The sequence below is a fragment of the Schistocerca serialis genome, chromosome 5, assembly GCF_023864345.2.
Source record: "Schistocerca serialis cubense isolate TAMUIC-IGC-003099 chromosome 5, iqSchSeri2.2, whole genome shotgun sequence".
NCBI lineage: Eukaryota > Metazoa > Arthropoda > Insecta > Orthoptera > Acrididae > Schistocerca > Schistocerca serialis.
Window position 1 is genome coordinate 204,459,659 of NC_064642.1, and position 288,358 is coordinate 204,748,016.

At 39.7% G+C, this 288,358-nt stretch overlaps 1 protein-coding gene across 5 annotated transcripts; it reads right to left on the reverse strand.

Moving 5' to 3' along the window:
• Positions 1 to 8,209: 8,209 nt before the first annotated feature.
• On the reverse strand, positions 8,210 to 154,418 carry LOC126481657 (signal transducer and activator of transcription 5B). 5 transcript variants are annotated; one of them, XM_050105576.1, is made up of 18 exons: positions 154,272 to 154,394; positions 153,876 to 154,025; positions 153,646 to 153,796; positions 147,480 to 147,648; positions 147,281 to 147,361; positions 146,974 to 147,157; positions 140,928 to 141,034; positions 140,262 to 140,443; positions 130,098 to 130,256; positions 126,066 to 126,180; positions 98,683 to 98,831; positions 98,138 to 98,261; positions 97,820 to 98,055; positions 85,472 to 85,624; positions 62,050 to 62,174; positions 35,837 to 35,992; positions 30,739 to 30,925; positions 8,210 to 11,239 (listed from the first exon to the last, which is right to left on the reverse strand). In XM_050105576.1, exons 2-18 carry the CDS (start codon positions 153,922 to 153,924, stop codon positions 11,104 to 11,106), a joined length of 2,463 nt encoding a protein of 820 aa, XP_049961533.1. In that variant the 5' UTR covers positions 153,925 to 154,025; positions 154,272 to 154,394; the 3' UTR covers positions 8,210 to 11,103. The 5 variants fall into 5 exon arrangements, with proteins under 5 accessions (XP_049961533.1, XP_049961534.1, XP_049961532.1 ...); XM_050105577.1 differs by having other exon boundaries at positions 147,272 to 147,361; positions 147,480 to 147,636; positions 154,272 to 154,393; XM_050105575.1 differs by having other exon boundaries at positions 147,272 to 147,361; positions 154,272 to 154,393.
• Between the last annotated feature and the right edge of the window lie 133,940 nt (positions 154,419 to 288,358).

Here is a 288,358-nt window from a genome sequence, read left to right on the forward strand (position 1 = left end):
AGTATTTTCAGCACAGGTTTTAAGATCATTAAGATCGTTACTGCTATGAAGAAAAGTCGTATCATCTGCATACAATACAGTGGTGGATATAATAAACGAGGGGAGGTCATTGATCATTATCAGAAACAGGAAGGGGCCCAGTACAGATCCCTGAGGCACACCTACTTTAACATTTTCCATGTTTGACATTTCCTTACCAACACAAACTACCTGCTCACAGTTGTTGAGGTAAGCTTTTAATAGTCTGAGACTGTTTCCTTTGATGCCGTAGAATTCTAGTTTCTCTAGTAGTGACGTGTCCTCAACACAGTTGAAGGCCTTGCTTAGGTCACAGAATGAGACCTGAGCAAAGCCTTTGTTCTCAAAGACTTTGAGGATGTAACTGACTACCGTGTTGATTGCATCAATGGTCGACAGATTCTTCCTCAACCCGTATTGTGTAGCATTAATTATTTCTAGATTCTCAAAGTGAGATGATAATTGTTGGTACATGATGCATTCTATTACCTTGGAGAATGTGGGTACTATTGAAATAGGCCTGTAACTAGATAGAGAGTATCTCCCTTTTTGTATACTGGGATGATCCTAGACAAGTTTAACTCATCAGGAAAATATCCCTCAAGTAAGCACTTGTTTATGCAATGGGTTAAAGGGTACAGAATGCAATTACACACTTTTTTTTAGCAGGTTGCATGATATGCCATATATATCTAAGCTATCAGATGATTTCAATTGTTTTATGACTCCTTGTACAAATCTAGGCGATACTTCGTAGAAGGTTAGTATGCTTGTATTTAGTGACTGTCTATCCCAATTTTGGGAGAGTAGCTCTGATGGGCTAATGTCTGGTTTGACAATTGTGTCTCCTATTTCTTTCACTGAATTAATAAAAAATTCATTGAGTGTTTGAGGTGGGATATTAATTTTGTCTTTTTTAGTATCTGTGGCTGCAATGTTAATTACTTTCCAAGTGGTTTTGCATTTATTGGTTGAATTATGTATGCTGTTGGCATTGTAGGTTTTTTTGGCTTGCAGGATGGCTTTTTTGTATTCATTCCTGCATTCCACATAGGCTGGTTTGGCATAGTCAGACTTCATACTATTGTATATGTTGTACAGTAACAAAACTTGTTTCTTTAGATCTGTCAGCTCTTTAGTGTACCATTTATTTTGTCTGTTTTGAGATCTGGATTTGTGGCTGGTGTCCATTATTTTGATTTTCTTTATGGGGATACTACGGTTAAATAGGGTCAAGAATGCATTAAAAATCTATCAATTATTATTTTGGCTGGCAGGTCATTACTTGATGTATAATGTCCATCGACACTACAATGGCCAAACCAGTCTCTGTCAGCAAGGGAATTACGAAATGTATTAATTTTATCCTCAGTTATGGGTCTGGTAATCACAACTGTTGGGACAGGTCTGTTTGCATTGCTCCTATTGAGGGGAATTTTACTTGCATAATTTAGAGTACGGAGTCATGGTCAGAGAATGGGAACACTACAACTTCGCATGTGTTTTCAGTGGTCTTGAAGTTTACAAAGATGTTATCTAAACATGCTTTGTTTCTTGTGGGTCTGTTGTCTTAGTAAGTTTTCCAGATCTGCAACACTACATCAAAATCAGCATTCAAATCACCTCCTATTGCAATATCATAGTGTAGCCATTTAATTACTTAATTCACTCAGTAGCATGTCCATTTTTCCTAAAAAATATGTTAATGCTTCCCTTTAGTGATTTGTACATGGATACTACTATTAGCTTATGACTATTAATGATTATACCCGTAACTTCAAAGTGCTGTTCATCACACAAGGAATTTAGGTCTAGTTTGGTTATTGTACAGTTGAGTGATTGGTTGGAATAAATTGGCACACCACCTCTAATGTGCTCTTTCCTACAGTTGCTATTTACTATACTAAAATTGTCAAATTTGGTAACTGCAAGTTCATTCTCATTAGCCCAGTGTTCAGACAAAAAAATATCAAACTGGTTATCAAGACCAAACTCATTTATGATAAGTTCTTTATCTTTCAGTCCTTGAATGTTAAGGTAACATATTTTAAGATCCATGCTCTTATTGCTCACACACTGAACACTATGGTGATTGGTTTTCAAACCTTTTACAAGGCTTATCTTTTGGATTTCTGCCTCTTGTTGCCTTTTACTAAAAAATTGTTCACTTGGGGTGGTAGCACATCTACTATTGCATGCCTAATCTTCCCTCCTTGTGATGATATTGTAGATGAGGCTGCTACTACAGGAATTGATAGAACTGCTGTTATGGTACGTGGAGGCACTGTTGTGCCATCTGACGACTGAGGAGATAAGGTTGTTGCTTCTTCTTCTTCTTCTTCTGCTGCTGCTGTTGAATCTTGCTAATGAAATGTGATAGGTATTGCTCCTGCTGCTGTAGACATTGTTGTGGCAACTGGTGACAGTGGAGATTTGTATGCTGTTGAATCCTGTAGATGAAGTGTGGTAGGTACTGCTGCTGCAGCATTTGTTATGTGTGTAGGTACAATTGCTGCTTCCACCTCTACTGCTGCTATAGAAGTAACGATTTCCTCAGGCTCTGCTTGCGTCAAGCAAGGAACTGGAAGAGCAGCAATTACTTTTTGGTTGCCAGATGCTTTCAGTATCATGCTGATTTTTGGCACAGAATCTTCTTGCCTCTGTTATTAAGGTGCATGCCATGTCTCGTGTAAGTCTCTTTGCAGTCCATACTTATAAAATATGCATTTTGGTAGGCCCTGCAAATCTTTGAGTATTGCCTGTTTGCTTTTATGATTTCCACGTTCACACATGACCATTCCGAAAGGTCATGCCTATGTGGAATTCTGACTACAAAAACTGATTTCTGTTGAATTCAGTATTGCCGTAAGGTTTTGTGTTGCACTGTGGAGATCGTTTTTATATACATTATTGGCTCCAGCTATGACGACAATATGACGATCATTTTCAGTTTCTATGTTTCTAATGAGTTCTTGGATGGGTGCACCTGGTTTGACAATACTAGTTGCTTGTATACAATGACTGTAATGTAGTATTTTTGCAATTTCATGTCCATGGCTATCAGAGAATATTTTCACTTCGAGTTTTTCTTCACGTTTATTGTGGAAGTTTCTGCTCATGTGCTTGTCACTATATAGATTCGACGTGTTGTTGTTGTCAAAGTTTTCCGTGGATTCCACATTTATATCTGAATCTAGTGCATGAAAACTGTTTTTTGTTACCACAGGAATTCTACAGCCACTGGGTTTCACACGACCAACCCTTTTTGGCCTAGTAAACATTTGTTGCCTTGTTGTTTCTGCCTTTAGGCCTATATCCACTTCAGAGCACTCGTTTATTGTAGGTAGGACACTGAAACTGCTTTTATTGCCGCGGTTTGTTCCATTCGTTGTATTTATCACCTTTTCGCTTCTTTCTTCCTTGATCATGCTAGTCCTGTGCTCCCAGCTCCGTGCTTTACTTGCTTTGGCGATCGGGATATTACGCGTCTTTTTCATTTTCTAAATGCGCAGTGTCCCGCCTTAGCACATCTATGATACAGACACCATACTCTAGGTGCAGCTACAGTGGGGAGGCAAAGTTAATCCATGCAGCCTGAAGAAGGAGAATAGCCTTTTTAGTAGTAGCAGGGGCAACAGACTGGATGACTTATGGTCTTGTAACATTTGCTGTGCTTATACTGTAAACAGCTGAACAAGGGGAAACTATATCCATTATCTGCCCCCTCCCCCAACTGCATGCAGTTCTACTGTACCGTTTAATAATGATGGCATCTTCTTGGATAAAATAATACAGAGGTAAAATAGTCTCCCATACTCAGAAGGATGTCGTCATCTAGAAAAAGAAAACTGGCATTCCACAGGCTGGAGCGTAAAATGTTCGTTTCCTTAATGAGATACATAGCTTAGAGAATTTAAAAAGGGAAATGCATAGGTAGAAGTTAGATGTAGGGGGACTAAATTAGTGAAGTTTGGTGGCAGGAAGAGCAGGGTTATCAATGCAAGATCAGATAGGGGCAATGCAGGAATAAGTCTAATAACAATGTGGGTTAACTAGTATGAACAGCATAATAACTGCACTGTCACAGCAAAGACAGACACAAAGCCAACACGCACCACCACAACTGTATGCCAACAAGCTTTGCAGATGAAGAAGAGAGCGCAAGAATATAAGACGGCATACAGGAAGTTATGGAGATAGTTAAATAAGATGATTAATTTGGATGGGTAACTGTAATCCTGTAGTGGGGGGAAAAGAATGAAAGAGGAAGCCACCTGGTAAAATTTTTGCACAGAGCATAATGTAGTCATTGCTAAGAATCATGAACAAATGTTTTATATGTGGGAGAAAATGGAGGGCATTGTAAGGTTCCAGATTGATCGTATAATGGCAAGACAGAGATTTCAAAACCAAATACTAAATTGTAAGATATTTCCAGGGTCATATGTGGATCCAATCCTAACTTATTGGTTACGAACTGCAGATTAAAACTGAAGAAATTGCAAGAAGGTGGGAAATTAAGGAGACATGGCGTGGATAAATTGAAAAAACCGGAGGCGGTTGAGAGTTTCAGAAGGAATAATAGGAAACATTACACTAAAGCAAGAGAAAGGTACACAACTGAAGTGAAATGGATAGCTTTGAGGGATGAAATAGTGAAGGCAGCAGAGGATCATAGACGTAAAAAGTCACAGCTAGTAGAAATCCGTGGATAACACAGGTAATATTGAATTTCACTGAGGAGAGAAGAAAGTATAAAAATGAAGCAAATTAAGCACGCAAAGGGGAATACAGACATCTAAAAGTGAGAAAATGCAAAATGGTTAAGCAGCATGAAAAATGGAAAGCTGCAGGAACATGTATGACTATGGGAAAGATAGATGCTGTTGACATGAAAAATTTCGAGGCTTTTGGAAAAGAGAATCAACTGTTTGCATATCAAGAGTTCAGATGACAAGTCAGTTACTAAGCAAAGAAGGATGGAAGGAATGTGTAGAGTGTCTGTATAAGCAAAACAGACTTGGAAAAAATACCGTAGAAAGGGAAGAGGAAGTACGTGAAGATGATACGGGGGAAGAATTTGAAGCAGCACTGAAAGATCTAAGTGGAAATAAGGCCCCAGGAATAGACAAAATTCCCCACAGAATTTTTGAGATCTTTGTGAACAAAAGCCATACGAGAACTATTCCACTTGGTGTCCAAGATAAATGAGACAGTGGAAATACCCTCAGATTTCAAGAAGAAAGTAATAATTCAAATTCAAAAGAAGGCAAGATGCTGACATTTGTGAATACCAATGAAACATCAATTTAATAAGTTCTGGTTGCAAAATGTAGACACAATTTATTTACAGAAGAGTGGTGAATATCCTCATGTTATTTAATATGTAAATTGAGCAGGTGGGAACGGAAAAAAAAGAGAAATTGGGCAAGGGAGTATTTCAAGTACAGGGATAAGAAATAAAAGTTTGAGGCTACCTGATGACATTGTAATTCTGTCAGACGTGGCTATCAACAAAAGTAAAACAAAGGTTATGGAATGTGGTCAGATTAAATAAGTGATACTGTGGGAATTAGATTACAAAATAAGACACTAAAATTAGTATTGAGTTTTGCTATTTGGGCAGTAAAAATAACTGATGATGGCCAAAGTAAAGAGGATATAAAATGTGGACTGGCTGTGGTAAGAACAGCATTTCTGAAATGGAGAAATCTGTTCATACCTAATATAAATTTGAGTATTAAGAAGTCTTTTGACAGTATTTGTATGGAGTGTAGTGTCATACAGAAGTTAAACATGGACATTAGGTTGTTCAGACAATAGGAGCTTTTGAAATGTGATGCTACAGAATATTATGCGGGTAGATTAACTAATGAGGTGGTACTAAATCAAGCTGGGTAAAGAACAAATTTATGGCACAAATTGAATAAAAGATGGGGCTGATTGATAGAACACAACCTGAAGCGTCATGGAAGAGTCAATTTGATAACAGGGGTTACCAGTGTGGGGGTAAAAAAGTGTAGAGAGACACCTAGGCATGAGTACAATAAGTAGATTTCAGATGGATATATATTGCAGTACTTATTTAGATATATCGACGTTTATCTAGAATAAACTAGTGTGAAGAGGTGCAATCAAACCAGTCTTTGAATTGAAGATCAAACAAATAACTTGACAACCACACAATTAGTTAATGGCTGGCAGTCTCACAATCACGTACAGTAAAATGCTGAATAGTCACTCCTTCCAAAGCCAGAAACAGATCAATTAATTCTTGGAGCAGATGTTAAAACATCTTGTCTCTTTCCTTCCTTTATCCTTTCTCCACTGGTCAGCTCTCAACATAAAATTCTGTGCAGCTCTTTTATAAAATATTAGCCTTGTTATGTGGAAACTACTATACTGAAACAGCAAACACAACTTTTCACAAATACACTGGAGATGAGTGAACTCTGCAATAAACATCATTAAACATATTTTGATAAAGTGTAGAATATAGGAAAATGGATTGAATGCACAGCCTGTAGCCCCAATGAAGCCACCAGTTTCCTCTTCTTATGAACCACAGCCAACAGTACTAGAACAACAATTATTCCTTTGGAGGAGGAAAATGTGTGTATACTTTCATTTATTACAAATTTTGGACATGGCCATACAAAAATCAATATTACCACACCTGTTCAATAAGTAAGCGATAACATTGTTCATGCTGTTTCATAACACACATTCACTTGATATCTTACAGACTGTTAAAAAACAGAGGTAGTATTTGGACGAATTAAGTACACTGTCAATCACATTACATACCAATAACTGTAGACACTGATTTATTCAAATATTGATTTGTACAACATATTGATTGTTTATTTACAGCCATCAATCGCAACACATATTTCCAAAAATTGACAACATCTTTTTATTTGTACTTTTTGAATTACATTATAGAACATAACTGTGTGATAGAACAAAATCACTGTATGTCCTTATCCACTTTACAGCTGCAGTTGCATATAAAGGCATACATCACAGTGGTTTAATAAAATTCAGCTACAAAGTTAAGGCTATTGCAACCAGATGAAGATGGTGCTTTATTTAAAATTTCAAAAACTTACCTGATGTGTAAAATGAGTCAAGTAAATAAAACAACTCTCTGCAAGGAGATTTGTTATAAGAGGGTTGTCCCTTCTGGTTTCTTCACTTCACAAAATACTGAGCAAGCTGTCATTGCAATAACACAGACATACAAATAACTGTTCGGATAATCTACAACTGAAAGTTTAGTATTTGCAATACTGAAAATGAATTTCCTGACAAACACAATTTTAGTTTAGTTATTTGACTACCATTTGTTGATTCAAATTATATTCATGTTATATAAATTTCTCCTCGGGAAAAACACTCAGCACTCCTTTTTTACTGAAAAGAACTTTCACTAACACAAACCATGAGTTTCTTTTAGCATATAAACAGAACTATACTTTCATCTCATTACAAAGCTTAGGCATGGGCTAAATACCAATAATAAATGAAATCTAATTATCTGTAACATTGAAAGTACTATTTATTTTACTTATCATCCTGTTTTAGGAAAACTATTAACTGTGTAGTGTGGCTAATACTTTTTTTTTTTTTTTTTTTTACAATTTTATGCAATCCAACAATGCGATGTTTATATGCAAATATGGCAAAGTGTTCAGCTTAATGAAGGCACATTTTTCAACTGATGCTAATACATAGATCTGCTGTTACGGGCATATGGTAGTTTACAACCATTCTGAGACAACACGGTAAACATAAAACACTCTACTGAGAGCAGGTATTCTTAAAGCTATCGAACAAGGACTGATATTAAATGCTTGACAAAGATGTCTATATACAATAAACAAATGAATATGAAGAGTATGTATCAGACAATAACTGGCAGGTAAGTATTCCACTGAGCACAGAGCAAGGTGGAACATGGATGATAAGCACAGCTTAAAATAAGTGAGAGTATAAAAGGAAAACTGGTGAGAAAATTATACTTCCAGAATACATGAGACAAAGACATGAGGTATATAAACAGATGATTGAATACACGTAAAGCACAGACAAATGGCAAACAATACTTAATATGATGCTCATAATTCCTTTACATGGATACTGAAACACTTTACTCTCAGAACCAGATGTAACTTGCTGAAGCTTTCTCCCCCCCCCCCCCCCTTCATCTAGAAAAACAAAATTTATTCTATGTTCAGAAAGCATATCCCACAACAGCCAAGCCATATGCAAACTTTACTACAAGGATTCACAATCTCAATTAACTCAGTGGAACTCCACTAAAACCTGTACCTCGAAGCAAACTTGTTCATTTTAAACCATACCTATGTACCACAATGCATGTACTTAACAGCACCAATATTGCATCTTACCTACAATTTTGATCCAAAAACAAAAAGCAGTCTGAGGAAAATCATACGCTGTCTTATTAGATGGCACTTATTGTTTCTTGTGCACTGCAAATCCTGGAGAAAGTTATCTGATAAAGTGAGGGAACAAATGAAACAGGTGGATTGTTACAAGTATTTCCAATAAAGAAAGAGCTCTGTAACTAATGTAGGGGGTAGTCCTTGTCTTCTCTTCCAGACAAATATTCAGTTAATACCCCAAGAACTTTTTAAAACATTCAACATAACATATTAATGGAAAGGGGATGAAAGAATTGTTCTGGAACAGCCAGGTAAATGTGGTAACCCACACATGAATGTCCGACAAGTGGTGTCTGGCAGGAAGTAGTCCACGTGCATCTGAGGTAAGAGGCACAGAATAGAAGAAGAGTATTGAGAAAACAGAAGAGTGTTCACACATTTACAAATTTCACTAATGGTGTGGAAAAGAGACCAGAATGAAGTAAGAGTTTAAGGAAGGGGTGTCTACTATGGTTTCAACATTTTGTTTACTTGCCTTTCAACTGCACAATGTCTGAATATAGGCATACAAAGGGCAGTTGATTTTACGTGCCCTGATGTTTGTATTTCAAGTTACTGTATAATTGTTATGTATATTCATTGTGCTAGCAAAGATCTAACTCCAAACAAATCAGAGCATGGGGGACTGTGTATGTTGGTGGAAACTGAGACAAAAAGTCTGTAACAAAACTTTTATCACATTTATCTTTTCAGGATGAGTACTGAGAAACTGATGAAATTTTTAAAAAGATGATGATGCTTCTAAAAGCAGAACAGTCTTTAAATACTGTGACAACAACAACAGGAACAAAATCTGCATTCTATTCTCCACAAAAAATTAAAAAAAAAAAAAATAGCAAAAATTTCACACTGAAAGGTTTTGAACATATTTTAAATGTGAAAGGTATAATACGCACTATAATCAGGAATGTATACCTATCCAGCATGTAACCTCACAAGAAATAATATTACCTACATAACTTTTATCCAGTATGTTGCTATAGCTTTGCAACATGTTCTCTTATCATGTGGGGAAAAAAACACCTACATCTTTACTTGTCATCTTGTGTGTACTGTAGTGTGACTTCATATTTTACAAAGTTTATAGAATCTATAAACAGCAAAAGTGCCATAAAGTCAAGCTCAATGTCGACATAACAACAGTCAAAATCATTGTTACCAATATGGCATTTTGTATATTAGTATTAGATTAGCACAATAACATACAGTAATCTAAATATAGTAGATCTTGTTTTAACTGTCGAACTGAACTCTTACCTGATGTAAAAATATACTGGTACTGACATTAAAAATTTCAGTGTTTCATTACAAGTGCTTGAATGGCGTGAGCCATGGTGAAGTAGTTCAATGCCATTATCTTTGCCCGTATTCAACTTAGTTCCATTCAGCATGAAGAGTATACAAAGCTAACATGAAATGAATATGGGCAATAGAAAGACTTGTATGATAATTGCTATTTGTCTAAGTGCATGTTGGTTAGTACATAATTTGAGGAACTGTACTGACAAAGGTATGTTGTACCTACAGTGACTAAAGAGTCAAGCAGGCTTAAATTTAAATTTTTCTTTTACCCTACAACTAAAGAGGTGTTTCCATGAACTCTTTCTATTTGCATTGTTTGATATTATCCAAACTCTAAATTCTGTTTAAAATGGGTTCTATCACTTATCTACGTTAGTCACAGCCACAAACAATCCATGACTGTTCTTTCAGTTTACATGATTGTCAGCGTGTCACTCTTCACATCCAATGTCAACAAACATTCATTAATAAACTATGAAACTTCCACAACTGATATAACACATAAGAAATCACAGCAAGGTAAATATCCCTTCACATCACTCTCTAACAGTGATCATTAACAGCAAATACAGGTAATTTTATGGCACATATAAACACTAAAATTTCTACAATAAGTTATAAATTGAAGTAGCTGTGTAATACAACAAAAGATTAATACTTGGCCTATTTCCAATTACACCATCAACAATAAAACATCATATTTACAGAAGTATTTTGGCAGTCACCAGGTTTGTATGTAATAATAACAACTTATTCACGATTTACAGTTTCCTTTCATACAAGCCTTAATAATCAATTAAAAATATACTTTCTCACTTTTGTACACAAAAACATTCATCTGACAAGGAAAAATTCTTTTATGTTTTGACTTAAGTTCTTTTACACAAAGATGCTTGTAAAGGAGATACTGACAATAAAGCTTCCTTGTCATCAATATAATGCAAACATGAGAACATCCAGAGCACTAAATTTTCACGCATAAAACACCACATACACTTTCCAACTTTTCCATATTTTATCAAAGGCTATGTAATGTTAACAATCCACAGTCCATTAGTTTGCACCATTTCCTAGGCATTACACCACTTACAACACAAAAATATATTTCAAAAAGCACAAATACCAGTTATGGTGTTAACCTAGGAGTAACAGTCTTATTAAAAAAAAAAAAGAAAACTATCATAAGATGAAAGTATCAAACAATAGGACCAGGTGCAACAAGCTGATAGTATTAAAGTTAATGAAGCTGTCAAAAGGCTACCAAATGACTAATTTCATATATATGCCTGGCTCCATACCTTATCCAGTATCTTCACTGTCTTAATGACCGCATCAGTTCGGGCAAGTTCAGGTTATTCAAGTCGAAGGCGACATCATCAATACTACTGAGATCCATGTATGCCATTGTATCATAGTCGACATCACCACCACTCGAAACCCCAGGGTAGCTGCACACAGAGAGACAGACACTTTCACTCTTGTTCACAACATTTACCTCTCTGGAGTTTTAAAATCATGCCACTTCAATTTCATGCAAAACAAATTCACTGCTGACTATATTTATTACGCTACCTAAGACATTACAGACACTACTGAAGTGACATGAACAAATGAAACTCCAAAGTGATGTCTGTTATGTACAAGGTTTCACCTCTAGTCAACAGGGGAATGAAGCAGCAGTATGCTTGCTGAGCTTAAGGATAGAAAGAAATACTGTCATTATCTCATTTTACAAAATGTGCCCTGACAAAACTGCACTGTGGCAAGCAGTGCCTTATAAGAAAGGTGAAAACATTGATATGAAGAGGGCATAACTGTATAAAAGTGTGCATAATGATGTGATGCTACCTTTTACTGTAATCTAGCCAGTGTGCTAAAAAATGATTGCTAGCCTCCAGGAAATGCCAGATCAGCATCTGGACAGGTCACATCACATTTAACTGCATTTATGTCAATTCCCAACTAAATCATTAGTTGGCAGTCACTGTATTATTCAACGACAGGAAATCAGTTTTTTTTAAACAATTTTATTCCTCAGTGAGCTTTAATTTCTCTAGTTGACTCCAGGTGAGTTCGTGCATGTCTCTCTCTCTGTGTCTGTATCAGTATCATATTCTCTCCCTCTCTCTATCCTCAAGCATAATGCTGCCCACATTCCTTTATTACGACATAATTTGAGATTGTTATGCAGAATAATGTTTCTAAATCCACAATCTGACAAAGAGAATAATTAATGCAACTGAAACCAAGCAATTTATTGCCATTTCCATTAGTAGTAAAAATAGAAATTTTTGCTTTTTAGTAACAGTAAATAACTTACCAAGTGCACAAAGACATATAACACAGCACAAATGAATATCTTCCAGCAAACCCACTTTTCTAGAATGCTGGGTTTACACATATAAAAGTTATGCAGTAAGAATGAGTTGTGTATAAAGGTGTGTTGGCAAAAATGTACATTAAGAACCCTTTTTTTCTTTTATTTAATTTCTCAGTGGGTCACTAGGGTGCTGAAACGGTGTAACAGTGGAGTAGGAAAGTCAGTGTTGCTAGGCTGGAGTATGTGCAAAGATATAAACAGGGGACAGAAATGCAAAATTAAGTATAATAAATGGAGGAGGAATGGGAAGAAATACAAACAGAATTTGGGGCAACAATATATGGCCCACAACAAAAAACCAGTGCCTGGGAAAATCTCTGCCAAACAGGTGGTTCAAAAATGTTGTAAGCCGGTCTAACAAAACCAATGTATTTAATGGAAGACTCATAAGATTAATTGCATATATTACATTTTAATGCATAATCAGAGCCCTTATTGTTGCCTGTATTATAAATAACTTTACTTATAAATATGAATTGCTCTCTTTTTAATTGCAAAAGTAAATACCAATATAGTACACTAAGTTTTGGAGGTCAACAAACTGCTGTTTGAGGAATTCTGCAACTTAAGACTATAATGCAAAATCAAGACATTAGCTTCACTATGCACTGAAATAGCAGATATCAAATGCAAGGAAACCGAGGAGGCCATTTTGTGCAGGCACCGCACAATTAGTACTTTTTGAGAAGAAATTCAGAACAAATTCAGGTTTGTTGAAAAAGCTTGTGCATGGTATATACAGTCACTGCTAGAACTCGGCAAATGGTACGACAGAGATAAAATGTGGCAGGTCCTTTTGAAGCCAGAAGGGGTAAGCATGAAAACTGTCTAAATGTCTAAACAAACTGCAGGGTGACCTGTAGGATTTTCTAAAGAAACACACTGAGAAGCTACCAAAACAAGAAAGCAACTACTCAAGACATAAAAATGAAAAGCTCTGCCTGAGTTCCACACTGAATGTTAATTAATTTGAGCTATTTTCTGGGGAGAATGTAATTTACACTTAGGAGTACCACATTCTGACTCATGGGTATCATGACAGACTGTTTCTTCAGTTAGTTAACAGTGAAAATGAAACAGAAAAAAACTGAAAAAGAGGTCAAACTGCACCATTTTCAGATGGAAGCAGCACATTCAAGACTGCACAATCATACAGAGAAGGTTACAAACAAGCAAGACCAAAGAACTAATTTTTGTTTTGATACAAGAAGCAAGGAGATTTCATTGATCTGTGCACTACTGAAAAGCAAATCCACAAAGACCCAAAATGCGAAATGACAGATTATGTTTGGATGAAGATAGCCTCAGACTCTCTGACAGTACTTCAGTGCCACAAGAGTCACAAATATTTGCAACCTTAATACTCTGCAAACTTAGCAAAACTATGCAGGGGTAAAAACATTACATTTCCGCCTGTGATAACTGAATTGAATAGCCCACCCAATGTGATGTTTAATCACTGCAGAACATTCTTTTGCAACAATATTTATAGCCTTCAGTGAATTCTGTTAAACAATGGGAAGCTCTAACAATGAGTAATGTGAATTACAAGTATGGTTTCTGTTTCATTATTTTTATACAAAATAAAACCAAGAAATAGCTTAAAAGCTAAATACTTTCAGTGACATAAACATTGTAAACTGAAAAATCATCTACTTCCATTGGAATGACAATGTTTTTGCATGAACATCCAAAAATCTTTTCTCATATCTTGGTTTTTAAAGTTGCACACTGTGAAAATTATTGTACATTAATAATTGTTAAACTCATTTAAACTGATTACCAATGGCAGAAGAAGCATTCACAAATATTTGGCTTGTTTATTTGTCTTTCTTCTCTCCTGAAAAATTTGCATATTCAGAGTTACAACACTTTTCCTAACAGGTATTCAATTGTAAAAAATGGAAAAATACTTGAAGTTAAATTCATGTAATTTCTTGATCAATTCACCTTTAATAACCTTGATATGTTGGGGAATGTGTCCCACAAACCAGACCTAGTGAGAAACTTGCTGATAATGAAAAAAGTACAGTAAACTGGTGTTCCGACCAAAGACAGGCAAGGAACAGAATTAAAATTATAAAAATAAACTGCCCACTCGCCCATTTGAAAGACTAAGGATAAAGTAAAAATTGATATAAAAGAAGAAGTAAATACTTCAATGGAGACTGTTACAAGAATCTTCATGAACTATTTTATTACCATTTAGAAGCCAATACAACAAAGGAGGATTTTTTTTTCATCACCAAAACATTTATTAAGAATGAGAGATGGCAGCCAAGTCAGAATGCAGACAACTGGCAAAGTAGGCTTCTACATTGAAAAAGGCAATTACATTTGATGGAAACAGTAAGATAAAACAAGACTGATCGCATTACTAAGGTACTTTTTATGATGGCGTGAAAAAACGTTTTTTGGTCTTTAATTTTGCTCTACAATATGACAAGTTTCATAAAACTGGACATGTTGTGTTCCTCTCAGAACTATAGAAGACGCCTAAAAGGAGGAGAAAAAGAGGATTAGATTAGTACTTGTTCCATAGATCATGAATATGACACTTCATAATGATGTGGAACGTGTTAGGTTATCAGGTTAATAAAAGTGTCTATACAAGACACAACATATTACATGACACTTAATATTTTTTCTTCTTTTTTGGGTGGGGGGGAATTTCCCACTTACTACATCCAAAAATTCATCTAATGAGCAGGAGGAGTTGTCGTTCAGAAATTCTTTTAATTCCCTTCAAATGCTATATGGCTATCTGTCAAACTTTTGATGCTATTAGGTAAGTGACCAAAGACTTTTGTGGCAGCATAATTTACCCCTTTCTGAGCCAAAGTTAGATTTAACCTTGATTAGTGAAGATCATCCTTTCTCCTAGTGTTGTAGCTATGTACACTGCTATTAATTTTGAATTCGTTTGGATTGTTAATAACAAATTTCGTAAGTGAAAGGAGGAGAAAGTGGGGGGGGGGGGAGGGAGGGAGAGGGGGGGAGAGAGAGGGAGAGGGGGGGGAGAGAAAGAGAGAGGAGGGGGGAGGGGAGGGAGGTTGGGGGAGCTGCAAATTTAGGTATATACCACATACGTTCAATCAGAGTCCATTTGGATCAATAAACATCTGTATTTTATGCCTCCACTGCTGAATACATTTCTGCATGTTGTTTTCCACAAACTTGTGCATCAGTTCCATAATTTTCACATCCCATTGGAGTTTACACCACTTATGTTGCAAATCCTTATCCACAGAGATTTTTACTAACACAATTTTTTTTTTTTTTTTATCTTGTATATAATGCTACCTTAGAATTTGTAAGGATTTTCCAATTATATTGAGGGATGGTTGGGATGCATGGCCACCATCTGGAATGACCCCATATGGTATGGATTTTAGATGCTTACAAGGAAACACAGTAGAAACCTTTCTGAAGGGGAGAGAGAGAGAATAATAATTTAAAATGGTATGGAGATGGAATACTAGCTCAGATGGATAAGAATGGGAAAAAGAACTTATTGCATTGTCGAAAAAACTATCCCAACAAAAGCATGCCATGATTTAGAAGAAACTATGGAGAACCCTAAATCATGGTAGCAAGACTGGGATTTGAACTCTTGTCTTGCATTATTATTAGCCTTCTATCTTCATCACTGATTGTCAGTTTTGGAAAGGCATGGTTCATGAAAATTTAGCAAAGAGGAAGAAACTGGTTACGATATAGTCATTTTCTTTGTCAATGGAATGGACCTAGCCATAATGTAAAGAGGAAAGCAACAGCACATCTGGAACATGCATTCTGGAACACTGCACCAATATGTAAATAAAGTACAACAACAGTCATCTACCATAAACTTTGCATGAACGCCTAATTACTGTTCTACTGGCAGTGGTGATATGGATTTACCTTTTCCAAAAATAGTTCTTTCCAGGCAGCTATGGAAGAATCTAAATTTTCACATACAATCTGAACTATTCTGCAATTTAGCAATCACAGACATTCTAAAAATGTGCACTGGAGACTAGAGCTACATGTTACATGGAGTTACGAGTTACTATTGAATTGAATTAAACACTGGTAGAAGGAAAAAACCCTTGAGACATATGATAGCACCACGTAATAGTTTCAGAACTGGGAACATTACACAAGAAAATTGTTGCTTTGATTTTAATCTTTAAATTTTTATCTAAGTGATTTCTTGTCAGCAACACCGCCATTCTCTAAGTGACCTAAATTCAAACATCACAGGAACAATAAACTTCAGGAAAAAATAACACATTAAAACTTTTTCTGAAAATGAATACTGATACTCAACTGGACCAGGATATAAACGGAAATATATGGAGATATTTATTTTAAGTTTGACTTGGACTTGTAGATATACTGTAATAACCTATCCCATCTTTAGTGCAATCTTCAATCATAGGTTTCCTTTGCTCAAATAATACGAGAAATTACAGAAAGAAGTTAGAGGTAAACACAATATAAACTATTATGAAGTGGCAAAAGAAGTAAGGACTTGTTCTCCATTGGGGACAGTTGCAAACAAATAAGGACTAAATTTCATGATATTAGACACTTTGTAGAAAAATGATAATTGCTTCCACTGGTAATAATATTTACTGTTATACTTCACTCTACAGTTTAATTAACTGGTTATGACTGCATCATTTTATTAGAATTTACTGATATTAAAATTTACTGAACATCTGAATATGAATTAAGTCTTTAAATTATTGTTTTCTTTCACAATAAATCAATATATAAAACTATGTTAAATACAATTCTGATATAATCTCTTTGCGCCTTTGAATGGAGAGGTTCACAGAGACATGTATTACTCTTTTATCATAGCCAGATCTATATAAGGCAACTGCTGGATATAGATTATTAACATTTAAGAACACCTGAAGTGATGTAGATGATGCTGATACAGGTAATACGAGGCTGTAAATGTCAAGAAATACCTCACAAGTGGATGACAAACGTTGGACATGTGACGTCACCAGATGACATACCCTTTTGCATGAGCAGCAGTTGAGCTTGTTGATCCTCCGTAGAGGAGAAAAAGGGGTCCTAACAGACAGACAGGTAACAAATGACTAAAGAAATATTTTTTTCCATGTGAAATAATAACAAATTAAAATTTTCAGATACTGTGAAACCTTGCTTCTTGCCAAATGCCACGATTCTAGATCATTGGGAAGTATGCTATAGGTTTTGATGAGCGAGTTTGCGACTATCAAAATATATTGCATAAAAGGCCCTATTTTTTTTTTTTTACTATAATATGTAGAAACTTACATTTTTTTACATCATCACGGGACTATGGACCTAAATACACAACATAAATTTCAACTTGATATGTTTACCAGTTCCTGAGAAAAAAGCTTGTTAACAATTGGCCAGCCAGCCAGCCAAAGTGATCCTGTAAGGGTTCCCTTTTTACCAACTGAGGTATGTAACTCTATAAAAATTTGCCACGTCTTCTCAAACGAACAGTATTAAAATGTGCATCAAAGCTTTATTACAGTCATTCTGCAAAAGATGTAAGGAAACTACCATTTCAGTAGATCATTCAAATTAAAATTCAGTTTTGTTCGAATGAGTCTGAACGTGCTACAAATGACTAGCTGTCAGCATTTATGAAGCACAGAAAGCTACTCTCCAGATGTACTCAACTACCTACAAGGCAAAGTAGAACAACAGAAGGGGATGTAAGTTGGCTGTTTCCTCCCCCTCCCCCCCCCCCCCCCCTCCTCCCCGAATGATTTGTCCTCCTATTTGCCTTAGGTGGTTTTGAGAAAGCATGCAAACCTGCATCTGTGTAGCTGGATGAGGAAATACATCTGTTAAAGTGAGTCCAGTGTCTTAGCTACTGCACCAACTTGCTCAGGACTAATAGGACAGACCTCCATTCACCTCAAGGTGGAAGTGATAAGTGCCAAATAGGTGCATAATAAAGAAATATCATCAACTACTAGATTTTTGTAAATTGGCTCCTTTTTCTGAGCAGAAAAGAAATTTATCCAGAAAAACTGACACTTTTCATGCACCACCACAATTTGTGTGATTGTTTAGAGCGATCAGCAATGAACACGGGGAGGATGCAAGAGGATATGAGACACTTGCAGCAGTTAGGTTATGGTATCGTTTATGTATCTATAAGTGCAAACTTCCTCTCTGCCTTGAAGGAGACTGAAATTATAGAAGCCCATCTGACATGGCTACTTTTTATGCGTGTATCATTTATTACTTCATCACAAAGGTTAGTTGTCATCTTTTTTCTTCTTTCTTATTTTCCTTAAGAAATCAATGGTATGTGATAATGTGGTCATCTGAGGGAATGTAACTAGGAGTCAGAAATTATGGGAATCAGAACAAAGACAATCCTCCTCATAAAGCCTACACAATTATTGTTCACCACATATGGTGTTCAATTTATATGGAAACTAGGTACTTTACTACAGCTAAAATAAATGAATGAAATGATTTGAACATAACAGCCTGTATTCCCTAGTCTTTGGTTTCATGGAGAATTCCTGCAGTGCTCCATGGTTTTCTCACCCACATCTCCCAGCTTGCAGCTGCTCTGCAGCTTCCAAATACTGAAACATGTGCTTATCAAATATGCTGCAACTTCATGAAACAACGAACTGGATTTTGTTGTATACTGGTACAATTAATAAAAAAATCAAATAAGAAAGCACTTACGTAAATCTCTCTTCCTATGCTGGTCATCTTGGACTTAGTCACATCAAATGAAATAAAAACAAAAAAGGTTTTCCTTTCTAAGTAGCAGCATGCATAAATACCATCTTAAAATTTATCTATGTAAAACCAAACAATGGAAAATCCAGGACCGAATAATGACAATATTATGAAAAGGATAGATTGCTACTCACCATATAGAGGAGATGCTGAGTTGCAGACAAGCACAACATAAAGACTGCTAAAGATGTGAGCTTTTGCCCAAAAGGCCTTCTTCTAAAGTGAAGACACACACACACACACACACACACACACACACACACACACACACACAACGATCACTGTCTGTGGCCACCAAGGCCGCAAAGTGAGCAACTGTGCACAATGAGAGAAGCAATCTGGTAGTGGGGGTAAGGAGGAGAAGTGGTGGGGAGGGGTAGGGATACCAGGGTAGGGGTGGGGGCAGTGAAGTGCAAACCTCCCAACTGCACTTAGCTGGCCTACCCTGTCCCCACCATATCCCTGTATGCTCCCACAAGCAGCACTTTATCATCCCATGTGTGAATTTTGTGTGTGTGTGTGTGTGTGTGTGTGTGTGTGTGTGTGTGTGTGTGTGTGTGTTTTGTCTACTTTAGAAGTAGGCCATTAGGCCACAAGTTCACATGTTTAGCAGTCTTTTTGTTGTGCCTGACAGAGACCCAACATCTCCTGTATATGGTGATTACCAATCTACACTTTTGATAGGGTTATGCAAAAAGCCTACTAAATCTCCACTGAGACAAATTTCCCAGTGTCTTTGCTACTTATCAGACAGTCTTGCTATCTTTAACCATTTCCTCTCTTCGAACACACATAAGATCCCCCCCGTTTTGAAAATTTGTATTTGCATCCATATCCATCTTCATTTGGAGAGCTTATTAAATCACTTTTATTGCAAATACTGTAGCATGCCACATGTTTGTGAGCTATATCACAGAAGTGCAGCAGAGGGGTGAGGGCAGAGAACATCTTTTAAATATTCCAGAAATGGTTCCAGTTGCTGCCTTTAGTGGGAAAAATATTGCAAGGAATATTCTAATGCATTATGTACTTTTAGAATCCATAATTCTCCAAATTAAGTTCGTGTGAAAACATTCCACATTAGCAGTAATCTTCATTCAACTACGGTAGCTGTTGACAGATTTTGAAATTCAAGTAATGTATGCACGTGAAAGATCTATTTTTTCTCACCTAGAGCTTTGATTTTAAATGAAATTTAAAGAATTCCATGATAATGATACAATCCTTGTTTTAGGACAAAATTGCTGCGGCAATACTTCCCATTAAGAGACTAATTTTTTAGTACTGCTGAGACAGACACACAAAAATACAGGAAACTCTATCTGCTTTGGGAACTATTAGTTCCTTCCTCGTGGAGTTGAGAATCGTTACTGACAAAGAGCCCACTATGAGAGGGACCCTCAAGTTGTGAGGATGATGGCAGACATATCCCTCTTTCTTCCCAGAGGAACGAACTCATAGTTCAACTTAAAAACATGTTAAATTGTTATTTTTCAATTTTCTTAACTATGGTCATTTTAAACAAGGATTTATTGTAAGAAAATTTTCCTTCTAGTAGAACACTGGAAAATAACAACAGATTTCATACGTGGTTCTTCCAGTGCCTGTTAAAACTGCATAAAAAAATGCCATATTTCAAGTGGAAGTATAAAAAACTATTACCATTTTTTTACTTAGAATTCAAAATTGTCCGCACAGTTGACTTTTTTAAAAGTATCAATACTTGTTTCTTACAGAATGAAGTAGAAATACAGAAATACTTTAAGTAAACAACCATTATCTTTTACTTCAATCAGTGAGAACGTGTGGCTACATAAATTAGCTACCGTTTGTTATGCAAAGTCAGAACACACAGTTATATATTAAATCTGTTATCATCCACACATTATGCCCATCCAAGATTAAGTCAGTCCATTACTTTCTTAAGATAGAACACAGAAACAAAACGTGAATTAACTTAGTATAAATACATAAGCTTGATAAATATCAAGTTCATGATCTTCTAATGGTAGAAATAAATCAGTTAACAACTTGCAGCATTTGTCAAAGAAAATTACTATTCAAATCACTAACTGTACAAAACATTGAAAAGGAGTTAAATTAATAACTACAGATTTGCTATTTAATATTGATATACCTCTGTTACAGTCAAATTTAATGAAAAATATGCCTATAGCAAATAAATACAATGGTTAGCTTTTTGGATCAATACTTTCTAGTGGCTAATATGTTTTGTTTTATCTTTCATGCAGTTGATAATGAGCTAATGCTGTAATAGCTTCGGTATCTACTTTGTGATTCACTCTGCAAGTATAATTCTGGGATGATGTGAAGAAGTAACTAGTGTCAGAGAAAAACATTGAAACGTATGACAGCAATTGACATTTATTAACATTTTATTTATAGTATACACTGAAATCACAAACATCACAAATGGAGACTTTACATTTTTGACTGGAAAAATTAAAAACATTCTGACGAACCAGTAACATCATATGAATAATATATTTATTACAAAAGTTTCAGTTAATAACTCTCAAGATATATCTGAAACCTGAAGTGTTAAAAAACTGAAAAGTATATAAAAAGATATGTTACATTTTGTCAAAGAGTCAGCCTTAAAGTCTGTTATGTAATAGCAACACACTGTAAAATTTGTATCTGACAAGTCAGGCTCTGTAAATACTTTGCTGTTAATCATGGAGAATTTCAGGTTTTCTTAAATTGCATTTCCAGAGCCAAATACCTGAGGCATATCTATTACATTTATCTAACATTTCTACATAGTTAAGTCAACATGGATGGAATATTAATAGCACATTTCAAAAGTTACATTCATGAGTAATTCTGTACAACACAATAATGGGAATCATTAAAAATAAGGTGATTATATATCTTAAAAGATAAACAAATATGGAAGGTCCATCAATGCTGGGCAGAACATCATTAACTGTGCAGTTGTCAAACTTCTACTAGAAATACATTCTGGGAAACTACAGCTCTTGGAGCATAGAGTTTTCATAAAATGTTTTGATATTAATAAAGACAGCACTGCGAGGATCTTACTTTAAAAATTAGTCTGCAATTCCACTAAACTATTTTAAGACTGTCCAGATACTAAAAATGCAGTACTTAGTTCCTATGGGTTGTTGTTAAAGAATATCTAGATCATAATTAGAAAGTTTGACATGACTGTTTACAGGGAGCCATATAATAAAAAAAAATATGACCTGCACATGAAGTGAAAGGAAATGTTTCTGAGAATTTGGTTCATCTATTTCAAGAAAAATAATTCCTGCCATAATTTATATAACAAAAAGGGGAGGGGGTCCCTTTCCTACTATGCAAGTCCAACAGAGGGATCAACATCCAGTAGGTGTACAAGATACGGAATGTTTTTCTGTAAGCTGCTACTCTCACTATGAAACAGTGAGAGACATATTTCTTATCATATGCAACATAATTACACCAAACACTAATCACTGGTAAAATGACCTTTCCATTTATAGTTCTCTGTGGTTCTCTTATCTAAAAGCATCTAAACGAACATTTTTAAGTACCAATGACACATAAAAATCATCAGTGAAATCATTCATCTTATTACTTGCATATCTAGTCTCAATCCAAAGACTAATTAATAGCCCTATCTGTGGCAAAGCACTGCACATGTTAAAGAAATAATGTCCTATTATCAAGATCAACAAAGTCAAAAAATGAAAGGGCTTTATTCATCACTCTGATGGGAGACATAAGTAATGATGAAACACGAGTATGATAAAACACGATTATGACGACGAGCAATGTAAGAATTTGTTAGAGAGCACAAATAAATGTGTACAGAGAAAGGAATCCTGAAGCAAATGAATTTAGGTTCACTACAACACACAAAATATAAGTTCTCCTGAAATACTCATTGTGTTTTTGCAATATGAATTCACAATTCCAATTACTCAATAATATATATTGTCTTCCCATATGCACTGCATCAGCAAAGAGAAACTGAAAGCATGCAAACACTTATATGAAGGTCCAAAAAATCTTCATTTACTGATTACAACAAGTGCATCCAATCAAAGGACAAAATTAAACCCATACTTCCACAATCTGAAATAAACAAAGTATATGTATCACACAAAGGAGCAATGACCGAGAGCAGCTTTGTAGATATGCTCCAAAATTACAATAAAAAAACTAGTTATGATCATAAGTTGATGCCACCTGAATGAGACATCATGTGGTCTTGCACAACTTGTACAAATTGATTCTCATTTCAGTTTCAATTGTGTGGTACCTACTTCAGCCACATCAGACAATAGTATCTCATTTTAAGAAACCCACTTGTCCACTCAAAGAAATCTAATCCACTAATGGACTACCATTAACAATGTAAGTAACCAGTGTTTCAGGATACCAGCAGTTACACCTGAAGAAATCACCTGAGATGTTAATGTTGTTACTATAGTGAATACAGTTTCTTCAACAACTTATCCAATTAGGATGTTCACCTCAACAGGCCATTAAACTTCATGTGGAATTTAACAATCTGTATGTTCATAGCACGTGTATCAAGCATTCTTAAAGTATCAGGAAAGCAGCAGCCAGTGCTTAAATCCCTGTGTAATTACTGCAAACTACATTATAATTATACTGCATCATCACAGCATCATAGAAATAGGAAAAACTCAGCACAGGCATATATACAGTCTTCAACTGTCATCTCAGAAACAACTTCAACAGAACTAAAAGCAGCTTATGAAAAGAAAACCACTGCTAACAAGTTCTGAATATTGCATACATCTTGCACTCACTGGTCACCAGACTATTTATTTGTTGTCATGCACAAAGTACGAAGAAATATATTAGTTAAAAGGTAGCAAAACTTATACAGAGAGCAGAAAGCAAAGTTTCAAACTCTCTTCAAAAATTGCATTCAGTTTCCCATCACATTCCGAGGAGAACCTGGGTCTATTGGAAAGTTTCAATTAATGCATGATGAACCTTGTACAGCACTTTGAATACTGCAACTAAAGAGGCTAGAGAGAGAGAGAGAGAGAGAGAGAGAGAGAGAGAGAGGGAGGGAGGGAGGGGGTGTTCCAAACAAGGGCAAGGAAGAAGATGGTGTGTGTGTGTGTGTGTGTGTGTGTGTGTGTGTGTGTGTGTGTGTGTGTGGACAGAGTGGTAGGGTAGTGGAAGGCAACAAGTAAATTCACATGTAGCTTGATGGAGAGTAAAAGAACGGCTATTTCTGACACCATACATACATTAGATTACCGCTCAAGGAACCTAAATAATCGTGGAAATATTCATATACTCAATTATTCTTGTGGGAACAGTGACCTCTCCTATGTGGTTGTACTTCTTGACATACGAAAAAGAAAGTCTTTATTACATAATACAGCTGTTAGGTGCTAGTGAGAATTGACAAGTTCACATTACATCGATGCAAAAGAATTTGATATTTAATTTGTGAAAATCATCAACTATATTAAACCAAGCATTAATTATTTACCTCCTCACACATGAAACACACCCCAGTTATTAAAGACAGTACACACATTCCTGCAAAGTTAGCTTTCTCAGAATTCAATTTGAAATAGAATATAAACACTGTCAATATTACTTTAAATGCTCCACAAATACTGATGTGATTAAAGTATTATTTTATTTTCTTTTAAAATTTTCAAAAATTTCATGAAAGACAAATATACCTAAGCTACACATCTTTCTTCTACTGCCATATATCATTCGATAAACATTATTATTATAAACAATATAATAATAAAAATTCTAAGTACAATACATGTTTTGCTCCCGCACTTACCCTGTTCTCTTTTTTTCTTTATTTCTGTTTTGCATCTTTTCTTTAATAAAATTTTGTTAAAACTTCTGAGGTATCACTGATACCTGACAAGTTACAACTATCAACTCACAACAAAACAACGCACATTAAACATTCTATAGTTACAAAAATATTTACACAATATAGAATAATGTTTATGAAAATGTCAGTGACAGCACAACATTACATCTTATAGACATACACAATGAGAAGACACTATGTCAATCAAAAACAACTGTAACCATTTTATCAGTTCATTTCACACAACATGATTCAAACGTCATGTATCAACAGGCAAGATTACTTTTATATATATCTAGCAGATATGCCTACTCTTACCCTTTCAAATGTTGAAACAATACAAATTTTCAGTTTTTACAACATACTTCTGAACGATTATGAAACCAAAACTATTCGTCTCTTATCCACAGCACTGAAAAACCAAACATGCAACTTCAAATATATCTGAAGCAGCACTACTCTGAACAACAAATCAGGTTTGATTCATGTTGTGCAAAATGTAAATAGGCAGAGAATGGGCATGATTTTATTTTTTTACTGACACAAACAATTAGATCTAACCTTTAAACATCACATCTGATACCAGTTCTGAATAATATTAAAGAGAGAAGGCCTCCTTAAAATTATTGCATACTATCACAACACATGACATATACTATTTCTCAGAGAGAGGAGTCATTTAACACAAAAAAATCTGACATTTATGAAGATAATGTAATATGGTGGGAAATGGTAAAAAATGTTACTGCAACATATTTGGAGCAAAGTCATAAAGAAAAACTGACAGAGGAAAATCTGTATGTTTATTAATGGAATCAGAATGAACATTATTTTTGGACGGTGTGATAAACAGAAATGTAGGACAGGGTGATTCCTCATTTTGAGAACTGAGACAATTTCTACAGTGCTGAAAGAACTGCATTGTCCTACACTCTCTCAAAAAAAAAAAAACGCCTACATCATGAGAACTGGACCGCTGTCTTGTAACAATAAAAAAAGTCTGTCTTCACCGCTATCAAAATTCCAGCCGCTGTCAACAAATTACTTCCCGATCGTTAATGACTCAATCGAAACAGCTGAAAAAAGGAATATTTCTAAACTAACCCAAAATTCTGGTGGCTGGTAAACACGTAGTATGAATACAAATGCAGAAAATTTAGGCTGCAAAATCATGCACAACATTTAACACAGTAAGTTTGATTACTTCTCAGTAATGACAATGTTTCATTAGTACATGTAAGTAGACAAAATATGTTCAAAAGTGGGTTATTTACAAGCATCAGTCCCCAGATTCATTTTAGGAACTTCTAATACAATCATCAGTTAATACAGTAATAAGAGATCTTTTCAAACTGGGAATGAAAATTTAATGTCATAAAATGTATACACAAAGGCCTTTTTGAAAAATGAGGAAAAAAGGAAAAATGGTATAAAAACTGATGACAAGATGAACATTTTACTACTCTACAAAATATTTTAATATAAAAGTTAAAATTTAAATGCAACAAAACAATTCAGATGCATAAAATGTCCAACTGCATCACCACTATGTCATCCAGCAGTTAATCCTAAAATAATTTACGGAATTCTCTTGGCGACACTTCAGTCTATGCCACTACACAATCACTCCTTGCCAGCTGCACTGTGTGTTTGATGTCATGGATGTAAAACTGGCAAACATCCTTTTATAAATCCATCACAGTATGTAAACTGGTGTTAAATAAAAAAGCAAAATATCAGAATGCTGCGTTTGGAAAGCTTTCTGTAATTTATTTCATAACCAAATAGCTAACATCAGACACAGTAAAAACTGAATGATAAAAAAAGGCCCTGTAAAAAGCACAATGTTACAAAATGGAAGTATTATAGGGCAATGGAAAAAAGATAAAAACAACTCTAACCAAAGAATTTAACTGTAAGTGAAAGAAAACACACAAATCAAAATTCTTGGCAGTTTAAAACTATGTAGTGTCCGTGCTCAACTCCAGGTATGTAAGAAATTCCAGCCATAACAAAGAAATTAGTAGATCAGTTCTGATAGTTGTCTAATAACTAATGACAAGAAATCTGAACAATAATTACCAAAATGTGTGGGTCCTTTTAGATGAAACATGATTTTCCCCACAACCCAGCCCTCTTCTGACACATTTTTGCATTTACTTGGGCCACAAAACTTTCAAAGATTGAACCAGTTATTGTTTTACTCTTTGCATGGTAATCAAAGAGAAATATTCGTTCTGTACCCAGCAGATGAAAAAAAATTAACTTTTTGGTGCAGTGCTATCAGCTTCCAATGGCTACTTTCATTGCTGTTTAACTTTTCGCAGGAATTGTAGACCCACAAAATCTTGATGACTTACATTGTTCCTACACCACCCACCCCATTTCACAGATCTCCTCATACTCTTTTGACCATAGGAAATTATTGTGTAGAGCAACGAATGTAATGGAGATAAAAGAAAACATCCATTTGCAGTGTAGTTCAGCAGTGTGTGCAATCTCCAGTCATGAACAGAAAAATGCACACACTGTTCAGACTGTCAACATACCTCATGGGGACATTTCTAGGTTACACCATGTGCATGTCATCACAGCACAGCAATAAGGACAGTCAGCAGCACAGCAACAGAGACAGTCAGCATGGGAAGCTCTCCACCAAGTTGGCGTACACTACATTGACATCATTTGAACAATGAATGCTACCATGAGAGACAAAACTCTGAAGCTAGTTGAAGATCGCTGTGGCCAGTAGCAGTTATGGACTGTAGGGGCTCTATTCAGCAATACATAATACTGTTTTTAATGTGTTCTTGTACTTGCACACACTTTATTAAAGTAACATGTAAGAACATTTTATTTCATTAATTTAAGCACTAGAAGAAGCTATACATTATGACTTTTTGACCTTTATCTGTCCAACATAATAAATATATAATAAGACAGTGGAATAACCTGTTGTAGACTTCCATTAGCTTCATTCAAACATTGAGGAAACACCACTGTTTACAAATAATAAGCCTAATGAAACTGGAATAAAACTTTCTAATTGTTACACTGTGGTATCGTGCACATATCAAACATGGCTCATCACTATTGAGGGTTATTTCACGGTTTTGTCGGGTTGGAACTGAATCCTGAAATCTAATTTCCAGCTCTATAGCCAAAACTTTGATGATGGAATGATCTTTCTATATGATAATTTACAAGCATACCTCACCAATGCCATGCCTCCTGCAGCAATCAAATAATTGAGATGGCTTGTGGTAATTGCTGATAAGAACACGTGCCACATTCACACTGGATGGTCTCAGGAAGGTCAACATCAAGGAGTGGTACACATTTTAGCAGCAATGTGCTGACCACTTATCGACAGCACAACGAGAATGATTCAAGCATGTTGCAGTGCTCCTTGTGGAGCTAATTGGTATTCAGTGTTATCCTGCATTAGATTTTGATTTCACAAAAGTGCAAAGATGTGCACTTTTGGATAAACTGCCTTTATTTTGGTAACTCTTACATTTTTATTTCACAATAAAGTTATTCTGTGCTTATTCTTTCACTATCTGCTGCCATTTAATCTAAGTTGACACATATTCATAGATAAGCAGGTGGCCCAAAAATGATTCAATAATTGACACATTACTTATATTATCAAACAATATACCACAATAAACCGAAACCAAAAGTCCAATGATATCAACCCCATCCCAATGATATCAATCTCATACCTGAGCCAAGAGAATAAAAATTTGCACCAGGCTCTCAAAATACATGGTTGTCTCTTCTACATATTGTTGAGTATCAGTCTTGTACTACTAGTATCCTGAGCACACACTGCAGCTGCCAAGGCTCAAGGCACCACAGTCAAACACTGATAGGTTTTCACAGATATCTGGAACCATATAGCCTACAATTATTCCCATATATGAAGGGAGGATGGTATAGGATCCATCCAGTGGACTCAGTGTTCAAAGTGGCCCCACAGTTTTCACTGGTCTGTGGGGAATTTAGGGACCAGGTAAATACTTACTGAAAGATCAGATCCTTCAAACCGATGACAACAACCACACAATGAATGTGATTTCCAACTGTAGTTATGTAACCATGTTGAACAAGACTGCATTCCACATGGATTAAAAGCCCTACACAATGACAAGAAAAGCGTCACACAGCGAGCAGTTCAGTATCAACAACAGCTTCATTCAGTTTGTGCTCAACACTGCAGTAACATGACACATAGAGACGTTTAACACTTTGATAGAGTCAGGATAGTGGCTTTAGTTTCAGCAGGTCATACACAGCAAGATGTTGCTGATCAGTTACACGTCACTCAATGTGGTGCATCTGAGGTGTGGTGAAAGTACAGAGAGATGGTAAATGTGAACGACATACCTCATAGTGATCATCCTTGCATACAACGACCAATGCAGGACCGTTTCCTCCAACTGTCGGTTTGCATGCGCTCAACATCAACTGCCAGAAATATTGGAAATGACTTGTACCAGGCCATAGGGACTTGTATCTCAGACCAAACAGTGTTTAGTAGATTGCATCAGTGTGGTCTTCATTCCAGAAGACCTATGAGAAGTTTTGCACTCAACCAACGGAACCAACACATTTGAAGGACCTGGGCTCCTGCACATCAACATTGGACCATTGCAGAATGGAGTACTGTGATGTTTACTGATGAGACCAGGCCCAATTTGCAACCGGTTTGGAAGAGCATGACACGACACCAGGAATGTCAATATGTTCAAGAAGTTCATCTGTTTGCATGTGAATGAGTAATATTCTGGGTGGCAATAGTGATGGGATGGTGGACCCCTCTGATTCTCATCTATGGCAATTTGACTGTTCCCCAATAACTGTAAGAGGTCCTACAAATGACTGTATGGACCTACTGACTTGAAGTCAGTGACAACTTTATCCTAGTTGATGACAATGCAAGACCACACTGTATTCTAGCAGTGTCTCTAATCTTCCAAGATGCAAAATCAATCAAACTTATGGGCTGGCACAACCGAGCATATTATGTTTATTTCGCTAATAAGGTATAGTACAAACCTCAATGGGTGTGCTATAAGAAGTCATTGTAGTAAGCTCTACATATGATATTCCAAACTTTTGTTGAGGTGTGTCTTTTCAATTTCAGAGTGACATATAATACGAATGGTACAAGTAGTTATCCTCCAACGAGTAAACTGCACTCTTGTTTCCGTAGTAATATTCCATTATTCTTACTACTCATGCTGTGACATAGTGACAACTATGAAGTCGAAAAATATTATGAAGTTTAAGCGAAATATGCACAAAGATATTGTGTTTTATACTAGTACAACAGCAAATCACTCTGGATATAGGCAAAGTGTCCCATTGTTGTGACAGCATAAACATAAATATTCATCAAGAACTCAATGGTATTTGTTCACGTTCTGAGTTGAGAAAATAAATTTAGCAGGTCTACAGAGCTACACTAGTGTAGTCTGTTCAAAGACAAATTTTAGATCAAGTAACAGAAAATTTTTTTTGATACAAATGTAACTTCTCAAGTAATCAGATGATCTTCCAAAGAGATACAATACATACAATCGTGACTGCTGATACTTCCACAAAGAATGAGCAGGAATGAGGGCCAAAACAGATCAAATGTACAATAGTGTGAAATTAAAATTATCAAGAAGAAGAGAAAATTTATATACATTGCGAAATACAGCCAGGTAATAGCAGAAAACACGGATTTCTATGATGATTTTGGTTGGAAACACTACACCATAAAATTCCTATATGATGCAGTTCCATGCCTCTTTCTTGTTAATGAATAACAAACAACATTTAATGGACTATTGCAATCACGCATGCGCGTACCCATCCACACACACACACACACACACACACACACACCTCAAATGTTTTACTATGCAACTGTTTTGTTTACTTACCTACTGACTGACTCACTGGTAGCGCTGGCAACTGATGGTGTATCTCGGGGGATGCTGGGGTCTGGAGAATGTGGGTACATCTGTGGTGTTGCTGGGTAGCTGCCTACAGAACCAGGTCCACCCCAACCAGGGACATGAGTCACCAACAGAGGTTTCACATATCCATTAATTGACTGTTGTTGGTTCTCTGCAAGCAGACGTTGGTTTTACATAATTCCACATTCATCCATTTACACAGGCTATTTGGCATTTACAGCACTACTATATTTCTAATTCTATGGAAGTCACTTTTCAATGATATTGTACTGCATTCCATTCAGCTATTAAAAAATTCTCCCCATGAACATTTTCACAATTTTAACTGCTATCCAATATACAGAGGAGGGATACAACAGCAACAGAAAAGTAGTGTTGTCAATTTTCCTACCAGAACTACACAGGAAAGCAGTACAGTAATAAACATTTTTGTAGGTGCATACTTAATCAATGATATAAATGTTAACCAGTAGTGAATGCCATCTCTAACCATGATGCACAAGTGGTCATACTAAATAACTTACCTCACAGTAATGATGTGGTGTCATGGTAAACAGTGTAATTAATGAATAATAAACAGAATGTTTCACTGTCGCATTACAGGAAGTTGACACGAGGAATGTATAAAATGCAACAGATGTCAACCCCAAATTTAATGTATTTGCATTTGGATTTCTAGTAATCTTGAATACCTTCCTTCCCAGGACAATAATGCAGTACAGGATTAATAAGATATTTATACACATATCATAAATTAAAGTACCATGCAGCAGTTTCTGTCTGTGTGTTGAGGCAAATCTCAGGAATATCTCTAAGGATTTTGGTATGGTTTTCACTAATAGATAGATTCATGAGGAAACTTTGTGTACATTATTGTTGCCCACAACAACACACAAATCACTCAGCCACAGAGTTTAGTGCTACCCATGGGAAGCCGGGATGGGTCACTAGTCAAAATATATGTGCAACATAAAGAGAACTGTGTGAAATGGTCAGGACAAACAAAGAAGTAGGGCCAATTCCATTTTAAAGGAAATGTTGTGCTGCCTTAAGGAAAGTGATTACAAAATAAAAAAAAAAAATGTGCATAATGTCTGAAATTAATGATTCAGGTATCTAAATTAAATCTATATGGCAAATAGTTAAAAGGAAAACTGAGAAATCAGTTAAGGAATGTAAGATTAAGAAAACAGTCAAATGAAATATGATAGCAGTCAGGTAGCCAACATATTTCACAATAACTTCCTGGAAGTAGCTCAGAAGATTGGCACGGACAATTCATGGGATAAAGCAATACAACACATGCAGGATGCAATCTAATATACATGCTCTGCCTAATAAATTAATAATGTAATTAACTTACTTAAAACTAAAAACCAAGAATTAATAATATCTCATAGCACTAAAATCCAGTTCTTTGGAATGTATTCAGTCACAGTTGTCATAGATGCTATTTCCAGACAGACTGAAGATATCAGACCCATTTATAAGAAAAGAAGTAAGAACATATATTAATAAATACCAACTGGTACTACCACTTACCTCCTCCTCACAAGTATTGGGAAAGATTATGTATGCGAGAATCACAGTGCACCTCTCTCAATGAAAGAGAAACTTAGTTTCAATTTTTCGGAGCCAGTGGCTCCTGCCAGGAGAAAGGTTGACAGGAAAGAAGAGGGATGAAGGAAAAGGAATGGCGAGTTTTAGGAAATGGGGAGAATTCAGGAAAATCGCACAGAACCTTGGGTCAAAGTAGACTCACTGTATGGGAAGAGAAGGAAGTCTCTCCTGACACAGGGTTCCATGTGACTTTCCTGAACTCTCCTGATTTCCTAACCAGCCCCCCCTTTTCCTTCATCCCACTTTCTTCCCCTTCAACCATACTGCCAGAAGAAGGAGCCACTGGCTCTGTAAGCTTGCATGTTTCTTTAGCCTTTGTATGTGTTCCCTCCAGCTGCTGTGCTTGGTGAGTAGATTTTTATCTATCCAATTACATCATATTTTCAAAAAATGAATATTTTGTTTAGTCCCAGTTTAGATTTCAAATGCTATTCTTCAGTTCACAAATCAGATCACACAAAATGTAAGTGACAAAATTTTGCCAGTTGATGTTTTCTGTGACTTATCAGAGCATTTGATTGTTAACAATAGTCTCCTAAAGAAGCTCAAATATTATGATATTAGAGGTTTTATTGGTAACTCGTTTTCACTCTACCTAATTAAATGGATGAAGAGTGGCATATTAAGAAATCCAACGAGGATACAAAATAAAATAGCGTTTTCAGAATGGGGAATAATACCCACAAGAGGGTTCACTGTTGTTTTTGTTACATATAAATGATCCAACATCATATATCCACGAAGCAATGTAGTTCTTTTTGTTGACAATTTAATTATTGTAAACCAAATATAATGGAGAAACTTCAACACTTGAAAACATTAAGAATATTTCACTGAAAACTAATTAGTTTCTCAGCAAATGCACTGTCACTGAAGCCTGATAAAACAAAATACACACAACTGAGTACTGCACAAAGCCTGCCCCCACAACTAGAAATAATACATCCGAATACTTCAATATGGTGCATGACACACGGAAACACGTAATAGACGACAGTTAACACTACAGTCAAAGAAGCTTAAGCAAATCCCTGGTAACTGGCAGTGCTGCTGCCACCTTTCAGGTGAGAAGCTCAAACAACTGCAGGTGAACAGAGTGGTTGTCTATAGAGCTGCAACAACACTGAGTCATTGCCATAGAGATGTTTACAAAATCGCTTTACATGACTGGTTGCAATACACACATGAAGCTGTTGAGTCCAGCCTACTGCAATTTTCAAGGATCAGCATGTGCCAACTCTACTGCAATTTTTGAACTCTTGCTCTTTTTCTAGTAAGAGTACACACATTCACACACACTGATCAATATTGCCACTACCATGAGTATGTTCATTTTGGTGTCTGTGTGGTTGTGTGAAAAAAATGCATGTACTGTTACTCGAAAAAAAGCAAGAGCTCAAAAGCTAGTGTTAGCTGTCATCTATTAGTTTCCTTCGCCCCTCTTCCTTCCAGAAGGAGGCACTGGCTCCGGAAGCTTGCACAAATTAAACCTTTTTGTGTGTATGAATTCTACTGCCGCTGCTTGGTGAGTAGATATTTTATCTATCCAGTTACATTAAATTATCAATAATTGATTATTTTCATTGTTATATAAAGGAGTGAGGTATTCAGCCACAAAAATCTTTGACCACCAACCTAGTGATGTACAGAATTTAATAGATACTAAAATTAACTTAAAACCGAACAGGAATCACATTTGCTTCAAGTCTCCTTCCACTCCAAAATGAATTGCACAAAGCTATTGTAAATCATTAATTGTTAATAACAAAATAAGGATACACCATAATTTAAGACAAACATGTAATGCTACCATAATTGTCACTAGGAAGTGTATTAATATTATAATACTGATTTGTTGTATATCGTCATGAGTGATCATGATTACAATCTGCTGAACACACAAATCATTAACTGTATGGGATAGTTTGTAATGCTGATTTGTTGTGCATAATCATAAGTGGTCATAATTACAATCTGTGGAATACATAAATCATTAACTGTATGGTATGATAAAGGGAAAGAGGTAAGGTGTGAGTGAAAACTGGATGTAAATGGTAATGAAATGATGATGAATACTAAAAGTAATGTTGAAAAGACACTTCAAAGATCGTTAAAATGGGGACTGGATAGCCAATGAGGAGAGACCCAATGAAGTGCTGAACAGCAATCAAGGATTTGACCTGGGCATACGTACAGTAAGTTATGTATACTATGAAAAGAAGAGGGGGTATCAGGTGTAAATGAGATGACAGCAGCAATGGTAAGAGTTGCTGGAGTCTTAGGAAGTAATGGCTATGCCATGTGACGAGGGTAGTTTGGACAGAAAGACAAACTCAGAAGACTGGAAGAAAGGAATAACTGTCCTTGTCTTCAAAAAAGGAAACGAGAGAGAATTTAGGAGCTATAGAAAAGTGACACTGGCATTGGGCCAAAATATTTGAAGACATTCTAGGGAAGAGAGTAAGGGACAAAATTGTGAAGAAAATTAAAGAATAATGCAGGGGCTTCAGGCCAGAAAAACAACATACTTTATATTTGCAGTAAGGCAACTACAAGGGAAACGTTAAGGAAGACACACAAAAATAAGCAATTACTATGGTGAAAGAGAGATGTCATGGAAGTAAAAGATGTAGTAATGTAACAGGTGAGTCAACAGATCGGATAATTCGTTGGGTTTAGAACAAAGAAGTGCACTTTTACCCCTTTTTTGTGGTTGTCATGGGTAACATAAATTAACACACAATGTGGCAGAAAGAGTTGGAAAAGATACTGATCACCTAATGATCTGGAGTTTTTAAGAAGTTGAAGTTAACCAGACATTTCAGAACTAATAGGAGGTAGGGACAGGTTCAATATGGATAAAAATGAAGTGTAGGTCACTTAGACCCTCGGATGAGAGGAATCCACCTGAAGTCACTACCATCATCTTCGTCTCCTCTATCAAGAGTTCCACAAAACACAGACTGAATAATAAAGTAATACAGTGTGTGTGTGTGTGTGTGTGTGTGTGTGTGTGTGTGCGCGTGTTTGTTTGTTTAAAGTGAGGTATATAAAATAATTGAACACTGTTAAGTATAAATCACTGCATCACAAACCAACAAAGCACTTTAAAAAAAATCATGTAAATGATCAGCATGTTACCGCATTTTCCACTGATTATAACAGCAACACTGACTACTCATTCAATATCATAGCAAGAGGTCAGAATTATTATCCACAGAACACTGAATACCTAACTCATGCATTTACAAGTCATTATTCTTCTCAGCATCAATTAATTCTAATACTGAAGCTGTATGTCCCTAAAATATTTCGATATATCGTGCTTGGTAATTCTCACAGTTTTAATGTAGGCTATGAATTATGAGAATCATACCACGCTGGAAGTTGAGAAATTGTGTGTCCTCTGTAAACACTCTCATCCTATTAAAATTAAACTCACCTGTAAAAGGTGTGTAATATTTTCCAAATGCCTGGTCCTTAGGAATGTCAGGATACAAATATACAAGATGCTGCAAATCAGAAATTCTATCTGCGAGACTGCGTATTGCAAAGTCTTTGCTGGTGAAGGGTTGTAGCATAAAGACATCATTTTGATCTGAAATCAGAAGGAATAACATTTAAATAGATGATCTCAGCATATAGTAAAATATAAAAGATGTTCACGCATTCGTCATGTTCTGCGCACCGATTCACAGTGGATAACCTCCAATGAAGTTGAATGAATTACAGTATAAAATAGCAGCAGCTAACAGCTGTCAAAAAGTGCTTCTTCACTATGTATTAACTATTAAGTACCACTAATGTGTAATAATCTGTCTGTGTGTACAAAGGCTATAAAGGGACAAAATAAAATTAGCAGGAAAATTGTCATGCTGGAAAAAGACCTGCTGCTTATGGTAAAAAAGTGAACATTTCAAAGATGTTGTTGCTTTCATATTTAGAGTAATTAACTACTATTTATCTTTTACTTCGTAGTACATACGTGTAAACAAACATCTACTGGTACACACCTACACGGTTTTTATAGTCTCAATCTACAATTTACACTGTTGTTTGCAATGGCATTAACAGATGTTTTCTATGACCAAATCCAGATACTTAAATAACTAATAAAAGAAGTAGATAATATGTCAGCTTTGAATTTTATGTTGAATTTGCAAGGATTTGTAATTTCTCGCCTTTTGTCTGTTGGTGACATGACCTTTCAATCACAGCACACAACTCCATTCTGATCACTAGTCAAGAACCTAAGAACTGCTGAACTTAACTGAAAATAGCTGCATTATTCCAGAATAGTATTGCCTGAAACTGCACAATGTGAATCATGTTGAGGTAAAAGGTTAAGACATCAAATGTTTGCTGTGATCCATTCACTGATTTCTTCCAACTTCTGACATACCCATGTCTGACATATTGATGGTTTGGTCCTTGATAAGTTTGCTTGTATCACCATCAGACTTGGCAAATTTTGAACAGACCTTTACAGCCTTTGGAACGTCATTTAGATAGTTCAGGAACAAAAATAGGCACAGTCCCACATACTGAGAGATTCAATATTCTATGTTCCCTATTCTATTCCCCAGTGTGTACATTGCTAATGTGAAGCCATATTTTGTATGTGACAGTAAGACTCCACTCATGCTAAAGGGATGTCATTTACATTATATTTTACACTTATCCATCTCCTTAGATGGAATAGTGATGACCATGGCAATCTGGGTTAGCAGTAGTAAAATGTTCAAAATTTGCGAATGAACTGATTTATTCCTTACACTGTGTGTTTAGGAAGAATCTTCCCTCTTCAGATGCAGTTAGGTGAAGTTTTTAGACCATCCCCATTAATGCACTGTTGAGGTATGTCATCACTGACAATATTCACATAATCACATATTTCAGATAGTGTCACACCTTGTGATGCCAAAATGTTGTCAACAGCCAAGTAACTTGACAATGCAATCAATAGAATAACCTATATATTAAACCTAAGCACATCTGAAGATGTAAGATATCTTCCAAAGTATATAGTTTGAGGCACAATAAATTCAGAGGTATGCGTAAAATGTTATTTTCACCATGTGTGATATACTATTTTCTGGAGTAGAATTTTTTGGTCCATACTTAAAAATGCTTTCAAATGGTCACAAAAAATCCATACATAAGTGACAAAGAGGCACAAGGTAAATTTCTGCAGTATGATCTTGCAACCGTATTTGTAGTTCCCACAAATGGCTTTACTGGTTGAAGAAGGGCACTGTGCGAGTATTAGAAATCTATAATTTCTTATACCCACACACTGCTACATTACCACATAGGACGAAGTGTTGTTTAATGTTGTTATCAAAAATTTCAAAAAGTTCTCTACCAATTTGCTTCCTCAAATTTTTGCATGATACTCTAATAAACATTCAGATGGACATTAGTACAATTTTCCATCTGTAAAAATGTAACCGATGACACAATGCAGTTCTTTCTTTCGTGACATGATAAAGCAAGGGTATCTATATTTACAAAGCTTTTCGTTCTTGGCAAGCCTTCTGAAGTGGTGTCCTAGCAGAGACTGTATAACTGAGTAATGAATGTACAGAGGGTGCTTGACTGTCTACCATTTCCTGTTCATTTTTAGAGACAATTCTCTCTTTATGAACTAGTCTCCAAAAAATAGGTATTATTTGGAATATAGAAAATTGTGTGGAAAAAGTGAAAATTAATCATATATAATTTTCACAATTTTCCCCGTGAACTATAAATATGCTACCTGTTTGGTAGAGCTCCTGCTTCAGATTGGCAACAATAAAAACGGTGCAACAACAAAAACCGTGCATTAAACACATTTTAACCATGTCTGCAATTTAATTGTAAACAGAATGTAATTTTTGGGTATGTTGATAATGTAATCTCAAAAAGATATGACTTGTATTCATACTGAGAGGCAGAAACCATGGATACTTTAAAGCTAACCATACACAGGAGTGACAATTGAGGCGTGATTTTATAGCTTTAACACTCTTGGTTGCCCTTTTACTGACCAACAAAAGAACAGTCTGCATGTCCTGGAACTCTTTTTTTGTAAGCTAGTACCAAGAATGTGCACTATTAAACGGACCAAGATCTAGCCTCAACTGTGAGACAACTGACTGTGGATGTCACAGCTTTCTCAAGAGTTGAAGTTTTATGACAAACAATGGTGAGAAGAAAGGCAATAGTTGAGATGGTGGGCAGTATACAGGTACATAATCGGACTGAATTTGTAACTAAACTTCTGAACAATGTCTTTTCTGCAGAGTTAACAAACAAATGTCTTCAACAGCAGCAGCTGCTGCTGCATTAGTAGCTAATAACAACAGCAACATAACTATACTGCCTGTCTACCACTAAGATCTCAACTATGCAGCATGTTGCTATCCTTAGAGCTATATTTTGTATTCCATTCATGACTTCTGAGTATTGTATTAAAAGTCCCTTGACAAGCTGTGCCCCGAGATCTAAAGACACACATCTGCAGTGCGCACAGGCGCCCACACCATGGAGCCTGAGGAGGCCCGAGGCCCCCCCCCCCCTCCCCAATAATTTAAGGAAATTATTACTTATATTATGCTTTGTAAAATCACAAAATTATGTTGGAATTTATTTTCCTTGTTTGACGATACTTACCTTTTAAAATACAGACCGTAACGAGTTAAAACAAATAATTATTACGGTAGTAAGCATGTTAACTGAAAACGAGCAGGGTGAATAATGATAGTGTTACGGTGCTGCGGGCACACTTATAATCTGCCCCCTTATTTATTTTTTTTCTATTAGGGTTGATGAAACAATGAGAATGCACTTCACGAACAAGTGTCATTTTGTATTCGAATTGTCAATGATTCCTTAATCATCAACGAAGACTTTATTGGCTTATATGAGATCCCCAACATTGAATCACAAACTCTGTTTAGTATTTTAAAATACGTTTTTGCTCGTCTTCATTTGTCAATGGATAACTTAAGAGGACGGTGCTATGATGGTGCCTCGAATATGAGAGGTAAGTTCAAAGGACTAAAAAAGTTAGTTTTGGATATACAATCAAAAGCACGTTAGTGCACTGCACTGCTCACAGTTTAAGACTTGGCAGTTGTGGACAGTCTCCGCCATCTTACATCTATGAGGGATATTATGGCTTTAGCCAAGGACTTAATAAATACCGTAAGGGAATCCAACAAAAGGATGGGATTTTTCAGAAGCATACGCTGTGAGAGCACCAACGACCAAGCTGGTCTATGACCCCTTTGCCCGACTCGTACTATGCAAGCTTCTAGTATCTTGAGAATATTGAAAAACTTTGAAGAACTTTTAAGAGTTTTTTTAAACATTTTCTGCAGAGGACAAAACAGAGGCAAGTTACAAATGTGCAGGCTACCTTGAGTCAATGTTGCAATTCAAGACTTATTTCTTTTTACGTCTTTATTGCCATGCAATGAACACAGTAGAGAATGTCAACAAAAAAATTCAATGCCCTCATCTAAGTGTTGCTGATCTGGAAAAAATATATGAGGGCTTGATTTGTATATTGAATGGAAAGCGTGATAGTTTTGAACAATTTTTGGGAATTGTGTTTAAAAGAAAAACATTCACAAGTTATTGATCCTTCACTTCCTCGGAATCGAAGTATACCTACAAAGTATGAAAACAATGAAGCCAGCTCACTGCACACCTTCAAAACCCCAAAGGAATACTACAAAGCTATTTACATCGAAGTTTGTGAAGCGGTGCAATCTTGCATTACTGAGTGGTTTGCTTCAACTGGACTCGCACAGATCATTGCAGTTGAACAAGAGTGCCTGCTTTTAGTAAACAGAGGTGAAACAAATTTGGAAAATCAACTGAATTTTTAAAAAATGACCTAGACACTGAGAGTCTGTGCTTACACTTTAATATGTTAACCGATATCACTAATAAAAAACAACTGGTCTTAAAAAACGTGTGATGTAAGAAAGTACATTACACAAGAGCGTGCCGTTGGAGAAATAATGTGAGAAGTAGTGAAGTGTATTAAGCTTCTCCAAGTAATTCCAATCATGACAGCAACAGCAGAATGGTCACTTAGCACCCTTAGACGTCTGAACAACTTGGTTGCTCTTCATGCCCACTGAGATGTTTTGGATGAATTGGATATCTGACCAGTCATCAACGACTTCATATTCAGTAATCCAGTCAGACAGTCGACATTTGCACCTTTTTAAACACACTCTAGCCCTAATAATGGCATTTAGAGCAACATTAAAAATCTTTATTAAAATAGAGAATTAAATGCATACATAATGTTAAATTTTCAGTTTTGAAATATTAGTACTAGTTTAGTACTGTATTACTACAGTACTGTATTAGTTATTTTCAAATACTTAAATATTTTTAGGGTGTAAGATCCAATTAAAACCTGCTGTTTACATACTTTTAGACAAAGTATTAGGCATACTGTATTAACTTTATAAAAGCATTAACTTTGAGATATTGTTTTTATTTAATGAACCCTAAGCCTCATTCAAAGCAAGCTTAAATTAGCTATTTCACTTATTAATCTAAGTGCTATTACTGTGTGACAGCAATATTTTATGCTTTATTCCTTTAATGATAGTTTAGGATTTATTAAAATATAATTTCAGTCTTTTCAGAGCTATATATTCACTGCTCTGTAATAGTCTATAAGCATGATTATTACTGTAAATTAAATTACCTTTTTACCAAAAAATGTCAGGCTTGTGGAGTTTCCCAGAGTGTCAAGTTATTGAGAGCCCAGTTTCCAGGGTTCTAATGTTGATCATATGACTCTAAAATGCTTAAAAAACTTTCAAACTCACTATTTTTCATCTACAAATTAAAAAAGTTTTCCAGAGCAAAATCCCCAGTATGCCGCCCCCTCCCCCCCACATCTTTTATAAGTCGGCGCCCCTGGCAGTGCGTATCTCACTCCTAGTAGAACAGAGGCAGATCTCTTTCTGGCAGATTCTCAGCACCAAGACTCAAGCTTGAACAGATGAAGGAGTACACTCTTCACATATTAATCTCACATCACTCTGCAAAATGATTCCCATCACACACTTATCTGGAGCAAAAGTTTGTTGTTGTGGTCTTCAGTCCTGAGACTGGTTTGATGCAGTTCTCCATGCTACTCTATCCTTTGCAAGCTTCTTCATCTCCCAGTACTTACTGCAGCCTACATCCTTCTGAATCTGCTTAGTGTACTCATCTCTTGGTCTCCCTCAAAAGTTTAAACCTGTAAAAATACAGGAACATCCAGAAAGAAGAAAATTGGGCAATGGTAGCTTTGTGGTGTGAGGAGGTATCATCATGTTGAATCAGTGTAAAAAAGCTTCCCAGTTATGTTGATGCCTGAAGTAATTTTGTTAACACCAAGAGCTATAAAATGCAAAAACAGGTACAATTTTTAAGATTTATAGTAGGATCAAAGTTCCTCTAAACAGGCAGTTAACTATGCTCTGTCAAATTGCTCTCATGGATGAATTTCTCACAGAAAAAAATATCCATAATGTGGATGGTTCACTGAAATCTCAAGATTACGACTCCACAGAGCATAATGGAGATACGTGCAGGAGACTAACTGGGGGAACAGAACAGTCACTACTAGATCTCGTTGTTTAGCACTGCAATAGTGATAAAGCCACACTGGTGCTTATTCACCTACAGCAGCCGTTCAAAATAAGCTATGTAACTGAAAATTCTTCTGAAATACTGGGCCTCCAGAAAATTGTTCTACCATAAATGGCGACTAGTTCATATCACTGGGCACAAAATTCAATGATTAATTCCTTCCTTGACACAATCCATCAATAACACTCTCCACCTTCTGTTATGAAGATAAGACTCCACTAAATCTGGGGAGGGGGACTGCCGTCTATGATGGTGTTTTAACATGGTAATAACATGGTAACACAATCCTGTGCTGGCTTTACAGGATTACCCTGAAGTTTTCTTGGTATTCGATCAATAGCTTGGAGCATATTTCCTGACAGCCTCAAATATGTTACAGTAACATATCTAAAACACAAGCAATATGTAAACCAACTCTAATCGCAGACCTATTTCACTCCTTCCAGTCTTTTGAAACGCTTTTTTACAAAATGGCCTAGATCAGAACACTGACTCAATTATCTACACAGAACTTTACACCTGATCTCAGTTACAAATTCCTACAATAGCCAAACAAGAAAAAATATCTTGTTGGTATGCTGTGTGTATATCACAAATTTTACTTGGCAAAATGAAGCATTATAGCATCAAAAGTACCCCCTCACTTAGATGGAACCATACCTTCATAGTAAAAAGCGGAAGGGTCTTACGACAGACTATGTTACAGGTGTGAAACTAACCTCGCAACTATGCAGCGTTATGTGGTGTCCCACATGGATCGGTACTGGGTGCAATCTTTTCTTAACATTCCAAAATGATCTTCCAGTGCCGTTAAAAGGTGGTTCAAAAACTGCTGATGACGTATGTGTGCTATAATGAAGGGGCCATACTCAACCTTACAAAAGACAGATCACATGACAGGTGAACAGGCCTACAGCTGCTTCACAGCTAACTATTTTAGGCCTTAATCTCACTCCTATGTGTTTTCATAAACTAATAAATTACCTGCTAGTACCAGAAGTAGGCATTAATGGTCATGCACTAAATAAAACAATGGATGTAGAATTCCTTGAGGCCCAGTGGTACAACAAATTAAAATGGAGTCAACAAAGATAAACTGAACAAGTAGCTTAATTCAGCATGTTTGCCCTTAAAAGCTTCTCTCACTATGTTGATGTAAATACAGAGGTGCTGCGTTATTCTGCATATTTTCACTCCTTGTTTGTCTTACAGTATTACATCTGGAGCAATATAGTTATGGGTAAATAAATACAGAGTGGGCAAAATAAAACTGGCTTCAAAATATTTACAATAAGATTGACACAGGATTAAAATGCAAAAACTTGAAGATGTTGGACACTGCCGCTGCTGATCCTTGATCTAGATTTATCAAACTATGAGACTCGTGTGTCGGCTCTGCCTCAGGGAGAGCAGCAACAGCATTTTCAATTTTTTGCTGTAACTCTTCCTATGTGTGAAGATTATCTGAGAACATCTGACCCTTCAATTCAATCCAACAGGTAACAATCACAGAGAGATCAGGTGACCAATGTGATTGTCCTCTCCTCACTGAACACCTTGGCACTTGTGAGAAGGCTGTCAAGGCAGTGTGAGCTGTTCTGTCTTGCTGAAAATATCCATACAGTTGTTCATCATCTCTGTGTTGATCCACGTATGAATTAAACAGTCTCTGGATGTACAAGTTAGCATTAACAGTTCCATGAAAGAACCCTATTATCATGCAAACACCAGTCTTGAGATTATGCAACAGCTCTTCAGGCACTGGTGGGGATATTGTGATGCATTAATGGCACATGTGCTCCGAGTTCACATACCCTGACAGACTGAACGAGGCCTCATCTGAAGACTTGAAAAATTGAGGGTCCGAAAGTCCTGATTCCAGTTCACTTAGGAACCACTGGCATAACTGCAGATGCCAAAGCAAAACTGGGTGCTTTTACTCATGCCAAACAGTAAATTTGTAAAGATACAGGTGCAAATGCAGGTCATATTTTATAACTATTTTACATGATGATCTGTTATTTCCCACTGGTAGGAATAAACAGCACAGAGTTCATCAGACTTTGTGCAAACTTTCCTTCATTCAAGCAATGTTTCCAGGTATTTGGCCTATTTCCGGATAGTTGTGATTTCTATTCACTACTGAGTATGTTTCGTGCCATTTTTCCACTAAGTTTTGCATTGCAGACTCTGCTGCAAGTTTTGTCAAACCACTTCTAGTCCTAAACTGTTATGCAAACAATGCCAAACACATTTTCCACAAATTGTGCTTCACAAAACACTCAACAATGAGCACACATTATTTTACTGTAAGCACCATTTTGTGTTGAATTCAGCTGGTCACTGAACACGTCTGCTCCTCTCACTCACTCAAATGTAACAAAAAAGCACTCGGGACAGATTGGTGCACCAAATCATGATTACAGCATTTTCTGTAATAGCCAGTTCTCCAGTTCATTAACAAGGATAATTTGCATCAGACTTATACATATTTTACAGACTAGTTTTATTTTGTCACACTGTCTTTATACTGCAGAAGGAACCATTAAGAATACTGTTAAAATTACTCCACCGCAAATCCTGCAGAAGCCTTTTTGAGGATCTTTGAATACTTACACTTGGCTCCCCAATATATTTATTTCTTAATGGTTTTGTTGTGGACAATAAAAAATCGGTTTCAGCAGAACCTTGGTTTACATAAATACAACATCAGACAGTAACAATTTTGATGTACACTTTGCCTCCTTGTCTAGCATTTAGAGTGGAGTTCTTACACTGTGGCGCAAAGGTATTCATTATGCTCTCATACAACAAAACACACGAAATTAGGAATCTCAACCAATTCAGCTAAAAATTATAAACATATCTAATTAGCCACTCTCTCTGCAAATTATCTGACATCTAAATTCAAATACTGAAAAGTTGTTTTAGTTACATATCAAGTATTGGTTTATCTGCGAAGCTGCAAGCCACATACACTAAGTGATCAAAAGTATCCGGACACCCCAAAAAACATACTTTTTCCATATTAGGTGCAATGTACTGCCACCGACTGCCAGATACTCCATATCAGCGACCTCAGTAGTCATTAGACATGGTGAGAGAGCAGAATGGGGCGCTCCGCGGAACTCATGGACTTCGAACATTGTCAGGTGATTGAGTGTCACTTGTGTCATACACTCCTAAACATCCCTAGGTCCACTGTTTCCGATGTGGCAGTGAAGTAGAAACGTGAAGGGACACGTACACACAAAATCATACAGGCCAACGTTGTCTGTTGACTGACAGAGACTGTCGACAGTTGAAGAGGCTTGTAATGTGTAATAGGCAGACATCTATCCAGATCATTATACAGGAATTCCAAACTGCATAAGGATCCCCTGCCAGAACTATGATGGTTGGGTGGAAGGTGAGTAAACTTTGATTTCATGGTCGAGTGTCTGCTCATAAGCCGCACATCATGCTGGTAAATGCCAAACGACGCCTAACTTGGTGTAAGTAGTGTAAACATTGGACAATTGAACAATGGAAAAATGTTGTGTGGAGTGACGAATCATGGTACACAATGTGGCGATCTGAATGCAGGGCGTGGGTATGGCGAATGCCCAGTGAAAGTCATCTGCCAGCATGCGTAGTGCAAACAGCAAAATTCGGAGGCGGTGGTGTTATGGTGTGGTCATGTTTTTCATGGAGGGGGCTTGCACTCCTCGTTGTTTTGCATGGTACTATCACAGCACAAGCCTACATTGATGTTTTAAGCACCTTCTTGCTTCCCACTGTTGAAGAGCAATCAGGGGATGGGGATTTCATCTTTCAACACGGTTGAGCACCTGTTTATAATGCACAGCCTGTGGCAGAGTGGTTACATGACAATAACCTCCCTGTAATGGACTGAGCTGCACAGAGTCCTGACCTGAATCATACAAACACCTTTGGAATGTTTTGGAATGCCGACTTCTTGCCAGGCCTCACTCAACGACATCAATACCTCTCCTCAGTGCAGCACTCCATGAAGAATGGGCTGCCATTCCCCAAGAAACCTTCCAGCACCTGATTGAACACTTGCCTGCGAGAGTGGAAGCTGTCGTCGAGGCTAAGGGTTGGCCAACACCATATTGAATTCAAGCATTACTGATGGGGGGCGCCATGAACTTTTAAGTCATTTTCAGCTAGGTGTCCAGATACTTTTGATCACATAGTGTAGTTATAAACTAGAAACAGGACTCTGTGTTTACGGATGCAGGTTTAACTATTTTCTTTACAAAATTCCAATGTAATCAATTAAATATAAACTTATCAACATGAAATAAACAGCAGCTACTTAGCACAACTGAGAAGACAACAGCTTTTTTCAAGTAAGCAACTCTCTTTCTAATCTACTTAGTGAATTTTACTGGCACAAGCATAAATACATTGAGCAGGACAGTGATTCTTTACTCTTAATACAGTGTAAAATTAAATTTCTGTGATTTGTTTGCTTCTTGATTAATTTATAGCATGGCTAGTTCCACATCCTTTCAGATTCTTTCCTTATTGGGCTCTTTGGAACATGAATGAATGAATGCTTGAAAGCCGTCGAAATTGCCCTCAATATGCAGCAGTTGATGTTACATTTTGTATTAACTGGAGCCTCAACCCATCCATCTTGGTGTTCGCCACTATGCCACTTAACAATATAGTCAGGGCAGTAGTGTTTACACGAATGCAGCAGTCCTCGCTGTAGGACAAATAGAAGCAGAAACCTGCATCCACTTAATTTTCTCATTCAACATACGTCCAACGCAAGAAATTGGGAATCTCAACCAATTCAACAAAAAATTACCAACATACATAATTGGCCACTCTTTCTACGAATTACCTGCATATCTAAATTCAAGTACGAAGAAGTTGTTTTAGCTACATATCAAGTAATGATTTTTACTAGCATCTTTGGTTGACGAGTTGTGCACATTCACAGCTCTTGTAAAGATAAGTGTTTAATTGAGAAATAACAATTAATTAAGGCAGTATTACATCATAATTAAGTAAATTAATACCTACTGTAAGCTGTCAATTGAAGGCTTCACAGTTTTTGGCGTATTTTCTGAAAATAGAAAACCTTTCATAGGCGCGAATTTTGGACTAGGATTTGTTTATGTTTTGATATACTACAAGTTACGTGATTATTTCAATAAAGTAAAGTTTATGTAATTAGAGTATTCTTATACACTATCCATTTGATTCTCTAGTAAGCAGCCGAAGTGAGATCTTCCGAAATAAGTGAAAAGTTTATATAGTGTAGGCTCAGTTCTTTGTTTGCTTTTCGTTTCATCGCGTAAAAAATACAAGTTATATCTTTTTGTTTCTCCAGAAGTTTTGAATTAGTATCCGAACTTTAGGCCTAAACTTTCATAGAAATTTAATGTATTAATTGAGTAGTCTACGAAGTTATTCTTGTTTTAACTTAGACTAAAGCTAAAATTTGTTTGCCATGAGTGAGAAGTGTATAACTTGCCATAGGATTGTTAGTTCTGGGGTGTTGTGTGAGAGTTGTTGCGGTTTCTTTCATGTGGGTAACTGTAGTGGCATGGGAATTAGGGAAATAAACAAGGCTCATTGGTTGTGTAGGATTTGCTGTAGAGATAGGAAGATAGTGGAACAGGACGAGAATATTACTGCCCTTCGGATACAACTAGATAAAACAAAACAAGATCTGGAAAGGTTAAGGGGGGAGAAGGGAAAAGAGAGGTGGGAAGTGACAACAGGTTATAGAAGAAATAGGAATAGAACATTCTCAGACAGTATGGTTGTGAATGTGGAAAACAGGTTTGATCTGTTGTCACAGTTGGAAACTAATGAGCCACAAATTGATGTAGGAGTAGACAGGACACAACAAACTTTCAAAAGGTGTTTGAAATGTAAGAAGTCAGAAAAAGCTGTGAAGAAGAAAGTTTTGTTGTTAGGTAGTTCACATGGGAGAAGCATTGGCCAGCTGGTGCAGGATGAAGTAGGGTCAGGTTACCAGGTCACAAGTTTTTTTAAACCTAGTGTAAGTCTGTGTCATGTGATAGGCTTTGCAAAGACTTCACAAAGGAAGACACTGTGGTAATAGTGGGTGGGGTAGGCAACAGCATAGATAGGAACCCTAATTCTTCAATTGAGAGTGACCTGGTAAAGATAGCTTCAGCAAGGAGACATACTGGTGTATGACCATGACTGGCCTCGTTTAAACTCTTCTGTTAGGAGAGTTAATTTAGAGGTGGAATGGCTGCTTCGATCAGATATGGGGTGTCATATCAGTGTGGTTCCTGTTGACTCTATCAGCAGGTGGGACTACACTAGGCTTGACCTCCACCTCAACAGGAAAGGCAAAACTGTTCGGGCTAACTGCAAATAACTTGGGGGGGGGGGGGGGGGGGGGGGAATGAGGGGGAGGCACAAGGGGGGGGGGGGGGCTGTCACAAGTGGTAAAGTACCAGTGGTTACATGTGACTTGACAGATCAGTAGGTTTTTTAGGTTAGGTAGAGGTAGGGCAGAAACAAAAGATGTTCAGAGACAGGCTGAAAATGACATTCACACTGATAAAACTAGAGATGCTACAAAATTGGCAGGAAAATTAGATTCATCCAGTTGTAATTCAGCCAGTGCACAAAATCAGTTATCATTATTGCAACAGAATGTCTGAGGACTGAGCGGTAAGCTTAACGAGTTGCTTATTTGGGTTGAAGAATCAGAGTTGAGCAAACCAGTTGCTATAATCTGCCTATCCGAACACCATGTGACCACTAGTACAGATATGTTAAATGTTACAGGATTCAAGTTAGCTTTTTACTTCTGTAGAGAAAATAAGGAGAAAGGAGGTGTTGCCATATTTACCAGAAACTGTTTTGACTTCAAGAATATTGATATTAATAAATTTTGCTCAGAGCAGCACTTAGAAGCTTGTGCAACAAAAGTAGTATTTCATAATAAGTCCTTTATAATAGTAGGTATATACAGATCACCTTCAGGAAATTTCAACCTCTTCATAAAAAATCTGGAAGCTCTGCTATCCCATCTCACGTTCAATTTAGTTCCTACTGTGAACTTTGCTACTAGGATATGCAAATGCTCCAAGACTGTTATTCATAATATCTTTGTAGACAAATCTAGGGAAAGAGGTTGTATCACATATCCAATAGTACATGGGCTATCTGATATTGACATGCAGCATCTTGTGTTAAATGTTGAAACTTGTCAGGATAAAGAAAATTTTAAATTTTACTACAGGAGGGTAATAAATGAGTCAAAAATTGAGAAATTCAGGAAACTGCTCAAAGACATGAACTGGATAGATGTTTACAATACTTCTGACTCAAATGGATAATACAAAGCATTCATTAATAAAGTTATCTCCACTTTCGAAAATCGTTTTCCCCTAAAGGTAACTAAAATCACACAGAAGTCAAAAAATAAACTGTGGATTATACAAGGAATAAAGATACCATGGGGGACAAAAAGGAGACTGTATCTACTATCTACGAACAGCTCTGATGTTACAATTGTAATGCATTACAAATAATACAGCAAAATATTGAATCAAATTATTCAGAAATCAAAGCAGCTTTATTATGAGAAAAAGATAATTACATCGGGCAACAAAATAAAAACTGTATGGGAAAGGTGGGGCCAAAAAGGAAGACGAACAGATAGCTCTAAAAATAAATGAGACTTTGGTAACAAGTCATATAGTGTTGCAATCCTTTTAAACAAGTACTTCATTTCTGTTACTGACAGCTTGGGGTTATCAGGCGCAGTGAACAGTGCAATGGAGTATCTGAGACCAGTATTTAAAAATAACTTCAGTAAAATGGAAATGACACTCGCATCTCCCAAAGTAGAGGCATCCATCATAAAATTCTTAACATATAAGTATTCCAGCAGGTATGATAACATATCAATGAAGTTAATCAAAGAGTGCTCATGCAAGTTGAATTCTATCTTAATTATTTGTGTAATCAATCTCTTATCAGCGGAACATTTCCAGACTGGCTAAAATATGCTGAGCCTCTTTACAAGAAGGGGGATAAAGAGATACCATCAAACTATTAACCAATTTCACTTTTGTCGGCTCTCTCAAAAGTATTTGTAAAGGTTGTGTTCAAGTGTCTCCTTAAGCATCTGACTGCAAATAATATATTGTCCAAGTCACATTTTGGATTTCTTACGTGTTTTGATATAGAGAAAGCTATTTACACTTACAGTGAGAATGTACTTAATTCTTTAGACAACAAATTAGAAGCTACTGGCATTTTTTGTGACCTGTCAAATGCCCTAGACTGTGTGAACCACAGCATTCTCTCAGGTAATTTGAAAATTATGGTGTCACTGGCAATGCTGCGAAATGATTCGAGTCTTATCTATCTAACAGGAAACGAAGGGGTCACTGCAAAATACCTGTGCAGTAAGCAGTCAGTCTTCATCCAACTGGGAATTAATTACATGTGGTGTTCCTCAAGGTTCCATCTTAGGTCCACTGGTTTTTCTTGTGTAAATTAGTGACCTCTCATCTGTTACATTGCCACATGCTAAGTTTGTTTTGTTTCCAGATGATACAAACATTGCAATAAGTAGCATGTGAAGTACAGATTTAGAAATAGATGCTAATCAAATTTTCACTGACATTAATAAGTGGTTTAAAGCTAATTCACTCTCACTAAACTTCGAGAAGAACCACTATATGCAGTTCAGAACCTGTAAGAGATTTCCTTCCAGCATATGTGTAACATATAAAGACGTGCAGATCGAAGAGGTTGGCAGGGTTAAATTTCTGGGATTACAACTCGATAACAAATTTGGTTGGGGAGGGCATACCACAGAATTGCTTAAGTGCCTAAACAAGTCTGTATTTTCAGTGAGAATGATGTCAGATGTAGGAGATATAAATATAAAAAGCTTGGATACTTTGCATACTTTTATTCTATTATGTCATATGGGATCATATTCTGGTGCAACTCATCAAACCAAGCAAAAGTTTTTAGGTAGCAAAAGTGTGTGATAAGAGTCATTTGTTGTGTAAATTCCAAGAACATCATGTAGAAACCTGTTCAAGAAACTTTGTATACTAACCACTGCTTCTCAGTATATTTATTCCTTAATGAAATTTGTTGCAAGTAATACATCTGTATTTCCAACCAATAGCTCAATACATAGTAGGAATAAGAACAATCTACATTAAGACCTAAACCCAGTTACCTTGGACCAAAAAGGGGTCCAATATTCAGGAACACACATTTTCAATAAATTGCCAGCAACCATTAAAAACTTGGTTTCAGATAAAGCACAGTTTAAATGCAGTTTGAAAGACTTTTAAAGAGACTGTTAAAGCCAGCTGTTAGATTTCAGTTTTGACAGCACTGTAAAGCTGCAGACCATGTCTGTCACAGTATGATGCATTTGTATCTTCTGTACACTGGAATGTTGCCCCATCCCACCCTACATACACAAGTCCACACTTGTTACAGTGCTTCATCATTTAGCCAATACTGTGGATGCAAATGTACATTCCATTACAGAACTGTGAACAAGATGGCAGTTGTCATGTGATGTGGGCATCTTGCATTATCTAGTACCAGCTTCCGGATGCAAGATTCCCGATATCTAAGTTTGTTCTGCCCAAAAAAACTGTCAATCTATTCTCATCACACTCCCACCTTTAATTACTACTCTCCCCCATTACTACAAGGGCCTCCATCAAACTTCTCCTGCACCCTGCAACTGCCAAACCCATCCTGCAGACATACTAAATTTGCCACATCCTCAGAAATTCCCTCCTGCCATCCTCAAAAAGCCTCAGTCCCACAGACATATCACGCCTTTTCATGGATTTTACCTTTTGCCCGACTTCCAAATTCGACCATGCTGGATTTGTTAAAGATCTTCTCTCCTTTTCCTGGTACTTACAACGGAAAAATTATTCAGCCACTAACCCTACAAATTGGACTCAATCCAAAACAAATACTGAACCCTGCTTTACTCAATATACTCCATCTAACCACAATCTGCACTTGTTATCCATAAATCATGCTCTGTTAACCAAACAGAACTTCCTATCCTCAAATCTTGCCTCACTAGCATCACCTAAATCCCTCAACATGAAAACCAATCTCTCATCTGCAGAAATAATAACAAATCACCACCTCAAAACTAATCCTGATCTTATAATCCTGCCTGCTGAGAAGATTACATTACTTTGGTCATGAAGCACAAGGATTACCTGGTAGAGAGACTCCGCCAGATGCCATATTCAGTAAAACCACCTCCCTTTTTCACTTTTCAAGAGAATTCTAAAAAACTGACATAAAATGCAGGAAAGTGTAAAATGGCGAAAATAACTTGTTACGTGGTAAAAGTTACATATATCATCCCCCCTTGCATTTTTGTGGTTTATGTATGATATGTGTACGTAATAGGCATCACAATACTCATCATCACGGATTTGTTTATTATCCAAGAAGGTTATCTTAACTTTGTACTATCTTTAGCTGTTGGTGTCACTGGAACTGTCTGGCAAGTAGAAATATTTGATTTAATTTCATTCATCATTATCAATGGTTTTGGAAAGCCTGCAGTTGTGTCATTCATTCATTATTTAGGAATGAAACACTGCACCACTTACAATTTTTTCATGCTTAGTACAACAATTTTCAGAATTTATTCTCATTGTCAAGTGGAAATATTTCTGTAAGACTTTGTGTGATGTTTGCATATGTGCAGTCATGTGCCACTTTCATTGTATTCATGTTTTCAGGTTCTAAGGTATTGTGGTGACTCCTTTATGCAGACCCCCCCCCCCCCCCCCCCCCTCCTCCTCTCCTGTCTCTGTCTCTGTGTCTGTGTCTGTGTCTCTCTCTCTCTCTCTCTCTCTCTCTCAAACACACACACACACACACACACACACACACACACACATTGATTGTGAGTGAAGCATCACAAAAAGTCCTTACGTAAACATTTGCACTTAACAATGAGAATAAATTCTCAAAAGACATTTTGCTAAGGATGAAAAAATACATAAATGGTGCAGTGTTTCATTACTTAAACCAGGAACATTTGAGCAACAGAAAAAGGACAAAAGTGTCAATTAGCACTTCAAGTTGTCAAACAGTGAAACACAATAAATATGCTTTCGACACCTCATGACGATCATGAAACTGTGGCATAGAAGAAACAGTTTGAAAATTCTAGCCTGTCATCATTCGAATGAACCTAGTTACTCCCATCCGCCACCATATTGAATGGAGCTTGGTAGTGGCAAGAGATATAAAGCACAAATTCTTCTGACTCTTACCGATTCATACGTGTAGAACAGAGCACCCTGGTGTCAAGAAAATTAACCATGTAACGGTTATAAACACTACTTGAAGGCCAATGCTAAGTCAGCATAATTTTATATCCATTAAGACACTTTCTTCTCCATGAACATTGTTTCATGAAGTGCAAATTACAGGAAAATTATAAATACGTTAATGAAAAATTGAGAATGAATTAACACTGTGAACACAGAAAATCTGACAGGAGCAATAAAAAAATGTGGTAAATGGCAGGAAAATGTTAATTCTGGGAACATAAAAGTGGGGTTATACTGTATGTCGATCTACACGTTCTGACACACTGATCCTATTTTAGAGCTCCAGCAAGATCTTGGGTCCATCCTCAGTTCCCTAGATCCACCAGAACTCTTCACCTGAGTGTACCTCCCTCCCCACTCCTTCCACTCTTCGCACTCCTACATTCTACATGCTTCCTAAAACACACAAACCCAACTACGCTGCATGCCTTTGCAGACCAACACCTTCAGCCTATTACCTGTATTCTAATACTCTAAACGAAAGACACTAACCATTTTTTCTACAAGCTTTCCACAGTTCCTGTTACCACCTGACACCCCGTTCCTCACTGTCAATGCTGTCTGACTGACTCCAAACCTACCTGGCACCATGAGCAGCTATACCCTCAATCAAAATTACTTATCCATTGAAGGATCACCTACACAGAAATCCACTTTACTTCTCCCTTGATGGCATCACCTACAAAGAAATCTGTGGTACAGTGAAGGACACACACATAACACCATCCTGTGCCAATCTATTCATGGGCCATCTAGCTGAATCCTTCCCAACCACCCAGAATCCCAAAACCCTCACTTGGTTCGTATTCACTGTCATCATCTTCATGATCTGGACCAAGAATTCCCCCAGATCCTCAACACCTTCTCCCCCATTTGCTTCACATGGTTCTACTCATCCCAACAAGCTGTCTTCCTCAACATTGATCTCCACCTCGTGGATGGCTACATCAGTACCTCCATCCTCATCAAACCTACCTACCTACACCAACAATAGCTCCACTTTGACTGCTGCCACCCCTTCCACACCAAGAAGCCCCTTTCATACAGCCTCGTCATTGCATCTGTAGTGATGAACAGCCCCCTCCATATGGCAAGGGTCTTATGAGGCCACCACAGACTAAAATTACCCTCACCACCTTGTCCAGTAACAGATCTCTTGTGCCTCGTTTCCACAGTCACATACCATCCCTCACATGCCAACTATCTGGTCACAAAAGAGCGCCCTACTCCTGGCCCAGTACCAACTAGGACTAGAGCAACAGAATCGGGTACTCCACCAGGGTTTCAACTACCTCTCCTTCTGGCCTAAAATGAAAAATATCCTCTCCACCATTTGCACAGTGGTATTCCACCACCAACACAACCTACAGAATATCTAAGTCTATTCCTGTTCCACGACCAATCCCAACCTCTTGCAGCAGACCTAGATGGAAGACCTCTCCCATACATCTTCCTAATGCCCACCTGAGAAAGCACTGTTCTGATCTAACAACCTAATTGCAACCACTGAGCCACATTTTACTCTTGCCTGACCACTAACAACCTGTCTGTCCAAATGAATGGCCACTGCCAAAATATGGCCAAGAGACAGTTGGATACCCGGTAGCCAAGTGTGATACCAAACACCAGGCACTTTACTTCTTCTTAGTGTGTGCCTTCTTCTTAGCATGTGCCATCTGGATTGTTCCTGCCAAAACCAGCTTTTTGGAATTGCACAGGTGGGAACCATACCTGCAACATACCCTTCATTCCCTTCTTTAACCCCTGTGGCCTTAATCTTTACTAGTCTCTGCTCTTTTTATGGAGTTCACAAGATTGATCCTCTTTTGGAGCAAAATTACATTAAGGTTCGGACTTATCAACTGCATATTTTATGGACATAATTTTAAGATTACTTTATTTGTAATACAGTTATGTAAGAGCTGTAAATTATATATATCATACTACATTTTAATCTCTCTCTTCATTTATTAGCTTCATTTTACACCTGCCAATTTGAGATGAATGACAAGTATTGTGTTAAGAAATTGTATTTCATGCCCGATTCTGAAGGATTAGAGAAATCTTTTAACAATTTCCAATCACATTATTCTTCCCAAGCAAATCAATGAAGATAATAATTTGTTCACTACCAACTGTTTCCATTGAGCCTGTTGTGAAGCTGTATGATTCTGACAAAGAGAAAAATAGGGCACTGCTTGGAACCTACGTTAAGGTTCTGCTGCGTCAACTGCATATTTTATGGACATAACTTTCCACTGCTTTGAGTTAATGACCTGGAGTAACAAAAGAATTGCAATTTGTAAAGTTGTTGATGACAAACACAATGATGCACTGCAGTTCCCCACTAGCATTATTACACTGTCCGAAAATCTGAAAATTAAGAAAAGTGGTACCTGGAAAACAGTAGTAGTTCCAACAACAACCACAGCAATTAAGTCACAATTATCTTCTGAATGAAAACGTTTTCACTGTGTTTTATTGTGCAGGCTTTCCCATGTTGCCCTGGAAAACCTCTTCAGTGATCACAGAAAATAAGGGGAATTATTTGCTCAGACCATGCTGTAAAGATTTTCCAGAGCAACTTGTGAATGCCTGCACAATAAAACACAGTGAAAACTGTTTCATTCAAAATATAATTCCGATTGTTAACTGCTGTGATTGACGCCAGAATTACTTGTTTTCCACGTACCTCTTTTCTCAATTTTAAAATTTTCAGACAGTGTTATAACACTAGTGGGGAACTGCATAGCACCATCATGTCTGCCTTCAACAACTTTACAAATTGCTGTTTTTTGTTCCTCCAGATCATTAACTGAAGACACTGGTAAATTATGTCTATAAAATATGCAGTTGGTGCAGTGGAACGTTAAAGAATCTATTGTTCTCCTGCATATTTACCTGCTGCTGAAACACTACAATTTAACAGTGCTTAAGTGAGGCTAACTTTCATAGTACTGTAATGCCTCGTAGGTTCCAAGCAATGTCCAATTTTTCTCTTTGTCAAGATCATACAGCTTTACAACAGGCTCAGATCTCTCCTCGTAGGTTCCAAGCAATGTCCAATTTTTCTCTTTGTCAAGATCATACAGCTTTACAACAGGCTCAGTGGAGAGAGCTGGAAGTGGCAAATTATTGTTTTCAGTGAATTGTTTGGGAAGAATAATGTGGTTGGAAATTTTTAAAGATTTCTCAGATTCTTCAGAACCGGGCAGGAAAAATAGTTTCTTATCACCATCTCTGATTGATCAGGTGTAAAACGAAGCTAACAAATGAAATGAGATATTAAAATGTAATAGGATATATCATTTAAACCTCTTACCTAACTTAAGTAAACTTAAGAGGATGGCAACATGAAGTGAAGAGAACAAAAAAAAAAAATTTTTTTTAACTCCAAATGAGGATTGATCTTGTGAACTCAGCATGATGGGTCCAACACACTACATTTATGATGCAAGGGACAGTATGGTCAGATGAAGAGTTTACTAATGGTAAACATCCTCACAGAAATAAATACAAGTAGTGACCACTATCTCATTTAGAACTTGTTGAGTGAGCTGCAACCACATTTTATGCATCTTCTCATTCTTTGGAACACACAAAAATAATTATTCATTAGTTTTTATAGATTTTCTTTTTGTACAATGTGGTACTACACACCATTTGCAATCCATACTGTGATATGCTGTGGTACTACAAATCATTTGCAACCCACTTTCCGAAACGTAAATTCCAAAACAAGATATCACTGTGAATAAGCTTTACGACAGTAGGAGCATAAGGGAAAAAAGCATGTTATGAGTATAAAATGACATAATTAACCATTTAAGAGGATTTTCAGAAAACAGTCAAATGCCTATTATCTTGAATCCATGTAACTCCGAAACTAAAATAAATTTCTCAGTAATGCTAGTTGTCTCATTACTTATTGGTGCACTGTGTGTATATCCTCACTATTACTTCTCCTTTGAAGGCATCACCTACAAAGAAATTAATGGTACAGAAATGGGCACACACATAGCTAAATCCTTTGCCAACATGTTCATGGGCCTTCTAGAGAAATCATTCCTAACCACCCAGGATCCCAAACATCTCTCTCCATTCAGATTCACTGAATTACATCTTAATGATCTGGACTTAGAGTGAGTACACCTTATCCCCATTTCTCCAAAACCTCAACACCTCCTCCCCCATTCACTTCACCAGGTCCTCCTCAGCCCAATAAGCAATCTTCCTCAACGTCGACCTCCACCTCCAGGACGACTACATCCAGGGTTGCCACGAGTTTTCACAAACGAAATTACCTGATATTTTCCTGATTCCCAGACATAGCATTTTCCCCTAAAATATTTTAAGATCTCAAAAATATGTAAGGACTTCCGAATTTCTCCCCTGTCTGTGCAAAAATCTTAGTTCTAACATCAATATCTTTTGTAATGATCTGTTTTTAGATGGAGAAAGCAAGCCAAATGGTATGTGTGTTTCATTAAGGCCACTGTTATTTAATTTCAATAAAATGAAACACATTTGGTGACAAAAACACACATTTTCTTGGAGTCGCAAGACAGATTTCTGTTTTCAGAAATAACCTCAGAAAAAATTAGGCCTCTTTAAAGAAGTGTACATTAACACTAAGTGACCACTGATAAGATGTTGGTTCGACTATGTTCGTTATTGTCAGTTATTACCCACTGTGTAGCGCGATTTTTCTTTCGCGAAGTAGAAGAGTACACAGCGTATAAACCACTAGCGAATGCTGCAATTTTCTTCTTCTTATCGTCCATACTTTCTAATACATAAAACTATTTCTGAAGAGCCAAAATGTACAATAAATAAAATGTATATAAAATGCCACACTGTCCAATGTACTTGTGGTGACACAGTCACGATTCTTTAAATCCATCACCCATGGCCTCTGGCCTGCCAAGGAGCACCACTGTCCTGGGTCCATGGATAAACCGTGAACATCCACTGCATTACACCATACAGACAGACAGACCTGGCCTGTGGACAGATTGGTGAGACTAGATCCAATGGGCAGGGCTTGTCATTAGTGGGAAACAAAGGGCTTCAGACTGGCAGGCCCGATCTGTTAGAGATACCTTCTTCACAAATGACCTGCGGTTTTGGCCCATTGTGGAAATCCACTTGTGTGGTCAGCTATTCAAGTGTCACATACACCATGTTGATGAAATGAGACTTCAGTTATCAACCCATGAAACAAATAACTCACACAAATACTCTGAGAATTAATAGTAAAGTGGAAAGGCAGCAACTCGGCATAATAATGACCGCTGAGCCGCACACAGGCATGTAGAAAAGACGATCACACTTCCAGAACTAAATTTTCAGCCATAGCCTTTGTCAGAAACAGAGAGCGCACACACATTCATGCAATCACTCAGACACAACTCGTGCACACATGACCCCTGTCTCCGGCCGCTGCTTCAACAATCTCTGAGAATCAGATCCAAACAAAACACTCCTCATGGCTCCCTGCCTGTCATCAGCAGCTCCTACGCTAATGGCAAGAAGTGGTGGCAGCACTGACTCAAGCTGAGGGGAGTGGTAGGAAGGGAAGAAGCACTAGGAATGAGGGAGTAGGGAAGCGGCACACATACTAAGCTGCGCCCAGCCAGTGACGATGCATGACATCTCAGTAAACAAACTACTTCATCTCCTGAAACAAAAATAAGATTTTTTCAGAGGTTTTTTTTTTGGAATTTCTCTGATTTCCCGGACATGTTTGAAATTCCTTGATTTCCAGAACGTGTGGCAACCCTGACATCAGTACCTCTAGCCACATCAAACCTACCTACTACCAACAATACTTCCCTTGGAGTGATGTCACCCATTCCACACCAAGAATTCCCTCCCACACAGCCTAGTCATCTGTGGTCATCGCATGTGTAATGACGAATAGTACCTCACCAGATATGTCAAGGTTCAAATGGCTCTAAGCACTACGGGTCTTAACATCTGAGGTCATCAGTCCCCTAGACTTAGAACTACTTACACCTAACTAACCTAAGGACATCACACACTTCCATTCTAGAGGCAGGATTTGAACCTGCAACCGTAGCAGCAGCGCGGTTCCGGACTGAAGTGCCTAGAACCACTCGGCCACAGCAGCCAGCAAATATGCCAAGGGTCCCACTGAGGCCGTCACAAGCCAAAATTGTTCTCCCCGTCTTGGTCTGTAACAGATCTCTTGTGCCTTCTCTCCCCTGTCATGTACTAGTCCCTACAGCCACTAAAGAGCACCTCCCTTGTGACTCAATACTGCCCAGGACTAGAGCAACTGAATCATGTTCTCTGCCAGGGTTTCAATTACCTCTCCGCGTGGCCTGAAATGAGAAGTATCCTCCCCATCCCTCCCACAGTGGTACCCTACCATCCACAGAATCTCAGCAATAGCCTTGTCAGTCCCCATTTCACTGTTGCACCAAACATCTTACCACATGGCTCATATCTCCACAATAGACCTAGATGCAAGACTTGTCCCACACATCCTCCCACTATCACTTATTCCAGTTCTGTCAAAGCCAAATCCCACTTCCATCAAAGGCCTGTGAAACCACCGTTACAATCTACCAACTTAATTCCAACCTCTGTGCCACATGTTGCGCCTGCTGTATCTCCATTTGAATGGCCCTACCAAATTGGAGACCCAGTCACTGAGTGCACCGTCCAACACCAAGTGTTTGATATCAACAATTGCTTCAGAGCCTGTGCCATTTGGATTCCTCCCACCAACACCAGCTTTTCAGAACCATGCAGGTAGGAACTCTCCATGCAACATATCCTTATTGGACAGTAGGAGATGAGGTACTGGTGAAAGTAAGGCTGTGAGGACGGGTTGTGAGTTGTGGTTGGGTAGCTCAGTTGGTACAGCACTTTCACACTAAAGGCAAAGGTCCCCAGTCTAATTCTCAGTCCATCACACATTTTTAATCTGAAAGGAAGTTTTGTATGAACACACACCCTCTTATAAAGAGTGAAAAATTCATTCAGGAAATATATTGTGTGTTCCCTTTAACCTCCCCCAACCTCATGATATTAGCTGGTCCCTGTCGTTCACGAACCTATCCCCTTCCCCTCTTCCCAATTAGTAAGGGGGGGAGGGGGGAGGATGGGGGTATGGAGTATTTTTAATATTTTCGAAGATGAATGTTGACTTGTAAATACCCATAAAAAGGTTCCATTCCACACATGTTAAAACTTGCTCAATGCCGACTTCTAAATAATTTTCTTGAAAGAAAAACACCTGCCTACATATATATTTTCCTATCCTTGAGAGCTGGTGGGATGGCAGGGTGGGATGTGTTTCACCCTTCCCCCTCCCCCCTTGCCCAAGGTATGGGCACCCTTGCCTCCTCCCACTCAACTCTATACGTGCCTTCTATCCCATCAATGCACCTGCGTAGTCCTTTCCCCTTATCTACTTCTCTCCTCTCCGCTCTGCCCTCCTCTTATCCCATTCAGTGTTTCCCGATAGCATACCTAGCAGCATGCATCTGTTCTCCATAATGCCTCTGCATGTTCCCACAGGTAACACTAGCATCTTCCCCCACCACGACACTGCATTCCCTTCTCTTCCCCATTCCACATCTCTTCTGCACCTCCACTACCCACTCAAGCAAAGACAACTGTTCTTCTAAGACGCAGTCAAGCCTTAGTGTCTGGCAACGACAGTGGCCATGTCCCTGGGGCCTCTTTTTGTGTGTGTGTGTGTTTTTTTTTTACATCTGATGAAGGACTTAGTCCAATATCTAGCAGTCTTTTTTTCATTGTACCTGTGTGTGCCTGACTGCCACGTGATGTCTCCCATATGTGGCGAGTGGCAATCTAGCCTTTTCATATTGTTGTTATTCCAGCCTGGATTAGATAGATAGATAGATAGATAGATAAAGAGAGAGAACACAAAGGTGGTTTTCTTTGTGGCGAGATCTATTTACAAAATTTCAATCACCAACTTTCCCTTCTGAATGCGAAAATATTTTGTTGACACCCATCTACATAGGGAGAAATTATCATCATAATAAAATAAGAGAAATCAGAGCTTGAACGGAAAGATTTAGGTGTTCCTTTTTCCCACACTCCATTCGAGAGTGGAATAGTAGAGAAGTGGTATGAAAATGATTCTATGAATCCTCTGCCAGGCAATTAAGTTGAATTGCAAAATAACTATGTAAATGTAGAGAGAGAGAGAGAGAGAGAGAGAGAGAGAGAGAAACATTTTTCAAGATTTAACAGGATATTACTAAAACTTACATCAGCGACAATTCCCTCCTAGATAATTGCACCATCTGAAAAAAAAGTCTTAAGACTGCAACTAACATTATCTACTATGTCATTACATATAGCATGAACACTAATGGTTTTATTACACTTGCCTGAAGCACACCTCATTCAAGTTATTTCTGAAATCACTTTGCAAATAATACATACAATGAAATCAAAATAACTGTCACAATAAAGAAATGAGAACAAACATTAACTAAAAATAATCAAAAGCCATTATCTCAGCATTCAGGTTTCTCATGAATTTCTTTTTTAATCTGACTTTGTACACATGTTTTTAATCTTTGAGTTAATGCCAAAATGGAAACTGTTTATGAAAATAGATTATTACCTGCAACCCAAGCAATTGTTACACCCCCAAGTTCCGAGTCTGAGAAGCGTAAAAGGAAGGTGCCACTGGGACGTCCAGCAAGCATTTCTTCTGCTTGTCTTTTCCGAATAAAACCTAATATAGTTCTACAATAAAAAAGAAACAAAAACACATCAGGTAACACATAGCACACATGTTCTGAGAACGCAAGTAAATGTTAAATGCCACCATAATTGTAGCAACAATGAAAACACATTTTTACATTTTAGCTCTGTGGTCAATGTTCAACTGACTTTGTGTGTAAAACTGGAAAATCCGTTAAATATATCAGTATGATCTAACACATAGCAGACACAATTAAAATACTGAGAAGGGGTGCAAAGAATCTGTCAAATAGGTCCATAACATATACAATGGAAGTGTAATTATCAATGTCTCATGAAAGATTAGATGTTGACTGTATTATATGTCTAGCAAAGAAAAAAGGAGAGAAAGGATGGTTAGTGTTTATTGTCCTTTTGACATCAAGACAGTCAAACACACAGAAATCGGTAATGACATATTCAAGGGAGACACTTAGAGAACTTAAATTTGTATAGTCAGATAGGGATTTGAACAACGCTTGCTCCATTCACAAGACTTCAGCTTGTCTGTTAAGAGAGTGAACAAAGTAAGCGTTTGAAGTGAAGTGTTCTATTTCATCAAAAAATCTTAATAGTTCTCACATTCTGTGATTAAACTGAACCAGTGATAAAGGAGAATGTTCAAATCAAATCAACATGATTTACTCATTCACAGCCCACTTCATAACAGAAGGTAAAATGTTAACCCGCCATATGGTTGAGACGTTGAATGGTAGACAGGCACATAAACAATATAGTTCAGCCTCACTCAAATGCTCTCTCTCTCCTCCTGCAAATGCCCCCCCCCCCCCCCCCCACACACACACACACACACACACACAAAGAGAGAGAGAGAGAGAGAGAGAGAGAGAGAGAGAGTTAGTTTTATGCACTCAGTCTGCCTTTTTGCTAGAGCCTTTTTTAATGGAATCATCAACCAACTCCGACCTATGTCTACCCCTGCAATTCGTTCCTTTCAAGATCCTACCAACTACAGTTTTCAGCCAAGACTTTGTCATAATGTGTGTCCAACCATTCTGTCTCTCTCATGGTCCCTATTCGGCATTTTTTCCTCTGCTTTTCTCTTTACAGAACTTATTAATTCATTATTCAATCAACTCATACAATCTTCCACACATTTCAAAGGCTCCTAATTGTTTTATTTCTACCTTCCCCACGGTCCACATTTTGCACACCCACACAGAGCTGTGTTTCAAATTTAACTTTCCAGAATCTTTTCCTGTTCTCAATATTTATTTATTTTTTAGACATTACGAGCTTTTTTTAAAAGCTCTTTTGTGTTGTGTAGTACCAGCTACTTCTCATTGTATCTTCCTCCTCCTGTATTTGACTTCCAAGGTAGCAAAATTCATCATCTCTTCAAGAGACTCTTGGCCAAATTTAACATTTGGGCAACTAGCATACTGTTCTGCCTTATATTTCTGTTCAATTTCTGCAATCACTACTGCTGTGTCATCAGTGAATCACATCATACCAATTTCTCTCGATGACAGAATGACAGTCCTTCACTTATTTGTTTATTATTTATTTATTTACACGTCAAGTTCCATAGCGAACGTGGCAGTACATGAAATTACAATGTAAAAGTAATAACAGATAAAAATAAAATGTTTATGAACCCGAAAAAAGTCAAGCCATAAGAGCAATCAACAATACAATACGAATCAGCTTAATTTTTCAAGGAAATCCTCGACAGAATAGAAGGAGTGACCCATGAGGAAACTTTTCAGTTTCAATTTGAAAGAGCATGGGTTACTGCTACGATTTTTTGAATTCTTGTGGTAGCTTACTGAAAATGGATGCAGTAGTATACTGCACACCTATCTGCACAAGACTTAAAGAAGTCCAATCCAAATGCAGGTTGGATTTCTGCTGAGCATTAACTGAGTGAAAGCTGCTTATTCTCTGGAAAAATAAAGATGATGTGACTTACCAAACGAAAGCGCTGGCACGTCGATAGACACACAAACAAACACAAACATACACACAAAATTCAAGCTTTCGCAACAAACTGTTGCCTCATCAGGAAAGAGGGAAGGAGAGGGAAAGACGAAAGGATGTGGGTTTTAAGGGAGAGGGTAAGGAGTCATTCCAATCCCGGGAGCGGAAAGACTTACCTTAGGGGGAAAAAAGGATGGGTATACACTCGCACACACACACACACACACACACACACACACACACATATCCATCCACACATATACAGACACAAGCAGACAATATATATATATATATATATATATATATATATATATATATATATATATATGGTTTATCTAAAAACAAAGATGATGTGACTTACCAAATGAAAGTAAGTCACATCATCTTTGTATATATATATATATATATATATATGTATATATATATATATATATATATATAGAGAGAGAGAGAGAGAGAGAGAGAGATATATAGAGAGAGAGAGAGAGAGAGAGAGAGAGAGAGGCCAATGTCAAAATACCCAGACTTGTGAACAGGGGTCAACAAGAGGTTCACGAACTTACACCATTTATTGCTCGAACTGCCCATTTCTGAGCCAAAAATATCCTTTTAGAATGGGAAGAGTTACCCCAAAATATAATACCAAACGACATATACGAATGAAAATAAGCAAAGTAGAACTTTTGGTGTCAAACTATAACTTACTTCAGAAACCGTTCAAATAGTAAAAATGGCAGCATTAAGTCTTTGAACAAGATCCTGAATGTGGGCTTTCCACTACAGTTTACTATCTATGTGAACACCTAGAAATTCAAACTGTTCAGTTTCACTAATCATATGCCCATTCCGTGAAATTATAGTGTCAGGTTTTTTCACACAACTTCCTTTACTACCAAGCTAGTGTTATCAGCAAACAGAAATATTTTAGAGTTACCCGTAATACTAGAGGGTGTATCATTTATCCAAATAAGGAACAGGAGTGGCCCCAACACTGATCCCTGCCCCCCCCCCCCCCATTTGACTGTACCCCACTCAGACCCCAGATCACAGCCAATCTCAACACTACACTGTGAATAATGACCTTTTGCTGTCTGATGCTAAAATAAGAGGTGAATCAATTGTGAGCTAATCCTCGTATTCTGTAATGGTCCAACTTCTGGAGCAATATTTTGTGAACAACACATTGAAACAGCTTAGTTAAATCAAAAAATATGCCCAGCATTCGAAACCTTTTTTTTAACCCATCCAGTACATCACAGACAAAAGAGAATATAGCATTTTCAGATGTTAAACAACTTCTAAAGGCGAACTGTACATTTGATAGCAAATCGGGTGATATAAAATGATCACTTATCCTTACATACACATTCTCTTCAATAACTTTAGCAAACACTGATGGTATAGAAGTAGATCTAAAACTGTCTAGATTATCCCTTTCTCCCTTTTTATAAGGCAGCTTTTCTACTGAGTACTTTGATCATTCAGGAAACTGACCATTCCTAAAGGAAAAATTACAAATGTGGGTAAATACAGTGCTAACATGTGTAGCACAATACTTCAATATTCTGCTAGGAACTCCATCATATCCATGAGAGCCTTCAGTGATTTAATTGTTGATTCAATCTCCCCCTTGTCTGTATCACAGAGGAGCATTTCAGACAATCTCGAAAGTCATTTGCCAAGAGACATACATGATTCCCTGGAGAAAGTTAATTTTTATTTAATTCGCCAACAATGTTCAGAAAATATTGTTAAGTATTGTACATATAACTAACTGATCAGTAACAGAAATGTTTTTACTACGAACTGACTTTATATCGTCAACCTTGTGCTCACTAGACTCTTCCTTCACAACTGACCATATGGGTTTAATTTCATTCTATGAATTAGCTATTTTATTTGTGTACCACATACTCTTTGCCTTCCTAATAACATTTTTAAGCACCTTACGGTACTGTTTGTAACGGGCTACTGTAGCTTGATTGTGACTACTTCTAACAGTTTGATATAATTCCCCTTTTCTTCCACATAATATCCTTATCCCACTAGTCAGCCACCCAGGCTGCCTTTTACTACTAGTACCCCATTTAGAATGTTCTAATGGGAAGAAATACTCAAAGAGCATGAGAAATGCGTTAAGGAAAGCATTATATTTGTCATCTATGTTATCGGCACTATAAAAATCCTGCCACTCTTGTTCCTTGATAAGGCTTGAAAAACTCTCTATTGCTGCTGGATTAACTTTCCTAATAGTTTGTAATTATAAGTGACATTTGTTTGAGTACAAAAGCCTTTTAGTGTTAAAATTTGTACATCGTGGTTTGAAAAGCCATTCACCTTTTTACTAACAGAATGCCCAAATTGAAATGAAGAATGAATAAAAATTATTGTCTATGGCTTTGCTACTGTTCCCCTGCATCCTAGTTGGAAAAAACAGAGTCTGCATCAGATCATATGAATGTAGGAGATCTACCAAGACCATTTTTCTTGCAACATCATAAACAAAATTTATATTGAAGTCACCACATATAACTAATTTCTGGTACTTCCCATAAAGCGAATCAAGAAACCTCTATAGCTTGAGTAGAAATGCTCTGAAGTCAAGAGTTAGGGGACCTACAAACAACAAAAATTAGAAGTTTAGTTTCACTAAATTCAACTTCCCCTGCACAACATTCAAATATCTGTTCAGTGCAGTGCCATGATATGTCTATGGACTCAAATGGAATACTGTTTTTTACGTACATGGCTACTCCCCCACGCCACACAGAACTCCTTGAAAAATAGCCAGCTAATCTATATCCTGGTAAAGGAAGCCTCTGAATTGTCAAATTATTTAAGTGGTGCTCCAATATACCAATAATTTCAGAGTCAACAACTATAAGCAGTTCACTAACTTTATCTCTAACACCTCTTATATTTTGATGAAATATGCTAATTTCTTCTCTGCTTGGAAACATGACATCATCTGAATGTGAGCCCTTAGTTAGAGGGACTTCCTTTAAGCAGGTATACTTATCAGCTGACTTCAATCTGAAAAGGTGCAGCTCTAACACCAATTACTACAGGAATTTTTCCATGAGTGATCCCGCCACTACCCATCACACTGACACCTGTAAGCTTTGCCAGCCTCCCCCTCCCATACTTATTGAGGTGTAGGTCATGCCTAGTCAAACCTGATCTACTGATAGACTCAACTGGCACCACTGCACTACCTACACTATTTCTTCAATAGACAAATGCAGCATCAATGGTGACAATGAGCAACCCCACCTTACACTCATAATGTTAATGGTATCAATTAGTTCATAATAGTTGTTGCAACATAGTGTATCAGTTAGTTTGTTTATAATTTTTGAGAGCCAAGGTATCACGTATTTACATTTCAATATAATTTTAATTTGACGATATTTTTATTCAAAAACTCAAAGTGAATTAAATAATATGTTTTGCAACATCAAATTTAAGGTATATAAAAACAATGGGAGTTGTTAAGAATGTTTTTAAATTGTTAAGAATGTATTTAAATCTTCCCTAATACAGAAGCTCACCAGAACATATTTTTATAGGACCTTCACAAGACCTGTGCTGTGTGAAGGTAGTGAACCCTGGACAATACAGGTGAAAGATGCAAAAAGACTAACAGTATGTGAAATGAAATTATGGAGATGAACAGCTGGTTACACCAAATAGGATCACAAGAGGAATGAAAATGTGTTTAAGAAACTTAAAGTGGAACCCTTGGTAAGTTATATTCAGAAGTACCAAAACAACTGGATAGAACACTACAACTAATAAGCCCAAAGAGGATTCCAAAATTCATGCTTCACTACCACCCCAATGGTGTAAGATCACAGGGTAGACCAATGAGAAAATGGCAAGAGAACTTCTTGACAAGATTGTAAAAGGTCAAGAGGCATTGATGCTGATACGATTGCTAACTGAAACAGGATATTTTCCTGTGTTAAAAATGTGGGCCAGATTGTTGTTATTCTGATTGATTACAACATTTAAATAATATTTACAGTCAATATTCTTGCAAAATGTGTTATTTTTATGTAACTGAAGCTTAAAAATCATTTTGGTCATATGATCGGAAATGTTCTGTTATTATCTGATTCTCTGGTGACATCACAGACTAGAAGTAAAGACATAGCTATACATGTTTTATAGGAGTGTAAGCCAAAGTTACAGGGTTTTTACACACTTTTTCTGCAGTTATCTATTTAGTGATGGAAAATGCAAGTGCAACTTTTAAGTAGCAACAGAAAGGAATTTTGTGACTGCTGATAGTGGAAACCTAGCGGAATTTGATGCAATTGGCTCCATCCATTTAGAGTACTGATACGTGCAATGACAAGACATTCTTTGGCCTGCTCCCTGTAACATCATTAAATTCACTCAAAACTAAGGAATTGTATAACATTTGTAAATGGGACCATATATTGTAACTAGATTGTTAACTATCACTACCCATCACACTGCCACCTATAAGCTTTGCCAGCCTCCCCCTCCCATACTTATTGAGGTGTAGGCCATGCCTAGTCAAACCCGATCTACTGATAGACTCAACTGGCACCACTGCACTACCTACACTGTTTCTTGCTATGACCAAAAGCACAATAAAATTATTCTTGGCAAACCTCAGTGCTGATTTCCTCTATAGAAGACACTTAGCAGAGACAATGTGCCGAACATGCACTTGCTGGCTTAATGAATAGAAACTAAAGAGGTTGTGCGTTCGATTCCTGGAAGGGTCATATATTTTTAAAAATTTTACACAAAACACGAGAATAGCGTTTGCAAGAACTGATTGTAATAGTTGTTTCGATGGTGATATATTTTATATATAGCTTCACATTAATCCTAGTCTGAGAAATGGACAACAGAGGAAAAATTAATTTACTTTGCAAACAAACAATTCACTTCTTTGGAAAGAATGCTAATAGTGAAGATATAACCGTACTCCCACAGAAAAATGAAGTGTCTGACGCTTAGATTTCCATACAGAGATATATAAAGCATGTACAACATGCATTACCATAAACGTGAAAGCTGTGATGTTTGTGGGCGCAAACTAACATCAGTGTCCGAGGCAGATTTACTTCATCTTTAAGCAAGACGGTGAAACTTCAAAAGTTTATACAATAACGATCCTAGTTGGATAGTATGAAGATGAAAAGGACATTGTTTCTAATAAAGTAAAAAGTGTTTGTTCACATTTACTATAAAATATCTCTTTGAACATGAAATGTGCGAACAACATTTGCCATTGTAAGCGCATGTAAACAGCAAGGAAAACACAATAACATTATGTTTCTGATCGGTGTGGTATAGTTTTATAATTGTGATTTGGTTTTCACATGACAGGACTGTTGAGTCGTTTTACAAATAAGTTAAAATATTCTTTCGGATTGGATTCAAACCAGGGATCTCTGAACACCATTCAACGGTCTACCGCTCTAAAAACTAAGCTACAAAATAATGTAGGTAGATTTGACAATTTTCACTAATAGTTTAATTTCACTGAATGAAGCTATGCTTCCTTGGAAATTGGGAAAACATATCTCAAAGGTAAACTAATGTCAACTTCATAGTGCAACACATTCTTAATTAAATTTGTGAGCTTGTGCGGTGATGTGGTGGCAATCTGCTGGCACTGTGCAACTACATTTTATGCACCTTCTCATTCTCTGGAACACTCAAAACAACTTTTCAGGAGTTTTTACAGATGTGTTTGTACGGTACGATACTATACACCATTTGTAACCCTTTTCCGAAACGTAAATTCAAAAAAGACATCACTGTGAATGAGCTCTATGACAGCAAGAGCAGTGAATTAACCAGTGACATCACAGGACTTGAATGGAGCATTTTAGTGGGCTTTCAAATATTTGAATTTGATTTTCCATTTTTATAGAAGCATACTGAAATTCACGAGTGAAAAAAGCATGTTAGGAGTGTAAACTGGCATAATTAATCATTCAAGACAATTTCCAGAAAACATTCAAACACCCTATTCAAAACACATTTATAACTATAAAACTCATCAATTCGAAGTCTATAAACACACAACCAAAAATATCCATTGCCAAAGGAAAGGCAATGATTTACTGAAAACTACTCCGGAAAAAAAAAAAAACTTAGTTGTAATAAAAATCAGCGTATTTTACAGACCAATTTTTAAGTTTAATATCTATGTTCACCTGGTGTTTAATATCTATGAATTTTATTTTAATGGCAACTTCAACTGACATGTTTGGTTTTTTAGCTCTTGGAGGGTTGATTGGTTTGGGACCAAACTACAGGGCCATCAGTTCCTTTTTCCCGGTGCAAGCAAGGCTCAAGGTATAAAAACACCCAACACCACACCTAAAAAGAAAACGAATGGAACGAACAAAAAACAGGGAAAACATACTCCACAAGGAGAAAAGTAGAAGAAGGTATTAAAACCATAGAGCAGATCATCTGGCCTGGCTGATCACAATAATAAAAGAGGATGAACCAACTACTCAGCTACTCGGCAACACATTAAAATGTCCGCCACAAAAATACAAGGCTAGGTGAACACGCGTAGGGAAGAAGACGAGGTTGGCGACCTCAGAGAGAAGGCTAAATGCCCACCCTCAGGTGGTATGATAAAAAACCCTCTCACAAAAAACGTAAAACAAAATCTGCTGTTGAGGCATTGTCACCCAATACTGAAGGTGAGGTGCTGGGAAGGTTAAAAGTCTGCCGCAGAGTGGCTAACAGTGGTCAGTCCAGCATGATGTAGACGACAGTCATATGTGAGCCACAGTGACACCGAAGTGCATCCTTGCGACGGAGGAGGTAGCCATGTGTTAGCCACATATGGCCAATGCGGAGCCAGCAGAAAACAACAGAGTCCCTGCGAGAGGCCCGCATGGAGGTCTTCCACACATTCATAGTCTTCTTAAGGGCACGCAGTTTGTCGTGCATACTGAGATTACGCCATTCCGTCTCCCAAAGCTGAAAGACCTTGTGGAGTAATAATGACTGCAGGTCAGTTACAGGGATGCCAATCTCCAGAAGTGGTTTCCATGTAGCCTGTTTGGCCAGCCTGTCTGCAAGTTCATTTCCTGGGATTCCGGCGTGGCCTGGGGTCCACACAAATGCTACAGAATGACTGGACCATTCCAGGGCATAGATGCTGGATGATCGTTACCAAAGGATGGTGGGGGTAGCACTGATCGATAGCTTGTAAGCTGTTCAAGGAGTCAGCACAGAGAAGAAGTGACTCACCAGAGCATGAGCGGATGTGCTCAAGAGCACAAAAAATGGCCGCCAGCTCTGCAGTGAAAACACTGCAGCCATATGACAAGGGGTGCTATTCCATATGTCATCCATGAACATACGCGAAGCTAACGTGACCATCACCCATAGAGCCGTCAGCGTAAACCACTTCATGGTCCCTACATGTCAAGAATCAATAGGAAGTGACAGCGGAGAGCAATGGGGGTTAACTAGAGTCCTTAGTGCCAGGTGAAGCTTCGGCCTCAGTGTACACCATGGTGGTGTACATGAATGGACATCCAGTATAGGTGGTAAAGGCAAGGATACCACTTCAAACAGAAGAGATCAGACGCGAACCGCAATCGTAAGCCCTGACCTGGGCCTCCAACGTGCGAGATGAACTGCTGTGGACGGGAAAAGGAGACCGTAATTCAGATGCTCAGGAGAACTACGAATGTGTGCAACGTAACTGGCAAGCAGTTGTGCGCGCCTAACCTTCAATGGAAGGACTCCGGCCTCCACCAGGACGCTGGTCACCAGACTTGTCCTAAAAGCTCCTGTTGCCACTAGAATGCCACAGAGGTGCACTGGGTCGAGTAAATGCAATGCTGAGGGCGCCACCAAACAATTAATCACACTCCCACAGTCAAGATGAGATTGAACAAGAGCTCTGTAAAGATGCAGCAGCGTAGAGCATCTGCACCCCAGTTGGTGTTGCTCAGGCAGCGGAGGGCATTAAGATACTGCTAGCACTTCGGCTTAAGGTGACGAAGATGAGGAAGCCACGTCAATCAGGTGTCGAAAACCAGTCCTAAGAATCGACATGTCTCCACTACAGTGAGTGGAATGCCATTAAGGTAAAATTTTGGTTCCGGATGAATGGTATGACACCAACAGAAGTGCATGACACACGACATCATGGCTGAAAACTGGAAGCCATGGGCTAGTGCCCAAGACTGCGTCTTGTGAATGGCTCCCTGTAGGCGCTGCTCAACAACACCAGTACTGGTGGAGCAGTACAAAATGCAGAAGTCATCTGCATACAAAGAAGGTGAGACCGACGGCCTGACAGCTGCTGCTAGACCATTAATGGACACTAAAAATAGAGATACACTGAATACAGAGCCCTGCAGGACCTCATTCTCCTGGATATGGGGGGCACCAACTTGGACATGGAAAGTATGGAGCGATATGAAATTTTGGATAAAAAATCAGGAACGGGCCCCAGAGATCCCACTCAAATAATGTGGCAAAGATATGACGTCGCCAGGTCGTGTTGTAAGCTTTTCGTAAATCAAAAAAGACAGCAACCAGGTGTTGGCATCTGGAAAAGGCTGTTCGGATGGCAGACTTGAGGGAAACTAGATTATCAATGGTAGAGCGACCCTGGCGGAAACCGCCCTGGCCTGGAGCCAGTAGGCCATGTGACTCGAGGACCAAACACAATCGCCAACTTACCATACATTCTAACAGCTTACAAATAACATTGGTGAGGCTGAGAGGCCGATAGCTATCCACATCAAGCAGGTTTTTACCGGGTTTGAGCACTGGAATGATGGTGCTCTCCTGCCATTGCAATGGAAAGAAGCCATCACACCAGATCCGGTTGAAGATGAGGAGATGTCACTTGTAGTCGGACGAGAGATGTTTGACCATCTGACTGTGGATCAAATCTGGACCACGAGCTGTGTCGGGGCAATGTGCAAGGACGCTGAGGAGCTCCCACTCTGTAAATGGAGCACTGTGATGTTCAGTAAACGAGAGGGCTTTCCTTTCCATCCATCGTTTGAGGATGCGAAATGCTGGGTGATAATTCTCGGACGCGCAGGCTCGACACAGTGCTCAGCAAAGTGCTCGGCAATTGTGTTTGCATCGGTAGATAACACGCCATTGATGTTATTGCCAGTAACACCTGTCGTGGTCTGGTATCCACAAACACTTCTGATCTTCATCAGACTTGGGAAGATGACATATGGCACCCAATGGTCGAGACGTACCGCTCCCAACACTCCTGTCTCCACCTTTCTATTAGCTGCCGAATACGGGCACGGAGCCATTTAAAAGCTAAGGTGCTCTCTAGGGAAGGGTGATGCTTGTATTGCTGTAGAGCTCGCCGATGCTCTTTAATGGCCTCAGTGATTTCTGGCGACCACCAAGGTACTGACTTTCGTCGGGTGCACCCTAAAGAACAAGGGATCGTGTTTTCTGCCACAGAAATGACCATTCTAGTGACCTGCTCAACTACCACATCTATAGTACCATGTGGGGGAGATTCAACGGTGACAACAGAGGTGAAAGCTTCCCAGTCTGCCTTGGTTAAAGCCCATCTCGGTAAACGTCCGGGGGAATGGCACTGGGGAAGTGACAAGAAGATGGGAAAGTGGTCACTACCACACAAGTCATCGTGGGCTCTCCAGTGGACAGATGGGAGAAGTCCTGGGCTGCAGAGGGATAAATCAATGGCCAAGTACACGCCATGAGCCAGACTGAAATGTGTGGGGACCCCAGTATTTAAGAGGCAGAAGTCGAACACAGTACCACCCCACAAGGGGTTACGAGTGTTAAAATCTGCCAAAAGTAGGAAAGGTTTAGGGAGTTGATGAATCAGTGCAGCCAATGCATTCCGGGATATGCACCATCTGGAGGAAGATATACATTGCAGACAGTTATTTCCTGTGCCGTCCTTATTCTGACAGCCACAGCTTCAAGAGGGGTTTGAAGGGGCACAGGTTCAATGCATACTGAGTTCAGGACATAGACACAAACTCCCTCTGACACTCTATTATAGTCGCTATAGTTCTTGTAATATCCTCTACAGAAACGAAGGACAGGGGTCGGCATTGCCGGGAACCAGGTTTCCTGGTGGGCAATGCAAAGCAGGTGTAAAGCTGAACAGCTGCGTAGCTCAGCCAGGTGGTGGAAAAAACGACAGCAATTCCACTGGAGGATGACGTTGTTATGAGTATGGGAAGGCATGAAGCACGCAAGGAGGCAGGTTACACCTCAGGATCACCTGCCACCACCAACTGAGTATTTGTATCCATTCCTATTGTTGATGAGGCATCGGTGAGATCCAGGTCCTCAGGGGACGCTGAGACCTCCACCTCATCCGCAGGTGTAGAACTGGTAGGGAGTGGTGGTGTTGGGGCCACCAGATGGTCCTTTTTCTTAGCAGACTTCTTTGTTTGCTTGCCCTCTCACTTCTCTTTAGGGACTTGCTGGGAGGACTTCTCCTAAGCAGCTTCAGGCACGAAGGAAGACCGTGAAGCTCTTTGTCCAGCGGTTTTTGGCTCCTTTAGCCACTGGTGAGTGAGTGCTGTGACATTAGTGCAGACCTCGGGAGAGAGGGTCCCAAGAGACGCTTTCCACATCAGAGGAGCCGGAGGAGGCTGTTGCTTCTCCAGATGGGTGGAGGGGAGGACCAATGTCCCCTGCATTTGTGGGGGCGTAGCTCCCGAAGTAGGTACTTTGGGAGCAACATTTTCCCCCTACCACCATGGAGGTGGATGTATTCTGGAGGCACAGAGGGCCCACTGTTTGTGGCATAGAATGTGGTACGACTGGTATTTTTGATGGCGATGGTAATATAGCTGCAGCATATGTGGACGTCAACCGAACGGGTGTAAACATTCAAATTTACATTTAGCCTCTTGGTAAGTCAACTGGTCCAGGGTCTAGTACTACATGATTTTTCGCTCCTTTTGGAGTACTGTGCAGTCTGGCGAGCAGGAGGAGTGCTGCTCTCTGCAGTCGATACAAGTGGGAGGAGGCGCACAGGGAGTATCTGGATGCAGTGGACATCCGCAGTCTTGACATGTGGCATTGGGAGTGCAGCGGAAAGACATGTTCCCAAATTTCCAGCACTTAAAGCATCACATAGGGGGAGGGATGTATGGTTTAACATCACATCAGTAAACCATCACCTTGACCTTTTCAGGCAATGAATCACCCTCAAGGGTCAAGATGAAAGCACTGGTAGCAACCCTGTTGTCTTTTAGTCCCCTGTAAATGCGCCCGATGAAATGAACACCCCACTGTTCTATATTGGTGTGGAGCTCGTTGTCAGACTGCAAGAGGAGGTTGTGATGGAAAATAATCCCCTGGACCATGTTGAGGCTTTTACGGGGAGTGACAGATACAGGAATATCAGCCGGTCACAAGCGAGTAACACCCGGGATTGGGCTGGGGATGCTCTCTGAATCAAGACTGCACTGCTTTCACTTCCCCAAAACTTACCCTCATGATGTTCAACAAAAAATTGAGTCTCCATAGGTAGAAACGAGTCCCCATCTTTTCTGCTACAGACTAATAATTTTTTTTTTTGTCATCAGTCTACTGACTGGTTTGATGTGGCCCGCCACGAATTCCTTTCCTGTGCTAACCTCTCCATCTCAGAGTAGCACTTGCAACCTACGTCCTCAATTATTTGCTTGACGTATTCCAATCTCTGTCTTCCTCTACAGTTTTTGCCCTCTACAGCTCCCTCTAGTACCATGGAAGTCATTCCCTCTTGTCTTAGCAGATGTCCTATCATCCTGTCCCATCTCCTTATCAGTGTTTTCCACATATTCCTTTCCTCTCTGATTCTGCGTAGAACCTCCTCATTCCTTACCTTATCAGTCCACCTCATTTTCAACATTCGTCTATAGCACCACATCTCAAATGCTTCGATTCTCTTCTGTTCCGGTTTTCCCACAGTCCATGTTTCACTAAAGTGCGTGTCATTTATGTTGGCGGCCGAGTTTAGGTTCATTCTGCGCATCTGACGTCACAAAACACAGTCAGCCAATAAACAGAGAACAACATTGCCAGATCTCGACTGGAGTGCATAGCATGGACGAGTGTCTTCAGTGTTAGAAACGTTCAGTCATAAATAAAGTAATAGAACAAAAGCAATGTCTTGATAGCAGACTTTCTTTTATAGAAAGTTTGGAAAAAGCGTTCCTTATACCAATTGCTTCATATTCTATTAATTAATTAAACCAAACAAGCAATAAGACTCCTAATTCAGGCGATAGGAAGGAAAGGTGTTTGTATCAATCTCACGAACCGCTTTTTCGCACTAAAGAAGAGCGGTAATTGTTTATTTCCTATTGTACTTCGGCGAAGCGTGAGTAATTCATAGTCATACCAAAAGTGTTTGTCAGTGTTTTGCGTAACGTGTTAGACTCCTCACTGTGTACTGTAGTCAGACGATCTGCGTTAGCGTAATGGTTAAGGTGTTGGACTTCTATGTGAAAGGTTACGAGTTCAAACCTTGTGCGGAACTTAATTTTTTTAATTATTTAAAAACAATATCGAAGTGCCTTACTTCATGAATTATATTCGTTTGAATGCAATTTTTTGAAATTTCTAGTGCTTTGTCTCTTCATTAACTCTTTCGCTGCTGCAGACACGTGCTCCCCGCATTCCGCGCTGAGCGCAATTTTGTCGTCACTGCACTGCTCGCCTGTGCAGACACATGCTGTTCCCACTGCTTTGACACACTTATCATGTGATTTCACAAAAACTATTTGGCCCAAAAATTTGATTTTTACACATCTTCTTGACTGATACCTTCCCCCCATAAATGACTTAATTTTGTTTCGATGTTCAACGCAGTTATTGTGCAGCATTAAATGTAGTAAACCACTGCACGAAATTTTGAAGAGTTTGCAGAGGTAGAAGTCCATAGCGTATACTTTCCGTATGGTCGATTTCAGTTGCCACAATCATGAGAATGAAATGTGGACAAGATACCTAAATTTCATATAAAATTTACTGTATAACAATATCTCGTATAATATAAGTACCACATAGGTCGCTACAGTCTGGAACCGCGCGACCGCTGCGGTCGCAGGTTCGAATCCTGCATCGGGCATGGATGTGTGTGATGTCCTTAGGTTAGTCAGGTTTAGGTAGTTCTAAGTTCTAGGGGACTGATGACCACAGCAGTTTAGTCCCATAGTGCTCAGAGCCATTTGAACCACATAGGTGTCGTATGTAATATTGAGAAATATTCCGTCTTTCGCAACTGTAATAAAAGTTTTATTTACACCGGACACGTTTGGCTTTATTTTAAAGCACTTCAATCAATGAAAGGTATGGCACATACACAATGGTACTCATGTTCTCTTTCTTGTTTTTGTTCCACAGTCGCAGTTTCACCTATGGTACTGAAATATATTCCTCTTCTGCAACTGTAATAAGCGACTTATTTAGACCAGACGCGTTTCTCTCTTTTGAAGCATCTTCAGTGGACAGTATTTTGTCTCCTCCATTGCCAAGTCACCTTTCGTAGTTTTGTGCTGCGGTAACACAATATTCAATGTTTGTGTTGGCAGATCAGTGTTTTAGCACATAAATTATGTTTGTGTGTGCCACACACAAAAATTATATTTGACATAGCTCAGAGCACTTCACTGATAGACGGTATATTCAAGTCCTAATGTTTTTGTAATGTATTTTGTCTATTCCTTTGGATTCATTGAAGTGCTTTAAAATAAAGCCAAACGTGCTCAGTGTAAATAAAACTTTTGTTACAGTCGCAAAAGACGGAATATTTATCAATATTACGTACGACACCTATGTGGTACTTAAATGAGATATTGTTATACAGTAAATTTTATATGAAATTTAGGTATCTTGTCCACATTTCATTCTCAACATTGTGGCAACTAAAATCGACCATACGGAAATATACGCTATGGACTTCTACCTCTGCAAACTCTTCAAAATTCCGTGCAATGGTTTACTACATTTAATGCTGCACAATAACTGCGTTGAACATCGAAACAAAATGAAATCATTTATGGGGGGAAGGTATCAGTCAAGAAGACATGTAAAAATCTAATTTTTGGGCCAAATAGTATTTGTGGAATCGAATGATAAGTGTGTCAAAGCAGTGGGAACACCGTGTGTCTGCACAGGCGAGCAGTGCAGTGACAAAATCGCGCACGGCGCGGAATGCAGGGAGCACGTCTTTGTAACAGCGAAAGGGTTAATGCGGCCGTGGTGGCTTTACTTCATGAACTGCGCGCTCCCCCCTAAACGTAAGCTTGCAAACTAGCTATACTATGGCGCTGCTTCTATTGGCGCGTGCGTCGTGTGCAACTGGCAACGCAGCACTCTCCCGCGTCTGGGCGGGCATGCGCGAGCCACCAAGATAAAAGAATTCAACTATACCATACAATGCTGTCCTCCAGACTTACATCCTCAGAAATTTCTTCCTCAAATTAAGGCCGGTATTTGATATTAGTAGACTTCTCTTGGCCAGAAATGCCTTTTTTGCCATAGCGAGTCTGCTTTTGATGTCCTCCTTGCTCCGTCCGTCATTGGTTATTTTACTGCCTAGGTAGCAGAATTCCTTAACTTGATTGACTTCGTGACCATCAATCCTGATGTTAAGTTTCTCGCTGTTCTCATTTCTACTACTTCTCATTACCTTCGTCTCTCCGATTTACTCTCAAACCATACTGTGTACTCATTAGACTGTTCATTCCGTTCAGCAGATCATTTAATTCTTCTTCACTTTCACTCAGGATAGTAATGTCATCAGCGAATCTTATCATTGATATCCTTTCACCTTGTATTTTAATTCCACTCCTGAACCTTTCTTTTATTTTCATCATTGCTTCCTCGATGTACAGATTGAAGAGTAGGGGCGAAAGGCTACAGCCTTGTCTTACACCCTTCTTAATACGAGCACTTCGTTCTTGATCGTCCACTCTTATTATTCCCTCTTGGTTGTTGTACATATTGTACATGACCCGTCTCTCTCTATAGCTTACCCCTACTTTTTTCAGAATCTCGAACAGCTTGCACCATTTTATATTGTCGAACGCTTTTTCCAGGTCGACAAATCCTATGAAAGTGTCCCGATTTTTCTTTATCCTTGCTTCCATTATTAGCCGTAACGTCAGAATTGCCTCTCTCGTCCCTTTACTTTTCCTGAAGCCAAACTGATCGTCACCTAGCGCATTCTCAATTTTCTTTTCCATTCTTCTGTATATTATTCTTGTAAGTAGCTTCGATGCATGAGCTGTTAAGCTGATTGTGCAATAATTCTCGCACTTGTCAGCTCTTGCCGTCTTCGGAATTGTGTGGATGATGCTTTTCCGAAAGTCAGATGGTATATCGCCAGACTCATATATTCTACACACCAACGTGAATAGTCGTTTTGTTGCCACTTGCCCCAATGATTTTAGAAATTCCGATGGAATGTTATCTATCCCTTCTGCCTTATTTGACCGTAAGTCCTCCAAAGCTCTTTTAAATTCCGATTCTAATACTGGATCCCCTATCTCTTCTAAATCGACTCCTGTTTCTTCTTCTATCACATCAGACAAATCTTCACCCTCATAGAGGCTTTCAATGTATTCTTTCCACCTATCTGCTCTCTCCTCTGCATTTAACAGTGGAATTCCCGTTGCACTCTTAATGTTACCACCGTTGCTTTTAAAGTCACCAAAGGTTGTTTTGACTTTCCTGTATGTTGAGTCTGTCCTTCCGACAATCATATCTTTTTCGATGTCTTCACATTTATCCTGCAGCCATTTCGTCTTAGCTTCCCTGCACTTCCTATTTATTTCATTCCTCAGCGACTTGTATTTCTGTATTCTTGATTTTCCCGGAACATGTTTGTACTTCCTCCTTTCATCCATCAACTGAAGTATTTCTTCTGTTACCCATGGTTTCTTCGCAGCTACCTTCTTTGTACCCATGTTTTCCTTCCCAACTTCTGTGATGGCCCTTTTTAGAGATGTCCATTCCTCTTCAACTGCACTTCCTACTGCGCTATTCCTTATTGCTGTATCTATAGCGTTAGAGAACTTCAAACATATCTCGTCATTCCTTAGTACTTCCGTATCCCACTTATTTGCGTATTGATTCTTCCTGACTAATGTCTTGAACTTCAGCCTACTCTTCATCACTACTATATTGTGATCTGAGTCTATATCCGCTCCTGGGTACGCCTTACAATCCAGTATCTGATTTCGGAATCTCTGTCTGACCATGATGTAATCTAATTGAAATCTTCCCGTATCTCCCGGCATTTTCCAAGTATACCTGTTGCAAGTATACCTGTTCCTCTTGTGATTCTTGAACAGGGTATTCGCTATTACTAGCTGAAACTTGTTACAGAACTCAATTAGTCTTTCTCCTCTTTCATTCCTTGTCCCAAGCCCATATTCTCCTGTAACCTTTTCTTCTACTCCTTCCCCTACAACTGCATTCCAGTTGCCCATGACTATTAGATTTTCGTCCCCCTTTACATACTGCATTACCCTTTCAATATCCTCATACCCTTTCTCTATCTGTTCATCTTCAGCTTGCGACGTCGGCATGTATACCTGAACTATCGTTGTCGGTGTTGGTCTGCTGTCGATTCTGATTAGAACAACCCGGTCACTGAACTGTTCACAGTAACACACCCTCTGCCCTACCTTCCTATTGATAACGAATCCTACACCTGATATACCATTTTCTGCTGCTGTTGATATTACCCGATACTCATCTGACCAGAAATCCTTGTCTTCCTTCCACTTCACTTCACTGACCCCTACTATATCTAGATTGAGCCTTTGCATCTCCCTTTTCAGATTTTCTGGTTTCACTACAGACTAAATACCGAGGCAAATATGGCTCTCTTCTTTCTGTAACCCTATGTTCCTCCCATGATGTAGCGAGGGAGGGAAATGATTTAAGGTCACATCTGTCAGCATTGTACTCAATCTTGCCCTTCTTAGAGACTGCTGGCACCGTATGGTCACCAGAAAGAGATGACTTAGTCCACTTCATTGCAGGTCATCCACTCTGATGCCACCCACTCCAATCAGGTGCTCTCCCCACGGGCGCCACCCAGCCACAGCAAAGGTCATCTGGAATGATGGGAGTTGCCGGGAGTCCTGATGCCCCAGGGAGGCAGGCATCTACTCCTTGCCATACGTGGGGAGTTTACAACTCAGGCGTCAGCAGTGCGAACCCTGTGTTGTCAGGGGGCTACCGCCAAATGGGTACATGATGGCCCCACCACAACGGACTGACTACCATGCTGGATACTGCGTGCAGAGAAATCCAAGACTGTCATGGGGGCAAAACAGCACAGGAGACAACAGAAGAATACGACATACCCCGGAAAGTGTCTTCATCCAAATAGTTGAATTGGAGGTGGAGATGCAAAGCCATGACAAAAGGTTCAGGAGATTGTATAAGGGCACTATGGATAACTCATGCACCACGTAAGGCTTCCTTCTCCGGCCCGCACTTCTGTAGAATTTGGAAAATAGCAGGTCAAACCATAAAATGGGACCTGAATTTATAGGGCCGAAAATAGTCGCCTCTTATAACAGGCAGGGATACCTCGGGCCTATTCTAACCCCCAGACCAGCAGGGTGGGTCTTGGAGGAGGGATAGGATGAGAGGAGGTTGTGTGTGACAGCTCACAGACTGGATGTGATGTGAAAAATAGTTACTGTATTGTACCGACAGTGTTTAATTTTCACACACAAAGGATTGAAAAATGTGTTAGAAGAAAGTTGTTTTTGAAAGACCAATCAAAAGTTAATCATATTTAACAATTTTTTACAATGATCTGGAAGAAAATTATACTGAAATTTACATAATGGAGATAATTCTGGGTGATTACAATGGATAATTAATTTTTCTATTGGACTCCAATTTTGCTCAATTAATTACTTTTATGTAACACACTACATACCCTTCATAGCTGGATTACACACCAATTTTGATTGTTGCCTCACTGACTGAAAAACTGTTAAGTTTCACTCCTTTCCTGATTTTAGTTATACAATTTCATCAGTGCTGACTATGCCTGTCTACCTTGCATACACGAAACTGTTTACACTTATATTCCTACAGCTGATACTGCATTGTCTAAGAAAAACATTTTATTCCATTCCATAGCCTTCACCAGCACTGCACAGTTGTGAAACTTCGACAACAGGCAAAAATGAAATGTAACCTCTCGAAGCATTTGGTGTGTGATGCCAGACGTGTCTGTTACACATAAAGTGGACAGATAAAACCACCAACCAGAAAGTCCTGCAAAAAAGTGGGAAGAAAAGTCATTTAGGAGAACAACAGAGCAAGGGAGACACAAATGAACTGGTCACATACTACGACACAACCTGTTCCTTGTGAATGTCTTAGAGGGAACATTACAAGAGAAGATAGTTTGACCAAGAGTGGCACTTTTAGATCACGCTGCACATGGTGCAAGGGTATCTAATTATGCATAAATTAATAGATCTAGGTGGATAGCTGCAAACCATTTGTGAGACTGATGATGGAGATGTGACGCGTCTTGTAGTTTTAGGATTAATTTTACTTATTTTTTGGATTTCTCCAAATAGTAAACTCTTTTCCAACTATCAAATTGCAACTGATTTCTAACCCCACTTCATACATTTAATCCAGTTCTGATGAACTAAACCTAATGGGTAAATATGATTTGCAGAAATTCCCACATTTAACTAAGAGATAAATTGCAGTGATGAGTCCCACAAATGTGAATTTTCATTTACAATGCACTGCCTGTTTAGTATAACTCATTATAACATTGTCAACAGCCATGCTGCAATGGTAATACCAATACCCATCAGGTCACCAAATTCAAGTGCTGCTGGGCTTGGCTAGAACTTTGATAGATCACTGTCTGGATCTGTCAAGCACTGTTGGCAAATGGTGTGCACTCAGCCCTTGTGATGCCAACTGGGTAGTTACCTGACTGAGAAGTAAATTGACAATGGCCGTGAGATAGGTTTGCCGACCAAATGCCACTCCATATCTGCATCCAGTTGTGCCTATCGGTAGAGGATGACACGACAGTAGGTGATACCTACTGCCTGTTCGGGCAGAGTTATAACATGAATCTTTTCAAACAAATTTAATGGAAGCAAAGAATTCCACACAGTACTATGTTCAAATTTTTTTTTTAGTGTACACATTTTATTGCTTTCAGCAGAGAATCTACAAAATGTATATACTGTAACACAACAAACACAAAACGTTGAATATTAAAATATCATCCACACACTTTACATATAACCTATAAGCAGTTCTAAGGAAATCAAACGGAACTGGAAAATGGTATGTGAAATTTGGCTGAGGATCTATCCTCATCCTTCCATATTAAATTTACAGTATACTTGTAAATGTTATATTTAATTAGCACCATGCTACCATCGTGCCACGAAAAATTAACCATCCTGCCTGTTCTTACAACTAACTACATCTTTTCTTCTCATATTGAAGGTCATTCTTTCCATTCTCTGCATACATTCTTCCTCACCTCCAAAAATAAAAGTTGAAACAGATTTTAATACATTTTTTCTGGCTCTCTCTCACTACCCCTCCCGTCTTTTTCCCAGCATAATACTGCTACACAAAAATAATATGCAAACACTTATAGTAAGAAGAAATTTGTTTAATGTCACGTGGCATTACCGCCATTGGTAGAGAAGATAGTTTGTCTTCACCTTGGTATCAATGAATGCAGTACTTGGCACACTGTCTTACTTGCACGTACCAATTTATTTACATCCAGTTACGGACAGCAAACCTACACTATTAACTTTCAAACTTGATAAAGGATAACTGTCATCCAAACTTGGTCTTCAATAAATTATAATATGCAAGTGAGACTGTGTATTATGTATCATATTCCTTGTTAACCTGCTGTTGTTCCATGGCACCACGGCAAATATTATCAACAAATGCAATCATGTATAGCAGGTGGTAGTATTTTATACAATTTTGCACAGAAAAGGGATGTGTAGGCTAACAATCTTTTACAATGAATGCTTCCCCCATTAATTTTCTCAGCTTATACTTCAGTTGTCACAAGGTAGAAGACTTCCACTTGCACAAAAAGCCAAACCAGGCAAACTATAGCTGAGCTGTGCTAAGGGTAATATGAATTAAGAGCAGTGTTGCCATATCAACCCCTTAAATAAACCCCTTTTATGACAGATGTTCTTTCAGGTGTCGTTCCTTCTTATGATGCTACCTGGACAACACTTGTGGCAGAAATGAAACTGTGGCAACAATGTACGCGTAGATACACTGGCCAAGCTGGACTGGGCCAAAAGGTTTCTCACTGACACCAGAAACAGAGGGAAGACAATGGGCTGGTTAGCTGCCCCCCCCCCCCTCCCTCCCCACCCCACCAGCCATCACTTTCATTGCTCCCTAATAGTGTGCATACTCCATATGAAAACATTTAAAAGTTTAAATTATACTGCCTATTTTGCTTAGAGAAGTGAAGTTTATGAGTTTCTGTTCAATTATTCCAATCTGGAAGCCCAGTCACATATTTTTACATTAGTGAACAGTGTTTAACACTTTGAAGACCAGCCACTTAAGAAGAATACCACGCCTAGGAGACTGGCCGTTTATGCTGTTATTTAAGGCATTACTGGCACATATTCAATTGACATAGCACTACTAAAAATGGGCAGGCTTCATGTTTTATTTTTCATATTTATTGTACTTCCTAGACACATTACAAATTTTAAAATAATGAAAACAGAAAGTATTATTATCCTCCCAACAAAAAACTATGATGCGAGTTATTACGCAATTCTTACTCTTGAGCTTCCAAAATTTCTTGCTCACTCAATAAACCTGATGTATTTGCAGCAGAATTACATCAAACTGAAAAATCTAATGAGAAAAAAACGTTGAATTATGTCAATGCGATCATTCTGGCTCAGCCATTCATGACACAACAGCTGTTATGCTCGCTAATTTTTTTCCCCTCTTAACAACTAGAGAAACTGACAACAGAAGGCAGTATCGGTCAAGGGGCAGGTTGTGTTTTCATATGAATGAGTCCCTTTTTGAATGATAGGTGGCTTGCATGTTGAGAAAACTGCAGCCCAACCTATATTTGGGCATGGTCTTTTTAACACTAAGTTGTGACCCGAGCTATGCTTGGACTTGGTCTCCAAAGTGAGAATATGTTTCTTCTTCCACCACATAGTTTTGAATTGGATAACTCTACACAGTATCTATGCAACATTTCATTCTGAAAGATATGTATCTGTGTAACAGCTCTACACTATCAAATGAGTTAATGGTGCAGGCAATAAAATGCATCTTACTCATCCATCCATGGGCCTCTTAAATGTTCCTTTGTTAGTTTCATCACAGCGAAGAACCATTCCCAAAAAGTGAAGTTTCTGTCTGGAAGTGGTTCCTTGCAGAATTGTGACCAACTAAGCAGCATACCACTGTAGTCTGCCACTTGGGGATTCCTAGTATGGAAAATAGAAAAGTGAAAGATTAAATCATTTAAAAGTGACATTTTCCAACAGAACACCTCCAAGTAAAGAATGAAAGGAGTATATTTAAATCACAGTTCTGTTGACATAGCAAAACATTACTACTTTTTTAGTTTAGCATCCACACAATTAAGCAAGTTCTAACCATTGAATAATTTTAATTACCAAACAAACATGCAAATGAAGCAATAGGTATGGGTAAGAAATTCATATGCAGAAAACCTTGAAGGATAAATAGTGAAACTGACTCATAAACTTACTTTTATCCCTATACAATGCAAACCCCTTACGCCAGTAAATTTGCACCTTACCTTCTCTAGACATTAATTACCCTCATGCCTGTCTTCTATGGAGAACATTGTCACAGAATTTGTATTTTTATGTATCTCAACGGGTTTTAACAGAACCTGTACACCGTTGTTTAAAAAAAATATATATATAGTCTATGTCTGTCCAAATATTAATTAGTGTATCATGCAAAAATTTCAAGTAAATTGGTCAAGAACTTTTCATGATTTTTGCTAACAATGCTGCCCCTTCATTTACTAGAGTATAATGTAAAAGTTTGAAGTAGGTTGGGGAAGAACTTTGAGATTTTTGCTAACTACTTTTTTAAAGAATAACTTGCCTTTATATAGTAATACATATTGCAAATTATATACTAAAATTGTATGATGGATACTGCAAATCTGCTATGAAATGACAATACAGTACCATACGGAAAGAATTTAGACTTGGCTGACAATGAAAGAGCAAAAAATTACAACAATCTACAGACGGAATTCATTGTTCTGTACATCAAGAAGCACTTTGTGCTAAATTTGCAGGCATGGACCACATGAAGAAACTGGTGGTACGAATAGTAAAATTTCTGAAGTCACACACATTATTCCTTTGTCAGTTGCAATAGTTTTTGATGGAACTGAAAGAAGAGTATGGAGATTTTATATATTACAGCAAAGTGCATTGATTAAATCACTGAGCACATTTGTAACAATTTTTCAATTTAATACCTGCTATTGCTGAATTTATAAAGGAAGAAGGAGAGCAGGATCATCTGGAATTGGATTGCAAACCAAGCATTTTAAGTAGACTTGACTGCACCATGCCTACAGTACCAAATTTCAAATTAAGAAACAACTTATTTCTCATTTGATGGGAATGCATTTAAAAAGAAAATCGCACTACAGAAGGGGCAAAATACTGACAAACACAGTCCATTTCCCTAAGTTCACTGGCGTTAAAGAAAATGCTAGGTTTGAAGAATTCATTGTGGCCTCAAAAGAATTACAAGAATAGTTTTCTAAACGTTTTGAAGGCATTGTGCCAATCCTACATCTGTTTTCAAGCTGTCTTCTAGACCATTTGCCATTTCAGTAGACAGTGTCCCTGGGCATGTGCAGGTGTAACTGATTGATCTGCAGTGTAATTTCCATTTGAAAGGCAAATCCTTTTACATTAAAAATGTTCAGAATGTCTACATTGTTTTCTTCAGATGTCTACATTGTTTTCTTCAGATAAGTGTTTTCACGTGTCCATAATGAGGTTGTGAAAGTGCTATAATATTTCGAGCAACACGTTTGTGAAAGACCTTTTTTCGATTCTGAAACGCGGTTCAAACCTGAATTAGTAACATGAATGACCACAGTTTGCATCGTCCCAGAATTTCATTAGTTAAATTAATTCAGATGCAAAATAAATTCTATTTAACATGAAAGTTGCAATGCCTACCTCCAACAGTTACTGGCAAAGAAAAAGAATTTTATGTTTACAGAATGATTGAAGAGGATATTCACTGCAGCCAAGAGTGCATTTGTTACACACAATGAGTTTTAATAGAGTTCATCCAGCAATTATATTACAAGAACAACAGGTACAGTACCAGAAGGAAATGATTGAAGTATCTATGTTCAATAGGTAAAAATAATAAAGCAGTCAATTAACAAACATGACGCTTCATTAGGAATGGTCCTGTTGGAAGTGGTATGCCCTTGGCTTGCTCTGACCTTTGGCTGACTTATCTAGCCAGTTATGACGGGACCTACAGCCAAACGAAGACTCTGAACTACAGCCCAGCTCGGCATTTTAAGCTTTATGAACATTGCCAGAGGTAACAGAAAAGATAAGGGACAAATAAAAATACAAGGACTGACCACAAATCCGACCACAGACCATAGTCTGACACTTAATGACTGAGCCACCGACCCACACTAGTGATATTCAAAATTGTAATCAGTGACCAAATGTCACTGTACCAACCTGATGTGGAGAGTAAGTGGAGGAAGAGGAGATTAGCGTTTAACGTCCCATGAACAATGAAGTCATCAAAGCCAGAGCACAAGCTCGGATTGGGGAAGAATGGAGAAGGAAAGCAACCATACCCTAACCAGGAAAACACCCCAGCATTAGACTTAAGTACTTTAGAAAAATCATAGAAAACCTAAATCAGGAAGGTCTGACAAAGGTTTGAACTATTGGCCTCCCAAAAGCGAGACCTGTGTGCTAACCACTGCACTATCCCGCTCGGTGTAGAAAATAAGTAGCAGTAGAGATGGTATAGATCACGGTTGGCAACGGTGTGCCAAACTGCACACACGCATAATGTGCTGCACACATTTACTCTGAGCCTCAGTCTGTCTCAGCACTGCTTAATACATCTTGGTTTTGCTCAGTCCTTTTTGGAACTACTTGGTACAATGCGACATTTGATTTAGCAGCATGATGTGGCACTGTTTCTTATGGTATTTGGTGTGTCTTTTTTGTGGGCACTACTTTCTTCAGTTTGGCAGAATTGTGGTCCCAACACTGCTCATCCTTCACTATTTGTTTGTGGTATAAAGTAAGTCCACAGATCTACTTCTTACCTGCACGAAGAGAGGCTGTCTAGCAATCTATCATCATAAGCCTTTACAAATGAATGGCAATTACAGAAGAGAAAAAGTTGAATTTTCAATACCTATTATACAGTCGCACCATCGACAAGAACAACAAATTTAGTGTGGAATGGTTTTACAACACCATGCAGAAAGAATTTAAAGACTTAGTTGGCCATGAAAAACTAAAAAATTATGACTGATAAACAATTGTACAGGATTCATTGTTCTGGACATCAAGAAGTATTTTGTGCTAAATTTTCAGGCATGGTGCATGTGATGAAATTGGTGGTACAAATATTATTCTGAATTTACTTGCATTATTAAACTATCATTTGCAATCATTTTTGAAGGAACTGAATGAAGAGCGTGGACACATTATATACCACTGTGAAGTACATTGGATCAGTCAAGATGAATGCCTGGAACCATTTTTCAATTTAAGACCCACTGCTGTTGAATTTCTGAAGGAGAAAGGAAAGCAGGAAAGAAAATTAGAAGATCTGGAATGGATTGAAGACCTTGCATTTTAGATGATGCTGACTGCAGATTGCTTCAGCAAGAGGTTGCAAGACTAAAAGTAACATATTTCTGCTTTTATTGAAAGTGGGCACATTTAAAAAGAGTCACATTGTGGAAGGGATAACTTCTGATAAACCCTAAGCTCACTGGCATTAAGGAAAATGCAAATTTTGAAGAATTCATTGATATGGTGTTGAAAGCATTACAGGAACAGTTTTCTAAATATTTCGATGATACTGCCAATCTTACATCTGTTTTTGAGGCCATTTGCCGTTTCAGTTTAAAGTGCCCCTATGCAAGTCCAGATGAAATTCATCAATCTGCCATGTAACTCCCATTTAAAAGACTACTACTTTCACATTAAAGCTGTCCAGGAGTTCTTCAATGTTTTCCCTGGGAAGAGTTTCCATAACGAAGTTGCAAATGTTGGTTGGTTGGTTGGTTGTTTGAGGTTTAAGGGACCAAACAGCAAGCTCATCAGTCCCTTGTTTCAAATATGCTCCATTCCGCTAATGGGACATCTCAGTAAAGTCAGAACAATGAAACGGAAAAAGGGAAAAACGTAAAAGGGCAGTCACGTTGCCACTGGTAAAGAAACAAAATGAGGGAAGTTGGCAAGAGAACGAACCCAACACTACGCTGAAGCAGCATAGGCAAGACCACCTGTGACTTAAAAGGTACAACTGCTATAATGTAGAAAGTACGTATGGGAATAGAAAGACTAACCAAGCCTTAAAAAAAAAAAAAAAAAAAAAAAAAAGGGGGGGGGGGGGGGGGGTAAAAACAGAGTAAAAGGGGAAGAAAAGAGGATTTAGGTCAGGGAGATGAATTGGGAATCTCCGAACACTGCCTACAGTGGGAGACACCCACTCACCGCCCTGCCCCAACACCAGAGAGATTAAAAACCTTAAAACTGAGAATAAAAACCACTTTCCCGGAGGAAACCGAGAACCAGAGAGAACAGCCGGGAATCGCCAGCCAACATCAAAGGTAAAGTGTGGGGGAGTCTGTACTTAGCACGCAGAGCCAAAAGAAAGGGGCATTCAACCAAAATGTGAACTACTGACTGGAAGGCTCCACAACCACATAGTGGGGGTGGCTCATCACGCAAAAGAAAACCATGGGTCAGCCTGGTATGGCCAATGCGGAGCCGACACAGTGTGGTCGAGTCCTTTCGGGAGAGGCGAAAGGAAGAACGCCACAGGCCTGGTGTCACCTTAATTGCACGAAGTTTATTAGACAGGGGAGTAGCCTCCCAAGAATTGGCCCGTGACTGTGTGAAGTGGGATTTGATGTGAAGCCGTAAATCCGCTGCAGGAGGGGTTACAGAAAATGGGGGGTAAGTAACTGCTCCCCCAGCCAAACGATCAGCGAGCTCATTACCCGGGATACCCACATGGCCAGGGTCCCAAAGGAAGTCAATGGAACAAGCAGCACGGTGAATATCAGCGAGATGGTCATGGATGGCAGAGACCAAGGGATGGCGCGAAAAACACCGGTCAATAGCAAGGCGGCCACTCATCGAGTCCGTACATAACAAAACGCGGTTGTGTTGGGATTGTTTAATAAAGGTAAGGGCCTGGGAAATTGCCATCAATTCCGCAGTAAACACCCCACTTGTGGGTGGCAGCAGATGACTTTCCGTTCCGACAGAGGACGTGAAGGCATACCCAACATGATCAGCAGATTTAGAGCCATCAGTGTAAAAAACAACAGCATCCCGAAACTCCCATAAAATTTGGCGGAAAAAGGAACGGAACACCACTGGGGGGATGGAATCTTTTGGACCTCGGCGGAGATCCATCCGAATTCGAGGCCGAGGAACTAACCAAGGAGGGGTGGAGGGGAGGGAGCGAGGAAGACAGGACAAAGAAGGAAGCTGAAAATCACGGCAAAGGGACGCAAGACGCAGCCCAACCGGTAAACCCGCTCGAGGGTGGGAGTCGGGTGGGCGACGTCCATGGCCTGGGAACAGGATAGAATAGGAAGGATGAGTGGGAGAGGAACGGATAGTGAGTGCATAAGACACCAGAAGCTGGGACCGCCGAACAGAAAGGGGGGGGATCCCAGCTTCAACCAGGAGACTATCAACAGGGCTAGTAGGGAAGGCACCGGTGGCCAAACAGATACCACGATGGTGGACTGGATCCAGCACGTGCAATGTGTAAGGAGCAGCTGAACCATAAACTTGACAACCATAGTCCAAGCGAGACAGAACTAGAGCACGATAAGACGGAGGAGGAGGGAACGGTCCGCACCCCAAGAGGAGTGGGCAAGGAAGCGAAGGACATTGAGTTCACGGAAACATCCCACCTTCAGGAGTCTGATATGGGGCAGCCAAGTGAGCTTGTTGTCGAAAAGAAGACCCAGGAAACGAAACTGTGGGACCACAGGCAATCGTTGTGCAGCGAGATAGAGCTCTGGATCAGGGTGGATCGTAGTACGGCGACAGAAGTGGACCACTCGCGATTTTAAAGGAGAGAATTGAAACCCGTGTGAGAGGGTCCATGCAGAGGCACGTCGTATAGTCATCTGGAGCTGCCGTTCTGCAGATGCCATCGAGGAGGAACTAACCCAAATGCAGAAATCATCCACATACAGGGCAGGGGCAACCAAGGAACCGACAGAGGCCACAAGTCCATCGATAGCAATGAGGAAAAGAAGGACACTCAAGACAGAACCCTGTGGGATGCCCATCTCCTGGGTCCGTGGAGAACTAAAAGCAGTACCAACTCGAACTCTGAATGACCGATGGATCAGGAACTGGCGGGAGTGGGCCCCGAAGACCCCACTGATGAAGGGTAAGTAAGATGTGATGGGGCCAGGCCGTGTCATAGGCCTCGCGAAGGTCAAAAAACACTGCAACCAAATGGCGGCGCTGGGAAAAAGCCTGCCGAAATGCGGATTCCAAGCGAAGTAAATGATCGATTGGAGATCGTCCCTCTCGAAAGCCACACTGGTAAGGGGACAATAGATCCCGAGATTCGAGGATCCAATTGAGCCGACGGGCTACCATCCGTTCAAGTAACTTACAAACAACATTGGTCAAACTAATTGGCCGATAGCTGTCAACAGATAGGGGGTTCTTACCAGGCTTAAGGACAGGAACCACACTGCTATCCCTCCACTGAGAAGGGAAGTCACCCTGGAGCCAGATACGGTTAAACACCCGAAGAAGATGGTGCCGTTGTGGAGCACTGAGATGTTGAAGCAGTTGGTTATGAATGGAATCTGGGCCAGGGGCCGTATCATGAGAAGAAGATAGAGCAGAAAGAAATTCCCATTCAGTAAATGGTTCGTTGTAAGATTCTGACTCACAAGTGGTGAAACATAAGGTGGGAGCTTCAGCCCGCTGTTTTTGATGAAGGAAAGCAGCTGGATAGGAGGCTGACGCTGATGCCACTGCAAAATGGGCCGCAAGATGTTCTGGAAGAACTAATGGGTCCGTACAAATGCCATCTGGGAGGTGAAGGCCTGGGAGGGTGGACTGCCGATGGCAACCTTGGAGAGAGCGAAGTGTAGCCCATACCCGTGACAGAGGGACAGTAGAACTAAGGGAAAAAGCAAATCGTTTCCAACATATCCGCTTGCTCTGTTTGATTAAATAACGGGCTTTAGCGCGAAGGTGTTTAAAGGTAGTAAGGCTGGCTACGGATGGGTGCCTCTTAAAGTGTTGCAAAGCTCGACGGCGATCACGGATGCCAATGGCAATGGCCGTACTCCACCACGGGACTTGCTGACGACGAAATGGTCCAGATGAGCGCGGGACAGCAAGGCTAGCAGCGCAAACAATCGCGTCAAACATGTCACGTAGGACGTCATCAATACAACCTGACAAAGAGGGAGAAAACACGACCTGTGCAGTGTATAGAGGCCAATCAGCGTGTTGGAAAGACCAACGAGGTAACCTGTCAATCGGGGAGCGGGAAGGGAGCGTGATAATCAAAGGGAAATGGTCACTATCACAAAGGTCGTCGTGTGGCGACCAGTGTAATGAAGGGAGGAGAGAGGGAGAAGAAAGAGAAAGACCAATGGCAGAAAAGGTACCATGACCGGCACTGAAATGAGTAGGGGAGCCATCATTAAGAAGGCACAGGTCATGGTCAGCAATAAATTGGTCTATAAGAAGACCTCGTCTAGATGGAAAGGCACTGCCCCACAAAGGATGATGAGCATTAAAATCCCCAAGGAGGAGGAAGGGAGGAGGAAGTTGCTGAAGAAGGGCGGTTAAGACAGCAGGTGTAAGAGTCCTGTCAGGAGGGAGATAAAGATTGCAAACTGTGACTGCAGAGTCTAGGTGGACCCTAACAGCAACCGCTTCCAATGTAGTTTGAAGAGGAATCCACGTGCTAGCAATGTCTGTACGGACCAACGTACAAACGCCACCAGAAGCCCGAAGGGGTCCGACCCGATTTCGACAGAAAACACGGAACCCACGGAGGGTCGGTGAGTGAGCATCAGTAAAATGGGATTCCTGGAGAACCACACAAGCTGCAGAGTAGGACGAAAGAAGGGATTTCAATTCCGGAAGGTGACAATAGTATCCATTACAATTCCATTGGAGAACCACAGAACGATGGGTTAAATGGGGGCTGAACACGCTAAATCCAGTCATACTGCCGGGTCCCCACCAGTCACCGACAAGGAGGGGGCGACATCCATGAACGACAGGTCAGAATCTGGTTGTGAAGTCGGGGGAGGAACCTCCAGTGACACCAGAGGCTCTTTGTCCCAGGACTTATGTTTCTTCTTCTTTTCAGGCTGAGATCGAGGAGGGCTGTGTGGCATAAAGGAGTCACCTGCAGCAAGATCAGGAACAGAAAGAGACCGGGCGACCTGGGGGCTGACAGACCGCGGCTCTCGCGGTCGTCGCGCGGCAGCAGACCTTTGGCCTGGAAGGTGCCGGGAAGGGGCATCCCGGGAGAGGCGCCCTTGACCAGCAGACGCCGAAGGAGTGGGACACTTCTCCAGCTGGGGAGGGGGAGCAGCACCCATAGGAGAAGATGTGGGAGCCGCAGGGGAGGGGGGGAGGAGAGGGGTCCGGGATGGGGGTAAGGAAGGGGGAGGAAGGGGTGAAGGTGTAACCAAGGCGTAACTAGATGTCATGGACACAGGGTGACGTCGTGCATATTTCTTACGGGCCTCTGTGTAGGTTAAACGATCGAGGGACTTATACTCCTGTATCTTTTTTTCCTTCTTATATACTGGGCAATCTGGTGAACGTGGAGAATGACTACCATGACAATTTACACATACAGGAGGGGGAACACAGGGACTCCCCTCATGGAGTGGACGTCCAGTCACCACAGAGAGGGGCCTGGGAACAGCGGGAAGACATGTGGCCAAAACGCAAGCACTTGAAACACCTCATAGGAGGTGGGATGTACGGCTTCACATCACAGCGATAGACCATAATCTTAACTTTCTCAGGGAGGGTATCCCCTTCAAAGGCCAGGATAAAGGCACCAGTATCAATACGATTGTCTTTAGGACCCTTCTGAACACCCCGAACAAAGTGAACACCCCACCGTCCGAGATTGTCCCAAAGTTCCTCATCAGTTTGAAGGATGAGGTCCCTGTGAAAAATCACACCTTGTACCATATTTAGAGACTGGTGGGGGGTAATGGACACAGGAATTGTGCCAAGATGGGTACAGGCAAGAAGGGCCGCAGATTGGGCAGCTGAAGTAGTTTTTATCAGCAACGAACCCGACCGCATCTTGCTCAGGGAGTCCACTTCGCCAAACTTGTCTTCAATGTGTTCCACAAAGAATAAAGGTTTGACACTGGTGAAAGTATCTCTATCAGTCCTGGTGCAAACTAGATAACGGGGGAAAGGTTTTGCCCCTAGACGACGGGCCTGACCCTCTTCCCAGGGGGTAGCCATGGAAGGGAAGGCCGAAGGGGCAAGAGAAGCAGCACTTGAGGAATCAGTTCCACGCAGAGAGACGGCCGCAGAAGAACGGCCAGAATTCTGGACCTGTATGCGTTTCATTTGCATAGCGTCCGCCCTGATACCACCCACTCCGATCAGGGGCTCTCCTCATGGGCACCACCCAGCCACAGCAAGGGCCGTCTGGCACGGCGGCCATTGCCGGGAGTTCCGATGCTCCAGGATGACGAGCAACCACCCAAGACATGCATGAGGAGGTCACAGTTCAGGTATCAGAAGTGTGATCCCTGTGTGTTCAGGGGGCTCAACCAAAAGGGTACATAGTGACCCCACCACACGGGCTGGCTACCGTGCTGGCTATGCACCCTAGTATCAGACAACGACGTGAAAGAAAAGGTGGAATGTAATAGGAGGCCGCACGTCGGAGACACTAGGTAAGGTGCTCTTCCCCAAATGGCTCACACTACGGAGGAGAAATTTTGTAATGAAGGTCAAACCCCAGAGGGGGACCAAGGAATGCCAAAAGGAGGAGATGATTATGCAACAAAGCCAAATTGGAAAACCAACAGAACCAGGAGGATAGCGGGGCCAACATAAGCAGAGACACCAAGAGAGGGAGAGGAGAGGGCGATCGGAAAGGAGCAAGGAGGGGAAAGGATGGGAAGGGAAAGGAAATGCAGCCCTGGAGAAAAAGAAGGCTGCAATGGCTCGGGGCCCCGTGCTTGCCACGCACGTATCCACAAAATAGTTGTGGACCCCCTGGGGGGAGTTGCAAATGTGATATCAATGTTTCGATCAACATATATGCATGAAAGGCATTTGTTCTTATTACGAAACAAAGTAAGTTACAAATTACACAGTAACCCGAGTGATGAAAATCTGAGAAACTCTGTATGGCTGCATGCCAACTCTTTTGTACCAGACATAAAATTTATTATGTTGCCAGAACACCAAAAATGCTTAAATAATACTGAAAATTTTGCAGTTTCCCTACTTCCCTCTCAAGACTGCAATCAAGTGTGAGAGATCCACATGGGTGGAAGAGGTCCACATGCATGCAGAGTTTTTGGCTGTCCCTGGCAAAGAGGATTAACTGTGTTGATCTATGCTGAAGCAGGCACTTCAAGTGAAGTAATGTGAATTGTTGTTCTCCACTAAGTGCCAATACAACCTCAGAAATATACCTTTCACCTTCTATGGAATACACTTTCCCATCCTGAAATGTCATATCACCCAAAAGCATGGGAAATAATTTAAGAAGCAAAGTACACCTAATGTGGGACCCACAGGTGCCAAAATGCATTACATGTAAGCATGGTCAAAGCAACAGCAGTAGTATTTTTCCAATGTCCTCTACCATCACCCAACCTGTACTCACTCATCCCCCCCCCCTCCCCCAAAAAAATCCCTTCTTTCTTTCACCACCATATGTCGTGTGTTCAATGTCATATGTGGAAATTGAAATGATAAATCAGTATCTAAAGATCATTACTAGATGGTATATAGTCCAAGCAAAAATTTTGAGTATCAATGTTTGCCAATAAACTTTGAAAATTGTTGTAATAGCAAAACATTAAATATTTGATTTTGTGAATGTACATTACAAAAACACCAGAAAAGTTAAAAAGACCAAAAAATCTGTGTAATAAGTTACAACCAGAATACATTTCAGGGCAAGAAGACAGTTTAAACAGTTTCTGCTGGAGCCACAAAGAGTCCTGTAAGTACTGACACAACAGCTTACTCCATTAAATTTGGACAAGGCCCTCCAGCAACACCAAACTTGAAATATTAATTATTTTACATTATTTTAACATAGGTTACAAAGCTACCTGTTTTTATGGAGAGGTCTTACAACCAACCAATTACTTTAATTTTAAAAGGGTAGCAGCTAATTTAATTTTAATTTTCATATTATTCTTAATGAGCATTTTTGAATTGTACTTCCCATTTTTACGTAAAAAATGTTCCTCACTTGTAACATGCTGCCCAGTCTAAGCTCACGTCTCTACCACCTATTCCTCCCAGGCCCCTCACTATGCAGAGCTTAGTTCTGAACACTAACCTGCCCATTACTTTAATGCCAACATAGCAATTCATGTCATTGGATGTTGTGTGTTACACTATAATTGACCATTTGAGGTATGACATTTTTTAGACGCTGTTATGTAGGTGATCATACAGTAAAACATTCAGCTCTTTTTATATATTTTTCATTTTTGTGTTTTCCAAATTTGAAGATGGCTCCGATAGCTAAAAAAATTCTTGATTATTTGTGTCTTTCCGCAACTGTGAGAGAAATAAATGAAGCGCTATAACTCATTAACAATTGTTCTGTATCTAACATAACATCTCCACCTTTACACAGTCACTATCACTTACACGGAGAAAAGAAGGACGTGCATTCCCAATCGGCTGAATACACTACAGCTTCATGTGTATACAGTTCCAACAAAAAATGGTGGTGGAAATACTTTATGTACAATTAATCCGCCTGATCAAGACAGAGACGAAATGGACCTATAGCAATAGTGATGGGAGTGATTTACCTAACTGAGTTTGGACACATTTGTTCACAGCTTCAGTTGAGGGAAAAAGATGTTCACACAAGTTTTATGGGTCTCTAGTCAGAATCTGTTGACTGCAGCTTGATGTATTTATAACAGCTGTCATATAGAACAGATTCAAAAAGAATTGCAATATTTGATGCTGAATCCACGAGTTGCCTTAAAAAAGAACTCCAAGTAAAAATAAAAACAAAACTTTATAAAATGGCTACAGCACCTTACAATCCTTATACTTTACAACATTCTTATTTCTAAAAGTAAAGGCAAATATATACCTGTGAGAAACTTTTTGAGACTGTGATAAAGTATTTACCTGAAGGCTTTTTCTGCAAGAAATCTGAGATTCTCTTCTGTCAAAAAACGCCCTGTAGCTGCTTTGAATTTCATATTGAGAGCATCTGAAACTTTTGACCATGGTACTTTATCTGGTACTGCAAATGGTATTCTTCCGGGTTCAGCAAAAGCATTGTCCCAAGTAACAGTAGCATGTGCATGAGGTTCTTGATTACCGTGAACAATCACAACAACAGGTAGCGAAAGAGTCCACACCTAAACATGAATTTACGAATATGTAAGCAAAAATATGTAACAGGACCAAAGACAAGTAGCATAGCTGTGTATGTCATAGTACCTGGAATACAAGCTCTCCACCACCAACTGAGAACTGTGACTGGAAAAGCAATGAGAACTTTTCATCCATTACAGATTCTGTACCTTTCTTCTCCGCACGTTTTATTTTTTTAAGCTGCATATTTCTAAACAAAAGAATGATGAATTTTCTGTTAGTGAACAAAATTATAATCAAAACTATGTAGCTGGTATTGTTCAAATTAAATAATTTTGTAACTGACAGGATGCGGAGTTGAGGAGCAGTGTTGTTGACTTGCAGCCAGCCACTCAAAACAAGGCTTTGCATGATCTCCAAATTAGACAACACAGCAAGCAAATGGCACTCAAGAAACAACTATGATTGGCTGGCAGCAAACCCCTGCCACTTGGCTCAGTGAAACGTCATTTACAAAGTTATTTTAATGAAAATTTATTTGGTACTGTCCAAAACTACTTCTAAAGTAATATACAGAAAGATGCCACCATAAATGTAACATTTCATTATGGAGAACAAAGTGAATGATTTCAATATTCTTACTTGTAAGGGATCTCTTAAACTGCTCCTACCTGAAGCTGACAGAAAGTTGTCTCGTAGCCTGATGGTACTCCATGGTACCAGTGTTGTTCAGAATTTCACCACTAGCATCACCTTTTGAAACTTTATCACTTTTTAAAAGTGCATTGGCTTGTGCTTCACTTATTATTGTCACCCTCACCTTCAAAAAAGTTACAGTGTTAATTTAAAGAAAAATCTATTTGCAGAAATAACTGGAATACTGCATGCAAATGAAACAGAAGAAAATTTAGTATGTATAACACCTAACCCAAGAGCCTCAAACACATTTTTTAAAAATAAAATGAACATCAGTAGTATAATGAAGTATTTTGCTTACAAAAATTATATGAAAGGTAACATCACATCCTTCAATCTGAAACTTATAAAAGTAACAGTAGCCTGATTGCTGTAGAAGCTTAGAAAAGAAATGCATTCCTATTAACCTTGAACGGAAACACAGAAGAGTGACAATATACGGTGGTAATGTAACAACAATGAGAAACAAACAAAACAAGACTTCTCAGATGTCAAGAAAAGTATTTCAGTAGAAAAAGTAATCCACCACAATGGGGATACCTGGAGTATTACGTGGAGTGAAATGTAAGGAGCAGGTGTACATAAAGGACAAAAACAGCAGAACAAAGTCCGTAAAATATACAGAATCATGAAATAGTGTTGAGAAGTGAGATATGATTGAAAGGGAAGCAGAAGAAGGAGAGAAACCTACAGAACACACTAACAGTTTAAATTAGCATTCCATTCCATTCTCCCTTATACTGCAGTGTCTTTCTTTGACCAGGAATGATAGTGATTTTTCCATCTAATGATAAACTTCCAAGAAGACTACTTTTCTACATTAAAAAAAAGGAAATATCTGGTTATGAAGACTTGACATTTAGTGATGTTTTGTTTGGATTTTTGGATCTGCTCCACCTTTTTGTTTTAAGATCATTTATGTGTCTTCTACTTCAAAAAATATTAGTAGCCCAAGTGTCAAAGAAAGCCAGCTGAAACAAAAAGCTATATGATGCGATATAAGAGAGTGATGCAATGACACAGATCATCAGGAACAGAGGCAACTCTCATTAGTAATGAAACACCAAGCCGATTCAATCAGTCTACAAATCAGTCATTCTATTCAGGGAGAACAAGGTGTCATCAGTCTGGATTCAATATATTCAGTGTATCATTTATGAATTTGCTGAATTATACAGAAATGTGAAGGACATAGGGCTCACAGCATTATGCATAGAACCCAAGTTTTTTTTATGACAACGGACAGTCTCTCAAAACTTGAAAATCCAATGGAGTTCCCACAGAATGACGAAATCCTCACAATGTGCTACTGTGCACTGACTGACAACGATTTTATGTATCTGTAACACATCTGACAAAGCACTATGGCAATGTCATATTAGATTAGCAATCCCAAATTAATGGTTTTATGAACATTGAGTTTGAATGTAAGTGTATTTAGAAAACTCTTTTCAAGTGCAAAATTAGCTCATATTATGTGTATTTTCATTTACAGGCTGAAATTAAAACATTTAGTTTCCCACACAAAAAGAAGTATGTAAGTGACAGTTGAAGAAACTCATCCTTTTGAACCTCTCTTCCTCTTATCTCACAGCACTTGCAAGAGTGGCTTGTTTGTATGCTGTTAAGAATTAAGCATGTACATCTAATAATTTAGCTGCTGTAGATGTCACAGCGCTAGTCACTGTTTTGTAACAAGTTTTATCTTGCTTCTCCTAGTTAGTTAAAAGGTCATACTTTACTATCACCTCTGCATAATAGCAAAATTGTTTTGTACTTTCATACAAAATCATTTCTGTGTTGCTAACAATTGCAAATGTACCTTCTTTCTTGTCAGAATCGAAAGCTATGTTTTCTGCTATTATATCTTGTGTTCTACTGCACAACTTCTTAGCTGCATCATGTGTAACAATTCTCAAACCCCCCCCCCCTCTCCCACACACACACACACACACACACACACACACACATTTTAGAGAGAGAGAGATAAGGAGTTTTTAGTTTTCAGCTCTGAAGATGCACTTCACTGTCAATTCCTATAATGGTGTGTGCATAAGATATGTGGTGGTGGCACAATGCACAGTGGTGGCAAGGAACAGCCAACAGCATCATTCTGCAGTATCTGTTTGTAGTATGCACTTTGGGGTTAGTGTAGAACTTTTAGTGTTGATTTCCATGTTAGTTTGGGTATGATAAAGGTAAATAGTCACTGTAGCGTTCATTATGAGTGCCCCTGGCCTAAAGCAAAAACAAGACATGTATTTCTATACGAAATGACAGAAACTGTTTTCTGAGCATATACATGTTTGAAGGGAGAGTCAGAAACAGAAACACCAGCCCTGTGTGGACCTTACCCCAGCATTGCCAGTTGCCGGAGTAGGCAATGGTTAGAGTGTAAGGCATGGGACAGAGACGAAGACCACACTGGCAAAGCCACAAAGCATGCTCCTTCTCTCTTCATGCAGATGCATTACACAGCAGCCTTCTTAGTCACATACCATTATAGATGCCTGTGTACTACTCAATGCCACTTCTAACTAAAAAGGAGAGGTACGAGGGTTGTTTCACAAGTAAAGTTCCCAACTCTGTACCCTTACCATGCATGGTGCAATGCGAAATCTGGCAACACCACCATGTTCGCTGGATCCCCCACCACCGATTCCAACAACCAGCGTGGCCCTGCAATGGTCAGTACCGGCCTGACAGCCATAAGCCATGGAGCCCGTCGTCACCGCCATGTGTGAAATTTGTGCGGTCATCCAATTTTTGCACGCAAGAAAGTTATCACCTGTAGAAATTCATCGGCAATTGAGTGAAGTGTATGGGGAAACATGTATAAGCATTCAACATGTCCGCAAATTGTGTAGAGAGTTTGCCAACGGCCATATGGACGTCCACGACTAACAACGAAGCGGGCGGCCGTCGATCTCCAGTGAAGTTGTGGCAAAAGTTGAGCAAATCCTGCTCGAAGAGCGGCGAATCACCATGCGGCAACTGGCTGCTCAAATTTCTGAGGCTTCTGAAGCTTCAATTGACAGCATATTGAATGAAAAGCTAGGCTACTAAAAGGTGTGTGCACGCTGGGTGCCGCACATGCTTTCAGAAGTCCACAAACAGCAGCGGATAGACTGCTTGTAAGTTCTGGAGTGAATGCGATGAGAATAAGGAAGACTTCCTTGATTCTATTGTTATGAGGGATGAATCGTGGTGCCATTACGTTACTCCGGAAGCAAAACAACAGTCACGCCAATGGAAATACACCGAATCGACACCAACAAAGAAGTTTAAACAGCAGCTGTCAGCAGGAAAAATCACAACATCGGTGTTTTGGGACCAGCGTGGTGTACTGCTCATTGATTTTATGCCTAGAGCAGTCTGTTCCAGCTCGTCGGCTCCGTTGTGAGCCGCGGAGCGCTCCCTGCTCCAGGGAGCCGTGTCGCTCGCTGTGACCATTCAAGTGGGCCGGCACGCCGGCACGTGGCACGGCTGGCTGAGGCAGGTGGCAAGGCAAGCGTTTTGATGTGCCAGCTGCGTCTTACAAGATCGACAACCTCATACTCGTAACTGCTAAGACGTGGTGACATGCTACACCAGGAAATACGAAGTTCAGTAAATAAATAAGAAACAACTGTTTTACAAGTTATTGCATACTAAATTTATTGGGCTTCTGTAGCTTGACATTTCCTTTTCACTACAAGCTCGGAAATATCAGGCGTAAAAGTGTTCGCAGCGATTATGCGGAGGATGGCCTTCATTGTTGCATCCTGAAGAAACAATCGTTCCTTACTTTTTACTCTTGTCATTGCTGAGAAAAGCTGCTCACAACTATACGTAGATCCAAACATGCACATGATCTGAGCGGCATTGTTGTGCAGCTTGGGAAATGTTTTTTGCTGTAATGAACGATACCATCGTGAAAAATCCAACGTGTTGTAGTACCTCTCATTCAACAAAGTTGAATTTTGCAAATCAATAATCTCCAATTGAAGTTACGATGACAAGTCATCGGGGGAAACTGAAAAGGAAGTGCTGAATTTTGCAAATCAATAATCTCCAATTGAAGTTACGATGACAAGTCATCGGGGGAAACTGAAAAGGAAGTGCTGAACACCTTAAGTTCCATTTCCAAACTAGTGAGGTCTCGGAATCGTGTTTCAAACGACGTGATGAGCTGCTTTAACTTTGCTTGGTAATCGCCGAAGCTAGTACCTTCACGTAGTTTTTAAGAAGCAAAACGATTGAAGACCGTTAAATGTCCATTACTCATCTGCCTCTCAAATAAACGCAACTTTTCCATGAACCCTTTGATCTGGTCTGGTATCGTTTTTCAAACGAGAAGCAAAACGTTGGTGACGCCCGATCATTTGTGGTGCACCGTCTGTCGCTACTGAATGGAGCTTATCCCACGGCAAATTCATATTGTCCACTGATTCACAAACAGCTTCAAAAATGTCACGTCCTGTTGCGGTGTAATCGAGTGGTACCACATCCAAGAGTTCTTCAGTTACTTGCAGTTCCATGTTGACACCACGCACAAAGACTACAAGCTGAACACAGTCCGATATGTCGGTGCTTTCGTCAAGCGCTAGCGAAAATGCAACAAAGCTCTCCGCCTTTTTCCTGTTCCTCTAAATCCGATACCATGTCCAGGGTTCGACGAGAAATTGTTTGCTTCGACAGGCAAACCCCTCCAATTGCCAGCACCTCCCTTGGAAACAAACATTCTGCAACTACTATCATGCACGATTTTACAAGTGGCACCACCAAAAACAGCTTCCCACTCGTCGCATAGATGTGAGCCACCCTGTAGTTTGCTCGAATTGCAGATTCAGTAGTGTTTTCTCCGCTCTCATTCACCTGAAAATTATAAACGCATTACAGAACACGAACTATGTCACATGTTTTGATACCCTCCGTATTACGAAACCGTTTTTAAACTTACGCCTCCTGGTATGTCGTTCTTAAGCCTGGCTACCAGTTCTCTGCATGCAACGCTTTCTACCTGATCGTAGTGCGCTGCGTGAAGACGTGTATAATGCCGCTGTACTTCGTACCTCTTCGCATAATTAAATATTTTATGACATACAAGACACTGCGGACGACCATCCCTCTTAATGAATAGAAAGGTATCCTCCAATAGAGGTACAGAGTTCCCGCGGCTAGTCATAGCTGTGATTGAACACGGATTATTGCGTCAGTTGCGGCTGCATGCGGCCAGGGGGCAGTCAGTTCGCTTTCCCCCTCCACGCGGGCTCCGAGCAGCCACAGTGAGCGCTCCGGCTCCCTGGAGCTCGGTTGGATCAGCCTGGCCTAGAGGGACCACCATAAACTCTACAGGTTATTGCGAGTCCTTGAAAAAGCTCAGATGGGCAATCCAAAATCGTTGTAGGGGAAAACTCAGCAAAGGCGTAAGGCCTGTCCACATGTGTCACAACAAACGAAGGAGTTAATCGAGAAATATGGCTGGGATGTCATTGACCACCCCCCCTTACAGCCCCGATTTGGCACCCAACGATTTCCATCTGCTTCTGAAATTGAAGGAGCACCTAGGTGGTCTACAATTCCAGACGGTGAAGGAGTTGCAAGAAGAAGTTTCCAAGTTTCTCAACGGGTGGGGGGCGGACTTCTTTGAGGTGGTAATGCAAAAGTGGATTACTCGACAGAAAAAATGCATAGAAAAAAATGGGGACTATGTGGAAAAATAGCTTAAAGATCAATGTTTCCAAGGGTGTAATCGTTTTTTCGAATAAAAAAATTCCTTGTGTCTTAAAAAAAAAAAAAAAAAATGTGGGAACCTTATTTTTGAAACAACCATCGTATCTCTTCACATACACAATCATAACAACTTCTGTGGGCAGTGCCAAAATTATTCATTAAGATATGAATATTATAATTACAATATACATAAAAGTAGTAATACTGCACGTGATACTCAAGAACTGTATCTTCTGTTTCACTTCATTTATCATATGGTGTTAGTCTAGGTCTGAATAATAAGCAACTATAGTGCTTTTGGTGGAAATTAAGTGAAATGAATACATAAGCTTCCTGTCATATTTCCAAGTTGTTATCAATAACATTGTTCTCAGTTTCAGCCTTATATTGACTGACAAGTGTGGATAAGGAAGAAGGGATAGAGTTTAATATCCCAATCCAGTTAAGAGCATTACAGATGGAGTACATGCTTGGATTACAGAAGAATGGGAGAGGAGGGAGGGTGGGGGGTGGAATCAGCTGTGGATCTGTTGAAGGAATCATCTTGGCATTTGCTTATTATTTATAAAACCATAGAGTACCTGAATCAGGATGACTAAACATGGATTTCAATTTCATTCTTACCAAATACAATTGAGGCCTCGACTGACATCTCTGCCCAAACTCTTTGTCTTTAAATATGTCTGCTTGTGTCTGTATATGTGTGGATGGATATGTGTGCGTGTGTGCGAGTGTATACACGTCCTTTTTTCCCCCTAAGGTAAGTCTTTCCGCTCCCGGGATTGGAATGACTCCTTACCCTCTCCATTAAAACCCACTTCCTTTCGTCTTTCCCTCTCCTTCCCTCTTTCCTGATGAGGCAACAGTTTGTTGCGAAAGCTTGAATTTTGTGTGTATGTATGTGCGAGTTTGTGTTTCTATCAACCTGCCAGCGCTTTCGTATGGTAAGTCACATCATCTTTGTTTTTAAATATATTTTTCCCGCGTGGAATGTTTCCCTCTATTATATTGAGAAAGATATTTGGTGGACAAATAATAATTTAAGAACCTGAAGTTAATAAAAGCTCACAGGAAAGCACACTGTGGAAGATAATTGCTAATAGAATCTGAACTGACTGGAGAGAGAAAAAACAATGTTCAATGCAATAAATTGACACTGATGAGAATAAAACTGGATATGAAAGAGAGAGGAACTTTAAAATGACTATATTTCAGATAAGTCAAAATTATTTTTAGTGTGAATGGTAGTGTCCTGCTTTAGTATTACAGGTATTTAGAGGGTTAAAATTCATGAAACATTTTTTACTTACACTCAAAGCCTATTTGTCAATCAATATAACTTACTATGAAATGTGTCATAGTTTTTAGATTTAAGACTGGTATCTACAAAGTCACTGCTTATGATTTTAATACAAGATGTGTGGGTATCCATGTATGTATCTATCTATCTATCTATGTCCGGATCCTGCTCCAGCTACTGCCAGGTCTGGGTGCTGACGAGTCCTCTCCCACCACTTTTCTTCCTCCACTTGCTGACGGGTCACAGCTCTCCTTTCTACAGATATTCTCAACTCCCGTTTTCCACTGTGTTCCTGGACGCCCTCTAGGACTTTTTCCATCCATCTTTAGTTCTTCCGTAATTTTGGGGAGTCTCTACCCACACATCCTCTTAACATGCCCGTACCATCTTAATCTCTTTTTTTTCCAATTTCTTCTCTCATACTTTTTTGTTTACGGTCCTTTCTAATACCTACATTCCTTACTCTGTCCATTCTTTCCCCCCCCCCCCCCCCCCCCTTAACTGCTCTGAGAAATTTCATTTCCCCTGCTTGCAGTCTGCTCCAGTCCCTTTCTGTCATCGTCCCATAGGTGACAACTGGAAGTAATAACTCTTATGCATAAGGAGTTTTGCTTTTTCTGAAACTTCCTTATTCCAAATCAGGTGTTTTATTGTTTCGTAGAAATTGCCTCCCTTCTGTAACCTACTATTAATTTCATTGGTTATTCTTCCATCACTAGATATTTCACTCCCTACATAAGTGGAACTGTCTACCACTTTGAGGGGTTCTCCATTCAAAGTAATATTTCCGTTGATCCCTTTGTCTCTTCGAAATACCATTACGTCACTCTTATCTTTATTTATTCGTAACCCATACTTTTTCATTATTTCCTTCCACGCATCAAGTTAAAACTGTACATCTACCTCTTTATCGCCCCATATTACCATATCATATGCAGAAATCATCTTTTTGTCTTTTTCTTTTACTATATCTTTAACTGCCTATTCATTCCCTCCATCACAACATTAAAAAGTGCAGGAGATAGAATACTTCCTTGTTTAAGTCCCTGTCTTATTTCGAAGTATTCAAAGTTCCCCAATGGTGTTCTAATTCTACAATTGTGTCCTCTGTACATTATCTTTATTACATTAATGTGTCTTCTTCATTTCTTCCCAGACTCTTTCCCTGCTAACTGAGTCATATGTCTTTTCTATGTCTATAAAAACTATTATCGCCCTTTTGTTATACTCCCAACTTTTTTCCATCAGTTGATGGATAGAAAATATCAGGTTAACTGTGCTTCTTCCTTTCCTAAATCCATGCTGGTCTTCACTCAGCTCCTTTTCTATCTTTTCACTTATTTGATTTAGTAAAATTCTTTCAAAAATCTTGGCTGTATGACTCATAAGGGTTATTCCTCTGCAGTTTTTACAAAGTCTATTATTGCCTTTTTTGAAGATGGGAACAATGTCTCCTCTTCTCCAATATCAGGTATTGTACTATTTCTCCACACACTTGATAGTACTCTATACAGCCACTGCATTCTCACTGGACCAGCTGCTCTCATCATGTCCACTGATACTTCATCAGGTCCTGAGCCCCCCCCCCCCCCCCCTCAATTCATCTTCTTCACAGCTATTTCCATTTCTTCCCATGTAATTTGTCCTCATTCTGCTTCCCAATTTCTCTCAATTTCTCCATCATTTATTGCTTCCTCGTGTACCTGCTTCTCAGCATTTAACAGTTTCTTAAAATTATCTTTCCAGAGATCTTTATTCCCTGGATCTCCAATCACAGTGCCATCCTCTGTTTCCATCTTTACTGATACTTCAGATGCCTTCCTTTTATTTTTCATCATTTTATAGAACATTTCCTTATTCCTCTTCACATCTTCAAGTTCCCGTTTTTTTAGCCCATTTCTTTGCTGTTTCCACTATTTCTTTGCACTTCTTCTTTTCCTCTATATATGTTTTATGGTCCTTGTCATTTTTAGTTTTCCACCACTTTCTCCATGCTCCATTTTTTTTTTCTTCTAACTGCTTGGATTGTGGTATCATCATGTGTGGGTATAAGTTTGTTTAATGTTATTTTGTGGTATTTGGGGGACTCTCAGTAAGAACAAATAATTCACTTTTGGTTTTATAAAATTACAATCTGCTAAAACATGCATTAAGTGAAATACCACAGGACAGGGAACAATGGGGGAGGAAGGGGGGGGGGGGGGGGGGGGGACTGAAACGGCACATATAAACTAGTTGTTTCCCACTTTTCAACATTAATCACACACTTCAGTTAACATTAATTTCACAGATTTCTGGGTGTTTCTATACTTATGCCTGATTACACTTAACTATATTGGTGCAAGACACCTATACTGGCATAAAACATCACACACAACTAGTCATTAGAGAGATATAAATTAAGCATAACAGCTCCATTTATTTAAACAGTGATTAAATGATTAAGAATCGTTTAAGTGAAAATCAGTTTGGGGAGAGAAAAAAAAAAAATTGAAAGTTGTGGTACGTCCTATGGGACCAAACTGCTGAGATCATTGGTTCCTAAGCTTACACACTACCTAATCTAACTGAAGCCAACTTACGCTAAAGACAACACACACACACACACACACACACACACACACACACACACACAGAGAGACACTCGAACCTCCGACGGGAGCAGCCGTGGGAACCATGACAAGGCGCCTCAGACCCCGGGTGGCAATCAGTTTGGAATCCATAACACTATGGGAACCAGAGAAGCCTTATTTGCAGTGAGTATTTTGATACAAAAATGCCTACATATGAATCAAGATGCAGTGCTGGAGCTCACTGATTATGAAAATGCTTCTGACAAAAATGAGACAGGATAACTTTGGGAGTCTATTGGATGAAAAATCAAATAGACCAGCAGTACATTCGAATAATTAAAAACTTTTACTGGCAACAGACTGCTATTATCAGTTGCAACAGAGAAACATTAGAAGATATTAAGAAAATGCAAGGAGTAAGACAAGTGTGTGTTCTGTCAACATTCATATTTAACTATTGTTTGGATTATTATTAACACCATATTCACTGAAAGAGTATCAAAATATAAATATCTCAGCACTTAAATCAATAGTAAATTTGACCTGACCCAGGAAATTGACAGCAGACTTGAATAAGCTAGAGTTGCCTTTTTTAAGATGAGACGTTTTTCACCAACTGTATTTTAAATTTGCAACTTAGATTCCAACTGATTAAATGTTACGTAATCCCAGTACTCTTGTATGTAATAAAGACATGAGCAATTAATAAGGCAACAATGAAGAAGATTGAGCCATTCAAGATGTGGTTATATCGATGAGTGTTAAAAATACCCAGGACACAAAGAATTACCAATGAAAAAGTTCTAAAAAGAATCAATAAGAACAAGAAAATGAAGAACACATCATGGAGAAAAGTACAATATTCCAAGACTCATAATGCAAGGATAAGTTATACGGAAAATATCAGCAGGAAGAAGTGTACATCATGGCTACAGACTCTGAGAGAGTGATTCAGATGCACTTCCCCACAGCTGTTTAGGTCCACAAGGTCAAGAATAATGAAAACATCCTATAAACAGAGAAAGTGCCTTAAGGGGATACGGAATCGCCTATCCCTGCAATGTTAAAATATGCCTACTACAGGCAACATTTTCTCACAAACTATTGGAGACAGAGAGATAAAAATTTTTACTGTACGTGCATTGATATGTTATAACAATCCTGAAACAACAGTTTATTGTCAAAGTATTTTCTTACAGAGATATTTTACATTTATTTTTAAGTACATTTTTTCCATCACTTTCTACTAGATTATCACCCCTAAGTCTTTTGTAAATCAAGTAATTAAAAAAATTGTTGTTTCCGCGTGTAAAAGAAACCCATGTGAATATGTCATAAAAATTTCAGGCTTCTAGGTTCACCAGTACCTGAGATAATGTTTCTAGAAGAAGTAAAAAGCAAACTTACGGGAAATGGAGAAAGAAGACTAAAACATTCCTGATCCATAGTTAATACCCCCTTCACAGTCTTCATAATCATCTTCAAGTCTTCTTGTGGCACCCCTCTGCACCTGTCTTGCTTATTTCACTAATGTCTTGATTATATTGTCAACATGCCTTAGTCTGTGCTGATCTAAAGTCAACATAGCACGTACTGTGCAGGAAACAACATGCAAATTCAACTTTTGAAGGACCTGGCATTTAGTTATATTCCCAAGATTGAAGGTTGCCACAGCATCAGACATACCAAAATGTAGTGTATTAATTCCGACAAACACTGTTTTTGGGAGACGATGCCATATGACACTATTCAAGCACTCATTGGGGTTCTGGTTTTTTCCACGAAGACATTTCATCAGAAGACTTCTGTCAGCCAGATCTCTGAAAATGGTCTTTATTTCTTCCATGATGGCTAATGGTAGACTGTGGTGGTGAATGTATTTCTCTCCAGTTGCTAGCCCCCAATTGTATTTACACCAGCTTTGGGGCACAAACCATGTTCTGGATGCTCATCTGTGGATGCGGTGTGGAAATACAAAGCCCATATAACTTTCCTCATTTCTTCAAGATTGCCTATATTTTGCCTGATTGCAAGGCCATAGCAATTCTGAATGTGGTCTATTATGGAATCAGTCAATCTTCCTTTGCCATGAAAGGCTTTCCCATCATATAGTTTTTTCCCCTTTCATAACTGAACTTATTTTAACCTTCTCAGCCTGGCTCCCATTCTCTTCTGCACATGTCCTATACTTCCAAGTTTGCTTATATTTACACTGTTCCCATATGCTTTGCTTTCCAAAACTTCTTTGAATGTTTTAGAGTCACCATCTCCCAGATACTTGACATAGCTAACATTATACCACTCTGAAGAGCGGCGAAAAATTTTTTTCACCCCAGCAACCTCCATGCCACCACTACTACCATAATAATCAGCAACAGAGTAATCACTATGTTCATTTTTCAGCCTGTCTATGCATCTACAGTATTTAGACATTATTGCAACATCAATAACTTTGCCAGTGTCAACACTAGTTGCTGTTACACCATTTTTGGAGGTGTGGCCCCTTTTTTGCCATGTGCCATCAAAAGCTATGAGAGGTCACGATTGCCATCATTTTATTTCACTACTTCTTCCACAGCTCATTGCATTGACTTCTGTGCTACATCTTCAACTGCAGCTCCTAGTACATAGTTGTAACCATCAAACTTTGAAGGTACACTTTGAAGATTTAGAACACCACATAGCATATCACCAGCTGCTTTGCCCTTACCAATTGCTCGAAATCCATAAACTAACCTAATATTTACACTATAAAGTTCAGTTTTCTTGTATCCATTATTTACAGTTACTGAAGCAGAACTTGGAAACTTACAGCTGTACTTACAAACATTGCGTATTAAGTTAAACTGGGCAGCCAGGCCAACATGGGATTCTACTTTCAGAGAAACGTTTCCTTGACATTTTTTTGCAGCACACACTGTTTTCAAGAGCTTTGCACAATATATTCGTATCAATGAGTTCAAAAACTTCTTTCCCTTTATCAAGTAAATTATATTTCTCTCCAAAATCTCTTGGTTTTTTGTGAGAAGCACTGTTTTCATTTGGAGTAAGTTCATTTGGCAAATCAGTAGTAAGTGGACTCTCATTTTCCAACAGTGATGATGATGAACTGCTTTGCTTTGCTAATGAATCATCATTTCTTTTCTTTTGCCAGTTCACACACTTTTTAAACACTTTTGCTCTACCTCTAAGCATTTTCACTATGAAAAATGAAGCATTAAATACAAAATAACTCGACAACAACAACTTTCATATAGCACACTGTTTACAAACAATCCCTTCACAAAGTCAAAGAGTAATTTGAGGAAACCAGAGGGGAAACATTTTCGGACAAATAGTTTCTAAAGAGTCGCTGGAAAGTGGGATATTTGAATTCAAGTCATATAAATGTACTGCCAAAAAGTTTATGGTCAACCATGAGAGACATGTATAATTAATGCACAATACCCGATCTCACAAATCCATAAAAATAAAATTGTTAATTCTAGTAGAGCTATGTATGATACGTCATTTTAAAGAGGGAACTTGGCGGAATAAAATATGTCAATAAAACGAAATATATATTTTTTTTTTTTTTTTTTTTTTACCCAAAATCCGATTCCGGATCCCCTTAAGGAGAAGATTGTCAACTCGCAGATGACTTCATTTTTGCTTACAAATCTCCCAAAAAATATTTGAGTATATCCAGCTATTCTTTTTTTCTTTATGAACCTAACTTGAAAACTTGTATCAAAATTGATTTGATTTGTTGTAATGATGCGCAGTATTTCCCATGAACAGCAAGGTATATCTATTGACTGAGCAAGGGATATTTACCACAATGTAAGAAATATTGCTTTCTACAACCAAGCAGCAATAGGCAGACTGATATCTCAAATCCATCTGATATTCAAGACAAACAGGGAACGAAATGGGTGACTGCATGGTTTTATGTCACAAACACAAAACAACCACTCACTCGCCACAATCCCTGAAAAAGTGGGGTGGCTGGTGTGTCTTAAAGACAAAGATAGTCATACCATAGGAGTAATTGCATTAGAAGGGTGCCTGTATACAGCAAGACTGACATATGGCTCCTGAAGAAGGGCAACAGAATTTTCAGTAATTACAGGGGACAACAGTCTGGAAGATTGACTGGTATCTCCTCATAACATCAGAGACACGGGGTTACCACGATTGTACTGGTATTGGAACTCAACTGAAAGCAAGGGGAAACTACAGCCATTAAATGTACCAAGTACATGTAACTCTACTGTACAGTCTAATGTTGACCTCCTATAGGGGAGAATAATCCCCCCCCCCTCCTTTTCCCCTCCCAATTATGTGTATCTCCAGCCAGGGGCTATTCAGAAGGACGTCATCAGAAAATGAAATTCTATGGGTCTGAGTGTAGAATCTTTTGGTCATGCAGATACATTAGAGAACATGAAGAGGGAATGAGCAAGCTGAAGTAGGTGAAACTTGTGAAATGTAACGGCGGGACAAACAGAATTTTTGGCCATGATCAACACACAAATACGGATAGCTTAACTATAGTAACCAAACAACTCACCCTAATAGTACAAATATATATGCCTAATAACTGCAGATGATGAAGAGATTGTAAAAAAATGTTTGACAACATAAAAGAAATTATTCAGTACATGAAGCGAGCCAGCTGCAGGAAAAAGAAGAGAAGGATAAATTGCAGAACAATATGGACAGCAGAAACAAATGAAATGAGAAGCCACCTCACACAATTTTGCACAAAGTATAATTTAATCACTGCAAACATTTGGTTTCAAACTATAACAAAAGATTATATACTTGGAAGCGAATGGGAGATACCAGAGGATAAATATGGGACCTGGACAAGTTCCAACAATAAGAGCTTACTGAGAATTTAAAACAGAACATTGGGGAATGACTAACTGAAATACGCAAAACAAATACAAGAAAAGATGAGTGGGCATCTTTGAGGGAAGAAATAATGAAGGTGGCAGAGGAACAGTTGAGCAAAGGTAGAATGCCTATTACATATCCTTGGATATTTACGTGAGATTTTAAATTTGACTGATGAAAGGTGGAAACATAAAAACGTACTAAATGAAGTAGGCAAAAGGGAACACAGGTGCCTAAAAAAAAAAGTAAAATTTGCTACAAATAGTCTTGCGATCAAGACCTTTTTTAGCAAATTTTATTGATGTACCTGAAATCAATGTTTTCCTAGAACAATATTCCAGAAAATATCTAAAAATAAATTTACAGACGGTGCAAACTGGCAAAGCAACAAAGGCTAGAGTAGAAATACTAGACTATACAAGCACACACTAATACAGGAAATATGTATATTGCGTACCAGTAAACAAAAACAAAGGAAAACTTTGGAGAAAAGAGAAGCAGCTGTATGACCACTAACAGTTAAAGTGGCAAGCCAGTGTCAAGCAAAGGAGGGAAGTATAAAATAGGGAATGAATGTACCAAATGGCTACACAAGGGAAGCAGCTGAAGACAACATTATGGAAAAGAAAGTTCATGCATAAGAGAGGGGAAGGATGTGATACTGCAATAAGAATGTAATGCAGCCGTGGAGGACCTAAGCAAGACAAGGCGGCAGATATGGTTGACTTTCCCTCACAATTATTAACAATTTTGGAAGAACCAACCATTAAAAACTTATTACAAAAGGTACACGAGATATATGAGACAGGTGAAATATCCTCAAAGTTCAAGAAGAAAGTAATACATCCGATCTCCAGAAGGCACGTGCTGAAAGTTTTGAATATTACCAAATCATCAGTTTAATAAGTCATGGTTGCAAAATATTGATAGGAATTATTTACATCAGAATGCAAAAACTGGTAGAGGACAACCTCTAAGAAGATTAGTTTCGTATCATACCATACCATATTTCAGAATTAACAAAATGATAAGCAGAGTTCATCATGAAGCTGAAAAATTAAGCTACCAGATGCACATGAACTGATTTTTTTAATGAAAAGTTTCTTTAAATTCATTTGAGAAAGATTGCAGATCATCCAGCTTGAGCACATTACCATTCATTCAGACTGTCAAGCGAACCTGCAGCCTTCCATGCTAAATCTTACACCACAGGAGAAATTGGTCATGTGAGCTAGCCATCTCCCCTCCCTATAAGTCAGAAGTCAAGTGCACCACCTACCAAACTCTGCAAATCTAACTCCATATGAGATGGGCTTAAAAGAAGAAACATCTGCCGGCAGCCATTGGAGTTTGACTGCAGCAGCATCGTGGGGTATCAAGACTGCACTTTATTGTTGTGCGATATTGCTGCTTGTATTGGTCAGGATTCCATGGCTGTCATGCAAATGTGGAATTGTTGGAGTTTGGAAGGCCATAGTCAATACCATACAGGATTTAGTCCAGAAACGGGCTCATCTGCAGTAAGATAAGCATCCACTTGAACAGTGAGACAGCTGTACACCACAGTCTTCCTGTGGTCATTGTTGTGGAAGCAGACAGTTGCACAGGCAGTGGAATGTCCAACAACAACAGTGGACACAGAAGCAGTACTGTGACACATTCCCAAGTAAATCTCTGTTCTATATACGACATCAAGATGGGTGTATTTGTAATGCAGGGTCCGAGGAGAACAAACATCGCCAGACTGCATTTGTCATCTTCATATGGGACTGGTGCTTAGCTGGGTGGTATGGAGTGCCACCATACACACAATACAATCATCTCCAGTTCACATAGTCTGTCCTTTGTTATCAAGCTGTCTTGACCTACCTCCATACAGAGGGTGTTCGATTGTTGCCTACCAATCACTTTCTCCAGAAGTCTCAAACGCTAGAAACAACTGGTCAAGGGGTTACCAAGAGTGGCTTGCCATCACTCACCACCCACTACAATTGATGAACTCTGACAAAAAAATCTACTCACCAATCAGCGGCAGAATACACTCATAGAAGATAATGATTCTTCAGGTAGAAGGTTTGAAGGGAAAGAAAGTGGGTGAAGGAAAAGGTCTGGAAAAGTCTAGGAAAAGAGCTAGAGTTCAGAACCATAGGTCAGGGAGGACTTACCGGATGGGATCAGAAGGAAAGAGCACACTCTGCAAGATGACAGTCATGACCTTAGTGCCTGTTTCACCAGATTCAACATCTGGATTCTGTCCCCAGACACCAGTTTCTCAGAACTCCGCAGGTGTGAACTAGCACAACAACATTTCCTTGGTTCTTGCCCCCCCACCTGGCCATAATTTACATTAGCTTCTTCCGTCTCAGCATTTCTTCACAGTAAATTATCCTTTCTTCACTCCGTTTTAGTTTTCTAGGTCTTTCATTTTCTTACCTATCAACTTTTTGCCATCTCTGTCACACCTCAGTTACGTACAATGCACTTCACTTCTTACTCTTATTAACTCATACATGATGTTTTAGCAGTAATCTCTACCTTTCATATTACCCTGTCTTGCACTTTTAAGCTCACAGGTTTTCAAATCTTGTCTGGTGCAGTGCCCTACAATCAATCTTTCCTACTCATCCCATCCGGTAAGTCTCCCCTGATCTGCGGTTCTGGGTGGCTTTTTCGAGCTTAACCCTTTTCCTAGTCCTCTCCAGATGTTTTCCTTTGCCCCTCTTCCTTCCCCTTCAACCCTTCTGCCTGTGGCTCTGAAAGTCTGCCTAATTATAACCTCATTTTATGCCTGTGTTCTGCCACCACTTGGTGAGTAGATTTTTTTATCTATACAATTACATTATATATCTAAAAACAAAGATGATGTGACTTACCAAAAGAAAGCGCTGGCAGGTCGATAGACACACAAACAAACACAAACATACACACAAAATTCAAGCTTTCGCAACCAAAGGTTGCTTCGTCAGGAAAGAGGGAAGGAGAGGGAAGGAGAGGGAAAGACGAAAGGATGTAGGTTTTAAGGGAGAGGGTAAGGAGTCATTCCAACCCCGGGAGTGGAAAGACTTACCTTAGGGGGGAAAAAAGGACGGGTATACACTCGCACACACACACATATCCATCCACACATATACAGACACAAGCAGACATATTCAAAGGCATAGAGTTTGGGCAGAGATGTCAGTCGAGGCGGAAGTGCAGAGGAAAAGATGTTGTTAAATGACAGGTGAGGTATGAGTGGCGGCAACTTGAAATTAGCGGAGGTTGAGGCCTGGCGGATAACGAGAAGAGAGGATATACTGAAGGGCAAGTTCCCATCTCCGGAGTTCTGACAGGTTGGTGTTAGTGGGAAGTATCCAGATAACCCGGACGGTGTAACACTGTGCCAAGATGTGATGGCCGTGCATCAAGGCCTGTTTAGCCACAGGGTGATCCTCATTACCAACAAACACTGTCTGCCTGTGTCCATTCATGCGAATGGACAGTTTGTTGCTGGTCATTCCCACATAGAATGCGTCACAGTGTAGGCAGGTCAGTTGGTAAATCACATGGGTGCTTTCACACGTGGCTCTGCCTTTGATCGTATACACCTTCCGGGTTACAGGATTGGAGTAGGTGGTGGTGGGAGGTTGCATGGGACAGGTTTTACAACGGGGGCGGTTACAAGGGTAGGAGCCAGAGGGTAGGGAAGGTGGTTTAGGGATTTCATAGGGATGAACTAAGAGGTTACGAAGGTTAGGTGGACGGCGGAAAGACACTCTTGGTGGAGTGGGGAGGATTTCATGAAGGATGGATCTCATTTCAGGGCAGGATTTGAGGAAGTCGTATCCCTGCTGGAGAGCCACATTCAGAGTCTGATCCAGTCCCGGAAAGTATCCTGTCACAAGTGGGGCACTTTTGTGGTTCTTCTGTGGGAGGTTCTGGGTTTGAGGGGATGAGGAAGTGGCTCTGGTTATTTGCTTCTGTACCAGGTCGGGAGGGTAGTTGCGGGATGCGAAAGCTGTTATCAGGTTGTTGGTGTAATGGTTCAGGGATTCCGGACTGGAGCAGATTTGTTTGCCACGAAGACCTAGGCTGTAGGGAAGGGACTGTTTGATTACATTATATCATTTAAGTTTAGTTCAGCCTGATGCCCAGCTGGTTTAGAAACACTGTTGCTGCCAGCACAAGCAGATCTGTGCACTAAATTTCATGCCCTATACATGCCCAAATCACCTACCATTGTAATCAGGCCTCCTTCCTACTATACTGTGTATACACAAAAAGTAAAATTTTGTTTTTGCTGTCCTTCCTGGTGTTACAATTTTAAATGCCAGCAACGTTTGTACTGAAAATGGCTAAAGGATCTAATTTCTTTATCTCAATTACATATAACCCTGCTTTTACGTTCCCAGAATTAACATTTTCCTACCATCTATGACATTTTGTATCATTCCTGTCAAATTTTCTACGTCCACAATGATAATTTGCACCCGACTTTGTGATAACATGTTTATAATTTTCCCACGGTTTATGCATTATCAAAAAGTGTTTGTGGAGAAAAAATGATGCTGGCATGATGTTGGCCGTCCATTAGTGTTTACAAATATTACGTGTTTAAGTTTCTTGACACCAGGGCACACTACTCGGTGGGTTTGAACCTGTAAATGTGTAAAAGTTGGAACAATTCTTGCCGTATCTCCTGCCGCTGCCAAGCTCTACTTGGCGTGATGGCTGATAGGAGTAACTAGGTTCATTCAAATAAAGATATTATGGCCAATCACAACCATTTCCAGACAGTCCCTAATGCGCAAACAGTTTCATGATTGTTGTGACCACGTGACATCTTCGACAAAGAATCAATTTAATGATATGATTATGTCTGCTCGTGTCTGTGTATGTGCGGATGGATGTGTGTGTGTGTGTGTGTGTGTGTGTGTGTGTGTGTGCGCGCGCAAGTGTATACCCGTCCTTTTTTCCCCCAAGGTAAGTCTTTCCGCTCCCGGGATTGGAATGACTCCTTACCCTCTCCCTTAAAACCCACATCCTTTCATCTTTCCCTCTCCTTCCCTCTTTCCTGACAAAGCAACCGTTGGTTGCGAAAGCTAGAATTTTGTGTGTATGTTTGTGTTTGTTTGTGTGTCTGTCGACCTGCCAGCACTTTCATTTGGTAAGTCACATCATCTTTGTTTTTAGATAAAGAAAAAATTTAGCGTGTTTTGGCATTTGGCCACTTGTAGTGCTAGTTGACACCATCATTCAGTTTGCGTTGTTCAAATGTTTTTAGTTTAAACACAGCACCGGTTACATATTTTTTTCATGCTGAGAAAAACATATTTTGAGAATTTATTCTCTACGTAAAGTGCATTATTTATGTATGTACAGGGCTATTACAAATGACTGAAGCGATTTCATAAATTCACTGTAGCTCCATTCGTTGGCATATGGTCACGACACACTACAGATACGTAGAAAAATTCATCAAGTTTTGTTCAGCTGAAGCCGCACTTCAAGTTTCTGCCGCCAGAGCGCTCGAGAGCGCAGTGAGACAAAATGGCGACAGGAGCCGAGAAAGCGTATGTCGTGCTTGAAATTCACTCACATCAGTCAGTCATAACAGTGCAACGACACTTCAGGACGAAGTTCAACAAAGATCCACCAACTGCTAACTCCATTCGGCGGTGGTATGCGCAGTTTAAAGCTTCTGGAAGCCTCTGTAAGGGGAAATCAACGGGTCGGCCTGCAGTGAGTGGGCAAGTTTCACGCGTAGCCCGCGGAAGTCGACGAATAAAGCAAGCAGGGAGCTAAACGTGCCACAGCCGACGAATTGGAAAATCTTATGGAAAAGGCTAAAGCAGAAGCCTTACCGTTTACAATTGCTACAAGCCCTGAGACCCGATGACAAAGTCAAATGCTTTGAATTTTCGACGCGGTTGCAACAGCTCATGGAAGAGGATGCGTTCAGTGCGAAACTTGTTTTCAGTGATGAAGCAACATTTTTTCTTAATGGTGAAATGAACAGACACAATGTGCGAATCTGGGCGGTAGAGAATCCTCACGCATTCGTGCAGCAAATTCGCAATTCACCAAAAGTTAACGTGTTTTGTGCAATCTCACGGTTTAAAGTTTACAGCCCCTTTTTCTACTGCAAAAAAAAAAAAAAAAAAAAAAAAACAGGACACGTGTATGTGGACTTGCTGGAAAATTGGCTCATGGAGACTGACAGCGCCGACTTCATCTTTCAACAGGATGGTGCTGCACCGCACTTCCATCATGATGTTCGGCATTTCTTAAATAGGAGATTGGAAAACCGATGGATCGGTCGTGGTGGAGATCATGATCAGCAATTCATGTCATGGCCTCCACGCTCTCCCGACTTAACCCCACGCTATTTCTTTCTGCGGGGTTATGTGAAAGATTCAGTGTTTAAACGTCCTCTACCAAGAAACGTGCCAGAACTGCGAGCTCGCATCAACGATGCTTTCGAACTCATTGATAGGGACATGCTGCGCCGAGTGTGGGAGGAACTTGATTATTGGCTTGATGTCTACCGAATCACTAAAGGGGCACATATCGAACATTTTTGAATGCCTAAAAAAACTTTTTGAGTTTTTGTATGTGTGTGCAAAGCATTGTGAAAATATCTCAAATAATAAAGTTATTGTAGAGCTGTGAAATCGCTTCAATCATTTGTAATAACCCTGTATTTTTTGTGTTGTTACACAAACAAACAATGTGAGTGATTGGTTATGTGTGTGGTTTTATACATAACTGAGGAGGCACAACACCTGATAACCTCAAAAGGACAACTACAGTGCAAGAGACACAGAATAACACATATTTAAACACCACACAAAAAGCTTATGCACATATATGCACTTGACAACAAGAAAAAATTCTCGAAAAGCGTTGTGCTAAGCATGAAAAAATATTTAATTAGTGCAGTATTGCATAAATATAATGAGTGACAGCTGCAGGCTTTCAAAACCATCGATGATGATGTATGAAATTGAGTCAAATGTTCTTACTTCTCATACAGTTATCAGTTCCAGTTACATCAATGGTTTTATTAGATAATAAATCTTTGTTAGATAATACACAAGTCCCTGACAAGTCTTTTGATGCATGTTATGTACATATATCATACATAAAGTGCGAAAATGCAAGAGGGTATCCTATACATAAGTTTTACAACTTAAAATGTTATTTCCCCACATATCACATTTACCCACATTTTACACCATTTTTCTGAAGTCCCTTGAAAAGTGTACAAGCAGGGTCTCACTGTATATGACAAATATGAAAACAAATCACAGCACATAGTTAGTATACCATCCTTCAGTTTATATGCAGAGAAGAGGATTGTACTTTATCACCTAAAATATATTTTAGTTCATCAAATATACTGATAATACATTCCCACTTGATGGCTAGGTGACAGAATTTTGCAATCTCTCATATCACTTAGGAGGGGTGGACTTTTGGCCAATTTCATTCCATTATTAAAAATACACTGTGGAATTGGATTCTGTCGACATTTCAATAGACATAGCAACTTATTTTTCACGGACATTTTATTCCTTTTTTTGTCCTTCAGAAAAATTTCATCAGTGACGAGTTTTGAGTAATACATAATCTCTCTTGTTGCCATTTTAACATTTGCTTCTTTTGCCAATCACAGCAGAGTTTACAAAAATTCATTTTACTAACATTCTAATCACTACAGAATTCTAAAACAGAGTATTATTAAACTTGCAATAGAGGACATAGCAGGTAAAAAGTTTATGAAAAAGTCTATTCTTGGTATGAAAATGAACATGTATTTTCTTCGCCTATATTGTTGTAAAACACAGAAATTCTTGTTTCGCCAGTTATCAATGCGCTTTAAAAATTACATTACTTCACATATGATCTACGTTCAAATTCATAGTGACCCCTGTTTTTCACTGCAAACTTTTAGAATTTCTTACGGGCTGCCATAGGTAGCCTTCAGGGTATCATACAAGGAAAATAGCACTAGAACCATCAAGGAAAACATGTAAAGCTCCTTGCACGAAAGCCAGCTAGCAGACAATGGAGCCTGCCAGGAAGCCACCACACAGGCCATTAAGGTCACAATGAATCTTACTCCTCATGAGACGAGCTTTACACTGGGCCTAACGTCGTCTTCCCACAAACGATGCATGTTCGTATGTGATTTCTAAATACAAAACTTGTTGTGTAATCTTTCCTTCTATACATAATGCAGGTGTGATTTCAATGTCAAGCATTGTATTTGTAGATTTAGAATAAGTTGTCTTTGAAATTCTAAAGGTATAAAGAATAAAATAAGGGGAGCAAAAAGCTACAGTTTGTACAGAAACTAGACTGCAGTCATAAGAGATTACGAACATAGAAGAAGAAAGATTAGAGTTTAACATCCTATTGACAGCATGATCATTAGTGATGGCATAGAAGCTCGAATCACAAATGGATGAAGAAGAAAATTGGCTTTAACCTGTTCAAAGGAACCATTTTGGCATTTGCCTGTAGAATTTCAGTAAATCATGGAAAAACTAAATCTGGACGAGTAGACGGGGATCTGAAACACATCCTCCCAAATGTTAGTCCATTGAAGGAGATAAAAGGGAGGCAGTAGTTAAATACGTGTTGTAGACTACTTTATTCAACCTGTACACTGAGTAAACAGTAAAGCAAATGAAAGAGACACTTGGAAAGGAAATTAAAGTTCAGGGAGAAGAAAGAAAAACTTTGAGGTTTGCTGGTAACATTGTAAATCTGTCATAGACTGCCATGGACTTGGAAGATCAGTCCAACAACGGAATGAATAGTGTCTTGAAAAACTGTCATAAGATTAGCATCAGCAACAATAAAACAAAGTAGTAGTCCAAGTAAGTTAGGTGATGCTCAGAGAATTAATTTGGAAATATGTCACTGAAAGTTACAGAAGAGCTTCATTATTCAGAGTAAGATAAGATATGGTGGCAAAAGTAAAGAAGATATCAAATGCAGACTAGCAATCATGAGAAAAATCTTTTCTGAAAGAGAGAAATATGTTAAGCTATAACATATATTTAAATGTCAGCAAGTCTTTTCAGAAAGTATTTGTCAGGAGTGCAGCCTTTTATGGAAGTTAAATGTGAATGATAAACAGTAAATTCAATAAGACAATAGTAGCTTTTGAAATGAACCAATACATAAGATTGCTGATGATTAAATGGATAGATTAGAAAAACGATGGAGAGGTACAGAATTGAATGGGGAGAAAATACATTTACGACACAACTTGACTAAAAGTAGGGTTAGGTTGATGGACATTCCCTGTGGCATCATGGAATAGTTAATTTAGTAATGGAGAAAACTGGGGAGGGGGGGGGGCTTGAGGGAAGGAGGGAGGGATTCTAGGAGGAGACCAAGGCTTGACTGCAGTAAGCAGGTCAAGTGCATGAGTCTTGGAGTAGTTGTGCAGAGATGCAGAGACGAGCACAAATATACTAGCATCAAGTGCTGTACCAAATCTGTCTTCTGCGTACGGAATAAAAATTTAAATTACTGAGAAAATTCCAAAGAGGAAATCTAACAGCTAACTGACAGGATATCTATTACATAAAGTGATAAAGTGTAGTATCATATTTATATATGTATAATTAGAACACAAATGTTACTGTCAAGAAGAGGTCCCCAGCGGCGCAAAACAACTTTTTGAAACTATCTATATGGTTATGTAAATGAAGATCCCAGGTGTCACATATTGCAGCCATTCACGCTGGTGAGACTTCATTTGCGAGTAGCTCATGAAAAATATTTCAGAATTTTGTGTAATACTCAATAGCATTAAAAAATTTGCATTATATATTCCAGTTGTGTGGTATAATGGATAGGATAACAGCTTCGCTTGCAGATTGTGGCTTCAAATGTCATCAGGCACACTTTTTTTTAATCTTTATCAAAATTACTTCAATTATTATTTTTATTCAATTAATTGGTTTAAATATAATTTTTATTTGTATTCCTTTGTCACATCAGTTCAATCACCATTTGAGCTTTTTCATTTGTGTAGTTTTTTCTATCTATCTTTTTTTCCAAACAGAATTTTTGTGAATATGAATTTAATTATATTTACCTATTATAATACGAGGTGTGGCTAGAAAAAAACCGGACTAGTACTGGTGAAACAATAAAACGAATGCAATAAGGCTGAAAGTCGCGTGGCCTGTCACGTGACTCTCGCTCCGCCTACTGCTCGAGTTTCATCTGCCTCCTGCACTCAGTCTGCCCGTGGCGTCTGTTTTAAGTAGTTGACGTTTTGTCTGTGCATCGGAAAATGTTGAGTGCACAGAAAGAACAGCGTGTTAACATCAAATTTTGTTTCAAACTAGGAAAATCTGCAAGTGAAACGTTTTTAATGTTACAACAAGTGTACGGCGATGATTGTTTATCGCGAACACAAGTGTTTGAGTGGTTTAAACGATTTAAAGATGGCCGCGAAGACGCCAGTGATGACACTCGCACTGGCAGACCATTGTCAGCAAAAACTGATGCAAACATTGAAAAAATTGGTAAACTTGTTCAACAAGATCGCCGTTTAACAATCAGAGCAGTGTCTGAGTTAACAGGAGTTGACAAGGAAAGTGTTAGGCAGATTCTTCATGAAAGTTTCAACATGAACAAAGTGTGTTCAAAAATGGTTCCAAAGTGTCTCACAATTGAACAGAAGGAACGCCGAAGAATGATTTGTTCTGACATCCTGGAAAACATTGAAAGTGATCCCACCTTCTTACAAAATGTTATTACTTGCGATGAATCGTGATTTTTTACTTACGATCCCGAAACTAAACGCCAATCGATGCACTGGAAAACTCCTGGTTCTCCACGACAAAAAAAAAAAAAAAAAACCACGAATGTCAAAATCGAAATTCAAGGCAATGATAATTGTTTTTTTGACATCAAAGGGATTGTGCACATTGATTGGGTACCAGAGGGACAAACAGCGAATCAGCATTACTACATTAGCGTCCTGGCTACCCTACGTGAGCGAGTACGGAGAAAACGGAACGATTTGTGGAGAAAAAAAGTCATGGATCCTTCACCGAGACGATGCCCCAGCTCACAGTGCGTTGTCAGTGAAGACGTTTTTGGCAAAACACAACATTCCCATCTTAGATCATCCGCCCTACTCACCTGATTTGGGCCCCTGTGACTTTTTTCTTTTCCCTAAAGTCAAGTCAGCTTTGAAAGGAACTAGATTTGAGACTGTTGAAGCAGTAAAAGAAAAAGCGATGGAAGTAATGTATGGACTTACCGAAAATGATCTGCAGCATTGCTATGAACAGTGGAAAATTCGTATGGAGCGGTGTAGAGACCGAGGAGGAGAGTACATTGAAGGAGATAACATGAAATTGTAAATAAATGTTTTTTCCAGCATCAGTCCGGTTTTTTTCTAGCCGCACCTCGTATTCATGTATTTGAAAATTCATGATCTTTTAGTTAAAAAACAAAAATGAAATAATCTATTTGTATTTGTGCAATGCTGGTGAGAAATGTATTTTTGTTACCCAATGCGCTTTTTTTTTTTTTTTTTTTTTTTTTGCAAGATAATCATCATACATATATGTAAAATATGACCTAAATATCTACTGAATTATGGACAAAAAACCACAGGTGAAAAGTTAAACAAAAGACAGGTTTATAAGTAACACAAAATTCAAGCAAAATGAGAAATAGATATAATAAACACTAAATATGGACTAAAAAAACAAAGCGACAAAACAAAAGAAGTTAAATCAAAATTAATACAAAAAATGATATCAATATAATAGAGGGAAACATTCCACGCGGGAAAAATATATTTAAAAACAAAGATGATGTGACTTACCATACGAAAGCGCTGGCAGGTCGATAGAAACACAAACAGACACATACATACACACAAAATTCAAGCTTTCGCAACAAACTGTTGCCTCATCAGGAAAGAGGGAAGGAGAGGGAAAGACGAAAGGAAGTGGGTTTTAAGGGAGAGGGTAAGGAGTCATTCCAATCCCGGGAGCGGAAAGACTTACCTTAGGGGGAAAAAAGGACGGCTATACACTCGCACACACACACATATCCATCCACACATATACAGACACAAGCAGACATATTTAAAGACCACATAAAATCAATTAAAAACACATGGACAAAAATTTCATGTCCAGAAAGAATGATACAAAGAAAAATGAGAGCAAGTTAAGTTGATATTATGATTAAAATTGTGTGACAAAGGAATGGAATTAAAAAATAGCATTTAAATCAATTATTTGAATAAAAATGATGGAGTAGTTTTGATAAAGATTTAAAAATTAAAAAAAATGTGCACCTGATGAGTTTCGACCCCAGAACCTCCTGCATGCAAAGTATCCTATTCATTACACCAAGCTATCAGAATAAAAAATTAAACCTTTTCCACGCAACACTACTAAGTGTCACACGAAGTTTCTACACATTTTTTTTCTCAGTTATTCGCAAATGAGGGCTCACAAGGGTGAATGGCTGCAGTGATTGATACCTGGGATCTTGACCTGTGTCACCGTATAGATAGTTGCAAAAAGTCGATCGCACTGCTGAGGATCTCTCCTTGTGAGCTACTATATAAATTACAATGCAATACGGCATTGAGAATCTTTACACAGAACTTCAACTAAGACTATTGATAAAATATTTTGATGTGAAACAGAAAGACTATTCTGAAAACTATTCTTAAGAATTAGGTATGAATTACTGAAACTGCTTAAAAGCCAACTGACAGTGTTACAGCCACCACAAATGAGATTTTTTGGTCTGTTTGTAGAAATATAATAAGCAAAGGTGCAAGAAACGATCCACTGTTACAAAGCAACAAACAAACACATTGATGCATATGCGGTGCTAGTCATACCTGAGGTGGGGTCATATGGACATTCAGCTTCCCTCCAACAAGGAGCCTTACTGTAGAAGTAAAACGTGTGTTTGTCTTCATAACTTGTGGTGGTTGTTTCTCTATTATGAATGTGCTGAAAAATAAAATATCTTTTTGAAAAGAAGGTAAATAAGAACTATATGTCTGTCAATTATATTATAATGTAGACATTAATAATTGTGCCAATCAGAGAAGCTAAATATTACAATGACATCTCCTTACTCGTTTGGTATGCGTACCTCTACATTTTTAGGAGTTACAAACACAGTCTTTATTCAATGCTCACACTTCTCCCACTGTAACACATTTTCAATCTAACAATATGAATCTGCCTTCGACATTATATACACATTTATTAAGCGCTCCTGCATACAAGGACAATCCCAGTACTTTCTAATTTGTTATTTAATTTGTGTTCTCATACGGAAATACATTGAAATAAGTACTCTGTGTATGGTCTAACCTGGGGGCCTTCTCAATACATTTCCAAATGGTTGGTTGAAAACAAACTTGTCCAAAGCACCTTTCCAACACAAACTACATCAGCCCCACATACAAATTAATCCACAATGCATAACAGACAGTGTGCACCTTCTGGTTAGGTTCCTTTGTTGGCTTTATCAACAACCTTAATCCTTAAAGGATATAGACAGCAAACATGCTACACCACGATGTGAATTACAAGCACGCTTTCTGCCATCAGCATCAGTAATCAAGACCTCCACAACAGAATCTCCTTGTTTGCTGACAATTCAGTAATAATGCACAAATGTAGTGTCTCGCTGTCTCTTCTTCAGCACTTTCTCCAGTTAGTCCTGAATTAGTTTTTCCACCAACTTTTTTCTCCATTCAGATATAAACTGTGTATCACCAAAAGCTAATAGTGCAATCAGATTTAAGGGTGTTACTGTAACATCTCATTAATTGTATGCAGTGATTTCAAGTAAAAAAGGAACATTCCAGGTAAAAAGGTAACATTTATGTGCAGATTGCAGTTATGACACTAATCACGCAAACTTTGCAGCATACGGGGAGGGGGGAGAAAATAATTAAATGAGAAAATTATGTAGATAAGTAATTTGCAGGTAGAAAACAATGAAGTGACAGGTGACTTAATGATAGATGCAGTTTGGAAGTTTTGTTACAGTTAATGCACAAAGTAAGAGATGAGGAAAAAATACAGTACAAAACTAAGAATTACCTTTGTTCAAAGAGATTATTTTTATTATTCAGCTACTTAAATTAACATTAAAGCACCAGAGTTTGAACAAACAAAGTAATGTAACAATTTTATGTAAGGGGCTCTTTCATTGGTAAAGTAAGTGAAATTTCAGATTATAGGTACACCATGTCTAGATTATTTAGCCTCTTTTTTTTCTAATAGAGAAGGCAGCATTGAAATGTGGAAAGCAAATGCAACTTTACATTCTCTTTAATACCGTTATTCATCGGAAAATGGAAATTTGACATAAATGATAAGGTGACAAATAATATGAAACTGGTGGTTTTTAATAACATAAATGGGTTTTAACAAAAGTCATGAACTTTAGCATGTTTCACTTGTATATGTAAAAATGTCAAAAATCTGAGGGCAGTACTTCTTGAAATTTTATCCTCCATATAACTGCCTACATCATAGACTAACACCACATAAAAATACTCTAGAAATGTCTAATCAACAATGTTCTATGGCAAAGCAATACAACATGAAGTAGATTTCCATGTGGCAAGCACTATTCCAACACAGTATCTAATAACTATCACTTTTCCAGAAAGCTCACATGCAGAGGAGATTTTTAAGAGACTGGCCTACGAAGCTGTGATTAGGTCAAGTGGCAGACAGACGAAAATGTGTTCATCATCAAATGTCATATGTACACTCTAAGACAAATAAAATGACTCACCACAAAGAAATTATCCGAACGAGGTGGAAACTGGTAGATGTGATGTACATATACAGACAAACAAATTATTACTATTTCAGAAAAAATTGGATGATATATTCAAGAGAAAGAGCTTCACAAATTGTCCAAATCACTAATACACTGGTCTATGCCTGGCCCTTATGCAATCAGTTATTTGACTCAGCACTGACTGACAGAGTTGTAGGATGTCCTTCTGAAGGATATTGTGCCAAATTCTGTCCAAATGGTGCATTAGATTATCAAAATCCTGAGCTGGTTGCAGGGCTCTGCCCATAATTCTACAAATATTCTCAACTATGGAGAGATCTAGCGGCCTCGCTGGCGAAGATAGGGTTGGGTACGCACGGAGCCACGAAATAGAATCTCTTGTTGTATGTAAGTGGGCATTATCTTGCTGAAATGCAAGCCCGGGATGGTTTGCCATGGAAGGTAACAAAGTGGAGCATACAATATCATCGACATACTGCTGTGTTGTGAAGGTGCTGTGGATGGTAACCAAAGTGGTCCTGCTATGGAAAGAAATGGCACAACAGACCATTACTCCTGGTTGTTGGACCACATCACAGGCACCAATCAGGCATTCCACCACTGTCCAGGGCATCTCCAGACATGTCTTTGCTGGTCATCTGGGCTCAATTTGAAGTGGGATTCATCACTGAAGACAATTCTATTCCAGCCAATGACATTTCATACCGAAGAAGTGTCTGGAGACATCTCAGACACAAATACTTCAATTTCCTTTATACTAATGACAATGTTCATTCAAGGACAATGATGTAAGAAGTAAAGGTTAAATGGACAGAAGTGATAATTAAGATAAGAAACATCACAATTATACATGAAATTTATCCACAATTACGAATATGGACCACCATCAGCTGCATAATGGAATAATGGCAATGAAAATTTCTGCCGGATTGGGACTTGAATCCATGTTTACTGCTTATCGCGTCTTATTATTAGGTTACCCAAGTGCGCCTCACGGCCAGACCCAAATTTCTATATGCTATCAACCATGCGTCTACAACCTGCACTCATACATCCATTATGTATACTCCCGTACAGGGGAGATATTTCAACTGAAAATTGCTTGCCTGGTATCGTTGGATAAATACGATACTGCCATACCTGTGCTGTTCAGAAGAATGATATGTTCCTTCAGACATGAAGCATTACATCATGCTTTGGAAATCACAGGCACTGCAATATCATGTTCACAATTACTTCATATTTGTAATGAAATAAAGTCTGAAGAAAGTTCACATAAGTCTGCATACTGCAGTAAGCTACTAGATTCAAACACACATTTCACATTAAAAGTTTAAGTTTTTTTGGAATCTTCATGCAGAAACTCATCCTAATTACATTAACAGTAAAGCAGATAGCATTCCAAAACTATAGACTGTCAATACACGTAGACAGACAATGTCTCTCACTGACAGTCCATTCACAACTTCTCTCACGGCAAAATCAAACAACACTGCCTTCCCACTATCCACTGTTGCTGGCCAAAGACAAATTTTATGCATTCTTCCATTAGCTACAAAATGTTTCACACACTATTACTGCAAAGTCACAATGATAGTGCAGTTGTTAGCCAGGCAATCAAAAGAAGAAACCAATTAAAAGATTAATTAGAAGAGTACATTAAATACAAAATGTGAAGATGTAGGAACCAGTGGAAACCTTATGGAACATTGTTTTTTCATGCAGTCATATAGCGAACAACAACTGAAGCACTACAAAAAATATGTGAAAGCATGAATAACACACAAATAACAATGTGTGATTAAAGTGACTTAAAAACAAAGAGTAATGAACGATAGATTGTAAAATATCCACAGGTTGCTTCATTTGGCTTCCAACTGCAAGTAACCATTTACATTATCAAAGTGCCTCAGTGTTCAGAATGCCCTACCTCCACAATTACATAACTTACAGAACTGCCGTAATTCCTCTTTCTCTTAAAGTTGAAAACAATTATTGGGCACATAAGCATATAATTATTAAACAAAGTCTTTAGTCTCAACTTCAACAGCATGGTATGTAAGCAATGTTGGATAATGACTGTACCAGTATATTTTACCTTGTGACTAAAGATGATAAAAGCTGTGTGATGACTGTGTTCAGATGAAGCAGTCTCTCAGAAACCACGGGTGGATCGAAGTCAAACTTCTGCTTTAACCTGTCGGCTTCTTTTATTTGTTGCCTATTCATCCAAATAATTTCAGCAAGACTTTCACACCTAGAATTAAAATTAATACAACATTTAACAACAAAATTTATCTGCAGCTATTGTGGCGTCTTTACTGCAAAACAAAAATAATTTTGCTGACACGACTTTCATTCAGCACTAGTAGGGCTGAAAGTTACAAGTTATTGCTTTTGTATCAAAAAGTGACATAATAAGACCATAGCCGTGTGGAAATAAAGGGAAATTCTTACGGAAAATAAAAACTCCAACCAGCCACTCTTATTTATCTTACTATCATATTCATTAAAGAATAAAAAACATGAGCCACTTGACACAACATAAGACATTGAGATTTCAAAAACAACTAGGTTCCTTCCATTCATTACAGCGAAACTGTATAATACTAATATCCCAATAGTAGAACCAAGAGTGCTGCACAAAAACACAGGCTTTTCTACATCCTAAGCACAAAATTATTTACTTGAGATACCAGTTAGGTTGTTTTAGCTCTTTGTTAGAGTTGTTAAAAATAAAAATGAGGTAAACTGCATTTTCTGTACAATGTGGACAGATCAGATCACCTCACCAGGTCCAAAAGATTTGCAAAATTTTCATTCTTGTTTATCTCACATCAACCACTCAAAGTCTCAACTACACAGAGAACCGTTATCTTTACTCCTTTCATTATTTGTATTTCACCCAACATTCCACATAACATTTACATAAAATGATACTTTTGCTCTGAATACGAGTCTAACAAGAGCTATTTAAAAAAATAATTTTATTATTTTCTTGACATACTTTGTATTTTGCTGCACTCCCATAATGGGGGAGAGCCTTCTAGCTATTCCAAATCTTAAGGTAGGACTATGTCATCTGCCTTATTTATCTATGAAAGTCTTTGCTTCAAATCTATCTGAGACATGCAGGCATCATTTTGGTCTGTTGTCTACCCCCCCCCCCCCCCCCCAACACACACACACACACTCACACACACACACACACACACACACACACACACCATCTCTTGTGTACAACCTTAGATCTGGACAAACCCTCAAATTCTATTTCAGCAACAGCTGGGTATTAGGTCCAAGTCTTTTTGGCGGAATGAGTTAAGTTACACTTAAACAAAACAAAGCAGCTGTTTGAAACTGTATTAATAATTAACTACCATTAAACTGCGGCAAACCGTTATGCAAATTAAGTATACTGTCTGAAGGACATATGGTGATCATCTTGTAACTTTTTTATTAAGTATTTCAACATCAGGTCACACAAATGATGATATTACCTGTTGTTTCTAATTACCAAGTCCTCAGATGATTTGAATATGTTACATAGTAACTCATCAACTGAAAAATATATTTTAAAATACTTATTGGCTCCAGCTGCCAGACTGTGGTTGCGTGAGCAAGTGTGTGTGTGTGTGTGTGTGTGTGTGTGTGTGTGTGTGTGTGTGTGTGTGTGTCTGCGTGCGGGCGCACGCATTATCTATTTTTGACAAATGCCTTGTTGGTCAAAAGCTAAATTTTGTGACAGTCTTTCTGTTGCGCCTTTCTGTGACCCAGCATCTCTGCTACATGGTGAGCAGCAACTATCCTTTTCATTGCATTGTTATTTTGAAAAAAAAAAAAAAAAAAAAAAAAAAAAAAAAAAAAAAAAAAAAAAAATAGTAAGTACAAATAAAAGTTGATACTTTCTCGGTTACACCAACAGATAATGTTTATTTCCAACTGATACCTCCATAGCCACACTGATATTTATCATGGAAAATTTACATGCACAATACAGGAACAGAGGCCTGTTTAGAAGGAATATTAATCATTTGTCATTAAGCCATAAGGAATCTTTAATCCTTAAATTTAGATAATCAGACAATTGTGATTCCCAATATTCTTCATTTTGTCTAACCGAGGCTCATTCAAGAACTACACAGCAGAATGTAGTATTTCATGATAAGTCCTTTATAATGTCGTGTGACTAGGGTCTCCCATCGGGTAGACCGTTCGCCAGGTGCAAGTCTTTCGATTTGATGCCACTTTGGCTACTTGCGCGTCGATGGAGATGAAATGATGATGATTAAGACAACACAACACCCAGTCCCTGAGCGGAGAAAATCTGCGACCCAGCCGGGAACTGAACCCCAGCCCTTAGGATTGACATTCTGTTGCGCTGATCACTCAGCTACCGGGGGCGGACAGTCCTTTCTAATAATAAGTATATATAGGGCACTGTCGGGAAACTTTAACCTCTTTATAAAAAATATGGACACACTGCTGTCCCATTTCACAGTAAAAAACATGCTGTCCCCTCTCACAGTAAAATACAAGGAAACAGTGGTTGATGGTGATTTTAATACTGATTCACTGAAAAGGTCTGTCAGTAAACTATTACAGTGAAACCCATATTTTACATTTTCAAGTCATCCATATTTAAAAAACTCAAAACTGAGGAAAATATAGAATCAAGGATTCAATAGAACCCGATCGAGGAAAATGTTAAAACCACCCAAAACATGAGCAAAAACATATGTAATTGGCATATATGATTAAAAATAGCATTCCTCTCCAATACTTTGTATAAAATCTGTCAAGTGAAGGATATTAAATGTACAATACAATGTTTATACAATAATGTGTGGTAATGAATTTTATCAGTTCTTAAAAAATCTCAGATGTGTAACAGCAAGTAAGAACTCATCAAAAAAACTGAAATTGGTATGCAGGTACAAGGTAATCGAGCTGTTTTCCGACATGCTACAATCACAAATTATACGTTCAAAATACACACCCTTTGTGCCCACCCAGGAAAAAGCAAAAATTATGAACATGTTGAATTAAACCAAAAACATCACAGCAGTTAAGTGATTAAACCTTATGCATAAACACAGACATCTGCTTAATGACATACTTTGTCACCATTGCCATTATTGTTTTATGCTTTTCTTAAGAGCTGCACTTCATATGCTCACCACCATTAGTGTTCTTTTACGCTTGATGAGAAAAACAGATGTGAAAATATGAGTTACCTTCCCCAACTGACATTACAACCTTATTAGAAGTCAGCTCGGTGAATTTATGTACACTGTATAAAATGTGAATTTGAAAGAAAGCTTGAGTACTACAGCTTTACTTCATGTCCACTACCACTGATCCCAATCTTTATGATCTGCAGTGCAAAGTATACACGAGTAGTGTACGTAGTAGTTGCAACTGCATCGTGTCAGATTTGAACATGAAAGTCTTTAAAATGAGCTATTGCGAAGCCCTTGTTCTATTTCCATGTGAAATCTGTCATAGTACATCATCTGTATTAAAAGTGTATTTTCACAGCATCACAAAATGCTTTCACCCCTGCCAGCACTACCATCACTATAGGGCCACTCCCCCTCTCCACACATCCAGTAGGCGAGCTCATTTTGTGTGTGTTAGTGTAGTGTGCTGGCTGTGCTGGCTACTGGGTCGCCAGCCAATAATAGTTCACTACCCGGCAATGGATGACGTTTCCTTGATTATGACCAGCATATTCTTCGAGACTCAGTGTTTGAATTTAAAGGGGTGAAGACTGATATTGTTGCTGAATACAGTACATCGGAAATACACATAAAAAGATGAGATTGAGTCATATGTGGCACAAGAATATGTGGTGACTGGGCCCCTCCGTCACATATTGGCTTGGTCTGTAACACTTTGTGTTGATTGACTTTTTTTCTCTGACTGTTGCAATTTAGCAGTAGTTATATCATAATTACACGGTCAAGCTAAATATTCCAAGTTGTGTTAGCAACACTCTCCACAATGACCTAAAATATTTCCTTAACTCTGTCTCTACCTATGATGCGAACCATCTGTCTTATGTCACTTATGACCTGTTCAGTCACATCAAATATCAATAGGAAGAAAGTTGCATGAAGTCAAGAGCCATGTTGAGTAAGAACTTAGAATCAAGGTAAACCTTCCTAGGGAGAAATGTAAAATCGGGGAATTTTTAGCATTGATCTTATGGGTTTATCACAGGAGCTACAAATTTATTGTGTAGAATTGCGAAAAACATAAAATCGGAGACTGTAAAATTGAAGTTCCACTGTATTGCAATCATAAACATTGTCATTAAATTTAATTCCTACTGTGAACTTTGCATCTCGGGTACGTAAATGCTCTGAGATGGCTATTGACAGTATCTTCATAGACAAATCTAGGGAAAAAGACATATCACAAAACTAATAGTAAACAGACAATCTGATTATGCTGAAACTTGCCAGGATGAAAAAAAATCTGTACAATCTAAGAACAGGAGGGTACTAAATCAGTCAAAAAGTGAGAATTTTAGGAGAGTGCTCAAAAACATGAACTGGATAGATGTTTACCAATACTTGACTCAAATGCATTCATTAATAAAGCTATGTCCTCTTTTGAAAATTGTTTTCCTCTACATATAAATCAAACAGAAGTCTCAAAATGAACCTTGGATTACACGAGGAATAAAGATATCATGTGGGACAAAAGAGACTGCATCTACTATCTGGGAAAAGCTCTGATGTTAGCACTGTAATGCATTACAAAGAATATTGCTAAATATTGAAGCAAGTAATGCAGAATTCTAAGCAGTTTTATTATGAGAAAAAGATAGTTACATCTGGCAACAAAATAAAGACTGTATGGGATATAATGAAGACAGAGACAGGTAGGGCCAAAAAGGAAGAGGAACAAATAGCTCTAAAAATAAATGAGACATTGATAACAAGTGCCTATAGTGTTGCAAATCTCTTAAACAAGTACTTTGTTTCTGTTACTGACAGTTTGGGATTAACAGGTTCAGTAAACAGTGCAATGGAGTATCTGAGACCAGTTTTTACAAATAATTTCAGTAAAATGGAAATGACACTCGCATCTCCCAAAGAAGAGGCATCCATCATAAAATCCTTGAAATCAAAGTATTCTAGAGGAATGATAACATATAAACTAAGTTAATCAAGGAATGCTCATGCAATTTGAGATCTATCTTAAGTTATTTGTGTAAACAATCTCTTATCAGCGGAACATTTCCAGACTGGCTAAAATATGCTGAAGTTAAGCCTCATTACAAGAAAGGGTATAAAGAGACACTGTCAAACTATCGAACAGTTTCATTTTTGCTGGCTTTTTCAAAAGTATCGGAAAAGGGTGTGTTAAAGCCTCTACTTAAGATTCTGACTGCAAATAACATATTGTCCAAGTTCCTTAAGGTATCCGATATACAGAAGGCTATTGACATGTAGAGTGAGAAAGTCCTTAATCCATTAGATAACAAATTAGAGGCTACTGGCTTTTTCTGTGATCTGTCAAAAGCCTTTGAATGTGTGAATCACAGCAATCTCTTAAACAAATTAGAATATTATGGTGTCACCGGCAGTACTACGAAATGGTTCAAGTCTTACCTAACAAATAAGAAACAAAGTGGGTCACTGCAAAATATCTGTGGAGTAAGCAGTCAATCTTCATCTGATTGGGCTAATTACACGTGGCGTTCCTAAATGTTTCATCTTGGGTCCACTGCTTTTTCTTGTGTACATTAATGACCTCTTGTCTGTTACATAGCCACATGCAAAGTTTGTTTTGTTTGCAGATGATAGAAACATTGCAATAACTAGCAAGTCAAGTACAGATTTACAAATGGCAGCTAATCAAATTTTCACTGACATTAATAAATGGTTTAAAGCTAATTCACTGTCATTAAACTTTGAAAAGACCCATTATATGCAATTCAGAACCTGTAAGACATTTTCTTCCAGCATATATTATGAAGACACGCAAATTGAATCGGTTGACACTGTTAAATTTCTGGGATAACAACTCGATAACAAATTCAGCTGGGAAGGGCATACCACAGCATTGCTGAAGTGCAAGTAACTCGTCAAACTGACCAAAAGTTTTTAGCACGCAAAAGTGTGTAATAAGACTCATTTGTGGGGTAAATTCAAGAAAATCAGGTAGAAATCTGTTCAAGGAACTTTGTATCCTAACCACTGTTTCTCAGTATATTTATTCCTTAATGAAATTTGTTACCAGTAATATGTGTCTTTCCAGCCGATAGCTCAATATATGGTATCAATACTAGGAATAAGAACAATCTACATAAAGACCTACAATCACTTACTTGGGTCCAAAAAGGGGTCCAATATTCAGGAACACACATTTTCAATAAATTGCCAACAACCACTAAAAACGTGGTTTCAGATAAAGTATAGTTTAAACAGAGCTTGTAAGACTTTTTGATAGGCATCTCCTTCTGTTCTATTGATGAGTATCTTAACAGGGACTGTTAGATCAGCTTAAATAAAAATGTCTGTTAGATTTCAGTTCTGACAGCATTTGGTCACAACAGTCAAGATTAGGTATTTTGTCTTTGACACATTTATTATAAGTGCGTAACTATGTTTCATTCCAACAGGGTATTAATTCTGTAAATATTAGCAGTTCCATTTCACTGTAATGTATTCACATATTCTAACAATCTCCTGACAAATGATCACGGTAGTGAGTTATGTTTAGATATTGTATGTTTTCTTTTTTTAGATTTTCTGACTTGTTCCATACAAATGAGAGTCCTCATTTTTGGGTCTATGGAATTAAATCTGAATCTAACCTGATCACCTTCATTTTGAATACCAGATGAGGCAGAAAATTGTAGGTGCAAACTATTTTGTGTATTGTATTGTGAAAATCATATTTGAACTGCAAGTGCTTTTTGTTATTAGCAACAAATACGATTGATGAGTGAGTGTCCTCAGAAGTTAGCATAAGAATTTCAAGACCTAGGAAGAGCCTTGTGCAGTATGTACAGTTCTCTCTACTTCCACAGGAGGGGTTCCCAACCTTTCTGAATGCAGTCAGATATTAGTTGCCACACCCTCCCCCTTTCCTGCGTCGTCATGAGCATTAGCACCTAACTAAACTTTGGAATGAAAAGGAATTTTCTTTGAAGCCTTTTATTTTTAAAATGACAAAATTATTTTTAGTTTTAGTAGGCATTTTATTACACCACAAACTAATGAATCAATGAAACAGCTTACCTATTTTATAGAATGATGAAACAATTCTCAGCACATCACAAATGGTATCTACAATCATCCTCATTAAAGGAAGCTAACTACCCACACTAAGAATATACATCTGTTGCAAAACATGCCCTCTCTGTCCCATTCCTCTGCTTAGTGACACTTGCTTCACCCAAACTCTGCACCCCCAGTTAAAATCAACCAAGTTAATATGCATGCACTATAGATACTGTTTGTAAATTAGTCGATTGCTGGACTCCTTACTTCTGCACTGATAGAAAATGCAAAACTTCAGGTTGCAAATGCTTTGTGCCTGACCACTGCACTAACAATAACAACAATACTGTGCAGGCTGTACAACAATATAATAGTTATTATCTAGCTACTGTTGTCTGGCTTTGGCAGCCACAGTCAGCAGTTTTGTGTGAAAGAGTTGCACTTGTGTGTGTGTGTGTGTGTGTGTTCTGTCTAATTCAAAAGAAGGCATTTTGGCCGAAAGCTTACTTGGATAGCAGTCTTCTGTTGCACCTATATGCAACTCAACATTTCCACTATATGATGAGTACTAATCTAACCGTTTCATAATATTGTCATTATTCCATCCTGGATTTTCATTGTTTAAATTTATTACACAGGGTTAGCCAGTGAAACGGGAAGAGTTAAATAAGTAGCTAATTCGTTAAGAAAATTTATTTTTTTAATTTAATGGTTATAAATATAAATTACAGAGGTAGCCATTTACTGTGAAAAAATTATTTTTTGAATATAACATCTGCCAAATGTCATCCATTGGAATCTGCGTACTTCTGCAGCCGGGCCTGGAAGTTTCCCATGACATTTTGCAGCATACTGACTGGTATTCCTTCAATTTCATCCCAAATTTGTTGTTTTAGGGCTGGGATAGTTCTGGGTGGATCATTCTGAAAAACTCTTGATTTTAAGTCACCTCAGAGAAAAAAGTCACAGGTTCTCAAATCTGGAGAGTGAGGGGGCCAAGAGAGATCCCCGTTTTGGGAAATGATGCCACCTGGAAACAAAGTATTCACAGCATTCATGGCAACTCTTGCAGTGTGGCTTGTTGGAACATTGTTCATTCACTGGTTTGGTATGGTTTTGGGGTTTGATGGGGGGCTAAACATTGAGGTCATCAGTCCCCGTTCCTGACAGACATACTTGTAAAAGGTCTATACAGTAAAAGCATAACCTCTGCACCCAGAGGGAGAGACCACCAAGGGGTACAGAGCTAAAATGAACACCACAATAACACAAAATATAGGACACTTAAAAGAAGCAGAGCAAATAGTTAACTAGAGTAAAACAGACTACAGTGGTTGATGGATCAGGTAAAAGGTCAACCACTCAACTACAAATGAAGAACCTCCAGCTGGAAAGTGTTAATAGAGGTACCAACACAACTTGTTACCATAAAAGACACTATTTTGGTATCCACATCACAATTAAAAGTCACTGGAGTGGGTGTAGCCTGAGAAATCATGAAAAAGTGCCCACACTAGAGTGAGTGATAAAACCCAGCTGCACGGATAAAACGTAAAACTGAGTCAGCTATAGAGGCATCGTCACCTAGAATTGAAGGAAGTGCAGCTGGTAAATTAAAGGACTGCCGCAAGGGGGCTAAAAGGGGGCAGTCCATCAGAAGATGGACCACTGTCAGCCCTGCATCACAGCGACACTTGGGTGGGTTCTCACGGCGAAGGAGATAGCTGTGGGTCAACCGCGTATGTCCAATTCGGAGGCAGCAGAGAACAACTGAGTCCCTATGCGTGCTCCTCAAGGATGAGTTCCATATGGCCGTGGACGACTTTACCATGTGGAGCTCATTCACTGAAAAACGGGCGAGTCCTTGTGTAAGAAAGTTCTGGATCATTGCAACATAACGCACAGAGCTAACAGTCACAGCACTTCCATTGATATCCTAGAAGGAAAATGGGCCTATGATTCCTCTTGCCGACATTACACACCAAACCATCACTTTTTGAGCATGAAGAGGCGTTTCATGAAGTGTGCCAGGGTTTTCCTCCGATCAGTATCTGAAGTTTTGTTTATTAACAAAACCAGAGAGGTGGAAATGCACCTCATCGCTCATCCACAAGTGGTTTACTTGGTCGTCATTTTCTTCAAGTCTTCTGGCCATTTCCTCACAAAATTGTAATCATTTCTGATAGTCACTTGGTTTGAGAGATTGCACAATCTGTATTTTGTATAGGTGAAAATATAAAGCTTGATGAAGAATCCTTCTCACCGAATTGTTACTTATTCCAAGACAGAGCATGTTGTTTGGCAGATCGGCGTGGACTTCTGAGCATTGCCTGTTGAATAGCAGCGATGTTTTGAGAGGTTTGAACGGTTTTTGCACTCCCACCTCATTTTTTAGACTGTGATCCAGTTTGTTCATGGTTGTTTATCCACGAACAAATTGCGTTATCCGAGGGAACAGGCTTGTTGCGCGGTATGTTGAAATGGCGTCGAAAAGCACGTCGCGTTTTCACCAAACTCTCACCATTCGTATAATATGCTTTAACCATGATGTTCACCCGTCAAACGATCCATCGCAACTAAATGGCAGGACATGCAGGTAGAACGGAGCCGGCCACCATTACCCCCACCACTCACATTCCAGCTGTCAAGGCCATCTCCAATCTGCCCGTTTCGCTGGCTAACCCTGTATTTGTCATTCAGGATGTATGGTGTTGCAGACATCTTACCATGTTTGCCCTTCTAGTTTCGCTATAAATGTCTGCACTGCAAGTGGCCCCTATGTATAAATCATTTGTTCACTACTTTGAGATGTGACTGCCTTCTTTCTTTTCACTACTACTATGTATGAATAACGACATAACAGGCCATTACTAATTTTTCTTAGGCAATGCCCACCAACTAGTGAACAATCAACAAAGATATTGTCTGTAACAGTGCTGCTGATTCCCTGAACAGCGCACAGTTATGTATACGTTATGAACACCCACAAAAATTATAAGAAAGAAGTTATTTACACTTACCACTCCTGTATGCTGTCTAAGTTATTGTTAAAATGTGCCCCATTTCCTTGAAGCTGCTGCTCCCTTTTCCATCGAATTAGTTCTTCATCCAGAACTCTAGATTGCATTTTTGTTAGGTGACTTTCTATCGTGTCCTTCAATTTATCTACAAATGTCAGTCTTAATTGCATCATTGATGCCACCTATTAACATAACACAGTAATTAGTCCCAAATAACTAAAATAGACACAACAGTGTTGCAATGTGATTTTTGTTTAGCGGGACTGGCAATGTATTTGGAATACGTCTTGGAATTTCAACATTATATTTAACTTGATCTATGATCTAACAGGATATGAGTAATTTTATATACAAACAAATTCAAAAACGACAGTTAGTTGATACTGGCTGATGGATAGTGAATAAAACATTTTATCCAAATAACATACAGCCTCAGATACATTAGTTCTATTCCACATAATGCATGTTTATTTCTGCAAACCACTGGAAATTGTTTTCATACAGCAAACTCTTCATCATTTCCTACCCACCACACACATGGTATTTCGAAACAATACACAAGAAAACCAATACACTCATCGATAACTAAGATTTCTTAAGAGAAAGTGTTAGCTCTAGAAGCTTTCAACACACTGCCACAATGCTTGCAAAAAACGTTACAAGTACCTTCTGATTTAGTAACTGCTCTAGTGTTTCTTTGTGCTTCATTAACTTTTTCTCCATTTCAATTATCTGTGGAGTTCTTTGCTGTGTTTGTATGTGTTGTAAGTGCGCTGTAAAGAAAATGGAACAGAATTTATAAATGAAATAATTTAAAAGTCTTAAGTCACACAAAGTTTACTTAGCTTACAGAACGCTTCATTCCACATTTAGGCAACACAGCAATATTACACACATACAAGCGGGAGTGCTGTTTTTCGTAACATGAGCAGGCATGCGATGTACTGTGTACATGTGTAAACATTTCATTATATCACTTTGTTGCAATAATTATTTGTTATCCCACAGTAATGACTCACTCATGCATTAAACAGTGCAGGTGCATCATATCCCAGCCAACTGCTTATTCGATTATCAATTATTTCATAGACAATTGTCTCATTCTCAGATTGTGCTACTAGCTCATGATCTGGATCATTTTCTTGCAGGGAACGTATATTTTTTTTTCTCACCTAGCTCAATGTTTATTTTATACTGCTTATTTGGATGTATGACAATACAACTTGTCCCTGTGTTAGTTGAAGCAATAAAGAAGGAATAGGTATGATCTCTGAAACTTGAAACAATAATGGGATGGTGCAAAGCAATTTTGTTTGTGGATTGCACATTTTATACACGGGAGGGCCCAGTAGTCGGTTAAATAGCAAGAAACCTTGAACACTTACAAAGTGCAACTCACAATAAAATTTCAGTTTAATCTTATTTCTTTGCTACTGACAGGACATGTGGTAAAGTGATAGTAAAACTTAAGTTGTTAAATACTTCGATGTTCATACTTTGTCTTGATTTCCCTTTCTCTTTGAAAACTGCACATTACAATGGCAAAAAAAAAAAAAAAAAAAAAAAAAAAAAAAAGTCAGCTATATATTGACATACAGGTCTATATTTCAGATCATTATCCACCTTTGCGCATTATGGTATATTATAAAAAGCCAAAAATGACAATAAAAATGATCCTAAAAGGGATACTTTAAAAAAAATCTAAAAGTTAATTCTGCAGTTCTACAACAGGGGCATTTCTGTGCAGTTGCAACAGTTGCTTAATATATTCTGAAATCATAACTGTATCACCCGATCCTATAAATTTTCCTCGTAAATTATTATATAGTATAATCCTGGTGTAAATTAAAATTTAGCCCTTAAAGTCTTGCAAGATAAAAATAACTTGTAGGGAACTGTTACCCTTAGACAGGCGTGATTTGAAACTATGCACTATACATAAAAAATAAAATACCTCTACAATAATTTAAAGATGATTTGCAACATCATAAGACAAATAAACAAAATTGGCAATACAGAGGCAAGTTAAGCTTCCCAGAAAATTGCTCTGGCAAATATGGTGACACACGTAGCCACCAAATTCAATTACTACTACTTCATAGCAGCAGCAGCAAGCAATGCACCACTAATAAACAAGCAATAAGGAAGCATTACATTTACTTGAGCAGAAACTGAATACATTATCAACAAAGATTAGATTCAAAAAACAACTGCTACAGACACAACAAAATTCATCAGGTTACTAAGTAGTAGTAATGCTACTGACGTATGATCATGTTTTTGTTACCAGTCAACTCGAGGTGTATTTCCTGACAGCCTTAAATATGTTGTAGTAGTACTCCACCTATAAAACTAATTATAAGCTAATCATCTATAAATACAGACCTATTTCATTAATTCCAGTATTTCAGAAAGTTTTTTGACAAAGTAGCCTTCTGATTTGACCCCTCCAAAACAAAGTGCTGTCCTTGACCCATCCATACAAGTCTGCACTATTCTCATGAACTTCTCAGGGGTTCTGAAGTAATGCAGTATATTGTCTAGGCTGTCATATGCAAGTTGAAAACTGATGAAGAGACTGTCAATATCTTCAACATATTCCCAGCGTTTTTCAAACAAAAGTCTTAGAGAGGAAATGTGTTCTATTGACAACAGGTTTGGTCAAAAGCCAGCTTGGTGTCACTGCATGTTGTTCTCTATGAATAGTTGTAATTTTCTATCATTACCCTCAAAAAATTACAATCATTCATAGAAAACAACACACAGGAATACCCAGCCACCTTCAATCAAATCAAACAACAATAGGTCACATTTTTACTAAAAGACAATTATTCAAAACACTAGGACACTGGGAATGTGATTTTCAATGTGGATACAACAGCATCCACAGGAATAGCCTGTACAATGAGTTGTGTGACTTCAGATTCCCTGACAAGCTAGTGAGAACAGTGCAAACCTGTACGAATGGGTCAGGGGGCAGCAGTGCGTTTCCAAGGGGCCAAATCAGAAATGGTCAAGATTGAGCCAGTTATCAGGGAAGGGGATACTCTCAAATGTATTCTGTTCAATCTTCGAGAAAGTAAGAAGGGAATGTAGGCACCAGGAGTGGGCTGGAGTACAGATGGATGGTAATTTCAATTGTCTCGCACATGCACATGATATAGTACTACAAAGTGAATCAAACTATGAGTTGAAATACATGTGCCAGAAAATGGACAACCTTGCACAGAAAGTTGGGCTAAAGGTGAATCAAGGCAAAACAGAGTTATGCAACGAGGAACAAAATAAGAGCAGGAAGAATTTCTCGAGACAGATGGCATCAGGTTCCTGAGCATTCACCATTTAAAATACTTGGTTTACCAGTAACAAAAGTGTAGAAATGGACATCAAGTAAAGAATAGCCGTGGAAATAAAATGCATGTATTCCCTCTTGGAGACACTTATCAAAGTCCATATCATCCAAAACTAAGATGAGAATATATAACACTGTGATGCGCCCAGCAGTCATGAATGGTTCAGAAACATGGAACATGATTAAACAAGAAAAGAAAAAAACTGTTAATATATAAAAAAAAAAAAAAAGAGGAAGATATGGGGACCAATCTTTGGTAAAGGTGAATGGAGGAGGAAGAATAATGAGGAAATCCACCTCTTGGTGCAACAATGAACAATCCTACAGAAGCTTACAAGAACAAGAATACCATAGGTTGGCCATGTAAGCTGTATGCCAGAAGACAGGCGAAGAACGCACTCAAGAGGAAACCAAAATCATAGCTTGACCAAGACAGTGCTGAATGGACAACCTGGCAGCTCTGGGGTCTGAAGGCATCTGGAGAAACCAAGCACAAACCAGAAAGGAATGGAGGCAGTTTGTGGAGCAATGTGTGCTCTGTAGGGCCTTTGATAAAGTACTGACTCAGTTATCTGAACAGAATTTATTAACTGGCTTGCAGTTTGGCTTTCGTAAACGATTCTCTATCAAGAAAGCAACACAAGACATCATAAATTAAGTTCTGGTGGAGTTATCCTGTTGGTGTACTTTTTGATCCTGCCAAAACCTTTGACTACCTAGATCACAAAATTATACTTGGCAAATTAAAGCATTATGGAAATCCTCTTTTGTCTGTGGTGTCTTACTTCCATAAAAGATAGCAGAGGGCCTCATTAACAGATGTCACAAACACGAAACTAACCTCAGAATGGTGAGTATAACTAAGATCAATACTGGATCCATTGTTATTCTTAACCTACAGAAATGGCATTCCAACAACTCTGAAGGGCAGCTCAAATGTAGTAAATTGCTGATGACGCGAGAATGCTAATCGAGGGTCCAAACTCAACATCAGTAAACACAGTTCACGAAAGATGAACAGGCTTACAACCGATCGACAACAAACTGATTAAGTCTTAATCTCATAATTACTAATATTATTTAGGTTTGAACAGGCATTAAAGAACTGATAGCACCACAAGCTGATATTAATAGACGTACACTTAAGTAAACTTGATAACACGAGGGTGGCTCAAAATTCAAGGTAACAAGTCCTTTGCAAGAAAAGGTTTGGTCACAAAATTAAAGAGATACACAAATTTAGTGAGTCTTTGGTACATATTACTTTTGCACACAATCCCCATAGTTGTCTCAGCATTTCTTCAATTAATAAACCAAACCGCTGGGAACAACAGGTCTAGGAGCTACAACAGCAGTCTCCTCAGATCATCAGCATTGGTTCTGAAGTGGTGAACTCACAGTTACTTCTTTAATGGTTCAAAGAGATAAACATCACTTGGTGCAAGATCCAAGTTGTACAGACAGTGTTCCTATACAGTCTGCTGCAAAGACCTAACCAAATGACCTCTCAACTGAGACACCAAAAAAAAAAGTTTTATGGGAAATCACTCTCTCTTCATAAAATTCCACTAGTTAATGATGATTTGCTGCTAGGTCATTTTCTTTAAACACAGAAACTTTATTACATGTTGCACTGCAACCACCAACCCTGTACCTGTCAACAACTCCAACTTGAAACTATTCTGAAGTGCAACCGCACTGTTATCTCTTATTTGCCGACACTGTTTGAAAGCTCTGGTCATCTCTTCTATCTAGACATGGAATTTAATTCGCAAGATGTAATTATACACCAGTAAGAGGTCCTGTCACCTTGCTTACTGACTCATCCTCTTTAAATTGAGATCGTGTGATCTATGGAACACAATGAGCAAGTGAGTGGGTGGGTGGGTGGGTGTACAAGTAAGTGAACGTGATAACTAAGATAGCTCAACTGAAGCATAAAAAGGTGCATGGGACTGCATTCTGAGAATGTCTGAGGTTAAAACCCCAAAAGCATTAACAAGAATGTTGTGCCACTCTTCTGTTAATGAGAAGTCATATTGTTGTTGTTGTGGTCTTCAGTCCTGAGACTGGTTTGATGCAGCTCTCCATGCTACTCTATCCTGTGCAAGCTTTTTCATCTCCCAGTACCTACTGCAACCTACATCCTTCTGAATCTGCTTAGTGTATTCATCTCTTGGTCTCCCTCTACAATTTTTACCCTCCACGCTGCCCTCCAATACTAAATTGGTGATCCCTTGATGCCTCAGAACATGTCCTACCAACCGATCCCTTCTTTTGGTCAAGTTGCGCCACAAACTTCTCTTCTCCCCGATCCTATTCAATACTTCCTCATTAGTTATGTGATCTACCCACCTAATCTTCAGCATTCTTCTGTAGCACCACATTTCGAAAGCTTCTATTCTCTTCTTGTCCAAACTATTTATCGTCCATGTTTCACTTCCATACATGGCTACACTCCATACAAATACTTTCAGAAATGACTTCCTGACACTTAAATCTATACTCGATGTTAACAAATTTCTCTTCTTCAGAAACGCTTTCCTTGCCATTGCCAGTCTACATTTTATATCCTCTCTACTTCGACCATCATCAGTTATTTTGCTCCCCAAATAGCAAAACTCCTTTACTACTTTAAGTGTCTCATTTCCTAATCTAATTCCCTCAGCATCACCCGACTTAATTAGACTACATTCCATTATCCTTGTTTTGCTTTTGTTGATGTTCATCTTATATCCTCCTTTCAAGACACTGTCCACTCCATTCAACTGCTCTTCCAAGTCCTTTGCTGTCTCTGACAGAATTACAATGTCATCGGCGAACCTCAAAGTTTTTATTTCTTCTCCATGAATTTTAATACCTAATCCGAATTTTTCTTTTATTTCCTTTACTGCTTGCTCAATATACAGATTGAACAACATCGGGGAGAGGCTACAACCCTGTCTTACTCCCTTCCCAACCACTGCTTCCCTTTCATGTCCCTCGACTCTTATAACTGCCATCTGGTTTCTGTACAAATTGTAAATAGCCTTTCGCTCCCTGTATTTTACCCCTGCCACCTTTAGAATTTGAAAGAGAGTATTCCAGTCAACATTGTCAAAAGCTTTCTCTAAGTCTACAAATGCTAGAAATGCAGGTTTGCCTTTCCTTAATCTTTCTTCTAAGATAAGTCGTAAGGTCAGTATTGCCTCACGTGTTCCAACATTTCTGCGGAATCTAAACTGATCTTCCCCGAGGTCCGCTTGTCATATACAGCTTCAAATCACTTAAAGCACAGATTATTACACATTATTTCATAGATATGAAATTGTTGTCTTATATGTATTTGCATATCAAATGTAACATGTAGAGGGTATGTACCATTTACTTTCGTGCATTCATGATACTGCAGGGCAAAAGCTTCCTGCTCCTGTTCAATCCTTCTCAGATCTTCTCCTGTTTCGTGGGTCTGTCTCCTCAAATAATCCAGCTGCTGAGCAATTTCAGTATTAAGATCTGGGGTAAATGGCAAACATGGCATTATCAAGTCCCGGCCCAGGCTAGCCTAAAACAAATAGATAAATGATTTGAAGAAAATAAAGATAAAGCAAACAGTAATAATGTAGGGTTAAGAAATATTTAACTATACTGAAACTTAACTACAACACACAGGACTTACATTTCCTACCTGTTGCACCAACTTCATTTCGGTGTTGAGACAATTTCGAATTATTTCAAACAACCTTCGGGGGTTATGCATGTATCTTTCCTACAAAAATAAATTAAACAATAATATAGCAAATCTTTACTATTTCTGTAAGTAACTTACTGTTTTAAAACTTATGTCATAAATTACAAGAAAGATACAGCAAGTTCTTAATACTTACTCTAAATGTATTTGCAGCCTCCATTAACTTTAGTTTTGTGAGAAACAGCTCTTCTGTTGTCATACTGTTTGCTTTCATTTCCAGTTCTTGAATAAGTGAACTGACAAGGCTGGCAACATATTGCTCATGTTGGGGATTTTCTGGGTCTATGTCAGTCCTAGAAAAAAAACTTTTTAAAATAAAGAGATACAGAATCCGGAAGTGGAGATTTTTTGGTCATACATAAAATGCCAATTCTGATCCAACTGCCTTACAAAACATTGGAGCAACTAATCAGGCTTAGAATAAAATAATGTAAGGCTTACATTTTCTCAGATTATTTCTGATAACATTATTTCCATCTCAAATGCCTTTCATCGCAACTTTCACATTTTACAAAGGCAACTACATCAACATTTTTAATTTTTTTTACAGCTAGCTTCAGTCACAATAATTAGAACATTTCTGCACTGTGCTTATCAACAGAAAGGCTTACAATTTCTCACATTTTTTTCTGATCTCAGTTTCTTGGAATAAACTGTTGCTGTACCCATAGCATGAGATCCTCTATATTACACAACACACAGCAGTGATTACAGCTTATAAGTGCACTGAAAATTACCAACTAACAAAACTTTCTACATGGTGGAAGTACAACAAAGAATGTATGGCAGGTGTACAGAAACCTTCTATGAAACACAATGTTTGCCACTGAACAGCATTTCTTTCAAGTTCCTTATCTTGAGGAGAACATGGTGTGAGAGCAGCCACTGCCCAAGTTAGCAAACATTTACACAACAGAACATACTTTTAAAACCAAAATTTATTGTTGCTTCCTTTTTCCTTGCATGAAGAAACAGACTAATTTATGAAGTACATCTGTCTTTGTTCAGTGCAATAATATAGAGATTTTCAGTAAATGATGTTGAATACACTGAGTTGTTGAGAGACATCTGTTAAATTTTACTGTGTACTATTTTTATGTGCAGCTTGACTGTATGTGGATATTTATCACACTAGAACAACACGAAAGATTGAAATGTTTTTCAATAGGTTTCTAATCAGCATCAAAGTGCTCAGATAATGTGCGCTTACAGTGTCAATGGCTGCTGCACAGCATGCTGAATTTGGCAATTTGTTTACATTGGTCATAGCCACTTGGGAACCTTTTTTTTGCGTGAGACAAAATTTGATTAATTTTACTTTTGATGCAGAGAATGCCACAATAAGTTTTTGTGATCTGGTTACTATGAATTTTAAGGTGACTACTGATTTTTGTACTCTTCTATCATTGGAAAAACTAAATGAGCTGAGAGACTGACCTGTTGTGATGCCTGAAGCCTAGGTTAGTAGGAATATGATAATTTGGGTGCAAGTTGGCGAAGCCAACAAATATGAATGGAAGAAAATTAGATGTATGACAAACTGACCTGTAGCATAGCCCAAACCTAAGTTAGGTTGTAACAAGAGAACTTCCTTGTGAGCTGGTGAAGCCAATAAATCTCAACACAAAAATACAACTGACACAATTGATGGATGTGTAACATAGCCCGTGATACATTTTAATCACTGTAATAACCCACTTATACATCTTATTTTTAATTTAGCCAAAAATACTGATTATGTAGGTAAATTCTAAGTCAACAGTGCAAAATATCAACTGAACAATACAAAATATCAACTAACTTTAATTACACATCATAGAAAGTTATGAAGGAGTATCTCATTGGCGGGTTAACCGAAGTGCCCAATTCCACCCGTCAGTTTTGACCCATGACATAAGGCTTTTGTGTTGCGTGACATCACGACGGCGCGGAGTTTAGTTTGTGAGAGTGGCGTGTTTGTAGGTGTCGTTTTGATATGATTGGTGGTGTGTTTATGTGTTGTGTGTTAGGTGATGTTTTTGGTTTAGTTTGCGTGTGTGGTGTGTTTATAGGTGGCATATTCTTGTGGTCGGTGGTTCTCTTTGGTGGTATGTTTATGGTTAGCATGTTGTGTGGCATATGGGGTTGATTTGCGTGGCAGCATTGCACGTGTGTGGTGTCGTTGGTGACTGTGCTTTCAGCGGAATATTTTTTAGCGAGTTAACAATTTTGGTTTTGTTATGTCGACATTATTGTAGTTTTTTTTCTGTTCGTCGTGTGTGAATTTTGGTAAATCACTTTGTTTATGTCTTTGGTAGGTGTGGATATGACTCACAAGGTCAACAGTTTTCAGTTGTCGGTGATGATGGGAGACACTGTGTTGTCTCTAATAATATTTCTTTAGCTATTCGGCCTGTTGGCTGAAGTTGTGAAGTGTTCAGTGTGTCATGAAGAAATGAGGCTTACTAAAGTTCCGGCATCTCGGATCAGGGATGGCCATATGTGGAGATGTCGTGAGGATAACAGGTCAAGGGAAGTGTTCCATTTCAATTTTGTTTTTCTCGGAGTTGTTTTTTTGTTTTTAGTAATATTAAGTGTAGCGGTGGTGAAAGTTTTGAGATTTATAGCGTGGTGTCGGTAGTTACTGTTGACCTATAAAGGTCAATGGAAGTGTTCGATTCCAATTTTGTTGTTTTGTTGAGCTTTTTGAGGTTGTGATGATTGTGGACGTGGTTGCAGTTTTGGGTTTCATGATTTGGTATGAGTATTTTCTTTTGACCTACATAGGTCAAGGGAAGAGTTCGATTCCAGTGGATATTGTTTTTAGGCTAGTTGATTTTGGGAAGGCTGGGGCCGTTTTATTTTATCACTTGCTTTAGTGGCGTGTGTTTATTTTTAGTTTGTCCCCACCCAAAAACCCACAGTTTCCCTTGTTTGTCCCGTTAGTTTCATTATATTTTTGGAGGTATATGTATTTGATGGTTTTTCGATCTATTTTTGTGTTTGTTGTCATGTTTACATTATGACGTCATAACCACGATATGGGAGTAGTTATGAATGGTAGTTTCCGCCATATTGATGACGTCATTGGTCAAAGCAGACGGGTGGAATCAGACGTTTCTGTTAAGCCTCATTGGCTACCTACAACTGACTCACAATTCCTTGTGTTTACTTGCTGTGATTCGTCATGCAAATCATTTATTACCAGTAGCAAGACAACGGAAAAGCAGCTGACACTGTAAGTGCACTTTTACCTAGATGTTCAGTACAGAAATATGGAAAGGGGAGATGGGGAGGTAGCAGTCGTATGTCTTGCAAAACAGATGTGTTAAGGACACAATGCTTTCCTAAAAAATAACTATCGAACAGAGTGTCTGATGAACAAATTAGAACAAATGCATAAGTGAACTAAAATAGTTGCTCTTTTCTTGTAGGTATTTGCTTCATCACCATTCACTGGAATTAAAACTTACTCCAGTCTCCCTTCTGCTGTTGCCTACTTTTTACCCCATATCCTTTTTATGTTCCACATAAACATTTCTGCTTTCTTCTCCGTCCTTCATATTTGGGCACTTCTACCAACCCCATTTTTTTTCCACATTCCATCTTACTGGAAATACAGAAGCGTCCAATCCCACCCGTCTGCTTTGACCCATGACGTCACAAATATAGCGGAAACGTCCATAAACCACGATTCCAATATGGCGCATATAAAGTTGGTACGTACACATTATGACGAAAATACATCGAAAAACAAACACACACACTTTCCACAAAAAGCCTAATGACACTAACGGGACAAGTGCGGGAAATGGGGTGTTTTTGGGTGGGGGCAAACTAAATAAAAACAAATTTAGACACCCACCCCCATACAAAACCACACAAAACGACGAAAAAACAGACATCAGAAAATTCCCCAAATACCACTAAACACAATATCATCTGGAATCGGACACTTCCCTTGACCTATATTGCTCAACAGCAGCTCCCGATCCCATAAATTAGGATCAAACATTTCCCTTGGCCTATATAGCTCAAAAACATCTCCAGATACCAATATCAACATACACAGCCACACATTGGGATCAAACACTTCCCTTGACCTGCGCACTGTTAATTTTATCCGTCATATCCATTTCTGACCAAAAACAACAACCGATTAATTTTACTGAAATTACCACACGATGTACAGCGAATAACACTAAATTAACCTTCAGACAAAATCGTTAACTCACTGAAACGAATTCCACTACAAACACAGCCGACACTCTTAACAATTCTGAATAATGAGCAAAAGCAAACTGAGCCCATTACACCACACAAATGAAAACCCTGAACATACCACCAGAGAGCGCAACAAACCACAACACGACGACATCTACAAACACGCCACACTCACAAACCAAACTCTGCGTCGTCATGACGTCACACACGACAACACCCTTACGGCACGGGTCAAAGCCGACGCGTGGGATCGGACACTTCTGTCGACCCATCTTACTTATCTGTACTCAGTACCTCACCTTGTATTGCTTCTTATCAACTTCTCAGTTCATCTACAGCCAGCTCCAAGCGTACCTCCCTTGACCCAAGGAATGAAGTGACTTTTCCCTCCTCCCCCCCCCCCCCCCCCCAATCTACCAGAATCATTGGTAATAGCTGAGGACAGGACCACTGCTGTTATGTACATGTTCTGAGGGATATCGCCAGAAACATATAATATGAGATGACAGGAATGCAAGTAAGCTAGATATGCAGTTTCAAGTGACGAAGGTATAAAAAGAAAATACCATGCACAGGATGTATTTCGTAGTGCTGAATTTAAAACAGCCTATCATGTCCCACTCTAACTACAACCCTGGGCTGTGTAATATTTTTGGGAACAAAAAACCTATAACAACCATTGCTGAACTGTTTTCTTTTTTCTTTCTTTCATCAAGGCCATCAAATCCAATCTAAAGTCATCACACTCACATGAGGCGTATTCAACATTTGTAAGCCATCAATTCCAGTACTAAAGGAGTACCACTTCTTTCATCTCAATGATTAAAAATATCCTCTAATTGGTTATACAAAACTAAGATGCTTCCAAACATCAATCAGTAGCAGAAAAGTGCCCTGGAACACAACTGCCCAATTCTTAACTTCGGCCAGGTCATTCTCTCTCTCTGTGTTTAATTCCTTGAAGGTGTAATGCAATCCACAGTAACCAATTAATCGCTGTATGGACTAGCAGCCTCTAGTTCTTTCCTCTTCCTACTGACAGCAATTTTCTCTGCTTTTATTGTTGTTGCTAGTTCGCTGTTGGTCAGAATGAAGGACTCCTAAATGATCACCCTAGCAAACAGTACATTTACACTTAGCTACTCAAACCTAACACAGTGCTGAAGAAGATAGCTGCTCTCTGGCATTTAAGTAAAAACAAATACAAAATGGTCTCCAGTTCACAGCTGAACTGTAATCTTAATTTCCTTACTTTAAACAACAAATCATAACCACACCTACAGCATCAAAAACTCAATTTACCATAACATGTAAGGGTATGTACCACCATCTAACCAAATAATAACACCATAAAAACTCCAATACCAAAGTGACAGTAAGATTTACTAAACTGGATACTAATGAAAGCTGTGGAACAAATTAAATTTATCTCGTAGTAGATACCACCCCAAGAAAGATTTAAATTGCTGGCCAAAAACTTAACCTTTAAATACCAGTGAACTGTAATCACTAGAAACAACACTCCATGCATCACTATGGACCCAATTTTGAACACTACGACCACTAAAGAGATTACAAAATTAATTTCCTTTAGTAATGCAGTCCCAAACTCGCTCCATATCAAGAAGGTCTCATTAACGCTATGATCTATGAAAGACTGTATGTGTCTGAACAAAGGTAGCAACGGAAACTGAAAACACTCAAACAAGAACACCAGACACCAACATCATGCTGAGTATCAAACAGAACACAATTAAGAAATATCTGAAAAGCGTAAGATTGCATCCGAGATCCTTACTGTTTTTGTGTGTTAAATGTTAGAGAAAAAATGCATATTACGAAACCATTAGCATAAAAATATAACCTAACCAAAATAAACCCCATTTACATTGATTAAAAAACACGTGAAATAAAAACATGGTTTGAACAGATGGCATAATGGTCTTGCATCATTCTCATGCATAAGTATCTGATGCGTCGTTCATGTACATTAGCACAACAAAAATTGGTTATCCTAGATGGTACATATCAAAATTGTTTGACGTAATTTATGCTAAAGGAACAACTGATATTTTGGTACGGTACACCAATTAACTTACCACATTTTCTCTTCTAACCATGCTGCCAAAAAATGTCGAACTTCAATTGGAAAGTGTTCTCCATAAACGGCGCGCACCTGGAGGAGCGCATCGCCTTGTAGTTGCTGAGCTTTCGTCCACAACGACATGGAGCTGTCGTCCGATGAACGATCTAAAAAAAATACCCAACCCCTTCAGCTTCAAAATGCTCACAACACTCTCACAAGGAAAACTGTGTTCTGTATACTCACTTGACTCTTCAAAGCGACAAGAAGGCCGTTCATTACTGTCATCTGACATGACGAAGGTTGTACAAGAATTCGGAATCGCAAAAATACTTTATTATTATTAAAAAACGGGCATTCGACCTCAGCGAGAAATATAAACAATGCACTCCCCAACTGCACAGGCGGAAAACCAAAATGTGCTTAAATCATACATATCATACAATGATAATTTCTAAGTATGCCTTAGACAGTCACAAATTTGTCACTATTCACTGAAATTTCAAAACATAACCCAACCAAGCTTTTGCGCCTTCTGTACTCTGTATCTACGCGCTTGATTAGATGACGGTGGGACGCTCAAGTTATGTTTTCTTCTAAAGAAGATGTCAATGTATCCATCACACTGCAACACAGACTTACCGAAACGTTCAACTGCTCTTTTCAAGCAATTGTCGTTTTTCCTGGTCTGATGAGTAATAAACTTTCTCTATCCAGCAGTACCTGGAAAATATGACACAACCAATCTGCACGTTCCAGGAATTACAAAAAAAGTTAAAACATATCGTATCACGTGACCTACGCATGCGCAGACCTCACAACTTTCGCATCGCAAAATGCCAGGGTACTTGGCATACGAGTCTGTAAGGTAAATCCGAATTATTTATTTTTACGATTTTGTTTACATAATTAAGCGGATTCATATGTCATTATTAAAAACGGCAAAACATTTATTTTTATTCAAAAAGAATAGTTTAATTCATTAATCAGGTGTCGGATAAGTTTTGTTTCGTGACAAAACATCTAAAAATCGGGAACGGAAGTATTATCTATGAAACATTTTTAAAGTTGTAAAGCCACTGTTCTTATAGCTTCTGGATAATCACGAACTCTCGTTCTTAACCATTACATCCGCCTCAGATCAGCATGTAGTAAATAAATACAAGCTGCCAAAGATATTATGCACACCTGAAATCTTAATTATCGCTGAACTTAATAGAAATCAGTGATCTTCGAGTGACACATGCTTAAAATTATCAAACTATGTTATTAAACTCTTACGAATTACGCAACGTATACAAATAATTTGCTTATTTTTTTTACAAAATAATATATCTATATAGCTACTGGCCATCTTTACGCAATAAACAGTTTGATCTCCCACAATAATATTTACTTAATAGTTCGTTAAGAAAGGCTTTCTGCTTTCCAGTCCATCTTCAGATAAATTAATACTGTATCATCCGAGGATGACCCAGAAAGCAGGTTTGTAATGAACTAAGGTCAATTCAAACAGGTCGTCACAGCACCTCTACATCACGGCCGGTCAAGTCAGTACTAGTCACGTGATCTCAAATCGAATAGCTTTAATCAGCTGTTTTTTTCGCGGGAACTGCAATCTTCGCAAGATGATTTTGAACTGCTTTTACACGTGAAATACAGTAGTTTATATACGTGAATGCTGAAGTGCATATTTGTACAAAAATGACAATTATTGGACTGAAATGGTTTGTGGTTGCAGGGATAGCTTGTATATTAGAGAAGGAAGAAAGAAGTGCAAAACAACATTAAAAAGAGTGTAGGTCGGAAAAACGTAGTTATGTGGTAAAGATGAGGAATTTCACACGCAGTAGAAAGAGCTCGAAGAAGAACGTTTTATATTTTATTTTTTTGGAAGTCGAGGCATCGGATTTTTCATTTGTTACGTTAAATTTCATCCAGGACTACAGTAAGAAACACAGTGTTACGAGCTGCCATCGGTTTGTTCAAGTTTAGTTCCTGGTCCAGTGCAAACTTTTGTGTAGTAATCATATTATCCTCAATAACTTTCTTTCCAAGATTTATAAGTTTTGTTTACATCTTTTAATAGTTCAAGTGCCTGATTCTACTGGGGTTAGCTAGTGAAATACATAAATATTGACCACTGATGTTTCCAAAACTGTTTCTCCAGGGAGATACAAGATAAATAAGACTGCCACAAACACATATTTCAACAAACAACTTGCAGTGTCTGAATTTTGAGTCCTTTCCTTTATGAAACACTACAAATGCATGACAGCATTAAAATAAATTTGACCAACTAATGAATTTGAGTGTACTAACAATACCTTTTTCACTTAAAGCTCTAGCCACATTACAGTCCATTTCACGGTAAAATATTAAATGTTGTTGTTGTTGTGCTCTTCAGTCCTGTGAGTGGTTTGATGCAGCTCTCCTTGCTACTCTATCCTGTGCAAGCTTCTTCATCTCCCAGTACCTACTGCAACCTACATCCTTCTGAATCTGTTTAGTGGATTCATCTCTTGGTCTCCCTCTACGATTTTTACCCTCCACGCTGCCTTTCAATACTAAATTGGTGATCCCTCGATGTGTCAGAACATGTCCTACCAACCGATCCCTCCTTCTAGTCACGTTGTGCCACAAATTTCTCTTCTCTCCAATTCTATTCAATACCTCCTCATTAATTATGTGATCTACCCATCTTCTGTAGCACCACATTTCGAAAGCTTCTATTCTCTTCTTGTCTAAACTTTTTATCGTCCACGTATAACTTCCATACATGACTACACTACATACAAATACTTTCAGAAATGACTTCCTGACACTTAAATCTATACTCGATGTTAACAAATTTCTCTTCTTCAGAAACGCTTTCCTTGTCATTGTCAGTCTACATTTTATATCCTCTCTACTTCGACCATCATCAGTTATTTTGCTCCTCAAATAGCAAATCTCCTTTACTACTTTAAGCTTCTCATTTCCTAATCTAATTCCCGCAGCATCACCCGATTTAATTCGATTACATTCCATTATCTTCGTTTTGCTTTTGTTGATGTTCATTTTATATCCTCCGTTCAAGACACTGTCCATTCCGTTCAGCTGCTCTTCTACATCTACATCTACATTTATACTCCGCAAGCCACCCAACGGTGTGTGGCGGAGGGCACTTTACGTGCCACTGTCATTAGCTCCCTTCCCTGTTCCAGTCGCGTATGGTTTGCGGGAAGAACGACTGCCAGAAAGCCTCCGCGCGCGCTCGAATCTCTCTGATTTTACATTCGTGATCTCCACGGGAGGTATAAGCGGGGGGAAGCAAAATATTCGATACCTCATCCAGAAACGCGCCCTCTCGAAACCTGGACAGCAAGCTACACCGCGTTGCAGAGCGCCTCTCTTGCAGAGTCTGCCACTTGAGTTTGCTAAACATCTCCGTAACGCTATCACACTTACCGGGTCCTTTGCAGAATTACAATGTCATCGGTGAACCTCAAAGTTTTTCTTCTCCATGGATTTTACTTCCTACTCCGAGTTTTTCTTTTGTTTCCTTTACTGCTTGCTCAACATACAGATTGAATAACATCGGGGATAGGCTACAACATGTCTCACTCCCTTCCCAACCACTGCCTCCCTTTCATGCTCCTCGACTCTTACAACTGCCATCTGGTTTCTGTACAAATTGTAAATAGCCTTTCTTTCCCTGTATTTTACCCCTGCCACCCGCAGAATTTGAAAGAGAGTATTCCAGTCAACATTGTCAAAAGCTTTCTCTAAGTCTACAAATGCTAGAAACGTAGATTTGCCTTTCCTTGATATAGCTTCTAAGATAAGTGGTAGGGTCAGTGTTGCCTCACGTGTTTCAACATTTTTACGGAATCCAAACTGTATTTCCCCTAGGTCAGCTTCTACCAGTTTTTCCATTCGTCTGCAAAGAATTCGTGTTAGTTTTTTGCAGCTGTGGCTTTTTAAACTGATAGTTCGGTAATTTTCACATCTGTCAACACCTGCTTTCTTTGGGATTGGAATTATTATATTCTTCTTGAAGTCTGAGGGTATTTCGCCTGTCTCATACATCTTGCTCACTGGATGGTAGAGTTTTGTTAGGCCTGGTTCTCCCAAGGCTGTCAGTAGTTCTAATGAAATGTTGTCTACTTCTGGAGCCTTGTTTCGACTTAGGTCTTTTAGTGCTCTGTCAAACTCTTCACGCAGTATCACATTTCCTATTTCATATTCATCTGCATTCTCTTCCATTTCTATAATATTGTCCTCAAGAACATCGCCCTTGTATAGACCCTCCATATACTCCTTCCACTTTTCTGCTTTCCTTTCTTTCCCTAGAACTGGGTTTCCATCTGAGCTCTTGATATTCGTGCAAGTGGTTCTCTTTTCTCTAAAGGTCTCTTTAATTTTCTTGTAGGCAGTATGTATCTTACCCCTAGTGATATGAATTTCTACATCCTTACATTTGTCCTCTAGCCATCCCTGCTTAGCCACTTTGCACTTCCTATCGATCTCATTTTTGAGACGTTTGTATTCCCTTTTGCCTGCTTCATTTACTGCATTTTTATATTTTCTCCTTTCATCAACTAAATTCAGTATCTCTTCTGTTCCCCAAGGATTTCTATTAGCCCTCATCTTTTTACCTACTTCATCCTCTGCTGCCCTCAGTCTTTCATCTCTCAAAGCTACCCATTCTTCTTCTACTGTATTTCTGTCCCCCATTCTTGTCAGTCGTTCCCTAATGCTCTCCCTGAAGCTCTCTACAACCTCCAGTTCTTTCAGTTTATCCAGGTCTCATCTCCTCAAATTCCCACCTTTTTCCTTTTTGCAGTTTTAATCTACATCTACATTTATACTCCGCAAGCCACCCAACGGTGTGTGGCGGAGGGCACTTAACGTGCCACTGTTGTTACCTCCCTTTCCTGTTCCAGTCGCGTATGGTCCGCGGGAAGAACGACTGTCTGAAAGTCTCCGTGCGCGCTCGAATCTCTCTAATTTTACATTCGTGATCTCCTCGGGAGGTATAAGTAGGGGGAAGCAATATATTCGATACTTCATCCAGAAACGCACCCTCTCGAAACCTGGACAGCAAGCTACACCGCGATGCAGAGTGTGCCACTTGAGTTTGCTAAACATCTCCGTAACGCTATCACGATTACCAAATAACCCTGTGACGAAACGCGCCGCTCTTCTTTGGATCTTCTCTATTCCCTCAGTCAACCCGATCTGGTACGGATCCCACACTGATGAGCAATACTGAATTATAGGTCGAACGAGTGTTTTGTAAGCCACCTCCTTTGTTGATGGACTACATTTTCTAAAGACTCTCCCAATGAATCTCAACCTGGTACCCGCCTTATCAACAATTAATTTTATATGATCATTCCACTTCAAATCGTTCCTCATGCATACTCCCAGATATTTTACAGAAGTAACTGCTACCAGTGTTTGTTCCGCTATCATATAATCATACAATAAAGGTTCCTTCTTTCTATCTATTCGCAATACATTACATTTGTCTATGTTAAGGGTCAGTTGCCACTCCCTGCACCACGTGCCTATCCGCTGCAGATCTTCCTACATTTCGCTACAATTTTCTAATGCTGCAACTTCTCTGTATACTACAGCATCATCCGCGGAAAGCCGCATGGAACTTCCGACACTATCTACTAGGTCATTTATATATATTGTGTAAAGCAATGCTCCCATAACACTCCCCTGTGGCACGCCAGAGGTTACTTTAACGTCTGTAGACGTCTCTCCATTGAGAACAACATGCTGTGTTCTGTTTGCTGAAAACTCTTCAATCCAACCACACAGCTGGTCTGATATTCCGTAGGCTCTCACTTTGTTTATCAGGCGACAGTGCGGAACTGTATCGAACGCCTTCCGAAAGTCAAGGTTAATAGCATCTACCTGGGAGCCTGTATCTAATATTTTCTGGGTCTCATGAACATATAAAGCGAGTTGGGTCTCACACGATCGCTGTTTCCGGAATCCATGTTGATTCCTACAGAGTAGATTCTGGGTTTCCAGAAACGATACGATACGCGAGCAAAAAACATGTTCTAAAATTCTACAACTGCTCGACGTCAGAGATATAGGTCTATAATCCTGTGCATCTGCTCGACGACGCTTCTTGAAGACTGAGACTACCTGTGCTCTTTTCCAATCATTTGGAACCTTCCGTTCCTCTAGAGATTTGCGGAACACGGCTGTTAGAAGTTCTTTCGCGTACTCTGTGTAGAATCGAACTGGTATCGATTCAGGCCCACTGGACTTTCCTCTGTTGAGTGATTCAGTTGCTTTTCTATTCCTTGGACACTTATTTCGATGTCAGCCATTTTTTCGTTTGTGCGAGGGCTTAGAGAAGGAACTGCAGTGCAGTCTTCCTCTGTGAAACAGCTTTGAAAAAAGGTGTTTAGTATTTCAGCTTTACGCGTGTCATCCTCTGTTTCAATGCCATCATCATCCCGGAGTGTCTGGGTATGCTGTTTCGAGCCACTTACTAATTTAACGTAAGACCAAAACTTCCTAAGATTTTCTGTCAAGTCGGTACATAGTATTTTACTTTCGAATTCACTGAACGCGTTACGCATGGCCCTCCTTACGCTAACTTTGAGATCGTTTAGCTTCTGTTTGTCTGAGAGGTTTTGGCTGCATTTAAACTTGCAGTGAAGCTCTCTTTGCTTTCGCAGTAGTTTCCTAACTTTGTTGTTGAACCACGGTGGGTTTTTCCCGTCCCTCACAGTTTTACTCGGCACGTACCTGTCTAAAACGCATTTTACGATTGCCTTGAACTTTTTCCATAAGCACTCAACATTGTCAGTGTCGGAACAGAAATTTTCGTTTTGATCTGTTAGGTAGTCTGAAATCTGCCTTCTATTACTCTTGCTAAACAGATAAACCTTCCTCCCTTTTTGTATATTCCTATTTACTTCCATATTCAGGGATGCTGCAACAGCCTTATGATCACTGATTCCCTGTTCTGCACTTACAGAATCGAAAAGTTCGGGTCTGTTTGTTATCAGTAGGTCCAAGATGTTATCTCCACGAGTTGGTTCATAACCAATAGATTGTGGTCAGAGTCCACATCTGCCCCTGGAAATGTCTTACAATTTAAAACTTGGTTCCTAAATCTCTGTCTTATCATTATATAATCTATCTGAAACCTGTCAGTCCAAGCCTCTTCCATGTATACATCCTTCGTTTATGATTCTTGAACCAAGTGTTAGGTATGATTAAGTTATGCTCTGTGCAAAATTCTACTGGGCGGCTTCCTCTTTCATTCCTTACTCCCATTCCATATTCATCTACTACGTTTCCTTCTCTTCCTTTTCCTACTAACGAGTTCCAGTAACCCACGACTATTAAATTTTCGTCTCCTTTCACTATCTGGATAATTTCTTGTATCTCATCACACATTTCATCAATCTCTCAGTCATCTGCGGAGCTAGTTGGCATATAAACTTGCACTACTGTGGTAGACATGGGCTTTGTATCTATCTTGGCCACAATAATGCGTTCACTATGCTGTTTGTAGTTGTTTACCCACATTCCTATTTTCCTATTCATTATTAAACCTACTCCTGCATCACCCCTATTTGATTTTGTATTTATAACCCTGTATTCACCTGACCAGTAGTCTTGTTCCTCCTGCCACCGAACTTCACTAATTCCCACTATATCTAACTTTAACCTATCCATTTCCCTTTTTAAATTTTCTAACCTACCTGCCCCATTAAGGGATCTGACATTCCACGCTCCGATCCGTAGAACGTCAGTTTTCTTTCTCCTGATAACGACATCCTCTTGAGTAGTCCCTGCCCGGAGATCCGAATGGGGGACTATTTTACCTCCGGAATATTTTACCCAAGAGGACGCCATCATCATTTTACCATACAGTAAAGCTGCATATCCTCGGGAAAAATTACGACTGTAGTTTCCCCTTGCTTTCAGCCGTTCGCAGTACCAGCACAGCAAGGCCGTTTTGGTTAGTGTTACAAAGCCAGATCAGTCAATCATCCAGACTGTTGCCCCTGCAGCTACTGAAAAGGCTGCTACGCTTTTCAGCAACCACACGTTTGTCTGGTCTCTCAACGGATACACCCCCCCTCCCCTGTTGTGGTTGCACCTACAGTACGGCTATCTGTATCGCTGAGGCACGCAAGCCTCCCCACCAACGGCAAGGTCCATGGTTCATGGGGGGGGGGGGGGGGAAATATTATATTAAAATATTAAATATGGTACCGATATGTATAAAATTCCATTTTATAAATGTATTAGAGGGCAAGGAATGTAGTAAGCTCGTGTCGTACAATTCAGACTGCTATCTCAATGTTTCAATTAATCTTTCGCCATTTCTTATAAATTTTAATGAAAGAAATAACGAAACAAAAAATTTAAAATAAATATTAAACAACTGAATCAACAGCGAAAACCATGTCAAAACGAAAGATGGAGATCTCAGCATAGCCATGTACTGGGAGGAAATAAGCTTGGAGGTCACTGATCAACAACAAACAGATTAAGTCAACTGTTAAAACTTTCTTCCCAAGAAACCTCAATGGTATAGTGCATGATGTGATGGGACAGCCAGTGAAGACACCGCCATTTCATATGCATTGCACAATGTTTTGACAGGATGGAATGTGATGTGACGTGACGGCCAGTGTGAACTGGCCTTTATTAAATAAATAATAATAGTTCATTATGAACCAGCTTTTGGCTTTCTAGACCATCCTCAGATACTTATTACTGCAATAAGGCCAATTCACACTGGCTATCACGTCACGTCATGTGTCATCCCATCAAAACCTTCTGCAATGCATTTCAAATGGCGGCATCCACACTGGCCATACCGTCCCGTATGGGAACGTTTTACCAGTTGACATCATCTGCCCGTTGTTGTTCAAGTGGCCCTCAAGCCCATTCTAGGTTTGGTTTGTTTATATTTGTTAAGTATGTGGGAGTCGCCATCAGTGGAAAAGTGCCTGTTTCACTCGATATTCAACGACACTGGTAAGCACACATTATGTTTTCCAGAGCAATGCCTGCCACAAAAGTAAAAACAATGCACGACCCCCTAAATATTACAAACTAAATCGTATCACCTGATGATGAATCGCCAGGCGATTCGAAACTGGTCATGAATAAATAAAAAGGGAAGAAAAAACGGCGATTGGTTGCAGTAATTCCTGAAACCTTTAACAAGACAGTCGCAGTGTTCCAAATCCAGAATAGATAAAAGTTTGATGAAAGATTAATTGAAGCAGTGAGCCAATGAGTTGCATGACATCTATATATACATCTACATTTATACTCCGAAAGCCACTCAACGGTGTGTGGCGGAGGGCACTTTACGTGCCACTGTCATTACCTCCCTTTCCTGTTCGAGTCGCTTATGGTTCGCGGGAAGAATGACTGCCGGAAAGTCTCCGTGCGCGATTGAATGTCTCTAATTTTACATTCGTGATCTCCTCGGGAGGTATAAGTAGGGGGAAGCAATATATTCGATACCTTATCCACAAACGAACTCTCTCGAAACCTGGACAGCAAGCTACACCGCGATGCAGAGCGTCTCTCTTGCAGAGTCTCCGTAACGCTATCACGATTACCAAATAACCCTGTGACGAAACGCGCCGCTCTTCGTTGGAACTTCTCTATTTCCTTAGTCAACCCGATCTGGTACGGATCCCACACTGATGACCAATACTCAAGTATAGGTCGACCGAGTGTTTTGTAAGCCACCTCCTTTGTCGATGGACTACATTTTCTAAGGACTCTCCCAATGAATCTCAACCTGGCACCCGCCTTATCAACAATTAATTTTGTATGATCATTCCACTTCAAATCGTTCCGCTACCAGTGTTTGTTCTGCTATCATATAATCATACAGTAAAGGATCCTTCTTTCAATGTATTCGTAATACATTACATTTGTATATGTTAGGGGTCAGTTACCACTCCCTGCACCAAGTGCCTATCCGCTGCAGATCTTCCTGCATTTCGCTGCAATTTTCTAATGCTGCAACTTCTCTGTATACTACAGCATCATCCACGAAAAACCGCATGCAACTTCTGACACTATCTACTAGGTCATTTATATACACTCCTGGAAATTGAAATAAGAACACCGTGAATTCATTGTCCCAGGAAGGGGAAACTTTATTGACACATTCCTGGGGTCAGATACATCACATGATCACACTGACAGAACCACAGGCACATAGACACAGGCAACAGAGCATGCACAATGTCGGCACTAGTACAGTGTATATCCACCTTTCGCAGCAATGTAGGCTGCTATTCTCCCATGGAGACGATCGTAGAGATGCTGGATGTAGTCCCGTGGAACGGCTTGCCATGCCATTTCCACCTGGCGCCTCAGTTGGACCAGCGTTCGTGCTGGACGTGCAGACCGCGTGAGACGACGCTTCATCCAGTCCCAAACATGCTCAATGGGGGACAGATCCGGAGATCTTGCTGGCCAGGGTAGTTGACTTACACCTTCTAGAGCACGTTGGGTGGCACGGGATACATGCGGACGTGCATTGTCCTGTTGGAACAGCAAGTTCCCTTGCCGGTCTAGGAATGGTAGAACGATGGGTTCGATGACGGTTTGGATGTACCGTGCACTATTCAGTGTCCCCTCGACGATCACCAGTGGTGTACGGCCAGTGTAGGAGATCGCTCCCCACACCATGATGCCGGGTGTTGGCCCTGTGTGCCTCGGTCGTGTGCAGTCCTGATTGTGGCGCTCACCTGCACGGCGCCAAACACGCATACGACCATCATTGGCACCAAGGCAGAAGCGACTCTCATCGCTGAAGACGACGCGTCTCCATTCGTCCCTCCATTCACGCCTGTCGCGACACCACTGGAGGCGGGCTGCACGATGTTGGGGCGTGAGCGGAAGACGGCCTAACGGTGTGCGGGACCGTAGCCCAGCTTCATGGAGACGGTTGCGAGTGGTCCTCGCCGATACCCCAGGAGCAACAGTGTCCCTAATTTGCTGGGAAGTGGCGGTGCGGTCCCCTACGGCACTGCGTATGATCCTACGGTCTTGGCGTGCATCCGTGCGTCGCTGCGGTCCGGTCCCAGGTCGACGGGCACGTGCACCTTCCGCCGACCACTGGCGACAACATCGATGTACTGTGGAGACCTCACGCCCCACGTGTTGAGCAATTCGGCGGTACGTCCACCCGGCCTCCCGCATGCCCACTATACGCCCTCGCTCAAAGTCCGTCAACTGCACGTACGGTTCACGTCCACGCTGTCGCGGCATGCTACCAGTGTTAAAGACTGCGATGGAGCTCCGTATGCCACGGCAAACTGGCTGACACTGACGGCGGCGGTGCACAAATGCTGCGCAGCTAGCGCCATTCGACGGCCAACACCGCGGTTCCTGGTGTGTCCGCTGTGCCGTGCGTGTGATCATTGCTTGTACAGCCCTCTCGCAGTGTCCGGAGCAAGTATGGTGGGTCTGACACACCGGTGTCAATGTGTTCTTTTTTCCATTTCCAGGAGTGTATATTGTGTAAAGCAATGCTCCCATAACACTCCCCTGTGGCACGCCAGAGGTTACTTTAACGTCTGTAGACGTCTCTCCATTGAGAACAACATGCTGTTTACTGTTTGCTAAAAACTCTTCAATCCAGCCACACATGGAAATACTAAGTTAACAGCTCTCTATTACATATATAAAATGGATTTTAATGCATACCAGTTGGGTAGTTAATGTCTTACAATGAAATTTATTGCACTATGGCTTCAATTTAAAGTGTGAAAAGTACTGTGCATAGAATCAGATTGATTAATAGGTGGAATTTACTTTTATATTGCTAGGCATTTGTGCTGTTTCATAAAGAAGTAGACTGAAACATTTAGACACTGCGAGCTGTTTGTTTAAATATACCTCTGAGACAGGCTGATTTATTGTTAAGTAGCTGTCTCCATTGTGTGAAGCATCAGTGATCAGTATTTATGTCGTTCCACTAGCTGACTCCAGTACAAATAAGGCACTTGAACTATAAAAACCAAATACAAGACGCAAAGAAAATGTATAAATCTTGGAGGGAAAGGTATTGAGGGAGACATGACTATTGCACAAAAATTTTCACTGGACCAGGACTAAACGTGAGCATAAGCAAACCAGTTTTTCGTGGGATGTGATGGCAGCTCGTAACTCTGTGTTCCTTTTAGTAATTCTGGGTGAAATTTGACGTAACAAATGAAAAAACTGATGCTTCGACTTCATAAAATATAAAGTGAAGAGTCCTCTTCCTTGAGCTGTCTGTATAGTGTGTGAAATTAATGGCATTTTTCAGACCCACACTCTTTTTTGTGTTGTTTTGCACCTCTTTCTCTAATACACTCGCTATCCCTGCAAGCCGTAAACCATCTGATCCCATTAATGTCGTTTTCGTACAGATGTGGACTCCAGCATCCACATACATTAGCTACCTCGTTGTGTATGTGCACTTCCTGCATAAAAACATTTGAAAATGATCTTGCGAAGATTGCAGTTCCCGCAAAAAGAACAGTTGAGGACAGCTGTGCAAGTTGAGATCACATGACTTGAATTGACTTGGTGTTCCATGACGTGACGGACAGTGTGAATACATCTTGAAGTGATGGTGCGGTGACGTAATGGGGCTGTGACGGCGAGAGTGACCTACCCTTGTTATTTGAGAATAGGCTAGAAAACCGAAAGCCAGTTCATAGTGAATATTAAATAAATATTATTGTGAAACATCAGTAATGTGTATTCAAGTTTTTAATCTGTCTAGACGAGTGATTAAACATTGGAAGTACATCTGGCACTCGACTGAAATCTTCAACTGCATGACCATAGGAAACATATGAAGAGTGTAGATTTAGAACTGTTTATAGTAAGTTTTCTTGGGTTTGTAAGGAAGGCATGTCAGTGACCGAAATAATTGTAATAAATCGCTCCTAGAGTGATACATATTCTCTGTGGTTTTGTATTAATACGGCATACTGTCACAACAGGCAAGTTATAATACTGAAACAAGCAAAATATGATATATCTGGCACCTCAAAAGTAGCGAGCAATGGACATCACATGACCGCTTTCCGATTTCAGACGAGTGCTAGATGTACTTCCGATTTTTAGTCACTGTCCAATGACTGCTCATGCAATACCACTTTCCCTCCATGTACTCCCAGTCTTCTGCACCACACAGTGCTCTGTGCCACCCAGAGCCACATTTTACACCTCCTCTCTTTCCCCTCATGCACAATGTCTTAAAATGAGAGGAATACCCCTTCCCTGCTAGCCCTCCCATGTGGTCATTACAGTTTTAACAGTGTCACGAGTGTATCATCCCCCTGCCACGCCACCCATGTGGTCACTTCTCATTAGTTTCACGTTTGCCTCTGCTGCACTAAGCCAGACATAAAAACATATTTCAGGGTTTTACAGGAAGTTTGGTGCTTTCTTTTCATTTCCATTATGAGCAATTTACAGTCACTGGTGTACTGCTATTTGTGGATTTCTTGTACAAAATGGTAAATTGAAAGACTGTATAATAACTTCGCCTCTCACATATTGCATGCAGACTGAAACTACTCGTATCTCAAAGAATTCTGGGAATGCTAATCTTGAATTTCATTTCTGTGGGTTCTATATTATTTGTACATAACCACTGCACACTAAGCTTACACTACTGCGAAGGTTTTACATTCTTTTATTTTGAGTTTATGTTGCTTCCATGACATCAAAATCAGATGCTTAATATATTTTGTTGTGATGTGTTGTTCAATGAATGCTCAGCATGCTCATGTGGGATACTTATCCTTCGATTGCTCTTGTGTTAATTGTAGGATCTGATGGAGAGGTTTACATGGTACTGCTTTGTGTTTAACACTTTGTATGTGTTTTGGTGACTACAGGAATAATACAATCTACATGTATCAGTGGATTTTAGGCCAATTATTTAATGTATTGTGGTGACATCTTAAACTCTTGGTGTTTCTCACGTCTTACTTCTTTACACATATTGGAATTAGAATCTGAAACTATGTCATTCCACAGCCACACACTTCCTTACGATAGGACCTATTTACTTTATTCCCAATTTGCCATTTTATTGTTCCTGCCTAAGAACAATAATTAGTTTGTTGTACATTACCCAGTAGGTATAACATTTTGTGCAGAACTTAGTATTTACTTCATTAATTTTTCTGATTTGTGTAATTGTAAATTTCCAGTTATAAAAGACTGACAATCAAAAACACATTCCCATAGGTTGCATATGATAGTAAATTGAGCAATCAAGTGCATTTGTTTTTGTGACATAACAAGAATTGTATTAATGGAAATGATTAGTCAGGTTTTTTTAACACTGCATTTAGACTTTACTTGTACCAATAACTCTGAGGGCATTTACAACCAGCGTTTATTTTCAGTAGAAGTACTGTTGTATCCACAGAGAAATAAGGGCTAAGTCTTGTAAAGAAAAAAGTAAGTCAGATTCAGTGCATTAGCAGGAATCAGTGGGGTGACAGATGTCATGCAACAGTGAGTGCACAGCTGGCACCAGGTCGGCAGCGACCACAGGATGGGATGTGAACACAACAGCATTACAAAGTAAAAGGACGGAAAGAATTCCTAAGTAACAGCAAGCACAAGACTAGAAGAGGACCTGTGGTCTGGGAAGGGAACATACACTTCATGCAAAGCCAATGACAGGCTTGGAATGAGTGCAAATTACAGCCAGTCAGAACATAACAGAGACAGATGAAGATAAAGGGGAAAAACTGAACAAATCAAAGGAGCATGGAACTCCTCAAGGGAGTAGCAAGATAAGAGAAAGAGGGATGGACATGTCAGAATAAGTCAGGATCCGACATTCTTGCTTACTACAAAAGATACTGTAATATTTTAAGGAAAGTCATTAAGAAATCGAGAAGCTGATGTGTTATGACAGAATCTAATAATGCGAATAAAAAGATTAAAACTATATGGTATATTGTCAAATTGGAGATGGGGCAGCCTGACAGTGCACAGCATACCATAGCAATAAAGCTAAATGATGATGTTGTGAGTGATAATTCACAAGATGCAAATATTTTTAACTATCACTTTCTGAATGTAGAAGCAAAAATAGGGTTAAAGGGTTCAGTTGAAGAAGCAAAAAATATGTTAAAAGAGTCATTCCCCAGGACTTTAGTCCTTTAGAAATAGCACCAACATCTCCCACTGAAATTAAGGGAATTATAAATAGACTAAAAAACAAGAGCTCATCTGGTGTTGATGGAGTCTCTAACAGAATTTTGAAGTGTTGTTCTAATTTAATAAGTGTAGTGCTTAGCAATATATGTAATGCATCACTGGCACAGGGAATTTTTCCAGACAGATTGAAATACGCAATTATGAAACCTCTTCGTACGAAAGGGGACAAGAGTGACTTAAATAATTATAGATCAATCTCATTGCTGACCTCATTTTCTAAAATATTCGAAAATGTTATGTATTCAAGAGTAGTCTCACATTTAAGTGAAAATAATTTACTATGCATGTCACAGTTCGGATTCCGGAAGGGTTAGTCGACTGAGAATGCTATCTACACATATACCCATCACATAGTACAAGCCCTAAATAACAAATTATCGCCAGTTAGTATTTTTTGTGATCTCTTTCAAAGGCATCTGTCTGTGTGGATCATGTCACACTCTAAGAAAAACTCAGGTTTTATGGAATTGAAGGCTATACACACAGCTGATTTGAATCATACTTAATGAACAGAAAGCAAAACGTTGTGCTGAATAGCACAAATAATGTTTGGAGGGTGGTAAATTATAGTGAATGGGGAGTTATCACAAAGGGAGTCCCACAGGGTTCAATTTTAGGTCCTCTACTGTTCATTTATCATGTGAATGATCTCCCACTTAACGTTCAGCAAGCGGAACTAGTACTTTTTGCAGATGACATGAGTGTTATAATAAATCCCATTCCAGAAAAAGCAGCTGAAGATATGTCTTTCAAAGAATTAATAAGTGGTTCTCAGAAAATGGACTCTTCCTTAATTTTGAAAAAACTCAATATATCCAGTTCTGTACACTGAATAGAGTCACATTGATAATTGATGTAGCATATGAACAGGGCTCAGTTAACAGGGTAGATTTCTCCAAATTTTTGAGTGTTCACATTGATGACAACTTAAACTGGAAGAAGCGTATTACTGAGCTTCTCAAACAACTAAGTTCAGCTTCTTTCACTCTTCGTATAATCGCTAATCTTGGTAATAAACAGATCAGCCTCCTAATATACTTTGCATATTTCCACTCAATAATGTGTTATGGAATAATTTTCTGGGGTAACTTACCACTTAGACATAAAGTATTGATTGAACAAAAGAGAGCAGTGAGAATAATTAGTGGTGTTCACCCAAGGATGTCATGTAGGCAACTTTCCAAGGAGTTAGGTATTTTAACTGCACCATCAGAGTACATATATTCGCTAATGAAATTCGTTACAAATAATCCATCTCAATTCGTGAAGAACAGTGATGTTCATACATACAACACTGGGGGGGGGGGGGGGGGAAACGACCTTTATTATCCATTATTGAAGCTGTCAGTTGCTCTTTGTGTGTAAAAAGCCCAATAAGTAAGAGTAGCAGCATAGAAATCATAACAGCATAGACATCATTTTAAGAAATAAACTAGGAATTGTAACGCACTTCTTGTGGAGATCATTTCAAGCTACCGTCCAGTCCTTATCATATTTTGCAAGGAGACATACCTAGCTGAAGACTCCCTATCAAACAGGCCAACCGGCTAATTCACTCCTAGCGAGCCCCTTCAACCCAATCCCCAACAACACTCATGTTTGGGGCACAACAAAATAAGATTTTTTTTTTGGTGCCAGGTGTGAGACTATAGAAGAAGGGTACACAAAAAGTTTATGGAAAAGGGGTTTTGGGAAGTATACTGAGTGAGCTCACTACAGCGTCTGTGACACACAGCAGGAAGTTGTCGCGACTCACAACTTTCAACCAGATATAAACCTGTTCCATGATAACACAGCTCGAACAGATCCTGTTTTGAGGTCTCAGCAAGTAAAGGCTGATGGCAGCAGAAGTGGCGTCACCGGCAGTGATAGGAGGAGCAGGCAAGCAGAACCACAGCTGACATGGAGCAGATGGTGGGCACAAGGACATGCTTCACTGTCCATACACAAAGCCAAGGTTATGGGCTTGATAACAGCAGCAGGAGCCGGCGCGAATGATAAGGTCACTATACTCCAGCCAAGCCATCCAGCAGCATCACAAGCAGCAGTACGTATCTAATGGAAATCGTGATAGTTGTAATTGTAGCTCTAGTCTGCATGAGGCCGAAGGAGTCGAGCGCAGGTCAAGCCTGCAGTTCCTCAGCCTCTTGACAGTGCGCTTGGTGTGGCCCTGCCCATTGCCGGCGCACTGTAAGGCACAGAATGTCGCACTAGGGCGTATCGCTTCTAGTCGGGCGTGCCGCGACAGGCCTCTCTAGGGGAAGTGTTGCGTCTCATACAGCCTCTCCTTCCCAAGTGGCTCTTTCCGCCTTCCCGTGGTGTCAGACGTCAAGCTCGGCATTTCTCGGGCCCGTCTGAACGTTGTCTTGCATCAAAAGTGAGAGCTCCGACCCAACCCGATGCGAAAGCGAAGGATGCATGGCACAGAGGGAGCTGTGTCGAGGGACCAAAGATCTGTCCCTGGGCGGAGGGGGGGGGGGAGGGTTGAGGCATGGGGCTGCTAGGCTGCGGGAGGTGTTGCTCACCACTCTGGGCTGGACGGCTGCTGCTCCTCTAACTCTCTTTGCGCAGAGCACAGACCAGCAGATGCTCTGCATGCCGGCGACCTCGTTTGTTGGCATGAGCTCAGGAGTGTCCTAGGCCTTGGGGCGAGACCGGTGGGCGAGCTGCAGCTGCCCTCCCCCCCCCCCCCCCCCCCCCTCATGCCAGAGGAGCCGGTCCGGGGCAAGACACAGGCTCCCACCTTTTTAGCACTCGTAATCAACATGGCTGGATCTGAAATGAGTGATACGAGTGCATCTAAGTGGGCATCTATGATTCCTGATCCCTCTCCATAGGACGAGCTGGACAGGCAGATGACGAGACTGTTACTCAGAGGCATGCAAATCATGATGCTCTTGGAACAAAGTATTAAAAGCGGTAAGCTAAGTCAAGCAGCTTTGTCTATCATTAAAAATGAGTTGGCTGCATAGGCTATTGCTAATGCTAAACTTGGATGCTGCGTCGAGGGATTGGAGAAAGAGAATGATAGGTTGAGAAAGCAACCAGCTAAGACCTGGGCGGGAGTGGCTGCTGCGCAAGTGCCAATCAAGCCATAAACCATGAAAGATACAATTGCAACAGTTACCAAGCGGCCAGACACGGCAGTCTTCCTTATGACCCTGCCTAGCCAAGATACGAGCGTTAAAAAGATTCAAGAACTTCTGACAACGACTATTGATCCTGTAAAAGATAAAATTAAAATCAACAGGGTTAAACCAGTAGAAACATCGTGATTATAGAAGATGCCACTGAGGAGAAAAAGGAAAAATTGCTAAACAATCAAAAGTTTAATTCGGTGGTCAAGTGTGAACCACCTAGAAAAAGAAACCCCCTAATCATTCTATATGATGTTCCCACGATAATGACAAATGAGGAACTATATGAAACAATAAGGGGACAGAACTTCGCGGACATGAATGATGAGGAGTTTAAAAATTGTTTCAAGTTGAGATCCAAAACGGGGCCTTTGGAAAGTGATGTTGTTCATCACGTTGCCGAGGTTACCACACCAATGTGGAGAAAAGTTATGACAATGGGCAGATTATACGTAGGTTTTCATGCAATCAACACAAGGAATTATCTCGTGGTACCTCGTTGCCACAGCTGTGGTGACTTAGATCACATTCTGAGGCACTGCACCAGGGGGTCGGCGTGCTCCAAGTGTGGTGAAGATGGTCACACCCAGAAAGATTGAAGGGCAACGGGAGTCTGTATACCATGCAACAGACGTGGCAAGAGATCTTGTGGAGCCACTGGACGGAATTGCCCCACCTATCGAATGCTCGAACAAAGACTGATTTCAAGGACTGATTATGGCTGAGTATGTTAAAGTGAACAGGATGCCAAGGCGAAAATCCCCTAGCAAAAGGAGGAGGAATGTCATGAGGGCAAATAAATTTAAAGAACTTCTGAGGTCACTTGCGGGCGCCACCAAAATTGAAACAGTTGACAAAGGTATTCAAACAGAGTTCCCCACGACAGATGAAGGTATTCAAACTGAGTTCCCCCTGACGGTCACAGCTCCCTCCTCCCATAGGCGGGGAATGAGGCCAATCAAAGACCAACAGCGGCAAGGGCATCCTGTGGAGTGGCCCCACCTGTGGCAATCCCGAAAGGCGAAATGAGCAAACCAGAGCAGTAACCAATCCAAGAAAGCACAGTAACCAGCTCAAGTGCACATTTAACCACACAAGACACCCCTGTGTCAGACTACCGCCTGTTGACCCGATTAGGGTGTACCCTAATATTGAGTACACCATGCAATTGGCGACGCTGGAGCAGCCGACTACCCTGACGACTGCCTTACGACATGTGGTTCGTGTGGGACATGGGAACGGCAGAAGGGTCACCTTCTCGGTTATGGAGGCTGTAGACAGAATACAGCTAAAGTCAATGAATCTCCCCACCGACTTCGGGGCCCTGCGGGACTTACTAAAGAAAGTCTTTGAAAGACAAGGCGAGTAATTCGACCTCGATGAATTTACGAACAATCAGTTTTGGCAAATGGATGAATTACTTTCGACTGGAGTAAGACTTGGCAAAACGATCACATCCATACGTAGTTTCCATGACGACCGAAATTACCATTGGCCAACTTAATACTCACAACAGTAGACTAGTGATGCAGGAGTTGCGTAAGGAGGTGGAGGAGAAGAGGCTGGACGTGCTCTGCCTGCAGGAGCCGCATTCTCAAGCTGGGAAAATAGCATTTGCAGCCGCGACATGGCAAGTTGTCAGCAGAGGGGAAGACCCAAGAGCGGCGATAGTAATAACAAACAAAGTTCTGAGGTTACGGTACTCTCACAGTACACTACTAGTCACTGCAAAGTCGTGGAGTTGCAATCTCCCATAGGAGTAATTACACTTGTAAACATGTACTTCCACTACAGTGATAACACCGAGAGACATCTTGACCACCTAGCTACAGAAATCACAGGGTTACAGGAGTGAAAAATGACAATAACTGCTGACATCAATGCAAAATGCCCCCTATGGTACAGCGGCACAACGGACACTAACGGAGAAAAGGTAGAAGAGTTTATCAACTAGTTGTGGCCAACAAGTCCAGCAACCCTCCTACCTACGCAGCGGGAGGAGGACAAGGCACAAACATTGATGTGACCTTATTCACGCCAAATACAGCCAACACCATCCAACATTGGAATGTTGAAGAAAATACCACCACTAGCGACCATAATCTTATAACTTTCATCCTAGGTCACAGAGAGTGCCGCTGGGCCATGGGGTGGGAAGTGCAAATTACGAGGGCAGTTCAATAAGTAATGCAACACTTTTTTTTCTCGGCCAATTTTGGTTGAAAAAACCGGAAATTTCTTGTGGAATATTTTCAAACATTCCCGCTTCGTCTCGTATAGTTTCATTGACTTCCGACAGGTGGCAGCGCTGTACGGAGCTGTTAAAATGGCGTCTGTAACGGATGTGCGTTGCAAACAACGGGCAGTGATCGAGTTTCTTTTGGCGGAAAACCAGGGCATCTCAGATATTCATAGGCGCTTGCAGAATGTCTACGGTGATCTGGCAGTGGGCAAAAGCACGGTGAGTCGTTGGGCAAAGCGTGTGTCATCATCGCCGCAAGGTCAAGCAAGACTGTCTGATCTCCCACGTGCGGGCCGGCCGTGCACAGCTGTGACTCCTGCAATGGCGGAGCGTGCGAACACACTCGTTCGAGATGATCGACGGATCACCATCAAACAACTCAGTGCTCAACTTGACATCTCTGTTGGTAGTGCTGTCACAATTGTTCACCAGTTGGGATATTCAAAGGTTTGTTCCCGCTGGGTCCCTCGTTGTCTAACCGAACACCATAAAGAGCAAAGGAGAACCATCTGTGCGGAATTGCTTGCTCGTCATGTGGCTGAGGATGACAATTTCTTGTCAAAGATTGTTACAGGCGATGAAACATGGGTTCATCACTTCGAACCTGAAACAAAACGGCAATCAATGGGGTGGCGCGCCACCCACTCCCCTACCAAGAAAAAGTTTAAAGCCATACCCTCAGCCGGTAAAGACATGGTTCCAGTCTTCTGGGACGCTGAAGGGGTTATTCCGTTCGATGTCCTTCCCCATGGTCAAACGATCAACTCTTCAGAAATTGAAGAAACGACTTCAGCGTGTTCGGAGCCACAAAAATCTGAACGAACTTCTCCTTCTTCATGACAACGCAAGACCTCACACAAGTCTTCGCACCCGAGAGGAGCTCACAAAACTTCAGTGGACTGTTCTTCCTCATGCACCCTACAGCCCCGATCTCGCACCGTCGGATTTCCATATGTTTGGCCCAATGAAGGACGCAATCCATGGGAGGCACTACGCGGATGATGAAGAAGTTATTGATGCAGTACGACGTTGGCTCCGACATCGACCAGTGGAATGGTACCTTGCAGGCATACAGGCCCTCATTTCAAGGTGGTATAAGGCCGTAGCATTGAATGGAGATTACGTTGAAAAATAGTGTTGTGTAGCTAAAAGATTGGGGAATAACCTGGTGTATTTCAATGCTGAATAAAACAACCCCTGTTTCAGAAAAAAAATGTGTTGCATTACTTATTGAACTGCCCTCGTAATTATAAAAGAGCTGATTGGGAACGCCTAGCGAGGGAGTGCGACATTCCTGCTTTGCCAGAGGGTGATGTACACTAGGACATAGACGTGGACGAGAGAACTGAGGAACTGGTGAGTGTGATAACTAGAGCGGTGAAACCAGCTGTACCAACTAGGAGGAAGGCCTTGGTGGCCTCTCCATCACCATGGTCAGCCAAACTGGAGGATATGCGCCAGTCTGTCAGAAGGCTGAGGAGGCACTACCAGCGCAATGTCTTCTGGTTGGAACGGCAAAGATGGTTGCTGCAGTATTGGAAGTCCAAGTAGAGGTTCCAAAAGGAACTACGAGCGGTAGTGACAAGAAGCTGGGAGAGCTATGTCCTGAATCAATTGGCTTTAGACCCATGGGGTACACCTTATAAGTTAGAGAGAAAATCCGCTCTCCTATGGAATCGTCAACAGTCAGGCATGGGGACAGGATGACAGAGTCTTGGCAGGAGACTGCAGAGGTCCTCCTCCAGTCCCTGTTGCTTGACGACAATAAGGTTGGGGAAACTGAAAGACAACGGCAACTACGATATGATGACCTTGGCGAACGTAACAATAAGACAGCAGTCTACACCTTTTCTGAAGAGGAGGTGGCTGCCCACATAAGATCGCTGAAGAGAGGTAAAGCTCCCGGGCCAGACGGCGTTGTGGCGGAGGTGGTGCAATTCTTAGCCTCCCAGCTAATTGCACCACTGACTCATCTATTTAATGAGTGCCTCAGCCAGAGGAAGTTCCCGAAGATCTGGAAAATCGCAAATATTGTAATCATCAAAAAAGGACCTGACAAAGACCTGGCAAAAACGAAATCATACAGACCAATATATTTGTTGGACCTGCTTGGGAAGATTTTAAAGAAATTGCTGATTGACAGATTGGCTGCACACCGAGTGCTGTGTGGGTGAGCAGCAGGCAGTTCGGCTTCAGGCCTGGCCGATCGGCATCTGATGCAATCGCCCTGGCGGCTGAGGTCTGTGGCTCTACCCCATTCAAGTATGTAGTTGGCATCATGATGGATATCAGTGGTGCCTTTGACAACCTGTAGTGGCCTTTGCTCTTCTCCTGCTTGCAGGAAAAAGAGTGTGCAGAGCCACTATATGGTTGTCTGAGGAGCTATTGCGAGGATCGGGAGATCTGGCTATCATTCCCTAGCGGAAGAGTGGGAAAATCAATAAGAAAGGGTCGCCCCTAGGGTTCTGTTTTAGGTCCCCTGTTCTGGGACGTCCACATGGAGCCGTTACTGGATAACTTACAACAAAGTAAAGAAGTGATAGAGGTGTAGCATACATGGATGACCTCCTCCTGTTGGTTGGTGGCTGTATCTGAGAGAACATAGAGCCCAAAATAGAAAGGGCTTTAGATAAACTACGACTATGGTGCCAAAACACAAAGATGAAAATTTCACCAAACAAATCCACATACCTTCTGCCAAGCGGACAGCTGGTAAGAAATCCAATTGTGAGAATTGAGGACTCACCAGTTCTTTGGTGACGTGAGATGCAGTACCTGGGAATCATCATTGACGAAAGGTGGAGCTTCGGGAAACACATTGACACCGTAACCTAGACAGCCCTTCAAGTATTAAACAATCTCACCTCCATAGGACATAAAAGATTTCATCTTCCCCCACATCTCATAAAATTAGCATCGTGACATCAATAGTGGGTTACAGCTCAGGAGTCTTGGCGCACAGGCTCACAAGGGTAGTGCCCACCATGAGAGTGAGAAGAGTTCAGAGAAATATGATATTGAGATCTGTGGGGGCCTACAGGACATCTCCAGGGCGAGCCTATTAGTCATAATGGACATCAAAATCAGAGAACAGGCTCCGTGGTACTGGGGCAAAAAAGGGAATACTGCGAAAACAGAGGACATATTAGGCATTAGGGTTGAGGATAAGGGTGAGATAAGGTGAAGAGGTGAGCGGTTGTGGCAGGAATCGTGGGAAACAGAAGAAAAAGGTCGTAGAACATTTGAATTTCTACCGGATGTTAGGGAATGACTGAGCATGAAGTACTTTGAGCCATCCTGAGGATTATTTCACTTTCTCACTGGTCATGGGCCCTACCCAACATATCTATGTCGGTTTGGGAAGAGGGCTATGCCCACATGTGAATGTGGTGCATCAGAGGGTACTCCCGACCATGTGGTTTACGAGTGCCGCCTTTTCAGTTATGTAGCACCTACATTACGAGACCAACTACCCAACCATGACACTTACAACTTACTTAGATGAGAAGACACTTTTCAAGCTCTGAAGAAATTGGCTAACGAGGTATCACGAAAAGTGTTGATAGTATAACTGAGGGACATTGATTAATTAACAATTTGAGGCATATCTAATACCAACTGAGTCCAGTGCCCTATTCCCATAACCACCCGAGCATGGACAGGCCAACTTTCATTACAGTCTGGAATCCGCCACATACAGGAATAGGGGGAGGGGGGTACAACACAACCGACGTAGGACAATCACGGATATGACATAAAACTGACTTAGTTAGTAGGACGTAGAATTAGGAAAATTAGTTAGGAAACTGCAGTGATAAACATTCTTGTCCTGCCCAGTGTCAGGGGCATGCTAATCGGGGTTAGCTCGATGAGCAAAGCTCCATAAGTAGGTTTGTATATTGTTGACACACCTGTGACGTTGCAGGCAGTAGAGACTAGTTATAGGTAGGCTTTCTACAGGGAATACTAATAATAAATAAGTTGCCTATTGTTAATTAGTTCTGGCTCTAGCTCACTTTATAAAATTGTAATTAGTTGCAATCAATGTTTTGTATAAAGTTTTAGGACCCACTAATCACATAAGGAAGTGGGTTAAGAATATATGATTATAAAGGTTTTGTAAATATAGATTTTTTAAACTGTAAATCTAAATTGTTGAGAGTAAGGTGTTAAAATAGCTTCCCTATGTGATCAAAAGTATTCAGACATTCCCAAAAACATACGTTTTTCATATTAGGTGCAGTGTGCTGACTCCCACTTCCAGGTACATATCAGCGATCTCAGTAGTCATTAGACATCGTGAGAGAGCAGAATGAAGCGCTCTGCAGAACTCACGGACTTCGAACGTGGTCAGGTGATTGGGTGTCATTTGTGTCATACGTCTGTAAGCAAGATTTCCGCATTCCTAAACATCCCTAAGTCCACTGTTTCCGATATGACAGTGAAGTGGAAACGTGAAGGCACACGTACAGCACAAAAGCGTACAGGCCGACCTCGTCTGTTGACTGATAGATACTGCCAACAGTTGAAGATGATCGTAAAGTGTAATAGATTGACATTTATCCAGACTATCGCACAGTAACTCCTATCCAGACCATCGCACAGTAATGCCAAATTGCATCAGGATCCACTGCAAGTACTATGACATTTAGGTGGAAGGTAAGAAAACTTGGATTTCATGGTTAAGCGACTGCTCATAAGCCCCACATCACTCTGGTAAATGTCAAACTATGCCTCGCTTGGTGTAAGGAGCTAAACATTGGACGATTGAACAGTGGAAAAAGCTGTGTGGAGTAACGAATCACGGTACACAACGTGGCGATCCGATGGCAGGGTATGGGTATGGCGAATACCCGGTGAACGTCATCTGCCAGCTTGTGTTGTGCCAACAGTAAAGCTCGGTGGCGGTGATGTTATGGCGTGGTCGTGGTTTTCGTGGAGGGGGCTTGCACCCCTTGTTGTTTTGCGTGGCATTATCGCAGCGCAGGACTACATTGATGTTTTAAGCACCTTCTTACTTCCCACTGTCGAAGAGCAATTTGGGGATGGCGATTGCATCTTTCAACACTATCGAGCACCTGTTCGTAATGCACGGCCTGTGGCGGAGTGGTTACATGACAATAACATCCCTGTAATGGACTGGCTTCCAGAGAGGCCTGATCTGAGTCCTATAAAACACATTTAGCATGTTTTGGAACGCCGACTTCGTGTCAGGCCTCAACGATCAACATCCATACCTCTCCTCAGTGCAGCACTCCGTGAAGAATGCGTTGCCATTCCCCAAGAAACCTTCCAGCACCTGACTGAACGTATGCCTGCGAGAGTGGAAGCATTAAAGGAATGCAACAGCACTAAGAACATTTGTTAAAAGTCGAGTTGACCAAAAGTTTCCTTAAATTTATGTGTTTTATGTTTATTTGGGCATTTATTTAATATTCCATTATTTTATTATTTTTGTCGATTTAGAATTAATGTTTACAGATAAAACATGTTATGACATGTCCTAGGTGACATTTATTGCTTTACACACCACCACAAAGATACGTACACTTTCGTTTTGACACGCAAATAGTGTATTCAGTTTATTATATAATGTATTTTACTTATTGTTTTATTTAAGTATGTCAGATTTGGTGGGAATTAATGTGTAAAGTCAACAACATGATGTGCCACATTTAGTGGGGGCATGTAACATTACAAGTAGTATGCAAGTTATTCATCTGCCTAGAATTGGAGGCGACAGGATGAATTTGCTCGTTTGGCTGAACACTACTGGCAGCAACAGAGAGCAGGTCTCGGCATGTATTACCTGACTGAGCAGCCAATACTGGTCAGCTCAGGTACAATGGCAAGCTGCAAGTGGCTGGAAATGTATAAAGCCCACAGCAGGAAATTTGGACGTTGGTTGTCCTCATGGCAAGACAATCAGAAATATTGCTACTTATAACTATAAGATATTCAATAATTAATCACAGTTACATAATAAGCTAGTTATGTATTAAAGCAAATCTTATCTGTGATCTTAGAATAAACAGGTGCATCCAATGAAACAATAATATTTTCGACATTTTAAAAACTACAGAAGTTAATATTTTTTGGTGACCAAAGTTATCCACAATAAATCTTGAAATTAACAGTTTCCAAACACTTCACATGATTTCAACATATGAATTGGGTGATAGCATTGTGCTATAGATATCAACCCTGAAAGCTACACATCTGTATCTATTTTATTTATCGATTTATTATATATTTATATCTTTTTCATTATGCAAATGTTTGTCAGAACATCATATCCTCCAAAATAACACAGCAACCAAATGCAGCATGAATATCTCGTATCTTGTCATACTTATGTAGGTATCTAAGAAATCTGTTACTAATTTCGCCATTAATTTTCTTTAATTATGATTACAGTCGATGTTAAAAACCATGGTGATTTAAAGGTGGTAAATTGCATATGTTAGCTGACACTACCTCTGAAAAGAATGCAAAAAGACACATCTATCAAGCAGACATATGTAATTGTTTAAACACTATTTAACAACATTTTGCTGCCATTTAACACGAATGCACCTGAGCGAGAATGCTATCTTATTTATTGTATTTATTGTAAATGGTCTGTGGTTTATGGAATGTTATAGTATTTCTTAATTAAATATTGTTATACTGTATCAGTTTAGTGTAGAAAGTGATCAAGCTAAGTCAAATCACTTCTCTAGAACACAAGAGTGATCTATTTTAGGTGGTGACAGTCTTCAGCCAATGGAGAAGTAGGCAGTGGCAGAACACTTCTTGAGAGGTGAACTCAAGAGAGTGTTTCAAGACACTTTCATGTTTGATCTGGAAGAAAGCAGACCTGCCTAAGGCAACACATGAGGTTCGGTCATGTGGGTGATAGATTATGGGTGGTGAATGGCAACAAGAAAAGTTTAACTTTTGAAGCACTTTACTTTTGCTAGGTTTTAATGAGTTCCAGTGAAAAACTATAACTTTCCCCTGGCACTAAGGAACTAACAAGGGAACCTCCCCATCGCACCCCCTTCAGATTTAGTTATAAGTTGGCATAGTGGATAGGCCTTAAAAAACTTAACACAGATCAATCGAGAAAATGGGAAGAAGTTGTGTGAAACTATGAAAAAAATAATCAAAATATACAAACTGAGTAGTCCATGTGCAATATAGCTAACATCAAGGATAATATGAGCTAAAGAGTGCTGTGGTCCCGTGGTTAGCGTGAGCAGCTGGAGAACGAGAGGTCCTTGGTTCAAGTCTTCCCTCGGGTGAAAAGTTTACTTTCTTTATTTTCGCAAAGTTATGGTCTGTCCGTTCGTTCATTGACGTCTCTGTTCACTGTAATAAGTTCAGTGTCTGTGTTTTGCAACCGCACCGAAAAACCGTGCGATTAGTAGACGGAAGGACGTGCCTCTCCAATGGGAACCGAAAACGTTTGATCACAAGGTCATAGGTCAACCGATTCCTCCACAGGAAAACACGTCTGATATATTGTATACGACCCTTGTGACAGCATGTGCGTCACATGACAGAAATGTGTTGTCGACCCACCTAACTTGTACACTTGGCAAACGGGTAAAAAGATTCTTCTACCTTGCCCGATTTAGGTTTTCTTGTGAATGTGATAATCACTCCCAAAAAAGTGACGAAAACATACATGTTTGTCACATAAACTGCAACAAATGAATGCAACAGTTTCACAGTCGCACATTTTTCCCTGTGCTCTGTCAAAACATATGTTTTTAACGTTTTCAAATTTTTCCGTGTGTAGACCGTCAAATCCTGCATATGTCCAAGCAAATCTGAACATGAACCTGGAATTTTGGAGAGCGAAGTTGATTATGTGTGAGAGCCTGAACTTTGATAAATGTCTGGAAATAAAAAACTAAAATTTTCGCTTGAGGGAAGACTTGAACCAACGACCTCTCGTTCCGCAGCTGCTCACGCTAACCACGAGACCACCGCACTCCGATACTAAATTATTGATGTTGCTTATCTTGCACATGGACTACTCAGTCGGTATATTTTCCTAATTTTTTTCATAGTTCCACACAGCTTCTTCCTGTTTTCTCGATTGATCTGTTTTCAGTTTTTCAAGGCCTATCCACTGTGCCATCTTATAACTAAATCTGAGGGGGGTGCGATGGGGAGGTTCCCTTGTAAGAATAGACGGAGTATGAGTTTCCACTTATTATCCCTAATGTGTTGAGATGTAAATAAGGGTGCTATATTCTGAATTATTTTGAGCTGGTGAATATTTCATGTAGTATGGTCATAGAAGAACCTTAGTTTTTCACCCATCTTGGATGACGTTGTAGCATGGCTATTTTGCCGCTACCATTCTTGTAATCCATTTAACACAACATCATTGTACACTCCTGGAAATGGAAAAAAGAACACATCGACACCGGTGTGTCAGACCCACCATACTTGCTCCGGACACTGCGAGAGGGCTGTACAAGCAATGATCACACGCACGGCACAGCGGACACACCAGGAACCGCGGTGTTGGCCGTCGAATGGCGCTAGCTGCGCAGCATTTGTGCACCGCCGCCGTCAGTGTCAGCCAGTTTGCCGTGGCATTCGGAGCTCCATCGCAGTCTTTAACACTGGTAGCATGCCGCGACAGCGTGGACGTGAACCGTATGTGCAGTTGACGGACTTTGAGCGAGGGCGTATAGTGGGCATGCGGGAGGCCGGGTGGACGTACCGCCGAATTGCTCAACACGTGGGGCGTGAGGTCTCCACAGTACATCGATGTTGTCGCCAGTGGTCGGCAGAAGGTGCACGTGCCCGTCGACCAGGGACCGGACCGCAGCGACGCACGGATGCACGCCAAGACCGTAGGATCCTACGCAGTGCCGTAGGGGACCGCACCGCCACTTCCCAGCAAATTAGGGACACTGTTGCTCCTGGGGAATCGGCGAGGACCATTCGCAACCGTCTCCATGAAGCTGGGCTACGGTCCCGCACACCGTTAGGCCGTCTTCCGCTCACGCCCCAACATCGTGCAGCCCGCCTCCAGTGGTGTCGCGACAGGCGTGAATGGAGGGACGAATGGAGACGTGTCGTCTTCAGCGATGAGAGTCGCTTCTGCCTTGGTGCCAATGATGGTCGTATGCGTGTTTGGTGCCGTGCAGGTGAGCGCCACAATCAGGACTGCATACGACCGAGGCACACAGGGCCAACACCCGGCATCATGGTGTGGGGAGCGATCTCCTACACTGGCCGTACACCACTGGTGATCGTCGAGGGGACACTGAATAGTGCACGGTACATCCAAACCGTCATCGAACCCATCGTTCTACCATTCCTAGACCGGCAAGGGAACTTGCTGTTCCAACAGGACAATGCACGTCCGCATGTATCCCGTGCCACCCAACGTGCTCTAGAAGGTGTAAGTCAACTAACCTGGCCAGCAAGATCTCCCGGATCTGTCCCCCATTGAGCATGTTTGGGACTGGATGAAGCGTCGTCTCACGCGGTCTGCACGTCCAGCACGAACGCTGGTCCAACTGAGGCGCCAGGTGGAAATGGCATGGCATGCCGTTCCACAGGACTACATCCAGCATCTCTACGATCGTCTCCATGGGAGAATAGCAGCCTGCATTGCTGCGAAAGGTGGATATACACTGTACTAGTGCCGACATTGTGCATGCTCTGTTGCCTGTGTCTACTTGCCTGTGGTTCTGTCAGTGTGATCATGTGATGTATCTGACCCCAGGAATGTGTCAATAAAGTTTCCCCTTCCTGGGACAATGAATTCACGGTGTTCTTATTTCAATTTCCAGGAGTGTATTTTAATGAGGTTATCCATCTGTCAGTATTATCATTGGTAATCGTAGGACAACTTTACATTGATATGAGATTATTTTCTTGAATAAACATTATTCAACGGAATTTCTGGTGTCATATTTATCAATTTCAGATGTTATAGTAGAACCATTTTCATTGATTATTCATTTATCTTTTATTTGATATTTTTTATTATTTTATTAAATCGCAACTCTAGCCAACACATAGATTATTTTACTCCAGGATAACAGCTACAGGTTGTTATTTACAGTGAGTTAGCTGCTGGGTGTGAAAGGAGATGTATATGGATTCACCCTACAGTTTCATTGAGCCACCCGTTTTAAACAAGCCAAGCATAATTCAGTTACCTAGGTTCAAGTGGCCGATGGTAAAGCCATACTTATAATATACACACAAAAAAGTTTTGCAATCACCTCAGTTCCGAAAGTTCCGGAACCTGAACAGAAAATTGGAATATATATCATCATAAACATCATTTCCGTCCTTTTTATTGCTCATGAAAGCCACACATTACATTTGTGCCACCTTCAAGGGTGGTGGTCTAGATTGCTGTAAACACTGGTACCTCCAATACCCAATAGCACATCCTCTTGTATTATTGCATGCCTGTATTCGTCGTGGCTTACTATCCATAAGTTCATCAAGGTACTGTTGGTCCAGATTGTCCCACTCCTCAACGGCGATTTGGCGTAAATGTCTCAGGGTGGTTGGTGGGTCACGTCGACCATAAACAGCCGTTTTCAATCTATCCCAGGCATGTTTACTAGGGTTCATGTCTGGAGACAATGCTGGCTACTCTAGTTGAGCGATGTTGTTATCCTGAAGGAAGTCATTCACAAGATGTGCACGACGGGGACGCGAATTGTGGTCCATGAAGACGAATGCCTCGCCAATATACTGCCGATATGGTTGCACTATCGGTCAGAGGGTGGTATTCTTGTATCGTACAGCCGTTACGTGACAACCAGCGATGCAGGTCGGCCCCACATAATGCCACCACAAAACAGCTACACTCGGCCTTCAGCCTGACTGGGTTGCCTCCAAACACGCCTCCGTCGATTGTCTGGTTGAAGGCATCATCGGTGAAGAGAACAGGATGCCAATTATGAGCGGTCCATTTGGCATGTTCTTGGGCCCATCTGTACCGCGCTGCATGGGGTAGTGGTGGCAAAAATGGACATCGCCATGTAGGTCGAGAGTGAAGTTTCGGATCTTGCAGTCTATTGCGCACAGTTTACTCGTAACACGACGTACTGTGGCTGCACGAAAAGCATTATTCAACATGGTGGCATTGCTGGCATGGTTCCTTCGAGCCATTATTTGTAGGTAGTGGTCATCCACTGCAGTTGTAGCCCTTTGGCGGCCTGAGCGAGGCATGTCATCGACAGTTCCTGTCTCTCTGTATCTCCTCCATGTCCGAACAACAGCGCTTTGGTTCACTCCGAGACACCTGGACACTTCCCTTGTTGAGAGCCTTTCCTGGTACAAAGTAACAATGCGGGCGCAATCGAACTGCGGGATTGACCGTCTAGGTATGGTTGAACTACAGACAACAGGAGCCGTGTACCTCCTTCCTGGTGGAATGACTGGAAATGATCGGCTGTTGGACCCCTCTTGTGTAGTAGGCACTACTCATGTGTGGTTGTTTACATCTTTGGGCAGGTTTAGTGATATCTCTGAGCAGTCAAAGGGAGTTGTCTGTGATACAGTATCCACAGTCAACGTCTATCATCAGGAGTTGTGGGAACTGGGGTGATGCAAAACTTTCTTTGATGTGTGTAATTCTTCTGACAAATCTCAATAACATAACTACATGTAAATCTCTTCCCATTTGCTCTAAATGAAATTTTAACACAGTCCTCCTGTAGTCTGAAGCCCCTCATCTGGTCAATCTCCCTTTTGAGGAAATATTTCTGGCATCCTTTTGTAAACACTGTAAACCACCACTTATCATGAAAGGGTGAAGTTTGTACATGTGCCAGTCCGTCAAGGAATATTTAGCAATTGTTGTTAAATTACATTTAAAACTTCGTTTTCCATTGTGTCTCAAGTATATCTTCACTAGTGCCTACATGCCATCGCAGTTTGCCTTTCAGAATAGAGGCAGTTCAGTCCATTATAAGTTGCTGCATACATCATGACACCACTCTTTTGATATCTTTGATAAATAAACTGGCCTACCAATATCACCATTTTAACCAATAGGGAATGTGGGAGGTGCACCATGTGTATACTCACTGGAGTGTCTTTGGGGGCAGAGTGTAACTACTTCCCTCTCTAGTGATCCAGGCTTCGGTCAGAGCAGTTTGTGCCATCTCTCCATGGCCCTGTACACCAGGGTGTCACCAGTAACATGAATGTGAACTGCCATCTCTCTCGTTTCTTTGCCTTTACATTTTTTGACAAGCTTCTTAGACTGGCATTCAATCTATACCTCCCTACTCAGGGTGAGGCCTTCCTTTATTCCGTCATTGGCAGTATATTCCAAGTTCTCTTTAATTGTGTCTTTTAGTTCACCACCTCCCTTCCAATACTCACCCAGCGCACTCTGTATCCTATGCATAGCATACGATGGCAAGTCATAATGAAGAGAACTATTTGTGATTATTACATATGTAGGTATTACCTTTCCTATGCATTCTTTTAGGGCTGCCACAGTCATATGTGACTCACTTACGTAGATATCATCTTAATCTGCTATCAACACAATAAAATCATTAGAATACGGTTAGTTACTTCTAAATTTTTTTCCACTTCTGTACTTCAGATGATTTCGGTGGGGGCACTACACTAGTGAGTGAAAGAAGATTCCTGACAGTTGCAATGGGCTTGGTGCAGATGCTTCACGCTTCTACATCAGCCAACCCAGTAACGCGATTTTGTATACATCTCACTGGCGATGCCTCAGTGTTGTCGCAACTCTAGAGACAAGTATTGTTTTCGCCTGCACCCATTTGCACTTCGTGTTTGAAAGCTGGCAATAGCACTCCCGGCTGTCAGCGATTTTCTTTCGTCGATTCTACTGTAGGCTTGACGAAAGTAGTTATCCCTGCACTGGAGTCTTTCCTTCTGATTTCGGCCATATGATGACGATGACGATGACTGTGAACTAGAAATCTCAATGGCGTATTCTCTATTTTGTATGCATATTTAAGCCTACTGTGATTACTCAAGTTGCTCGCTTTGCAATTCGAAATATTTTTGTAAGGTCATTTGCCCACTATTTTCTTGATAGTTTTATGCCTTTTGTCAAGCTATTTGCTTCATCAATCGAAACATTTTTTACTATAACGTCACTTCTCCAGTATTTTGTTGATATCGAAAAAGTAAGTAGTTGTAGGTTTTAATGAATACTAGGTAAATGGTAGAACATTTCAGTGAGTAAGTGACAGTGATATTTGGTAACTGACTATAGATTTTAAAATTAATTTCAGTGGTTTGTGCCACATATCTTCGAGACTGCTCACGTGAATACCATAGAAATGGAAGTAGACTGTTCATGTTCAGAGCTGCAGATGTGCTTATATAGTGATGAAAAACGTCGTAAATCAATTCAGTCTCACTGCATCTTTTTTATTTTCCATGTTATCAGTGTTAAAAATGTGTTGCTACTATTTTGGGTATCAGCAACTCAAATAGAAGTGAACCGCTGTCTGAGAGAAAAAGTGAAACACAGAGAAATGGAAGGGGAAATGAAACGAAACTTTACAGGTTATTAGGGTATGTGATGCATTTTAATGATTACAAAATCGAGTCACATTTACAAAGAACTTCACAATATGAACGTACTTATCAGTATGCCATTACGATCCCTCTGGCCTTGACACATACCCTAATTTAGATGGAAAGGGTGTCATAAAGCCATTGTATCCTCTCCTGACGCAAGCTAACCCATAACTGTTGTAACTGGTGCTTGATATCCTGGATGATGCATTGACATGGACTTGATGTCCGAGCTAGTCCCGCACATGCACTATTGGAGACTGATCTTATTTTCAATGAGAGTATCTTGTCATCACTCAAACAGTTCATAGAGAGGTGTGACATATCTGAATGAGCAGTGTCCTGTTGAAAACTGGGACCATGATTCTATCACAAGAGATATAACATGTGTACGTAGGAGGTTCGTGACATATCATTGTGTCATCAGAGTCCCCTCAATCAATATCAGCTGTGACACACTTTGACGCCAGGGTTAACACTACTGTTGTTTACAAAACATCAGAAGAATGGAAAATCTCTTTGTGTAGCTGACATACTAGCTGAAGATGCCATTCCGAGGCAGTGCAGAATCACGACTCACCACTGAACATAATGTGACGTCAGTCATCAACAGCCCATGCTTCCCTGTCATGGCACTACTCCAAATGCGGCTGTTTGTGGTGTGGTGTTAATAACAGCCGATGCTTGGGACTGTACTTTCCTAATCCAGCTACTGTTTGTCACCAACCAACAACGTGTGACAACACAGAATACTTGAGGGAGTTCACTACTTATTCTCCGATTCCAGCCGCAGATGTGAAGGGGTTACGATGTTGTTGGACAATACGGTGGTCCTTTTTTATGGTGGTCGGATATGGTTGACCGAACCTCGATGTCGAGTATGCCTATCCAGCATTTGCATGCTGGTACTCGCCGATGGCGTGTATGTGTACAAAGTTAACTGTCATCTGGCTATATCTTCTGGGTGTTTCACTATTTTCGCCAGGCAGTTTATTTTCTTGAAATAAGGGCAAGTCACCGGAATACGATGGAAAATTTAGTCCATTGAAGAAATATCAAAATTCACTCGCTACTAATGCAAAAAAAGAAGGGGAACAAAAGGAATCAAGCTTTCACTGCACTAGGACGACTTTGCCTCTTCATTCCTTCTCCAACCGTTTTAGCTAACGATTTCTTAACACAATCATCAATTATTCCAAACCAAGAAGTTTATTCTGTCAGAATTGTTACACTCGAATTTGGATGTCTGTAATGGCGAGATAACATGTTACGAGAGAGAAAAATCGTCGCTCGGGGAGTAATAACTGTTATTGCTTTCCACTTGTTTTCTCCCTTGGAGTAAAAGAAGCGATACGCTCAATACACATGGAATAATTCGACAGATCAGCAGGTCTTTGTAATCTCTGTGTAAGTGAAGTCATTGACTGAACTGCATGTATAGTTGCGGGAAGTTTTGACTCAAAAATGGATCAAAATTACTTGGCTCACTTTCTTCCCATGGTGTACAGTTACAACTGTCGTCAGTAATCTGTAACTATGCTTCGTTTCACATTAAGACCAACAATGGCTAGGACGAAGGTAAGCTTGGAATCTCCTTTTTCATGTAAATTTGTGATTTTTAGAAATTGCCAAAATAAACCTTTTAAGTTAATTGAGGTAAAAAGACAATTTAGTTAACGCTGATAGTCTCAATTCGAGTTGTATTAGATTCCCAGGAAATGTATTTTATGATGTCTTTTACTAATAAGCACGTGACCTTGAGTTTGTCCGTATCGCGAACCGCTATTTTAGTAATAGTTCATTAAGCAGCATTTCAGGTACAAATTCAAAACATATGCATACTTCCACCACAAACGTCAGATGTCGGGTCCTCTTTCCACCCGTTAAAGTCGAAATTTTTACGGGCACAATTTCAAACATGGGGCCAAGGGAAACATTTGTAGGTGCGTCACTGATATAGCGCTGATGACACAAGCACGATTTTTTTAAAGAACTTTTTATTATTCTAATATATCGATAACAGCAAGTCACATACAAATTATTTTCGAACGAAGAATATTAAGTTTGAATATTTTTCTATCGTTTGTGTATACTGTACATGCAAACATATATTCAGGTCAGGAATAACTTACAATCTGCGGAGGTAAACTTAACCGCACAAATAAATTTTTATTTTATTGTGAAACTTAGATTGAATCAAAATTCTACCAGAGCATATATTTATGACTGTACTTGGGATCTAAGTGCCGAAGATTCAGAATATCAACGTTTTTGCAGTACTGTTATCCTCTGCCCCTAGCCAGGTTTTTGGAACAAACTGTATTACTTTAAATGACGTTAAATTGATACCCATCAGTGATAAAAGGATTTTCTGAACAACGTAGTACAAGATTCTCAGTGCTTCCGCAACTGTGTGTATTTTGAGACTTTAAAGACGCACAGAGTTGTTTCATGCATTCTAAACGTTCACGCACAGAGTTGTTTCATGCATTCTAAACGTTCAGAAGACAGAGATGATAACATGCGGAAGAATGCGATTTTGTATATCCTCGTTCTATTCACATTTTCTTGCGATGTATTCGTTTTTCGTGTTTTCTTTGGTTTTTCAACCCCTTCGCCCCATATGGGCAGGGAGGGGCTGCCAGAGGTACAACCAACCAGCTCTTCAGCAAAGGATTTATACTTACATAAGACGAAAAACAATAAATTGCACATCTTCCTGAAATTTGTGGGAGGTGATTTTGAAATGTTTAAATTAAAAAGAACCTTGATTTTCATTTCAGCTCAAAGGTAAAATAAAAACAATAAGAACACATCTCAAGCACGTTATAAAAACATGATCATAAAAAATAGAGCACTACATTTTTACTGAAGTTGAAGAACTTGCCCAGGGAAAAAAATGATATATCCTTGGAGAGGAAGAAGTCAGGTGTTTCGTAGGACAGGAGGATTTGGGTGTAAGTATAGAGGTCTGATAAAGCCTGTTCCAAAATATAAATGGTCAATGGCAATTAAAGAGTGGTTAATTGACTGACAGGTAGTAACAGTGGAGAAAGTGTTGGAGTGGCTGTGGGAAGACAGGTAGGTAGTAGTAGTTTGGGACGTGAGTAGGGCCATAATATGAAGGAAAAAAGATATAGAGAAAGATGTGGAGGGGAAGATAAAGGGAAGGGGAAGAGTGGAGAGAAATGGTAAGGGAAAGATTAGGAGGGAAAGGAGAACCCTGATATAGGATAGGTGGGGTGGGATTATAGTTGGTAGGATGGATAAATGTCAGGACAGATTTCTTTGTGTGGGAGGGAGATGGTGAAAGTTTGTTGGGCGGTGATGTGAAAAGTGCGTAAGGATAGGGTTGGTGGAATGTGTCGATGCAGGTGCAGCAGCATATCAGGATTGGAAATTAGAGAGCAGACAACAGGATTATTGGAGTCGCATATGAGTGTCATATAGACTTAGAGAGCAGACAATAGGATTATTGGAGTCGCGTATGAGTATCATATAGACTTGGAGGTATTCATGTGAGTGAGGAGAGGTGGGAATTTGATGAGATGATAAGAGATCCATATGGGGAAAGGCAAGTGGATGTGGAAAATGAGGCAGTATGTGTGGCGTTCAAGAATCTGGAGGTACTAGTAAAGCCTAGATGGAGAAGATATCCATGCAATGTTTGCATATGAAAGGATAGGTTGGATGAAGGTTTGTAGGTGTGAAGGCTAGTGGAGGAGTGTAATTCCCAAATCTGTCTATTTAGTTTTGGTCTATTTGTGCGTTCGGTTCAATAATTATCAGATGGGATTTCTATGTCAGTTGCGAGTCAAATGTTACTCCCAGATGTTTAAGTATGTTGGTTAATTGGATAGGACCATCATAGATCTTCAGGTAGGAGTCAAGTAGGTGGAAGTACAGATAGTTCGCCCTATTAATATTACCTGGGTTTTGGAAATGTTTATGTTGAGGAGCTATTGGTTACACCAGGAGGTAAAATGATTATGATGGATTTAGAAGGATTGTTAGAACTTCTGCTGCATACGGTTAGAGGGCTAGGAAAGCCATGTCATAAGCACATTGAAGTAGGTCGACAGGAGGAGGTTGTTTGGTTATCTCAGCAGTGTAGAGGATACGAATGAGAGAAGAGAGGTTGAAGCCTTGGGGCATGGCTACAGTGTGGTGGAAAGTATGGGAATTGCTTCTAATAGTTAATAGTGCCAAAGAATGGAGGATTAAATATGAAGGATGTAATAAGGCAGACATGGGTAGTTCTTACATCTGGAGAGTGCAAATGAGACCATAATGTCGTACAGAGTTATTGGGCATCTCCAGGTCAAGGAATACCAAAAACACTGGATTTATGGTTGTTGAGGTGGTGAGATAGGTCGTGAGAGAAATACAGGAGTTGGTCGTCAGAGGGGAAGTTGGGATGGAACCTCCTCCCTTTCACATCTCCTTGCGAAATTTGCACCAGTGATTCTGAAAACCATGTTGTTACTTATACACATTGTGTAACTGGATAGTTACAAACTAAGTCTATTTGTTTGCTGCTCAGCTTGCTATTTAAATAAATTTAAAAAATGTAATAAAAATCACTTGTTTGGCAAAGGAAGAATACAAGGTACAGCTTCTGGGTACCACTATCAGAAGCAGGTGACGCTTTGGGTTGCTGATGAGGGAAGTTATATGATGCAAAATAGTACAGTAACTGCACTCATTATTGTGATATTGATTTTTTTAGCCCAATGAGTGGATTTAAGACTGCACAAAGTACATAGAACTGGTTGGTTGGTCTTCTTCTGTATACTACTCAATCTCTTTCGTTCCTTTATAGTGAGCTTGTTTTATCACTTGATGCCACATTGCTCTGGTCTGCTTTCTGTTTTTCCTCTTGGCCAACTTGCCATTTTTGAATCAGATCAAAAACTTCCCCTGCTCTGGATGTCATATTGTTTCATTCCTGCCAGTGTAAGACAATTTTACATATTCCCTCACTATATTTTATGATCACCGTTTTTGTCTTGCTTATGCTCTCATAAAATTTAACTTTTTTCTTCTCAGTCCCTGTGATTTTGTTATCTTGATATGGTAATAAATTTTTTACCTAATGTAACTGTTAAAGTGTGTGTGATTGGCTATGCATTTTGGCTGGGACATTATCATGTAACTTGTTGTTTCTTATCCTTCTGTAACTGCTCTTTCTGTATCTTCTGTAACTGCTTTCCTGTCTGAATTAGTGTCTGTGAGGCGTAAAGGCAGAAAGGGAGAAAGGAGGGATTTACTAATTTTTTTGTTGAGAAAGAGTGAAGAAAACTATTTTTTACTAAAAAAACTCAACGCCAATGAAAACTTTGTTAGTCACCTAATATCACTTTAAAACAGGAACCTGAAGTGTTCTTAACTAAGATAGTACAGTTTGTTTGAAATTTGTACACATTATTATGCTGTCAAAAAAGTAATGTTACATTATATTTGAATACTTTCTATATTCACATTTTAGTAGTTTTTAGGCAATGGATGATAACAAAGGAAAAAAAAGACCTGAATGATAATAACCTATATAACAAGTGCAATGTTGCAAACTTTTGTTACAACAATTTTCCTACATTATGTGATTTCATATTTGTATGAATGCATATGTACAAAAAATCAGAGACAATATAAAGCAAGCAAGCAAGAAGGCTTTTGAGATTTCTACTAAGCGAGGGCAAGCACAGTGTTTCATATTTTTGTTGCCCATTTGCTGTCAGTGGTGGCTCATGACTAACAAAACAGAGGCTTCACATGGCAATTCAAATCTGCCCGTGAATATGAAAATCTTTATGAAGTTCATATGAACCATATACATATTGCTATAAAACTTAATTCCAAATGAAATAATTTGGCTTGCGGGTTTTTATAGCTATAGTGACGGACCACGCACCGAAAACTCCAACTTATTACAATAAGACACATTTATTACGGTTCGTATATTTACAGAAACACAAGAAAAACAATGCACAATTTCACGACACGTGTATCACTAGTCAAGTCGCAGACGGCACTGCCAAAGAAGCTCGAGTCTCCAAAGACCGTTTACTCTGCGCTTCGCCGGTGAAGTTACTGGCAGTCGACTGTCGCCACAGAGCCCCCCCCCCCCCCGCCCCCCCGGGAGTGCAGAGCACGGGGGGAAGCACGTGGGTGTCTTCCTGTGTAGTGGCGTTGTGGGATGCTCGCTGGTTGATAGCAGCATGTGCTAAGTGTCCATACTGTCTGTCAGGGTGGACTAGCGCTCATATAGTCCGCCATCCAGTGGGGGGGGGGGGGGGGGGCAGACAGGTCGACCTGCATGCGTGAACTGGATGGGCACAGGAGATGTCATTGCAGAGGGGGATGCGAACCTTGAGCATCCCGTCGGTGCTGAATGTTGCAGTTATAGCAGCCATCCACCCCATTTGGGATAGGGACTGTGCGCAGGATGGTGATGCGTGACGTGGGTGTGGACCCACGTGAAGTGTCCCCTATGCGGAGGACGAAGATGGATCCCTCGTGGAGCTGCAAGGAAAGCTTGTCGCGTTGGCACTCAGAGGCGTTGATTGCGATGCAAATTTTGTCGACAGTGGATGTAGGGTGCACTAGGGGGGGTGGGGGCGAAAAGTAACATAGTTCAGGAGAAACATTGGCACACTCTGTGGAGGTATTGGGTACCAACACTTGGGACGGTGTAATGTCACACGCAACCTGAGGTTGAGCCTGAGGTTGTGGATTGTCACACGCAGTGCCTGCTTGGAACGAGGGTAGAATATCATGGTACGCAACCGCTGAGTTGCCCTCAGGTGTAGGCTCAGTGCACATATGATCATGGTGGGACGCAGGAGGTTGGGTGGTCTACGTGGGATCGGGGTCGTCACCATCTGATGGAAGAACACTCGACTCAGGGGTTGTGTTACAGATTTTTGATCATCCAGGCTGGTTTCACGCGTTAGAGGGAAACTGCCTGCCGGTGACCACTGACGAGAATGTCCATAGTATTGTCCGTGCGAGCCACTACTCATTTGAGGGCCGTCGTGAACGGGAATCGGTAGCACACAAGAGTCACTAACCTGATGTGCCAAGGGAGCTGTCTGCTTCGGTGGCGACAAAGTTCCACGAGGTGCATCTCCGGTGTCAGATGGTGGCGGCGTTGGCAGGCGTTGTACGAGGCGTCGTGCCTCGGTGAGGGCTTGCGTAGCCGATGATCTGGCACGGTTCCGTTTGGCGTTGTGAGCACGGAGATCGTCGACTGCAGGGCGTTTGGGCTGGAGGTGGGCGGTGGAAATTGTGAGGCTGCCCGCCAATGCAGAGCACTTGATGGGAGCTGTGTCCAGGTCGTGGGGCAGCTGAGGGGGAGGGGGGGGGGGCGAAGAGGCGACTGAACATGCAATGTGCGTGGACGAGGTGTGGTGCAATAATGCGGCTGACTGAAGATCTGGAGACAGTCCGAAGTGGAAAAAGAAGTCGATGCCTAATACTGGATCTTCGACATCAGCCACGTAGAAGGACCAAGTGAACTGTTTACCAGGTGTGAGTTCAATAGGTAACTTGGCCAAACCCTCGACACGAAGTGTCGACTTATTTGCTGCTCAAAGGGACAGTTTGGTTGGTGTCGTGTCCTTTACTGAAAATGTGGGAGGTATGACACTAATGTCTGTTCCGGTATCGACGAGAAAATACCGGCACGAACCTACATCCAAGGCGTACAGACGTCCTCATGGGGTGGGGGATCTGACAGGATGCAATGTCTGTGGGTGCCCCTGCCTGTATCCGCGGGGCCGTGGCGCCTACTGCGGCCCGCGTGCGGCGTTTGGGAACGCGCAGGGCGGACGGCAGTTGTGAGTGGCGTCCCTGAAAGTGGTGTGAAACCAGCATATGTGTGATTCGGCTGTACTCGTCCCGCCAGCTGAAGCGTCAGGCGGGGCGGGCAGGCGCTAGCCCGGTTGGGGTGGGGAGCGGCTGTTGCGGACCCGCTGCCCGGTCTTGGCCGCTAGGTGGCTGCTGTTCCGTGTGCTGTCCGCGATACGCACGTGCCCGGCCTCTACCGCCCGACGGTGGAAGTATACCCACAGGGTTACCAACCTCAGCGGTGTTAGGCACTGTGCTGCGCAGGGGAAGGTGGCTGTGTCGAATAATGGCGTATGCCTGGTCCGCCAGCCGTAGTTTATCCTCGAATGACGCTGCGGTATGTGGAAGCAAATGTAATTGTAGTTCTTGCGGCATCTTCACCAACCACAATGCCCAGAGCGCTAAGTTTGGCAGGATCTCAGTACCAACCTGTGCACGCAAGCGTCACCACAGCTGTGAGGGTGTTCTGTCGCCTAAAGTCTCATCGTAAATTATGTTGTGAATAGTATTGTCCGGCGGACGAGAGAGGCATTCGATAAGTAATGCACGAGCAGAGGCATATTTGTTGCTCTTAGGTGGGTTGAGCAATAAGTCACTGATGAGATCAGGGTGGTCGTGCAGGTGGTTCACTAAACACACGAAACGGGTGCTGTCATCCGCAATACCGTGTATGTCCAACATGTCGTCCACCAAGGTAAACCATGTCACTGGGTTGTCCGGTTGTAACGGCGGCAGCTTCGGAAAACGGCCGGGGGCCAGTGTTTGCGGGGCTGTAGGAGACAAACATGGCACGGCAGGCGTGGGCGGGTCAACTGCCGGTGCAGCCGAAATCTCGAGCAGAGGCGCGAGATCGCGATTGAGTGCCGAGTGACGGGGCGGAACCACAGCAGGTGCGTCGCCCAAGGTGTGCGTGGGGCGGCAGGACGGATAGGCGTATAAATGGTACGGCGCGGTTGGCGCGAGTGTCTTTTCGACAGGCGCGAAGGGGGGCACGTTAAACGGCGGCCGTGCATGTGGACCCAGAAACTGGCCAGCCGCGTGGTCCGTGTTGTGCAGTAGAAACTCGGGGTTTCCGGGGTCCTGTGCTGAAGGGGCATTCTGTTGAGTGTAGAATGCCGTAGAAGGTGTCCGCGACGATGTGTACAGTGCCCGGTGTGGTATGCCGGCAGAGGTTAGAGTCGTCCGGCCAGGCGAGGCAAACACGGGAGATACAAACATTCCCGGGGTATTAGTGGCACAAGGGGTGAAGCGTTGCGCTTCACAGTCCAATGTCCATTCTGCGGTCGCGGTGTCGTGCACTGCCGTAAAAACTGGAGGCTGTGACATTGTCTATTAGCGCGAAACCGGTGATACACAGCAAGCGCCTGCAACATGTTTTCGCGACTCGGGGTCACCAATGTGGGTTTTTATCGCTATAGTGACGGACCACGCACCGAAAACTCCAACTTACTACAATAAGACACTTTTATTACAGTTCGTATATGTACAGAAACACAAGAAAAACAATGCACAATTTCACGACACGTGTATCATTAGTCAAGTCACAGACGGGACTGCCAAAGAAGCTCGAGTCTCCAAAGACCGTTTACTCTGCGCTTCGCCGGTGAAGTTACTGGCAGTCGACTGTCACCACAGGCTTAACTAGTGTCAGTATGATTTGTATGTGATGAGTACGGTAATATTCCTGTATGTAATTCATATACAAAAGGCAATTCTTAAGCCTTTTAAAAAAAAAAAAAAAAAAAAAAATAAAGCCTAGGCTTGTTCATTGCACTTCTTAAGAATTTAATGGTCCTCCTCAGAGTTGAGAAGCATCTTTCAGTGTAATTATAGTTACTGTTCAGATAAATGTCAAAAGTCTGCATGTTCCTGAAAATGTCAGAACATTTCAATATGTGAATTATGAAACAGACCTTCAGACATAATATACACAAAATAATTTTTACATATAACATGTAATGAAATATATCACATACTTAAACTCGGAAAAAACAAAAGTGCTGAAGCCACATACGCTGTCAACATAACACATACTTTTCAACACATTGTCTATTCCACAACCAGACCGCAGCTGCAGTGTGTGATTGTGGTTTGTGGCTGCAAAGTTCCTCCGCCATTTTGCTCACCAAACACAGCCCACACTAATCCGTAAGCAGTCCTGACTAAACATGCAATGTTACATTACACTACATAAGTCTTATTCCATGGATTCCACGGAAAGTGATGTCTAGGACATGGAAAGAACTGAAAATGTACCTTCTATTTTATTTTATTGTTGTATGGTGAAATAGCGTAACATTTCGAAAGACCTTTGTATTACAGTGCTAATTATAATTATAAAATAACCTAAACATCAAAAGTCTTAAACTTATTTGCATTGTATAAAATTTAATGTGCCCTGGCAGTTTGAAGGATGGCTACATATGTACCCATGTATCTGATACCTGTCTGTACTAATGTTAACCCCTTGTAGTCTCTGTAGAGGTTGTTTTTAGTGTTATATTCCTGCTTTTCACTATTTTTTGAGAAAAGAGAAATATTGGTAATGATAAAGGATATTGATCAATATATGCACTGTCGAGTAATTGTCAAAAGACAAATGTATTTGAATGCATCCCTGTACTATATTCTACAATTAACAGCAGATATAGCTCTTATGACTCTTTTCTGTATTCTAAATATGTTTGTCTTAAATTGAGACTCCTAAAAATATGTCTTTAACTGATCAACAAATAGAAGATACAGAATAAAGTAATTTTTTAGATGGAATAAATCACATGGAGGCTCTTGCATGCTTACTTATTCTGATAAAAAACATGAACTGATTTTAATCATTTGAATGAAGAGTATATATTTGAAAGCTGCTGTATCGAGTTGAGGGATCTGAATGTCATAGTAGTCTCTGTTTATAGAGTACCAGAGAAAGCTAAAATTGAAGCTTTTCTGGTAGAATTTCATTGTCTGCTTGAAATGCTCAGTGAAGAAAAAGGAAAAAGATAAATTATCATGATTGAAAGCAATGGACATGTCCAAATTCACTGATTTAATAAAAAACTTTGGCTTCAAAATAAACTTGATGCAATCCACTAGAGTAAATGCACAGTCAGCTACCTGTTTTGATAATATTCTAACAAATTATGTATTTGAAGATGTTTATAAATTTTGCGTAGATATAGGACACTCTGACCGTTCTGCATTATTCATTGAACTACCAGAAATTAACAAAGAAATTTCATGGAGCAAAAGCCATATGTAAAGGAACTTCAATGAAAAAAATCCAGTTACATTTAGAAATAAGTTAAGATGGATTGAATGGCCTTAAACAGCTGTATTTCGGGTAATAGTAATTTTAACAATTTTTTAAGCAGACTTCTTGAAGTATTTAACTTAACTTTACCACTGAGAACTACATGTAATGAAACAACTAATAAATTTAAATGGATAACTCAAGATATAAAAATTTCTAGTGTCAGGAAAAGGAAATTCCCCAATGAACAGAAATATAATAAAAACAGACATTTTATTGAGTATATTCATCATTATAAAGCTATATTTAAAAAAGTTGTGAAAGCAGCCAAACAAATGGCAATAAGTTCATTATACAATTTAAAGGTAAAATATGAGCAGTGTGGTCTGTTGTCAAATCAGAGTTAGGTGTAAGAGTTAATAGGAATGAAATACTTAGGATTAAAGTAGATGATAGCTTTACTGTAAACCCAGCTCAAATCTCAGAGTGTTGACATGAATTCTTCATAAATGTGGCAAAGTCAGATGTTGATGCAGCAGAGTATCAGGGTAAAGTAAATTCCTGTGGACTCCACCAAAAAGCTGAGTATCTTACAGATTTTAAAAAAGTCACAATAAAGGATGTGGAAAATGTTATATTGTCATTAAAAAATAAAAACTCTACTGGATGGGATGGGATACCCACTAAAGTGATTAAAACAGTGTGTGACATAATAGCACCTCCCCTAACTAAAACATTCAGCCAATCTTTTGAACAGGGATGCTTTACCGATGTTTTGAAGTATGCCGAAGTCAGACCTCTGTTCAAGAAAGGATCGAGGTAAGATGTGAGAAACTATCCTCTATTTCTATTCTTCTAGTTCCGTCAAAAGTGTTAGAGAAAGTAGCTGCAAGTAAGATCAAAAATTTTATTGTAAAAAAATGATATTATTAAAAGTTATATTTCACCCGGGAGAAAACACTCCGGGTGCAGTGAATGCCAATCACTGAATCATTGGAGTAAAGTTGCAGGTATCTTCTGTGATCTCACAAAAACATTTGACTCCATGAACATCTACAAATCATCTACATCATCTACAAATTAGACAAATACAGGATCAAGCTTAGTCCTCTAAATTGGCACACATCATGCTTACACAACAGAAAACAAGGGGTAACTATCACCTCAGATGCAGTGAATTATTATTATTCTAAATCACAGGATGTGCCTCAAGGTTCCATTTTTGGGCCAATCCTGTTCCTATTCTGCATAAATAACTTGCCCCTAAATATAAATTCCCCATGAGTTCTGTTTGCAGATGATGCTTCCGTTTTAATTGAAGAAGACGATGCAGAAAAAATTCCGAGCTGCATTGTAAGTGCACTGGATACCTTAGAAAACTGGTTCCAGTTAAATGGGTTGAAACTGAACATTGCAAAAACCCATATCATATGTTTCAAAACCAAACATTCAAAATGTGTGGAACTTGAAATACAATGAAACAATCAACTTGTGATAGAAGTTGACATGGTCAAATTCATGGGACTAAATGTGGACAATAACTTAAGATGGAATACACATATTGACTTCCTATCAAATAAATTTTGCAGTTTTGCATTTGCAATGCAAATTCCAGCAAATTCCACTGACTTAACTATCTGATAAATGTCTTATCATAATTATTTTGAATCTGTTATTAGATATGGAATAACGGGCAGTTCAAATAGTGTATCTCGAATATTGAATATATTATAATTTGAGCAGCGGGTAATTAAGTGTTAGATTTGTATGTATATATAACAGAATTGTATTATTATTATTATTATTATTATGCTGTTTGTTAACACCAGCTGTTCTGTGTTTATGGTGAAGTTTTACCACAACTTTGATGTGTCTCCTGTCCTAAATCAAATGATTTAGATTATGTATATTATGAAACAAATAAACCAAAATTCACAATTCCTCAATTTTAAATAATGTGTTACAGTTACCGTGTGTACTGCAAATATAGCTAAACTATGGTGCTTAATTAATTCTAGGTGGTGAGACTTCCAAATGGAATTTTGATTTATCTGTAATCCTGTAAACTCAACACTTCCTACTTCTTTTATTTCGTTATACGAGAAACCTATTTTTATAGCTTATGCAGTTCTATGAGATGAGAGGTACTCAACTGTATGTTCCGAGTCTGGTCACATTTCAGTGGTATAATCCATCTGCATTGAACCATCTGTTCTCGATTTTGAATCTTTGTTAGCTGCATTTTCAGTAAGGGGACTGGTACTACTTTTTATTCCTGTGGTTTCATAATCTGAAAAATAAATTTTCGCTACTGAGACAAATGGTAAAAAAGCTTCCTGATCCACTGTTTCAAATGAGACCATCCCCACTCTCAGTCTGCCGTCCCTCTGTACACCGCACTCCATTCAAACAAAACAGGACCCAAAATAGAACATTGTGGTCCATCATGTCTGATGGCTTCAAATTCTGAGTGTCTGTTGCCATGTGATTGACAAGTAACAGACACTCTTTGCTTTCTGTCATTCAGAGAAGACAAACATCATGAAGCTGCTGCTACCAGTATTCTGTAGTATTTTTAATTTTCATGTCAAAAGCTTTCCTATACTAAGTGCTTATGAAGTCTATTGTACATGATCTTCTCGAAAATTCTACTGATAGGGCTGCTCAAGCTACACGGGCCTCAACAGAGGACCTGATGAAGTGAGTCTAAACACCTTAGGGGAGAGAGAACTGAGTTAGTGCTTCCCCAGAAAACTCAGCCAAAAATGGTTTTTTATATTACCATTTATTTATTGTTCACCAGTCAAGACTGAGCAGACTGCATCAGTGTTGCAAGGTTAATATTACATAAGCATTATAATACGATAACTAATCAACTGAGAACTTTTTAACAAGTACATGTCTGCTTCATTTCATATAGTAGAGCATTGTTTAGGCAGTCCAATTTGCTGTTTCACTGTGAAAATATTCATTTATACTGTACAGTGGTTTTTGGTGTAGACTTTGTGACATCTTTCCTTAAAATATCAACAATTCCAAGCACTGCAGTGTAGTATTCAGATGCTTGAACATTTTAATAGCTACTTTTGGAAAACTGTCATGTATTATGGAGAGGTGACAGCTTGGGATGTCCACGTTTTATTTATTGCATGTGTTATAATTGTGGACCTCACTCCTGTTGTTGAATATTTCGTCACTTTGTTTCACAAACACGAGACAGGTGAAGACATATTGACTGAAAATTTTCGTCACTCCTAGGCGGTATTGGCGTGATGAACTTCGGGTTCTTGAGCTGGGGCTGGTCCACACTATCAGTTGGTTGATACTGTTAACTTGCATTCTTCAGCAACCATCATTAGAAGTGATAATGAAACATTGTGTATTTGAGGGTATGGGAATCTTGGTGTAACTGCCTGAGTCACAAGGAAGGTACAAGCCTTTATTAAAAAATTCTCAGCCTCTGTGTGTGCTATATGCTGATGGGATGGATAACTGTTGAGGCAAAATAGTCAGTATAGTTATGTTGGGATAAGTTGATCTGCGACAGTGGCAGTTGGCTGGGTGCGGCAGCTTCGCAGGCGTATCCAACCAGTAACATAATGCGATTTTATAAAAGTCTCTATGACAGTGCCTCAGTATTGTCAAAGCTCTGTAGACAGCTGCTGTTTTCACCTTCAGTCATTAGCACTTTGCAGTTGCAAGCTGGCAACAGCAATGTGAGCAGTCAAGGATGATCTTATGCCAACTCAACTGTAGTGGGCAACATCTGGGTCACCTGCAATATTCCAACTATACATAAAAGTTGCTCAGGGGGAAAATCTAACAGAAAACCCATACAGGAAGCACTTACCCTCAGGCAAAACACATACCAAACAAACAAAGAGAGCTCAGATGGTCAGCCCAGCCAAGAAGGACTATCAGAAAGATAGCAACAGGGCACAGGTTTCCGATAAAACCTCTCTGCTAATCAGAAGTGGAGGCAAAATCTTTGAAAACTCTTCCCATTTCCATATTCAAGGAAGCCTCGAGGGAACTGCTGTGTCTTTAAAAACAACTTCATAATGGTATGCTAGAAAAAGCTATGTGATACCAGTTATCTAAGTTTCTAGGATGCAAGAATCAGGTAACAACAATACCTTTTAATAGTGGAAATGTGTAAGACACATAACTTTAGCAATTGAATAGTGTATAGTACAGATAGATTTTCAGGTAGAGTGGATATGAATGGAAAAAGTTGGTTTTTACGGAAGTGAAAAACTATTTGAGAAAAGTAAATGGTTCATTGGGAAAAAAGCAACAATTTTTTAATATTCAGTATTCTTGTACTACCTGGACATATTACTGCATGTTATATATCCCAAACCAGATATGATGCTTCAAATGGCAAAAATTTGTCCACTCTGCTACATAATGGAAGAATTGCAAGTGGGAATCATGGAATCCCAGCACATGAAACAGGTGAATCTTGTATATTTGCTCCAAATTGTATAAATTATGCTGGTGATCTCTTGGAGTGGAGCAGAAAGTGCTGCATTTGTACTGAGGAATGAAATTTCAAGAACTGTGATAAGAAGAATCCAATATAATGAGGCTAGAATGCCCTTTAAGACAATGCATCTCCAGATATCTTCAGGAAAATTATCATACTGAAGGAAGGGCAAAGTGTAGAGTTGCTGTTTTTGTCAGTGATGAATACTACTTGTGCCAAGTCCACATTGCCATAGACATAGAGGCAGTTGCAGTGGCACTTCTTACAGCTATCAGGATCACAGTATGTTCTTTATACCTCCCACCAAATGATCCTTTGGATGACTTCTTTAGGGCCTATTCCTCATTATGGAGGACTTCAGTATTCTGTGGGGAGAGGCTACTACATGCCCCAAGGGTTGAGTCATTGGGAGACTTGTCCATTTAGAGCACATATGCCTCATGGATTCTGAATCACCTTTGTATAGCTGTAGGGTTATGTTCAGCAACTGACACTGCTTCTGTTCTCTAGCTCCCACAGACTCAGTTCAGTGGAAAGTGGCTGCAGATTTTCATTGCAGGACCACTTTCCTGTGGATCCATTTGCTCTATTGAGCTGTTGTGGACAGGAAACCACAAGGATAAATTAAATAGGGCCTACTATATATTGTATTCGAATTAAAATAAAGCGTCTGGATGGTGGGTGGTATTATCTGTCTGATACACAAGATTTCCAAAGAATAATTCATATCAAAGACCAGAAACTGTCTCAGAAGACTACCTGCCATTCAATAATTAGAGCCAGGCGCATGGCTTTGTGGAACTTTAAACATAGCCCATCAACAGAAAATCATGCTGCCTTCTGGACTGCAAGGGCAAAACCATGACAAGTGATTAAAGAAAGCAAGAGAAACTCCTGGGAGGAACTTGTGAATGCCATTAATCATTCCATTTCAATTACACAAATTTGTTAGTCAATATGGAGAACTTTGTGCAGGGATGGAACAACAACTCAACTCCTACAGGAATATTGAAGAATGAGCTCCTGGAGAAATTCTGAACAGTAATGGCTCAAGCATTGACTGGACACTTTTGCAACATTATTGCATTAATGAGACAGACTCCACTGGCAATCTGCATAACCATAGGTTGAAGAATTTCCTTGAATAATAATGAAACCTACAGCCAAAGTGGGAAATAAAATTTGCTCTGTCTGCAGAATGAGAATTAGCCTCCAGGACCAGATTAGATCATTATGCTAAGCTGTGCCATCTGTGTTTGGGAGCCAAATACATGCTTCTACATTGTTTCAGTAAAGTGTTGTTTGGTGAATAATATCCCAACATGGGAAGGGAGACAAAATTAATTCATTTGCTGAAACCAGAGAAGGATAATACCAATCCTCACAGCTATGGTAGCATTGCTCTCACCAGCTGTACTGAAAAAATTCTCAAGTGAATACTCAACTATTTCTTCATATGGGTTCTTCAATCCCAAAATCACCTGGGTCATTCCCAGTGCGGTTTCAGACAGTACTGCTCCACCTTGATAATTTAATCCACTGGAGAAAGCACTATTAGAGTCTTTCTAATGTCAAAACTGTTTAGCTGGTTTGTTTTTTGACCTGGAAAAATTGTGCAGCATCATTGGGAGATACAATTTCCATTATCAACTTCACGAAAAGGGCTACCAGGATATCTGTCAGTTCTTATTCAGTCTTTCATTGAGGAGCAGTACTTCTGCTACCACACTGGAGATGTCCTGTCAGACAACAATATGGCGACTACAGCTGACCATCGGGAGGCTGGAAAGAGGGGCTAACACAAGTAACATTAGTCTCTGTCAAGACCTTCTCATACTGTGCCCTTATTTTCTCAGACAGAATCTTTGGAGGAGTATGCATAAGGAGTTTCAGTACCGAAATTGATACCTTTGCAGTCTTGAAGAGCTCAGCCACTGTCTTGACCAGCAGCTCTGCTTCCTCCTATGGATGTATCTGGGGCGCCTCCTCCTTAAGTCAATCTACTGTTCTCATCCCTTCACAGACAAAGACAAGAGCACTTTTATCCAAACAGACACTTGTGAATTTGGAGTGTGGACTAGTGTCCTCCCCAGTCATCTCAAAGAGAACCACCTGAACAAGCTCCAATTGGTGTGAGGTCAAGTTGAGTAGTTGGTATCCCTCTTGGATACTGCAGTACTGAGACTGCAGTACCATAGGTCTGTCTCCCTATTTATTGCCTTAGCTTTTTCTGGATACAGTTATTCTGAGTGGTAGTATTAGACTGATCCCGTGTTCTCTTGTTTTCTGTCTGGTGGAATGGGTCACTCTGGGACAGTCCTTTTTCGGAAATCTTAGGTTCAAGACCTTTTAGTTCCCTCCACTTTTGTTAAGGAAGCCATTCTTTATCTTCCATTTGTTTTTGTTCTTTGAGAATTTTTCTTCTCTAAGGTCTGCAACTCGTGGTCTCGCGGTCGCTTTCTCGCTTCCTAAGCGTGGGGTGCCGGGTTTGATTCCTGGCGGGGTGAGGGATTTTCACCTGCCTCACGATGACTGGGTGTTTATGTTCTCATCATTTCATCATTATTCATGAAAGTGGTGAGATTGGACTGATCAAAGATTGGGAATTTGTACAGGTGCTGATAACCGCACAGTTGAGTGCCCCACAAACCAAACATCATCATCATCATCATCTTCTCTGAGCCCCCAATAAGTATTTGATCTTGACCTGGTCCAGCTTCTTCAACTGGTCTGTCACCCAATCCAGTTGTAGAAACAGCTTTATCAGTTCCAACCCCAGTGTTTGGATGTCTGAGGTCTCATCACATGCCTCAGTCTTCTCTTTTTCTGTGTTCTCCATTTTGGTCCCATGAGAATTGGGGAAATATTTCATTCACACCATGGAGCACCATGCGATGCAAGGCTAATGGATCTGTTAATGACACCTTTTCCCATGTACCATGCACCCCTCAGCAAGAATCACATCACGTCTTGGGTTGGGTATCTGGGAAATTAGGGAAGGACTGTGGAATTGAATATGGGCGACCTTTGTCTATGATCATGCTTTTCCTGAAACCTATTTAGGAAGTAGGCTGTCTCTACCAGGTTGTAAGATTCACTCAAGTCCATTAAAGTTATTTGTAGTACTTAATTTTAATGTAGGTAGCCAGAAATGAGGAGATCAACTTTATAGTCAGTGTGGTCCTTCACCTTCTCTGGGTGAAATAGTTCACATATGAACTATTTTGTCTGTGTAATCAATATTCTGCAGTTTACACATGGCAGCTAGCAGAAGGTGGTAGTGCAGCAGCCTTTTTCCGTCCCCAACCTTATCTCAGCAGCTATGTTTCCCAAGCCCACGTGCAATTTTAGATGCAGAAGTTTTCCCTGTCTTACATATCCCCTCCACCTTCAGCTTGCTACCTTGCCATTCTCCTGTCGAGTGCATCTCAGCCACCTGACAGAACAGGCATAAACTCAAAAGTATTTACACTTGTAGAAATTACATTGTGACAAAATTTACTGTCAGTTTTGAGTGCAAACTTGGCCTAAAAATAGTGACTAAAATTGCACAGAACTTACAGAAGGTGGACAATGTAAACTGTTCAATCATCTTGTCAAGTTTAATAGCTTTACCATAGTTATTCCCTGAAATACAGCACTCCGGACTTAGACTGTCATCTGTCTTCTGTAGCACAGAATTTATGCTGTGTCCCAAAACTCTGGATCACATTCTGACATTAAATATAGAAAGTTTGCTTTTGACACTGTTACCCTACATGAGAGATGCAATAAACAACTTGCAAAGTCACAATGGTGGTTTGTATTGACTGGCCAAGGAAGAATAGTGCAGCTACTCTGATGTAATATGAAAGATAACTGACATTCTTGGCTTGGAATACTGTACAGACAACCACTCTCTGCACACTCTTTGACTGTCCACAGACTAAGCTTCTTTTCACAGCTCTGATGGAATAGACGTTACTATTGAAAGGTATGATAGAACTAATAAAACCCGTGTTATGCCATAAGTCACTGGAATAGTCGCAGATCTGATGTGATGGTCCAACCAACAAAAGAAAAAAAAAAGAAAAAATAGGAAAGTCTTTCCTATCCACACGTGACCACTATTCTAGGATGGATCACACAAGTGTTTTATAAGGAATCTCCCTTGTAGACTGCATTTTCCCAATATCCTATCAATAAATGGAAGTCTGCCATGTGCTTTACATATGTTGAGCCTATGTCATCATTTGATTTCATATACACACAAAAACTGTTATAGACAAGTATTGTATGAGATCTTAACAATATTTATGAAAGACAGAAAAGGCATCTAGGAGCCATTCTGAATTTAAAAAAATGTTCTTAGATAAACAATTTACTTGTAAAGCATATTATCCATTCCCCTCTCTTATGATATAAAACAACTTTTAAAGTCCTGCAGTGTGATGTAATACTTAATCCCTGTTGTAGATTCCATCTGAAATATTGTAAATTTAGTATGATTCCAGCAAGTAGCAAGTGATCTGAACTGTCTCAGTATTTTATTTAAGGTTTTTAGTAGAATGTCTCCTTTCTTGTTATAGATTTGTACATGTCTTCATTTAGTTCTGGTCATTGGCTGATGCAAGAATTTGTAAAATCCATGAGACAATAGAGTAGTTGTGAATTCATTCAGTATGTCATCAGAGAACAGAATGAACTTGAGATTAATGCCATCAACTGAGTTCTATTCAGTTGCAAGTGGAACACCACTTAAAGTAGCAGCCTGTTGCAATTTTTCGTATTAATAATACCTTATAGGCTCTTAGAAGCAACTATATGACACTGCATAGAGATCAAACTCAAGCTCAGCATGGTAAACCTCATACTTTTATTATTTTGTTAATTTCTGTCTGTATTAACCATTATGCAAATGGAAAAGTTCATTCACTACACAATTTTTTATCGATTTCTTACAACTGCTTCTCCTTTAGTTAGGAGCAGAGGATGGAACTGAAGTTGCTCTACACACAGTCACTATTTTCAGTTCTTAATTGCTTTTTAAAACCCAGTTTTTCATCACTTCATGTGTTTTTGTAGCACAGTTTACTTCCTTGATTACGTACCCTGGTATTCATAATTTATTGAATTTCTCTGTGGGTGTTTGTTTTCCACTTAATTTATTTGATGATTTTTCACTCTATGTATTCATTTATTTAAGGGGTGCATTACTTGCAAGAGCAGATGTTGCACTGTCTTGTTTCACATCTCTTATATTTCACATGTTATAAAAATTCTACTACTTAATTAAAAAGTGATCTAATTAGAATGCTCTTAGGGCTTTACAAGTTTTACAAAAGAGTGAGAATAAGTTTTACTTATGTGGAAGACTGTTGTAAATTTATGTTACAGGTCATTTAATGTCAAGTGGACCATTTTTAGAGGTGGTCTCAGCTTGATCAATTCTGAATCTAGTTATTTTTTTGAGTAGATTCAGAAAGATTCATACTTACATTTATAAAGTTTCTTCTTGAGATCTCCTTTGGTTCCATTTCTACAGCCTCTCAAAAATAGGTGTTCCAAGTTTGCACCGCTTATACGCATGCTAAAGTTCCAGCTTTGGATAATTTTATGAAAGGTACTCTTTACTTGAAAGTCCCTACTTAAACAACTTCTTGTGCTGAATAAGGACATATTACTGATTAGATTTTTTAACACATCTGGTGACAGCTGTACTTCAGAAAAGGCAAAAAAAGGACCATGTGACTCGAACAGCCCATCTTTTACCAGCCATAAGTCATAATTCTGTGAACAGATTCAGCCAACAGTTGGCAATATAACACTCAGCCATACTATCTTCTTGTGATTTTTGTACAGCAGCTTCTGTCCTTCTCTTTCAAATTATAAGCACATACAGAATTGATGAAAACATTTTGGGCACCAAATTTTGGGTATTATTTGGGCACCATATCTCAGCTGTATGTTTTTCATCTTTTTTCCTTGCTGTATCTATAAAGATTATTCCTTAAGATTCAGAAGTTAGATAGTTTAATTTTAGACTCATGCCTGCTTATTAACTCAAAGTTATTACTTTTCATACACAGTGCATGTCCTACATTGTGACATTAATGAGTATACAGAAAGAAAAATCAGTGAAAACTGCTTTCGTGTCAAGTGTAGCTATGTAGAAATCAACTTTAAGCAATAATCAGCAATAAAACAAATGAAAATCCAGAAAGTTACATCTTAAAACACAGTATACAAAAGAAAAAAATTCTAATCCACTTGAGACTGAATGCATTTCCAGTACTGTCTTGTTCAGGTTCTGAGTAAACGTATTGCCTTCCTGATGATGTTGTTGATGTTAAAGCTGTTTTGCTCAGGAATCCATGAAGTATCTTTAATAGGTGGCCACCATGGTGATGCATAAAGATGGCTAAGTTTGGGTTTATTCTCTTCCTCTCCCCAGCCCCCTAGTGAAACTTCAAATACATTTCTCACCCACATTACAGAGTCATACATATAAGCAACATACTCTACAGGTTGCAACTGTAATTTCTTTATTTGTCTCAAATGCATTAAAAGTGAATGCTGCAGCATCTTGGAAACTCTTCTTACTCTAATCTTGTCTAAATCAGTGGGCTTCAACACTTGATTTTTCTCTTATCTCAGCAACTGTGTGAACTTTACCAAACCTTCTTTCGTGATCAGACTGAATTTGTTCCATTTCTTTCTGTGTAACATAAAAGAAGTTGATACTCAAAATGGAAAACTTTTGATTAAGAGCTGTTGATATTTGGTGATCTTAAGGACTCTGCAAACTAGCATGAACTGCCAGTCTTTTAGCTGTTCCTCCAGTTCAATCACAAGGAGATCTTCTACAGTTGAATCCAAAGAAATTCCTCCCAGTATAGATTCCAAAGTCCTTTCCATGCTGACATAATTTGATCAAATCCTTGAAATTCTTTTTTCGGCAGCAGATCCATCATGAAAGTAGTGAATGTGCTTCAGTTCTCATATTATTAACCTCAAATATTTAATCAGCCTCATTATGAACTCATGAACTGGAACAGTATCATGATGAAGGCAGTCACTAATAATAAAGATGCTGATAATCTGTAGTTCTTTCTCATGAGAGTAAACTACAATGGGATATAATGTGGCATGATTATACACCCAAAGAAACATTGCTACATCTAAATCTGTACTATGCAGACCTCTGTGAAGTGCATGGCACAAGGTATGTCCCATTCTGCTAGTTATTAGGGTTTGGGGTTTACAGTTTCTTCCCATTCCATTCATGTATGGAGCGTGGGAAGAATGATTGTTTAAGTGCCTCTGTGTGTGCTGTAATTAATCTCGTTCTCATGATGCCAATGTGAGTGATAAGTAAGGAGTTGTAGTATATTCCTACAACCATCAATTAAAGCCAGTTCTTGAAACTTTGTGAGGAGGCTTTCTCAGGATAGCTTACAGCTGTCCTCAAGAGCATGCCAGTTCAGTTTTCTCAGCATCTGCGTGACACTTTCCCATGGGTCAAAGAAACCTGTCACCATTTATGCTGCCCTTCTCTGGACACTCTCAATATCCCCAGTTAATCCTGTTTGGTATAGGTCCCATACACTTCAACAGTATTCCAGATGGGGTCAAATGAATTATTTGTGAGCAGTCCACTTTGCAGACAGATTGCATTTTCCCAGTATTCTAACGATAAAACAATATCCGTCACCTGCTTTACCTAGAACTCAGACTATGTGATCATTCCATTCCCCTAAAAAGTGTTACCCCAAGTATATGTAGGGGTTCACCAATTCCAACTGTCACTCATTCACATTATAGTCATAGGATACTATGTTTTTTCATTTACATTTCTGAACACTCAAGGCAAGTTGCCAATATTTGCACCACTTCAAAAACTTGTCAAAATCTGACAAAATATTAATGCAGCTTCTTTCAGACACTGCCATCTGCAAAAAGTCTAAGGTTACTGTTGACATTGTCTGGAAAGTAATTAATATACAACATTAACAGCGAGGGTCCCTATGCTTCCTAGGATCACATCGAAGTTACTTCTGCACCTGACGATGTCTCTCCATCCAAGATAACTTACTGGTCCTCACTACCAAGAAATCCTCAGTGTAGTCACAAACTTCACTTGATAATCCCATACAGTCGTATTTTTGATAATAAGCGTAGATGTTGTACTGAGTCAACTGCTTTTAGGAAATCAAGAAATAGTGCATCTACCTGACTGCCTTGGTCCAAAGCCTTCAGTGTGTTATGTGAGAAAAGTGCAAGTTGTGTTTCGCATGATTGATGTTTTTCCGAATCCAGGCTGGTTGACATGGAGTAGGTCATTCTATTCAAGGTACCTTGTTACATTTGAGCTCAGAATTTGTTGTAATATTCCACAATAAACTGATGTTAAGGATATGAGGTGGTACATTTTGTGGATCATTTCTACTACCATTCTTGTAAATGAGTGTGACCTGTCCACTCTTCCAACTACTGGGCATGATTTTTTGTTTGAGGGATCAATGACAGATTATAGTTAGAATAGCAGTTATGTCAGGTGGAAATTCAGTGTAAAAGCTGATAAGGATTCCATTGGGCCTTGGAGCTTGGTCAGATTTTAATGATTTCAGCTGTTTCTCAATACCAACGCTTATTTCACTCATCTTTTCAGTGGTACCAGGATTAAAGTGGGGCAGTTCTCCTGGGTTTTCCTTTGTGTAGTAACATTTGAAAATGGAATTAAGCATTTCAGCTTTTGTTTTGCTACTCTCAGTTTCAGTTCAGTCTCCTTCACAAATGGCTTTGGTGCCACTAACAGCCTTTACATACAAGTAGACTTTCTTTAGTTTTTGTGAAAGATCATTTGACAGCATTTTGTTACAGTATTCATTGAAGGCATCACACATTGCTCTCTTGACAGCCAAACATGATTCAATGAATGTCTCTTGATCTATAGCCCTATACTTTGTTTTACATCTATTGTGGAGTAGTCTCTATTTCTTTAGAAGTTTGTTTGCATAGACGAAATACCATGGAGGGTCCCTTCCATTATGAACTGTTCTATTGGATACATATCTATCCAGTGCACAGTAAGCTATTCTTTTGAACATAAGCCATAGTTCCTCTGTCCTGCGCTGAAAGTTTTGAGTTCCTCATTGAGACATGACACTACAGATTTTTTTTGTTTTGTTTTCATTCTCCTCTGTATTTTGGTAATCATTATTGCCAAAGTGCATCATGGTCATATGGTCATTGATGCCAGTTTCTGTGTGAACATCCTCAAAGAGTTCAGGTCTATTCGTTGCCTATAGATCAAACGTACTTCCATGATGAGTGGGATTCTGAACTATATGTTCTAGGTAGTTTTCAGAGAAGACACTTAGTAATGTTTACAGGATGTCTTGTAATGCCCACCATTACAAAACTGTAGTTTTTCCAGTTGATTGTTGGATGATTTATGCCTCCACCAATGATTACAGTGTGAGTGGGAACTTATGCACGAGTGAACTGAGGTTTTTTCTAAACTTTTCGATTAGATTAGGAGGTGCATGTAGTGGGATCCAATTAACATTTTATCCTCAGACAATCTCAATGGATTGGAGTTGCTTTTCTACTGCAACAAATACACCACCTCCATTTCCTGTTAGCCTACCCTTTCGATAAATACTTAAATTTTCTTCAAAAAGTTCATTGCTATCAATTTCAGGTTTCAGTCAGCTTTCTGTATCTCGTATTACATGAGCTTCACTGCTTTTCAGGAGCGCGCCTAACTTTGACAAATCATTGCAAATGCTCTGGCAGTTAACTATTAGGATTTTAATACTCTTGCCTGTAGGAGGCATTCTTTTGGACCTTACACTTATACATCTGGGTCTCCTACAGCTGTTATTTACTGGATGGAGAGTTGCCTAATCTAAAAAGACTTTGTGTGCTACTTGGGTAGCAGTCTCTGATGTGCAGTGCACACCTGACCCATTTAGGGGGACCGTACAGCTCTCAACCCTGTGGTGCAAATTCATGAAGTTGCAATCTAGTTTGTCACGGAATGTGCAAAAGTCTCTGGCAGCCCTTCCACTCGACTCAGATCCAGGGGCCACGATCAATTATGAGGCAGTGTTGCAAGTTGTGGTTGGTGTTCTCAACCTCCTTTGCCAGTCGCTGGAAGGATCGAAGTATGACTTTAGAGGCCGGACAACAGGCATCATTTGTTCCAATGTGCTCCACAATTTGCAGTTGGTTGCACCCTCTTTCCTCAGTGGCTGTGGGTACAGCTTCTTCAGCGTGTTGAATGAGGCCTCCATGTATATCCACTGAGTACACCTGATGTTCCTTCCTGTCCCTGCCCTGTTCCCTCCTGCTGCCCCTTTTCCTAAGTATAACATTATACAACGTATGTTTAAACTGCTGACAATTAATGGACCCCTACCCTGCCTCTTCTTGACACAGGACAAAGCAGGTTTCCTCGGAACAGGTGAAGTGAGGCCCAGTGGCTCAGTTTCTATGAAAGACAGAAATTTGAACTTATTGGTTAGGGGGATCGTATAATACTCAGGGTCCTCCCTGTCTAGCCTGTACAGGATGCCTAGATCTACCGCTAACAAGCCTCTCGCAGTCAAGTAAACTATTAATGACAGACTCCCAACCTTCCCTGCAGAGGAGACAGCAACCACAGGAGAGGAGCTGAAGGAGGTGAATACCATAATGAAAAGTGAGTTCCAGAAGTGCTTTGAAGATTCGAAAAAGCACTGACATGAGTATATTACATCCAAGGGGGATTGCTTTGAAGGGGACAAGTTTGATATTGATGAATAAATAAAGATTCATTAAGAAAAACAAAAGTTCTTGTTACTTTTAGATTGCACCTTGTATTTCAAAATAAAAACAAGAACTGATACAATAAGTGACATATTATGCAGAAGTGACACAAAAAGTAAAACATGTGACTCTAGAATTTCAAATCAGCACACGAATCTGGAGCATTCAGTTTCACACAAAGGATAATTCCGAAATAGGCTTTTACACATAAGTAAATGTGTCAGTGTTTTGCATAGCTGATTCTGTGGTAACTTCGGCACTGGGATGTCAAAGAGGAACACTCCAGTATTGGTTTATCTCAGTCAAAACCACGAAAATGTGAATATTGAATGATAAGTATATCTCAGCAAAATACATCAAAGTAATCACTTCACCATCTTCAAGATTCTCATTCAGGTGCCTCAGATATGAGCCTTGGTATTCTGAAATTAAATGATGGCTTTCAAATCAGAGAGTAGGATGTGTATTTGCTTATGAACTTTCTAATCTTCCATTGTTACTGTTATGTAATCATTTTTGCCGGGGTGCAGCCGAGAAAATTCATCATCTTCAAAGAATCTGAGGATTTTGTGTTCGATCTGATCACTGAGTTTTTTTGTTTGTGTTTTGAAGGTACTGTCAAGATGTCAGTATCTTTAGTTTCCTTGCCTACTTCACCACTTTTGCTGTTTGTTCTATATTCCAGCTGCTAGGAGTTAGGGTCAAAATTTGAACTTCGTTGGAATGACTTGAATGATACATTGTAATTTTTAAATTGTTAATTAAGATGTCCATATCTTTTTACTTTTGGCATTGCTTCAGTATTTGTGTTCCACAACATCAATGGAGTGCACACTAGCAGCTGCTGCTAGTGATGGGAACCTTGTGATTTCTGAACTTTCTACCTTTTGTAACCCATTGAATCATTTTCACCAGTTAATTAAAGCCTTGAAAGAGAATCACGAAGGGATGGTATTCACTCTGTAGAAAGTGACAGCTGCATCCATGTACTAAGGAAATATTGATTCTTGCTAATTCTGAGGCTATAGTTGCTTATAAGCTAATACTTGTCTACATCTGAGACAAAACTTCTGTTCAGTCTAGAAGGCTTTATTAGCCAACAGTTTCAGTTTGTCAACATGAGAAATGTCAACTGGCTTTAAACCCTTCTTAACTTTATATTTGTCTTTCTCAAACGGGCTACACCAAGCATTTTTCAGAAATTGAAATTTTGTCATCATCAGGGCATTATGGCATGAAAAAATTTGGTCATCTTCTGTAAAGTTGAGGTTTAAAAGCCCTTTGTGCAATGATGACGTTTTTTTCATTGACTTCATCTATATCTACATGACTACTCTGCAATTCACATTTAAGTGCCTAGCTGAGAATTTAGCGAACCTCTTTCACACTATTTCCCTATCATTCCACTCCCGAACAGCATGTGAGAAAAACTAACACTGAAATCTTTCCTTGCGAGTTCTGATTTCTATTATTTTATTATGACAGTCATTTCTCTCGAAGCAGGTGAGCATCCACAAGGTATTTTCACATTTGTGGTGGAAATTGAAATTTTATGAAAAGATCTCACTTGGGGGTGAGGGGGGGGGGGCTGCTCTTCTTTGAACCTTACTGAAGTCTGCCATCAGTCCTATCTGTTGACTTTCGCCACAATAAAATGATGAAAGGTTATGACAATCAGTGCAATCCTGTTTACTAATTAGTTTAGTTACAAAACTTTCTAAGTTCAGCAAGCTGATCACAAGGTCAACACCAGATAAGAACTGACAGTTCAAGGAAAATATATATTCTTACAGCAATGGTGCAAAAATGTTTTGACATTTATTTCAATAATGCATTGTATAGTTTATGAAGCTTAAGGGCACTCATTCTAGACACAGCTAGTTTAAAGAGTTTTTCTAACAATGTCTTGGCAATATATTCAACAGTCATCCATAAATAGACATGGATTTTCATTTGTTTTATTGCTGCTTAAAGTTTGAAGCTGATTTATGCATAACTACACTTGACATAAAAGCAGTTTTTGCTGACTTGACTTTCATTAATATCACATTCTAGAATATACACTGTGTATGAGCAATGTTTTTCATTGATAAGTTTGTTGTTTAAGATCACTATTTTGCTGCCTAAGTTCATAATTCATTTCTTGAATGTATGAAAACCATTGATTTAGTCCTATGGATACTGGTCCTTTGCTAACTGTTCGTGTAACCTCCACTGTTGAGCTGGCTACCTGTTCCACAAGTTCATTATTCTCACTATTCCCTGTTGTATCTATTGATTGTAAGCCTTGTGAACTTCGTTCTTGTGGAATTCACTGTATCCCTGCTGTCTATCATAAGGTCTTATGCAGTCATCTTATCTTCATGATCCGTTATGATTGGTCTTATTTGGTGCTCCAAAATTCTGTTCATTACGTAATTCATATATGTGTCAACCTATCATCAAATGGAATAAGCTTTGTCACCATACTCATGCTGCAATATCTCACTGTCTCGATTTCTCATGTTGGAATGATTGCCCCCATGCTGCCTTTTCTCAATGCGTGGATCTTCAGCTCAGACTGCCAACAAATATGCATAATTGATATCATTGTATCTTTTGAGAGCTAATTTCTCTGAACATGCAGTGGCAATTGCTGAATAGGAATCTCTTATGAATTCTGTGTCTTTTCACAGGATCATGTAAGTATACATTACGATCTCAATACTTCTGAAAAAGCTCACAAATGTTACCATTACTGCAGCCATACAGTGATGGTCTCAATAATTTGGACTTAACTGCCCACTGTTGTTTGACAGATCAAAATTTATTCCAGAAGTCAGTCCGAAATTCACTGAAACTATTTTCAGTATCAGCAACTCCCATGTCCCATGTCTTCAAATTACTCACACAAATATGTTTTTTTGTTTCTCAGAATTCAATGTTGAGAAAGCATGCTTATATTGACGTTATGAAAGCAAATGGATGTACTCCTCAATTTGGTATGAGTTCATGAAATTTGTGTATATTAATATTGGTATCCCCCCCCCATGAACCATGGACCTTGCCGTTGGTGGGGAGGCTTGCGTGCCTCAGCGATACAGATAGCCGTACCGTAGGTGCAACCACAACGGAGGGGTATCTGTTGAGAGGCCAGACAAACGTGTGGTTCCTGAAGAGGGGCAGCAGCCTTTTCAGTAGTTGCAAGGACAACAGTCTGGATGATTGACTGATCTGGCCTTGTAACAATAACCAAAACGGCCTTGCTGTGCTGGTACTGCGAACGGCTGAAAGCAAGGGGAAACTACAGCCGTAATTTTTCCCGAGGGCATGCAGCTTTACTGTATGATTACATGATGATGGCGTCCTCTTGGGTAAAATATTCCGGAGGTAAAATAGTCCCCCATTCGGATCTCCGGGCGGGGACTACTCAAGAGGATGTCGTTATCAGGAGAAAGAAAACTGGTGTTCTACGGATCGGAGCGTGGAATGTCAGATCCCTTAATCGGGCAGGTAGGTTAGAAAATTTAAAAAGGGAAATGGATAGGTTGAAGTTAGATATAGTGGGAATTAGTGAAGTTCGGTGGCAGGAGGAACAAGACTTCTGGTCAGGTGACTACAGGGTTATAAACACAAAATCAAATAGGGGGAATGCAGGAGTAGGTTTAATAATGAATAGGAAAATAGGAATGCGGGTAAGCTACTACAAACAGCATAGTGAACGCATTATTGTGGCCAAGATAGATACGAAGCCCACACCTACTACAGTAGTACAAGTTTATATGCCAACTAGCTCTGCAGATGACGAAGAAATTGAAGAAATGTATGATGAAATAAAAGAAATTATTCAGATTGTGAAGGGAGACGAAAATTTAATAGTCATGGGTGACTGGAATTCGAGTGTAGGAAAAGGGAGAGAAGGAAACATAGTAGGTGAATATGGATTGGGGGACAGAAATGAAAGAGGAAGCCGCCTGGTAGAATTTTGCACAGAGCACAACATAATCATAACTAACACTTGGTTTAAGAATCATGAAAGAAGGTTGTATACATGGAAGAACCCTGGAGATACTAAAAGGTATCAGATAGATTATATAATGGTAAGACAGAGATTTAGGAACCAGGTTTTAAATTGTAAGACATTTCCAGGGGCAGATGTGGACTCTGACCACAATCTATTGGTTATGACCTGTAGATTAAAACTGAAGAAACTGCAAAAAGGTGGGAATTTAAGGAGATGGGACCTGGATAAACTAAAAGAACCAGAGGTTGTACAGAGATTCAGGGAGAGCATAAGGGAGCAATTGACAGGAATGGGGGAAATAAATACAGTAGAAGAAGAATGGGTAGCTTTGAGGGATGAAGTAGTGAAGGCAGCAGAGGATCAAGTAGGTAAAAAGACGAGGGCTAGTAGAAATCCTTGGGTAACAGAAGAAATATTGAATTTAATTGATGAAAGGAGAAAATATAAAAATGCAGTAAGTGAAACAGGCAAAAAGGAATACAAACGTCTCAAAAATGAGATCGACAGGAAGTGCAAAATGGCTAAGCAGGGATGGCTAGAGGACAAATGTAAGGATGTAGAGGCCTATCTCACTAGGGGTAAGATAGATACCGCCTACAGGAAAATTAAAGAGACCTTTGGAGATAAGAGAACGACTTGTATGAATATCAAGAGCTCAGATGGAAACTCAGTGCTAAGCAAAGAAGGGAAAGCAGAAAGGTGGAAGGAGTATATAGAGGGTCTATACAAGGGCGATGTACTTGAGGACAATATTATGGAAATGGAAGAGGATGTAGATGAAGATGAAATGGGAAATACGATACTGCGTGAAGAGTTTGACAGAGCACTGAAAGACCTGAGTCGAAACAAGGCCCCCGGAGTAGACAATATTCCATTGGAACTACTGACGGCCGTGGGAGAGCCAGTCCTGACAAAACTCTACCATCTGGTGAGCAAGATGTATGAAACAGGCGAAATACCCTCAGACTTCAAGAAGAATATAATAATTCCAATCCCAAAGAAAGCAGGTGTTGACAGATGTGAAAATTACCGAACTATCAGCTTAATAAGTCACAGCTGCAAAATACTAACACGAATTCTTTACAGACGAATGGAAAAACTAGTAGAAGCCAACCTCGGGGAAGATCAGTTTGGATTCCGTAGAAACACTGGAACACGTGAGGCAATACTGACCTTACGACTTATCTTAGAAGAAAGATTAAGGAAAGGCAAACCTACTTTTCTAGCATTTGTAGACTTAGAGAAAGCTTTTGACAATGTTGACTGGAATACTCTGTTTAAAATTCTAAAGGTGGCAGGGGTAAAATACAGGGAGCGAAAGGCTATTTACAATTTGTACAGAAACCAGATGGCAGTTATAAGAGTCGAGGGACATGAAAGGGAAGCAGTGGTTGAGAAGGGAGTAAGACAGGGTTGTAGCCTCTCCCCGATGTTGTTCAATCTGTATATTGAGCAAGCAGTAAAGGAAACAAAAGAAAAATTCGGAGTAGGTATTAAAATTCATGGAGAAGAAATAAAAACTTTGAGGTTCGCCGATGACATTGTAATTCTGTCAGAGACAGCAAAGGACTTGGAAGAGCAGTTGAATGGAATGGACAGTGTCTTGAAAGGAGGATATAAGATGAACATCAACAAAAGCAAAACAAGGATAATGGAATGTAGTCTAATTAAGTCGGGTGATGCTGAGGGAATTAGATTAGGAAATGAGGCACTTAAAGTAGTAAAGGAGTTTTGCTATTTGGGGAGCAAAATAACTGATGATGGTCGAAGTAGAGAGGATATAAAATGTAGACTGGCAATGGCAAGGAAAGCGTTTCTGAAGAAGAGAAATTTGTTAACATCCAGTATTGATTTAAGTGTCAGGAAGTCATTTCTGAAAGTATTCGTATGGAGTGTAGCCATGTATGGAAGTGAAACATGGACGATAAATAGTTTAGACAAGAAGAGAATCGAAGCTTTCGAAATGTGGTGCTACAGAAGAATGCTGAAGATTAGATGGGTAGATCATGTAACTAATGAGGAAGTATTGAATAGGATTGGGGAGAAGAGAAGTTTGTGGCACAACTTGACCAGAAGAAGGGATCGGTTGGTAGGGCATGTTCTGAGGCATCAATGGATCACCAATTTAGTATTGGAGGGCAGCGTGGAGGGTAAAAATCGTAGAGGGAGACCACGAGATGAATACACTAAGCAGATTCAGAAGGATGTAGGTTGCAGTAGGTACTGGGAGATGAAAAAGCTTGCACAGGATAGAGTAGCATGGAGAGCTGCATCAAACCAGTCTCAGGACTGAAGACCACAACAACAACAACAACAATATTGGTATCAACAGTCAGGCTTGGTGTTGCACTCAGCACAATGTGACATTTCTCTTGTACCCCATTACTGATTTTTTCTTCTAGCACACATTTGTCTAAAGTGGACTGCTGCATGTTTTAGACTTGAGAGGTGAGGGTCGTGCATTGTTCCTGTATGCCAACTATCATTTTAAGGAGTGTCTTGCATTGTAAACAATCCTTGTTTACTGTTGTGGTCTTATCATTGACTGTATTTTCCATCTGACCAAATGTGATTTTATTAGAATCGTGATCTTCATCATGCTCAAGTTTAAATTTATCAACTTCTGCTGTGAGCTCTGAGCTTCAATTATTCAGCCATAACTTTGTTAAGTAACTCATTGAGCTTTCCCAAGAACGTATCAATAAGTTCCATTTGCAACATTTTAAATTCATCTCGAAATTCATGTGAACTAATGAGCTAATTCTCCACATGATTACTAGTTTCAGCAGCTTGCTTCTAAAGATAATCAACAATTTTCTGTTTAAGATCATCATTTTTCTGCCTAAGATCTTATTCATTTCTGTAATGTATGGAAACAAATGATTTAGCCCCACCATTACTGGCCCATGTCTAACTCTTGGTGTGATAACCTCCTTTGTTGAGCTGACTACTGGTTCCCAAAATTCATTACTTTCACTATTTAAGTTGCTGTTACTTAACATATTCCCAATTCATCTTCAGAATCAACATTTACAGTTGGATTGTCCTGCATATTGATATTCCCTACACTCCCAATGGCATCATCACTATCAGCATCCACTGTCAAGAAGCACTGCTATGCTGGAATGCTGCACACTCACTATTTTCGGTAGTTTTGCTGCATCGCCTGTCTCTGAAGACTGCAATGAAATCATAGTCCGATATATGTTGTTAGTTGTGTGAGTCCTTTTGCTTCACTTAATTGAGAATAAAATCTCTTCCTTTTGACTATGATATATCATTGATTAATTAATAACACTTAATTAACAATGGGTGAAGTTCGGAAAGTACTAGGAACTAAGATGCAGCTATTTATTTACTAATTCCTTTGTAGGCAACAATAATGAAATTAGAATAACAAAATCATGCCAGGAGTTTCTGGTAACAATTTGTTTTCAAAGTCATTCACTCTGGGACCACATTCCCTACACTTGCGCTAATGTTAAATATTATTCGCACATCCAGCCAAACACATATTGTGGCTCCTTCCATTCTACTGATCAGCAGAACTTCATTCTTTTCTTCAGTAGATGAGTTACTGGCAGTGCTATTTACACAAATTTTGGTGAACACTTCAGATAATAATTCACCAGATCCAAGAAAAACTGCAACTTATTTTCTGTGCTCAATGCTGAAAATTCTGTAGGGCTTTTATTAACCTGAGGCCCACCCAGACTGCCTCATGGTCTTAAATATTTACTTCCTCTGGCTTGAAGTGACATTTTTCTACAATGAGTGTTAGGTGTGCCATAAGCAGCCATTTAAACTCTCCTCTTAGCCATAATACATGCTCCTCAATGTTCTTCACAAAGGCAATTACATAATCTAAATACAAAATACATTGTATAGGTTTCTGTAATAACTTCAAGTTGAACAAATATATTTCAAGGAAGACGCAATACATGAAAGTCACAGATCAAGTAAACAGAGTAAGACGTGTGTACACTTTAACAGTCAAATCATAACTGAGTCCGAGTCTAGCGGCCGCTGGCTGGCTGGCCGCTTAGGTGGCCCTGCTGCTGCATGGCTGGGAGACAGCGCCGCATGTAGAGGACACGCGTAACTGCGGGGCGGCACTTTGAAAGATAGGCGAGTCACAACACTTTTCCCCCCTTTGAATTTTTTGCACAAGTCTTGATGTAGGTGGCCTGTAGATTGCTAACGTCCATAGGTGTTGTTTGACTGGCCGTAAAGTCTTGAGGAGGAGGCTTCCAGTACGGACGGAAGTGTCCCCAATGATAACGGGTCGAGATGACAGGAGACGTGGGGGTTGAATCTGATGGGGGACCCGTGCACCAATCTGCCTGTTGCGGCAAGTCCGGTTGTTATAACAGGAGACATGGACGATGTGTCTGTGTCCGTAGGAGAAGGAGGCGAGTAGAGTTGCTCCGACAGATGATGGTCATCTGGTTCCTGCATGGGCACGTCTCCTGGTGGCGTTAGTTCTTGTGCTAGCACCAATATGATGGTGAGAGGACTGTGTTGTGAGTAATGAGAGATTCCAGTATCCCGAGCATCAGGTAGAGCCGAAGGTGGTGTAGTGGCATCCGGAACAGGCGTTGCCGGCACATGAGGCCGAAGCTGGTCCGAATGACGCACTGCAACACCGTGTCCGTCTGGATTTCATACAGGCGTCGGCCACAGTGTCGTAAGGTGCAGCCAGGACTCCATTTTGGCCACCTGCCATTCCCCGTACCCATACAAGGTCATCGGCGGGGAACCGGCCAAGCGAAGGCACCCGCAGCCGTGAGGTGGAAGGCCGCAGAAGATGAAGTAGCATGCGGGGCTGTCGGCCATGTAAGAGCTCAGCCGGGCTGTGGTCGCCCATGGGGGTGAAACGGTAAGAAGCCAGAAATCGGAGAATCGCATCATCAGCAGAAGAAGTCAGGAGTTTCCTCATCTGAGCCTTAAATGTGCCGACCAGTCGTTCAGCCTCACCGTTTGACTGTGGATGGAATGGAGGGGCTGTGACATGCATGAGGCCGTGACAGGCACAAAAATCCGCAAAATCGGAAGAGGAAAATTGCGGACCATTATCAGTAACAAGAGTAGAAGGAAGGCCTTCCAAAGACAAAATGCGAGCTAGAGCATTGGTGGTTGCCGCGATTGTAGGCGATGTGCAATGGACAATGAACGGAAAGTTAGAGTAGGCATCAATAATGAGAAGCCAATAAGTACCTAAAAAATGTCCCGCAAAGTCAGCATGAATACGCTCCCAGGGCTTCTCAGGCGAAGGCCACGGTGCCAAAGATGACTTCGGGGTGGCGGCTTGTGACGCAAAAGGGCTGCAGGCAGCGACCATGTGTGCAATTTCAGAGTCGGTCCAGGCCAGTACACATGACAGCGCACCAGAGATTTTGTGTGAGAGACACCCCAGTGCCCTTGGTCAACGAGGTGCAAGACCGAAGCACACAAAGACGCAGGTACCACAACACGTGGTGAAGCATTTTCAGTGGAAAGGAGGATAACACCATCCCCAGCCATGAGGTGGTAACGCAAAGCATAGTAGTTCCACAGGACGGAAGATCTGGCCAACCCTTCTGAATACAGTGTAAAACCCAGGAGAGGGTAGGGTCAGAACCCGTAGCAGCTGCCAGCCGGTCCCCGGTGATGGGGAACCCGTCCACAGCCCACTGCTCGGCAACATCCAGGTGGAAACACAAAAGTTCGTCCCTATCGAATGCCAGATCAGAACCCATGGGAAGGTGAGACAGTGCATCAGCATTCAGATGTTGAGCTGTCGGCCGGAAATGAATCTCATAATTGAAACGAGGCAAGTAAAGAGCCCAACGCTGGAGGCAGTGTGCAGCCTTGTCGGGAAGTGACATTGATGGATGAAACAAGGAAACAAGTGGTTTGTGATCCGTAACAACATCTAAATCTACATCTACATGATTACTCTGCAATTCACATTTAAGTGCTTGGCAGAGGGTTCATCGAACCACAATCATACTATCTCTCTATCATTCCACTCCCGAACAGTGCACGGGAAAAACGAACATCTAAACCTTTCTGTTTGAGCTCTGATTTCTCTTATTTTATTTTGATGATCATTCCTACCTATGTAGGTTGGGCTCAACAAAATATTTTCGCATTCAGAAGAGAAAGCTGCTGACTGAAATTTCGTAAATAGATCTCGCCGCGACGAAAAACGTCTTTGCTTTAATGACTTCCATCCCAACTCGCATATCATATCTGCCACACTCTCTCCCCTATTACGTGATAATACAAAATGAGCTGCCCTTTTTTGCACCCTTTCGATGTCCTCCGTCAATCCCACCTGGTAAGGATCCCACATCGTGCAGCAGTATTCTAACAGAGGACGAACGAGTGTAGTGTAAGCTGTCTCTTTAGTGGAAACGCAACCTTTGGCTCACCTTCCCCACAATATTATCTATGTGGTCTTTCCAACTGAAGTTGTTCGTAATTTTAATACCCAGGTACTTAGTTAAATTGACAGCCTTGAGAATTGTACTATTTATCGAATAATTGAATTCCAACGGATTCCTTTTGGAACTCATGTGGATCACCTCACACTTTTTGTTATTTAGCATCAACTGCCACCTGCCACACCATACAGCAATCTTTTCTAAATCGCTTTGCAACTGATACTGATCTTTGGATGACCTTACTAGACGGTAAATTACAGCATCATCTGCGAACAACCTAAGAGAACTGCTCAGATTGTCATCCAGGTCATTTATATAGATCAGGAACAGCAGAGGTCCCAGGACGCTTCCCTGGGGAACACCTGATATCACTTCAGTTTTACTCGATGATTTGCAGCCTATTACTACGAACTGCGACCTTCCTGACAGGAAATCATGAATCCAGTCGCACAACTGAGACGATACCCCATAGGCCCACAGCTTGATTAGAAGTCGCTTGTGAGGAACGGTGTCAAAAGCTTTCCGGAAATCTACAAATACGGAATCAACTTGAGATTCCCAGTCGATAGCGGCCATTACTTCGTGCGAATAAAGAGCTAGCTGCATTGCACAAGAATGATGTTTTCTGAAACCATGCTGATGACGTATCAATAGATCGTTCCCTTCGAGGTGATTCATAATGTTTGAATACAGTATATGCTCCAAAACCCCACTGCAAACCGACGTCAATGATATAGGTCTGTAGTTGGATTACTCCTACTACCCTTCTTAAACACTGGTGCGACCTGCGCAATTTTCCAATCTGTAGGTACAGATCTATCAGTGAGCGAGCGGTTGTATATGATTGCTAAGTAGGGAGCTATTGTATCAGCGTAATCTGAAAGGAACCTAATCGGTATACAATCTGGACCTGAAGACTTGCCCGTATCAAGTGATTTGAGTTGCTTCGCAACCCCCTAAGGTATCTACTTCTAAGAAACTCATGCTAGCAGCTGTTCATGTTTCAAATTCTGGAATATTCCATTCATCTTCCCTGGTGAAGGAATTTCGGAAAACTGCATTCAATAACTCCGCTTTAGCGGCACAGTCGTCGGTGATAGTACCATCGGCACTGCGCAGCGAAGGTATTGACTGCGTCTTGCCGCTTGTGTACTTTACATACGACCAGAATTTCTTCAGATTTTCTACCAAATTTCGAGACAATGGTTCGTTGTGGAACCTATTAAAGGCATCTCGCATTGAAGTCCGTGCCAAATTTTGCGCGTCTGTAAATTTTAGCCAATCTTCGGGATTTTGCATTCTTCTGAAATTCGCATGCTTTTTCCGTTGCCCCTGCAACAGCGTTCAGACCTGCTTTGTGTACCATGGGGGATCAATTCCATCTCTTACCAATTTTGAGGTATGAATCTCTCAATTGCTGTTGCTACTAAATCTTTGAATTTGAGCCACATCTCGTCTACATTTGCATAGTCAGTTCGGAAGGAATGGAGATTGTCTCTTAGGAAGGCTTCTAGTGACACTTTATCTGCTTTTTTAAATAAAATTATTTTGCGCTTGTTTCTGGTGGATTTGGAAGAAATGGTATTGAGCCTGGCTACAACGACCTTGTGATCACTAATCCCTGTATCAGTCATGATGCTCTCTATTAGCTCTGGACTGTTTGTGGCTAAGAGGTAAAATGTGTTTTCACAACCATTTACAATTCGCGTGGGTTCGTGGACTAACTGCTCGAAATAATTTTCGGAGAAAGCATTTAGGACAATCTCGGAAGATTGGAGAAGGTAGGAGACGAGGTACTGATGGAAGTAAAGCTGTGACGATGGGGCATGAGTCGTGCTTCGGTAGCTCCATTGGTAGAGCACTTGCCCACAAAAGGCAAAGGTCCCGAGTTCGAGTCTTGGTCCGGCACACAGTTTTAATCTGTCAGGAAAGTTTCATATCAGCGCACACTCCGCTGCAGAGTGAAAATCTCATTCTGGAAACATCCCCCAGGCTGTGGCTAAGCCATGTCTCCACAATATCCTTTCTTTCAGGAGTGCTAGTTCTGCGAGGTTCGCAGGAGAGCTTCTGTAAAGTTTGGAAGGTAGGAGACGAGGTACTGGCAGAAGTGAAGCTGTGGGTACCGGGCGTGAGTCGTGCTTCGGTAGCTCAGTTGGTAGAGCACTTGCCCACGAAAGGCAAAGGTCCCGAGTTCGAGTCTCGGTCGGGCACACAGTTTTAATCTGCCAGGAAGTTTCAATCTCGGAAGATGTTTTCTGCCTACCACTGGTTTTGAACAAGTATTTTTGCCAACCTATCGAGGGAAGGTTGAAGTCCCCACCAACTATAACCATATGAGTGGGGTATTTATTTGTTACGAGACTCAAATTTTCTCTGAACTGTTCAGCAACTATATCATCGGAGTCTGGGGGTCGGTAGAAGGAGCTAATTATTAACTTAGTTCGGCTGTTAAGTATAACCTCCACCCATACCAATTCGCACGGAGTATCTGCTTCGACTTCACTACAAGATAAACCACTACTGACAGACACAAACACTCCACCACCAATTCTGCCTAATCTATCTTTCCTGAACACTGTCTGAGACTTCGTAAAAATTTCTGCAGAACTTATTTCAGGCTTTAGCCAGCTTTCTGTACCTATAACGATTTCAGCTTCTGTGCTTTCTATTAGCGCTTGAAGCTCAGGGACTTTCCCAGCACAACTACAACAATTTACAACTACAATTTCGACTGTTCCTTGAACCAAGCACGTCCTGTATTTGCCATGCACCCTTTGAGATTGTAGCCCACCCCATACTTTTCCAAGGCCTTCTAACCTAAAAAACCCCGCAGTCCACGCCACACAGCCTCTGCTACCCGTGTAGCCGCCAGCTGAGTGTAGTGAACTCCTGACCTATTCAGCGGAACCCGAAACCCCACCACCCCATGGCGCAAGTCAAGGAATCTGCAGCCAACACGGTCGCAAAACCGTCTGAGCCTCTGATTCAGACCCTCCACCTGGCTCTGCACCTAAGGTCCGCAGTCGGTTCTGTCAACGATGCTGCAGATGGTGAGCTCTGCCTTCATCTCATAAGCAAGACCGGCAGCTTTCACCAAATCAGATAGCCGCTGGAATCCAGAGAGAATTTCCTCAGATCCAAAGTGACACACGTCATTAGTGCCGACATGTGCCACCACCTGCAGCTGGCTGCACCCTGTGCTCTTCATGGCATCCGGAAGGACCCTTTCCACATCAGGAATGACTCCACCTGGAATGCACACGGAGTGCACACCGGTTTTTTTTCCCTCCTTAGCTGCCGTATCCCTAAGGGGCCCCATTACACGCCTAACATTGGAGCTCCCAACGACCAATAAGCCCACCCTCTGCGATTGCCCGGACCTTGAAGGCTGAGAATCATCCTCAGAAACAGGGCAGGCAGCTGCATCTGGCTTAGCCACAGACAGTACCTGAAACCTGTTCGTCAGACACACCGGGGAGGCTTTCTGATCAGCCTCCGGGGACATCTTTCGTTGCCTGCCATGCCTTGGAACGACCTCCCAGTCAACCACAGGCGAGGGCTCAACCCCACTGTGGGCAGCAACCGGGGCAACCACAGCGGCAGACCGATCTGAGGACAGATGGGACGAGGTTGACATCCCCGTGATACCCAAGTATGGCTCCCCACAGTGGTGCCCATTGGCAACAGCCTCAAGCTGCGCGACCGAAGTCAGCGCCGCCTGCAGCTGTGAGCGAAGGGATGCCAACTCAGCCCTCATCCGAACACAGCAATCACAGTCCCTGTCCATTCTAATCGATGTTGATCAACAGTTACTGAAACACGAGTCCGTGCCTAGATAACGCAAGGGAAACACGCAAAGAGTGTATGAACTAACATGTACAAATGCCTAACGACTGCGCTACAATCTGCCTGAATTTACGATTACAGTAACTAAAACTCGAAATTACACCTCCTATACGAAACTCACAGGCAAATTAAATAAGAATCTACGAAGTAAACACAGAAAAGAAGCTATGTACGTATCTTTCTGCGCTGTCGATGTGCACCAACTGGGAGCTCAGGCCACACAAGATGAAATTTGGACCCATAGAGAAAAACACCAAACTTATGAAGAGCATAAATAATGGCCAAAGCTTCTTTTTTCAGTTTGAGAATACTTTTGTTGGGCATCCGTGAGTGTTTTGGAGACATAAACAATGGGTTGTTCAGAAGCGCCAGAAAAACGGTGCACAAGGATTGCACCGACCCCGTATTGAGAGGCGTCCGTGGCAAGAACAAGATGTTGGCCAGGTCGATAAGTAGCCAGGCACGGGGCCTGTTTCAGCATAGTCTTCAACTTCTGGAAAGTCGCATCACATGATGCGGACCAGTGAAAAGGCACGTTTTTATGCAACAGGCGATGCAACGGCTGAGCCACCGAAGCAGCAGATGGTAAAAACTTTTGATAGTATACTCTTTTCCCCAAGAAGGCCTGCAGGCCCTTAACCGATGTAGGGCGAGGAAGGGCATCATCGATCGCAGCGACAGTTTGCTGAAGCGGATGAATACCATCCCGAGAGAGTTGAAACCCCAAGTACGCGATAGATACCTGAAAAAAATTTTGATTTATGAAGATTACACTTAAGATCAGCAGTCTGTAAGACATGAAAAAGTGTGCGGAGATTTTGAAGATGTTCGTCGGTGGTGGAGCCAGTGACAACCATGTCGTCCTGGTAATTTATACACCCAGGGACAGTGAGCAATAATTGTTCCAAGAATCGCTGAAAGAGAGCAGGGGCACTGGCAACCCCAAATGGCAATTGTTGGTATTGATAGAGGCCGAAAGGCATGTTAAGGACCAAAAACTGCCGGGAAGCAGCGTCGAGAGGAAGTTGATGATAAGCTTCTGACAGGTCAAGTTTAGAAAAATACTGGCCTCCAGCAAGTTTAGTGAACAATTCTTCAGATCGAGGCATAGGGTAAGTGTCGATAAGGCATTGAGCATTTACAGTGGCTTTGAAATCGCCACAGAGACGAATATCACCATTTGGCTTAGCAACGACAATGACAAGAGAGGACCACTCACTGGAAGTGACAGGAAGCAAGACCCCCTGAAGCAGTGAGACGATCCAGCTCCCGTTTGACCTGATCACAAAGGGCCACAGGAATTGGCTGAGCCCGAAAAAACTTAGGCCGAGCAGTGGGTTTGAGTGTGATATGATCTTCAAAGTCGTTTGCACGGCCTAACCCAGGAGAAAAAAGGGACGAAAATGTTGTCTACAAGGAATCCAATTGAGCATCAGAGACGATATTGACAGAGTCATCTATGGAGAACCCAAAAACGCGAAAGGCATCGAAACCAAAAAGATTCTTCACGTTACTATGGTTGACCACAAGTATGGGAACAGTGCGTACGACAGATTTGTAAGATACCTCAGCATCAAATTGTCCCAAGAGAGAAATCTTCTGTTTATTGTTATGTCCGTAATTGCCTAGTGGCAGGTGACAGGATTGGAGAACCCAACTGAAGATACGTCTGAGAATTTATGATAGTGGCAGCAGAACCAGTATCCACCTGCATGCGAACATCTTGACCAAGTATTTGGACAGTGAGAAATAACTTCCCTGAAAGGGAAGAAGTACGGTTGACAGACAACACAGAATCAGAATCAGCATCATGTTCATGAACATCGTGTAACGGTCGGATTTGCAAACGGATGACACATGACCCTTTTTTTTGCATTTGTGACACACGGCCCAACGTTGTAGACAATCTTCTCGTGAATGTTTTGTAAAACACCGGGGACATGAAGGAAGTTGCTGTGGGTTTTGCTGCAGTTTCTTAGAGGTTTGTTTACGGTTAGTCCGAGACTGTGCTTAGGAGCGTACTGTGGCCACGTCGGCTGGCGGGGACACGCCACACGCTTCGTCATCGCACAGAGTTTGTATTTCCCAGACATTGCCCCATGCCTCTATTTGCGCTCCAGCAGCGTGAGAAATTTCAAAACACTGAGCGATGGATAGGACTTCATCTAGAGTCAGATTTGCCAACTGAAGGGCACCTTGCCTAACTTCTTTGTCGGGCGCCGATCGGATAATAGCATCCCGTACCATGGAATCGGCATAGGATTCTTTGTGAACTTCAGTAACAAATTGACACTTTCTACTGAGGCCATGAAGTTCAGCAGCCCAAGTGTGATAGGATTGATTCAGTTATTTTTGACAACGATAAAAGGCAACACGAGAGGCTACCACATGCATTTGCTTTTGAAAATAGACAGACAGAAGTGAGCACATTTCAGCAAAGCACAAAGACGCAGGATCTTTCAAAGGCGCCAATTGCAACCACAACCGATACATTTGAGGTGAAATCCATGAAAGGAACAGAGACTTACATGTTTTTTCATCCGCGACTTGAAATGCCAAGAAGTGCTGTCGAAGACATTTTTCGTAATCAGACCAGTCTTCCACCGTCTCGTCGTAAGGAGGAAAAGTAGGTAGAGATAACGACTTTTGTGGACTGGCAAGACAGCCAATCCACGAGGACGGGAGGCCGAAGAGCACGCGTTTCTGCTCACGCAGGATGGCGTGAGGTCTGGAAAATGACAAGGTCTTTATAGTAGCAAAAATAGTACATAGCTTCTGGAATACTTAACTTTAATCCATAATTGGTGAACATCGGTCTGACGGTACATGCATCACAAGGTAAATAGCAATTGATAATGGCGCCTTGCTAGGTCGTAGCAAATGACATAGCTGAAGGCTATGCTAACTATCGTCTCGGCAAATGAGAGTGTAATTTGTCAGTGAACCATCGCTAGCAAAGTCGGCTGTACAACTGGGGCGAGTGCTAGGAAGTCTCTCTAGACCTGCCGTGTGGCGGCGCTCGGTCTGCAATCACTGATAGTGGTGACATGCGGGTCCAACGTACATACCAGCGGACCGCGGCCGATTTAAAGGCTACCACCTAGCAAATGTGGTGTCTGGCGGTGACACCACAACGACAAGAGACGCCCCACATTTGATGCCGCGACGAAATCATAAATCGCATTTGTGAGAAGCGTTTGCTGTTCTATGAGACCTTGCAGTAGTTGCTCTAAAGTAGCCATGGAAACATGTGGTCAACGATGGAAAAGAAAAATCACTACCTCGTCACCAATTGTAATAACTTCAAGTTGAACAAATATATTTCAAGGAAGACGCAATACATGAAAGTCACAGATCAAATAAACAGAGTAAGGTGTGTGTACACTTTAACAGTCAAATCATAACTGAGTCCAAGCCTAGCAGCCGCTGGCTGGCTGGCCGCTTAGGTGGCGCTGGGTGCTGCTGCTGCATGGGTGGCAGACAGCGCCTCATGTAGAGGACGCGCGTAACTGCGTGGCGGCACTTTGAAAGATGGGCGAGTCACAACAGTTTCAGTCTCTGCAAAACTTTTCAGTCTCTGCAGAACTCCATTTAAGAGGCATTGAAATGTGCCCAGTGCATTTTGCAATTCAGATAGCATATTCTGATATTGGTAATGTCCTGACAGGACTGTAAATACTGCATTTGGCCAATACTCTGGCACTACCTCTAACTAATGATAACCACTCTGCGGATCCATGGTAGAAAAATATCTGTATTGCCTCAGATTATCCAAAGTTTCCATTATATTTGGGATTGGCTAAGCATCTACAACTGTGTGCTTGTTAAGGTACTGCTAATGATAACAAAAACAATATGTCTTTGTCCCATCCATACTTTTCTTCAGGACAATCAACACTTGGGACTGGTACTTCCCTCAATAATACCCTCTTGTAAATGCTGATTAACAAATTCTTCCATCACTGGTTGCAGGTGATGTGGGATATGATATGGTTTATGATACACAATGGCAGCTCATGAGTACACATTCTGGGTGTTCACAAATTTTTAGGTTCAGATAAATGTGAGATTGTGAAATTAATATCATCTGCTATGTAACAGTTATGCTTATCAACAAATTTATACAAGTACAGCCACATAATAATAATAATAATAATAATAACAATAATAATAATAATATGCATAACTTGTGTAACAATAGAAAGAATTGTGTTTGTCAAATTTTGTTGTTTTGTACATAATTAAGTACATTTTAGGGCAGGAACAAACTAGTGTCTAAGCTTGTGCTACTCTCCATTTCAAATTTTTGTGTAAGTGGGAGTTTTTGTGCTTTTTTAGTTTTTGGACAAATGCTGACACTTTTTTTATTTTTTTGGACAAATGCTGACACTGCACATGAAAGCCGATTCCTGCACAGTAAACCGTGATTTGTGGAAATGATTAAATTCAAGCAGTAATGTCTACCAACAGGGTCACTTGACTAGAATACAAACGAGGCACTGAGAGCCATAAAGGTTAAAAGCACATCATTGTCAAACTTACATGTAAGTGAATACAGGGTGTTACAAAAAGGTACAGCCAAACTTTCAGGAAACATTCCTCACACACAAAGAGAGAAAGTATGTTATGTGGACATGTGACCGGAAACGCTTACTTTCCATGTTAGAGCTCATTTTATTACTTCTCTTCAAATCACATTAATCATGGAATGGAAACACACAGCAACAGAACGTACCAGTGTGACTTCAAACACTTTGTTACAGGAAATGTTCAAAATGTCCTCTGTTAGCAAGGATACATGCATCCACCCTCCGTCGCATGGAATCCCTGATGCGCTGATGCAGCCCTGGAGAATGGTGTATTGTAGCACAGCCATTCACAATACGAGCACGAAGAGTCTCTACATTTGGTACCAGGGATGCGTAGACAAGAGCTTTCAAATGCCCCCATAAATGAAAGTCAAGAGGGTTGAGGTCAGGAGAGCGTGGAGGCCATGGAATTGGTCCACCTCTACCAATTCATCGGTCACCGAATCTGTTGTTGAGAAGCGTATGAACACTTCGACTGAAATGTGCAGGAGCTCCATCGTGCATGAACCACATGTTGTGTTGTACTTGTAAAGGCACATGTTCTAGCAGCACAGGTAGAGTATCCCATATGAAATCACGATAACGTGCTCCATTGAGCGTAGGTGGAAGAACATGGGGCCCAATCAAGACATCACCAACAATGCCTGCCCAAAAGTTCACAGAAAATCTTTGTTGATGACGTGATTGCACAATTATGTGCGGATTTTCATCAGCCCACAGATGCTGATTGTGAAAATTTACAATTTGATCACGTTGGAATGAAGCGTCATCCGTAAAGAGAACATTTGCACTGAAATGAGGATTGACACATTGTTGAATGAACCATTCGCAGAAGTGTACCCATGGAGGTGGAGGCCAATCAGCTGCTGATAGTGCCTGCACATGCTGTACATAGTACGGAAACAACTGGTTGTCCCGTAGCACTCTCCATAAGTGACGTGGTCAGTGTTACCTTGTACAGCAGCAACTTCTCTGACGCTGACATTAGGGTTATAGTTACCTGCACAAAGACTTGCCTCGTCCATTGCAGGTGTCCTCGTTGTTCTAGGTCTTCCCCAGTCGCGAGTCATAGGCTGGAATGTTCCGTGCTCTCTAGGACGCCGATCAACTGCTTCGAACGTCTTCCTGTCGGGACGCCTTCGTTCTGGAAATCTGTCTCGATACAAACATACCCCACCACAGCTATTGCCCCGTGCTAATCCATACATCAAATGGGCATCTGCCAACTCCGTATTTGTAAACATTGCACTGACTGCAAAACCACGTTCATGATGAACACTAACCTGTTGATGCTATGTACTGATGTGCTTGATGCTAGTACTGTAGAGCAATGAGTCGCATGTCAGCACAAGCACCGAAGTCAACATTACCTTCTTTCAATTGGGCCAACTGGCGGTGAACCGAGGAAGTACAGTACATACTGACGAAACTAAAATGAGCTCTAACATGGAAATTAAGCGTTTCCGGACACATGTCCACATAACATCTTTTCTTTATTTGTGTGTGAGGAATGTTTCCTGAAACTTTGGCCGTACCTTTGTGTAACACCCTGTATAAGAGAAACCAGTGAGACAGCTTTTCATGAATGTTCAGATACACACAGTGGGTCTATAGTACAGATAAAAATGATTCACCACAAGGTCAACGGATGTCAGAAGTGTGAATAAATGCTACAGTCTCACAGTCAATGCTCATATGCTTTAGGCCCTCAAATGGATTACTGTATGATAAATCCAGAACTTAATATACTGTAACTCATTCACAAACCCACCAACTAGGTTTTTCTGTCAGTCTAACTATAACATATACTGACGTCCGATCTGATTTTACTATACAGTGAGTAAATTGGCATATCTGAGGAATGTGCTACTGTCAAACACAGTTTGTGCCAAGAGAAAGGGGGATAAAAATCTGCTGCAGTGTGCTACTACCTGGTGGTATTGTCATAAACTTTTAGTTGCACATTAGGAGATAGCCGTGAATCTGAAAGGTGTCAAAAGTTAGGGTGTTCACATGTTCTTGTGTTCTTACACAGCAGCCACCACTGCACAGACAGTTCATTCCCAGTTCAGATTCTATGCTGTGTCACATGGGTTGCTGGCAACACCATCAGGATTAAACAGATCCTAATATTCTAACAATAATTCCCACATTGCTGTCTTTTCTGAAGTTTGCATATGCACTATCTCCTCCCATAATGCAGCTAATCTGGTGGCTTGCTATGGTCCAAATTTGTTCTATCTAAATCATCTCCCTGTAAAATCTCCAAAGTGCCGGCTGTCAGTCTCATAGATAATTCCACGCCCAAAGACATAAAGTCCTGCTCACCACCTGCTCATTGTCTAACTCCTGTATGCATACAACACACATACACATCAAACATAATGCTTTATATAATTTCCAATTTTCTTGTAGTGGTTTTACTATCCACAATACATTTACCAGCAGGTCAGTTCCTTGGCTCACCCACAGTAGTTCTCCCATCCCTTCGGCACATTATCATGCAAATTGATCCTTATTGGCTGTGTAGAGTCTAAATGAAACTTTCCTGGCAGATTAAAACTGTGTGCCGCACCAAGACTCGAACTTGGGACCTTTACCTTTTGCGGGCAAGTGCTCTACCAACTGAACTACCCAAGCACGACTCACGCCCCGTCCTCACAGCTTTACTTCTGCCAGTACCTCGCCTCCTACCTTCCAATGGTTTGCAGCAGAGCTTCTGTAAAGTTTGGAAGGTAGGAGACGAGGTACTGATGGAAGTAAAGCTGTGACGATGGGGCATGAGTCGTGCTTCGGTAGCTCCATTGGTAGAGCACTTGCCCACAAAAGGCAAAGGTCCCGAGTTCGAGTCTTGGTCTGGCACACAGTTTTAATCTGTCAGGAAAGTTTCATATCAGCGCACACTCCACTGCAGAGTGAAAATCTCATTCTGGAAACATCCCGCAGGCTGTGGCTAAGCCATGTCTCCGCTATGTCCTTTCTTTCAGGAGTGCTAGTCCTGCAAGGTTTGCAGGAGAGCTTCTGTAAAATTTGGAAGGTAGGAGACAAGGTACTGGCAGCACTTGCCTGTGAAAGACAAAGGTCCCGAATTCGAGTCTCGGTCCGGTACACAGTTTTAATCTGCCATGAAAGTTTCATATCAGCGCACACTCCGCTGCAGAGTGCAAACCTCATTCTGGTTTCCTTTGTACCAGGAATGAACCTTGCAGCAGTGTGGTGCTTCCAGAAGTTTCCTCAAGATGGAACAATGTCTCATCAAGTTCTACCATGTGTCAATCAAGTGCAATTTCAGTGTGATTTCAAGCAAGGAATCTGACTCTAAAATTGCACGGTAATGATTGACTGTATCAGGCAAAACTTCATACAAATCCAAAAACTTCATGTCCCAACCCAGAAACTCAACAACTTTCAACCAAGTGAATGCACATCATTCCCATCCATTCCAATTAACCTGCATAGTGATAGGCCCAACCTCAGATATGAACCTCTGTCCAATAAAAACTTATGCTTCCTTCCATTCACTAGGCTATCTAAGCAACATTCCGCCACTACACACATTTTAATTGTGCTTACATTTACCTGGAGCACCACACAGCAACTCACGAACCCCTATTGGCATTTAATGGTGAGTTACTATTCCCACCCTGTGTCCATGTGTCTTGCTCCTGGTGGGCTTTGCCTGCAGTTCCATTCTGGATCCTCTGTTCATCTGCATTTCCTTCTTCACGGTTCACAGCATTTCCAATGTATGTGGTCTGTTCATCCACAATTGTAACACTTTACTCCTTTGGTGAAAATTCCTTTCCTATCTCAAACTCAGGTCACCATCTCTCTTCCTTCTATAACCATTGCAATTGCTTGAGCTGATTTCTTAGGAAACTTTGCCCATACTTTCCATGATATATTAGGCAGCAATGGTGTAAAAATGTATCCAACATTATCTGTTTTGCCTCTTGCAGAAGGATCCTGTTGGTATCATCACTTTCTGTCAGTTCATATAAAAACTTATGCTTCCTTCCATTCACTAGGCTATCTAAGCAACATTCCGCCACTACACACATTTTAATTGTGCTTACATTTACCTGGAGCACCACACAGCAACTCACGAACCCCTATTGGCATTTAATGGTGAGTTACTATTCCCACCCTGTGTCCATGTGTCTTGCTCCTGGTGTGCTTTGCCTGCAGTTCCATTCTGGATCCTCTGTTCATCTGCATTTCCTTCTTCACGGTTCACAGCATTTCCAATGTATGTGGTCTGTTCATCCACAATTGTAACACTTTACTCCTTTGGTGAAAATTCCTTTCCTATCTCAAACTCAGGTCACCATCTCTCTTCCTTCTATAACCATTGCAATTGCTTGAGCTGATTTCTTAGGAAACTTTGCCCATACTTTCCATGATATATTAGGCAGCAATGGTGTAAAAATGTATCCAACATTATCTGTTTTGCCTCTTGCAGAAGGATCCTGTTGGTATCATCACTTTCTGTCAGTTCATATGTAGTGAAATTCATTTTTCTAATCCTGTCCCTGAAGTTTTCAGTGGACTCCCCCTGTTTCTGTGACACATTTTTCAGTTATTCGCTATAATACCTACAGCTATTTTTCCTTCTGTATCACTATGAGGATGTATTGAATAGAATTGGGGAGAAGAGAAGTTTGTGGCACAACTTGACTAGAAGAAGGGATCGGTTGGTAGGACATGTTCTGAGGCATCAAGGGATCACCAATTTAGTATTGGAGGGCAGTGTGGAGGGTAAAAATTGTAGAGGGAGACCAAGAGATGAATACACTAAGCAGATTCAGAAGGATGTAGGTTGCGGTAGGTACTGGGAGATGAAGAATCTTGCACAGGATAGAGTAGCATGGAGAGCTGCATCAAACCAGTCTCAGGACTGAAGACCACAACAACAACAACATCACTGTACTAAGCCTGCCCTCAGAATTTCAGATGTCAGTGTATTCCTGTATCCCTTGCAATACATTATGTATGTTTTAGTGTCTCCCACCAAATGTGTACGTGGTGTCCCTCCAAATGGTGTTCCACCTTAGTGGCTTTTTAATAAATTGTCTGTGAATGCTAAGATGTCCTCTCCTGTTGTAACAGAAAAAGGAGAGACTAGGTTCTCGATATTAGAGTCTAGTGTGGGCACCAACATACTGGATACAGATTGATCTCTCCTATCCTCTCTAAATGCATCTAACTGTTTGTGTAGCTCCATGTTGTCTTCCTGTGTTTGTATCATCTGATTCAGCAAGGTCTGAACTGCTGCTGCAGTGGTAACCTTCTCTACTCCTGGTCTGTCCAATGAAAGGAAAAATACAATAGGAAAAGAACCGACATCACTATCATAATCATATTTTCTTCCTCAGAACACAATTCCTAAAACTGAATGCTGCCCGTGCTTATTCCATACACTCCCTGGCATAATGTTAAGCCCTTCTATTCTGGCAATTATACACTGTGTGTCCAGCTCCATCACATGAAAAACAGTTCATTTTCACTCACTGTGTTGAAGTGATACTGCAGACCATTGCTCTTCAATGTTGCCCTTAGATATTGTCTCATCTTATGTCACATGTAATGTTGTTGTGTTTGTGTTGTAACCACTATGCTGACATCAGTGCTGCAGGAGGGCCACTTGTATCTCCCAAGTGACATGTGCCAGGAACTGCAGGATGGGATCTCCAGCACCACGGTGATCCTGGAGCTCAGAATGCTTACTCAGCAACAGCATTCTTTATTAACAGATGCACAGGAGATCAATGACTGTAGCTCAGGAGCTGGATCTGGCTAGCAGACAGCTGGCTGCAACAGCAGCCTTGCTGATGCAAGACAGGTGACAGCTTCACAGTACAGGGAGCTTATTGCTGGACTGACATACACTGCATGTGTCCCAGGATGGCTGGCAGGTGTGTGCAGACACCTCGAGCCAAACCCGGGACTCTTAGAGACTGGCTAGAGTGTCAAATAGTGGCACTCGATAGGCGCCCTAACATGTACAGTTCAAACTGCGCAACTGAGTGGAGCACATCTGTGCTCACACCTGAATGTGTGCAGAACCATGGTGTGCAGCTGCATGGAGTGAAGTTAACAGACGTATTCTCACCTGCGCACAAGTCAGCATTCAGGACTGCCACAGACAAGCACCTGTGTGTATGGTGACCTGTGGTATGTGTGCAAGCATGACATGCGGAGTTTTGTCAATTCTAAAGTCTTTCATGGTGAGTACATTAGTTGAAGCCATGTTCCATGTTGAAAGGATTGAACACATGTTACACACATCAAAAAAAGTTTTGCATCACCCCAGTTCCCAGAACTCCTGAAGATAGATGTTGACTGTGGATATTGTATCATAAACACAGTCCCTTTGGCTGTTCAGAGAAGTCGCTAAACCCACCCAAAGATGTAAACAACCATGCATGAGCAGCACCTATTAGACAGAGGGGGTCCGAAAGCCGATCAGTTCCAGTCATTCCACCAGGAAGGAGGTACACGGCTCATGTTGTCTGTAGTTCAACCAAGCCTAGACTGTCAATACCATGGTTCGATCACATCTGTATTGTTACTTTTTGCCAGGAAGAGCTCTTAACAAGGAATGTGTCCACTCTCGGAGTGAACCAAAGCGATGTTGTTCGGACATGGAGGAGATAGAGAGACAGGAACTGTTGATGACATGCCTCGCTCAGGCCACCCAAGAGCTACTACTGCAGTGGATGACCGCTTCCTACAGACACCACCATGTTGACTAATGATTTTCGTGCAGCCACAGGATGTCATGTTACTACTCAAACTGTGTGCAATAGGCTGCATGATGTGCATCTTAACTCCCAACGTCCAAGGTGAGATCCATCTTTTCAACCATCACACCATGCAGCTTGGTACAGGTGGGCCCAACAACATGCCAAATGGACTGCTCAGGATTGGCATCATGTTCTCTTCATCGATGAGTGTCGCATATGCTTTCAACCAGACATCATTGGAGACAATACACACTGTCCAGCGAGTGCAGCAAGGTGGAGGTTCCCTGCTGTTTTGCGGTGGCATTATGTGGAGCGATGTACACTGCTGGTGGTCATGGAAGGGCCGTAACGGCTGTACGATTAATGAATGCCATCCTCTAAGCGATAGTTGAACCATATCGGCAGCATATTGGCGAGGCATTCATCTTCATGGATGGAAAGTCGCGCCCCCATCATGCACATCTTGTGAATGACTTCCTTCAGGATGACAACATCGCTCGAATAGAGCGGCCAGCATGTTCTCCAGACATGAACCCTATCGAAAATGCCTGGGATAGATTGAAAAGAGCTGTTTATGGACGATGTGACCCACCAACCACTCTGAGAGATCTGTGCCGAATCGCCATTGAGGAGTGGGACAATCTGGACCAACAGTGCCTTGATGAACTTGTGGATAGTATGCCAAGACAAATACAGGCATGCATGAATGAAAGAGGCATGCTACTGCGTATTAGAGGTACCAGTGTGTACAGCAATCTGGTCCACCACCTCTGAATGTCTCACTGTATTGTGGTACAATATGCAATGTGTGGTTTTCATGAGCAATAAAAAGGGTGGAAATGATGTTTATGTTGATCTCTATTCCAATTTTCTGTACAGGTTCTGGAACTCTTGGATCCAAGGTGATGGAAAACTTCGTTGATGTGTGTATTATTGGTGCTGCAGTAATAGATGTTGCAGCTATGAATGTGAACATGAACATAAATCAAACAAAACCTGGTACTTGGTTAAAGATTATAATTAGCATCCCAGGCATACTTCCTTACTTAAAGAGATGAGAGATAATTCCTCAGTTATTGAGTCTATTTAGAGGTGATATATTGCTTGAAAATCTCAGGAACAAAAACAGCTGGAACGGCATAGTTATGAGGAAGAGCATTTCTGCAAAAGACTGAAGCTACTCTCAGATTTTTAGCAAAGGGTTACTGTCTCATAGATTTAAAATTTGTTGCAAGAATTTCCACATTCTTGAGACATGCAAAGTACTTTATGATACACTATGGCTGGAGATCACAATGGTGAACAATTAAAAATATCAGTTATTATATTAATGTCTGTAATTTAAGAAATTGCTGTAAATTTTGTTAACATCACTGTTTAAAAACAAGCAATCCCCAGGCCACTGTTACTACTCTGTCATCATATAATTACCAAATGGTCATAAAATGTTTTAAGGAAAACTAGTGTCTTGATCTGAAACATGAGTGTGAGACCCTGCAAACATTAAGGAGACAAAAGAGGAAAAGGTGTTGAAGCATGGTGTGGTGCTGGTATCAACTTGACTTTACACATATTACTGTCACACAAATCAGTCTCAGCAAATGTTGGCAGCTTGTGACACACAGTGAATAAAAATAAGTTACAGTACTGAGTTAATTGAGAAACCTGCCGCTACAGCTACCACCATAAACTTCCTTCAGTTTCTTTCTAAATGAGCCTTTTTTGCAACAAAGTCACAGTTTGTTTCAAGGAACACTAGTTTGCAAAATAATTTTTCATAAGCTTTCGTTTTTAAATTCTTATTTAGTTTCCGCAAATATTGTTGCTTTTTGTACTCATACATATGTACAAATTCCTTAAAAATATCCTTGATCCAGCAATGGGAATCCGCCATGATCATGTCGGGTACTGTAGACTACTGACAAGAATCTCAGAAAAAAGTACACCACAATCCCATTGTGTACTGTAGGAAATTGACAGAAGAGTCCAACAGAGAGCACATAATAGATTGCGTGACAGTGCCGCATGCCTGCCATGTTCTTTTAAATGGAATGGCAGTGAGGTACAGGACACATCTGACTAACGGCTTAACTGCACTCCTGCTTCTTTAATGGCACTGCAGTCACATGGACACTTTTATGTGTGTATCTGCATGGCTCGTCCTATATTGCATGGTTAGTGTGTCTGTGTGAGGCCCCCTAATGGGTGGCCTCGATGTGGTGGATTCAGTTTGAAGCCCAGAACCATCAGGACTACCTGACAGCTTGTACAGCAGTGGTTTCACCTAGTTGACGGTGCTGTTTGATGAAGCTGTAGCTGTTTGGCTCTGCATTCAACCAGTGACTGATGCACAGACTGCACCAATCAAATGCATGGCACTGATGAAATTCTGCTATTGGAGAGCATTTATACTTGCTCTGGCCAGGTGTATTGTGACAAGAGCATGTTCCTCACATACAGCTGGCTGCACAAATGCCATGTAGCACTGCAGCATGTAGCAGTCTAGTCCACCACTGATGGAAGAACACTCTCTGGGTGGCTGGCCTACATATCCCTTGGCTGGTTGTGATGCTGATAATCCGTGTGTTGGGCGACCGGTTGAGGTGGGGACATAAAACCATTGCTCCTGTTGATAGTGAAGTTCTGACTGACAGGTGGTTGAAACTCAAGGAAATTGCAGCAGGGTTAAGGTTATCTAAAACAATCATTTACCAGATCATGCATGATCATTTGAACATAAAAAATGTCAGTCAAAGATGGGTGCCCAGACTTCCCTCTGCAGTGCAGAAGGAGCAGTGTGTGACTTGTTGCACCAAGTTTTTACAGCTGTGCCTTGGCAACCAGAAAGAAGTAATGGAATCCATCATTACAGTGGATGGAACTATGGTTCCTTATTATGATTGTCTGTCCAAAGAGAATCTTTTGAATGGCTTACAGCAGATGAAGCTCCACCAAGAAAGGTGAAGGTCACTCAGTCCATAAAGAAGGTCATTGTAACAATCTTTCGGGATTATAGAGGAATTCTCTTAGTTGATTTCAAGGAAAGGGATATCATTGTGAACACACAATACCGTGATTCACTTTTGTAAAAATGACACAGTCCCACCTGCTACTATCTCTTCTCCAACTGAAGAAAGGTCTTCAAGGAAGGAAATTTGATAATGGTGATGGGCATGATGATGATGATGATGATGATGATGATAATGAAGTGAAAGCTGCTGTGACGGGACATTTTGCCAATAAAGAATCAGATCACTTTTTGAAAGGCATAGTATTGTTAATTCACGGATGCAAAAAGTGTATTGAAATAAAGGACGATTACACTGTTGTTTTATTCTTACAACTTTAAAATTGTAATCAAGCTGGAAACTTTTGGAACCTACCTCGTACTTCTGAAGCCCATTTCAGTGTAGTTCATGTGTAGTGTGGAATCTACACCTATACGACTGACGGCAATTAGCTTTGCATCTCCGAACAATACAACAAAGTGATTGTGAATTGAATTACTGATCTCAGGTGAGTGGATCAGTTTCTGTATTTCGGTCAAGGGAGCACCAGGCTTATCAAATGCTTTTACTTTTCCAGCTTTTGTTTCATTCATCTGAGTGGCAATTCTATGACTAAGACTCAGCAAGGATAATGAATTTTGTTATTTTTTTGCATTTTGGAATGCTAGGGCTGTAGATTGCTATGATTCTGAGAAGCTATGGCAGCTATCTGCAATTATTCATTAAGAACTCTGTATTGTCCATTCATTTTATTTTGAAATGGATGCCAATGAGAGCATTCTTAAATACAACTTTTTTAAGCTGTTATAATTAAAAGGGTAAGAGTTTTATCTCCTTTATAAGAATACTATGTTATCAATGACTGACTTAAATTTGCGGCCAGGTGCAGTATATTCCAATAAATTGGTATATTTTTGCCACACACTAAAAAATGATTGGGAGCAAGAAATACAATGGAAATTTTCACTTATCTGGTAATTCGTGGAGTCATCTGCAGTTCATGTGTTATGGAGCTTCCGCTTTTGTCTGGGATCGTTCAGAAATTTTGTATATATCATACTGAGTTGAGAATACATGTGTAACTCACTGGCTTATTCATTTTTCAAACATTCAATAAATGCATTATTATGATTTAAAATACAAATTTTTCATGGCTGATCTGAATGTGATGGAATGACATGCATTTGCAAATCCCACAAAATATAAATGAACAAAATAGTACTTCATGTCACAAAAATTGCAAAGTCAAGAGACTGATACCCATTTGAACGTTGTTTTGTTTGCATCTTCATCATTGAGAATTATTAGTCAAAAAAGTAAATCACATATGATAATGAACCTTTTTAAATTTTAGCACATTATAATCAGGAAAGGAGGGGCACCTAAACAACCAACCTATCTCTAATTTTTCATTTTGTACAGTTAAAATTATACTCTACAAGAAATCTTACAGTTTCTGCTGGAGGATAATTAATGTAACATTAACATTCTCTGACATAGTTAGACATTACAGCACCTGAACATTAGTCCTAAATATGCTTTACATTCCCCCATAACTATAAGAATCGGAATGACATCAGTTGAATATTTATTTACTTTTTACATACTTCATCAGTGTGCATTCTACTGCATTTCTGATGGCTGGCCAATTTCTTTTCTCCAGCAGTTTGAGACATATGGACCACCCAAGCAGATCAGCTGCAGCTGCAGAAATGCATTCTTGACTCTATTAGTGTAACTAACACTTTGCAACATCATAGGAAATTCTTAGTACTTTATGTGCATGAGAACTTTGCAACATCACAGAAAATTTGTAGTAAGTGCACGAGAAGAAGTTACAGTAACTTGCAAGCATGTTAACAGATGACAATGCTACAGCCAGAGCTCCCAGCATTAACCCACTAACCACAGTAACAATGAAACAGCTGGTGTTTGTCACTAAGACTTGGCTCCCCTTGTTGCAATTGTGCACAGGGCACTTCGTTCTTATTGTGCCCCTTGCGCCTCTGACAGCGGACATCTGATGGCATGATAAAAATAACTGAGTACATCCACTGATTTCCATGTGAGGTACTGAATTATCCAGCTAAATTCACTTGACTTTTTCTTATAATTTTAATGAAATACTACACAGAATTTTAAGATGTGATGCTGAATATGCAACTTCAATTTTTTTTAAGTCTAAGAAATTTGCTCCATGCATAAACTACTATTCCTATTCACTTAGACATCATTATGACAAAGGCTGCTTTAACTGTCAGATCATATCTTTCTGGACAATCAGTACATGCTGGCGTGTTTTTTTTTTTTTTTTTTTTTTTTTTTTTTATTTATTTTTTACCAGGATACAAATAGCCACATTTCTTCTTCTTATTATTATACTTGATGATACAGCATGGATTTGGGCTATGTTTGTCATTTGGCCATCAGTCAACATGAATAAATTTAAGAAGTGGTGATCAAAGTAAATATCATTTTTCAGCAGTAGGTATGGAGATGAAAAACTCATGAAATTGGAGAATCTCACAATTATACATTTCTGCTTCAGTATATATATTTTTTAACAGACAATTTTATTTATGTAATTTGTGCAGGTTTCTTTGTAAGTCTATTCCTACCATAATATATCCAAATTTTCATTGGGGGGCCATACATGCTTCTTCCTTACAACAAAGAACTTCGCATACACTCATTCTGTATCAAAGTAAAAAATTTGGATGTTTATAATTCGTGATGTTTTGGACAAGCTCCATTTGCAATTACTTCTTTTATTGCAGTTTTTTGTATTGTTGTTATAAGCTTATCATGTAAAGTGTGTTGTTTTGTATTTTCAGGTAAATTTTAATCATGTTGGTAGTGTATATACTTTAAAGTGCCTTGTGTCATTTCCTTCAAGAGCAGTCATTACATGAACTTGCTGTTACTATGTTGAAATTGTCTTGTTAGCAGCTTTCCACACTAGATAACTTAAAAAGGTGACAGCTTTGAATAACATCTAGTTCAGTATCTGTTGCAACACTTTCAGTTAGCTTAAGTTTTTCGTGACTCCTTTCATGGCAGTCGAAATTTGACAGTCTGGCGATTTATTTACACTTTTGGTAGGCATGCTCTGTATACAGTGCATTTCGTGTGATAAATCAAACAACAACAATAAATAATTTAACACTTGCTAAAGTGACACCAGCAGAAAGCACTGTAGATGGGTGATGTGCGGTCATTGCAGTACAAAGTTAACACCTGTGTCCGTGAGTTCCGCAGAGGACCCCATTCTACTCTCTCACGATATCTAAGGACTACTGAGCTCCCTGATATGGAGTACCTGCAGTAGGTGGCAGTACAATGCACCTAATATGAAAAATGTATGTTTTTGGGGGTGTTCGGATACTTTTGATCACATAGTGTAGTTTCAGTTTACCAGGAAGTTTCAGATCAGTGCACAATCTGCTGCAGAGTTCTAGAAAATTATGATGTTCAAGATAACACATACATTAAGAAATGTAAATAATATAACAGTTGTCCAACAGCAGTTTAAAGATACATTCAGATTTCTTCCATGTTTTAAATGTTACTACTGTGCAAAATACTTTTTGTTTAAAGCACCACTATGATTGTTGAGATATTGCCCATGATCTTGTTGGGTGTGTAACAAACTGTGGATGAGAAAACTTTTGGTGTCAATATGCAGGTGCAGGATGTAATGATGGCCACATGTGTCATTTTATGAAGTTCAAAAAGTGCTTTATAAAATTAACATCTGGTGAGTTTTGGAGGTTACTTAATTTGATGAAAATTTGTGCTACATTATTTAAAAAAATCAGTGTAGTATAAGCACATCATCTGGACTTATTGTAGTTCTGAAAGATACTACTACATTTTTGGAAAAAAATGTAGTGCTGTTGGATTCATCCCATTTGTAAGGAGGTTGCTGAACTGGAAACCAATCAAGTATTGGTTGGTATCATCAGAAGTCCAAGATGTTGGCATGTAAAGATGCTCCTCACTAACCAAATTACATCAGTGACCTTGCACTTTGGAAACCCAGCAAGATGGACCCATATTCATACACAGATGATACAAAGCAAGCACTCATTAATTTATATGGAGAAGTAAAAATATTCTCCAGTGAAGCTACTGGCTTTTTTTCAGTTTTCAACTCTCTATTTGGCATGTTCATCACATCATCTGATACGCTTCCACTTAAAAGCCCACATGGCGTACAGAGAACATTGTTAAAATCTGCTGAAGTAGTCCACGGTCATCTGGCATATTACTCAGCAAAGCAAATGAAGACCCAGCCAGGGTAACAACACTGTCATGTTTAAGCCCATGAAACAAGAACAGTGAAGCAGTAATAGCAGTATTCTTACAATTGGAACGTAACTTGGTACATGTCTATATGTGCCTGTTGGTAGCTAGAACAGGAACTGGCTGTACAGAGTGTTTATCTTACCATGGCTATTTCATTGGCATTATCTGTAGAGCAACCTTCTACAGTGATGTTGTTATCTGCCTCAGTTGAGTCTATTGAGTCATTATCTGCTATTTCAGTCACTTGCAGTAACGACACACCTCACTTGAACACTCCAATCTTCTAACACCACAGCAGTAGAGGCATCATCTCCTACTCCTTTCTGTCCTGAAAGTGAGATGTTTGACATGTTATCTCCTACTCCTTTCTGTCCTGAAAGTGAGATGTTTGACATGTTAGACAGCAGATCTTATTCTTTGCATAATTCCAAATCAGTTTGATGGGATTTAGGGTTGGATAGTATGGCAGCAGTCAGAGGGAAGCAAATCCGTTTTCTTGCAAACTTTTGTTAATGGAATAAGCACAAGAAATTTGATGCCTCTTAACTAGCTCACAACATATGTTATTACTTGACAGCCAGGACTGTACTTCACTTTTAGTGGACCAGAGAAAGGTGATTTCTACTCCTGCTTCTTGTAATGTGGAGCACTCAACACTTATGAATATATTTCAAGGAGGTACTCCTGTAAGTTTGATCTCTATATATTTTTTTGAAATTTCTGATTTCTAGTCATTTATAATAAACAAAACTTCAATTATACATTGACTGGCACTTTTGTTTGACAATACTCTTCATGCCCAGTCATTTTGCTACCATTATGCAATGTGTATAAGTCAACAACTTTATCTAAACATGTCACTGGTTGCTTTAATGCTGATCCTTCATTATTCTATAAAAATCTAATGTTGTATGCCCTTTTTACATCTAGGTCCTCTTGTTCACACATGACAGCTCATTTATTGTGTCTTCTCTTAAAATCAAATTCCAAAGACAGAATAGTTTTTTGGGAATACTCTTGCTAGCTCTGAGAGACTAAAGGTGTGAAGTTTTTGGAAAGTTTTAATTTCCTAGTATTCTCCATCATATCACAAAAATTGCAGCCTAATAACACATTTATCCATATCATTAATTGAATATTTATTGTGAGCACTTTGCTTCTTCTTCTCTGGGGTAAATACATGAATCACTTATTCTTGGGATTGTCTCACTCCTGCTGTAATATGCATGCCATTGACTTACTCAGCTGTAATACAGGAAGCCCATAAATAATCTTTACCAGTTAACACTTCAACAGTTTTAAAACTATACTAGATATTATAATAATAGTTTTCTACATGTGATAACTTATAAATTATTGTTTCCTCAATGATACACATCTATGTTTAAAACTATACTAGATATTATAACAACAGTTTTCACCATGTGATAAGTTATAAATCATAGTTTCCTCTATCATACACATCAATGTGTGCACCCTTAGTGGTACAGACAACGTCTAGTGAGAACGCTGTTTCTCTCCACGTACAATTCAAGATCTCCACGGTGATATGTATCTCATCCAATCCACCTATCTGGAAACTTTTCATCTAGAAATTGATGGACATTTTAGGGACAGTGGGGTGGAGCTCCATACTGCTGCAATATGACATCAGGTTGCAGGTGCTCCGATTGTGGACGAGCAAACTCCTGTAACATGTCTAGATAAACACCACTGCTGACGGCAGACTTGAGAAAAAAGGAAGACCAATGATGCACTTTGTCTTTCCATTTTACTTGTAGCATATGAGGATGCTGTGAATCCCATATACAAACATTATGATGATTCATTTGCCAGATGCATGAAATGTGGCCTCATCAGAGAAACAGATCTTTTCCATAAAGTCATTGTTTGGGTCAGTCACGCCTAGCATTTCCCATGCAAGCTGTTCATGCTGAGATTTTGCTGTAGGCTTTAATACCTAAAGCAGCTGCACCTTGTAGGGATATAGCCGTAAGCTCTTGTACAAGCCATTGTCCGCTGTTGATTGTCTCATTTCCAACTTTCTGCTGCTGCACACACTGGTTGGGTCAGAGTCCTTGCGTATGCCTGCCATACCTTGTCCATGGTGTCAAGTGTAACAGTTGGGTGACCTGCCCCCTTTTTATGGAGAACACTACCTGTTTCTGTAAATAACATGTACCAAGCCCGTAGTTGCATTCCATAACATGTTCAAAAGTTTTGTTGGACTTGGGTGTTTAATGTCATCTGTATGAATAAGGCTGAGCTCTGAGCTTTGTTCTGTGGCGTCCACATTTTATCAGGTTTTCAAATTTGGTTTTCCATCAAAATTGCGTCACCTGGAACATAAAAAAAAACTCGATGAGTTATCTTATCGCATGTTGGAAACGATTTGTTAATATCTGGTATAGTTTTAAAGTTATAAAAGTCTTCAGTTGTAAATATGTTTTATGGACACCTTGTTTTTTGCTCGCACATTCTGTCACTTTCTATGTCAGCATTATCTCTCCTTTTTCTTTCTCATCGTCACTAAAGTTGATACGTTAACAGCAAGCCATTGCTCCAACCAATGAAGGACATTTTCCACTATCACTTTTCTGCTTTCATTGAACTGGAATGTGGCCATACCTACTCAAACACTTTATCCCTGCTGGTGTGCAGCACAAGGATCATCGAGTTATCTGATTGACTTCTTACATTGGATGGTCATATGTTTTGCACTGAAGCACCTGTTGACCTGTAGAGGTATAGCAGACTCTGAAACATTGATAGTCTCTTTAATTGAGCTGAAACTTTGTGATTTCTCAATGTAAGCAACAAACTGAATATATTTTAACCACAACATGTCTCATACACAGCACTTTATATCTGTTTGTTAGTTTGAGGCATCTCTCTGAGCATATGTCATTTGTTATATATATATAAAAAATACCTGTAACTTACCCATCATGCACAAAAGGCCACTATCTAATGCATAGATAGATCCATTGAAATTTGCCTTTGAGTCACACTACAAACCGTAACAAAGATTTTGGGTACACATGGTGTATTTCACAGGTCAATATATGGTCCTTCACTCAGTTTCACCATCTTTGCACTGCTACATGATGTACACGTATAAGACTGTTTTACATCCTGTTTCATATGGATATCTGCTATTTGCCTCATAAACAGTGTAAATTGTTGCTTGATATATATCTCTTTACTGTTCCCAACTCTGTTATGTAATTTTCGTAACCTGAAACTCACAAAGTGATCCCACATGATGGTGTGCTTTGTTTACAGATGGACTAAATAATGTTTTTGTAAAAGAAAAAAAATTCTTCCTTCTGATCCCACTAGAATATATGAGATGACTGCTAATACTGTGCCACTATCAAATGCCGAGAAGGAAGTGAGAAAAATACTGGATGAAGCTATTAGTGCCTGTGTCACTGCTTCCACTCCAGGTAAATGCAAACATGCAAAACAATTAACAATGCATGATGTGCAACAGAATAGTGCAGACAATGAATAACTCAAGTTTAACAGTCTGATAAAATTATTATGTGTGTTGTATTAAATTTCTCATTGAGAAAGTTCTCCCATCTTGTTATATTATGATTATACCATTATTTGCCATCTCCTGTCCTTCAACTTTGACAGACTAGCTCTGTTATAGTAAGCAGAAATATAGCAGTAGATATGATCCTTTAGACAGGCCATGATGACATGGATGGGAGATACAATTTCAGATTAGAGTATTGCACACAATTTTAATCTGTCAGTGGGATTCACTGTCTGTAGCAGCAATTTAAAGGAGATTACACATCAGTGCAACAATTAAACACCCACATGTACTCAACATGTCATTACTCATTACAGAAATGAACTGTTCATTTTACAAAAGGGACTGAGAGATTTGTTGTTGGGGGATAATGCCACTCAGTTATGAAGCAAGCAACTGAATTTCATAATAGTTTACAGATCATTGCATAGGTTAAAAGAAAGTAGTGCCCTCCCATAAAAGAAATTGGTTACAACACGCTCATGAAGACTATTGTTGTCAAAGAATAATTTCAAATCACAGTGAGCAGAGAGACTGAAAAAAAGTCATGATGCTTATCTGAAATGTAATCAGATATAAAAACTAAACTCAGCCCCTTAACCCAGTTAGATCATATTTGAATACCCCATTGATAGCTGTGAAGTCAATATAAGCTAGTATGATTTTCACATATCAGCTAACAATTGTTGAGTAAGGGAGACCTCAAAACAGTCTTCTAAATATAGGGAAACACCACACTTTTTACACTGCCATGCACTTTCACTTCTTTTTCCTCTTGAGTTGCTGAAAGTACACCTTTTTGAGACTTTTTTCTTCTCTGGTGGGGATACATACTCAGGTAGCTGTGCACACTCTAGCTGTTGCTATGCAATGTTGGTCCTGAAGTTGGTGTAGCAGGCTTTTTTTTTTCATTCCACTGATCCTGTGATATTTGATTGAGAATACATTTAAGAGCCATCAATTGGCTAAAAATTGAACTTCATAGAGCTCATCATATGTTTTAAATACCATTGCAACTTCATGCAACTACAGCTCATCATTTGTTTGATACAACTGGGCTAAGAAGCCAAGTTCGTGACTTACTCCACCCTTGGCATAAAACTTTTATACTCACTATACTTTTTTCTAAAATACAGATCTTTGCATTAATTATGGAAGATTGAAAGCATCACAGGACAGCCAAAAATGACTGTCACACATTTTTGTTAAAAACTTAAAAACCAATTTCTAGTGCCCATTTCTCCAGCCTTTTGTTATCTGCAGTGGGCAAGTTGCTTACAAATAAAGAACAGTTGACAAGATACCTTACTATGGACATAATGCCACTTGCAACTATTAAAAATGCAGCCTTTGGGGATATCAATTTCTTGTACAAAATTATCTGATAGGGCATCTCTGACTCTCTATCTAAACTAGTATGAGGAGGGGATGGACCAAAAAATTAGATACATGTTCCTGGAGGAGCCAAGGTTTAGATTATCAATAGCTGAGCGATATCTCCTGAACGCATACAGAAAGTGACTAATGAGCTGAGCTGGATACTAAACAAAGATATGGTGGTGGTTGATTGTCTGCTCCAAGGTATTTCCCACACAGTTTATGAGAAGACAACAATGTGATAGATACTTATGCATTTCCAGCCCTTTTAGGTTTAAGAAGGGGAGTTAAAATAGAGTCCTTCCATGAGTCAGGGAATTGTCCAGTTTCCATGTTAATTTCCAAAATTCAAGGACAATTTCATGAGCTGTTTAAGTGAGGTGGCACAACATGCTGTAATGGATTTTCTCATGATCAGAAGTAGTGTTGTATGCTGCAGACAATGCTGAATCCAGCTCCCACATTAAGAAGGGACAGATGTAAACATAATTATTTGTGGAATTAATATGCCAGCTACCCCTCTAAGGGAACATTCTATAACAACAGAAAGGTTTACTTTGGTTGTCAGGGATATTTATTTGAGCAAAGTGCTCTGCCATTGTCTGTGCAGTGTTGCTCTTGATGGTCAGGAGACACCCATTTCTCATTATAGCATTAATACAACACCACCCACCTCACCCTAAAATCCTTGTAATGGCTTCCTGCACAGGGGTTGGTTTAGTGGAATGCTTGATGTAGTTCATGAACAGTTGCTTCAGCGTCTTTTTGCTCTCCAAAATTGTATGATGACTTTATGTCCTTGCTACCTGAAAGGCTGTGAGATTTTCATGATATGGCCTGCACTTGTTCTTGTGCAGAACAATTCTGCTTTTGTGTCTCCTGTAGCGTATGAAATTACACAAACTGTAAGTTAATCTTTTGGACAATAATACTTCTGTTGCTTCTCTTGTGGATTTTGATAGAGACCTTAGCGTTTCTAAAGCTACTGTTTGCCCAAGTTGTTGCAGGGTAATTACCGACGTGTGATGGTCATGGTTTTATTTTCTGGCATAAGTTACAATCTGGTAACACTTCGCAGATTCAGAGCACCATATTATAAAAATATATCACCATGTCATTTGTTACTACTGTAGGTGATTTAAAAATGAAGAAATGTTGTTTTCTGAAAGAGTGAAAAGCATGAATGTAACACTAGGACCAAAATACCAGTCTTTACAAAGACTTTAAGGTGTTGACGTTAGTACAGAAAGGCATCTGAGACATGGGTACATATGTATTCAACAACATGTCAGAGCATATTATATCCTTGTAGATACTGTATTGGAGCTTAACGCTGAATTAAAAAAAACTATATAAAACAAGCAACTCCTTATACTCCATTGAAGAATATCTTCATAGAAACTCTTAAAATTAATGCTACAGTTGTTTTATAATTAACATTAGCACTGTAATACACTAGTTTTTAGTAATGTTAAGGCATTTAGTTTTATTGAATAAATAAAATGTACACCACTGAATTCTTTCCGCATCCCAGAGAGCTCTCCACGGGATCGAGGTTTTATGATGAATGTAATGTCAGGCTACTTCTTTGCATCAAAGTGCACATTACTTAGCTGTGTATACCATATCTAATAATGCATCACACACTATGATTTACATAGTTTAAAAGTTTTCACTGTTCTCATCCATCCTTATATACAGAATTCCACAATGCAACAAGCAACAGTTTTTGCAGCTTTTATTCTCCAGTGCACAACTCCATTTCACCAATCATAATCCTTCATCTGTGTTTGCTGCCTTCTGATATTGATTAATTTTCTCGTTATGTTTCCTGTTCATTCTTATGTAGCAAATTAAGTGCCTCACACCCTTGTGCCTCTCTTGTATTGTGTTCTTCAAAGTCCATTGGCACCCATGACACTGCATCAGAAAAAACTGCATCAGACACTATGTTTTCTTTACCTAGCCAATATGTGATTTCAAATTTTAACTATTGTGACATCAGCACCCAACTTTGTAAGTGATCATGCCTTACTCTTACTCATTAACAGCAGTGATGTTGTCTTGTTGTGTATGATGACTATGTTATTTATTCTCCAAAATAGAAGCAAATCTACACCACCCTATACAAATCGACCATTTTTCCTTCTCTTCACTTTGTCAAGGCAATGCTTCTAAGCATTATACTCTTTAGATGTGATTCCTACCTTCCCTCTAATTTCAGACATAGCTGTATGACCATACAGCATTTGAAAATTTGATGAAAGTTCTAGATGTCCTAGAATCTCAAGATTTTCCAGTCCCTTCCAATATCTTTAATAATTTCCCTGGAATTTTTTGTCCATCGGTATGGACATTGGAGGCCCAAAATTCCTCAATTTTTCCAGCTCATTATCACAAAAATAATTGACCACCTAACATATGAGAGTGAATTCCCTCCATGGTAATTATGTATCCCAGGAACTTAACTTCCATTCCAATGCAGTTTTTTTTCCCCGGATACTCTTCTCATGTTTCTTATGATACATCATGATTTTGCTTGCCAATTTCTTTGTCAGCTCTTGGTCTAAATTTCTGGAAAACATTGACTCTGATGCATTTAGGCCAAGCAGTAGAACTCAGTATTGATATCAAACTCTTCAATATATAAATGTGATATGTGGACGGGATCACATTGTAAGGTCCAAGCCACTAAATACTTGAGTACCATTAGATTTCAAAGCAATTCTCTACTGCAAAAGAAGGCAATAAGAATGATTACATCGAGCAACAGCCAGGAACACTGCAGACTGTTCAAATGGCTCTGAGCACTATGCGACTTGACTTCTTAGGTCATCAGTCGCCTAGAACTTAGAACTAATTAAACCTAAGGACATCACACACATCCATGCCTGAGGCAGGATTCGAACCTGTGACCATAGCGCTCGCTCGGCTCCAGACTGTAGTGCCTAGAACCGCACGGCCACTCCAGTCGGCTTCAGACTGTTATTCAGAATGTTGGGGATAATGACTGTTTATGTTTGTTGTTGTTGTTGTTATCTTCAGTCCTGACACTGGTTTGATGCAGCTCTCCATGCTACTCTATCCTGTGCAAGCTTCTTCATCTCCCAGTACTTACTGCAACCTACATCCTTCTGAATCTGCTTAGTGTATTTATCTCTTGGTCTCCCTCTACGATTTTTACCCTCCACACTGCCCTCCAATGGTAAATTTGTGATCCCTTCATGCCTCAGAACGTGTCCTACCAACCGATTCCTTCTTCTTGTCAATTTGTGCCACATACTCCTCTTCTCCCCAATTCTATTCAATACCTCCTCATTAGTTATGTGATCTACCCATCTAATCTTCAGCATTCTTCTGTAGCACCACATTTCAAAAGCTTCTATTCTCTTCTTGTCCAAACTATTTATCATCCATGTTGCATTTCCATACATGGCTACACTCCATACAAATACTTTCAGAAATGACTTCCTGACACTTAAATCTATACTCAATGTTAACAAATTTCTCTTCTTCAGAAACGCTTCCTTGCCATTGCCAGTCTACATTTTATATCCTCTCTACTTCGACCATCATCAGTTATTTTGCTCCCCAAATAGCAAAACTCCTTTACCACTTTAAGTGTCTCATTTCCTATTCTAATTCCCTCAGCATCACCCGACTTAATTCGACTACATTCCATTATCCTCGCTTTGCTTTTGTTGATGTTCATCTTATATCCTCCTTTCAAGACACTGTCCATTCCGTTCAACTGCTCTTCCAAGTCCTCTGCTGTCTCTGACAGAATTACAATGTCATCGGCGAACCTCGACGTTTTTATTTCTTCTCCATGGCTTTTAATACCTACTCCGAATTTTTCTTTTGTTTCCTTTACTGCTTGCTCAATGTACAGATTGAATAACATCAGGGACAGGCTACAACCCTGTCTCACTCCTTTCTCAACCGCTGCTTCCCTTTCATGACCCTCAACTCTTATAACTGCCATCTGGTTTCTGTACAAATTGTAAATAGCCTTTTGCTCCCTGTATTTTACCCCTGCCATCTTTAGAATTTGAAAGAGAGTATTCCAATCAACTTTGTCAAAAGCTTTCTCTAAGTCTACAAATGGTAGAAATGTAGGTTTGCCTTTCCTTAATCTATTTTCTAAGATAAGTCATAGGGTCAGTATTGCCTCACGTGTTCCAACATTTCTGTGGAATCCAAACTGATCTTCCCCGAGGTCGGCTTCTATCAGTTTTTCCATTCGTCTGTAAAGAATTCGCGTTAGTATTTTGCAGCTGTGACTTATTAAACTGATAGTTTGGTAATTTTCACATCTGTCAACACCTGCTTTCTTTGGGATTGGAATTATTATAATCTTCTTGAAGTCTGAGGGTATTTCGCCTGTCTCATACATCTTGCTCACCAGATGGTAGAGTTTTGTCAGGACTGGCTCTCCCAAGGCTATCAGTAGTTCTAATGAAATGTTATCTACTCCCGGGGCCTTGTTTCGACTCAGGTCTTTCAGTGCTCTGTCAAACTCTTCACGCAGTATCATATCTCCCATTTCATCTTCATCTACATCCTCTTCCATTTCCATAATATTGTCCTCAAGTACACCACCCTTGTATAGTCCCTCTATATACTCCTTCCACCTTTCTGCTTTCCCTTCTTTGCTTAGAACTGTGTTTCCATCTGAGCTGTTGATGTTCATACAAGTGGTTCTCTTTTCTCCAAAGGTCTCTTTAATTTTCCTGTAGGCAGTATCTATCTTACCCCTAGTGAGATAAGCTTCTACATCCTTACATTTGTCCTATAGCCATCCCTGCTTAGCCATTTTGCACTTCCTGTTGATCTCATTTTTGAGACGTTTGTATTCCTTTTTGCCTGCTTCATTTACTGCATTTTTGTATTTTCTCCTTTCATCAATTAAATTCAATATTTCTTCTGTTACCCAAGGATTTCTACTAGCCCTTGTCTTTTTACCTACTTGATCTTCCGCTGCCTTCACTATTTCATCCCTCAGAGCTACCTATTCTTCTTCTACTGTACTTCTTTCCCCCATTCCTGTCAATTGTTCCCTTATGCTCTCCCTGAAATTCTGTACAACCTCTGGTTCTTTCAGTTTATCCAGGTCCCATCTTTTTAAATTCCCACCTTTTTGCAGTTTCTTCAGTTTTAATCTATAGGTCATAGCCAATAGATTGTGGTCAGAGCCCACATCTGCCCCTGGATATGTCTTACAATTTAATACCTGGTTCCTAAATCTCTGTCTTACCATCTGATACCTTCTAGTATCTCCAGGATTCTTCCATGTATACAACCTTCTTTTATGATTCTTGAACCAAGTATTACGTATGATTAAGTTATGCTCTGTGCAAATTTCTATCAGACGGTTTCCTCTTTGATTTCTCTCCCCCAATCCATATTCACCTACTACGTTTCCTTCTCTCCCTTTTCCTACTCTCGAATTCCAGTCACCCATGACTATTAAATTTTCGTCTCCCTTTACTACCGGAATAATTTCTTTTATCTCATCATACATTTCATCAATTTCTTCATCATCTGCAAAGCCAGTTGGCATATAAACTTGAACTACTGTAGTAGGCATGGGCTTCGTGTCTATCTTGGCCACAATAATGCGTTCACTATGCTGTTTGTAGTAGCTTACCCGCACTCCTATTTTTTTATTCATAATTAAACCTACTCCTGCATTACCACTATCTGATTTTGTATTTATAACCCTGTGTTCACCTGACCAAAAGTCTTGTTCCTCCTGCCACCGAACTTCACTAATTCCCACTATATCTAACTTCAACCTATCCATTTCCCTTTTTAAGTTTTCTAACCTACCTGCCCGATTAAGGGATCTGACATTCCACGCTCTGATCCGTAGAACGCCAGTTTTCTTTCTCCTGATAATGACGTCCTCTTGAGTAGTCCCCGCCCGGAGATCCGAATGGGGGACTATTTTACCTCCAGAATATTTTACCCAAGAGGACACCATCATGATTTAACCATATAGTAAAGCTGCATGCCCTCGGGAAAAATTATGGCTTTAGTTTCCCCTTTCTTTCAGCCGTTCGCAGTACCAGCACAGCAAGGCCATTTTGGTTAGTGTTACAAGGCCAGATCAGTCAATCATCCAGACTGTTGCCCCTGCAACTACTGAAAAGGCTGCTGCCCCTCTTCAGGAACCACACGTTTGGCTGGCCTCTCAACAAATACCCCTCCATTGTGGTTGCACCTACGGTACGGCCATCTGTATCGTTGAGGCACGTAAGCTTACCCACCAACGGCAAGGTCCATGGTTCATGGGGGTAGGGACTGTTTATAGCCATGATGTATTATTATGCCTTATCCACACAAAGGAAAACCTAGACACCTAAGCAAGAGGCATAACGTCCATAAACATAATACTCGCTGGAAAGAAGACATAAATCTACCAACCTGCCAACTGTCCAAAACAAGAGACAGTGTTCCAGTGATCGCTGTGAGGATGTTCAACAAACTATCTGTTGAATTGCAGACCCTTCCACTGGACAACTCCAAGAAACAAATTGCTGAAGGCCTAAAACAATGCCCACTATATTCGGTCCAAGAATTCTTTGACTGTGAAGAAAACGAATGGACACAGTGAACATGACATAGTCTATATATATTACCTGTGTAAAGTTTAGATATTATTCTGTAATTCATTATATTGTAAATCACTTGATTGTAACTTTGATGCAGTCTGTTCAGCCATGGCTGGTGAATGACGAAGAGCTGGTAATAAATGGTATTACACTTAGGTTTTCCTTGTTTCTAATACCAAGTGCATTTTGCCATTATCTTTTGTTCACCCTCTGTGTGATCTTTAGATCCAACATGCATTGCGACTCTCACCGCACTGTCACTCTTTTCATGCATGGTATAGTGTAATAAGTCATAAAAAGCAAGGTGTGGTCTCATTGTTTCATCAACATCCCAATTAACAAATTTTTCATTTTTTTTAAATTACTGCACAGCTCTGTTAACTTTTCTGTTCATTTCTGGAACCCTAAGAAATTACAAATGTTTAAAAAGTTGTACCTGTTAAGTAATACTTACCACATAGCAAAATGATTATACAGGTAAGATAAAACAGGAGTTGGTAAAAATGTGAGATAGTGAATAATAAAACACTAGTGTTATTGTATAGTAAACTTACACAGTATAATGCTTGTTTCTGGAAAATATGCTGAAGATCTGTTTAAAGATTTTCTCACCTCCTTTTGTCTTCCTGAGCTAAACATCCCTGCCATTAATGAGAGATACAGACTCAGTTTTTTTAGACAGATAAACAGGATAGCATGAAGAATGTAATTGATAGGCATGGGTTTCAAGTGTGTGTGTGTGTGTGTGTGTGTGTGTGTGTGTGTGTGTGTGTGTGTTTCTTTTTGTGACTGGTCCTCATATGTAAATGAGGAGGTAACATTAATTTTGTCACTATTTGCGAACTTGTGTTTTGTACTATGCTGACATGTTTATCATCACTTAAAAATGATCTCGGTTTGTTCTCTGATTCCTGCTATGCTGCCTTCACAAAATTTCTCAACTTGTATATTTATAAATCAGATGTATTCTTTCCACACCATTGGCTACTGTTTAAAATTAAATACACTCTTTCCCACACCCTTCTTAATTGCAATGCATCTGTCACTGAAATCTTATTCCATCTTATTCTCCACTAGCCATTTGGCTCCTAATATATGACTCATCTTCAGATCAGTTCAGGTACAACCAATGTTACCACATCATAAGCATCTTCCACTACCCTCATTCTTAATGATAATTGCTTGTGGATTGGTTTACTACTGACAGTATCCGTACCTGAAACGATGAAACTGACACAAGGAAACATAGGATTTTTCCGTAATTTTCTAACAGTTAATCATAAAATTCTTCCTCAGTTAGCAATGGTCTTATTGTCAATCATTCAATATCCACTTTTAACTTGGACATTGTTTCTTTCACACCTATTTGGTTTCTATGTAGCATTTCACTTTTTATCATCTTTATACTCTTGACAGGTCCCATCTAAAACAATTGCTCATATATCCATGCATCACCTCTTCTTTCTTTAATTATGTGGTGAAATTGACCATCCATACATTTTCTTTATCTCATCGCTTCTTTACTTACGTGGTCCTCCTTGCCTCTCATATCTGTGAGCCTGAAGCAACTGTTGTAGTCCCTCACAAGCTTCCTTCAAGGAGCTGAGCCAAATAAGTACTTTCTTTCCACAGTCATTCCATAAATTCATGAAGGTAACTGAAGAAACTTTAGTACGTCTCATCTATCTTTCTTGTAAACAACACTGCTTAAAAGCCATCTTCAAATTCAGTATATCTTTTGACACTTTTTGGGTTTAAGTTCTTTCCAGAAATCTGCTTCTCTCCTTAATCATTCAAAACGAAGTTAATCTTCCATTTCTCTGACTAGCAGCATAGAAAAACTTTCAAACATTTTCTGCATAGATGCAATCAGATGGACATTTGACATGAATTAAAATTTTTATGGTGAACTTGAATTTAAATTTTTTATGGTGAACAGAATTTTCAAAGAAGTTTTGGGCCTGCTGCCAATTGTCTTTAACTAAATACACAATTTTTCAACTGGACACCGTCAGTCATCTTCAGATGATCCATCAAAGACTGAAGAAGGCTTTCCCCATTCCACAATTTATTCTGCACAAGCTTAAATATAGTGGTGGCAGACTGACCACATTACTTGGTGAGCAGTGGAATTGTGGAACTCAGCTACCCTGATTGTTGCCACTCGCTAAAGCCATCCCTGTACTCTGTCTTCCTAGTCTTGAGCAAATCATGGGAAGTAGTTTCTGGTGAATAAATTCATCCCAAGAACTTACTGAACTGACTGTGTAACTCTTCCGCTGATCTAACTTCGTAAAGATCAGAGCATGACACTCAATACTCAGTAGTTGATCGGCTTTTGCGCATGCTCTCTTTTGAGCGTGAATTAAACCTGTCACAATTTTTTAAAATGAATATGACTGGCTTATGAGTTCACCGACTGCAAAATGTTTGTCATCGCTCCACCTTAAATCCCTCTGGACAGACACTCCTAGGAATTTGAAGGTTGGGGCTCATTCTAGTGACTAAACACTGATGATGGTGTAGTTAAATGATATTGGATTTTTCATCTTCTTAACTGCAGTACATTATATTTATTCTCATTTAGAATCACCTGCCAATTTTTACACTATCCGTTGACCATCTGGAAGCCTCTAACATCTTACTAAATGCCATCCCCTCCCTCTCTGTAAGTGCATCATCTGCAAACACTGTCACAGGCTTCTGTTACTATCTGAACTCATCTGTGGATGGCCAGTATTTGGTCATAAGATTTAGTCACAAATTTATTTAATAGTGTGTAAGCAGAGTCATTCCACGTCATTATTGTTTCACTTAAACTAAGCATATCTTAAAACAAATATAGTTTCAGTATAATAAAGGAAGTCAGTAGTGTTAGCTATTCAAAATGAAGAAATTAAAAATTAAGAACTTAACTTCAAACAGAAGAAATATTGAATTTAATTGATGAAAGGAGAAAATATAAAAATGCAGTAAATGAAGCAGGCAAAAAGGAATACAAACGTGTCAAAAATGATATCGACAGGAAGTGCAAAATGGCTAAGCAGGGATGGCTAGAGGACAAATGTACGGATGTAGAGGCTTATCTCATTAGGGGTAAAATGGATACTGCCTACAGGAAAATTAAAGAGACCTTTGGAGAAAGCAGAACCACTTGCATGAGTATCAAGAGCTTTGATGGAAACCCAGTTCTAAGCAAAGAAGGAAAAGCAGAAAGGTGGAAGGAGTATGTAGAGGGCCTATACAAGGGCGATGTACTTGAGGACAATATTATGGAAATGGAAGAGGATGTAGATGAAGATGAAATGGGAGATATGATACTGCGTGAAGAGTTTGACAGAGCACTGAAAGACCTGAGTCGAAACAAGGCCCCCGGAGTAGACAACATTCCATTAGAACGACTGACAACCTTGGGAGAGCTGGTCCTGACAAAACTCTACCATCTGGTGGGCAAGATGTATGAGACAGGCGAAATACCCTCAGACTTCAAGAAGAATATAATAATTCCAATCCCAAAGAAAGCAGGTGTTGACAGATGTGAAAATTACCAAACTATCAGTTTAATAAGTCACAGCTGCAAAATACTAACGCGAATTCTTTACAGATGAATGGAAAACTGATAGAAGCCGACCTCGGGGAAGATCAGTTTGGATTCCGTAGAAATGTTGGAACACGTGAGGCAATGCTGACCCTACGACTTATCTTATAAGAAAGATTAAGGAAAGGCAAACCTATGTTTCTAGCATTTGTAGACTTAGAGAAAGCTTTTGACAATGTTGATTGGAATACTCTCTTTCAAATTCTGAAAGTGGCAGGGGTAAAATACAGAGAGCGAAAGGCTATTTACAATTTGTACAGAAACCAGATGGCAGTTATGAGTTGAGGGGTATGAAAGGGAAGCAGCGGTTGGGAAGGGAGTGAGACAGGGTTGTGGCTTATCCTCGATGTTATTCAATCTGTATATTGAGCAAGCAATAAAGGAAACAAAAGAAAAGTTTGGAGTAGGTATTAAAATCCATGGAGAAGAAATAAAAACTTTGAGGTTCGCCGATGACCTTGTAACTCTGTCAGAGACAGCAGAGGACTTGGAAGAGCAGTTGAACGGAATGGACAGTGTCTTGAAAGGAGGGTATAAGATGAACATCAACAAAAGCAAAACGAGGATAATGGAATGTAGTCGAATTAAGTCGGGTGATGCTGAGGAAATGGAATTGGGAAATGACACACTTAAAGTAGTAAAGGAGTTTTACTATTTGGGGAGCAAAATAACTGATGATGGTCGAAGTAGAGAGGATATAAAATGTAGACTGGCAATGGCAAGGAAAGCGTTTCTTATGAAGAGAAATTTGTTAACATGGAGTATTGATTTAAGTGTCAGGAAGTCGTTTCTGAAAGTATTTGTATGGAGTGTAGCCATGTATGGAAGTGAAACGTGGACGATAAATAGCTTAGACAAGAAGAGAATAGAAGCTTTCGAAATGTGGTGCTACAGAAGAATGCTGAAGAGTAGATGGGTGGATCAAATAACTAATGAGGAGGTATTGAATAGAATTGGGGATAAGAGGAGCTTGTGGCACAACTTGACTAGAAGAAGGGATCGGTTGGTAGGACATGTTCTGAGACATCGAGGGATCACCAATTTAGTATTGGAGGGCAACGTGGTGGGTAAAAATCGTAGAGGGAGACCAAGAGATGAATACACTAAGCAGATTCAGAAGGTTGTAGGTTGCAGTAGGTACTGGGAGATGAAGAAGCTTGCACAGGATAGAGTAGTATGGAGAGCTGCATCAAACCAGTCTCAGGACTGAAGACCACAACAACAACAACTTCAAATTTTCTGGTAGAAGCAGCAAATGACCACAAAGTTACTCTTACCTAAAAAGTAAGTGAAAGAATGATGCCAATATACAACATTATTTGCAGACTTCATTACTATGATATTTTGATTTCCACTGCTGACAACATCGTTGAGCTAGCAGTTGTTGCATTGTAGCTGCCCGGTACATGTGTGTTGCTGCAAATGAATCATGTAAACATGAACATCTTCAAAATGCATTTTCATGAAACATTGTTACTTTCGTGTGTCATTTCTACCATAGCAGCTGATCGGTATGTGGGCAAATTTTCAGTGTTATCGTGCAGAAGATTTTAATGCCTGGTAGAGAAGATATCATCAGAGTTATGAATATGAAAGTATTTATGTTCTTTTACCACTCTTAATGGGTAAGTGCAGACATAAGTTTTTCCTTGCGCACATCTATAGCAAAGTACCTTTCAAATTGTTTAAGTTTCATTGGCCTTCTTGCATAATTAATAAAAAAACTGGTATTTCAATTTTTGTGTTCACTTATTAATATTTCACGGAAATGATAGTGTTCCATACATTACCTGACTGGTAGCCACTATCTGCCATGCATATTTCCATGGCTTATTTAATAATGGAGCCCCAAAATTATGTTGACAGGCCACAATTATTGTTTTGTTATACTCCATTGAATATCCAATGGACATACTGTGTTCAGCAGTAGCAGATTTGATTGCATAAGGTGAATGCAGTGTTGATATTTAGAACAGCATTCTTTTGTTGTGTGTGTGACATCCCGCTTTGCAGTTTCTTTGTCACATTCGATTCTGAATAATCTTGAAGTCTTATTTCTTGTGGAACTGAAAGAATATACTGAGGACAGACATCAGGAAGGAGATATTCAAATAATGTAAACTGGACACAAAATAAGTTTTGAAGCTTGTTTATCTCAATATATTTGTGCTATATTGTAGTTGGTGGCTAGTTCTGGTTTCACAGTTCACAAGTAATTGAAAGCATCTCTCCTTCTTTGTAGTCCGATAAAGGAGGAAAATCATCCAACTTCCAAGCAACAACACGGATTTAGTTAAAGTTCACATAGGCAAAATAAATGTATATTGACAGAAATATGATTGGAAAAGTGCACATGAAATAGTACAATAATCACATAATTAATAACCCTGCCTTGTGAATATTGGTAGTGGAATATTAGCACACTGAAGTCACAAGTATACAGTTTTACCTGAGATGTTCAGGAAAATGGTTTTACTTTGCTTCATACTCATTACAATGTACTTATTGCACATATTATGTTGAGGCACTAAATGTCACTTTAACTAACCCAAATATGTGAGCTTTAGGTTAAAAATATACAGATTTTCACAGGGCTCAACATATTGATGTTATCTTAGTAAGTGCCAGTCACAAACTTTTAATGCAAACTGATTTATATAATTTATCCATATACTAGCCTAACACGATCTGACATAGAGATGTTAATGGTGTATGGGTCGGATGTGGACGTTTGTGCCATCTGGCATATGGATGTTTACTGCACATTGGCTGACCGCAAACTGTCAGTTTTGGGAGGGGAGTGGCTATATGAAAACAGGCATAAGAAGATGATGTGAACTCTGAAATTACATAATGCTTTGAAATTGAAATTGTGTTGCGTTACATTCTAATATTTGCCATAAACTCCAAGTTTTCACTATTGACTAGATTGTGTATTGGTTTGGTGCATAAGTTCGTAGCTTTTCTCCTTAAGTTTAATAAACTCAACAGGTACGCATAACAGAGACTTTAGTCATCAATAATATATTCTCCTTCACTATTTACAACAGTCTGCCAACTCTAGGGTAAGTTTTCGATTCTGTGACAGTAGATCATATGGTTTTGATATGATGAACTTGTCAAGCCATGTGTGGAGTGCATTTTCATGCAGAAAGGAACTTCCTTGAAGGTTATTCAATAGAGAGCAGTAAAGGTGCAAGTCTGAGGGCACAAGAGCAGGCAAATAAGGTGGGAAGGAATGACTTCCCAACCCAACTCCTGTGTAGTGGTTTTTTGTCAGCTAGCAGAATATGGGCAGGCATTATTGTGAAGTAGCATCACTTCATCTATTCCTTCTAGTTGTTGTTTTAGACTGCATCTGCAAGATGGTGGAATGATCATGATTCACCACATCTGCCAGTTCTTGAGTACACTGATGTGGATCATTGTGGATTAATGCGTTTAAACGGTCTTCATCAAACGCTGAAGATCTTTCTGAATGTGGAGGGTCACTAATGTCAAGAGATCCTCCTTAAAACGAGAAAACCATTTTCTTGTCATGCTCTCTCCTTTGGAACTATCCTCATATACACTGCAAATGTTTCTGGCTGGCTCCACTGTTGTCACCCCTGCAAATGTTTCTGGCTGCCTCTGCTGCTGTCACCCAACTACTGAACTCGAAAAGATGAAAATGTCAGAAATGTTCAGATTTCTCCAGCTCCATTCACTGCCTCCAAATGATAAAATGACAATATGTTAACTCATATAGCAATAATGAACTACAAATAAAAAAATGACAGTTATAAATAAACCCATAGCAACCAGAATACCACCATGGAAAACAAAAATGCTATAAAGTTATGCACCAAACTAATAAAATTTTTCAGGTCAGCAATTCACAACAGTACATGAACCACTATTATAAGGTGGTTTTAGGAATCTCCTATTTACAAATATAGTATCTAGCTTGAAAAACGTTTTATAATTCTAAATTATTATAAATCTTAATTATCAACTGAATTAATTAATGATTTACAAAAAATACCACAATGAAATTATATCAGAGTTCAGAATCTTGCAGTCTTTAGAACAAAACAGTTGACTGAAATTTGGAGGATTTGATCTTTTAATATCAGAGGATTTCAGGTGTGTTCTTGGAAAGTCAGGGATGCTTACTTTTGAGTGATTGGTAACAATAACGCCCCTCCTGCTTCTTATGTCATGTGTTTTTTTACTATTGCCTGATGTCATAATTATAATGATCTGTATCTTTTAAATGTCAAAGCTTTCAGCAACACTAATTGCATTATTTTAATAAGGAACATAACTATAAACAATTGAGGTATAAGTTTACATGAGATTTTGCACAGATAATAATTTACATAATCCTGTACAGATGATATACAGGGTGTCTCATTTATCTTGACCAACCTAAAAAACTGTTTGTCTATATGCAAATTACAAAATGTAGTGAATGGTGCACTGTGATACATTTTTGAATAGGTCTGTAGGAGAGGAAGTGAATAACCGAATAAAAAATACAGGGTGCCATTTAAAAAAGTCATACCACTGTTCATATCTTTGTAAAAAACAAAGCTACAATGAAGGCATTCATGCTCATTGATGTTCCCTTGATGGCTAAAGAACATTTACTTGAAACATTTTGTAATTTGCATCTGAACAAACAGTTATTTAGGGTGGTTAAGATAAAGGGGACACCTTGTATATAGCATGAAAAAGTGAAAGAATTTTAGTTACTCTAGGGACCAGAGAACACAGCATATGGGTCAAATCCCAGCTCGCTACACCTAGCTTTTGTAAGTCATACCACATTGGCAAGGTATTTTGGGAGGTATGTAGATGGTATTTTCGAAGTGTAGCCTCATGGACAAAATAGATTAATAGAGTTTTTATATCACCTCAACTGCACTCATAAGAGCATTTAATTCACTATGGAAATAGACAAAAATGGTTGTCTGCCTTTCCTGGAGGTTTTATGTAGGCAGAAGAATGATGGATCTGGGAAGTTCAATTTGTGGTAAGCCCAATCATATCAGTTTGTGTTTGAAAACATTGAGCGGTCTTCACACATTACAAACTATGAGTGTGCTTAAAACTCTAACATACAGAGCTTACATAGGCTTAAATCCAGATAATCTGCTTAAAGAGATCACCCACATAAAGAGAAAAGCCAACAGATTAACAGAGCACCATCAGTTAAAGGCAAAAAGCCATGAAGTAGATGAAGAAACTCCCTAGCTGTTCTTCCCTTTGTTGGCAATATTACATTCAAGATAGCCAGAATCATCCAGGGATTTCAGTTTAAAGTGGTTTTCCACTCACCACTTAAAATTTCAGACCCCTTGGGATTAGTGAAGAACGATTTGTTATTGTGAAAGGCTGGACTCTTACAAAGTACTGTTACGCAGAAAAGTAGTATACTTGGCAAAACCAGAAAAATTTCCAAGTTCCTCCTTGGCAATGCTAGAAGCAGAGCAACACAAGTCAATAGCCAGCCCAAATGCCAGTGAGAAAGAATCGCTGATGAATTAGTAGTGAAGATGGAAGCTGTTGCAACACCATTAAGAGCTAAGCACCCAATCTAGCAGTGAAAATGACCTCATGGTGATGGAGAGATATTGTGATACTGGTGACAATGCAGAGTGTTGCCAGAAAGCTTAAGTCGAATGTAAGAGTAACTATTTAGTTTACTGAAACAGCAGAAAGTGCATTTGAATGGTGAAGTAGTAAATCCTAAAAAGACCAAGAGAGCTGACCAAATAGAAAATCCAGAACAAATGATGTCATTGGCACTCCACCATAGCAGAGCATACAAACTCATCCTGTATTAAATACTACTTCTGTTCTGGTGGAGCTCTGTTCAGTTTGCAGACAGTCTGTTGAGAGGGCACCCCTATGTTGGTCGACCCTCTTCTTGTCTAGTTACCTTTGGTCTTGTGTGGAGTAGCATGTCCTTCCTGTAGGAGAGCTGTGACCACCACCATCTGGCATATGACGGAGATCCTTAAACAGCAGGATCTGGGAGCATATCATCATTTGTCATCATGTGGAGCCAATGTGACCAGCCTTGTGACATCACTGCTGCTGAGCCAACATGCCTCTGATTACAGGACGAGTGCTGATTAGCACTTTCCACAGTGGTACACTACCACCATTCCTGCCCATACTGGCTGCCTGAATGCTGAAGCATCAACTATTGTATTTTGTGGGCAATAAATGTTTAATGTTGTAAAACCATTTTAATAACACCTTCTTGCATCAAACAGACATCTACCCTCTGTTATCAGCTTACCAATGTCTCTTGGGTGTTCAATCATCAGCCTCGATATGACCTCAGTACACCAGTCACTGTAGCATCCTATCATTTGGATGCTGCAATACCTTGTCAAAGTGCTGTGGCTTACACAGGCCAAAACAAGTGCACTGTGGAAGACTGCTGTACTGAAAATCAGTGCTATACTTACCTTATGTTACTGCTGATCATTGTACCTCCACCGGACATTCAATGGAGTATGATAGAACAATAATTTTGGTCACAGTAACATCATTTAGGGTCTCCAATATTAAAGAGTTCTAGGAAATATGTGTGACAGAAAATCTGATGAACCATAATGGTGGCTAATACGTTGAACCCCATCATTTCTCCCATTTACTTCAGATGTAGGGCAACAAAATAATCGGATGGCCATGACAAGCAACACCCTGATGACGGCTGAATTCCATCACTGAGAGCACTGCCCATTGGGTAGCATGATCAGTCTGCTGCCACTATCTTAATGTGTGTACATGGGGAACATACAGCATGCTAATAAATTGTGGGTTGATTCAAATTTACTGTTTTTTGAATTGATTATTAAAATGGAAGAGGAGGAGATTAGTGTTTAACATCCTGTTGACAACAAAGTCATTAGAGACAGAACACAAACTTGGACTAGAGAAGGATGTGGAAGGAAATCGCCCACGTCATTTCATAGGAACCATCCCGGCATTTGCCTGAAGAGATTTAGGGAGATCATAGAAAACTTAATGGAGCCGGAATGATGAAGATGGCAAAATTAATGGTTTTTTTTTAATTATAAAATTATTTGGAGTTTTCTGAATAAAACAAATCAAGTTTCACCCTTCTAAGTGAATTTTAAGTGTGTGTTTTACTGCTCCAAAGTTGACGCGTGGCGTAAGTGGTTGTAGCGACTTGGCATGTCACCTCTGATGGCACCGCTTGCTGGCTGCAAGCAGGGTATCTTCGTGGAATTAGACAGTGTTTTGCTTTCCAACATTGTATGGCTTTATCTCTGTGACAAGTGACTGTTCATATCGATAAACATAAACTGTATATCATGTGTGTTGACTTGTGGAGTTTGCTTTGTGTTGTTTAGCTGTTCAATTTTGCATATTTGATTAATTTTGCTCGCACCTGTTTTACATATTTGCTTTGTGGGTATCAATATGCCCCGTTTCAGCAATCGAGTGTTTAAGAAAAGGCACAATGAATGGAAGAAGAAATCTTGTGTTGTTTCGAAGGGAGATGCTGCTCAGACTGCTCCACCAACTACTCCAAATGAATGTGATAGAACTTCTTCCAGCAAGAAACTTTGTGACAGCAAAGAAAAATTTGAAAACTATGAAAGTGACAGTAATGATGTGAATGAAATTTAATTAACATTTCCTTGCTCTCTAATATTTTGAAACATAACATATTATGCCAAGTTTGCAAAGAAAGAGGACTGGAATTGAAAATAACTTCACACATTGGTTTGGCGTGTAAAATGTTATTGATGTGTAACAAATGTGCTGCAGAAGTTTTGTTTTCTAATTATAACAGTATTCCTTGTAGTGGTAATAGTGGAAAGAAGGTGTATGATATAAATGTTAGGGTTGTGTATGGCTTGTTTTGCATTGGCAAGGGCAGTGCTGCAGGGACAATGTTATGTGGAATTATGAACTTGCCAAAACCACCAACCAAGTTCGGATTTTATAATGAATAGGTGGGAAAGAGTTAATGGGGAAAAAGATATTAAATCATTGACTGAAGAACATGTATTTATGATGGGAAAAGATGGTATAGGTGGTAATAATACTGTGAATAATGATACAGTTAGTGACGAAGGTGAGAATGTTGATGAAATCCAAAATTTCATAGTGTATAATGATAAACAGATAGCCATGCGTGACGAGCTAAATACTGAATGGATGGAGAAAGATGAGTGTGGTAATGATGGTGATGACTGGGTTAATTTTGCAAAGTTGCACCAGCAGTTGATACCAGAGACCTGGGAGGAAGAAAAATATAGAGTTGCTAGAAAGCTAGGGGGGTTGAGTGTAGGAAACTGTGGAGTTAAAGAGGCCTTTGATTTAATATTTTCAGGGGATAAGGATATTGAATCTTTTAGTAAAGAGCAGGTGTGCACCGTGACTAAAGATTGCGCCGGCCGGGGTGGCCGAGCTGTTCTAGGCATTACAGTCTGGAACCGTGCAACTGCTATGGTCGCAGGTTCGAATCCTGCCTCGGGCATGGATGTATGTGATGTCCTTAGGTTAGTTAGGTTTAAGTAGTTCTAAGTTCTAGGGGACTCATGACCTCAGAAGTTGAGTCCCATAGTGGTCAGAGCCATTTGAACCAGTTGAACTAAAGATTGCATTCAGGAGACAGAGGAGGAATTGTTGGCCGAAACAGAATTGAAGCATGATTTTATTGAAAAAAGTGCAGCCAATAATAATTGTTGGTGTGGTAGGAGTCTGTGGAACTGTTTTGGTGGATACTGGAAGTTCTGTGTCTGGGGTGGCAGAGAGCTTTTATGATCATATTAAGAACAGGGAAACAGAAGAAGTTCCAGTCACAGGGGTGAGAATTAAAAATGCTACAGGAACTTCCAGTAAGCCAGTGAGAAAGGAGGTAGTTCTAGATGTAAACATTATTGGAGGTGAGGTATTTAGTCACTCATTTTTGGTGGTCCCAAACTTAAGTATGGACCTGGTGTTGGGGATTGATTTCCTGAGTAAATATGAGGCATATGTAGATTGTAAGGATCAGATGGAGGAACTGAATACTGTTGAGGGACGAAAAAGGGTTAAATTCAAAAATGCACTGATGATTGAAAACTGGTGGCCAGTTTGCATGTAGCACAGTGCTTAATGCATAAGATGGAGGTTGAGAAAGAGATAAGGAGTAAAGTAAATGGCAGAAAAGGGTTTCTGAGGTTGAGAAGGCAGAATTATATCAATTATTGAGTAAAAAGAAAGAGGTGTTTTCTGAAAAACCAGGGAAAGTAACTGATTTTGAGTATTCACTCAAAGTGAATCTACATGAACCCATTAAGGTCAAGCAATACCCTATACCACTGGCAGAGAGGGAGGCAGTTAGAGGATAATTTATCGTATTGTAAGGGTCTACAGATTGCGCGCAGCCATACGGTGTGTTAACATGCGCTCGTCAGCTGGCCTATCTGGAATGCTGATGATTCGCTTGGTCAGTAGACGCCCATCTGGCCACACTGTGACGCAGAGTACACGTCTGGCTGCCGTCCGCAGCGGGCAGTATTAACTAGCGCGGCCTTGGGTGCAAATATGTCTCTTTTTCTTAGCTCATCATGGAGCCTTTCGATAAGACCGTAATTAACCAGTGTTAGGATGTCAGACACAGTGATGATGGGTGCGTGTAGCGTGTGTGTTTTATAATCCACCTTTGTTAATAAAACTGTTTAAACTTACTTCTCGGGTTCGCTTATTGCCGTACCTCAAGGGCCCACCGCTTACAAATCCTGACAAAATATTCATGTAATCATCATCTGGGCCAACAACACAGACTACCCCCCTTATAGAAGAGGTGTCAGCATGGGGATAATTATGGAAAATATAAAGTCCTGAAGAGGCGCAGTACAACATGAACTTCAAGCAGCAGCTGCGTGAACATCTTCTGACCATGCGAGGACATCCAACGCTGGAATTCAGGTTGGTCTACTCCAGTTTGGCTAGAATGTGAAAGGCAGTGATGGAGTTTTATTTTACATTTGAGTGACTCATTGGCGTTAAATTAGAAGAAATGTCGCAATCCAGTCAGAGTAACATTGTCGATCTACAAACTGTTATTAATGAACTGCAAGAAGAGATTTAGCAGTTAAAAGCAGAAAGAAGCAAGCGTAACATTCCGAGAGACTTGTCAAATGATAGTTCATGCAGTACAGGTACAACTACAATAAAGAATTTTTCATTATTGCCTTCAGTACCAGTGTTTAGCGGGAAACCTGAAGATGATGCGAAAGTGTTTTTTCGTAAACTTGAAGGTGCTGCCCTGTGGACACATTCCGATAAGCTAGTGGTTGCCAAATTAAGAATTCAGGGAACAGCACAAGATTTCATTAGCATGTAGCCTACATGTGTGGAAACAGAAGATTACAATGAGTTTAGAACAACTGTTGTTCAGAGATTTAAACATAAAAACACGATCAGATTTTACAGAGAGCAGCTTCACAGTCTGTGAATGCGATGAGACTAATCTATCAAGCAGCTTGCTGACAGAATTTGACACATCAACGCCCAAATGTACGAGTTAGTAGAAGATGAAAATGAAAATCGAATTCAGTTGTTCGAAGCCGACCAGAGAGCCTTGGACACATTTATTCATGGGTTGCATGGAGAGGAAGTAAGCAAAGCTGTTAGATTGGTGCACTGTAAAACGTTTCAGGAAGAAGTAGAATCAGCTGTTGGTTTCGTTGAAGCACTAAGACGACCAAATGGGATGCAAAAACAAGATTGTAGAGTTTTCAACACAACAGTACAATGGTACAGACGCAATAACCTGGGTCACAAGCATAAGGGTTGTAAAGAGAATCGAATCTGCTATCATTGCGGGATGCAGGGTCATGTTTCGAGAGATTGTCACAACAAGAAGAAAGGTAATGCGAACAACAGATCTTTAAATGAGTACGGGGACATACGGGCCACCACTCTGTCCGCCCCTTGCCAGAGACAGTGATTCCTGTTAGTTCCAGCGAAAATCAGACCGAAATGTGATAGGTGCTGTACATCGTGGGAGAAACATCAAGCTACTTATTGACACAGGAGCACAGACCTCATTAATGTGGTGTTGCATAGATAAACGGGATAAATTGAAACCGCTGCTATTAAAAGTGTGAGTGTTAAATGGAGGAAAGCTATGTAACTGTGGAAAAGTTGACATAGAATTAATTCTTGACCAAGGCCAAAATGGAGGTGAAAATAAAGATAAATACACGGCAAGGGTGCAAGTAGTTTCAAATAACGAAACACGTTATGACAGTGTACTTGGATTTGATTTCTTTTCGCTAACGAGGCAGAGATATTTGTCTAAGAAAGAAAGATCAGACTAGACCGTAGTAACTACAACCTAGGAAATTGTTCTTCAGATCATACTCAAAGGAGTAGCAATACTGACATCGTGGGAATGGACTGCCCAAACGATGCGTCAGTTCAAACCGTCCAAGTTGATGTTCAAATTTATCAGCCGCAGCAAATTCCCAAGGGAGCAGGAAAGACTACCTATGTTGAAGTTAAGTTTCCCTGATGCAAGGAATGAACTTCGTTATTATTTGAGCGATCCGAGAAAAGTGAGTTATTGGATACAATGCATTGTTATGTTGCTAGAAGTGTAAGTGTCACTACAATGGGGAGACAGAATGTCGCAAAAGTCCTGGTTACCATAACGAATATGAGCAATGAGGATGTTGTTTTGCCATGAGGAACGAAAGTTGCTGAAGTGTCGAGCATAAGTAAAAATGACGTAATACAGATTCCAGATGAGGTAACAAATGCTGCAGTTATAAACACTGATTTTTGTAACAGTACCGCAAAATTGCAATGAGAAGGTGAAGTTAATAATGAACTGAAGCGCAAGATTTGGGAAAAGATAGGACATTTGACAGTTGATGAACAGAAGATTTTAGCACCTGTTTTGCTGGAGTATGCAGATTATTCTGAGAACGTGCAAATTTACCTGTCACTGATTTAGTTCAGCATCGTATTCATACAGGGAACGCTGCCCCAATCACCCAGAAACCTTACCAAATACCATTTAGTCAAAGAGAGTTGGTAGAAGACATGGTTAAAGAACAATTAGAAGCCATAATTATAAAACCAAGAAATCCTTCACCCCCACCATGGTGTTCGCTTGTTGTAATTGTAAAGAAGAAATCAATTTCAGGAGAACCACAGTTCCGTTTTTGTGTTGATTACTGATCTTTGAGTGCTGTGACCACACCCGACATTTACCCCTTACCAAATTTAGTGGAAACCTTGGATTAGTTGGGGGCAGATGTTGATTTTTTTCATTATGTGATTTAACAAATGGTTATCACCAGTTAACAGTGCATCCAGATGATCAAGCAAAAACTTCATTTGTAACAGCAACAGGAGTATACAAGTATCTTCGTATGCTATTTGGACTTCGTAATGCTCCAGCTACATTACGACGACTGATGGATTCAGTTTTATGAGGTCTCACCCCAACACAAGCACTTGTTTACCTTGATGATGTAATAATTTTTGGTGAAAACATGAAGCAGCATACTGAGAGACTACAAGCTGTTTTTGAGCGTATAAGAGGAAGCCTGTCTTTATCAATAGATAAATGTCATTTTGCACAAAGTAAAGTTATCTATCTTGGTCATGTTATAACCAGTGAAGGTGTTCGACCTGATCCAAAATTAATTGAAGATGTAAAGAATTTTCCTCAACCACAGAATTTGAAAGAACTACAATCACTCTTGGGATTGTCAAATTTCTACACATGATTCATAGCCGGTTATGCAAATATAGCACGTCCAATGACACAGCTACTGAAGAAAGGACTCACATTTAATTGGTCAACAGAATGCAAAAAGGCAATGGAAGAGCTTAAAACTGCTCTAACCACGACCCCAGTGTTAGCCTATCCGGATTTCAGTAAACCTCTTATTCTTTCAACCGATGCATCCAGTTTTGCCATTGGTGCAATCTTGTCTCAAGAAGTTGATAGTCATGAACATCCAATCTCATTTGCTTCCAGACAATTAAACAAAGCAGAATGTAATTATACTGCTACTGAGAAGGAGCTTTGTGCTTTGGTTTTTGGTATAACACATAACAGGAAGAGAATTTACAGTTATTACAGATCATGCCACACTTAAATGGTTATTGAGCTTAAAGGATCCAAGTTCCAGATTAACAAGATGGCCATTAAAACTGTGTGAGTACCATTTTAAGATTATTCACCAACCTGGTAAACAACATGTGAATTCTGATGCAATGAGTTGAGAAGTCAGTGTTTGTGTTACAATAAGTCGAGAAGAAGAGTTAAAGGCAGCTCAGGAAGAAGATCCACAATGCAAATTATGGAAAAATGATCAACATTTTGTTGAAATAGATGGCTTACTGTACAAAATCACCAGTAAAGGAAACCGCCTAGTTATTCCAGAAAGCATGAAAGAGAAAATCATGAGAGAGCAACACGATTCTTTATTATCAGGACATTGTGGTAAAAAAGCAACAAACATTAAAATAGCTCAAATGTTTTGGTGACCAAGTCGTAAAGCTGACGTTTTCAAGTTTGTTTCACAATGTGATTCCTGTAACAGATGGAACAATGTAGGAAAAATTAGAGCGCCATTGCAAGAACTGACAGAAACAAGTGAACAATTTGAATGAGTAGGACTAGATGTCGTAGGACCGTTGCCTAAGACTAAAGATGGAAACAAATACATATTGACAATGTTAGATCATTTCTCTAGATACCGTCTCATGACACCAATACCCGATCAGAGTGCTGAGACTATAGTTAAGGTTTTTGTAAAAGAATGGATTCTTAAGTTTGGATTAGTGATCAAGGAATGAATTTTATGAGTGAATTACTAAACAGACTTGTAAGCTCATGCAAATAACTCAGTTCAGGATTACACCAGCACACCCTGAAGGCAATGGAAGAGTCGAGCAAGTCGACAGAACAATTATGAAAAGGGTTAGCCATTATGTGAGCAGCAAACACGACAATTGTGATGTCTGTTTACTGTACTTGGTAAGTTGTTACAATGCCAAAATGCACAGCTCAACTGGCCTAAGTCCATATGAGATCGTCTACGGAAGAAGAATGCATTCACCCTTTGACTTTGCACGATCGGCTGCCGGAATCAGCAATGAACACATAAGAGATCTAGCATGCACGCTAAAGGAAGCACGGAGGGGAGTGAAACAGCGGAATCATCAATCCTTTCTTCAGCAAGCAAGACAACACGACCGCCAAGCAGCAGTGCCACAGTATCGAGTTGGAGATCTTGTGAAGCTGAGCAATGTTGTGTCAAAGAAGAATCAAGTCAAAAAGTTTCAGAAGTTTTGGAAAGGACCATATCCAATCTTGGAGGTGTTGATGCCAGTCACTCTGAAGCTCCATCTGACCTTTTGTTCTATTGTCGTTCATGTCAATCGTGTAAAGCCACTTCTGGGTAGATTTCCTGTAGTATCACAAGATGACAAGGACTGACCGAGAGACAGACCTGCTGTTCTCAAACCCAGGAAGCGAGAATCGCGAGGTCGCAGGCCGAGGCATCGTCACGTTCCAAGCGATCCTGTTCCAGACACCCCTACAATCTGCATAAATGTGTGTAGTGTGTGGGAGTGCAATGCGTGTGTTTATTCCAGCCATGTGCTTATGTGAATGTGTTGTGAAAATTTAATATTGAAGCTACTGCACAAGTGTACAAGTGAAACTAAACCTTTTATTTCACAGGTTACCCCAAGAAACTCATTTATTTTATGTTCATTGTTAACTCTAGTATTTAGAACTAATTAACCATGTTCATTTTTATTCTAATGCTTGCTATGGTAGCGGATTCCACTAATGCTGCAGTAATTGTATCACAGAGTATAGGTGTTTTGTTTGAACCACGATCAGACATGGTGGTTTCAACAAGTAATACAAAACTTGTCCTCAAGTACAATCTGAGTGACATCCAGTAGCAGTTCAATTCTGTAAAGAAGCAAATTGACCTAATTCGTTTTGTTAAGGGTAATGATACAATTTTGGAAATGGGTACATCTTGGTATAATAACTGGATCACAGCCAAAATGCAGGTAGAGTCTACATTTGCTAATTATGAACAAGAGATTTACTGTTTTTTAAGGCTTTTGCCACATAAAACTTTAATTAGGTATAAACAAGCCTAGTTTGATTTTGGAGGGAGTATCCTTCGTACTGAATTTGGTAATTTAACTAGTTTAGATCTACTGGAAGTTAAAGGTAAAATATTAGCTCTTGAACAACAGTCCAGTACAGATTCAACGAACCTCTCTAATGAAATTATCGTATTAAAGAAAATGCAAAGAACCATTACTAATCACACAGTTTTCATTGAACAGATTGTAAAGCAATTTATCTCACATTTCCACATACTTCATAATGAAACAAACGCAAATATTCAAGAACTATTCCAAGGATTAAAGGCTGTGAGTGCACACTTAGATTTAAACACCCTTTTGTTCAGGATTACTGATACGTTATCAAATGCTAGAACTGATGCCCTTAACTTAAGAACAGCCTTAGAAAGTAGTTCAAATGATTGTCTGAGCAGCGTACTACTACATCCAGAACAATTTTTACAGATCCTACTATCAATTGAACGAAAGCAAGATGGAACATACACCATGATTTACCTTGTTAACTCTTACAATTTATATGCTTACTAAAAGTTAACCACCACTCACTCCTTAAAGATCGAAGATGAATTAACTGTTGTTGTTTCTATTCCCATTGCTAGATCAAAGCATAATTTTGAAATGTATAAGGTTTATACTTACCCTGTGAAATGGAGACAGGCAGGTATTCATGTAAATTATGTACTGAATGATTATCTTCTGATAAGCAAGGATCGAAGATATTTTGTGTCCCTAAATGAAAATGATCTGCGTATGTGTGAACGTAGTCATAAGTTAATTTGCCCTGAATCGGCAGTAGAGTGTACAGCCGTGAGAAAGAATTGTTTATGAATCATCCCCCAAGAGATGATTGCCCTAGAATTTTAACGCATCTTTATCATCCATTTCTTAAACAATGTTCTGAAGGTATAATTTTCTCATTTAACTTCACCCTTGATGTCACATTTACATGTAAAAACTATAATACACCTGAGCTACCCTTTACACTAAAATTTAACAATAGTGGATTAATCTTGAATGCCACACATTGTGATTTATCATATGAACTATTTGATATGCCTAGTGTGTTGCCAACTACATTTCATGCAACTGGACATTTGCCATTAACTAGAATGTTATCTGTTAATTACAATGATTCATACATATCAACATAATGGAAAGCATTCCTTATCAAGTTTTTCTGAAGACAATAATTTGCTTAAGAACATCCATGAAAATGTAATCTCTTCAAATGCGTTAAATTTCATTGAAGCAGCAAATAGAATTAAGTCCTTCAATTCATCCAGTAATTTTAATGCTTACTTGATTGTCAGTATTGTGTTTTTATTGCTTTTATTAATTTGTCTTTTGTCAACAGCATTTGTCATGTATGAAATTGTCATCTTGAAGGCATGTTTCTCTGTACCTAACGTTACTGTGTCTGCAAATGAAATACAAGTTGCAATGCCTTCTGATGCCACAAATGGCGAAATAGATTCATTACGCCCAGGAGTTCATCTTGTGCCACCTACGGTTGCAATTTTTCTCTGGAGAGAGTGATGTAGAGGTCTACGGATTGCGCGCAGCCTAACGGTGCATTAACGCGCGCTCGCCAGTCAGCCTGTCTGGAATGCTGACGATTCGCTTTGTCAGTAGACCCACGTCTGGCCGCACTGCGACGCAGAGTAAGTGACTGGTCACCATTCGCAGCAGGCAGTATTAACTAGCGTGGCCTCGGGCGCGAATATGTCTCTTTTCTTAGCTCACCATGGAGCCTTTCGATACGACCATAATTAACCGGTGTTAGGATGTCAGACACATTGATGATGGGTCCATGTAGCATGCATGTTTTATAATCCGCCTTTGTTAATAAAACTGTTTAAACTTACTTCTCGTGTTCACGTATCGCGGCACCTCAAGGACCCACCGCTTACAAGTCCTGACAAAATATTCATGTAATCATCATCCGGGGCAACAACACAGACTACCCCCCTTATAGTGTGTATGTTAGCTAAGTTTTTTTTCTTTTCTTTTTTTTTTCAAAGGGCTCCTTGCTGTATACTATTTACATATGTGTTTAGTTTTAAGAATTTTCTGGCTGGCCTAGTGGTTTTCATGTTTATCTATAGTGGTACTTGAAATTGTGGAACAACTGGTTGACACAACTATTTCTCTCATAATGACTAGCGATACCGGCTACAACAGTTGTAACCACTGTACAGCACTTATATGTACATGATAGGACGTAAATGTGAGAGAGGGATATTGAGTGGCATTTTTCTTCTTGTTTATAATGATATGAATATTGATTCAATTTTTCATGAGTGATGATTGTGATTTGGTCACACACCAAATTTTTTTGGTGTGTGGGGGTGGAGATAGTTCAGCATGGGATTGTCTTATGAGAATATGGAATTGAATGGTATGCATATATGATGTTCTTGTATTCATTGAAGAAATTTATAGCTTTGGAGGGATATATAATTTATTTTTATTTTTGTTTATATGTTTAGGATGACTTAGTTTAGGGTAATATAGGCTGATTTGTGGATTATGTTGTGCAGTGGGGTATTTTATATATTTGATTTTATTAAGCTGCAGTGCTGTAATTTTCATTGGTCGTTGAGTAGTAGTTAGATTATTGTTTGGGTTAAAACTAGTGACAGGGTTGATTGTTGAAACTTACCATGGAACCCATTATATATTAAATTTTTGAGTACTATTCTGGTCACATAATTTCTTAGTCTCACTTCGGTTACAGAAACCTTGTCTCAATGTTGTACAGTTGCAATGATTTGGGCCATTTCTGTTCTTGAATGGAACAAATTGTTGCAAACAAAGAAAGCATGTATTCCTTGGTAACACTGCCATCTGTATGTTTGTGTCAGGTTTCGCCCTGAAGTTTGGCTTTAACTGTGCCAAGTCTGAATAAGAGAGAGGGTGGGTTTACATCCGACCAGTTCTTGGTACCAGACACATTTGCTGATAATAAATTGATTGGGTGAATTTTGTTTGTTCCTGATAGAATTGTAGGTCCAATTTTGGAAACTGGATCTCAAGAACTGGCTTGGTGGTAGACAATTTGGCTAGCCTCTTAGTGAGTTCATTCCCCAGGATCCCAACATGACCCAGGGTCCATACTAAGACCACTGTGTGTCCTCATTGTTTGATGGCAAAAAGGAAGTCCTGGGTAGTCAGAACCAAGGGACTGCGAGGAGAACACTGGTCAAGAGCTTATAAACTGCTCAAAGAGTCACCACGGGTGAGAAAGGACTCATCAGTGCAGGAACAGATATGCTAAGGAGCATTAGAGATGGCTACAAACTGCAGTGAAAACACTTCAACCATCCAGCAAGGAGCAGAATGTGCATGAATGTAAGCAAAGCCAGAATGACCTGCAGCCATGAAGCCACCAGTATAGACTACTTCTGAACCCCAAAACGCACTGAGAATGGAGTAGAATTGGTGGCAGAGGACCTCAGGCTGAGCCAAGTCTTTCAGACATTGTGATATGTCAAGACAGACATGTGTATGGGGGATGCACCATGGAGGTGTATGTGGGTGGGCCTGGAGAAGAGGTTGTAGAAGGGAAAACTGGAGTTCAGAGAAAAGGGACCTGGTGTGGATGGTGATCATAATCCCCTGTCTGCCAGTGTGGGAGGTGGATCTCCATATCTGGAAAGAGGAAGCAGATGTGTAAGACATAAGGGATCAAGTATTGTTCTCACAGAACCCACAATGGTGGAACCCTGCCTCCATTAGGAGGCTGATCATGGGGCTAGGGTCCATCATCTGTAACATCGAAGGTGATGCCAAGCCATATGAGAGGCTACTGTAACTAGACGTGACTGTGTAGAGCTGTATCGAAATAGAGTGGTCCGTGCCCCAGTTGGATTGCTGAGGCACAGAAGAGCACTGAGGTGCAACCAACACGTCACCGCATTAGCTGACGAACATAGGGAATCAATGTCAACTGGGCATCAAAGACCAGTCCCAAAAAATTATGAGAGTCCAACACATTCAGGGAATGGCCATTAAGGTAGAGATCTGAATGAATGATCACGACAGAAATATGTAACACAGGTCTTGGCAGGTAAAAAACAGATGCCTTGTAGGAGAGCCCACGATTCTGGTCAGTGTATTGCTCCCTGCAGTGTGTGTTCAGCAATGCCCATTGTGAATGAACAAAAATAAATGCAAAAATCATCAGCATAGACAGAGTAGGTCCTGCAGCTGCCACCAGACCATATATAGCCACTAAAAATGTAGAAAGCGAGGTCAAACCCCAAGGGGGACCGGAAAAAGGGAAAGTGGAAACATGAGACGCAGGACTGAATAGGAACAGCAGAACCAAAGAAATAGCTGTACCTTCATACAGGGAAACACAGAGTGAGTAGGGGTGTGTGGGGAGGAGGGAGCAACAGTCTTAGGAGCTAGGTTTGGAAGGAATGAATATGAGGAAGGGAATGCACCCAAGGCGGCAATAGCTTGGGTCCATATGCGCACCACACACGTACCCACAAAATAGCTGTGGCCCCCCTGGATGGGCTAATAATGGTAATGACACATCAAGGAACAAACACTGGAAAGTTATCATGAGACGTTATTACTCTACAGCTGTCCACAGCTCATATAGATTGGATAGAGCTGTGTCTGAAAAACCCACATCTCACTCAGTGTCGTCCCAGATGTGCTCAACATAATTGTGGTGAGGTGACCTGGAGGAGTTTTCCTAATCTTCTTCAATTATTGTGAAACAATCTGAGCGTGATACAACTTACTGAAGGTACGAAGGTACAGGTTACATGACAGGTGGCGAAGATGGACAAATTCAACTGATTGGACAGTAATTTCCTGTACTATTCACTGATGTGAGACAAATGCAGTCACATCGGGGCCCCCATTTCATTCCCCCCTTATCCCTCCAGTCTCCAACCTCACTTAAAAAAAACTCCCATTTGCCTGAACAGTACTCTGTTGGCAACTGGAGTATAGCACTTCGTGTGGTTTCCAACGTACTCCTACCTGCTATATGCATATACCAGTATATACCATGACTCATCCGTCAGGTCTTTGCTAACTAGTTTTTGTTGCCCAGCACTGAACTGACAAGCGATTAACTGTACTGTGTCCTGCTTATCCACTGTTACGATGGTGATTTGTGTCGTTAAAACATTGCCAACAAGGTAATCACAGTAACATGACATTGTGGCATGTGAGATGTCCAGTGCTGCATGATCTTGGGGTTGAAGTGTCCCAAATGTAGGGCACCAACGATCTGTCATAATCATTTTTGCTAATATTGTGCATCATGCCCAACTGTGTGTAACTGTCATGTCAGTGGTATAGCTGACTAACCTTCATCATGTGATACACTGAAATATTCATGAACGAAGGGTGGTGCGTGTTCTCTATCTAGTACAGTAGGTACCTTTTATTCAATTGCTCTTGAGTGTAAATCCTATACTGGCTATAAATTTATTGTTTGGCAATCCAGCAGTTACGAGCTTTCAAATTCATTCCTGTAAAGGAACCACACTTTACTTTTAATTCTTTCCACACTCACTATTACTGTTAGCCACCTTTTATTTTCACATCTTCCTCATTTTGTGATCAGCTTCTTACAATTCAATATTTAATTTTTTTACCTATTTCTGGGTATGTCTCATATTTTGTAGTTTCACTTATTATTCCTTCTATTGTTATCCCTTCTTTTATTTGACATCTACCGTTGGAGTCCCAGAAATTCAGCCAAGAAGGGGGGGGGGGGGGGGGGGGAGACAAACTCTAAAATTGCCATTTATTTAAAAAATAAAGGAGTTGGTCAGTTTCTAGAAGTTCATGTCACAAGAAATAAATTTCAAAAGACACAAAAAAACTGACTGTGTTCCATATAACTGTTGACTATCCGTGGTGTACGATAATTCTGTAATGGATAAAAATTCTGTGCTCCAGTTCCTAGGGAAGGGGGAATGACACAAGTTCCCCAATATCTCCCACCCCCACTTTTGTTCTACACAATTTACCTTTTATGTTAGTTTTCTTTGCTGCACAGAGTCTGTAGCTTATCTTTACTTGTGGTTTCAGTTCACTCTTCATTTATCTCTTGTTAACTATTGTCTTCTCAATTCACCCAGGATTAAATAATGGAAAAAGAGCCACTCATCCCAGAGTTGAAGCATTGAGCAGTAGACAGACACATAAACAAGATTGTAATCAATTGCTAAATTTTTATGTACCTGTTGACCATTGAGTGCCTCTACTTTTCAGTTCATTCAAATCTCCAAAAAAACTTGTCTGTTTCTGGAATTTCATTGCTGGTTTCTCTCTCACCCTGCCCTGCTCTGTCTTTTTTCAACTGGGGATCATTATGACGTCCTTACTTAATCCTATGCAGTCTCCTTTTTTTCTTCTTTCCTCTCCTTACTGAGCGAAGCATCTTCTGTTTACAAAGATTATCATTAGTGTCAGCTCTTGTTTATGTGTGTGCATGATGCTGCTGTTGCTGCTGCCCAACAGTTATGTATTTTTCAGTCTTTATTTAATACTAAGTACTATCTGTTATTTTGTGTTATTTTATGTATTATTACCTGCTGCATTTCTTGTGTGTTTACAGGGATATCATGGGGAAAGCTGATGACTATAATACAGATGCAGAAGCCTCTTGTGGATGACTATATCTCTCAAAGAAGAAAGGTACAACCTATACAGGAAGTTAACATAGGGGACAATGTTAACCCTTTTAGGGCTGAAATTGTGAAGTTAATTCATGCTTTGCAGCTTACTGGCCGCTTTACGAATACTAATACTGCACCACTGGAAATTACTAGGGAAAATAATAGAGTAATAGATCCATACAAAGTAAGCTTATATGATAATGATCATCAGACAGGACGTGAAATTACAGTAAGTAAAAAATCTAAAAATACCAAATGGGGTGTGAAACATTTTGGAATGGCAAGCAAAATGCATGACGTTTCTGAAGAAAGTCATCTCCTCAACACTTACAATGATGCAGGTGGAGGACAGAACAGTGGTCCATTTTCATTTACTTTCAATGTCCACAGTGAAGGAATAACCAAAGGCCACCAAAGTGAACAGCTAAATGAGCTAAATATAGACACTGCAACTTACAGAAATGATTATAATTCATATTTAATAGCACGGTATGAAAGTGAATATGGTGACGTAAACCTCTTAAGCACAAAGAATGGTGAATTCAGTAAGTTACATGATGATGATGAAGAAGAAGAAGCTCAGTATGTCGAACATGATATGCATGTACTAAAGAAAAGCAGCTCTGATCATCTGTGTGTGTACTCCAAAAATAAAAGTGAAAATAGAGGTACCTCTAGCAGTTTGTGTGATAATGCTAATCAGAACTTGCAAACATGCAAGTCAAAAGGCAATGGCATTCACTGTGATGAACAAACCTCAAGCCAGATTGTTAAAAAGGTGTCACAGCACTACCACCCAGAAACATGTGGAAAGTGGGAGGAAAAGCCCTTAGGAGCTAATTTATACCCTACTTATTCAGTTATCTGTGCAGATAGCTCTTCTGAACATTTAGCCTGGATGTCACATAAAAATGAAAGAGATTACACCTACAACAAAATGCAAGAAAGGCCAGTGGCAGATGAACAAAAGGAGCCTCTCAGTGAGGTAACAGATTCTGAGAGTGTTTGTGAGCTGTACAGAATAAAAGAAAATTCATATAACAACAACTCAGTGGATTCGGCATCAAAAGGTAATAGTCCTAATAATAAAATACTTGTGACTAATGATCAGCTTCACTTGCACCCAGTAGCAGGTTCACCATCACAATTTATAAATTTAGAACATGTTATGGATGAAAGAACATATGTGACTAGAGGCAGTTCCAAGAAATATTCTTCACTCTCTGGAAATACTGCAGAGTATCACTTTCAAAATTTCATTCAGCCAGAAGATGAGAATAACATCCAGATGCTGCTTGAGCATAATCTCTCTTCTGGCTGCAAATCTACACATTACAAAAGTATTCATGAGGTAAATGCAGTACCAGACTGTATATTAGAGGATACACTTGGAGATCAAAGCAGACAACAGATCCAAGAAAACATTGTGGATAAAAATGAGGAAACTGAAACTAGTGTATTGGAACATAGATACCAAGTAATGAGCAGTTCAAGTGACAGTTTGAGTGATAAGAAGGAAACTGTATCTGGGAGAAGACCAGTTTTGCAGACATTTCATCAAGTTAATGACATTCAACAACATTTGAATAATGCAACTAGTTGTAATAATACTGCTGTTAGTAACAGCATCAGTACGTCATGTGTCAATACAGCTGCTGATGAATATCAAAACAAAAACTCAAGTAATACATTTTCCAATAAGAAGGTATACTGGAGCTCTGTGGGACTAATAATTGAAGACCTGATTGATTCAAATATTCTGCCTGTAGCAGGACAGTCTGATATGACACTGACCGAACAACAAGATTCAAAAGCTGACAAAAAGTCTTTTACTCTATATGATGATAAAAGTACAAGAGATCAAATTATAGACATTGGAAACACCAACAGCTCCACATCAGACATAACTGATGGGACTGAGGACAATTCTTTCATAACTGAACCTGATGTAAAGGGTTCCACAGATCTATTAGGAAAAGGCAGGTCACCCTCTGGAAAATTACTTTCAGAGGGTACTTCTGATAAAAGTAAAAAAACAAAAAATTCACAACCAAAAAGATCATTTTTTAAATCACTGCAACGAGTCTTTCATTTTTCACGAAAACATTAATTTGTTTGTATGCCCAAAGGAAAGACATATAAAACAAAAAGAGTGTAAATGGAAATCCAAATCAATTAAATACTTAAAATATTTCTTAAAGTTTCTGAATGACAAATATACTGGTTTCACCACAGACAAAACATTACTTTTATATTAACATTTTTTATAGTTAACTAATAGTAGCAATAAGCTAATAAAGAAACAGTATTTATCAGAGAGTTGACAGTTTGACAGATTTTTCAGGTGAAACTGTATGGGTCATTAGAAGAGGAGGAGAAAATCAGTAACAGGTTGACACACAGACTTAAGGGATGTTTTCAGAAGGCTCAGCCTGGATGAGCACTTCACATGAAAGACAGTGAACCAGGTTTGAACCCCAGTTCATTTCACACGTCATGAATGTTTGATGTGGAGTGGAGCATAAAGAAGTTTTTTGTGGTTGAATGAGAATCAGTTTTCATCACAACACAGAATATCCAACACTGTGCATCTCTGCTAGGCACAAATATAAAAAATATATAAGCATTACTGCCAAGTAATCTGGACTTTTCATGATAAATGAGTTCTGCAGGTAGACTGTGGGAAGAATACCGTGGCTGGTAGGATGTGTAGTCAGCAGGGTACATATTGAGAGAGCGTTAGTGGTGAGGGTTGCGGGCAGGTGTTGTAGGGGAAATGTCGAGTGCTAGAGGGGAAATGCCATTCTAAACTCAAGCCTGTGCTCACATTTTTTGTAAATACATATTAAGCGGAGCCCCTCCATGCCCACACTTGCTTGGTGACCATTCAAAACTCTACTGTCACCTCTGCTTTGGTTAGTATCTAGAAAGAATTCTGCTGGAATAATGAAAGCAGCTCGTTAACCATTAGTAACTTTCAGAGAAACGTCATGAGTGGTGAATTTTGAGTAAAATCTACATTCCTCTTGTTGCCATATTAAAATTTGCTTCTGTTGCCAAAACACAGCACAATTTGCACAGTCACCCCACTAAAATGTTGTGCAGGTGCAAGTGTGAGAGAATTCTGAAGCAATAGTTTATTAATTTTATTAAGTGAGGAACTGAGGAAAAGTAAGGTCATTGCTTACAAAAAAGCACTTTCTAGTAAAAAAATAAACCTATACTGTCATCAGTTATGCTGTTCCAAAACCCACAGCATTTTTCGTTTAACTAGCTGTCGATGGCCATTAACATTCTTTAATTGAAAAAGTCTGCAGTTAGTGGAATAACACACTAGATAATGAAGTTTTGTATAGCAACCACGTGGCAAGATGCTCTCCTCATTTCATGCTATTATTTGCTAAAATCTCATTTCGATATCTCAAACCGTTTATGAAATATTAGGAATTCTGGCCTTATCACTGGTGTGTGATATTACAAAAGAGTTTGCTACATCAGATCAATTTTCTCGAGATTGGTACCAGTTAGAGACCTCCACCTACGTTTAAAGAAAAATTCAATATATTAGCCTAATTTCATATGCAGCAACGTGTTACATAATGTGCACCAAAGGCAAAATCTTAATGATCCCTATTTTTCACTGCAAAGTTTCTCTAATTTTGCGCACTGTCTTACTAAAATTCAGTATCACAATAACTGTGACTATTAACAAAATGACTGGCATGTCATCATGAAGCTGACATAGAAAGCCATAAGTAATGCAAAAATTACGAAATAATTTCTATAAAATCATTTGAACAAGATTGCAGGACGTGTGCTTCGATTCTGTCATTGCAGTGCATATCAAACTGGCTCAAAGCTGTCGAGCAATGTCGGTCTCCCCTTCTGAATAAATGAACAAACTTGCCCAGTGCTTTGGATGAAAATTGGTCACTGTGCATCAGCCACTGTATCCTGTGCAGGCTCTAGATTTGATTTTTTTATGGTGCAGAACGCATAGGCATAGCAACTTTCAGATGAATGGTAACTGTGATATTGCTGTTTTAAATTCCATATTTCTATTAAGGTGGCATGATACAATTGTAAAAAAGGAAAGTAGCCATTAATAAAATAACATACATGTAGCATTTGAGTTTTATAGTAAGCAGTGAAATAATCTGATACATTTCACATTAATGAATCAGTAAATACATTATATGCTATCCAATCCAATATTCATTTTTAGAAGTGTAAGGACTATTTTAGTAAGATGCTGATGTTTGTAAACTGGTAACAAAATATTGG

What these genes read in the sequence shown, in the direction of transcription:
- LOC126481657 (XM_050105575.1), bottom strand. Translation starts at nt 153,924, where the DNA reads ATGTCAGATGACAGTAATGAACGGCCTTCTTGTCGCTTTGAAGAGTCA. An exon ending in TCCATATGACCCCACCTCAG is followed by an intron (nt 98,832 to 126,065) that starts GTATGACTAGCA and finishes ACTTTTTTGAAG; the next exon opens with GTGAGGGTGACAATAATAAG. An exon ending in AGAGGCCCATGGATGGATGA is followed by an intron (nt 62,175 to 85,471) that starts GTAAGATGCATT and finishes TTTTTATTGTAG; the next exon opens with AACTATATTAGGTTTTATTC.